The 236,082-nt window shown below is 32.5% G+C and overlaps 7 protein-coding genes and 1 non-coding gene across 11 annotated transcripts; 7 read left to right on the top strand and 1 right to left on the bottom strand.

Annotated features, from left to right (window-relative positions):
• Nucleotides 1–8,858: 8,858 nt before the first annotated feature.
• LOC132754137 (DNA ligase 1-like) lies at nt 8,859–31,264 on the top strand. Of its 2 annotated transcripts, none has more exons than XM_060744732.1 (12): nt 8,859–9,243; nt 18,671–18,816; nt 19,516–19,653; nt 20,019–20,089; nt 22,414–22,515; nt 22,895–22,967; nt 25,941–26,037; nt 26,567–26,735; nt 27,373–27,527; nt 28,298–28,422; nt 29,074–29,190; nt 30,198–31,264. In XM_060744732.1, the coding sequence occupies exons 1-12, from the start codon at nt 9,183–9,185 to the stop codon at nt 31,191–31,193; spliced, it is 2,250 nt and encodes a 749-aa protein (XP_060600715.1). In that variant the 5' UTR covers nt 8,859–9,182; the 3' UTR covers nt 31,194–31,264. The 2 variants fall into 2 exon arrangements, with proteins under 2 accessions (XP_060600715.1, XP_060600716.1); XM_060744733.1 differs by lacking the exon at nt 8,859–9,243 and adding an exon at nt 14,390–14,491.
• Nucleotides 31,265–40,981: 9,717 nt separating this feature from the next.
• Nucleotides 40,982–61,773, top strand: LOC132754136 (uncharacterized). Of its 3 annotated transcripts, XM_060744729.1 has the most exons (5): nt 40,982–41,087; nt 47,454–47,519; nt 48,619–48,856; nt 49,972–49,983; nt 52,665–61,773. In XM_060744729.1, exons 3-5 carry the CDS (start codon nt 48,736–48,738, stop codon nt 61,691–61,693), a joined length of 9,162 nt encoding a protein of 3,053 aa, XP_060600712.1. In that variant the 5' UTR covers nt 40,982–41,087; nt 47,454–47,519; nt 48,619–48,735; the 3' UTR covers nt 61,694–61,773. The 3 variants fall into 3 exon arrangements, with proteins under 3 accessions (XP_060600712.1, XP_060600714.1, XP_060600713.1); XM_060744731.1 differs by lacking the exon at nt 49,972–49,983; XM_060744730.1 differs by lacking the exon at nt 47,454–47,519 and having other exon boundaries at nt 40,984–41,087.
• An 8,611-nt stretch (nt 61,774–70,384) lies between these two features.
• On the top strand, nt 70,385–70,457 carry Trnar-ccu (transfer RNA arginine (anticodon CCU)). The gene has a single exon. It is a non-coding gene; the product is annotated as a tRNA-Arg (tRNA).
• Nucleotides 70,458–77,208: 6,751 nt separating this feature from the next.
• On the top strand, nt 77,209–94,763 carry LOC132754141 (F-box only protein 10-like). Its single transcript, XM_060744736.1, has 17 exons — nt 77,209–77,385; nt 81,934–82,155; nt 82,354–82,864; nt 83,143–84,334; nt 85,043–85,248; nt 85,643–85,741; nt 87,584–87,665; nt 87,855–87,922; nt 88,508–88,644; nt 88,906–88,976; nt 89,191–89,343; nt 89,861–89,967; nt 90,930–91,092; nt 91,417–91,586; nt 91,991–92,132; nt 92,616–92,724; nt 93,581–94,763. Exons 2-17 carry the CDS (start codon nt 81,998–82,000, stop codon nt 93,777–93,779), a joined length of 3,567 nt encoding a protein of 1,188 aa, XP_060600719.1. The 5' UTR covers nt 77,209–77,385; nt 81,934–81,997; the 3' UTR covers nt 93,780–94,763.
• Nucleotides 94,764–104,136: 9,373 nt separating this feature from the next.
• On the top strand, nt 104,137–108,045 carry LOC132754140 (two pore potassium channel protein sup-9-like). The gene is made up of 4 exons (XM_060744735.1): nt 104,137–104,483; nt 105,564–105,702; nt 106,632–106,812; nt 107,116–108,045. Exons 2-4 carry the CDS (start codon nt 105,586–105,588, stop codon nt 107,913–107,915), a joined length of 1,098 nt encoding a protein of 365 aa, XP_060600718.1. The 5' UTR covers nt 104,137–104,483; nt 105,564–105,585; the 3' UTR covers nt 107,916–108,045.
• Nucleotides 108,046–109,282: 1,237 nt separating this feature from the next.
• Nucleotides 109,283–112,835, bottom strand: LOC132754139 (allene oxide synthase-lipoxygenase protein-like). The gene is made up of 5 exons (XM_060744734.1): nt 112,785–112,835; nt 111,773–112,013; nt 111,315–111,513; nt 110,920–111,181; nt 109,283–110,735 (listed from the first exon to the last, which is right to left on the bottom strand). Exons 2-5 carry the CDS (start codon nt 112,007–112,009, stop codon nt 109,397–109,399), a joined length of 2,037 nt encoding a protein of 678 aa, XP_060600717.1. The 5' UTR covers nt 112,010–112,013; nt 112,785–112,835; the 3' UTR covers nt 109,283–109,396.
• Nucleotides 112,836–125,810: 12,975 nt separating this feature from the next.
• LOC132754142 (zinc finger protein with KRAB and SCAN domains 7-like) lies at nt 125,811–174,562 on the top strand. Its single transcript, XM_060744737.1, has 7 exons — nt 125,811–125,908; nt 132,650–132,912; nt 133,436–133,592; nt 136,364–137,176; nt 165,133–165,342; nt 171,006–171,212; nt 173,363–174,562. The coding sequence occupies exons 2-7, from the start codon at nt 132,823–132,825 to the stop codon at nt 173,617–173,619; spliced, it is 1,734 nt and encodes a 577-aa protein (XP_060600720.1). The 5' UTR covers nt 125,811–125,908; nt 132,650–132,822; the 3' UTR covers nt 173,620–174,562.
• Nucleotides 174,563–176,503: 1,941 nt separating this feature from the next.
• LOC132754143 (zinc finger protein 658B-like) lies at nt 176,504–204,966 on the top strand. Its single transcript, XM_060744738.1, has 9 exons — nt 176,504–176,687; nt 178,758–178,955; nt 180,779–180,910; nt 192,797–192,916; nt 195,253–195,417; nt 197,979–198,236; nt 199,688–199,819; nt 202,785–202,845; nt 204,918–204,966. Exons 1-9 carry the CDS (start codon nt 176,504–176,506, stop codon nt 204,964–204,966), a joined length of 1,299 nt encoding a protein of 432 aa, XP_060600721.1.
• The last annotated feature ends 31,116 nt before the right edge of the window (nt 204,967–236,082 follow it).

The following is a 236,082-nucleotide window of genomic DNA, read 5'->3' on the forward strand; positions in this document are numbered from 1 at the left end:
GGGGTTTTTGACCTTGGCCGCAAGGACCTGAATCTTGTGCGCGACACTCCGCCTCACAATGGTGAAACATTTGTGCCAAGTAATATTGAAATCCCTCTATACATGTGGAAGTTTTGCTCCGGACAAGCATTTTTCAATGAGCTCTAAGTGTGACCTTGACCTTTGACCTAGAGACCTGGTTCAATGTGCGCGACACTGCTCCTCATAGTGGTGAACATTTCTATGAAGTTTCATTAAAATCCCTCCATACATGTAGGAGATATGCTCCGGACAAAATTGGACGCCGCCCGCCCGCCCGACCGACCGCCCGCCCGCCAGGGGCATTCCCATAATACGTCCCGTTTTTCAAACGAGCGTATAAAAAGATTGATATTTGTACTTTCTTAACTGTAGCCAATATGGCGATTATTCACTTTAGAAAGTAAACATACAGACAATTGCTGTTTCTTGGTTAAAATCCTCGTTTTCACATGCATTTTCGACTTTCATATAATTTTGAAAAATGTTGCTTTTGGTTAGACAATACAGTGTGCCCTGGCTAGCCATACATGACACATACAGCTAGAATTTTTGGCTAGTAGTACAGGCCTGTACAGAAAAAACAAACTTTCTGTTAGTTTGTAGTATTTTTAATGTCTAATACAAGCATACATAACACCATGATCCCATTATGTATAACACATTTTTAAATCATAAAAGCACAATTAATTAAAGCCTATCCAGGGAATAGAATTTTAGAATGCATTTCACAGAACACGCAAACTTTCCTCAATGATGGACAAACTTTGATCTACTGTCAGTAATAGTCAAAATATATTGACGTGCCAAAGCTTGATTCTGAGATATTTTCGTTCTGGGGCAGAATCTCGCTTTAACGTCAAAACCAAAAGGAGACCTTTCTGTGGTGAAACGTGAATTTCGATGTAAATGTGAAAATGCAGACAATTTAAACTAAGAATTTATTCAACAATACAATTTTAAGGAATTAACAGCACCAAAAGTGCCAGACTATCAACTTAGAAGAAAGTAAACCACATTAGTTTCATTTCACCGTCTCATTTGTGTACTAATGCCGCCATATTGTGATGTTGCTACAGTAATGTAACATGTACGCGAAAAATAGATATTGTTCGGTACCGTGCGTGTTGTTTTCTTTTTATTTTGCGTGGCTAAAAAATATGAAAAACTATTAAACAATGTTAATTATTATTTTTTAATGTTGTTATTATTAATTTTATTTATTGCTACATTAAAATAAATCGCCAGGAAATAATCTTTAAATATTTTTCTAATTGATTGAAATCTTTAAAATGATACTAGGAAACTTTTAATTTAGTCCTCTTTTTTTATAAACATGTTTATTAAAGGATAAACAAATACTGTATTTCATTAAAATGTCTATTGTCACCACTCTGTAGTATTATCTGTTAGTATAATCACGGATTTATGTAATATAAATCCGTGGTATAATTATGTTAGTCACAACTTGGTGCGTATTAAAAACAGCAACTCCTTGCCTAGGAAAGTTTTGTTTTCAAAACGTGCATTATGCTATGAAAGTTTTTTGAATTCAAATGGTAAATTCTTGCGTTATCTTTTCATTCCTCAACAGTTTTCAGAAAAGTAAAACTCGTTATTCCGAGTGCCTATTTTTCGTTTGTCTGTATCTGAAAGAACCTATACATGTACCATTTATCCGCGTAATCATAGCATGCCGTATTGGCTGGGCTATTGGGTGTTGTTTAAGCGATGTTCCAGAAAAAGTTTTTGTCCCGGTAAAGAAAATATATTCAACCTAATATTTATTTTTAAAATGTGTCAACTATTCCACAACGCCGACACCGGTACGCTGGCCAATATACACTTTGGAAATGTTGACACTATTAATAATTGATGCGCAGTCTTGTTTCTTCCTTACTTAATTTCTTTGTGTCAACTTAAAATTTATAAGATTAAGTTTTAAATAAATAAATTTGATTTATAGATAAGTATTTAAATTGGAGCCGTGATTCCTTTCCGGCATCAGTTAAACAATTGTCCATGCTGACACGGTTCAAATTGAAAAGAAAAGATATTTTTAGATTGTAATTACATGTATTTATTTTTCAATTTATACTTATGAATATACTTGATGATTTGTTTTCAAGACGATAATCTTATGCTTAAATTTATTTCTATAATACATTTATGAAAATTGTTTAAACGGTGGTAAGAATTTAAATGTGTTACGGTCCCGAGTTTCCACATTACATTTTCCCGGCTTACAAATACGCTCTGAATTTACGCAAGATATGCCAACTTTTTAACTTTTGAGTTGTGACATTTAATTATTAGGAACTATTTTCTGGTTTTCTATCTCAATTTGCTAGAAGGTTAAAATCTTAATCGCCGTGATTTCTAACCGATTTTATAAGTTCGTTTTCCAAAGCAACACCTTTTATATTTAGGGCAGTAACAATCTGTGTCAAATTATTGTTTAAAATGAGTAAACTTGTTGCATAACCCTTAAATCTTAAGCAGGGGCGGCAAAATCAATTGTCCGTATTGTCCAGGTTGTCCCACAGCCTGTACGGACAAGTGGAAATTTTCTAAAATTTACTATATAAGTATCATACGGACAAGTAAAGAAATGCTTCAAGTAAAAACGGACAAGTTAGTCAAAATCAGATTTTGCCGGCCCTGTTAAGATTGGACAAGAATCAAAGAAATCACAGACACTTGGGGTGTGAAGCTCAAAACGCCTTTAAAATCCAAATAAAATGTATATTTGTCAAAGCTGGGGAGCCACCTTTGAATTTGTCAAAAAATTTTGTAAATGGAGTAAAACGGCGATAATCTCGGTGTTTAATTTGCCTGTTATATTGACGTTGAAGTTTAAAATTGACCATGATCGTGAATAATTATATCTTCTGTGTCGATGGGACAAAGGATTATGTGAAAATATTGGAAACAGAATAAAATACATGGTGTTTTTGACGGTAGTTGTGCAGATTTTTTCCGGCGGACATTTTTATCTTGTGTATTATTATAGACATTGAAATAAAAAAAAATCAAAACGGCTTATATGAAGTTTTTTTGTAAATATGATCAGTACATGTGCTGGGATTGACAAATATACATTTTTTTTTATTTTAAAGGCGTTTTGAGCTCAACACACCAAGTGCCTGTGAAAAAAATTAGCGGCGCAGCGTTTTGTTAAATAACCGCGTTGATTGTTCAAATCGCACTTCGCCATGCATGTATTTTATAAAAGAAAGTAATTTCTAAGACGGCAGAAAAGTGAAATGTATTAAATAAATCTTTACTGCATACCAAAAGTATGAAAGTCTTTTGCAAACCAAAAAGCAACAACATTAAAATGAAGCAGACACCTGTTTCATGAAATAAATTTCCGAGAGTATTTTTCTCTGCTACCACGGTCATTTTAAAACAATTTTCATACCTACGTGTGTGTGTTTTTCTTTCTAAAAACATCTTCAGAAAGCTTTTTGGAGTAAACTATCCAGAATAATGGACTTGCGTGGATAGAAATTTAAAAAAAAAGAAAAAAAAGAAGAAAAAGTTTACCTATCGATGTTTTTTCCGCACATACATGTAGAGGCACCGCGTTTGACATTTTTTCGTTTTATTATTGATAAAAATTATTTTGAACATTGAAAGTATCGTTTAGTTGTTTTCCTCTAGTTAATCAACCTGCGTTTAAGGCCACAGAAAATTAATCTTTAGACTCTCATCCCCGCCCGCCCGTATCAAAATCGTTCCGCCCCAAAATAATTTATTTTCATAAAAAAAAAAAAATTGTTCATTTCCAGGGTTCCCTCTGGGTCAAAATTAGTTTCATCTTCACATGTTCCCGAAGTGTCACACAATTGATGACATAATTGATTATACGGTACCCGATTATACAGGTTGGTAAACAAAGTAATAGTGCGTGACCTTTCACATTTGGGCCGCTTATGTAATTGACGCGGCCGCTTATGACATTTAAGTGTACTAGTTGTCGGATGCTTTTATCTTACGTTGGCGCCAGTTAAATTCGCAAATTAAAGATTTTATGCGCCAGAATTAATATTTTGTCGCATTTGAAGCCATTGGCGATCGACAGCGGGAACCCTGCATTTCGCAGACGTCTGTGGACGAAAATTCGTCCGAAAATCGTGGTTGAATATTCGCGGGACGAACACAAAAATCAGACTGAGGTTTACAGCGTCTAGTGATCAAGATTTTAAATACGTTCGTTTTCGATCAGTAAAATTGTCAAAATGTTCGTCATATGTGAAATATATGATGCAGTAAACAAGAAAACTGTTTGTGATTGGTTTGGGTTTAGTTTTGATCAAAATCTGGGTGGAAATGATTGACGTTCATCAATATATTCATACATTTCTTTTTTTTTTCAGGTCTTAAAAGTGCTGAATAAAATAAATTATAAATTATAAATTCCGCCCACCCGCCCCAATTATTTCTTGAACCTGGATGAGAGTCTAAAGATTAATTTTCTATGGCCTAATAGTTAATCAACGTGATTATAAATAACAGACTGTCAAATTCCTTAGAATGGTGTCTTTTCGTAGTCACTAAGGCACTAGGAAAACGTATATTGCTCTTTAAACATATAAACCTCATGTTTCAGCTCTTAACATATCCCTATTTTCATCATAATCGTGGAAAAAAAATCTATAGATACCAATACGTTCCATGTCCTATATTTACTTGGAAAGCTGAACAAAATATTTTTTTATAAAAAAAAACGGTTTAGTGCAGGGCTCGACATTAACGGTTGTCCGACTGCCCGGGACAACTAAAAGTTTGGTCCGGGCAAGTTATTTTGAAAAGCACTTGTCCGACAGGGCAAGTGAAAATAAAAAGCATCATTGACAAAATGCATGTACAAAATGAATAGAAATAACATCTTTTCATTTATAAACATCTTTAAAACAAAAATACACCATGAATTATTATCAATAATGTGAATATACTACGGTCATGTACATTTGTTGATATAGGAAACGGAAGCAAAAATATGAGCATGCGCCGCGGTAAGGTAATTCTCTGTTCTCAGGGCTCATCCTGGGGGGAAATTTTAGGGAGAAGTGACTTCCTCGCGAAAATTAGGGAGAAGGGAAACAACCCAATGTGTATGCATTAACATGCATGGCTATACATCCTTTAATTATAATATAAACACAATTAACATCACTTATAATATTTCTCCAGTTTATTCATTCATAGTAGATTAATTAATAGTAGTATTAATTAAAAGTAGATTAATTAATAGTAGATCTGGCAATGGCATCTAAATGTTTTTGAGCTGCAAATATGAATATAAAAAATTATTTTTGATATCTATTGATCAGCTATTTATAAGCTTTCTCTAAATATGTGTTTATATATTTTCATGTACATTTGTTGATAATAATGTGTAAGAAAAAATATGATGATAAAATCAATTTTATATTTTTTACTTTCCTCACTTTTAATAGAAGATGAAGTCACATTGGATATTGATTAATTATATCTGTTCTGTTCTGGTAACAGAAATATCTTTCGAAGTCCTGAATGTTGTAATGTCATCTTTATATGCATATAATTATGCTTATAAAACAATTTTCAAACATCAAAGAATATGTAAAATATGTACTGCAAACATTTGTGCACATTATATTTGATCACTAAAATTACATACCTTCATTTCTTATTGAAAAATTTGACTGAGAAATTGTAGAAAATTAATATCTAATTACCTCCCTTTATTTTCATGAAATGTTAAATTCGGTAATATCTTTATAAATCATGCTTTTTAAAATTTACAATATTGATAAATCTTAATCTGAGCGTCATATTTACGACATTAAAACAAATATATATATTGAAACAATAAGAACACTTCTTTCCTGACAAATTTTGTTGTTATATATAACAACAAAATCGTAAATATACGTTACATGATATACGACCGGTTTAGCCGGGATGTCTTGCCCACGTGCGTAAACTGTGTCAAATTTGGCATTTCCACAAAGAGAACAATGTCAAACAGCCCACTGTCTAAAACATACCAATCGCAAGATTTTTGCGAATTGGCTTTCTTAAATTTTCGCGTAGGTGTAACTATCAGAATCAGTAACTTTCTTACTATTTCGCCTTGAATTAAGCCATGACGTGAGCGACATAACAATTTTACAGTAAAAATTGATGTTAACAGACTGAAATCATTCAAAACTATGATTAAGTTTTTAATCCGGTCGCTGATCATTAATGAAATTGATTATTTTTAATTGACTAACAGTTTAGTGATAGCCGTGAAAAATCCATTGCACATAGCCTTTACTCGGGTTAAAAACCCACCATCGAAGTGCATCGTATATATCAATTAGGGATTATTGCACGTGTTTAGATAATCGGGGAAAAAACAATGTATAATTATCGCCAAATCCCGTATTAAACTCGCAAAACTATCACACAATTGTACCGTTTCGGGCCGATGCTCTCATTATTTACTGTTTAGAGTAGGCGGTCTATCGCTTCGCTTACAGGTAGAAGGGTAGTATAAAGCGACGCTCTGATTGGATAATGATAATTAGAGGTCGTCATATGGGCGGATACAATCTCTGCTCTTTACATCGCTAAGCAATTACTACTTGGGAATTAAGATTTTATCGGCGATGTTGACTTCTCTGTGATCAATCGGGAGAGCGAAATTGGAATATACACGGCGAAGTTTTCGCCTGAATCGCCCTTCCGGATGAGCCCTGGTTCTAATAATAGACTATATCTAATTTTGTACAAGGTAATTCCCGGGTTATGCTGTTGTTTAAATTTTGATGTTTGCATGTAAAGATATCATTGAAAATATGTAGATAATCATATTGATCTTTAAATATAATTGTTAAATAAAGTTTTTGCATTAAAAATGATTTATTGTTTAATCTAATATAACAACATTATGAACTTAGTAAACGAAGACTCGTTTACGGCTGTTGACTTGATGATTGAACGGGGAATTTCCTTACCGCGGCGCATGCTCATATTTTTCCTTCCGTTTCCTATATCAACAAATGTACATGACCGTAGTATATTCACATTGAATAAACAGATGAACCGATGTTTTAGAAAAACTACTAAATACAAAAAATATTTATGAGCTTGTTTGTTTTTCTGATTTATACATTTTTACCATTTTAAGGTCAGGACAAGTAAGTCTTAGGTCACGGGCAAGTAGTTTTAAAAACTACTTGCCCGACAGGACAACCTGATTCAAAAGTTAATGTCTAGGCCTGTTAGTGAGAAGTCCGTTTACAGATATTTCTAAGAACGCTCTGACAATAACGAATAAGTTGTGCATCTGCTCCAATAAAATAATATTATCATCCTATCATAATTATTAATTTTTGCATAAATAAATGTCTTAAATATAACATTAAACTTGATATTTTACTAAGAGTGTTTCGTCATTTCTCAGGAACGCAGTACCGCATACACACCAGTGTAGTTATCAACAGTGTATTTGTCACGTGACATTAGCGGCGATGTCTTTATTTTGATGGTGCATGTGTTTACTTTTCTATCAAAATCTTTATGTTAGGAATATTTTCACAAATAAAACATGAAATTGATGTAGAAATGAATAATCTTTAAAGGTATCGTAACAAATTTATTCAAATATGAATTCTAATACGATTTTACATGGTCCAAAGCTTGCGCTCAAAATCCCAGCGCAAATTTCACCACAGAAAAGGTACTTTTTATGTTGTACGTAGAGGCGAGATATTGCCCAGACACGAAAATAGCACAATATCTCGTCGCGCAGTACAATTAGTTGGACTACTGTCAGTACTGGACGCAATTATCAGAGACCAACAACAATTATTTTCGGTGCCTTTTTCATTTTTAAAGGTGCTGAAAATTGAACTTATTGAAACAAAAAAGGATCACTATCACAATTTTTTAACTTTTCCTATTGATTTATTCAAATGCAACCAAAACACTTTTTTATTTTTTCGCCATCTGGAGATGACAAAGATCGATATCATTCATACTTTCTTTACTGTTTTATTGTACTTTTCTGTACAGTAGCCAACATGGTGATTAATATTTAAAAGGCAAACATACAAAGACAATTACTGTTTCTTGGTTAAAATCCTGGCATAAAGTCATAAAATATCATATGCATTTTGGACTTTTGATCTATGATATGATTTTCGTCCTCAAAATTACGAAACAACTTGGTACGAAACGAGTATTAACAGAATCAAAAATAATATGCAAGACGTCAGATTGTTCAAGAGCCATATAAGCACATTGTTAAAACATCTCTACTAATAAAATACCGTCTCAATTTCGACAACTAAATCCAAACTTCTGTCTTCAGCAGAAACAAAAAATATCACGAGCCAACAGCGGCGTCCCTCATTTATTTTCCCAAATTCAAATAGTATATGGTTACAGATCACATTTACCCTAGATGCAAAACAAATATAACATTTTCTTTCCTCTTATAATTTAATTTGGAGTATTTACCAAGATCTTTGGCAATATAGATGATTGAATTCCTACTGTTTACATCGCTCGTTTCAAAATGGCGTCTCTACCCTTTCCCGCTCAAACAATTTGCATAATGACCATGCGAATTAAAACATAGTCCAAATATCTATAAGGAACCAATCAAAATATTTTGCAACACATTATCTCGTATAACCTGATTTTGGTCAAGATACCTTTATTTATTTATAAATAAATATTTTCATATGTTTTAAATTTTTTAATTCTACTTAAATGGTTATTTCACGCCCCAGACTTTTTAGCGGAGTAATTTCGAATAACTGGGTCATGTCTGTGACAAAATTCAATGGCGCGTGAACACGTAATTAACAGGTGCTTTAGGTCGTAATCATATTGAATAGGTGTCAAAGTTGCACAAACTTTAACTTCTTATAATATAAGTCAGCACGTGCTGAATTATAGACATATTGCATCATATTCCAAAACTGCCAGAAGGGTATGCCCCTGAAACTATGACGCATCAGTTTGCTTGTCACGTGACAGTAAAAATGGCGATGTCAGAGTAACACACTCGAATTCCATTGCTCAACATGTGATGCAAAAATATTTGTGGAATTTAAAAGGATCAATGATAAATTCCTGACACATCATTGCATCTAGTTTTATCCTTGATTGTGATAAACATGGATAATGATGAAACTAAGGAGGAATCGACCTGCGAGGAAGAAAATGACCAAAACCTTGGTGAGCATGATACTGTCACGAAACGTCATTTACACTGTCACATGACTCATAATGTTTGTAAACTTTTGAACGCCCTAATCATTCAGATTATTCTGTTGCAGACATTTTAGAATTAAACTATTGTGTTGTTTTTAGGGTAATTGACAAGGATACTTTATAACTCCAAAAGCATTGTCTTTAGCTGAAACCCCATCACTCGGGCTTCAGACCATCAGGTCTTTATAACAAAACCAATAGAAGATGAATGTCATTTTCGAGTTTTCCTTCTAAAATAAAACAGAATGTATGAATGACAGAACGATTACCCAGTATTTCATACTGTTATGAATCTTGAAGATGCATGTCATTTTAAAATATCATGGGTGTGGCATGTTCATATAGATTACTGTAATACATGAAATATTAAGATGAGAAATATAGAATAAGTACTTATCCTTGTCCCTCAAATAATGTCAGCCCTTTACAAACTAAGCGCGGGCCAGCTCAGTCCACTTCTATACTTAGACGCAAACAGGACGTTTCGGCCCCAAACCAAATCGGCCCCAGTCGAAAAATCGGCCCCTGGACGTTTCGGCCCTTTTCCGCGAGACGTTTCGGCCCCACTATAGTGTATTGCTTGATTGATCAACAACAATAAATTGAATTACAATTAAACATTTATCAAACTTTCTTTGAATAATTATTTATTATCTTTTGATCTCTTGAACGATTTAGATATACGTTAATGTTTTTAAAGGTGTAACAAACAATAAAGGCCGGTTACTTACTTATAAAACAAACCACTAAATTTTCTGGATTAAGAAAGTTACTTACAACTTTTCCTTAGAAAACATTCTCTTTTGATCTTAATTAAACTATACGTAAGTGTAACTAATTAACTGTTTATACTTTATGCTAATTGGCGGTATTGTTTTGTGTCTTGCTTCTTAATCATTCAAATAAAATATTATCAATATATAGTTAATAATTGTTTGTTTGTGTAATTATATTTTTTCAAATAAAGTTTATGTTCTGTTCTGTTTGTATTGATTACTTTCCCCCTACTACTATAATAATCTAGTTTTTATACAAAATGATTAAATATATATATATAATTTTTTTTATTATTGAAATGCTATTAATATATAGGTTTAAAATACAGTACTTATTCTGGGGCCGATTTGGTAAAGGGCCGAAACGTCCGGGGCCGAAACGTCTTGGGTAGTTTGGGGCCGATACGTCTTGGGGCCGAAATGTCTCGAAATCACTTAGACTATAATTATTTGTTTTGCATTTACTCAATACCTGGGACATAAGAAAGCGCGAGTTGCATGTCCCATTATCTTATGTCCCAGCTCAATACCCTAATTACATAGTATAGTTATAAATATATATATTTTTATAAATAAACATCTTTAATAAAACTGATGAATTATCTTACTTTTGTATTTGGAAAATATGAAATATTAGGTAGGACTAGTAGAAGGTAAACAGCATAGTTTTTTTGTAGTTGAGCTTATTTTTCACACAGATTTATTACATCCCAGTTGCTTGTTTGTTTTTTCTTAATATTTTTTTGACATCAGTTTATTTTACTTTTTAGAGTACAGTAATTTTAACTGTAGAAAAAATGGATATATGAGTGTTGAATAAAGATACATAGTCCAAAGTTAACTAGATATATAATTTTTCCTTTTTCTTTGCTGCTTTTGTATCCGAAATTAAAGTTTATCCGAAATCCCATACAATGTCATAAGTAAAAATGGTGATTTTTATGCAGTACTACCGCCATTTGAATGAATTTTTCAAGTAAATTCTTGCAAAGACTTAAGGTAAAAATGGATTAGTTAATAAGAACTGTGATTTCACCAATGAGATGAATGATTATATACAATTACATGGACAAATATATTTTAAATTGTCTGTTGCTTAAATCACAATTCTCCCAGATGAGACATGCATCAATCAGAATGTTCAAGTGGTTTGACAGACCAGCTGCTTGGCACCACTAATGTGGAGGCCTGAAATTTTAGAAAAAAATATAAAAATGATATGAAAGCAAGAGCAATCAAGTCAGATTTTTCTTTGTTAATTTATGTATTAAGTTAACAGTTATAGTCTTAGCTTTGAAAAAGGATCTGGAAAACCAAATAATTATAAAGTGTTCATTTTGAACTAGCTGGTTCATTCAAGTTAGATAAATTAGATTTCTAATAGTAGATTAAATGAATGTTATTGAATAAAGGTACAATGTAGATGTTTCTGAGGGATCACTTTGTTTCCAGATTTTTATGCTTCACAACAGCAGGTGTCAAGTGCCGTGTGGCAGCCGTAAAAAGTTGATTTGTACTTCACTTCAGTATTGTTATATTTTTCTGGTCCTTAGGGATCATTGATGCCAGCACTATTAAGTGTTCAACTGTTGAGAATTGAGTATCGCTCAAGCTGGTGCTAGGGGGAGTGAGGGATGTTGCACTTAATCATTATCCCTCATGTACAGACTCAATCAAACCAAGTCTGCAATTTTCATGTATTAATTTTGTTGTGATTAATGCTTCCGAGGGATCACTATGTTTCCAGATCTTTAAAAAGTTTTAATTTAAAAGGTTGATGTTAAGATATTTGGAATATTATGTCTAGTGCTCTAGATATGAATCAAAGCACTGAAAGTACTGGTAGCTTCTAAACTGGTTTATGTCTTATCTGTCCCATTTTAATATCCTCTTTTCTAACGTTATATTTTAACATAACACTTTTTTTAAAAGGAAGGAATGTAATTTTATCCTATTTCTAAGCTTTCTTTAGCAAAAGCTTGCCATGAGTAGTGATATATATAAATCATGTAACTGATTCTTTGTGCCTATTGAAATACTCTTCTGATGCAATTCCCATTGAATTGCCTATCACAATAGTGATCAGAAGTCCAGCTCCTAGTAGCCACATATAAATGTATTATAAAACATACATACAAAAGTATAATACATATATATACCTTATATTTCTACTTTAAATTTTATGTAATTCTTTCTTTGATGTATACGGATCAGCCTGTATAGTCATCAGACTCATGTAGTCGGACCAGGCTCTTTGCTCAGCTTTAAATTTTTATCTTGATATCCCCAAAATTGGTAATTGGCAGGTCCAAAAATGGAAACTAGGGTTTTGGCAAGTCCATTTAAGAAATTTAGCCGATTAAAGGTAGAATTGATATGGAAGGATAAAGGTTCTAAATGCTATTAAAATGATATAAAGATATGCAAACAATAATATACTTTTTGCAGGCCTGCTTTTTGTATTATTAAGAATGCCTCATTTGTTCAGTTCATAAACCAACACAGTTTATCAATACATGTTAAGACTAAGCTTTAATAAGGTTCTTCTGTTGATATGATAAATAACATCTTAGTTTCTTTATTGTGGATCTTTATTTTGTTCTGTTCTGTATATATTATATTTCCCTAAAGTTTATTCTTACTGTAAACTTCTTGATTGACATGAAAATGTTTGCAGAAGGTGATAATGTGCACAATCATGTAAATTCAATATTGATCTGATAGTTGTTTTTAGATATAAAAAAAAAACAGTTTTAGATGACAGAATTCCATATTTTGTTTACAAGGTTAAAGTTTGACTGCAGTTTAACAGGACAATGGTTGATCCAAGGTTACAAGTTGGTTTGTTTTAGTTACCAGTGGCATGACAGGAATGCTGTGGTTTATTTTGTCTGATAAGATTTCTTTCTCAGTTCCGTGTACTTGTTCAACTTTCACTCCAGTGTTCAGTGTCATACTTCTCCATGGACACTTCACTGCCTGAATTTATATTATGTCATAGAGAATGAAGTTTTATTACCATTTAAAAATAGAAATACCTTTTCAATAAAGGACAAAGGAAACTAGTTTAGAGGTTGCTGCACGTGTTTTATAGAGACAAGAGTTGTGATTTTAAAACAAAATAACCTCTTTTTTTTCTTTCTTTCAAAAATCAAACATAATTTTGACTTGTAATCCCTTGAAAATCTTCAGAATATGCATTCACTCATTCAGTGTACCCTTGTCACATTTGCATTCCCCATGGTAAAAAATCTAATTCAAATGAGCCTTTAACATAAATTATCATTATTTTTTGGTTACAAGTACATTTATATACCAATCTTCTTGTTAAGTGCATGTTAGGTGTTTACTCAATGAAATGGGATAATGTTAATTGTATATCTAAGGATTCCGAAATAATTATAAAAAATTTTAAGTGGTAAACTTATCAATTTTATTGTCCCCATAATTATTGGAAGAGTTGTTTCATTGAGTGTCACTATAATATTATGCTTCTATTTTAAATATGGTATTTAACCAAAGATTTATTCTTAGGCAATATAGCACCTTGTCACTTTTGTGCATACAGGTACTATGGAAGTATTTTTTTTGCAGAATTTAAATTACAATTTTTGCTGTAGATATATAGCTTTATAGTTATACACTTAAAGCAAGTGCCTGTTTTACAGAGGCCCTCTCTTTAACCATTACCTTGCCCCTACTTATTTAGCTAGTGCAGACCAAGATCAGCTAGCTCGATCATTATATCACTGAGATCAGTGCTTTCTGAACGTTTGTGCTGTCTGATTATAGTCTGTACTGTATACTATCCAGTCAGTACTTATTTTTGAAATTTTACCTGAAAATATTGAATGGGATTGTCCACATTGAAAAATATGTCTATTTTTAAATATTTAGCATGGTATTAAGGGTTAAATTTGTCAGTACTGTTTTCAAGCTGACTGCCATTATAATACAGTACCCCCCATTTAATATTTAGTACTGGTATATGGTATTACTTATCTCAGAGCTAAAAGGTTTCAAGGTCAAATTAAATGCCTGATGCAATCTTCACAATAAGTCAAGTAAACAGGTCATGTAGAGAGCTATAGATAATATACGTGTCCCTTACTATTTATAAACATGATGATAGAAAGCAGTGCATAGTAGTAAAAAAAAAGAAGAACATTTATGCAAATAAATTGCTGAATCGGCCATTTAATGTAGATCATTGTTAACCACATGTTATATTACCGATAATTGGTTTGTTTCAATATTGACATACGTTAGGGATGATATTATAAACATTATCAATACAGTCTTACTGTTGAAAATACTCTGATTACACTTAAGAAATTTGTCATAGTTCATTTTGATAAATGATTTTGTCACTTTCATTCTTTTAGCTGGCAGGTTAATTTTCTGAAACAACATGATTTCTTTTAGATGTTCACAAGGTAATTCCCATTAAAATTCAGTTGAAATATATAATGTACAATCTCATTACATTGTCAAATTGTATATAATATTGACAAACTAACAGACAAACAGGTGGAAATACACTTTAAATAGTAACTTTATATGACTGAACTATGTTCTTGCATGTATTAAATACAGTTATATATATATATAAAGATCTGAAAGCTGAAACTATTGGAAAGTTATCGGGACTGTTGCTAATGAAGATTGTGTAATGTTCCTGTTATGTAAACAGTATCTACCCTGGTTTATAACTTATTCAATACTGGTTCAAGTGATTAAACAATAAGTCTTACAAATTCAAGGTTAAGGTATATGGGAGATTCTAGATTGTGACATGTTATAGTTTTTCAGCTTTTTGTAGCCTGTATTTATATTAAACAAGGAAGTGAAGTCTCAGGTATGTGGAGAAATAAAATCTTGCCTGTTTTTACATGAAATTTACAATACATGTCAAGGCTATGTGTGTGATATGCCCGATATTGACGATCGATAATGAAGATTGTTTTTCATTTCTATCCCCATGTCTCAGTGTCTTTACCCTGAGACTGTGCTCGGTAATTAGTGTTGGAAATAAACCAATGTTTTATCTTACAATGTTGGACCAATGTTTCTCAGCCTGAAACCAGTACAGATTTTATGGAAATTTTGAATAAATAATATTGAGGGTGTGTCACAAGGGGTTTCGCATAAATTATTGTATTTTATTTTGACAAAGTGTTACACTGTACTGGTTGGGGACCACCAAAACCAGACAACCACCAAACCCGGACGGCCCCGAAAATTCTTAATTTTGTATTTTTTTTGTTCAGTGGTTGTCAGTCACTTTTTTTATCAACAATTAGTGCATCTTTCTTTTAAAATTAAGTAAATAAATTTATTTCAACCGCCGTAAATGGTAATATTTTAATGTCTATTTCAAGAATGTAGACGTTGAAATTCGGGGGTCAAGAAAGCAATGCCTGACCTCATAGACCAGCTATAATAATTTGCAGAGTGAATAATAGAATATCCAAAACTTCAGCATTTGTTGCTGACATATTGTATATCATATTACAAATCAAAACACACAAGCTTTTATCTGAATTAAATCCCATCATGTACATATATGTCCGGACACATGGTACTGTAGTGTAGACAATTTAGGTAATTTTGATACCCTCCTTGTCGAGCCTCAGATATAAGTATCAATACAATCAGAAATAAACAAACTAGTTTGTTAGTTAGGAGAAGAACCTAGCTGAACTGTGTCAAATTATTTGGTCTCTAAGTTAAATTATGAAATCTGTACGGAAAAATGTTCCAAAAGTGTCTGGTTGATGGTCTCCGACCAGTATACACTGTAATTTGAAGGTTTATTCTTTTACCTAGAAAATGTCCTGAAATTTACATTTTACTTTCATATCTCTGAAACCTGAGTCCAGATTTTCTAAAAATTGAAATGTGAATGAAATTTAAAATTTTAATTGACAATGTCATAATCAAACTAGGCTAGGACATGTTTCATAATGCTTTCTTACAAAATGTATGCCACTTTTTTTTAATTTAAAATATGTTCTGAAAGTGTACCTTAAACATCTCTCAAAACATAACCCCTCCTCACTTGAAACATGTAATGAAATAATGTAATGTCTCTATATGCGAGTTTCTCATCTTTGTATAAACTATGCATGCACATTATAAATTGATTTTAATATCTTTGAAACCAAAACTGGTATAATCTTTATTAAACAATATTGTTAATTTGTCAGAAACAAACTTGACAAACTACATTCTATACAATTCTTCATTACATTTTGACAATGTAATGCCATTTTTTGACTTCTTGAATATCTCTTAAACAGAACAATTATACAATGTACTCACTCCTGGCAGGCTGGCACTGAAAATATGATTAAAAGGTCACAGACAGGCTTAATATTCATTGCCTTTAAGTCCCTACTAGATCATAGGTAGGGGAGCTGGAGACTACACTTTTGCCCATGTTTCCTTAACTCAACTGGATTCTGTGGTAATTCATGAAAGTAATTTGAATTTTTTTCAAGAAATGTGAACTGTAAATAGAGGGCAATATGGATAATATGCATACTATTTTATTTTGTTCTTATATTGATAAGAGTGGTTGCTATGTCGAAGAATTAACTTGAAAATTGCGAAAATGATGATAACTTTTTGAACCCTACAGATATCCATTTTAAACTTGTATTGCTACATAAAAGACTAGTTCCCATGTCTTGTTCAAAGGTTATCCTTGTTCCTTTTTCAGTCATGTTGAAAATTTTCCAGAAATCTTCATTTTCTTGAATATTTCTAGAACCTTATGGGTACTGATGCATTTGTTATACTTTATTAGTGTCACTGTGACAGTCATGTTCTCTAACTGACAGTGACAGTGTTACATGTCGGACACTTGGAATTACCTAAATTCTATGAACACCAATGATAATTTATATAAAAAATTGTTTCAATTTATATTGGGACCTTATAAAATATAACCAATAAACTTTCAATGTTTGAACCCATGTGATTTCCAATAGAAAAGAATTATCATTATCGGATCAAATTTTATCAATTTATGCTCCTTATAAATCCATATGAAATGGATAATTATGATATGGCTAGCGCCTCATCCAATATGGGTTTAACAGCTGTGTACTTATCCAATAAAATTTAGTATTGTACTCAACAATGTACAATATTAACCTCATTATATCTACTACCTGTAGTTTATTTATTTTTTGAAAGAGAATACCTGTAATATTTTCTTAAGAGCGAATGAAGTCATTTCTAAATGGTAAAAACCCTTCTTAAAATAGCAGAATAATATTTTGTTCCGGGACATTTTTTTTCTGTTTACGTACAATATTGATATGTGTTAAATAACAAAGACATTTTATGTAAACAACTCATTCAAGAATCAACCATATGATTACAGAAAAATAATAATTTGCAGTTTATAAATTTTATAAAAATAATTGTGAGATAAATATATACACTGAAGCTTTATACACTTGAATTGATTTTTCAGCATAATTTCTAGTGACATGGTATTTAAATTATTGACTCAATTTCATATCAGGGCTGATAAGAATTTTCATATTTTAATCTAAACACATCTGGGTTGTTGTGTATTGCATTATCAACCACAAGGAGTGGTTTGCATTGATACATACTTATATTTGTTGTGAAATTCTGGTAGTTTGATTTAACCAATTAACCAAATAAATTTCCACAACAAGTGATATAGCTAATCACTGTAAAAATATCATATAGGAAATATAAAGGTAGTTGGTATTAATTAAGGCTGCATACATGTGCATTTAAAAGTTGAAAGTGCATTTGTACTTAAACATAATACATTGAAATTAGGTTACAGTTGATTGATATTATTGAGTCTGGGGGTTTACACTCCCATTTATTTATTAGGTTAATTACACTTTTCCTGTACAAAAAGGGGCCACAGTAACATGCTCAGACTTGTAGAAACTAGTCTGTAGTGTAGCAGGACCTTTAAAATTTACCTGAGTCAGATCTATTTTTAGTAACAAAAACTACTTTAAGATTTAGCCACTAAGTTTCACAATACAAAGTGGTTGGTATTACCAGAGCTGAAGAGTTTAACCAAGTAATAGGTTTGATTTAAATGTATTTTAGTTGCTTCAGAAGTAAATTAAATGTTATTATAAAAATCAGTTAAATGTGTATTTTTAACTAGTAACTTCTTTCTCGATGTATCACCTGTATTGAAAAAAAGGGCGTGTTCTTTAAAGTCACGATTTTAGTTTTAAATTTGGTATCAGCTGATAATGCTTGAATAACTTTTATATCTTAACCTTGATCATTGTAAAAAAACATGTTTTCTTCATAAACAAGATAAGCGACATGTATATTGTGCATTAATATGTCATTTAGGGTAGTAAACAGATTGTAAATTAATTGACAAAGTCCTAATTTCCTTTACCTGTTGATACATTATAATTATGTAATTTATAAAAGCCAACCACTAGTAAAGCTGGAAAGTCACCATTTTGACTTTAACAGTGTTTATGTCACTTAAAACACAATAAAAAAAAAAGAAGAAAAAAAGATTATTGATTAAAAAATATAAAAGATATAATTAATTTAAAAAAATATATAAAAGATATAATTAATTTCAGATTTGTTACCACAAGCTTCTTCATTTGGTCCATCTTTGTCATCATCACAAGATCTACGGCGTCAGATGAATCGACCAAACAAGAAGAAGTATGAAGAGGAGATGGAGGAGCTACAGAAGTTGATTCGTGCCAAGGAAGCCGAAATCGTGAGTTCAATTTCAGTGATATTTACAGTCAATGAATTAAAGATTTTGAATTTACTTACCCGAATTCCAGTTTTGAATTTATTCTACTACATATTTAACTAATTTTTCTTAAAATTTTCACTGGCCCGAACTAATATTCACTGGCCCAGGCCACCGGGCCAGTGCTAAATTCGATGACTGTATTTAACGTAAACCCTTACTTAGTTAAAAATCATTAAGTGGTTGAGTCCATTATTTCAATTTGGAAAAAAAAAAACATTCATTTTTTTGGGTGGGAGAAGCTTCAGAATATGTATGAACTAAATAGCTTGTTTTGGATTCTTCCATGTGAGAAAGTTACCCAGTTAGCTTAAGGAATGTTGGAATGTCACCATTAGTTAATATGCACATATTTATGTCTTTGTTTATGTAAGATTAGTGATATATATATAATCAGTTCAATAAGATTAGTGAAGGTTTCATTAAATATCATTAATTTCTTTGAAAAATATTTCATTCTATTGTGTATGTTCACTTACCTGACAGTCACTTTGCTGTTTTTACAATGTAAGGCCTGATAGGCCCTCCATAGCTAGTGACATTAAATTCTTACTGTTGAAGAATCTATTTCAGTTAGTTTTTGAATGGCATTTAACTGTGTATCTAGAATTTTCACCATATCCTTTAATTATATGAGTAACAAGATTATTTTTGCTGTAGAAAACTTCCGGTAATGCAAATCCAGATGCTTCTCCAGTACAACCTCGAGAGCTCCGAGCTGAAAAAGAGGCAGCTATTAACAAGCGTAAGAAACTAGACAATGATTTGAGGCTGCTGAATGAAGAAATCAAGAAAAAGGTATGTTTTGTGGAAGGAAAAAAGTAGTGCTATTGTCATGACCTTATGTCTGCATTGATGTCTGCATTGGCTAACCGTTTTTAAGATACATTTCCCTGAAATTGTCAAAGCTTTTCAACTAGGTATACATGTATTTAGCTTTTGCACGACCAATTGTTTTACTGTCAATCATTGAGTTGCTCGGACAGCTTCCTAAAACTGATTTTATTGTAGACATTGTAAAAAAAATTATATGCAGGAGAATTAAGATCAAATTTAAGAGCTGTCCAGGACATCGCACTACAGGACTTATGAAGCCCTGCTTTAAATGAATCCCTTGTATTTATCTGTAAATATAATAGATGTTCCTGTGTTATATTTTTTAGATGGGTCAGTTATCAAAAACAGAGTCTAATCTACACTACAAGAATGAAGCTAAGATCGATGATGCCATCAGGTTAATTTAATTTCTATCATACTTATGATAATAACTGTTGTGTTATATAGATTTGTGACTGGTTATATTGCCCAGTATAGATAGTTGTAAGGTTATATGACCATAGGTACCAGGTGAGGGTTATATAATAGACAAGTAATACCAAGATCATCAGTACAGGAGGCTATCTGTTATGTAGAAGGGGGCATCTGTTCTGTATCAAAGGCAAATATAAAACACGTTTCCTGTATTCACAAGATGAAGCATCTGAATATCACTTTTCTATTGTCATCACAATAAGTAAATCCCAGAAAAAAGGGGCAATCAACAATCATTCTCTATTTTTATCCCCGACACAGTGTGATAATTAGAGTTCGAGTAACTAATACCTGCACTCCAGTCAACGCACTGTGCATGTATGGGTATACAATTTAACTTTGAGTCTTTGACACATTTTAAAAAGAAAAGTCCCTAGTCTTTGATACAAATGTTTATACACACCCATATAACCTGTGAATAATCTAGCCAGGTTATAATATGGCAGGATCATTTTAATTGAGAATAAAAAAAATATAAAAAATCATAAGTTTACATCAGGTGTGTGTATGGTTCATGTAACATTATTTAATGAAAATCAATGTTACAAATGTTTACTATTAAATTAGACTTGTCCTCAATTAAAACTGGAGTTATAGGTTTTAATAACAATATGAAATTGAGAAGTGAATAGTTTTGTCAAAATGGCTTTGCCTGATAATGATGCAACCTTGTGTCTTATTGTTGCATAAGCCAAGTAAGTTAAATGGAATGATATAATCGCTGGCTCAGCTGAACAGGGAAAGCATCAGATTAGTCATCCATAGTTGCTGGTTCAATCCTAGGGTAAGACATAATATCTCCATGACAACTGATAATTTGATATGGAGTCTAATAGTCATTTGTCTCTTACCACTGATTCAAAAGTCATGTGAGATTAAGTCTGTCACTTTCAGAGAAATTAGTAATTACTGGTAAATTATCCAGGAAGGTCAGTTAGGTACAATAGATCTACTGCCGAGATATGGCCAAATATTGTGTTAAAATCAACGTAAAAAAACAACAGTCAAACCTACAATGCAATACACATTGCATTTCATTGATTGTTACAATGAATTAGATAGAAATCAGAAGCTACTGTTCCTTTAGCTCTTCAAAATATGATTAAAAAAAATGTTTGAAAATTTAATGTTCATAAAAACTTTGAAAAGTCTTAAAGCAGCACGCCTCAAGATTCATGTTAACTTTCATGAAAATTTTGAAAATGCATTTGAATGTGTAATATTGTGAAGTAACCAAGAGGAAACAATTTAAACATTATCAATTACACTTACAAACCACATAAGTTACCAAAAAGTGGTCAAAATATGCATAAATAGCTTTAAAGTGGCCAAAATATGCATAAATAGCCTTTACTGCGTTAGTAACACAGTAGAAATATAGTTGTAAATACTGAAAAATCAGTCATTAATAGCACATAATATGTAAAATACTACATGAATCTGGAAACTTTTTACTTTTCCGTACATCTTAGTATATTTTTCTCAATTTTGTTTTTATTGAAATATTAAGACTCATCTGGAGGCATGTAACTTTAGTCTTTATCAAACATATAAGAAATAAAGACGTTTTTACATTTATAAGGTTGCAGTACATGAAATGGTGGAATATGTGTTTGTATATTTTGGATAATTCATTTATACTTACTGTGTTGAAGATTTATATTGCTTTACTGGTGCTAGAGGATGTCAGTGATGATCTCTCATGAACAGGGTCGGTCAAACCGAGTCTGTAGTTTTCACTTTTAATCTTTGTTTTCAGCGCTGTCATTTTTCCAGAGTTCTGTATTTTAATATGCATTGGCTGACACTGTGTCACAATATACCAGTATGTTGATACCTTGTTGTACCACTACATGTTACATGGAAGTTATTTGTCTGAATCCCTTCCTCTTGTGGCTGAGGGCCTGTATGGGTTGAGGCTTCAGAAACGCAACCACCGTTTATCCCTGCTTGATCGTAAGAGGCGGCTAAATGGGTTTGAAAAACTGGAGTCTATGAATCTCTTACCTGCAACAGATGTGGTGGTTTTGACCCCTGGTGTCCCTTCAAGTTTGAAACTCCATAGGTTAGCCAAAATCATCTTTCCTGTTTCGGTGCCATATGACCTTAATTGTGTTGGTGCACCATTAAACCAAACAAACAAAACAGTCGGAGTGGAGTCCCCTGTCAACTTCATAGTATGCAAACTTTGAAATTCAAAGCAATGTAGGTGTCATTATGAAATGGCGATTATGTATGTGTTTACAGGAAAATGGAATGGCAGTTGAAGACTCAAAACTTCAGATTGTCCGAGGAGAGAAAAATTGTTGCCGAAGTTGATAAATTGAAGCGGTCAAAGAAAGTCCTTGCGTAAGTTTTACAATTAAATCTTTCGTTAACTTTCAGTAACAGTTAGGTTAATGGTTATCGTCATAAAATATGTTCCAAATTATTATTTCCCCTAGCTGCAGTTTTCAACTCTTCACCAGATGAATTAGTATAATAGATCCTTCTTGCTTTGAATTTGGAGCAGTCTATTTGAAAATTAAGGGAGTTCATAATTTGAAAATTGGAAAAATTGAGCAGGATGTGCAGGATGGCCAGTTCTATTATGATTGTCATTACTGATTAGTTATCCAGGAAAGTTGGTAGGGTAGATCAGCTGCCGAGATATGAAAAATATTTGTTAATCAGGGTAAAAACCAAGAAAACAAACAAGTAAATTGTTTAAATCTTGTTTTAATTTCAGAGAGTATTTTACTCAGAAAAAGGAGGTAGACAAAATGAGGGAGAGTCAGAGACGAATGAGGGGAGAAAGAGAGGTAAGAACTACTTTTATTTAGTGGGAGGGACTTAGTTTAAATTTTCTGTTGTGGGAGGGGCTTAATCTTATATTGAAGGAGAGGTTTGATGAAATGTTTTTGTACGGACTTAGTTTTATTTTGTGGATGAGACTTAAGGTGACAACAGACACTTTCCGTGGTACTCACATAAATGTCATTTAAACCAACTTATTTTAGTAATAATTGTTATTTATTTAATCTTTGTGCATTAAATGTCGTTGATCATCATAAAAAATAACATATTTGAAAAAAATGCCTTTGTAAATGATTGATTTTTAATAAAAATCCTAAAATTTTAAATCGTCATATCAAAGTCATTTTTTATTTTTTTGTCATCAAACTTTTGGAAAATAAACATACTTATAATATCTGGGGAACCGTGTCTCAAATTTTTTCTATCTTTTCTCAAAAAAATATTACGTAACGTCAAACATTTTATGCGACTTTTTTCACCATACATATTACGTAATTAAAGATAATTAAGTCGCTGATTGAGCAAACAAAAATCCCTGACACGGTTCCCTCCGTAAATGAATTCCCTTTCATGTGCTTTAAACCGCATGTTAATTGCTTGATTATTAAAAAAGTTATGCCGATTCAAAGTTAGTCCGACCCGCATCAAACGAAGTGTCATAAATCGGCTGTTCTCTCTCGGACCCCTACGTTTCACGCTAAATAATTGCATAATACACAAATATCGCACTCAAGAGGGTCACAAGTTGCGGTAACATACTCTAACAACATTTTATGACCCAGTGACATCAGACCAATTAAAAAGTTGCTGATTAATATCAGTTTATAACAGAAATTTCTTCAAATCTTAACGTGATTTACCGTCCGTCTGGTATCGGTCGCACATGTCACGTGACTCTCGGTAAAATTTGAGGCACACGGTGGGGGGAAATGGAACGTATTTGCGCACCGCTAGCGGGGTATTTTGAAGTTTATTATTATCATCAGCATTATTATTATATTATACCAGTGTCACTCTGTGTATTCGTTTATGAAATTCTGTTAAAATATAAATTAAAATAACAGAAAACTGAGCTTCTGACGGTCTTTTAAAGTCCATGGTAGATGTACAAATAAGAACGGGATATTATATATTTTTTCCTCCAAATTGATATAAATGCTTCACATATTTTAATAGAAGTAAAGGTATCACTCGATCATTATGATCTGACCTTCTTGACTTCTATTATCATGAATATCATCTATGCATCTAAGCGCGGCATAGAGATCCAGTTTCTACTGGGATATACAACAAATTCCATACTTTGTCCCAGGTTTATTGTGCCCCCACGTTAGTGGCGGGCATTTAGATTTACCCTTGTCCGTCCGTCCTTCCATCCGTCCTTCCGTCCGTCCGTCCGTCCGTCCGTTCACTTTTGTGTCGCATGTAACTCAAAAAGTATTTGACCTAGAGTCATGAAACTTTACAGGAATGTTGATCAGCATGTGTAGTTGTGCACCTGGGTATTTTCATCTGGATATTTTTAGTATTTTCAGAGTTATTGCCCTTGTCTTAGTAAAATTTTGCAATTTTCAACTTGTGTCGCACGTAACTTAAAAAGTATTTGACCTAGAGTCATGAAACTTTACAGGACTGTTGATCAGCATGTGAAGTTGTGCACCTGGGTATTTTCATCTGGATATTTTTAGTATTTTCAGAGTTATTGCCCTTGACTTAGTAAAATTTTGCAATTTTCAACTTGTGTCTCAAGTTACTCAAAAAGGATTTAACATAGTCATTAAACCTTATGGGCAGGTTGCTCAGCATATTTAGATTTGTACCTGGGGTTTCGCTTGTGGATTTATCAAGTATTTGTAGAGTTATTTCCCTTGACTTAGTAAAAAGATTGACAGAACAGTGGCGCGGTGGGGGCACCCGTGTCCTATGGACACATTTCTAGTTAGTACTGTGTTCGATTTACTGGCGAACAATTTATTCAAACCATTCACTGATAATATATTTTATTATCTTTTTTTTATTGATTCATAGAGAAATAATCATCCTTAGACAACCTTAAATGGTTTAGAAATTTGCAAGGAACACCTTACCACAAGTCATATAGGCGTTCACATAAAAAATGTTGTCTGTTTTTGTTGTTGTTTTACTTGACATTGTTAGAAAACGAGGTTGAATGTGAAGCAAGCCCTTGAATCCGTACAAAAGTCCATAAACTCAATGTAATATCTATCAGATTAACGGGACAGACAAATCATTTTCACACATTATGGATATTTTAGCAACTATATTTTTAATCAACCCCGTGGTCGTGCGATTTGCCGCTATGCTTATAATTATTTATGTTTCATAGATTATGTTACGTACATTTGCCGACAATTTCTTATTTTATAAAAAAGGTTTTAATAAAAGGTAGACGATCGATATTCGGTATTTGTACGATACATGAATTACGAGTAGTATGGACCAGTATGGACCGGTAATTCACGCATGTATGGAACTACCGATTTCCCTCATTGATGCCTCAACAGGGGGCGGAGCGTTATCGATAATTGACAGGTTATGCGAATAGCAGATAAAAATGGTACAGGTACCGTTTTAAAACGTTTAAAAACACATTTTTTTTAATTATTGCTTCCAAAAATAAATCACGAATGTGTTCAGAAAAGATGGATAAATCTACTAAGCAAAAAATCTAATTTTAGGTATTTTCAGTGATAATTGACTCCGTTGTCACCTTAATGTTGTGGGAGGTGCTTAATTTTATCTTTTTAAAGGCGCTTAATTTATATTTTGCGAAAGGGACTTAATACATGTATATTATTGCAGGAGGGGATTAATTTTGTATTTTACTTTCAAAGGAGCATGAATTTCCTTCAATGTAAGTTGTATATAACATTATTACTTTTTTCAGATCATAGACAAAAATATATATGTATTCTATTTCTTGTAATATTGAATTATTTGAGTCTTGTATATTTCAGTACTATTATAAGGCTGTTACTAACATTAGTAAGCGGGAGGAAGAGCTGAAAAAGGCAAATCATGAGAAGAAAGTGAAAATTGAAGAAATCAAAAAGGGTAATTTGTGATATTTATTTGTTGTTTTTTTGTTGTGTTTTTTTAAAGTTATAGTCAGAGGAAGAAAATTTACTTCCAGTAGGCCTACACTGTAGAGCACAGGTATCCGAGTGGTTAAGGTCATTGACTTCAAACCATTTGCCCATCAATGCTGTGGGTTTGAATCCCATCAGGGACTTTGGAATCTTTCATGTGAGGAAGCTATTGGACCAGCTAGCATACGGAATGTCTGTGCTTCTACTCGGGTGCCTTTATGTGCCTAAAATAATGCACAGAGGTCTTCCTCCAACTGTAAAGCTTGAAAGTCACACCCTATGACCATTATACTGTTGGTGAGAAGTAAAAAAACAAAAAGAAAAATAATAAGAATAATAATCTCCGTTACCTTCTTGTGCCTGAAATCATGCACTTTACAGCCTCCCTGCAATAAATAGAACTTGAAAGTGGTCATAATTACCTTAAACATTGTTTATATGATTCAATATCCATCAAAGAAAAAATAAATGAATAAATAATTTTGTAATTTTAGAATTAGACCAGCTTTACAATAAGAAGAGGGAGTTATTTATGGAGTTCAAGCAATGTGAGTCTGACTATCAACAGCAACTAAAGGAACGTCGTCATTGGTTACGGAAGCAGAGCTTCAAAAAGAAGGAAGAGGAGAGAAAAGCAAAGGAAGAAATTTGGCAGAAAGAAATGTAAGTCCATGGTTTCAAAGAAAAAGTAGATGTTTGAATGACCCTAACATGTTTTAAGTGATTGTTGTTTTGACCCTTGGTGTTGCTTCAAGTTTGTAACCCCTGAGGTTAGCCAAAATCTTCGTTCCTGTTTGGCTCCATATGACCTTAATTGTGTTGGTGAGACATAAAACCAAACAAAACAAACTATAAAAAAAAAGATATTTTTCATTGTCAAGTTGAGAGAAATAGAATATATAATATAGATATTATGGCTAACTATAAAGTTAATTTGACTTTTACCGGTATACTCACACAGTTTGCATGTGGGTATAATGTCACTTTTAATAAAGGATATGTTGAATATTATCTTTTGACAATGAAGTGGAAAATGGAAAACTTATTGCTTAATACATATGTGTAATATGCATTATTTGTAGAAAATTGAGAATTATTAGGAAAACTTTTGAAATTAATTTGTATGTGTATAAAAAATAGGAATGTTGAAACGATTGGAGTTTTGAAATTTGTATTTAACAGTTTACTTAACAGTTGAAAGAGAGAGAGAAAAATTTGTTGGGAATGACCTTTCATGAGAAATAACGAATTTTACTTAAGGAAACAAAATGAAAAACAAAGCATACTTGTTCTGTTTCAGGATGGAATACGAGGCTCAGCGGGAACCATTTGAAGATGAGAAGAATCTATGTAACACTCTTATAAGTTACCTACAAAAGAGAAACAATTCAGAAAGAGAGGACAGTATGTTATCTAGCCCTAGAGAAGAAAGACCTGATCTTTCTGCCGGAATCGGTAATTAAGCAAATTTTATCATGTTTTTAAGGCTCAAACTTAACAATTCATTCCAGCAAATGAAGTGTCAAATGAAAAAATACATATTCTTTGGTTTATACAAATTTATTTTAGTGATTGTTTGGAAAAAAACAGTACTAAGCAATAAGACATGGTAAATAGTTTCTTGCTCACAAAAACAATGGCTTGTCCCTGCTCACACAGAGTAAGAATAAAATCTGCATAGAAATCAGACAAAAATTTTTTGCATGTTAGGTTTCGGTATGTTTGATGTAAAATATTGTCCTCTAAAATTGATTCTGAGATGGATTCTAGGAGTATAGATAAATAATGCAATTTTTTCTTTTTGTAATTAAGATTTGAAATATACAAGTATTGAAAGACTTTGTTGTCAGATTATTTGCAACTCACCACATTGGTTCAAATTTCATGAACATCAGATGGTTGTTGAATTTAAGTAAATAAGGCTTTACAGGTTTGTTTAAAATACTGCAAAAAAAGAGAATATCTGGGATTTTCTGTAAAACGGTTAAAAGATATGGGATATGAAAAAGACTCAAACCTGGAAAGTGTAAATACCATTCCCCAGCTGTACCAACTGGGCTCCCCAGTTGCTAACTGTTACACAACAATTTTTCCCCCTATTAGCACTATAGGGTGACACTTGCATTCATACATGTGAAGTCATGAAAAATTATCACTTGTCAACATTATCCTTGACATTTTATACCCATAGACTGCTAGATGTATAAATATTGATATTTTTTAAGGTTTGGCAGACAGTTTGGATGGAGGTAAATATGTTTTACTGAAGAAGTCCGAGGAGGCAGAAGTGGATTATTCTGTTGCTAATAAACCACGTCGTCGCAGCAAAAAGGGCAGAAAACTCTCTGTGGTAAAATTTTTATGTCACTTTCTCTGTTGTTTTTTTTGGAAGTAAATATTGTTATTGGAAATTATTAACATTGATAGGGTTTGCTACATTTTACTTATGTAACATTAAGGAGTTACAACTGTTATTAAAAGCGAAATACAATGGAAAATTTTGATAGAATAAGGAACTCTTCTATATATCATCTATAAACGTGTCAGCCAAGTCGTGACTGCCCACCACACAACCCAGGGATCATGGAATCTAGCTTTACTGGAGTCACATATCTCGTATAACACCAGTGCTGGTTAAATTCAGAAATTAGAATCAAAAGTGGTTCAAACATGCTGTAACCGTTTTACAGATGTAGCAATTTTAACTTGACATTCTTTCATTTCATGACAAAACCAGTTTTAGGGAAAATTTAACAATAAGGACTGACTGAATAGCAAACAGTGCAGACCATAATTGATCAGGCAGCCTGTATGACCTGGCTGATCTTGGTCTGCACTGTTTGCATGTGTAATATTAGTTTCTACCAGCAGATTATACTGTAAATAACACTGTAAATAACATAACCTTTCTTCACAATTAAAAATAATAGTCAATGTTTAAACTAGAAAGTTACAAGAATGTTTTGTAGAATTTTTGTATAAATGTTACTATATATTACAGACAAAACCTCTGGCGCATACACCGCAGATTATTGCTCAATTCTCATCTCTCAACCTGAATGCACCGTCAAATATGTCAGAGCTGGCAGCATCTATAGAGCAGCTTCAGGCTAGGAAGGTTGGTGATCAAGTTTTTTTCCTGATATATAATATTGTCTATAAAGCTACACGCCTCCAGACCAGATGAGTTCAAATACCGTATACATATAATATTGTTTATAAAGTGACACGCATCCAAATGAGATCAAGTAAATCTTTAAAAAAAAATTCATATTAAGCAAAAATTTATGTATATTCTAAGAAATGTATCGAAATCCTATCATAATGTAGAACTGGTTATGTGCGCATAATATGAATTTTTCGCTTATTTCAAAATTAATTCATTAAAAAATTTAAAAACAAATTAATAGTTATCATGAATAAATAGCCAGAAATTGCAATAACTATTTTATTTAATATGATGATGAAGTGAAAATATAAAAATGTGAATAAAGGAAAAGACACTAACACAAAACTTTGACAATGTGAATTTAAAGCATTCTATAGTATTGTAATTGTATCAATGTTTTCATAACCCAGTTAAAATATTAAATGTATTTAGTGAAACTGAATTTACTATTTTTTGTCTCCAAAATTCAAACAAATTACATACATAGGAAATTGAAATTTTACACAAGTGCTTTATACTAGGTAAAGTCATTGAATGTTTAAACTTGTCAACAAATTTGCTAATTGAAACCCTTTCTTGTTTTTATTAAGAAATTAGCATAAATGTGGAGGCTTGCTGCTTTAAGAAACATATTAAACTTTTTTGAAAAATAAATATTTAGGGAAGGAAGGTATCACTGTTTGTACAAATATAGATAAAAAAATTGTTTTATTGTTTAAAACTACAAATGTACATTGTATATTCATATCCTGAGAAAAAGTAGATTGATTTTGGTATAAAACTTTGTCAGCCTATTTCTTGGATGATGGAATTTGTATGGCTTAGCAAGTAACCCTTTAAACATGTTTCATTATAATTTGATTACTTAAATTGATCAAATTAATTTTATTAATATATACTCATTCGATTTTATATATATTTGAATGTTCTAATATAGTATATATTTGTCTATTCAGAGATATTATGAAGAGGAAACTGGCCATGTAGCTAGACCGTTGCTAGGCAGCCTAAGTGGGTCATTCAGTTCATCAGGTTCATTGTCTAGCAGTCTAGATTCACCTCTCAGGGATCGCTCCAGCACATGGGGTTTTGTTGAGGTACCCCCTGCAATAGCAGAAAACCAGACTCCTAGTGATGCTGGTAATTCAGCTGAGAGTGGTTTTCATGACATGTCCCGACAGGCGAGCAAGACAGAAAGTTCCGAGAGTACCGCAGAATGTGCACAAAATGATCAGGCTTTGGAAGAACTGATCAAGCAGTCAACAGAGTATGGTGAGAGTGAAACGTCCCGATCATCCAGTGACACAATAACCCCTGAGGAACATATATGTGAAGACCAGTCTAAAGGAAGTGGTTCACCAAAAAGCAGTCAGGGTAATATAGAAAGTGTATCTGATAACCAGTCTTTACACTCTCATGACAATGACTCAGCAGAATCTTTAGTATTTGAAGAGAATGCAAAGTCTAACCTCCTAAATGAAGAGTATCTCAGGGGCATTAATGCAGAAGGGATCATTAATGCTAGAAACTATGATACAGATTTCCCACCAGCTTTAAAATCAGACATTGCTGACAGGGAAGTTTTAAGTGATAAATTAAACTGTGATGTTGTTAAAGATAAAAACTTGAACCAGGAGCATGGCAATGCTTGGAAACAAGAACCCGGTTCAGAATCTGGTGCGAAGCCAAAAGACAAGTTTGTGAGCGGAGGTGAAAATGTGGTAATTCCTGGAGAACAGTCATGTGATGATAGTCAGTGTGATAATAATGTACTGGAAGTTGGTTCAGGTAGTGATATTGACAAAACTTCAGGTATTGAGGCAGGTATTGAGGCAGGTATTGTTACAGATGGAAGCAATTCTGTAGTACAGACTATATCTGAAACCACAAGTGATAACAATAACACTGGCGAGGAGGTTGGTGAAACTGAAGACGAAGTAACCCATTTGTGATACTTGTTGAAATTTTAGGAGGAAAAAAAGAAGAGAGTATTTTTTAGATGAACTGTAAAAAAAAAGAAAAACACAGTCATATTTTATTGTACAAGTTAAAGTTTTTATTTGTGAGGATTTTATTTAAGACTATATGAAGGTACATGCCTCGAGATTTGTTTGAATTATTTAACGTATTTAGTTGTTATGACACATTTTATTTCATCCATGAAACTTAACTATAGTTGCAGGTTTTAACGTAACTTAAAGGCCAATTAAGCCTGTAAAGTGCTTAGTTTTTTAAACTTTCTATTTTTGGTATTCCTTGGCCACATAGCTGAGCCATCATTTGTGTCATTTGCATTTTGGTAATTAGTAGAGGTTTAGTAATTGAATGGAAGTCAAAATACAACTTCATATACATTTAGCTACTGTTCACATTTCTTCAGGTAATTAACATCTCTCATGTTTTAAATCCATTATTTTACACCATTAAAACAAAACATTATTTGCAACATTATTAAACACATGATTGCCTTTTCTACAGAAAAAAAAAACCACAAAAAAATCTTCATTTTTGGGGCTTTATGTGCCTTTAATGAAAAATGATTAAATTCTGATTTATAGAAAAAAATGAACATTGTCTGTATTAAAAGATGTAATTTGATAAATTGTACAATCTTAGGAAACGCAATCAGTTTGGAATAATGTTTATATTATGCTCTATTTATTTATTTATTTATCTCTGGATTTGCAAAGAATTATTATATCTTGTCATAGTTTCAATCATGAACATTTTTATGCATTTACTAACAAGGGATCATTTATATAATAATCTAAAAAAATTTACTTTATTTATCTTGTTAAAAAAGAAAGAAATTAATTCACAATAATGATAAATTTTAATATATTTTGAAAATAATGAATACAGGTGTCCCTTTAAGGAAAGCTCGGCTACAATTATGTTGTCTTATTTTCAGTTCTTTAATTATAGTGCCAATTAGAAGTGCACTACTTTAAAAAAAAAAAAAAAAAAATTATTTGTTGTTATTTTTTCTTTTTAAGTTTTCCTTGAATTCATGATTTTTGAATTAATAGAAGTATATGCAAACATTCACATTTTCTTGAATTCATAAATGTTTAATAACAAAATAATAATGTGTGCAAATAAATATTTTCCTATAATTCATAAATTTCAAAATGTAATATATGTTCATGGCATTATTTAAAAAAAAAAACACAAAAAAAACTATTAAGGGCTAGAGGCATGTGGCTTGAATTTTTATGGAAGTATATTCAAGACTGTATTTGTATCATACCTAAGATTTTATCATTTGTGAAATTTTGGTTGTTTTAGTGCTGTACAGTAAATGTTGCAGTTTTTTTCAAAGCTTTATTTTGTTCGAATCATGCATATGTTTTGAATATACCAAATGCAATTTAGTATTGTTTTCTATTTAGAAATAATAATAATATGGTCCCCTTATGCAGTAATGGGTTAACTCTTATTAGATTTAATAGGAGTTAATCTGTTACTTCACAAAGGAGGCGATATTGTGTAAGATTGGTAGATTTCACTATTAAATGTAAGGTATTATGTAATATCCATTTCCATCCAGTCATAAACGGAAATCAATTCTTGAATAGTTTCATGTAGATGTATTTTTTAACCATGTGCTCGGCAATTGCATCTTTTGTTTTAAAGAAAGGTGGGTCTGATTGTTTTTAATGTGTCAATATTTATGTCATGTTTTAGAATTACTGTCTAAGGTTGGGATAAAATACATATATTTTTATGACAATTTATTTTTCATAACTTTTTCTCCTTACCAGCATAGCATCATCTCATATGACTATGTACTTGTATTTTTTTTAGAAATTTGTTACTTTTTTTTTTTAAGTTTTAAAATGATGTAGCTTTAAAGCTTCCTAATTTTAGTTTTTACATAATAACACTTTACTGTTCACTTAAGAAAAGAAAACTGCTTTGCTGCCGTTATTGTAGAACGGAGAAAACTGTGCCTTGATAAGGACTTTGCCAGACAAAATAGTGACAGGATAAACCTGACACTTATATTATTAACACCTTTAAATTAAAAAAAAAAAAAAGTGACATCAAAGAAAATATTTGAAGCAAAACAGATATATTAATGATATATTAATGATAAATTATTTATAAGACTGTAAAAATGGCTAATAAGAAAAAAATGATGGCATTAGAAAATTAATCCCCTTGCACCCTTATCTTAACCTTCAAAATTTGCAAGTTTTTTTTTTCTGATTTTGAAGAGAATTACATATCCCACTGTACTAACACTCTTGACTTACATCTTCCTAAGTGATTGTAAGAAGGAAACCAATAATGCAAACCTACCTTGATGCAACCAATTTTTAACTGATATTTCTTAAGTCATGTCTTGCTGGAACCCCTTTTTAGCTCGACTTTTCTATGAAAAGGGGAGCTATCCTACTCGCCCCGGCGTCGGCGTCGGCGTTAGCGTTGGCGTCACACCTTGGTTAAGTTTTTTCGTACCACCCCACTTTATTTCAGAAGTATTACAAGTATGGCTTTGAAACTTACCATACTTGTTCACCATCATAACCTCCATCTACAGACAAGAGTACATAACTCTGTCAAGGTTTTTGACAGAATTATGGCCCTTTTTTGACTTAGAAAGTGTATTGAGCTTGGTTAAGTTTTTTGTACCACCTCACTTTATTTCAAAACCATTGGAGGTATTGCTTTGAAACTGACCATACTTGTTTACCATCACGACCTTCATCAACAGACAAGAGGACATAACTCTGTCAAGGTTTTTGACAGAATTATGCCCAGAAAATACATTGAATATGGGTAAAATCCACTTATTGCCTTAACCCTTTGAGATATTGCTTTGAAACTTTTAATGCTATTTCACATCATTACCCCCATCTGTACGCAAGAGAAGGTAACTCTGTCAAGGATTTGTTTTTAAAAATTAAGGCCTTTTATCGACTTAGAATCTTGGTTAAGTTTTTAGTACCAGTCCACTTTTTGACTGAACTGTTTGAGATATTAATTTGAAAGTTGGAATACTTGTTTACCATCATGGTCCCAAAACATGGGCAGGAGAAGGTAATTCTGTTAAGGATTTTATTTGAATTATGGCCCTTTTTGACTTAGAAACTCAGTTAAGATTTTCATTCTTGTCCACTTGTTGACTTAACCATTTGAGATATTACTTTGGAAGTTGGAGTTCTTATGTGCCATCATGAGACCTATCTGTAAGCAAGAGAAGATAACTCTGTGAAAATGTTTCTTGATTTGTACTTAGAAATTCCTAGTTAAAGTCTTGTGTGCCCTTAACTGTCAAAGTTTTGTTTTATAGGCAAGCACTAAAAAAGTCGAGCGCGCTGTCCTTCTGACAGCTCTTGTTGATTAACCTTTGCCTCCAGTATAGAGCCAGGCCAGCCTGTACATCTAGGCTTGACACTGTTGGCTGACTTATAAAAAATACATTTTGGTGTTAAAATGGAAACTGGGCAAGTCTGTTTAAGAAATTCAGCAAATTATGGGTGAAATTACCTCCCTGTATCTTTTTATTGTAAATGTTGTTGTATGTAATTTTTTTTTGTGGCTGTTAAAAGATATTTTAATATTTAGACATGGAGGAATGTTGCAATGATTCCTTGTTACAGGTATATGCCCCATTGCTTGAAATATTTTCTGTTAAGTTTTATTGTACATAATAAAAAAATATGCAAAGTAATTAAATGCATTTTGATCTTTATTGTTAATCTTTTATTTTTTCTTGTGTATCTTATGTATGAAAGTTTTAATTTAAATTCAGGAAGATGTCATTTTGAATTGACATCATAGCATAATTGTTGCTTGGAGACTAGCTGGATTATTTGATTAACTTTAGTTGTCTGTGTTAGCCAGTAAATTATTTTCTTAAAGTTGTTATTTATTATATATATTTCAAGTTGTTAACAATAAACAGGTGATTATGTTATGTAACAATTGGGATAGAATTATTGTTTGTCCTTAGTGGACAGGGCTATTTTGCACAGAGGATTGCGACAGGGTGGGGCGTTCATCTTCAGGAGCTTTTAAAATTACACAGAATTATAAAATGAACTCAACGGAAATATAAATTGTATCACATTAAAGTTTTTAAAGCTGCCAATTATTTTGCCACTGAAATCTTGTGGGCTTTTCTTTTATTTGTGATAAAAAAAGTGCTGAATGATGAGTAATAATATATTTATGTCGAATATTAAAATAACTTTGACAGATGCTTACTTTCAGGAATTATGCTCTTGAAAGATACCAAAATTTTATTCTTGATCAGAGAATGTGTATTAATTTTATACTTATATAAATCAGTTACTGAGTTTTATCAGTTATTGTGCATCACTTATTGTGATATATTTAACTTATTATTCCATCAGTAAGATACAAGATATTTCATTTTTGGCCATTTTGGGTGACAAAAGGCTCTATTTTATTCACACTTAAAAATTTGAAAGTATATATATCTATACAATAAATAAATTAAGTTTTATATATATATATCACTGTCTTATTGAAATTTTAATTTATTTATCGGAATTTTAAAGAGAATAAAGTTACATAGATTGTACTGTGTATTCTACCACAAAACATTATTAGAGTATCTACTAAATAAAAGTGCAGTTATTTATCTGCTTCAAGTGTTTATGAAAATTTTTGTTGTTGTTCCATATTGGACTCACAATTATTAAGTTTTTACCTTTCAATTTAAAGCTCTTTTTAAAGTGTTCTTATATAATAAATCTTTGAGCTGAGTGGTTATGTTTGCTTATTAAGAATTACTTGTCTGTATGTATATAGAGAATATTTCATATTTAAGGTTGTTCTGTTTTGGAGTGAAATAAATGCCTGTACATGAGAACACTGGATATTGCCAAAAAATTTGTGTTGCCAAGCTACTTAAAATATCAAATTCTGTGAAATCATTAGTTAAATGTAAGGGCATAAATTTCATGGTTTGCTGACAAAAAGAAAATTTGTTGGGTCGTAAATTCATAGAATTCAGTTGCAAGGCAAAAAACATAAATTTGCTCAACAGGACTTGATTGACGTAAACCACAAAATCCATGAGAAATTAATCTGCCAGGAATAATATTGATGTTAATATTTTCATTTTCTGCATCTCGGTTAAGGTCAGTTGTGAAATATATTTCCTAAAGTAAAACTTTACTTTGTTTGTGCTTCATATATTGTATATATTACATTTTTAATTTTGTAAGTTATTAAATAAGAAATGATGTGTTTTTCACAGAGCAATTATTACCTCCACTGACCGCCATTTTGGGGGTAATTCCAAATGTATCATGCTTAATAAATTAAGATAAAAAATCTCTTACAAATGGCTGCCATTTTTGGCAAGGGAGGTAAATATTGTAAAAATCGGGAACTATCCATTGAAGCGAAGAATGTCATTAACCAGCTGGAACTGAAAGTGAGTGATAAGCCTTTACTGACCAGTTAAGGACACATCTTTTGTCTGACTAGGCTCTTCAAGTTATCTATTTTGATAGTAAAATCTCTAAACTTTCAAATGGACTGTTCCAAATTCAAAGCGAGGCAAATCCATTTACACAAATTCAGCAGGTTTAAAGTTAACAAAATGAGATAAATAAGATAACTGCTTTATGTCTTAAACATTCTTAACAAGGTACATGTATGTGCATAGAGGAATAAAATGCCTGAACGTCTTGAAGTAACTGAGAAAATTAATATTAAAAGAGATACCTTGGAACTTGGCAAAATGTGGGTTTTTCCCTTAAAATCACATTTCAACTTGGTAAATACATGTATATCAATATTAAATAAGTGTAAAGCCTTGTCGAGTGCAAGATAATATCTATTCATTCTATTGTGCTATATCTGCGTTGAGTTTTAGTCTGTTTTGAGTTTTAGTTGTATTTTAGTCTAGGGAGTTTAATGTTTTTCAGTATTTCTTATATTTTGTGTCACATTTGGTTGTTCTAAATAATGTTTTGGAGAATTTATTCCACTGTTAATTGGAAATTTTTTATGTTAACCCTAACACTGCCACAGTTTTATAATGGAATTGTCCTGCTTTGAATATGGAACAGTCCATTGTAACAAGAGTGGTTTTAATATTGAAATACTTAAAATTTAAGCAGACAACACTAAAAATAGAATCTGGTTAAATTGCACTGAAGGTACACTCGACTGAAGCTACATCGGTCATAATTGTTGTGATTATTTAATTGGTTAATCAATCATCTTAATCCTGTTTTAGCGTATTGCTGAATTACCTAAAAATAAACAGATTTCATCATACATAACATTTGTAAGCTCTACATTTTGTGTTCATATTTGATTATTTTTGCTCATTTTTACATAACTAACAGGATAAAATGGGGAAATTTTACTGTGATTAATTTTGTCATTTACCTGTATATATTGTCATGATAAAAATATTAAATATTGCACACACAAAAAAGGTACAAAAATAAATATGTATATATATATATAGGAAAAGATATAGATATTTGCTATTGAAAAAAAAAATTGTATAGAAAACTTTAAAACCTTATTATGTTGAAAGTGTGAAAAAATATTTGTACTGACATCATTTTTAAGGTTTTGTATTAATGAATAGTTATAGAAGCTGTATGAGAAATAATTAAAAAAAAAAAGAATATTGAAAAAAAAAAAGAATAATATTTTACAAAGAAAATGTTCATTATATCATGGAAAGAGAAGTTGTTTTTGTTGTTTTTGTCATTTTTGTTTTAGATAATCATGTACAGACATATGATTTAATGTTCCAATGGTAATGAAATGAAATTATATACATTTTGTTTTCAACTTTGATTTTATGCATATTTGTTTCATTGTTTCAAATTGTTTCAAATTGTCATCCTCTCATCAATTTGTGTCAGTATTTATTAAAATTTTAGAGAATAGATAGATGTACATGTCATCAATTTTGTAAATCACCAGACAGTAATACCTGTTTGATGTGACTATAATTGATTTAATTACATGGTAAGAAATGTTCATTTACATGACTAAATTTTCACTACTCTGGACATATTGATTATTTTTTACATGGCTAAATGAATTGACCATGTTGCTAGATTTTTACCAGTGATAGCTAACATTAAGTCTGAGTGGCTGAATTTCAGATTACATGTATATATATTTGCCTGTACTGTCAGTGTTTACTTACATGGCCAAATCATTTTTTGTAAGCTGAGCACTCTACTTATGTGGTCAAATTATTACTTTCATGGCAAAACATAGCTTAAATCGTTAAATGTTTATTGACATATGTGAACAGTAACTTACATGACCTGATGTCAACTCACATGGCTTAATGTTTATTAACATGACTTAATAGTTATTTACATGGCTCAATTATTACTTACATAAATTAATGTTCTTACAAGGCTAAGTGGTTATTTAAAAGGATAAATGGTTACTTACATTGCTAAATGGTTACTTAAAAGACTAAATGGTTATTTACAAGGCTAAATTGTTTCTTACATGGTTGAATAGTTATTTTCATGGCTAAATGTAATTATGACTAAATGCATGAAATATTATGTTCAGTAAATATGCTTAGATGTTGAACTTGAGGGTGATTATGTAAATTATTCATTGATATCATATAAAATTATGAGTTGCTGGGCATCCACAGATAAACAGATTAAAATCAATTATTTATCATAAAAAATTTGTCTTTCCTTATTTATTCCTTTTCCCACATTTGTTAGCTCCATTTTTTGAAGAAAAAAAAGGTGGAGCTATTGTCATGACCCTTTCATCAGAATCTTTTTGTTAAGTCCATTTCCTCAGATACTATAAAAGCTATTCACTTCAAACTTTGCGTACTTGTTTATTGTCATAATAGGACGCCATTTTAGAAGGGAAGGTAATCCTACAATTATTTTTTGCAAAGTTCTATACCTTTTTCTAAATTGCTTGTATTTAACTATCCAGCACTGAGAAAAGTGGAGCACACTGTCAACCAACAGGTCTTGTTTTGATAATATCATTAGCAGACAAAGTTGTTCTGAATGCAAGCAAACTTAGAAAGGTTGACAAATTCAAGTAACAATTTTTTTAGCATTTTCTTGTTGCATGATAGAAATTGTTTAAATCAACATCTTTTTTACCATTATGTAGTAAAAACCTAAAATATAATGTCAAAGTTCAAAATTACAAAATGTATATAGAATTATGGGAGTCCAAAGCCAAGTTGTTAAGGCCTCAAACTTTAATTACTTGCCCCTCACAACAGTGGGTTCGAATCCGGTTAGGGGCTCTGAATCCTTTCATGTAAGGAAGTTATCCAGTCAGCTCGTGTAAGGTGGCTAGTTCTACATAGGTATCAGCTACTGCCTGAAATAATACAAGAAGGGACACCTGAGGTCTTCCTCAACCAGTAAAGCTGGAAAATTGCCATATAACCTGTGTGATATAAAATCCAACAAAAAAAAAAAGAAAATAGAATGTTGATAAATGGAAGGAGGGAGCTGGATCCTTACACATCAAAGCATTAATAGTGGCATTATGACTTAAACTCTTTCAACATAAATAAAAACTCATCAAATATTTATACTAAGTCTGAAATGAAAAATCTAAGCAAAAGTTCTACAAAACAAATACTTTTTGGGGATGTGAAGGTTAGATTTTCAAAAAAAGACATGACTTGTATTAAAGTAAATTTGACTATAGAGACAGATTATTGATAATACAAATGATAACAGGAATACAGAAAGAACCTGACTTCATGGAGTTATCAGACTCCTCAGGCACATACTAATGACTTCTACAGAAATTAATTACTTTTCTTGTACCATAAATTATGGGTTGACAAATTCTTAGCCCTGAACCTGCAGATTTTGTTTGATTGATTTACCCTGCTTTGAAAATGGAACATTCCATTAAATTGAAGGGATTTCAATATAAAGGTAAAACAAAATAGAGCTATCCACAGTATAGAGCCTAATCAGACTGTGTAGATGTACAGGATGGCCTGGTTCTATACAGGTAGCTAAGGTTCATGCAGTGTGAGGGTAAAAAAGCTCGGAAATATGGAGATGAATCAGACACACCAGGAAACTGGTACTTTGATGATACACATGTATTTATTTAAATTCCTTTAAAAAATATACTATGTTCAAATTTGATATTAGAAAATATTGATAATTACTATCTTAAATTTTAAATTAGATTTCATTAAATTTCTGTTATTATAATATTTTACTTAAGGATGAGCATAGTATATCTTTAAAGGTCTAAATTTAATTCACATGTGTCTGTTTTTATCTAGCTAGAATGGAAGTGTACGAACAATAAGGGGAGATAACAAATGGAAAAGTCTATATTCAAAGTAACTCAGTCTCTGCTACCCTTTCTAGTGGATCACAGATATTATATGCTAATTCTCCTACTTATTAATGAAGTTTCCTAAAATCTTTTTTAAATAGGCAATAATTTGTCCTAAAAATTATTTTGACTTCAATACAAAACAATAAATTATCTTACTATAACTGTACAATTGTCAAAGCAAAAAAGGCTTCAGGTAATAGCATATATGTAATTTTTTGGAAGATATAATAGGCCACCAAAAGAAAAAAAAACTTTTGAAAAATACAAAAGCATTTCTGGGGAATAATGGACCTTTAACAGTCAAAGGGTGACGCATATTTCAATAGCATATACCACTCCTTTTCGGTCATTAATTTCTTTCCGCGAAAATATTACTATTTGGGTTCGGATCAACGCTTTTTAGAATACTCTTCGCCATTTGCATAGCGGAGGTTATCGCACAACAAAAACGCAACAAACATTTTATTTACACAAAAATCAGTACATATTATAAACGTGAGCATTTTATTACCATGGTAAGTGTATTAGGTAGTATTCAGACTTTCATAATTTTGTAAAATACCAACGAACAATGAAGAGGTTTTGCAGAAATACTTGATTTCATCTTGACCTACTTTTGCGTTTTTGCCAAAATTCCAGGGAGACGCTACCATACCAACACAATGGCTATTTAAAGCAAATTAATGTTGTTAAAACATTGTATATCAATTATATTACAGTACAGAAGCATATTGTAACACTTTCTGACCCATAGGAATCATATACTTCGCTTAAACTACTTGATGATTGTTTTTCATGTTTAGGCATGTTGCATATTTGGGCATAATTCCCCAATGCACTATTTGTTGTCATTTTAAGTTTTGAAGATATAAAATATAGATAATAATTTGAAACTGCATTTATTTGTACATAGAGTTTACTTGTGGTAGAATACTGATTCTGTGTTACCTTACATGAGAATGACGACATAAATCACATATATAATAGACATATTATGTCTATAATAATTTGTTTAAATTTGGTACAAGATACAAGATACAAGAAAATTTATTTTACGTTGGATACATATAAACAGAAAACATTAGCTCATGAGCTATTTTCCGACAAACAATAGTATATGAACTAAACAAAAGTAAAGCAGCTAAAAAGAAAATATAAGCATAAGCACAATTAAGTACATGGAAGTAAGATATTAAAGCAACTAAAAATTATAAGCATAAGTAGTGTTGTTCCGATTGTCTCTGAAAATCGATAACTAATCGGAACAACCCAAAATCGGCCACAATCGATAATCCTTTTTAAAAATCGATTATTTTCAGTGTTCTACCACCACTGAGTTGCTTATACTATATTGTTAATACTACATGTACTTTAGAAAATTATAGTGTGTAATAACATAATATTATAAATAACATAATAATAATGACATCATACATATCTACTGTAGTTAAATAACTGATCTACAATATTTTGACCTGTTGACTGGTACTAATATTGACTGCCATAAAGTTGTACATTGTTTAATACAAAAATTGCCTGTCGCAAAGTTGTATTAGGTATTTGTGTTGTTTGTTTTGAATTCAAAGAGTAAATCTTACTTTAATCTTGGAGACAAGAGTTTATTCTCAAAATATGGTCACTATGGTATAAAAAAATACATACAAGGATTGGTACCTTAAAAGAAAAAAGGACCATAAAAATGCGATAATACTATCGGCAGACAATCGATTTGGGTGGTCCGATTATCGATAGTGATTTTTGAGTCCGATACCCAACACTAAGCATAAGCACATCTAAATACATGTATTAAGTTTGTAAATATTCAAATAATCAATCATCGGAATTGAAGTAATATCCAGGGGTGCTGAAATGTTATGCCTTACTTTCCGGCAGACAAGATTATTTTTTCTGCAATTGCCTGTAGACATGTGAAATTATGTGAAGTAAATAAAAAATGCTGTCCTTTACAACTGGGAACATTTAATTGCCTTGTTTTTTTCCGAATTTTGTTGACTATGCTTATGAATAATTTCATATACCAATATTTCCAGTCCATGGGAGGCCTCTTTTTAAAATCTGCTGTTGGAAAGTTATTTGGCATATAGAGGCAACAGCTTGGTGATAGAGATATAAAATGTGATATTTATGTGTATTTAGTTACTGGTCTGGGACCATCAACCGGACACTTTTTGAACATTTTTCCTCACAGATTTCATAATTTTAAAGGTAGAGATCAGGGTTCGACATTAACGGGATCCCGGGATTCCGAGGATCCCAAAAAGTCGGGAGGAATCTCTGTGATTCCTAGCTGGGGATTCCGTTGGGATCCCTGAAAAATTGCTGTGTAAATTTTTGAAATTGTCTGAATTAATATCATTGAGTCACAAATATTCAAGAAAAGTGTTAATAAAGACTGGCACAACTGCAATGTTCAAGAAAGAAAAGAAAAATCCCGCCGGTAAAATCTACGCTCTAGCCTGGGTTACCTGCCCTTACCATTTCATTATCTTGCAGAAGTACGCTGGGAACCAGATTATCTACGCTCTTGAATCATGTACGTCAGATTTCCTTTGTGCAGTGACTGCTATCAACTTATTTGCGATATATAATGAAAAATATTTTGGCTAAAGAAACATTCTTAAATAATTTTATATCATGCATTGACTTCATAATATTAAGTTGTGAACATTCAAGAAAGAAATATAATTATCGTATAATTTTTTACACGAGCGGTGTGTACTTCAGATATGTGCAGATTGGCTTTGCCGGCGGTAGCTACGAAGTTAACAAGTACAAAAATGTACATGTTTGTTTTTTTTGTGTGCCAAAATTTGGCATTTATGATCATTGTAAATTTTCGTAAAAAAAAGTGAAAAAACAAAAAGATTACTGATGTATTTTTTTCTCCCTGTAGTACAGCAAAAGTATAATTAAAATTAATTAATAAATAGAATAAAAAGAATCCATACTTTTCAGTTTAAAATCATAAATTTGAAACTCTGCAGCCTTAAATGCTAAAATATATTGTCTAACTAAAGACTGAAGTGTTCTAAGGTCAATCAAGGTCACGCATAATTTACCGTCAAAAAAATAGAAAAATCCTTAGGTGAAACATACACCAAATGACGTATAATTCATCTGACAGTTCTTTGGGCCAATCAGTGTTCTGAACTACATGACTGCTGTATGCGGTGAGTGCCTTTGATGTGGCATATGTCAAAACTTAAAAAAAATCAATACACACAGGGAGGAAAAGAATCGGACATTTCAGTGTAAAAATTGAGAACAATAAATTTGGATATTACACATCCTGTCATGGACTTGGAGCAACCTTTTACTTTTAAAAACGAAATCATTTGAAGGTACCCTACTTGTAATGCAAACAAAACTTTTTTCTTGATATTTTAGCTTTAGTAAATATTTAACAAAATATTTAATTTTCAACAATCTATTAAACACAAAAAGTGTACAGTAAGCTGAAAATCACTAATTTTTTCAAAGTGATCATAATTAAACATTTCTTTTTAAATGACATGAAAGTAAATATTTTCCAAAAGTTATCCATACCAGAACTTACTGGAATATGGAGCCTAATCATTACCTGTAAGTTTTTAAAGATCTACAGATGATATGTTGGCTCTATTTCAGTGAACCCTAAGCTATCTGGGAAAATGTTTCCCCAGTTCCTACTTAACTTCAAAAGTTCAAACCCTAAGTCCCATTGCCCAGTCACTTGCATTATACCTTCATTTACAGAAACTGGTTCACAATTATCAACCCCAGGGAGAAAACAGGTTTTATTTTCAAATCGAACTCTTTTTCAGTGGGTGAGCTTAATATTATTCTGTTTACGTGCATGTAAAAAATGTATTATGTTTTAACTTATCTTAGCAGTCCAATTATATATATACTAGTAAAGTAAACACTTTGAAACACTTTTAAAACTTTAAACAGCAATATTTCCAAAGGGCTCATATGGCCAGTTATGTGTTGACATGCCGTAAAAATCCAAGCAAACAAAAAAACCCAAAGTGCTCATAAACTACATTTTCTGCATCTGAAACAAGGCAATATATCATGTATGTGGTCTTTAAAAAAAGAATTTGAAATCGGATTGCTGCACTCCCTTGTTATTCTTCGCCCTTATATTTTACTACTTTGATCTGAGGAATCCCTGACATTTAGGAGGAATCCCTGAATTAAATCTCAGGGATTCCTATGGGATCCCTTGTTAAAACAGTTAGTGTCGAACCCTGGAGATCTGAATATTTCGCACGGAACAGCTAGGTAGTTTGTTTATTTCTGATTATGTTGACACTTATATCTGAGGTCAATCAAGGAGAGTATCAAAATCACACTACAGTACCATGTGTCCAGACAGATATGTAATGATGCTGATTTAATTCAAATGAAAGCTTGGGTGTTTAAAATTTTTATTTTCAAAGTGATATGCAATATTCAGCAGCAAATGCTGAAGTTTTGGATATTCTAATGTTTACTCTGCAAATGATTATCGCTAGTAGAAGAGGTCAGGTATAGCACTCTTGACATCCGAATATTGTTGATTAAAAAGGAGTTGATAGATTGATAACCACTGAACAAAGAAAAAAACTATATCAGGCATTTTTGGGATAGTGTTAACGAACTAGTGTATGACCATATTAAAGCACACATGTATGTATTACCTAGAAGTAAAGAGCTTCTGAAGGACAATAATTAGTACAAACAGGGTTTTTATTGGAAGTAAATACCTGTGTCGGAATCCACTCCTGTCAGTATATGAAGAACATATAAAACCGACCTACAAAATGAAAGTCTGTATCCCTTGGGATGCAGTAAATAGTTAGAAAGAATTAAAATTTAATTACAGTTGCAAACAGAAATAAATATCAGCTTTAGAACATATTAAACCTCTTTGCCAATTTTGCCACTCAAATTTGTTTTCCCTGCTACATATACAGCTGTTTCTATCAAAATGTTGGAGCAGACTTTTATTTGTTTGTTGTTTGTCAAAAGAAATGAAAGTGAAAAGATAAAATAACAATGCCTTCAATATCCTCAAGAAAAAAATAGCAAAAAAATATTTTTATTAAATTTATTTGCTTGATACTTGTCTATTGCTCCTTTATGAAATTTAAGGCAAGAGACCATTCCACCACCCATGAAAAAATGTCTGGCTATTTATGCAAGCTGTTAAGCTGTGGACAAGTAATGTCTGTCCACTTCCTCAATGGGCAAATTACGTAAGATTTCCACTAGTGACTATGAGGAAGCCTTATCAAATGATTGACATGTAGCCTTGACAGTACTGTTGTTGTACCTTGAAAAAGCAATAAATAAAATCTGCATGATTTTTTTAGTAATAGTTTAATTGCTTAAAAGTACTTATTATATATCCTTTGATATTGTAAACAAGAGAAAAGGAAGCTTTTTTTTGTCATTGAACAATAAGTTTCATGCCATCATAATTGATCTTGAGATTTGAAGTCAGAATTTAAAATTCTTAGAGTGACTTTACAAAGGTTTTTTGACATGGCTGTACTTGAATTTTTATTGATTTATTTTTATTTTTTTTAGATTTTACACCATTTCACGTAGGAATATGCCAATCACTTGGGTGTCAAATTTCAGATCATTTATCCTGTTTTTTCTGGAGTAATTATCTATTTGTGCAAAAACAAAATGAAAGGTGTTATCGCTTTTCACTCAATGTTGGCTTATAAATCAGGGAATGAAAAAAAGAACGTACAAAAAGTTCATATTTTTATTTTAATGTATTTCACAATATCTTGTAAATGCATCTGATATATACATGTATGTCTGAACTATTTGATTTATGTTTATTTAGTCATCCTCCTTTAATTTAATGAATTATTTTGGCAATATATTTCCAATTAAGGCCATCCTTAAAAAAATGTTTGTTTGCAGTAACGCGACCAACTCACAAAATTTGCCCCTACTCAATTTTTTTTTTTCATGGTCTGAATAATTTTTTTTTTTTTTTGAATCAGAAAATTATGCCTTGTGCTTTGTTTTCGTTCTTTTAAAGGTTAATAGAAGAAATAAAATGTAGTTCTTATTAAATTAGAATTCAGTTATCAATTTATTAATTGTTACCAGATTATCAAAGCAAATATTGTTCAGCATTTTGAAATTCCATGTTTATTTGGGAGTACAGTTCAATAAAAAAAAAAAATCAAAAAAAAAAAAATCGACCTACCTACCCACCTTGAAAATTCTGTGTCGGGTTACTGCAAACAAACATTTTTTTAAGGATGGCCTAATTAAAGATTTGAAAATAATTGCATTGTATGAAGGCTTGTAGCTTTAGTTTTAAGAGAGAATGTATGTGTATTTTAGTTTAAACTACATGCATGGTTTGTGCAACCCAATCCCAAAATCCTTAATGAAAATTGTTATTACTGGTTAGCAATAATGAAAATTGTTGTCCTGTTGCAATGTATAATTTTAATCAATTAATACAATTTAATTTTGGTTTTAAATTTATATAAGATACTTGTGTTATGTTCTTGTAGATAATACTAGATATACATGTATTGATAAATTAATGTAAAATTGATATCTGAAAACTGATTACCATAGCTACAGTTGCATAGATGATATAATTGATTTTGTAAATTTGTTAATACAACATCTACTAAACTTTGCATGCATTGGCCTCAAATTATTTCATGTTCAAATATTTTATATTTATATACATGTAATCTTTGTTTTTAAGATTTGTTTCCCTCAAGCAAGTCAATTTCTTGTCAGTGATAAAAAGTTGCTTTTATATTGTATGGCACTTTGCAAAACCTAGAGCTTTAGAAATTCCAATACTAACTTATTAATTATGCATGTGTTTTTTTTTGCATTTTCAGGAGAATGGGTGATTTAGAAGTAGATGAATTCTTTTGTGTGTTATGAACCCTGTTTAATTTTCCAAGGTAAAAATACTAACCCAGTTATTTTAAAAGGTATAGATATTTCAGAAATCAAAAAAGCATTTAACTCTGATTTTAATAAGTGTTGAATGAATAAAAAGGTACAGGAGTTTGTATACAGATTATTTTATAAAAAAAACATGTATTGATTTTCCATATTTTATAAAAAAGTACATGTATTGGTTTGCCATTAACAGTTTTTGACACTGTCTCTCCCCCCCGTCCCCCCCCCCCCCCCCCCCCCCCCAAAAAAAAAAATAGTCCAAAAGACCTGCTTGTAGCAAAAAGTACAGGTACATGTATTAATCTTCCATTGATTGATCTGAAGCATTTTGTTGCTAAATAAAATCTTTTAATAATGGATATATAACAGGCTTTCTGATTGGTCCTTGTTAGGTTAAAGAAAAATGGAAGAAAGACTAGGCAATTTATTTTCAAGTTTTCTCCATGTATTAAAATCTGCTTTGGCATGTACAATATTGACTTTTTAGAAATTTTCATGAATGATAAAAGTCTTTTTTTTGTTTGTGTGTTTGGGTGGAAAATCTTGCATGCATTGATGATGCATAACTTCGAACAAAAAATATTGTAATCATCTCAATTTGTAAAAAAAATGAAATATGAAATAGGCTTTCTTTGGTTGGTATTTTCCTATATTATTTGAAACATGTAGACTATAATGTGCAGGAAAGTCAAAGGTGGACCTTTGTGTATTATTATGACAGTGTTGCCTACAGTTACTTGCAAAAATACTTATTACGAAGTTACATGCCTAGAGAATTTATTTTTAAGTAAAATTAAGGGGCTCTGTGACGAGAATAACTTAATATCACTTAATAGTGAAATCCATGTGAAGAGCATGCAAAAAAAGGCTTTACAAGCAAAAAATCAATTTAATTTAATTACTTGAAGAGCAGTTTTGTCACACATAGTAATTTGGTGGCTATGCCAAGGTGAATCAATGCTTGTATTGAACTTATAAGTGCCAACACAACACGTTTCAAAATTTATTACTGTCACATTCACAAAACCATTATTCTTTATTTTTATGTGTTGAAAACTGTAGAAGAATTTCAAGAAATGATCTTGTGTTATTTTTCAGTATACGTTAATCAGTAAGTCAATCAGCTTGATTGTTGTGTAGTCCCGATGCTTCATTTGCCCTCCACTAGAACTGCTGTCACCATCATTGTGCCATGGTCGTGTCGAATTCACCCTCATGCCCTCAGATCCACAGATGGAACAGAGGCCACGCAAGAAACGCGAATACCAATGCCCCGACTGTGATAAAGTTTTAACTACGTCAGAAGGTTTAAACATACATAGACGACTTCATACAGGTAAATAACAGAAAACTGGAGTTTTATTTGGTACATGTAACATTTTAAAAAAATATTAATGAAAAGAAATAGCTCCTATTATTCTGATGATTAATAAGAATCCATGAAAATTTCGAATGATGACAGTGCATTAAAAATTATAGGCAGCCTTAATATATTTATCTATTTTTCTTTCAACTTGAGTTATCTTTCAAAAGTAGTTAGTACTCTTATGGAAATTAGATAGAAACTTGTTACTCCCAAGCACAATTTCTCATCTATTAAAATTCAATGTCAGTGATGCTTCTAGCAGTGTAAGAAATTCGAATTTGAATCCACTAGGCTGGTAGGACTACTAGATTGGAATATTCACTAGCCCAAAAGACATTTCACTAGCACAATTCATTTGTTCAAAACAGTTGTTTATATTGCCTCTGAAAATATGTATAGCCTGGTTGGGCTTGTTACTGTGCAAAGTTGGTAGCCCGGTGAGTAATTTAGTAGTCAGGGGCTATCGGACTTCTGCTAATTTCGAACACTGCTTCTAGAGCAAATCATTTTAGTTACAAAGGGTCCACTGAATGAAATTTTAAGGAACACTCGGGAGGAAAATTAGGGACACAACTTGTGACAAGGTTAATACTTTAAACTGCCTCTTACTACTTGTTACACCACTGCTCAAAGAAGAATGGAATATTTCAGAAATTTTTAACATTTAAAGTTGTGTTTTCCTAATTGTAAGTACAACTATGACTTTAAGGAGTTGTATTATTTAAACTTGAAAGCATAATTTCCTTTATTCAGGTCAGATAAAATAGGCTGGGGGATATGTCATTTCGTCATTTTGCTGAATCTCGAAAGTTGTATGCATAATGTGTACTGAGTAGAAAACTGTAATCAGCATATTAAGCTAAAGAAGCATAATTACCTGTAAGGGAAAAAAGGTAAAGGATGAAATATTTAAGTACAGCATAGCCCCACTGGTATTCAGATATTGGGGTATTCCAGTCATCACATGCTCTCAAAGCCACACTACATTTATTAACAAAAACATTTCTGAGATTGGATTTCTATTTTTTGATACTTTAATATTTGGTGATTTCAAGCAATTGACTATAATGCTTTTAATTTTACAGAAATGTCACACGGTAAAAGCACTGTTATCTTTTATCAACTGTTGATTTTTACGAGTTCATTCAGCTTATAAACTTGTGTTAGCACAATGTGAGATTAAAGTATCAACTGTTACAGCTGTCTGCCATCTGTCTGTCTGTCACCAACATTTTATCTGCACAAAGGCTTAGAATTTTTGTCAAAGCCCTTTTGAAAATAGAATGATTTTAAAACTAAGAAAGATATTGACATGTTCTTTGAAATTCTTGTTATCCATGACAATGAAAAGTTGTTAGACAAGTGGCATTTTTCTGAAAGCTATATTACGCCACTTTTTTCTTAGAATTTTTATGAAAATTGTTTATTAAGTAAAATGAATTCAAAACCATGAAAGATTTTAACATGAAACTAGGATAAGAGCCAGGACAGCGTCTACGACACAAAATTTAAAAAGCCTAAAATGAAACGTTTTTCGTGTGTGATTCTTTATCATTCTTAAATGATGTCTGAAATAATCTGGTCCAATGTGCAGCATTCCTTGCACGATTCCTTTTTCAATATAATCTTTTGGGGGAGGGGTTTGGGCGGAAAATGTGGGAGGAGTTATAGCTTAACATGCAAAGGGGTTTAGGCAGAACATGTTGGAGGGGTTTAGGCAGAACATATGGGAGTTGTGTGGGTGGGACATGTGCCACCTTTAATGACACAACTTGTTAAGTGTTTTCAAGTTTTGCATGTGTTTCAAGTTTACCTCTATGTTTTTGTTCTTTTAGTTAGAAAGTTTATATATTTCAGTTTAAAGATTCAGTCAACTTCTGATAAAAAGAGATCGTTAGGACTATGCATTGTTCCTTGTTAAAACCGATCTCATTATTAGTGGAATAGACTGTATCTTCAAACCCTGGTTCATACTGGATTTGAGATAATGATTGTGTTTATTCAAGACCAGGTTTACGATATTCTGATGAATAAATTACCTCAATTTTACTAAAATACCAAAGTAAAATAATTCTTTTGTTACCATAACCAAAGCTGGACATTTTAAGTTTCATTAAATGTACATATATTGTAAAACTGTAAATTTTCTGTTATAAAATTGTTTGTCATTTCATACATTTTGCTCTGTGTTTCAACAAGAATAAGTCCTTAGTTACAAATAGTTTAAAAATGACTGGAGATACCTGGTATATGCAATAATTCTCCAAGCTTGTATGATAAAGTTGTTCATTTTAGAGACTTAGCTCTCTTACATCATTAATTAAATGAAATCCACTGAGGTCAAAAAGCCAAAGAACGTTTTTTGAAGAATTTTTTATATAGACAAAAGAATAATATATGCAAAAGATAATAAAGACAAGTTGGATAACTCTGCCTACAATATTGACAGAATTATGCCCCTTTTTAACGTAGAAATTTTGGTAAAAGTTTTTTGTAAAGTCAAATATCTCAATTATTGCTTGAGATATTCAATTGAAATGTTCACAGAATTAAAATAAATATCATAATTTTTCTTCCTTTTTAGGACCATTTGAACTAAAAGATTTCAATGCTTTTCATTTTTTCGGACATTTTTCACAAAGAAATTATGGAAGAAGAACAGAGTGAGCAAATATGCTTATAAGTTACTGGTCCAGACTTTCATCAAAAAATAGTTTCAGTACTATCATGCCAAAAAACGTTAGTGGAGACCCTTAAATAATATTGTAGAAATAAGTTCACATAATTAATATCATCATACATGTATGCTTAAAGCTGTATTTCACTTTTAAATCCATTTCCAAAATTTAAATGAAATCAGCATGAATCTTGAGACATGCTGCTTTAAATTCTTTGTATGGTCGACTCCACTTATAACAAACTCGCTTATAACAAATTATTGTTAAAAGCAAACTAATTCTGAAATCCCCGGTTGATTCCTTCTTTATTTTATATTAAATCACATCGCTTAATACTTCCTCGCTTAAAATAAATTTTTTTCGGCTATAGCGAACCATTTAAGTCCCAAACGGCAAAAAACACATATATTTTTTCAGTTAAAACAAACTATTATAATTGAATTATAGGGATGCGCTAGATTAAAGATTAGTACATAAATACGCTGGCTGATAATTATTCAAACAAGTGACTGCACAGTTAAGTTATGGCTTCAGGGAATAAAAATGTTAGTAAAATGTTCTCACAAAAGTATTGCAATACAATTGCTTTGTCAAAATCCAATAACTTTGTAACATTATATTGTAAAATGGCAATGACCCCAGAAACTGGTATAAAGCGAAAGGCGATTCTTTGGATACTAAAATTGGACTTTCTAATGAATAGACAGTGCCTAAATGAATATGTTCATGTAGTTCAACATTTTGTTTATGTTTAAATTATGCATATAAATTGTGAAATTATCGTCTACATAAATCAAATACATGTACATGTGCATACTATATTGTTCAATAAAATGGCCCGCATAACTTAACCACTGTTGAAAATACTGTTTACACTGTTGACCGGTGACGGGTATAGCTTTTTTGCAAGACAAATTTTCCCAACCAAACAAGTCAGCTGAAGTTGTTGCTTCTCGCTTTAAGCAAACTTCAGATATAACGAACGATATTCAAATGTCCCATTGAGTTCTTTATAAGCGGAGTTGACTGTATGTAATTTTTGTTATTTCTATACATATAGCTATATATAAGGTTGGTCATTCGTGTGTTATTTATTTCAGGTGAGAAGCCCTACGTTTGTGGGATTTGTAAGCACGCATTCAGCAGAAAGTGGAACTACACATGTCATTTAAAAGGCTGCCAGAAACGTCATCTTTCACCTAATACCAGTTTCACAGAGCTCAAAGACCATTCTGTGGAAGTAAAGCCAAGGAAGTCTAAAGAAAAGGATACAGATGCTTCTCGTGTGATTGGTCTGAGCGGTGTTGTAAAACAGACTGATAGTAAAAAGATAAATGACTTGAAACAAGAAGAACCTTCTCTTCAATTCTGCAGTAAAAATTCTCTTGAAACATATGGCAGAAAAAAATTTGTTCAGAAAGATTCAGTTGAATATATTGAACAGAAAAATGTACTAACAGTGAATCATGTGACTCAAACTGAGCCAACTGTAACTGATGACTTGATATGGTCGACTTGTGAAAAAGATACAATTAATGCAGGCTTATCATCGTCAGTTGTAAAAACGTCGACCATAGTGACTAGTGAATCTCAGGGATTAACATTCGCTACGTCTCAAAGTGTTGATGTAAGTAATATAATTTCACAGGGAACAAAGGCCATACCTCATATAAAAGAGCCCTCATTTAAAACTACTTCTGTGAAACATTCATCATCAGTAAGTGATGCACTGAACAAAACCTCAGTACCAATTAATAGCAGTACACCTGATGCTCATTTGAACCTAACTTACAAACATTTTCCAAATTCAAAGGTTTGTGCATTAAATCAGTTGATTCCAAATTGTGCTGGTAATGTTATAGACCTTGCAAAACAATTGAAAAAGTTTAGTAAAGATCCGCCACCTTATCCTGGACTGCCTAGCAGGAAAGTCTCATCACCACCAACTGCTTCACCAAAATCTGGAACATCTGGCCCCATTTCCCACATTATTCTTGTTAATGGTGGAAAGACATTATACTCTTACCAACTTCAAGTGAAGCAGGAACCTGGACTTATAGATCAGCCAAGTGACACTGTTGGTAATTTGATAAAACACAAAAATAAACTTATTGATGAATCAGCACCTTGTCTTAAACCTGCTTTTGAAAGTAATTGTTATGATGAAATTGATGGGGATATCCCTATTGTAAAAGTTGAAACAGATGACAATACAAATACACATATCAATGATTCTAGTGATTCCAGTGTTGTTAAAATAAAGAATGTTTTAGTGAATGAAAAGAAAAGGAAGTTCAATAAAGTAGAGAACACTGCTGGTCAATTTGGGTTTGGAAAAGTTGAATCGGAAAACACTGCTGTGAAGAAGACTACGGATGAATTTTTTAACTTTAAAACTGACTATAATAGAAATTTCTCTAATATAGAACCACAAATTTATGACAGCCATTTTGCATTTGGTGGAGAGAAATCAGAAACTACTATCAAAGTTGAATCAGATAATTGTGGTGGGAGGTTTGGACTTTGTACCTCTGCTGATTTTGATAGTGACAAAGGAGTTGAAAGTAGCTCTGATGAGCTTGGATATCATACCCTAGGTACACAATCATGTATGACATTAAGAAATCGTGAAAACAAATCATTCAAAAGGTTACATGAATTAAGAAAAGAGATTTTAAATGGTGCTTATGTAAAAGATGTTTATGATGCTGAAGAAATAGTTGACCCAGAACCAATTTCTAAAATAAAGAAAACTGAAAACAAGGATGTGATTCATATAAAGGAACTAGTTGAAGAAAGGAGAAGGAAAAAGGAAGGGAGAAAATCTGAAAATCCAGTTGCTGTTGAAACTTTTGTACAGAAAAGAAAAAAATCCGATAAAGAAAAAACTGCTGTTTATAGACAGAGGAAAATTATACAGAAATCTTTCACAAACTCTGGATTTGAATGTAAAATATGTGGAAAGTTATTGACAACACCATATGGATTACAGAACCATTTGATGGTTCATGAAGGTCAGAAACCATTCGTTTGTAAAGTTTGTAATCACGCATTTACAAAGCAGTGGAATTTAAAGACTCATTTACAAAACAGACATAAAATAGATCCTTCAAAAAAGGATCTAGAACCAAAATGTCCTGTTAATTTATCAACAAAAGGTTCTAGTATAAGACGTGTGAGCAGGGAAAATAGTTCTGTGAATTTAAAGTGTGAAATACGTAATGAGAAAGTGCCAGTTGCTTATGAAACCTCTTTTGATGTGAAAGTTGAAAGCAGTGAAAGTGATTTTGATGGTTCCAAGACTTCTGTAAAGTCAGAATTAAGCGAGGACTATTTTTCTAGTAACCCAAAGAATTGTGAAAAAGTTGATAAAGAAGAGACTGAGAGTATAAGTACATTTGATAATGCTGAATTAATTAATGAATACTTGAGTGTGAACGACATTGACAATAGTTCATTTGAAGGTTCTGAAGGGAACATATTTGATTTAGATGAAGCTGATTTCTTAGAAATTAAGCAACTTGAAACTGATGTAGATTTAGAGACTATGGTAAATAAAGAGACAGTTATAGGAGCTGATGAAACATGTGGAAATGTTAATGAGAACTTAATTGGTCTAGACAAAAGCATGGCTAATGAAAATGTGATAACAATGGAAAAAAGTGATCTCAAGACGGAAAATGTTCCAAATGGAGCATTAGAGGAGTCAAAAGTTCAGAGTGTTGATTCTAAATGTGAGAATGGAGATGTAATGAAAAACCAGGGTACAGATGTTGGGACTGTATCTGGTGTGACAATAGAAAGTGGAAACTTTTCTGAACCTACCATTGGTTCTGTTGATATAAATGAAAGAACTAGTCAAGGAAATGATGTTAAGGACAATAAACCTGTAAATACTTCAGAGTTTCAATCAGATTCAAACAAAACTTTGAACAAAAACACTGATTTTGATAGTTTTGAAGTATCAAATGTAGATTTTAAAGGAGCAAGTGTGAGTAGTGATTTTTCAAATAATGAAAATGTTTTACCAAATAAATGTACAGAAACTGAGAATGTAAGTGCCTCTATTGAAGAGAGACAAAGTAGAGGGGACTTTTCTTTAAACACAGGGCCTTTGTCTTCCATTGAACGAAATTCTGATCTCAGTTCACCTAATTCCAGCCTGGTAAAGCAAATGGAACACAGCAATGGTACTGTTCCAGCCAGTGAAAGTCTTCCTCTTGAATATACAGAACAAGTTCAGCCAGTTGTTCAGCCTCCTGGGGATCCTTACAGTCTTCCAGTTCCTCCCCAGTATCCAGGACAACTTGAACACTATCCTCCGTCTCCTTACCCAGGGCAACAAGCTGTTGCATATGATCAAAATATGTATAGTGCCCATTTAGCAAATTTAGCACACTATCAAAATAGGGCTGTGGAGGAGATGGATGGGCAGTTTTTGCCTCCAGGAGATGGAAGTCAAGATCCTGCCAAGGACAAACAGTTATACGAGTGTCAGACTTGCGGTAAAAAGTTAACATCCACTGGGGCCTTGCAAACACATATGCGTGTTCACACTGGGGAGAAGCCTTACCATTGTGATATCTGTAATCGTGCTTTTTCATTTAAAAGCAACTGTACTAGACATATGTTAACACATTCTCAAGTGAGACAGAAGAAAAGCCCGCCCAAAAATGGTCCTAAACCAGCCGATGGTCAACCAAATTCCAGTGAATCTCCCAGTGCACTACCAGGTTTTGAAGAGATTAGAAACACAGGAGAAGAATATCCTGAGCCTGGTATGCAAACAAGTCCCATGACTCAATCACAAGGAATTCTTCCATCTATGCAGACTCTGGTATCAAATCAAGCATCTCATTTTCCGGGTATGCAATCCAGTCCACATCCAAACTACAGTCATACTTCAACTCCTGACTCGGCACAAGAGAGGTCCGGCGATACTACTCCTAAACCTGAGGATTTAACAATGAGTCCTTACGGAATGCAAGGGGTGGATTTCACACAACATCGGCAGCATCCATTTTATCAGAACCATCCGGTTTATTATGACCCTTATGGACATGGAATGAGTCAATATCCGCCAGGAGCATATCCCCCACCTATGAGTCCTATGCAACAGCCACATTATGGGAGTGAATATACTCATATGGGAGCTCATCCTGGTTACAGACCAGAACCACAGACATGTCCAAATCCTGAGGCCATGTCGACTGGTTCAAGTCCGCAGCAAATGCATCAAGCACCAAAATTGCCTGAACCGTCTCCTGATACTCCCGTAATGAAACAAAAGAATAGGTCAAAGGAATACCAAGGTGAGAGAAAACATCCATCTAAGTATTGCGACATATGTAAGAAATCATTCTCAGCCAGCTACTACACAAATCATATGAAAATGCATACAGGAACAAGTCCACACATCTGCACTCTTTGCAATCAAGTGTTTTCGCAAAAGTTTAGTCTGACCAGACACATAGAAAATATACACCACAAGTCAAAGCCAGATATTGCTCAGTCAAAAATGACTCCGGCAACTGGAATCTCACATGCATCTGGAGTTCAAGCTGCAGTTGGGGTACCACCTGCAGTAGGGGCACCTTTTACTGGAACAACATCACAGCATGTAGATAATAAGGCATATTACAGCCATCCCACAGTCTCAGAACCCAGTGCTAGTACAAACCAGGGAGTAAATGCAAGCGGAGAAAAGCAGGCACATATTCAGGGGTCAGGAACTTCTAGATCTGACAATACAGTTGAAAATACTGCTGATATAAAGGAAGAAAAAGTACCATCTGATCAAGTATCATCAAGTCATTTATTAGCTCACAACTCCAGCTCTCAACCATCTGATGGTAACCTCTCACAACAGGCCCATTTCAACAATTACACATCTCCTGCTCCACAAAATCCTGAGACGGGACAATTAATGTCACCATTTCCTCATGGAAGCCAGAGTGATAATAAATATACAGAAATTCCATATCAGCAAGCTCCACAACAATATCCTAGCCAGTTACCGTCTTCTCAGACAGAGTCAAGTCAGTGGGCTCCACCTCTTCCATCAATACATCATCTTCAACAGCAGCCAGTTCAAGGTCAACCTTTACATGTAAACCAGCAGCAGCCTGCAGCACTAGCTGTTACAAAACCAATGCCTCCATCTTCACAGTCTTCTATAGAAGAAGGTGACATTGAAGACATGAGTAAACAGCCATCAGGTGAGAAGGTAAAGGGGTCACATGTTTGTAATATCTGTAACAAAACATACTCTTCATCGGCAACATTAAAAGCTCATCATCGCATTCACACTGGTGAGAAACCATATACATGTGAATTTTGTGACAAGTCATTTACATTTAAAGGTAATATGAAGCAACATATGGCAAAACATCACAAAGATGTAACACCAACAACACCAGGTTCTGATGCTCAACTTGATCCTTCCATGTCAGAGAATTCATTAACTGGTATGAAAACTCCTACCAAAAAGTCACGGAAGTCACCAGCGCCTTTGACAGCAAGTCCGGGTTATGGATTCCATATGTCCGAGACAGCTCAGCAATTTGATGTTCCTTCACAAGATTATAAGGGTTACAGCAATTCACCTCTGTATAAACATCAGATAAAATCTGAGCCGGAGACCTATGCAAGTATGCAGCCTGCCATGTATAACTATCAGAGCAGGTCACCAATGAGCAGTTTGGGAACCAGAACGCCACCCCAGCTGTATCCCACTCCACCTCCACAGACATTTAGTGGAAGTCCTATAAAATCTCTTCCATCCATCCAAAACTTTAATACTTTTAATGCTAGTCAGGCAGGAGTTTATCCAAATTATGGAGAAAAGCCACCAGGATTTCCACATAGCGTTGCTTCTAATCTTCAACCTGGACCAGCTATGGATGTTAAACCTGATGTCCCAAAAAGTTCAAGCTCAAACCCTGAATCAGATGGTTTACCTGCACAGATTGCTAATGCTGTTCTTGGTATGCAGCAAGAAGGTTTAGGAGGATCTGGTCTCAATCCAGAATATCCTGCAGTTGCTCATCCAGATTTAAAGAGCTGGCCAGATCATAGCTTCCCAGCAGTCCCTGTTATTAAGGCAGAAGAGAATGAGAATTCAAACATAGCACCATCCATAGGTGATCTTGAGAAAACAGTTATGCCTTTTGTTGCTGATGAATCTCACCAAGTTCACAAGACAGAAACACCACAGGAAGGTGTTAGAGGTTCAACACAAGAGGAAACAACTTCAATGCCTTCTTCCTTAGTGCATGAGCAGAGTCACCTATACAGCCAGTCAAAGACAAGGCAAGAATCTGAAATAGGCCAACCAAATTCTGTGGTGCATTTAGGTAACCAATCAGATTCAATGTCTCATAACTTCCAGTCAGGTGTACCATTGGAATCACCTGTAATGCAATCACCAAGTTCTACAAGTACAGATTTACAGTCGCCTCATCCAAGTACACCAGGTACACCAATCATCTCTCCGCAGAATAATATATTTCTGAATAACATGGTTTCACCTCAGGCAAAGACACCAGGAAATCCCCTTACCTCACCAAAACAGAAAAGTATCATTTGTCCTATATGCAACAAGGAGTTAGCATATTCTAGCAGCCTGTCAACACACATGCGTGTTCACACAGGAGAAAAGCCATTCTCTTGTCTTCTCTGTAACAAAACTTTCGCCCAGAGAAGTAACCTTAATACACACCTTAGGTCATGCCGGAAGAAAAATGATAGCAAAGAAGGGACTCCTGAATTTTCAGGACCTGAAGGTCAGACTGTGGGGTCAGGGCCTGACACTCCAGGAAGTGAGAGTTTGTCTGCACCATTGTCTAGAAAGCTCAGCACCAGTAGTGATGTCAGTACATCTAATTATGAAATTGCAATGGATTTATCACAGCATCATCAGAAAAACCAACATTATCCAGGGGCACCTCCCCCTCATCATCCGCCGGGCCTCGGAGAATATAATCCTCATTTTAATTATGAGAATCATCCAGGAGGGTTAAACATGAGTTATGGTCAATACCCAAATGAAATGTATGCTCATCATCCAGGAATTGTTCAAACTCAGCAGAATTACCAAGGTGAACTGGAACAAAACCAATACAGCATGAATTCAAGCTCTTCATTACCGTCTATGTCAAGTTCAAGCATGACACAGCCCACAAGTAGCTCAGGAAACATGTTGCCAAACTTTTCAAGTGTATTTTCAAATCTAAATGACACATCTGCTGGTCATCAGGGTTTCCAATATCCACAGCAACAACAACAGCTACCTGGCTTTGATTCATTTAAATCTTCATTTAAAAGGGAAACATTACCTTTGTCTCAAGACTATGCCACCGATCTTACAGAAAAGCCAGTCAATATGACACTTCAGGCAGATCTCAGTCCATCACCAAACAAAGAGGCGAAAGCAGTAGGACCTCTACCTGACTGGGGAAGTCAATTAAAACAGGAACAATGGCTGTCTGATTCCAAACCAAAACAAATTAAATCAGAAGGAAAAAGACGTAGTTCTGCAAAAACACTGTCCGAAGAAGAGAAGACTGCTGCTCGTACATGCAAAGAATGCAAGAAAGTATTGTCATGTATGGCTGGATTGAGACATCATATGCGTATACATACGGGAGAGAAACCATTTAGATGTGGTTTATGCAACAAGAAATTCTCTCAAAAATGCAACACTCATACACATATTAAATCTTGCATAAAAACTCAAATGACCAAAGGTAATTTGCCTGAAGAACATCTTTCAAAAAGTGAGCAAGAACTGTGTGTTTTGTTTACTATACGAGACCCAGACAACAAATTAGAAGGGGGAGAGTCTGAGTCTTTCATGGAAAACATGGAGGAAGATAGTAATTCTAGATTTGGAAATGAATCTGGTGCAGATAATGCAGTTGATATTATAAGTAAAGGTAGTAATGAAGAGGGTAAAAGCAACACTGAACTTGTTAAACAAGCCTTAATGGACATTATTGACAAGGTAAAAGCACATGAAACAGTTAGTCCACTTGAGAATAGGCCTGGAATTCAGTCTCCTTATCGTTCCTTCGAAAATGATGAATACGAAAATGAGCAAAGTGAAATAGATGAACGAGACAGATTAACTCCAAATTTTCTTGATAAAGATAAAATTCGGGGAGTTGATAGTGGTTATAAGAAAAGGAAATGCTGTGAATGTGGAGTTGAGATAACTGGCTCCCCAAGTTCCCTGAAACATCATATGAGGACACATACAAAAGAGAAGCCGTTTGTTTGTGATTACTGCTGTAGACCATTCTCGATGAAATTTAGTCTTAATCGCCACATTAACACTCAGCATGGTGAAAACAGACATGAGAGAAGGAAAGTGGATAAACGAAAACTTAGTGTCGATGATCAAAGTAATGAAAACTCTGCATCAAGTGATGCAAAACATTTTAAGTCTCAGAATTTTGCTGAAAACTTCAGTGAAATTAGTGCTATTTCTGAAACAAAAGATACTGTAAAGACTGAATCTTGTGTTGGACCTTCCTGCACTGAGATCAAGGTAGAAAATGTTGTTGAAAATCAAAACTGTCCTGCAAAAATTAAAATGGTGAATGATCAAAGTATGTATGAATTCACTAAAGTTAATCAAATGAAAGAAGACATTTCAGGAGTTAAGAGTGAAAATAATATGGAACCAGATACATTGTTTGAAAATGAAAGTGGTGAAAAAAGTGACATAAGCTTTGAGAAGGGGGAAGATATATCTGACATTAAAAATGAGAACAAAGTGAAGGTGAAAAAATCAAAATATCCAATTATCGATGAGGCTGCCATAGCAGCTATGGATATTACTAAACGTGGTTTAAAGGTCTGTGAAATATGCAATAAGGAATTTGCCCGTCCAGTTCTACTTTTAAAACATATGCGAACGCACACAAATGCAGAAAAACCATACAAATGTGTTATGTGTAACAAGGCATTTGGTTACAAAAGCAGCTTGAAAACGCATTTTGAGAAACATAAATCGGAGATGTACAAGTGTAATATATGTGAGGAACTGTATACAACGGAGACCGAACTTGCTGAACATTCTGTTAGCCATTCATGGGATGATTGCCCAGACTTAGACGCAGTATAACATACAGTTGATGTGTTTTATATTTTTTTATTATTTTTCTTTGTTATTTGCTTATACTGTTATAGAAATATTTAATAGGAGTTTTCTTCCTATTTTTTTTTTCTTTTTTTTTTTTTCCCTATGTTTATTTCCCCATCAACTGTTTGCCAGGTTTCTTTTGATTTTTAAAGAAAAATTATTGTTGTAATACATTGTACCAAGTCATGGCTTAAACTGAAACCTTTAGACAATTTTAATTACCTTTGTTTAATTATTATTGGTTTTTTCCCCCTTATTTTCCAAAGCAGCTAGATGAAAATGAGTAATTTTGAGTACTTTTTAATCCTGTTTTATTTTGTTTTTAGAACATTTATTTTAGCCAATAAATTTTGTTGATTTTTTTACTAAAATATTACAATAAATGATAAATTTTCTGGTAAGAATTTTATCTCACCAGAAGGCATGGACTTGTTAGTTAATTAATTATTTAATTTATTAATTGATTAATGAGTTTTGATATATTTTAATTATCCAGGACATGGAATAATTTGTATGGTCAGTCAAAAATCTCAATTAAAAAGATTTTTTTTTAAATTTTCAACTGAATTTAAACCAAAATTTCCCTTTATCACTAATTGTACACTGGTAGTTATCTATTTATTGAAAGCTATGGAATACTGTGTCAGATTTAATATGCTTTTTATTATAAAAAAAATACAGTAATACAGTAGTAAACAGGAAAGTTTTTGTTAAAGAAAAATTTGAAGATTAATTTACAAGAAGAGACAAAGATTGCATTTACACATGAGCCTAGTTAATTAATGTCTTAATTGCAAATTAACTTGTCTATTTTTGCAAGTGATATGATTTGTTTATTATTTTCTTCTGTCAAATTTTTGTGCCATTTATAAGAAATTTTATGCAATTTTGGTCTTGTTATTTCATAGACAAACTGGGTACTTAATATTTTATGAAACATCTTGTAAGCTCTTGTATTAATTAAACATCTAAAAATAAATTAAAAATTAGACATGTTGAAAGTTAGATATCTTGTGAACAGAAATAAGAACTATTTAAAGTGAACACCGGATGTGTAAAATGAATTTTAAATTCTTGACAAAAGCACAGATTGTGTAAATTAAATGTATAAAGCTATATATCTTATGAAACTTTTTTCTCTTTTTTTTATAAAATTCATGAACAGTTTTGTTGTTTCTGTAATCTTACTGTTGATTCTTAAGAGTTGTAACATAGAATGTCTCTGTTACTTATGAATTATTATATGTAAACTGAATAAAATGTTCAGGACTATTATGTTATGCTGCTGTTTTAAGTAGGGTTTTATTCGTTTAGCAATGATTTCTTGCACACATCATTCACTTGTAAGGAAATATTCAAACATATTTTTTTCATACACTACAATAATACAGGTATTTGGAAAGTATTCTTTTTCAAAATTGAAATAATAAAATAATTATTTTTGCAGCAAATATATGGCTAGACAAGGGTATATAATTACAATTCAGCCCAACAAATTTTGCAATACATTTCACAATGTTTGACAGAATCTGGTATTTTTATCACCAAAGTTCTACCCCTTCTACTAATTATGGAAGTGAAATTTCTGGGTATTTGGACATGTCATAGGTAATTTCTTTTAAAAGAAAGTGCCTTGCTAATATTTTTATTCAGTATTTTTATGTAAAATTGGTTTTCTCAACCAACTTCTTTAAAATAAACCACTTTTCTACATGAATTAATAGTGTCTCAATGAATTGTCATTATTTATTAAAATATTTAAGATCTGATCTCTTTAAAATTTCTTTTTTGGCCAAAAAAAGGAAATAAAATTAATTATTCTTGATTTACAAATCTTATGGATACTTTGAACTATATTTCTTAGAATTCATGTTTCTCTTTTTCTTTATCATATATATACTATATTTTTGATGCTGCTTATTTTGATCTGATTTGTTACTTGGGATATGTTTTTTTCTTCATTTTTGTAAAATCAACAACAAAAAAGTGGAAATATGTTTTTATTTTATATGGTTATATAAAATGAAGGATATTAAATGTGTGTAGGTTCAATACTAAATTTTTTGAATTAGTTGAATGAAATGATACTATGTGAGTCTGTTTGACTAGCATAATATTGTTATATTCAATGAGTTCAATAAAATAAGTAATAAACCCACTTGAATTTAATATTTTATTTATCACATGCACAAAATAAGAATTGTTTCTGGTTAAAAAATAAAAGAGTCACTCTTTTGTTGACATGACTGAAGCGTAACTATAAAATGAGTGTGTTTTTACACTATGTTTGTATAATGCAAAGAAAATACACAAGAGTATTGTCGTTTTTATAAAATGGTTTTATTATACCCCTGCTCTGTAGTGTACTTGATAAAAAAATGTACGAGGTTTGCCTCATGTTGTAGTGGTTAAGACTTACTTAAAACAAGGTAACATCTCTCTTTAGCAAATGAGTTAGATTGTTTTATATCTGATTTCTTTCATGTCCTTTTAAAACTGGTTTGTTAAAATCTTGACTTTTCTTATGAACATACTTGACAGGCTGTATTAGTTTTGACTAAATTATTAGAAAAACCAATCCAGTTTTAAAAACCTTTTTCTTATCTGGATTATTTTCGGTCAGTTTGAGTTTTTGTTTTATATGTTTCATATAAGCTACAACCTAAAGTACCTGTACGTTACCATGCAATATGAGATTTTATATTAACTTTTTACTTACAGAAGAATTCAAGCATTCAGGAATCTCTATGTCTGTTTTGTACCAGATTAATGAATTATGCTGCATTTTTTTCTTTCATAGAAAAATGAACAGACATGTTAATGTTGAAGATCTCTGTATTTCTTCTTTATTTGAAAAATCAGTCTTTTTTTACTTCTTTTACTGATTTAATACAAAAACTGCTGATCAACAAACATATCATGTTCCTATGGCAACTAGCATTAAGAACAAATTTTGTGAGTGAATTATTGGTATATACATGTATGTTACATCCATGTGTAGGCATAATATATATATATATATATATTTGAAAATATACATATAAGTTATGATGTATTTAATCTTGCTTCGAAGTAAGAAAACTAAAGCAAAAAATTGTGCGTCTCATTAAATATCACATCGAAGTTAAAACATATTCATTACAAAAGCATCAAAGTTGCGCTTATATTTATTCCCGATGAAAATTTGTAGTTTACTAGGGTATTTTTTTTATATTTAATTTTCATCATTTTGTTTATTGCATTTATCTTTGACTTACTGGCAGATCTATACATTGTTAGTTTTAACCCATTTGAACAAGAAATAGAACTTTCAATGAAGTTTATTTAAGTTTCTTTTTTTTATTTTTTTCATTAATATTTTCTTTAATTTTTTAGAACCAGGTAGAATTTATTTTTATATTACCCTATGCTATTTCATTTGTGTATTAAGCTGGTCAAAATGTGTGTTTATCGAATTATTGTCACATATTTTTCGTCACTTACATTCAAATATTGGTCATAATATTATGTATACCATATGCCGCCATAAAATGGCTATTCATTTTTGCTATATTTAATTTAACTTAGCATTTAGCATAAATGGCTTAGATTTAGTATAAATGTAGATTCACCTGTCATAGGCTAGGAACATTTTACCTGTCACACATTCAGACATTATGGTTTACATTTTATATAAAGGAGCTCCTCTTATGTCCTCTAAAAACTTGAAATTTGAAATTCTTGCATAGATGAGCTTGGGCACTTAAAATAGAAAAATATGAAAAAAGGATATAAGAAATATGCTTAGAATTTAATCTTATTTGTGCCTGGTTTGAGTTTAAAGCATTTAAACACCTGTTGGAAAACATCATAGGAGTCCCTTTAAAGTTATTGCATCAAATTTGACAATACATTTTCATTAACATGAGAAGCAGTTCCTTTAACTTGTACATGTAATGGATTTGCCCAACTTTGAAGTTTGGAATAGTCCATTCAGGTATTCCATTTTTTTAAAAGAAACTTAATGGTTTTATTATGAAAATAACCAGGGATGCATTTACTTTTTATCAGATGTGAAATGATTGATGAAGTTAAACTGTGTTTTTTTTTCAGTTAATTGAATTTGTTATATTTATGCAAACTTCAGATGTTACTTTTATTACAAGTTCACAGATGCCTCATATTACATAAAATTTCCACACTTACACATATATGTCATATTTTACATTTCTTTACACATCTTTTCCATGATGAAATTAAAGTTACTCAGCTTTTCTACCTTTTGCAGAAAAATATGTAGTATTTCCAATGCAATATGTTATTCCATATATTCCATAAACATTTTGAAAAAAACAACAACAAAAAAACAGAAACAACAAAACACATATTGCTCTGTGTGTTATACCTTAAACATCATAACAAAACAATATTACAAGGAAAACACACATAGCTCTATGGGATATACCTTAAACAATAGAAGATGGGGAAATTAACACACATAATTCATGTTATACCATATACTCTTGAAGAATACACATATATTGTTCAATGTGTGAACAAAGGCCACCCAAAAGGAGATACCAAACATGGCCTTTATATACAAGTGGTCTTTATTTGGGGGTTACTCTTAAATCACAGAATGGTTGTTGAAAAATTGTCTTTATTCACAGGGTGATCATTATCTAAGGGTGGCCTCTAACAAAGGTTTGATATAATGTTCAATGAGTTCACTGTTATACCATTATTATAGCAAACCCGTAATGTATCAACGTTATTTTCTGACTCCTGAAACAAGCTTATAATGTGTGGGACACTTTCTATTTCTAGTTAGAAATTAATTTCATTATTTCTTAGATATAAGAAACTTTTCTTCTTTGTTGATAAATGGACAGATTATTGTTTGATGGGCAAGTTTAACAAATATCTCAAAAGAGTCTACAAAGTGAATATATATTTTTCCTAGTTATGCCTCATTTTCATGAAGACACAAAATAATGTGCAAAAGTTTGTTTGGTGCATATTTTTGAAGAGAAAAGGGCAGTTTGATATATATAATTGTTGTTAGATAAATATTTATACGTTTATATTGTTTTTAGAACCTCAGTTAGCTTTTTTAGCATTGCTCAAAATTATTCTTGTACACATATTCCCTGCATGTGTGTTCCATGTTTAAATGTAGCCATTTTACTGTTCGTACTTTCTTGTTCTGTAATCAGGTTGTTAAAACAAGGTATTTTGTGTGTCAAGTGTGAATGATTTAATATATACATTAACTCTTATGCTAAATATTTTACACAGACTTATCTAACTTTATATCTGGACAAAACCATTTATCATTTTTATAAAAAAAAATTGCAAAACATATATAGTACATACTGAAATACATACTAATTGGTAAACAATGCAGACCATGATCAGATGTTTGTCTGCACTGATCACATGAGCAGAATCAGCTGCTGGCTGACGGTTAAGGTATGAGATACTTGCAGTAAAAGCAGAACACAAAATATTCTTTGTTAAAAAATTTGATGAACAAATATAATACAAATAAACAATACCAGACTGTAATGCTTCTATTCAAACTATACACATTCAAGGCAGTGGTAATTGTCTGCTTCTTAAAAACATTTACAAGTGAATCATTGTAAATGTATAGAAAGTTAAAAACTTTTTCAGATTCAGAATATCTCTAAAATATCATACATGTCATCGTCGGATACCCACGGCTGAAACATTAACATTTATCAGATTGCATGTTATGTAACATGTTTATCAATCGTGGGTATCCGACGATGCATACATGTATGTATTTGGATAACCACAAACTTTTGTTGTCCACTAAACAAGTGATATTTCCTATTCAGCAAACATAGATGTTGTCAATGTCTTCAACGGGATTAAATTTTTCAGTTGTTTTTTTTTTCCATTTTTCTCTCTGATGTTATGGCAGGGGTAAAAGTTTTCAGTATTACCGTTACTCGTCACTTTTTCAGAATCCCAAAAAAACATTTATTATTGTGACATAAAACTTTATAATGCTGAATTCAGGATTTTTGTTAGATTTCTTTTACCCATTGGTTAGTGCCAAAGTTGAATAAAATAATCCTAAAAGAAATCAAAATTGATGAAACATATTAAGAATGACCAGATTTTCTAGCATCACAAAGTAATGTAAATTAAATCGTTCACAATTATGTTTTTGAATCGAAAAATTGAACTGCAAATATTCGGTTCTGTCTAAAGTCTTGTATGAGTGTATTTGATAACTGAATGTTTAAATTATGACATTATATTTGGGCTTGCAGTGAAAATATGTGTTACTCGGAATGTGTCTACATACATATGTTATCATTATGATTACTAGAGATTTGTACAAAGTCTTGTAGCTGTTTGCAATAATTTATTTTTCTACAGTTTTTCTAAGTATTTCTATTGTCATATTTTAGTCATTTTGGGTTTGTTTTTTTGTATTGTCTTTTAGAGTCATATGAACATTATTAGACATAAGTAGTAAAAAAAGCAACAAGTTTTTTCTTGTTTCATTTAATTTTTTGAGGTGACAGTCGAAGACAATAGGAAAAACAAGACTTGCGTCTAATAATTTACATGTAAATTAGATATTCTTGCAATATATATAGTTCTTAAAGATAATTTTATAATAGTAGTATAACTATAACATAGTTTAGGGTGTCATTTTTTGCCATTTATTAATAAACACATTACATTGTAATAGCTTACATATATTAAAGGGGAGTAACTCCTGTATACCAAGTGTACTTCTGTATGTAAACACTGTCAAGAGAAAATGGTGGATGTATTCACCATCGTCTTCTTGCTTCAATTGTAGTAGAAAACTTACATTAAGATTTTGTTATATATTTCATAGACTTCTGTCAATGTCTCAAGAATTTGAACAAAGTTTTGTAAATTCAAACATAAAACGTCATTGTAAATAGAAAAAAAGTTCATTATTTTATATAGTAAACATTATTGTATAGAAAAACATTTTCCTGTGGCTTTTTTACACATGGAAATTTTTATCCCGTATACAAAGCATTTTATTACTAATGAATGAATTTTCAGATCTGAGAACTAATAAAAAATGTACAACTCAAAAGATTTTGTTTTATATAAAATAAAGAAAGTAGTTTTTGTGTCGCCTTGAAAAAGGCGACATATAGGGGTAACTTTTGTTAGCGTTGGCGTCCCCTTAAGCTTGTCCGGAGCATAAGTCAGTCATTATAAGTCGGATTGACTTCAAACTTGATATGCATGCTTCTTATAATGACCCGAAGTGCAGTGCACAAGAACTGGTACTCTGCACTTCTTAAATTTTTGTGTTATTGCCCTTTGTTAATTTCCATGGTCCAGGCCATTTCTCCTAAAGTATAAAAGCTATGGTCTTTAAAGTTGAGTTTAAACTTCATAGGATGGTAGATCTAATTTAGAAAAAGTGCAGTGTACAAGAACCGGTACTCCCTGCACTTCTTTATTTTCTTCATTTTTGTCCTGGCCATTTCTCCTAAACTATATTGTTCACAAGGCGACACGACACATCTGATTTGCAGAGTTCTAGTTTTTATTAAAGTGACATTATGCCTATTCATTGGTAGTGAGTGAACATTTTTTACCATAATGCCTTTCAATTTTGTTATTTCCTTCTCATGTATGCAAAAAATTAAATCCCTTTGGCCCAAAGAAATTTCTGAAAATATCAATTAGAATTTACCCTTTACAAAAAGTGGGGCAGTCTTTTTTATTCTATGCAGATTTATATTCAATTATTGACGATTCAGTTTAACTTGACAATAAAAAAATGAGCATAATATCACTTTCGTATCAGGTATACAGTATATTGATGAAGTCACAGTATCATCTGTATCCTGTCTTGGGAGTCTATACAATTCAATACTATCATTTGTTACTTTGGATCACTGTACCTTTCTTGGGAGCAAATGTAACTGGAACCTTTCCTGTAACAACATACAGATAACTTGTTTAAACTACCATGATCCACGTTCATATATGACTTGTTCCCAATGCAGTAAATATTTAGTGGTGTTAACGACGAATTTGCCCTGTTGAGAATTTATGAGCTGTCCATTCGAATTTAACAGGATTTTCTATCAAATAGTACAGAACCTTGTCAGACTGCACGAATGTACAGACAGGGGCTAGGACTTCAGATATTAAGTCCCTGGTTGGTGGCATATAGGCCTATCATTTTGAAGTTTTGATTCCAGAAGGTCTATATCCACTGAGTGGGAAAATGAGCAGGAGTGCAGGAAAGGTTCATGATATGAACATTATAGTCTGTGTGTTGTTCCTGTTTATGTTGAGATTTATAGCTGGATTTAGGTTTATATATATTATGAAATAGAAATTGAATTCCATGTACAGGCCCTGTTTATCTGAATCTTACACAAACCATTTTGAGACCAAGAGATCTGTTGCATTTCTCTCTATTCATCTGCTATCTACTTTTTGATGACCAAAGGTCTTAGCTATGGAACAACATGCATTCAATTTGTTTAACATTGGAGAACACGCGCACACGACAGATTCTACATAGTTCTAACCCTTTAAATATTAGCAGAGAGTCGGACCTATATATATATGTATTTTAGCGCCTCTGATTAATAAACGTACTACTAATTACAATATAGACGTATTGAAAATTTCCTAGCGTCAACCGCCTCCGTGGCCCAATGGATACGGCATCGGCCTCCTAAGCCGGGGATTGCGGGTTCGAGTCCCGCCGGAGGTTGACTTTTTTCTTCCCCATATAAATTTTATTATTCATTAATTTTCGCTTTTTATTGTTAAATTATTTTATCGAAATAAATAAAGTGTAAGTAATTAAAAAAGAAAAAATATAACATGAATTCCTGCTGCTACGAATTCATAATACAGCAAAATAACTCCATAAATAGAATTTATATCAGCGTGTAAATTAACATCACGTTTATCCCGTGAAATTCGACTAATAAACTACAACAACAACATTTTATTTTTTAAATAAAGGCACAAAATACACAATATAATCAAAACAGATATGCATAACTATTTAGCTTTGTCTACAATATACAGTGTTATAATATATGACATGCTTTGCTTTCCTATTTATATTAACCAGCAATTTTCATAATTTCATGAAAAAAGCAATATTATTTATTTTTTCTTCATTTTGAGTTTTCATCAAATTACAAAAAATATGGAATATATAATCATGACTGTACCATGGAGATATATAACGTTGTCTTTGTTGGGAAAATCTCTTACAAATAAAAAATACATGAAATTCATCTTCGATGAACGAATTGTTATAATTTTGCAAACAGTGATGGCAAATTCCTCCATATCTTGGTATACCCAAATGTCGTCCAGTTTCTATTAGAACATCTAAATCTCAATAACGATTTTTTTTACATAAAATGGCATATCAATAGATAAATACTTTTCAGGATTTAACATAGATTTGAAAAATTTATAGGTGTCACATCAGGGTGAATTCTGAATTTTTTCCATCCAATTTTGTGTTTTACAATCAATAATCCTTTGTTTAAATTGACAAATAAATAGATTAATATCCAAAAATTTCTTCACTTAGCCATACAAAGCCAAACCCATAAGTATACAATAAGTTTTTTTTTACTGAAATAGCCCAATTTTTCTTTCCAACATTATCTTGTCTAGTTAACATCAAATAACAATCTCTAGGATATCTATGCTCTGGCATACAAAGAAGTTTACACCAATATTTGATAATTTTTACATGATGATCAATGCATAAAGGCATCCTTCCACATTCTTCCAGTGCAACATTACCATTAACAGAATAACTTACACCTAGAAAATCTTTACAATATTGTATTTGAACTTGTCCAAGATTTTCGGAAATTTCACTTCAATAAATTTCGGCACAATAGGTAGTCTATAAATGAGAATAAAACTGAAATTATTTTTTTTAGAAATGGGGGACCGCTCAGATCATATGTAAAATGGTTCTACAACGACAGTTCAGTAAATGTTACCTCAATTTACAAATGGGTCTTTTATTTACGCATAAATTATGAGGCCCAGACTTGTACACGGGTACTATTATACTATCCCTCCAAATGTCTTATAAATTTACTAAATATCTTATTAAGCAACTTACAAAGGACAGGTGCGATAAATGATGAAGTGTTTTTTAAAAATTCCGCTCCGATGCCATCACTTCCCTTTGATTTTCCACATTTCAATTTGTTTATACTTTTGATAACTTCATCAGAGGAAATTTCAGAATTTAAATACATTGTACAGATTTTCCTTATCAGTATTTTACTCTAATTAAGTCCCAATTACTTTCATATTTATTAGGCTGGTTACTTTTAAATAATAACCCATGAAAATAATCAAACCAAGCTCCCGTATCTGTCAATGAAGATTGTTCATTTATAATATTACTATTTCTAGATTTTAACAGTTTCCAAAAGGATTTGGGATTTGATCGTAACGTAATAAGTTGATCGCGTTTAGACTTTTGGTAAAGATACTTTTTATATAGCACTTTTTTAAACTGTGAAATAAGTAAAAAGATATTGAAACAGTATAAAAACGCTTCTCTTCTTGGCGAGTATATGTATATAGTAGACAAATTATGCATCAGTCAATCCCAACCCGGGGGATAATTGGAATTTGCCTTATTAATACACCCGCTAAATTCCATAGCACTGCCACAATGTATTTCCCATTACCTGATTAAATGTCATATTGTTTTTTTTGTGTTATCATGATCACGTGACGTGATAATTGATTAATTTATCTATTTGCATGGCAATGTACTATCTACAAGTCTAAAATAAAACGTATTTTCTGTTCTGAAACCCTACAGTAAGCCTCCTGGAGCAGTTTCGATACACTTGTGCCATAAACCGTGGACCATGTATGCATTTCTAAGTCTGCAGATGCAGAATCATCAATGGCAGGGTAAACAAGTCGAATAAACAGGACAATTTCATCATTATTTACAAGTGCACCCATGCATGTAATAAAACAAGAATGACGTATTAAGGTAGAACGCGACACTTTGCGAACTTTCGAGTAGCGTCTTGAAAATTGGCATGCAAAAAATTGACCATATTTCTGATTGGATTTCGTTGATTTTATTTCAATAGTTTCAGCCAATTTTTGTACACATGACGTCAAAGTTGACCATTAAAGCCCGTTTTTGAACATGACGTCGTTGCGTATCCTTGGCAACTGTTACGGGTATTTCAACGCCATTGGCGGACAAAATATCTTAAATCCTACAGCATTCGACGGAAATTATTTTTTCCTTTAAGCAGATATAAAATTTATTGTTTTACGCCGAAAATTGTTTGAGTAATGGAAAGAAAATTGTCAATTTTGTGTAAAATTTAACGTTCAGTTTAGTCGCAATTTTCGGCTTTAAAGCGGCTTATTAAAAAAAATTCTGAAATAAATTTTTGATTTTTTTCTTTAAACGTCTTTTTAAATGTATACTTAGTCAAAATAACTAAAAAAATTATGGGGTCACCGACTCAATTTTTTCGGTAAACGTGATTTTATTTCCCCCACCCCTTTGGATAAAAGTCACGCTATCACGGGGCGTTTGGGTTTTTGATGTTATTAAAACGATCGCCCTGTGTCAAAATCCCGCTTTTTACGACATTTTACGCTATTATGACCACTGCGGAAAATATATGGATACAATGAAGGGTGCGGAATTCCGTATATTATAGATAGACAGGTAAAAATAAGTGAAATTTGATGTACGGGACCGTATATAACGCAATACGTATATGACTAATATACCGTGATCCGTACACTCTTAATATGCGGGAACTTTGAATGAAGTTCGTATTTACTAAAATACGTATTTTTTTTAATTACACGATCAGATATTACCAAAATATGTTTTTTTTATTCTTATAAATACAGATTTTGTATATAAAACAGTGAATAAAGATGTACTTCAGAATTACCCACTTTCTACAAGAGGAAAGAAATAATAGTCTGATCTGACATTTGTCAGAATAACATTAAATAGTGAAACTTAGAGTAAAATGTAATATTTCTTGGTTTTATTAACATGTCAGTTGCATACTGATTAAATAGTTAGTGAAACATAGACAGATCCTCTACAGTGCCCGTAGCATGTACAGACAAAAAAATGACAATATATATTGAAATATCTTTATTTTGTATAAAGATTTACAACGCAACACTCCTTTGTGCAGTATCTAGCTCAGTGCCGCCGGTTCGCTAAAATCCGCAGACGTGTATTTACAGCGTTTCATTATATTTCATGTTTAAAGTACTGTTTCTAAATTTTCCTGTTCAAAATAAATTCTACCATAAATTTGGCTATACAGTGAATAATGAATATTTGCAAAGGCCGATTTGATAGTAATGTTTTTAATACAGCGTTGATGGTGAATCCTCAATTAATCGTTATTTTTAACACTATGATATTCTAAAATGATAAGCAAAACGAGAGAATATGTATTACAGATATTTGTAGAATCGAACGTGCTACATCTGTAATCCAACACCCACTGAGCTAACGTTTCAAGCATGACTGTTTGCTTCACGCTAATATAATTGACTAAGTTTCATTTATGAACCGTATATTTTAATTTGTCAATATTTCGCCAATTCTGTCAAATTGTTGCAATAGTTTTTGATTACAAGTGAAATTCAAATTCTGGTTTTTAATAGGTGAAATAAAATACATATCACTCACAGTATATCACTCATAGTGTGGGTAATGCAAAATGTATAGATTTGCAGAATTTCTTGTAGACTACGTATTAATTTATGATTGAATTTCCGTAAATTTCTAAATTTACATAAAAATATATAGTTGCTTTTTGTTCCATAAGGCATATTTCTCGATTCAAGTTTATTTATCTTATTGTATTACAATATCAAAAAGGAACACCGCAAATGATTACTCTCAGTTGTATTTATTTTTGTTTGCGCAGCGTACGCGTTGCCGTTGAACGCCTGACGTCATTTTCTTTACATGCGTCTGTTTACAATTCCTTATGAAGTTATTAATCATGCTTAAAAACAAGAAAAAAATCGTTTGTTTTTCGTACAATGTTAAGAATTTGAAATGGAACATTGTTGTTGTTGTTTTATATGTATTAGTAAAACTCTAGAACAATTCTCCTGATAAGCTGAACATTATTGCCGCACTTTGAAGTCTCAAACGTATCTGCATACGTCGAATTTCGAAACAAAATTACTCACGGGGTGGGGGAATAAAATCACGTGTACCGAAAAAATTGAGTCGGTGATCCCCTAATTTTTTTAGTTATTTTGACTAAGTATACATTTTAAAGGACGTTTAAAGAAAAAAATCAAAAATTTATTTCAGGAATTTTTTATCAAGCCGATTTAAAGCCGAAAATTGCGGCTAAACTGAACGTCAAATTTTACACAAAATTGACAATTTTCTTTCCATTTCTCAAAGAATTTTCGGCGTAAAACAATATTTTTTATATCTGCTTAAAGGAAAAAATAATTTCCGTCGAATGCTGTAGGATTTAAGATATTTTGTCCGCCAATGGCGTTGAAATACCCGTAACAGTTGTCAAGGATACGCAACGACGTCATGTTCAAAAACGGGCTTTGATGGTCAACTTTGACGTCATGTGTACAAAAATTGGCTGAAACTATTGAAATAAAATCAACGAAATCCAATCAGAAATATGGTCAATTTTTTGCATGCCAATTTTCAAGACGCTACTCGAAAGTTCGCAAAGTGTCGCGTTCTACCTTAATCATTCGACTGTCTGATGTAAGCTGGAAAACCTGTAAGCCTGTGTCCTAGGCGATAAAATTTCAACCTGGGTTAGCTCAAACAGGTACGTATATTAACGTAATACGTAATATACGTACCTGGCTCAAACTACCGATCTTTCGAACAAATTTGCACGAGCCATCCGAGTTCGAGCGAACGAAGTTCGACTGTATTAGTTTTATTATAATGAGCCAGTGTTTTTCCACAGTGCATGCTTTGCAATTAAGCAGTGACCAATTTTCAGATAACATCAGCATAATAGAAATTTATTGTTTTTACTAAATTTTTGTACCGTGATAAATATAATGAATACAATATACAATACACAAACAACCGGACACTTTGTATGTAAAGCCCCAGTCACATTAGAGCTTACGACCAGTGAAGACCAGTTCACGATCACCAGTGACCTCTGGTCGCGGACAATCTTTTAAACGTCTTACGACGGTCATCGGTGATCTTTGACAGTCGCAGGTTATCTTATTTAGGTCCCACGACCAATTTCAGTCGTAGAGAGGTTTTTGAGCTTGTACAAAAACCTCCTTGCGATCAAACAGGTCGCTAGTGATCTTATAAGGTCTTAGGCTGTCGCACGATGGTCGTTCAGAAGTGCGACAATCTTACGACAGTCTTTACAAATTGCCACTAGTCACTGATAATCTTGAGTAGTCTTTAGTAATCGTGTGATGGTCGTACGACTAGTTGTACGTGATCGCATGACAGGTCACGGGTAGTCGTAAATAATCCCACACAATCTTGAGACCATCGTACGTTTGCTTATGACCTGTCGTGCGATTGTCAATGATGACTGGTCTTACGATAGTTGCAGAAGTAAATTTATACGTGCAAAAATGGTTTTGGTCGCAGACAATCGCTGATGATCGTCAGTTTTACAAGTCGCCGGTGGTCGCAAGTAATCTTAAGCTCTAGTGTGACTGGGGTTTAAGGTTCATAGAGCTATCTCCTAAGCGACATGAGTCCTACTTCCTTGATGACAGAGCCGTCTCCAAGAACAACTATCCCATATTTTCTTTATTAACTGATGTTTTGATCTGATTTCAATCTTATTTCATTTCTAGACCTTATATCTACTTGAAACGTATTTAATTGTTTTTAATCTGAATCGCTGTTTAGTTTCATGATGAAACGGTCCATTTCAACGCTGAATTATAGGAATGTAGGGTTTACAAAATATATAAAATATGACAACACTTAACACATGCACTAGTTCGGAAGTAGCGATAGAGCGATTTACCAAATACCACCGAAACAGGTAGCTCTATCATTTACCAGGCGTGATTTTATTGCATTGTTTCTATACTCATCCTTCCGCCCACATTGAAAAATACGAAAGTGACTTATAAAACATTAAGCATAGGCCTACCATTTAAATTGATTTTTATTGCAATTTGTAGACATTTATTATCAGAAATTGATAATATCTATTTTCAAAAATAATTATGATGTTTTAATATATATTTGTAGATCTACACGTCATGTAAATGATAGTATAGGCGCTATATATAGGCGGGTGTCGATAATTGCAGGAGGTCGCCATTAAACCTTGCTCTAGTTCTTTTCGTTGGAAATATACTAGCAATTTAGGAAACATACAGGTACATATATGTTTAAATTTCTTAGACATGAAAGTATGTAGTTTGTCTGAGTGGCGTTAAGTTAACATCAAATAGATTTATAAATTTACATTCGTTGATGAGACGAATTCGGCTACGAAAGATTTTCTGTTGTAAAATAGTTATTCGTTAAAAAACAAGTGACGTCATTTCCTGTTTATATTGGAGACAAATCTGCTAAACCAATTAGCAAATAATTTCAGCTAAGATGTTGATGAAGCTACGTTGTCATTCAAATTCTACAGGTTTGGGTTTTCGGAAGATAATCTTAGATAACGTATATATCTGAAACACCACAAACTTAGCATATATATTTCACTTTCCCATTAAACTTTAAAAGCAAAGATCGCAACTTTTTCCGGCCCACTTTTGCATGTTTTGTGTACAGATCTTCCAAATCTCTTTAGGTTTGGTCTGTTTTCGAATTTGACATCTGCTTTGAACATATGATAACAATCCGTTATAAGTTGGAAACATAAAAACATCCAATTTACAGTGTTGACTGATTGGAGAACCTAGAACTAGATGGTTTCAATGAATTACGGACATTTCGGACCACGGACGTTTCGGACCAGACACTTCGGACCAGATTTTTTGGTCATTTCGGACCAGATTTTGGGACATATCGGACCATGAGATGGTCATTTCGGACCATGATATGGTCATTTCGGACCATGATGGGGACACTTCGGACCAGAACTTTTTTTCAACAGACCATTTATTCCTTTTTAATATATGATTATTTGTTATTTCAGGGTGTTTTGAAATTGATTTATATACATTTAGAGTAAATTTTTACCAAGTTAAATTGTGTTCTGGCAGGTAATAAAGAACAACGACATCCTTGTCAGTGCAGTTTTTCACACGTTTAAATTGCTGAATAGAACTCGTTTGTGTCACCTTTCACTCAATTAATGAAGTATGTATTGTAATTTTTACCTAATTTGACAACAAATATTTAAATTGATTGGTTTGATTGGAATGCGATTAAAGTACAGTTTAAATCAACAATAAACAACAAACAAATGGATTAATTATTTGTCAAAAATTTGATGTCCAGGCTGCAATATAACACAGTGTTAAAATTTATTTCATTTTCATAACTTATATAGCTTACAAACTGAAAAAAGTTATATTTTGTCATGTCTTTTTGTATATACTTTATAATAAATTGTTTGCAAACGTGTGTCACCAAAACATTGCTTGTATTGTTTTTGTTGTTGTTTTTTTCCTTAATTTTCTTCATTTATATTGCAAAATATATAAAATCTAAATCGGGATAGGTGTAGTATCGTTTCCATGGTGTCTAATATATACTAAAGCTACTCTTTAGTTTATTGATTAATTGATGGCTAATTTCATAAAATAATATTTAATCTGGTCCGAAATGTCCAAAACAATGGTCCGAAGTATATAATACATGATCCCAAATGTCCAAAACAATGGTCCGAAGTGTCTAACTCATGGTCCGAAATGTCCAACACATGGTCCGAAATGTCCAAAAATCTGGTCCGAAATGTCCCGAAATATGGTCCGAAGTGTCCCAAAATCTGGTCCGAAGTGTCTGGTCCGAAACGTCCATGGTCCGAAATGTCCTATTACCGTTTCAATCTAGGAAGTGGCTAGCCGTACGGGCCCGTACGTTCCTGAAAGTTGAAAAAAAATGTCAGACATTCGGTCTGACAAACCATGAAAATCTGTCGGACCGAAACAAAATCTGTCGGACCAAATAAAATTTGATCAAAATCAAAGAATAACTTGTGTTTGTATTTCTAAGACACATTTTGTTTTTAATTTTTTCGACGTAAAAATCGGCACTTTCCTTACCGCGCATTTTCATCTCCTCCCTATCATACACCAACGATTCACTGTCTTGCTTCTATTTTACATTAAATTTTGTCTCAGGTCTATTCTTTTTATCCTTTTACTGCTGTTCTGCCTGATCCTCTGACGTAGATTTTTTATTTTTCCAAGGTTTGGCACCTTTAGCGACGCCATTTTGTATACATGCGGCTTGGATAAAAGCCGGACAGTCGGACCGATCCGGAATAAAAACTCGTCTGACCTGATCAAAATTTATCGGACACGTCCGTCGGACCATCGTATTTCGGGAAGTCTGAGATGGAAGTCGAAAATGCATATGCTATTTTGTGTCTTTAAACAACGATTTTAATCAAATCTCCGCATTTGTCCTAGTGAGTTCACTTTAATAAAGATGTTCCGCAATTTTGTACAAAAAAAATGAATACAAGTAAGCGTTGTATAATCTATCTTAATAAAATTAAGTGTCAAAGTTCCATGTTATAATTAACGTCCTTAATTTTCATGCTTATGATTTTTATGAAAGATGAATTGTTAAATCTGTTAATTAAGCACATGGATTGAATTAATTATGATCGGAGGGGAATAAATAAACAAATAAAAAGAATATTAAAAAAAACGGTGAAAAGGAGAAATAGTTTAGTAATGCAAACTTTCCTTAATGATGGACGATGGACAAACTTCTATACCGTCGGTAATTGACGCAATTATCAGAGCCCAACAGCAATTATTTTCGGTGTTTTTTTTTTTTTTTCAATTTAAAAATTGAACTTAATGAAACAAAAAAGGATTATTATCAAAATTTTGTAAACTATTTCAATTGATGTTATTTAACTGCAACTAAACGCTATTTTTTCTCGTCGCCTTGAGATGACACTTCCTTCAATCTATGCTGGCTGTGTATGTTTAAACCCATTTTTGAAAATGGAAGCCCTGATAATTTTGCTGTGTATCCTAAACTTGAGTTCCAGTATACTCTGGAAGTCTGACTTTACATGGCATGTTTTGTATTGTTTCACATAAATCAGTATTTAATTTGTAAAGGTTTTTCTAAAAAAAGAAAATAAACAAACAAACAAAACAATAAGTTTTAATTTGTTTTTAAAAAAATGCAAAATGCTTTTTTGACAGATTTTACCCCTTAAGTTTTTCAGAATTTGCATTTTACCCCTCACTCTAAATTTTGAGGGGTAAAAACCCCTTGGCCAAAAAAATTATCTGGAGCTCTGCAATTAAAAGACTAATTGTTCCCCCCCTTTGGATTCCTGAGCGAAGGCATTAAAAACTGTAATTAACAAATGGGCAGCATAAATTGAATCCACCAGCAGGCAATTTTTAACTCCATTTAGTCCTTGAACATGGTAGAAATTACCGTTAAATAATGTCTCAGAACTGTTAAAGTACCAATAACTGTATAACATACCACTTATGTATATCAGTTTAATATGTTTGAAGCGAATGGGTATGTTCATACTGACCCTACTGACAGCCCTGTTGATTTATGTCATTTTCATTACACAAATTAAAAATATTATCATCTTGTTGCATATGGACAGGTTCATTTTATACTAGGTGTGACATCGAACTGTTGCTGTTTTCCGAAATGGGCATGCAGACAGTCTCTCCTCCAGTGTGTAAACTCACCACAGGCAAATAACTTCAGGTACCTCTTCTCTGAAATGCTGAAAAGGAACGAAATTTCTGTTTCTCGTAAGCTCCAGATGTTCCCGGTCCACCCCATGGTGACAATGTTTCGGCCAAACTTGGTGTACTTGATTGAGAATTGTTCCAAAACCAGTAGGAACATAATTTGAATTTTTTTACTTGTCTGTGTAACATCTCCTTTTATGTAAAGCTCTGTTCTCAGCCTTGCTAATTTTTTATTTGTCTTCACTGTCAGAAGCGATAGGATTACTCTCATACTGCTGGACAGTCTGCCAACCCCATTCTGACGTGTCTGCTATCCTTACCAATTTATTGCTTTCCTTTATCTTTTTGTCAACTTCTTTCAAAAGTTCATTGTCGTAATCAAACTTATCGTTTGAAATAGCCTAGGAAATTTGGGAACATATATTGGCAATTTCACTATTATTCCAGTAAACTGAATTTTGTTGTCCTTGTTCTTTCATGGCAGTTCCCTTTCTTTCAATTTTTTAACTTCATTAGCCACATTCAAATTATTTCCTCGAACGTCCCCTCTCAAAGAGTTCAAATCTCGTCTTTTTCTTTCAGTTGGTCAAGAATTTCTGAAAATGTCGAATTGTCTGTATCATTAGTCATAACAAATAGAAATAAATAAGATGAACATCCGACAAAGTGTTGCTAGTGTGACTACCCAACGCTGAATGACTTATCTCAATATTTACTTGTTATGTTCAAAAATGACCAGTTCTTAACTAATCAGAGGTAATTATTTTCCCTCTTATTCGGTACGCTTAAACGCTGGAAAATACATGTGATAAGTCTGCAGGATTTGGCAAATTTTTTACCAAACAACATGGTTAATTGTCCATACTTAACATAGCTAAATTCTATTCTTTGACTGATTGACTTTACAAAGCCTTAAAACTTTTTAAAAAAAAAGCTGTTTGTTCCCTTGCCCGTTCACCCGCAAAACTGTTTCCTCCCCTGACAGTACTCCCCCAAAATTTGAAATGTGCAGACATTTCTCCTCCAATTTTTTATTTTTTTAGTATTACAAGATCTAAAGGGAATGGGTTGAAACTTCACAGACTTATTTGAGAGCATATTATGAGGTCAAAACATGAACTTTGACAGAATTATGGCGTTTTTTAAACTTAGAAAATTCAACTTTATCCATGCAGGCTCTTATTTTACTATCAAGCACTGAGAATAGTCAATCACACTGTCCTTACAACAGCTCTTGTAATCAAAGTTTTCAAATTTTATCAACATTAATTTGGTATCTATTTTTGATGTGCTCAGTGTTGTGTTTATTTTTTTTTATTCAGGTTCAAAGTCATTATCAAGATGCATAGATTCATAAGTTTGTAATTAAAGTGGGGAATCTCAAAGATGGAGCGATTGGACCGTTTAGACAGAGAAACAATATCAAGTGCTGTTACTATTAAGACAGACACTGGTAGTAAGGTTCTACCTGGAGACAAACGAGGCCTTCCATATGAAATTTGGGCAATTATTCTTTCATATCTTTCAGCTGAAGAATTATGCAGGTAATTTTATTATATTTATTATGTTAATATATTGATGCAATAAGTGTTATAGAAATGCAGTATCTACTTGTTATAAAAATACAAATTTATTTATTTGTTAAGTAAATTCATATTGTTTGTGTTTTCATTTATTCTTAATGCCATTGCTATTGTTTGGAATTGTGGTTTTCAATTGTTTTTGTGTATTTTTTATTCCAGGAGTGCAATAGTATGCAAGACATGGCATGATGTGGTATTGAGTCTTGACAGTACCAAATGGAAAGATTTGTACATGAGAAGCACAAGTTGGCGGCACCCATACTGGCCTCTTAACCTCAGTTCTAATCCACACTCCTGGAGACAGGCATATAAAGAACAGTATATATCCTCCATGTTCTGGACACAAATTGACCGTGGTTCAGCATCAGTAACATGCATGTCTGTTTTCAAACGTACAAAACTTCGTAAAACCATCACTGTAGGCGTGGGTAAAGAATACGAGACTCTGAAAGGTGCTTTAGCAGTGGCCAATGATTTTGATAGAATAGAAGTATATCCAGGCATTTATGATGAACAGTTTGAGATGTCCTCAAAGATACCGTTTGAGTTGGTAGGTCGTGGAGAACTAGGAAGTGTGATTCTAGTTGTGTGTATTGAACAGACTGCAATTACTGGGAGAATTAGTAACCTGGTATTTAGAGCACCTTGGTTCACTAATTTTATTCTAAAGGTAAGCAAAAAAAAGGAAAAAGAATTTTGCCTCATCTTAAATAAAAGAAATTTAAAGATAATTAAGCAAAATTTATTTTACTCATGCAATGTACTCCTAATGCCGGCTGATTTTTCTCTGCAGTGTTAATTGGTATTTTGACAAAATTAAGACATTTCAAAAATAAAAACTGATTTATGCCATTATACATTAAAATTGTAGAAATTTATGTTTCGTACAGTGTCAATAGTTGTTATTGTTGTTCATTGCCAGATTTGTTTTCTCATTTTATTTTTCAGGTCAGGTCAGGTTATTTGCAGGTGGACAACTGTATAATGGAGGATGGCATGGTATATGTTCAAAACCCAGGTTCTGTCGCTATATCTTTCTGTACATTTAGACATGCCACTGTTATACTGCAGCATGTTAACGCAAGTATTATTCAAAACTGTGAGTTCTCTCAGACAGATTCAGCGGCTATCACTGTCGAGGGTTATCCCAAGGAAGATAAAAACTGGACATTCAGGTTGTTAAATAACAAAATTATGTCAACATGCACATTACAGAAAAAACCTGAGAGACGAAAAAGTGCCGATGTTTTGATTCCCAAGTCAGCCTATTCTTTATCTACAGCAACTATACACAAAAAGCCGGGTCCAAAATTCAACGGCATCAATAGGCAAATGTCTAGTGATACCGAAGCTATAAGACGAAGATTCTCTCAGGATATCGGTTCCCATGATATTGAAGGTCATTCTTGTAACATGTCAGTTCGGTCAGGAGGAACGGCCCTTGAAGGGGCGGTAGGTGGCGCTGATATTCAAGTGTTCAGAAGGCATCAGGGTAATAACATTCCATCAGGGTCTTACCATTCCAATATTACCCATAATTCTAGAGAATATCACAGGGTATCTGATAATGAAGGTGACATTGATGAGCTTATTCAATCAGGTACTGGAGCACATGCACCCCATAGCACAACTTACACAAAAAACACATTTCCAGCATCAAAACACGATGCGAACAATGATAAAAATGCCAATTATTTAGAGCACCATAGAGAAAAATTTAAGCGCATTGAAAACTTTGTCTCAGATTGTGCTAAATATAGTAACCCTGGAACATCAGGGGAGAGCACTATAGGTGAAGAGGATGATCATGACATTTCAAGGTCACACATAGGTGAAAGGTCCAATGTTGCAGAGGACAATAGTATTTTGAAACAGTTTTTAAGCACTGAGCACCAAAATAAAACTTTAAGAGACAATTCTGATTCCGATAGTGATCCTGATGATGAAAATAACAAGGTTAAGATTCCTGCACTTGATTTGCACTCATTGACCTCTAGACACACTACAGATCGTCATGGTGATGGGTCACAAGGTGTAGGTGCTCACCGGGAGCGTAGTTTATCAAGCTCAGAGGTTTCTTTGCACACAGCAAGCAGTAATGATGTGTCAGAGGAGGATGGTGGAGGTTTTAATTCTTCTGGTTGGTTAAAATACTTTCTGTTGTTTGGTTTTTATTGTTGTACATGTATATGCTCTCAAATTTATGAAGTGATGAAAATTTATAGATTATTAATGCATATCAATTAGAAAATTTGTTGAATTTTTATCCACACTACTTTGGGCAGGAGAAAAGTGTATTTATTTTAAGACATAGTAATTAAACCACCATTAAAAAATTCACAAGAAGTGTGACAAGACCAAAATACTGTTTGATATATTTTGATTTTTAAACTGCTCATTTTTTTCAAATTTCAAAATGGATCAGGGTTGTAACATAAATTCATGGTAATGATGGTTCAACTTGTTCTTCAGCTCATTTATTTATAGTTGTATTCGATTAATTATAATTGAGTTTTGTTGAATTAAAGGGTTAGTTGAACAAATATGTTTGGTTAAATTGAAAATACTTGTTCAATGTTGGTATTTTGAATCAATAGATCAACTAAATCAAATAAAGCTGCAAGCATTTGGGTTGAATTAATTAAAAAGACTTGCTAAAAAAAGTTTTTGGCTTGAATAAAGTTGTTGCATTTTGATAAAGCTGTAAGCTGATGGGTCAAATTAATTAAAGAAACTGATGAAATAAAGTTAACTTGAATAAAATACAAGGATTGAATATAGTTGTTTGGTTGAATAAAATAATTGGATAAAGATGTGGGATTTAGTTTTTGAATGTTTTATATTTAAGATGGAGCCAGTACTACATCATCATCTGATGATGAAAGTTTATTGTTGAGTGACAACGACAGTGAGTTCTCCTCTAGTGAAGAGTCGGTGATTATGTTAACGTACCCCGAACGTCACCAGCCACGCTCGTTGTCTGCTCAGAAAGAGTGTACTGATGTTGCTTCTATAAATAGCCAGAACCAGTCGGAACATATTGATATTATACAGGTATTTTTGCTTTATTTATTGGTCAAATAAAAATGTCGAAGAAAAAAAAAATTGATTCAGAAACTTTACAGGCACACCCTTTTGGGAGACAAAAAATGTTGGGTTTTTGGAAGGGGGTTTTGGTTTTTTTGGAAAAATTTATACCCGGTTTTTAAAAAGGGCATTTCTTAAAGAGGGCTGAAAATTTTTGTTAGAGGTTTCACTGTGTCTCTTGAAGTCAACCACCAACATTCCATTCTTTAATTTGTTTACGTAATTTTTGGCATGAAGAAAACAATAACCAAAACTTAACATTACTTGTTTTGAAGTTACTAGATAAACTTTTTCAGGAATATGGTGACAGTGTTTTTAAGATATAATTAGAAAATGTTTTGAAACATTCTTCTATTTCCAGGACAATGATATGGTAAAAGTATTGAATGAAGTTAGAGGCTGTCTTGTACATAAATGTCGTATAACACAAAGCAAAGGAGCTGTTATGGTCAGTCTACAGGCAAGCTATTGTTATGGGGAGTAAAAAACAGGTTTTCTGGCATACTTGTATTTAAACTCAAAAGGGATTGTCATTAAAATTTTGATTAATGAAAAAAACATGTTGGGGAGGCATATGTTTTATGCAAACCCCTGGTATGTTTTTATTGAAAATTATAGATATAAACAGTGTGTATGGCATATTTATCCAAAACTCTAGGAAGTTATCTTATAATTAAAGTTTTAGATAAAAATTGAAACAATGTCAATTATTGCGTATGTTGTATTTAGAGCTCAAAGAATATTATTTTAGTTGTAGATGGGTAAATAAAGAATATCAGAATACAGGTTTTAAGGCTTTTCAGGCTATGGTATTTTTAAAATTATTATGCCCCCATTTCGAAGAAAAGGGGGTATATTGCTTTGCACTTGTCGGTCCGTCGGTCCGTACACCAAATGGTTTCCGAGTGATAACTAAAGAACCCTTAGGCCTAGGAACTTCAAACTTGGTATGGTGATTGGTCATGACCAGTTGATGACCCCTATTGATTTTGGGGTCAAGGGGTCAAAGGTCAAGGTCACATTGACCTTGTAAGCAAAAACGGTTTCCGTTAATAACTAAAGAACCTTAAGGCCTAGGAACTTCAAACTTGGTATGGTGATTGGTCATGACCAGTAGATGACCCCTATTGATTTTGGGGTCAAGGGGTCAAAGGTCAAGGTCACATTGACCTTGTAAGCAAAAATGGTTTCCGATCAATAACTAAAGAACCTTAAGGCCTAGGAACTTCAAACTTGGTATGGTGATTGGTCATGATCAGAAGATGATCCCTATTGATTTTGGGGTCAAGGGGTCAAAGGTCAAGGTCACATTGACGTTGTAAGCAAAAACGGTTTCCGATCAATAACTAAAGAACTTTAAGGCCTAGGAACTTCAAACTTGGTATGGTGATTGGTCATGATCAGTAGATGACCCCTATTGATTTTGGGGTCAAGGGGTCAAAGGTCAAGGTCACATTGACCTCTTGGGTAAAAACAGTTTCTGATCAATAAAAAAAGAACCCTTAGGCCTAGGAACTTCAAACTTGGTATGGTGATTGGTCATGACCAGCAGATGACCCCTATTGATTTTGGGGTTAAGGGGTCAAAGGTCAAGGTCACATTGACCTTGTAGGTAAAAACGGTTTCCGATCAATAATGAAAGAACCCTTAGGCCTAGGGACTTCAAACTTGATATGGTGATTGGTCATGATCAGTAGATGACTCCTATTGATTTTGGGGTCAAGGGGTCAAAGGTCAAGGTCACATTGACCTCTTAGGTAAAAACGGTTTCCGATCAATAACTAAATAACCCTTAGGCCTAGGAACTTCAAACTTGGTATGGTGATTGGTCATGACCAGCAGATGACCCCTATTGATATTGGGGTTAAGGGGTCAAAGGGCAAGGTCACATTGACCTTGTAGGTAAAAATGCTTTCAAATCAATAACTTAAGAACGCTTCGGTCTAGGAACTTCAAACTTTGTATGATGATTGGTCGTGACCAGCAGATGACCCCTATTGAGTTTTGGGTCAAGGGGTCAAAGGTTAAGGTCATGACCAGTAGATACTTGATAACCCTTATTAATTGTTTGATCACTGGGTCAGAAGTCATGCATAATAACCTTAGCGCATGACTAATTGGCTGCTGATAGGGGGCATACATGTTTTACAAACATATCTTGTTTCTTAAAGCAGAGATCTTGTCTCGCACATTTAGTAGCTACTGAATTCTATGCAAAGGCTACACTTCTACTGTATTGAATTTTCAATCCTAGGAATGAAAACGTATTAAAGATGATAATATTATATTATATATATTACAGACAGTGGTACTGAAGAATGAGATTCATCATTGTAGGACGTCAGGTGTTTTTATGAGACTCGCTGCATCAGGTCTTGTTACAGGTATGCTTTTCTTACAAAATTAAACCTTGTCCTAAATGTATACATGTTTATTCATCCTACATTATCCAGGTTCTTTATTTTAAATTCAAGCACCGAGAACAGTCGATTATGCACACAATCCTACTGGCAGCTATTGTTAGAATATAAATATATTATTCCGGCAGGTGAAGAGATTATTTTATGTTTCAGGTAATGACATCCATTCTAACTGTGAGGCCGGTATAGATATACGTAAAAATGCTGATCCTATTGTACAGGTAAATATATTAGTCTTTACCCTACTGAATTTGTATAATGAATGGCCTGCTTTGAATTTTGAACTGTCCATTGTGACTTAGAGGGATTTCAGTGTTAAAATTGAGAACTTTACAAAATATAGAACTTTGGATGACTGTGTCAGCATGACTGTGGGGTGGGGGTAGGGTTAATTTGATTGTCCCTGCACATTGAGTGTTTTTGCTATTTGTTTGAAAATGCTGCTATTCTTTGCGGTTGTGAACTTGTTAGGGCCAGTGTTACAAAAAACATGTATGTTCTACAGCTATTCTATATTAAGTAACAGGCTGTTGTTTTGGGGAGAAATTAAAATCGGGTCATTTACTGTAGATCATTAACCTTCCCAAATGAAAATGATGCACTGTGTTGTTTTGTTAGAAATATTTTTAAAGGACTGGAAATACTTTTTCGAGATTTTTATACCATTTGATGTAAATTTATACCAAAAACTTGTGTGCAAAATTTCAAATCATTTGCTTGCTCTGTTTGTCCTGAATATAATGTTTGGAAAATGACATTAACATGTTGTTTTATAATACATATTTTAAACGGGTTTTAATTTACAGTGTAACAGAATACATCATGGAAAGAGATCAGGAGTTGTGGTTCTTGGAAGTGGGCGTGGTCAGATTAAACATAATGATATTTATCAGAACAAAGAAGCAGGCGTGTATATCTTGTACAGAGGCAATCCTACAGTGTGGTAAGTGATGCTTTACTTATATATTATACATGTATAACATCATCAATGTCAAATCAAATCTTTTATAATCCATTTCCAATAATCTATAGAATTTGGGTTTCTTTGTTAAAGATGGAGAGTGTACAGGTTAGTCAAAATAACATTTTGTCATAATTGTTTTCTGTCAAAAACTTGCATAACCCATAGAATTTTTTATAAAGATCAGGTTTTCAGACTTTTTACTGTATAATAAGTTAGAATAAGAATATGATAATATTTTAGTAACAACCAGATATACAGTGGAAGGGCTGCAGGTATAGCGGTCAACGAGTCCGGTAGAGGATATATACATGGTAAGTACATATCATTGCAATAAACTTTTACTTACTATGACCTAGTTTTGTTCTGGTGTTGTTAAAAAAATGTAAATAGTAACTGTCCAGTTGTAAAGGTTTTTAGAAGAAATTCTACCTGCATTTAATTACTAGTATATTTTTTTCTCAGGCATATATAGATGGCACTGACCTTTGATAAGTGATAAATAACTTGATATATTATGTGTTTTAGGTAATGTTATTACCGGGAACCAGTGGGGTGGTATTGATATTCGGCATGGAGGGGAACCAGTGATTTATCAAAATACTGTATGTAATGGTATATCAGATGGTATTGTGATTGGAGAAGGTGGGAGGGGAACCATAGAGCACAATATCATAACAGGTACCTGGCTTTACTTCTTTAATAGGATTTTTATAAACTCAAACCTTTAAATGACCTAGTATAAGTTGTTGACTAAATGCAAGTGAAAGGTGACTAAAGGTCCTTTTTTGGTTAGAACAGTGTACCTGTTTGGAATTTGACGTCATGTTTTCATGTAATTCAAAGTAAAATAAATTCCATGATCACTATACCTTTTAAGCTGCGGAAAATTAAAATTAAATATTAATTGAATAAATGTTGTTATAGGATGAGAAAATGTGCTGTCTTACTGGAACTCTAACCATTGACCTATAACATATACCATTTCTTAGCTCTACCAAATGACCTACAAGGTCACTTAGTTTCTTCCCTACAAGAAATAAGCTCATTTTCACTGTGATAATATCAAGATATAATTTCCAGATTCAATCTTTGATCCTTAAGATTTTGAGACATTAAGTGTTTTGATTAAAGCCTGTTTACGGACATAATAGTGAATTGATAATGATAATAAAGCAAAAAGTTAAAATTATTTCAGGGAACGCGGGCTGCGGGGTTTGGGTAATGGCGGCACATCACCCCCTTATACATAGCAATGAGATTCACAGTAATAGAGATACGGGTATTTGTTTGGTCAATAGAATGGTAAGTTTATTGTGACTTCTATTTGTTGTTTGGTTTTTACGCCATTTTTTTACACATTTTTGGTCATATCTTGCAGTGAGTCCACCTTACTGGCCTTACTTGAAAAGTAACAAGTAATTACCAATTGCTATGCAAGTGACTAACTACTAATGCAACATGATTTAATAAAAGGTGTGATACAAATGACCATTAGACTCAATGGTCGAGATCAATTGTCTCATATTTGAAAGTTTCCTTTACTTTTCATCCCGGTTTTGTTTAGTATTATTTTGGTCTCCATCAAAACAAGTCTGTTCCATTCTTTTATAATGAGTGTTTTTCCTCCCCGTTTTTAGTTTATACAGAATTTCAGTTTGATTGTGTAGGAAGCTCTAAGCTTATAGACACACTTTCAAAATCTGTTCCTAGAACCAACCAGTACTGAGTGACTGAGTGTAAAGTTTCTTGCCCAAGGTAACAACGGCTTGCCCCTGACAGGATTAGAACAAATGCAGATAGAGATCCTTAGATAACTAAATCAAACATGTTAACCACTCGGCCATGCCACCACACTTTTATGTTGGTGTCTTCTGAAGATATAAAGTATAATGATCTTAGAATATGTGCTTAAAAGCTGGAAAGTCACCATATGACCTAAACTGTGTTTGGTTTATACAGAATTTATTTTAGTTCGATTGTGTAGGAAGCTTTAAGCTTATAGAACACTTTCGAATCCATTTGTGGAACCAACCAGTACTGAGCAATGAGTGCAAAGTTTCTTGCTCAAGGAAACAACAACTTGCCCCTGATGGGGTTTGAACCCATATGGCTAGCAATCATTTGAATACTAGTCTGATGCTTTAACCATTCGGCCATGTTGCCACTGTGTTTGTAAAAAGTTAAACCCAACCAAAATACCCACTGAGTTTCAACAGGATTTTGGTTACAACCTTACTAAAATTGTTTCGAAATAATTTGTTCAGGATTCTAGTCACAAGAATGAGACAATGATGGTGGATTCAAAAGACACACCAAGTCATCACAGTCTAGATTTTCTAGCGGTTGCCTCAGAGGAGCAGGTTTCTCTACAACAGAGGTCAGTTACCATGGCAACCATAGAATACAACAAAGTCTTCCATAATGAAGGTAAATTCTCAAAGCAGCCACATTAATGTGATATATAGTAGTCCCTGCTATTTTTTTGCAGTCTTGTGAACACTTGTTATTGGAACATGTGCTTTTTTTGCATACATAGCATCATTTACAAACATGGCAGATTGACCTACATTTTAGATGTTTCATAAATCATAAGCTGAAACTTTATATCTATGTATACAAAAAATATATACATGTGTATATGGAAATGAGTCTTTTCTTTTACTATTAGAAGTAAAGGGAAAATCTAATTTTATCATGGCTAGGTAGGGATATATCTTAATTATTAGGGTGTATCTATATCATTATTTCTAGGTAAGGGTATATCAGTGCAATTTGGTGAAGCTGTGAAGATTGAGAACAATGTTGTACAAGGTAACAAGTCTGATGGTCTGTTTATTGAACAAGCATCCCCTGCTACAGTCAGGTGTAACACTATGATTTGTAATTCTGGCTCAGGCATCATTGTTGGCGGACCTGGAAAGGTATGAATTTTGTATTAAAATTCTTCTTTGATAACATGGCCTGTACAAGGTTGTCTTTCTTTGGTGTTTACAGTTTCATTTAATTTGGTTGAATTGCTATTAATCAGTTCATTTTAAGGCCAAAAGTTGTGTTACTTCTGTCTCAGATCTCCATACCTTTCTCTTAAGCTGCGAACCCTCAACTTTTTATCTGCATTTCTGATTTTTCAAAATCCTTTCTTTACAATATATATGTGAAATTATATAAAGAAATTGTTATATTAAGGGAAAAAAAAAGAAATACATACGTGCCCTCTATTTTTTGGTGGGGGGGGGGGCGGCTGTGTTCTGAGACCAGAAATAGATTTTTATTTATTTGGACCTTACCTGTTTCTTTATGGCATTTGTGCTATTTGTTTATCTAGGTTGATATTAATGGAAATGGTATCTACGACAACAAGGATCATGGGATATGGTGCCGCAGTGAGGTTGACATCATAGAAAATGACATCTTAGGAAACAATTGTAGTGCTATACATTTGATAAAATGCAGTAAGGCAAAAGTAAGTACAATGTACTGTCATAGCTTTCAAACTATCTGACATTATTGATAATTCTAAATGTGTAGATATCTTAAAATTGACATTTTTCTGATTTTTTTGCCATCAAGTTTAGTTGAATTAATAATATATTTCAAGAGATTGACTATACTGTTTAAATGTCAAATGATAACATTCCAGCCTTACTGGCGGAGGAAGACCTGGGGTGCCCGTCCATGCATTATTCCAGGCACAAGCAGGAACCTGAATATAACCACATACGTTTAATTACCTGACTTGATAGCCTCCTTGCGTTAAAGAATCCAAATTCCCTGGCGGTATTCGAACCTACAGTGGCTTGTGACAAGTGATTTAAAGTTGACAACTATTACCACTTAGCCACTGACACCCCTGAACAAAATGGTGTTTTCATTTCAAATTTATTCAAATCCAAAATCGTATTTTCGAGTAAAAAAATCCCCGTGGTAGACTGCATAAAAAGTGTAGTGAGGAAAAATTTTCTATGGTCAAGGAGACAGTGTCGTCATGATGGACGAAACGTCACATTGTAGTAAAATAAGTAATCAGATTCTGTCACCACCAGGATGTACCAATAAAGAGTAAGTTTATAATATAACCTCCAATTAGGTCTCAGTACTAATAGTTCAGGGTTTTCATTATTATCTGAGGCAACAGATGTGCCAACCAAAATAGCCGATTAGGCCAAAGGTCAAGGGGGGTATTTTATAATACAGGATGAAAATACAACTGATTTTAACAGCAATTCAACTGATGATATGGGTTGCCAATGTATTAATAATGAAAATGATGTTAGTTATATGGCAGCTTACTTGAAGTCACTTGTATGTGCTTTTACTTATTCTAATTTCTCTAGAATTATTTTATTGTTCATATTATAATATGAGAAATGTATACTGTTAGGCCAATGATTATACTGACACCTGTTTTACTTCTTATTGCATTCATAAATATCTGGGATGTTCATTTATTAGTAAAGCTGACAAGTCAGAAGTTCTAAACATATAAAATTTAAAGCTGCATGCCTCCAGATGAGCCAAAATATTTGAAGATAATCAAACTTGAGAAAAATGTAATGAGATTTTAAGAAAAGTAAAAAAAATGAAGATAAAAGTGATAATTTCCATGTTATTTGTGAAAAATGGTTGATTGTGCAGTATTTTTCGCCATAATTAGACATCTTGTTGGTAATCTACATGGGTTGTACCAGAAAGTGCCATTTGCAATGTATAAAATTATTTTCTTTTTTCATTTTACAATATTTTACTTTTTATTTTTAATACATTTTTAAAAAATTCATGAAAATTAGAAGGAACCTGCTTTAAGAGTATTGAAGCCTCCATGAGTGAGTAGTTAGAGTGATTGATTTCAAACAACTTACGCCTCTCCTCTGTTCAGCTGAAAATTCTGCATTTAAGAAGTATTTTATTGTTTCAGGCCCATGAGAAAAGATCAGGAGGACATGTCTCCACTTGGCACCACCAGGTGGCAGTTAGCTAACCCCACCCCTAGACCTCACATGACCACACCCCTTCAGGTATCGTACACGCCCAGTCAGCATGTAACAACTATTACAAGAGTCACTGTTCCAGCTGACAACTGTGAAAAGGGATCTAGATTTTGTGTAATTGTTTGATATCAAAGATATTTAGTTATGGAATGCAAAGTAGCTTGATCTAGTCTGAAAGAAACCATTGTGAAAGATTTAGGGTGTATTCAGCGAAAACCTGTGAATTCATCATGTGTTTAAGATGAAGTAAGATTTAGGCTCTGAACATAAATTTTTTGTAAGAAAATGCATATTTACACAGTTTCACCATCTCAAATGTTTTTACAGTTCATACAATGTCAAGACTGACTATGTATCTTTTATTTTTTTGGAGGGACTACTCTCTGTACTTCTACGCAAGAAATCATAATTTAAAAGGATATTGAACATAGTTAAATTATTTATTTATTTATTAAATTATTATTAAATTATTATATACTTCCACATAGTGATAATGATTTAATCATTGAAATGATATTGCATTTACATGTACAAGGTCATTCATATTTTTTCACATGTTTTATTGCATGTTGATCATATAGAATAGTTTCTATTTCAAATGTCTCCATAATAAAGAAATTCTACTTCATCAGTTACTACTGTAAAGAATTTCTACTTAAAATATCACATTTAAAAGAATATTTATTTCAAGTGATGCTGTTATAAAGAATATCTTCTTGGAATAACACTATTATAAAGAATATTTACTTCAAATGACACTATTGCAAGAGCACCTTCTTCACATGACACTATTGTATGAATATTGAATTCAAATGACACTGTTATAGATAATACTTTCTTCACATTACACTATTTAAAAGAATATTTACTTCAAATGACACTTCTATAAAGGATATCTACTTCAAATGACACTTTAATAAAGAATATCTACTTCAAATGACTCGATTATAAAGAATATCTACTTCAAATGTCACTATTGTAAAACATATCTTCTTTAAATGACACTTTTATAAAAATATCAACTTCAAATGAAAATACTGTAAAAAAATATCTTCTTTAAATGACACTATTATAAAATACATCTAATTCAAATGACACTGTTATAAATAATATCTTTTCAATGACATCTTAATAAAGAATATCTACTTTCAATGACACCATAATAAAGAATATCTTCTTCAAATTACATTATTTTAAAGAATATCTACTTCAGATGACACCATTATAAAGAATATCTACTTTAAATGAAACCATTATAAAGAATATCTACTTCCAATTAAATTATTTTAAAGAATATCTACTTTAAATGACACAAATATAAAGAATATCTACTTCAAATGACACTAGTATAAAGAATATTTACTTTAAATGACACTATTATAAAGAATATCTACTTTAAATGACAACATTATAAAGAATATCTACTTTAAATGACACCATTATAAAGAATACATCTACTTTAAATGACACCATTATAAAGAATATCTACTTCCAATTACATTATTTTAAAGAATATCTACTTCAAATGACACCAATATAAAGAGTATCTACTTCAAATGACACTATTATAAAGAATATTTACTTTAAATGGCACTATTATAAAGAATATCTACTTTAAATGACACCATTATAAAGAATATTTACATTAAATGACACTATTATAAAGAATATCTACTTTAAATGACAACATTGTAAAGAATATTTTCTTCAAATGACATTATTGTAAAAAACATCTACTTCAAATGACATTATTGTAATAAAAAAACCATCTACTTCAAATGACATTATTGAAAAAAAAAAACAACAACATCTACTTCAAATGACATTATTGTAAAAAAAACATCTACTTCAAATGACATTATCATATAAAAATATATTGTCTTCTGTGAAGACCATTGCCTTTCTTTATAAACATCCTTAAGTTAAAACTGCTGTTATTGGTAGGTATGAAAAACAGTTCATAGTTTCTTCAAATGACACTATTAAATAAATAAAAAAATATTTTTCAAATGTCACTATTATATAGAGGATATTTGTTTGTTTCAGTGTAAGATCGAAAAATATTTCACCGAGTGAACACCAGATGCAATATTTTCCACGAGTGGCGTAGCCACGAGTGAAAATATAATAGCTGGGGTTCACGAGTGAAATATTATTTGATCTTACATGTAAAACAAACAAATTTTCTGTTTATTTCATGATTTCATTGCAAAACATGTAATAAAACATGTAATAAAAAGAAATATCTATTTCAAATGACTCTTGTATAAAGAATATCTATTTCTAATGTCACATTTGCAAGGAGTATTAACTTCAGATGTGACAAAGAATGTATTGTGAACAGATGTCTTGTATTTTTTTTTCAGAAGAAGGTTAACTTCAAATTTCAAATGCATTTAGTTTGATTGATGCTGAGTGTTCAAAGATTACTTACAATCAATGGTGATGATATGCTATAAATGGCATCACTACTAGAATATATTACTTTGTCTATCATTAATCTATGATTACTGTTTGATTTCTTTACTTTGTCTACCATTACTCTTTTATGATACTTTTTATTTTAGTTGACACAACCCATGCTTTGAATGTTGCTGCTTTTCAGAAGTAATATTTCCTCAGGCTGTATGTTGTTAAATATTTTTAAATGACACTTCTTTAATGATAATTTACTGTAAATGATATTGTTGTGTGTAACTTCCATCTATAAATGTCACTGCAGTGAAGATAAGGACATGTAAATGTCATTTCTCTGTTGAATAACTGTAAATAAATGTCATTGCTGTAGAAATAAGTACCTGTAAATGTCATTTCTTTGTTGAATTACTATAAATAAATGTCACTGCTGTAAAGATAAGTACCTGTAAATGTCATTTCTTTGAAATTACTATAAATAAATGTCACTGCTGTAAAGATAAGTACCTGTAAATGTCATTTCTTTGAAATTACTATAAATAAATGTCACTGCTGTAAAGATAAGGACCTGTAAATGTCATTTCTATATTAAAATTACCATCTCTAAATGTCACTATTGTAAAGACAAGTATGTGGTTATGTCATTGTGACATTCAGTTACCATATGCTATGTATATGTTAATGTCATTACTTCTTTAAATATCACTGCTGTGAAGACAAATATCTGTTTATGCCTTTATGACATTCAATTACTATATGATATGTATTGTGTTAATGTCACTACTTCTTTAAATATCATTGCTGTAAAGATAAATATCTGTAAATGTCATTTCTACATTAAAATTACCATCTTGAAATGTCACTTCTGTAAAGACTAGTATCTGTTTATATCATATAGTTTATATAGACATTCTATTACCATATATGTATATGTTAATGTCATACTTCTTTGAATGTCACTGCTGTGTAGAAAATTATTTGTTAGTGTTGTTGCTACATTCAAATTACAATCTCTATGTGTTTTATCTTCTGTGAAGATCATTGCTTGTAAGAATTAACATCTTTTAATTAAAAAATAGGGCCACTGCTATTATAGCTAGGTAGGAAATTCTTCAAACAAGAATGCAATAGCATATACAGCTGAAAGATTATTTTGTTAGTGCAAACTGTATGTCAGTTTTAAGTTTTATTAACCATCCCATATTTTTATTGAATATTAATTGTCGAGTAATTCATGTGATTAGTTATTCAAAAATTTCTGTGTTTGATCCATTCCATATTTTGATCCTGAAAAAGGAATTAGTCTGTTAGACTGGTGTTATAATCTGTGATAAAGTTTTCTATTCTATTGTGTTTGTTTGATAAGACTCATTAATTAAGAGATAAGCTTATAATGACAATGTATTTGTTATGTTATAATGTAAAATTAAAAGACCCATTCTGACATTGTTCATGTAAAAATGTAAGCTTTATAGACACATCATGATTGTTTATGTTCAAATCAAAACTTTAAAGACCCATTATGTCATTGTTTATGATATAATATAAGCCCTTAAGACCCATTATGTCATTGTACAAGATATAATGTAAAATTAAAAGAACCACTCATGACATTGTTAATAGTACAGTCGGCATCGTACTTGCGTCCACCTTTATTGAGCGACCTTTTTATTAAGCGGCCGCATAAAATCCCTCCCGATGATTTTTACTATATAAGTTAATTCCATTAAACGACGATTTTATATCGTGGCCAGCGGCCACTAAATGTCGGCCCAAATGTACAAAATTCAGTGTTAAAAGTATCTATTAAACGGCCGTGACAAAAAATCATCCCTACGGACTTCCTCACCTGTGTAATTAGCGAGCGGGTTTTAACAAACAAATGTTCTTCATGCTCATTGGTCTTAAAGTATCTATTAAACGGCCGTCAATTAGACCGTCACAAATAATTGTCGTTTAAAAACGAATTGAATAACAATTGCAATCGTTTCAAAATCGGAAAGAAAGAAACAGTTTTCCGATCGTAATATTTATTGTGACATATTTTGTCAAAGCAATAACGTATCACAACACCGCATTGGCACAGTTTTGTCATGTGCTCAGAGTGACCTCCTTCCGAAAAATCAAAATTGAAAATGACGTCGGAACGAGCAAAAAAATGACAGACAACGAATAATACCGGATAGAGTTTTCAAAAAAGCTTTACAAGCTTCCTACTCAATCCGTAAATTTTATTTTATGTTATTATGCCCCCATTTCGAAGAAAAGGGGGTATATTGCTTTGCACTTGTCGGTCCGTAGACCAAATGGTTTCCGAGTGATAACTAAAGAACCCTTAGGCCTAGGAACTTCAAACTTGGTATGGTGATTGGTCATGACAAGTAGATGACCCCTATTGATTTTGGGGTCAAGGGGTCAAAGGTCAAGGTCACATTGACCTTGTAAGCAAAAACGGTTTCCGATCAATAACTTAAGAACCTTAAGGCCTAGGAACTTCAAACTTGGTATGGTGATTTGTCATGATCAGTAGATGACCCCTATTGATTTTGGGGTCAAAGGGTCAAAGGTCAAGGTCACATTGACCTTGTAAGAAAAACGGTTTCCGATCAATAAGTAAAGAACCTTAAGGCCTAGGAACTTCAAACTTAGTATGGTGATTGGTCATGATCAGTAGATGACCCCTATTGATTTTGGGGTCAAGGGGTCAAAGGTCAAGGTCACATTGACGTCTTGGGTAAAAACGGTTTCCGAATAACAAAAGAACCCTTAGGCCTAGGAACTTCAAACTTGGTATGGTGATTGGTTATGACCAGCAGATGACCCCTATTGATTTTGGGGTCAAGGGGTCAAAGGTCAAGGTCACATTGACCTTGTAGGTAAAAACGGTTTCCGATCAATAACGAAAGAACCCTTAGGCCTAGGGACTTCAAACTTGATATGGTGATTGGTCATGATCAGTAGATGACCCCTATTGATTTTGGGGTTAAGGGGTCAAAGGTCAAGGTCACATTGACCTTGTAGGTAAAAATGGTTTCCGATCAATAACGAAAGAACCCTTAGGCCTAGGGACTTCAAACTTGAGTCCGTAGACCAAATGGTTTCCGAGTGAGTACTAAAGAACCCTTAGGCCTAGGAACTTCAAACTTGGTATGGTGATTGGTCATGACAAGTAGATGACCCCTATTGATTTTGGGGTCAAGGGGTCAAAGGTCAAGGTCACATTGACCTTGTAAGCAAAAACGGTTTCCGATCAATAACTAAAGAACCTTAAGGCCTAGGAACTTCAAACTTGGTATGGTGATTTGTCATGATCAGTAGATGACCCCTATTGATTTTGGGGTCAAAGGGTCAAAGGTCAAGGTCACATTGACCTTGTAAGCAAAAACGGTTTCCGATCAATAAGTAAAGAACCTTAAGGCCTAGGAACTTCAAACTTGGTATGGTGATTGGTCATGATCAGTAGATGACCCCTATTGATTTTGGGGTCAAAGGTCAAGGTCACATTGACCTCTTGGGTAAAAACGGTTTCCGATCAATAACAAAAGAACCCTTAGGCCTAGGAACTTCAAACTTGGTATGGTGATTAGTTATGACCAGCAGATGACCCCTATTGATTTTGGGGTCAAGGGGTCAAAGGTCAAGGTCACATTGACCTTGTAGGTAAAAACGGTTTCCGATCAATAACGAAAGAATCCTTAGGCCTAGGGACTTCAAATATGATATGGTGATTGGTCATGATCAGTAGATGACCCCTATTGATTTTGGGGTTAAGGGGTCAAAGGTCAAGGTCACATTGACCTTGTAGGTAAAAATGGTTTCCGATCAATAACGAAAGAACCCTTAGGCCTAGGGACTTCAAACTTGATATGGTGATTGGTCATGATCAGTAGATGACCCCTATTGATTTTGGGGTCAAAGGTCAAGGTCACATTGACCTCTTAGGTAAAAACAGTTTCCGATCAATAACGAAAGAACCCTTAGGCCTAGGAACTTCAAACTTGGTATGGTGATTGGTCATGACCAGTAGATGACCCCTACTGATTTTGGGGTCAAGGGGTCAAAGGTCAAGGTCACATTGACCTCTTAGGTAAAAGCAGTTTCCGATCAATAACTAAAGAACCCTTAGGCCTAGGAACTTCAAACTTGGTATGGTGATTGGTCATGACCAGCAGATGACCCCTACTGATTTTGGGGTTAAGGGGTCAAAGGGCAAGGTCACATCGACCTTGTAGGTAAAAATGCTTTCCGATCAATAGCTTAAGAACCCTTAGGCCTAGGAACTTCAAACTTGGTATGGTGATTGGTCATGACCAGCAGATGACCTATTGTTTTTAGGGTCAAGGGGTCAAAGGTCATGTAACATTGACCTTGTAGGTAAAAACGATTTCCGATCAATTAACTAAAAACGCTTAGGCCTAGGAACTTCAAACTTTGTATGATGATTGGTGGTGACCAGCAGATGACCCCTATTGAGTTTTGGGTCAAGGGGTCAAAGGTCAAGGTCACATCGACCTTGTAAGTAAAAACAGTTTCTGATCAATAACTTAAGAACGCTTAGGCCTAGGAACTTCAAACTTGGTATGGTGATTTTTCATGACCAGCAGATTACCCCTTTCGATTTTGGGATCAAGGGGTCAAAGGTCAAGGTCACATTGACCTTGTAAGTAAAAACGGTTTCTGATCAATAACTAAAGAACGCTTCGGCCTAGGAACTTCAAACTTGGCATAGTGATTGGTTCTGATCAGCAGATGACCCCTATTGATTTTGGGGTCAAAGGTCAAGGTCACATTGACCTTGTATGTTAAAACGGTTTCGGATCAATAATAAAAGAACCCTTAGGCCTAGGAACTTCAAACTTGGCATGGTGATGAGTCATGACCAGCAAATGACCCCTATTGATTTTGGGGTCAAGGGGTCAAAGGTCAAGGTCACATTGACCTTGTAAGTAAAAACGGTTTCTGATCAATTAACTAAAAATGCTTAGGCCTAGGAACTTCAAACTTTGTATGATGATTGGTCTTGACCAGCAGATGACCCCTATTGAGTTTTGGGTCAAGGGGTCAAAGGTCAAGGTCATGACCAGTAGATACTTGATAACCCTTATTAATTGTTTGATCACTGGGTCAGAAGTCATGCATAATTACCTTATCACATGAATAATTGGCTGCTGATACATGTTTTACAAACATATCTTGTTTATTATGTAAATGTGTGGATTATCAATAAAAAATATTGTTTAAACTAATACCGGATAAATTGAATGAGGAAATCGTGCATGGAATTGAGTCTGAGTAAATAGCAAATGCCATCGTTTGTAGTCGAAATAAAATCGTGAAACGTAGTGGACTAAACATTACAGAACCGAGACTTTCATTGCTGATGGTGTAGGTGCTCATCTGATGCTTTTTAAAGTACATGTAGTACCCCATTAAATATGACCCTTCGACAAAAAAAATAATCTAAGATCTCTAAAACTTTAATGTTTTGAAATCGGGGTAGTGTGAAAACTAATTGCTGAAAAAAAATCAAGAATTTTAAAACTCATTGCATGAAAAATGATCTATTGTACAGTTTTTGTTTTTATAAAAAGATGTTATTATATCTATGACTTGTAATATAAAAAAGTCTCGAATTTTCTAGAATTCTATTGAGAGACCACTTTATTAAGAGACCACTTTTTGGCAGTCCCTTGAGTGGTCTCTTAATACAATGTCGACTGTATAATGAAAGCTTTAAATATCCATTATGACATGGTTTATCTTGCTATGTTAGCTTCAAAGACCCATCATGACATATTTTATGACATAATGGAAGCTTTTAAAACCCATCATGACATATTTTATGATAAATTTTAAGACTAAAAGACCCACCATGACATTATTTATTACATAAAAGCCACCATGACATTGTTTATACTATAATATCAGCTTTAAAGACCCATCATGACCTATGTTTGTTAAATATCTTTAGGTTAATCATGACATTTTATTTGTAACTGTGATAATATTAAATTCATTCCAAATTTTACATAGTTATTTTGTAGCTTTAACATCACCATTTTAATATATGTTACTAAAAATTGAAATCATTTTGAGGTCTTCTTATTGTCTTGAAAATTATTTGTTATCACGGAAGAATAAACATTTATTTGTAATGATAATGTTTGTTAAATATTTTATTGTAAATGTTGATGTGTAAATGTATTTTATCGTATACACTTTGTTGTTGATGTTTATGTTTTTGATGTTTATATTGATATATTATTAGCTCCATGTCTTTCACTTTTTATATAGTTTTAATTTTATATACCTTAGTCAAATGTAGCTAAAATTGTATGTTTTGTATAAAATACTTATGGCAAAGTCAAATTACTAACTTGAATTTGAGGGAACAATGCAACAGTGAGGTAAAAGGCTGTACAGGCTGCAACAGTATGATGTATAGTACATGTTACATCAGTGTGATATATATGTTAACTGCTATAGTGTGATAATGCATGAACTTTAAGTGCAGGTTACAAAAGTGTAATTAGTGAACTTAAGTACAGGTTAATAAAAATTTGATAAATGTACAGTTTCAAATTATTGGTTTAGTACAAGGTACAGTGTTGAAAGTTTAAAACATGTCTATATTAGTGTGGCAAATCATTGATCTTAATGGTCAGGAGACAATTTTTATACATGTAGAGTTTACAAGGGCGTTAAATGGTGAACTTCATGTACAAATTACACCAGTGTAGTTAATCAGTTAACTTATTGTACAGGTTACACCATTGTATCTAATCAGCTAACTTATTGTACAGGTTACACCAGTGTAGTTCATCAGCTAGTTTACAAGTTATGTACACTGTTAACCCTGGTATGGACATTTTGTATTTTTCATTCAGAGAATAAATATAGATATTTTTGCATTTTAATTGCTTATTTTTTATAAACAAACTAATATTTGCAGTCAGTTTGGAATATAAACACTTTGATTTGAGTAGATACAGGACAATTTTGGCTTTTTTTAAATGTAAAAGAAAAAAAAAACTTTTAAAAACGTTATGAAAAACATCTTAATTACTACTAATACTTGGTTTTATTTTAGAGAGTTCTACGTAGAAAGTTTTTATTAAAACAATAATAATTGATAACCTTAAATCATGTATTTTTATTTCAATGTTTTGTTTAGTTATAAATGCTCTATTACCAGCTAGTTATTAATAAACTATATAACATTACATTGATTTAGTGTTGGGTATTGTTTAATTATACCACCACTGGTATCAGTAGAATTAGGACCATCTTTCCTAATGTGACACCAGTGCTGGTTAGTTCGAGAAATCAGACATTGTCGCCTGTATAAAGAGACCATTTGCTTTAATTAAGTGACAGATAATATCACTATAAATTAAGGCCATTTAATATCACATATAAAATAAATTCGGATATATCATCTTTAATATGGATGCAGTGCCATTATTTCAACGTTGAAAACAAATAAAAGGAAAATGACAACTGATAAATTGGCACAATTAAGAAATGTGGATCACAAAAATGTGCTTCATTTAGTAAATATGTGGGTTTTCCGGTAGCAAAAATGAAGCCTTGATTGTAATTGAAATCTTAAGTTACCGAACTATATGTTGGCTGGATTCTTGTTAGATTGTAGGTTAAAAACCGATCAGAACATAATTATATAATAACAGGCTCAGGTAAGAGGTATATATAGTAATTAATTAATACCAGTAACCCTAATTTATGTGACCTCCTTCCCTTTCACGTTGAAAAAATCGATTTTACTAGGGTTTTATTCTTAAATGCCTAAATATTAACATCCTCAAAGTTTTTATTTCTACGTAATTGAAAACATTATTTATAATTAGTTGCTAGTTATGTAACAAATGAGGAGCTTTAAAAATGCTAATGTAAGAAAGTACAGTTAATTCTTTTTCTGTAAGTTACTGACGTTTAACTTCATAAACATTGTACAGTTTTTAATATGTGAAGAAATTTCCAACAGTGCTTTTCAGAGTTCTTCTCTCTTAACTTCAGCATTTTCCTTGTGTATTGAAAAATTCGTTACATAACTTGGCAGCTGCATAAAATGTTCGCACTTGTAAAGGTACACGGAATTTCCGATACCTTGTTAGACAATAACATTTGAATGTTAGAGGCAGCTTACGATCGATTGTCTGTTTAGATACAAATTAAGAGCGTGTGTATACGGACAAATCGATTTCCTATAGCAGCCTAAACAGATCTGACGCCTGGAGAAGATGTCAAGTTTAATATGGCTGCGTTAAAAATAAATGGAATAACAGACCGACATAACGAATGTAAAGTGTAGTCGGCTGTTTAGAAATATTCGGAAATGAACGATTTTAGAAAGAAAGAAGGAATGTGTTAAAACGGTCGATCGTGTTATAAGAGGTATGGTTATATTTAGTTGTATCATAGTTTGGGGACCTTTCTGTTGAAAAAGTGTCAGAGTTAAATCGTATACATATACATGCACAGTGCGTTAACTGGAGTGCAGGTATTAGTTACCCGCACTCCAGACAATGCCCGTTGATTGGTTCATTTTTGCTGGGGTTTACTTATTGTGACGGCAGAGAAAGGGAAAGGGGCAGAAATATCATATTCAAATGCTCGTTCATTGGTTCATTTTTTCAGGGGTTTCATATGATGACAACAGGGAACGTGCTGTCATGTTTGACTATGATACAAAAGAGAAAGAACACCTAAACACTCGGCAATCTGATTAATACTCGGGGGCTACGCCCCCTCGTACAAATCAGATAGCCTCGTGTTTCGGTGCTCTTTCTATTACATAATTATATTTTGTAATACAACAGGATGCTGATAAACATATACAAATGTATGTATGTTAATGGTTATAAGTGTTTTGAAACGCGTGTGTTCCAAATGAAGAATATTTACTTTATACATAGATCATTTCTAAGCTACTCACTGGAATAAACAGACATTGAAATTGATCGGTACTGCATGGAAGCAAGTTAACGTCCGTAAAGTGCCCTTTCAGGGACTGAGACAACAATTAAGGCTGATTTCTCAGTTGATAACTAGTCTGATCATGGTTCAGTTAGTATAGAGGAAAACTTTCCCTAAACATAAGAATGGCTATGTCCATATTGAAATAAAGACAAGTTCATTTAAGATATTAAGTGTGGTAAAGGTTAAAACAATATATTTATGTACATGTAGACTCTATTTGCTTCCTTTTGTATGATAAGTTTTAAAGATATTCTTTGTTTATCGACGCCTATTTCTCGGCAGAAGGATATTGTGTAGTGGACTGTAGTTATGTTGTGAAATACTTCCGTTAATAAAGTTCAGACAGTCGACAAAAGATACGTATTTTTACAAGAAAATCAATATTTCACAATAAAAAGTGACTTCCAGTTGAAATACCAGTACATGCAGGCGTTATCACTGTTGTGGTGTTTGAATCTAGTACTTTTATTTATGTGACTTTCTTTTGATTTCCAGAAAGCAGAAGACAAATTAACCAATGAAATCGAAGATTATGAAGCGTCAGAACGTGCGCACGTTGTCACTGATTGTGTGCACGTTCACGTACCTGCTGGTCGGGGCGGCGTTGTTTGATGCCCTTGAGTCGAGATACGAGGTGAGTATTGTAGTGTTAGTGCATCTTTAACCGAGCGCTTTGGTTACTACAAATTACTGAAAAAGTAAAATACCTAACCCTCTCTGGAATATGCATAAATATATTTGATGACCCCCCTGTGGCAACATTCCTGGATCCCTGCCTGAAAAGTAATTCTTTTGTAGTTCTGTGCAGTGTTTAAAGAACTATGTTGAAATTACAGGTATAAGCTTTTGGTACATGTTTTATTTTCCATTTAATGGTAAATAGGAGTCCGTGGTCGGGTGGTTAAGGTCATTAACTTCAAACCAACTGTCCCTCAACGCTGTTAGTTCGAACCCATGTACTCGGAATTTTTTATATGTGAAGGAGTTATCAAGCTAGCTTACAGTAGTCGTTGGTTCTATTCAGGTGCCATTTCGTGCCAAAAACGAACGGATGAGCACCTGAGATCTTACTCCACCAGCAATAAAGTATGTGACATGATATATATCTGAAATCAAGTATCTAATACGATATTTGTCAAGTATTTAATATTTTGAACAATCAAGTATGTTATATCATATGATATTTGTCAGCAATCAAGTGTTTAATATGATATTTGTCAAAATCAAGTGTTTTAATATGATATTTGTCAGCAATCGATTGTTTAATATATTTGTCAGCAATCAAATATGGTACATTTATATGGTATTTGTCAGCAATTGAGTCTGTTATATAACGTTTCATAATTGAAATATGTTAAATATGTTAAATAACATGTGAAAGCAATGCAGTTTTGTTAAAAATTATTTGTCAGAAACTCAGTGCTTCTAGTTTTCTCGATTCATTTTGGTTACACGAGCAAGTTAAGGCGTTTTAGTATAATTATTTCATATGGACAAATTACAGTACATTTACCAGATTATTTTATATACATGTACAATGTATTTTTACATTTCATTGACTAGGTTGAGCGTCGTGCTGACTTACTGGAAGATGAAATGATGTTCAGAAATAAATACAACATGACGCCGACGGACTTCGAGATATTACGTAAAAACGTGGAGAGAACTGTTCCCTACTATTCGGGCATACAGTGGAAATTCAGCGGGTCTTTCTACTTCGCTCTCACAGTCGTAACAGTCATTGGTAAGACTGCGTTTTACTTTGTCCCAAAACAATACGCAGAAAAAGGGTTTTATTTTAATCAATTTGTCGTCTGCTTTTTCACCCTATCAATTTTATTGCCTATTACGAATTTCTTTTTTGTTTTAAATCATATTTTAACACAACATTAAGTATTTCTCAGAATAACTTAATACGCCTGCACTTTATTCATTTTCCTACATGGACATACAGTTGTATATCATGAACACAATCTAGAATTCTGAAACATCGTGCTCAGTCAAATTATCTAGCAAGATACATAGTCTGATTCTTCATATGTTCTAGGATACGGTCACAGTACACCACAGACAGTTGGCGGGAAGATTTTCTGTATGTTTTACGCTGTTGCCGGGATCCCCCTGTGTATTATTATGTTCCAGAGTGTGGGAGAGAGGCTTAATGTTTTCATCACCTATACATTGAAAAAGATCAGAAAATGTTTGAAGCTCCGCAATAGAACAGTGCCAGAAACTCACGTGATACTTGTCACCATGAACCTATCGACGCTCGTGTTAACTTCCGGTGCATTAATGTTTGACCACTATGAGCATTGGGGATTTCTAGATTCACTGTATTACTGTTTTATAACGCTGACAACTATTGGATTTGGTGATTATGTTGCGCTACAAAAAGATGACGCTTTGCAAGAAAAACTTCATTACGTCGTCTTCAGTTTGATTTTTATACTGTTTGGCCTAACAGTAATATCTGCTGCTATGAATTTACTGGTGCTACGATTTTTAACGATGAATACCGAAGATGAACGAAGAGACGAACTCGAAGCCGCTGCAGCTGCGCAAAACGCTATTCACCTCGATGGCGACGTTATAACATCAAATGGAAATGTGCACGTTGTCTCAAACGCGCAAGAACGCGCCGCGGTTGAATACAGTGAGGTAATTTCTGTTTGTTCGTGCTCTTGTTACAAATGGAGTTCAAACCGAGGAAAGGAAGTACAAAATAACCGTCGTCGGAATCAGTCTATTTTTACGACAACAAGTGGAAAGAACAATTATGGACGAGACGACAGCAGCGAGGAAGGTGACTCATTCCTTCAATACCATTCAAAAAGAAACTCTCTTTGAGAAGTCGGCAAATGATAAAAGAATTCAGTGCTATATTTAATATCGCCCGCAAACTAGTACCGCTCGCAAATCAAGATGGTAGTGATGTTGACGATGTTGACGAAGCAGAGTACCATTATCTGGATATGCCTCGAAAAATCGCTGTCTACAGATCTATAAAGGTCCAATACAGTCTTGTTCTGGATAATAATTTACTTATAGAATGACAAACGAACATTGTATTACCGGTATTTATAGAACCACATACGGTTGTCGATAGATTTACTGGTTGCATTGAACATTTTATACGTGTATTTTGACCGGAATTTTACTCGGAACACGCTATTGTTGAACCTTTGCAGTTATTATGTTAACTTGGTCATGCTGATAACTTAGCATTCATCTAGTAACTCTGAATGTGGTTCTAAAGGCTAATGTAAAATAATTATCTGGATTGAAGCTTTATTCTTGTATTGAACAATACACATCCAAACTTTTTGTCTGAACAGGGCTCGTGTACATTAGATTTTATGTAAGCCTTCCGGCGTGTGACATGGTTTCTGTTACTTATTTACAAATGATTACCCCATGTGACACATAAAGTGCCGATAAATCGCTTATTGAGAAATCATAAAGGATTGACTTTGTCGGCCACTTATGGAGAAATTAGTAATTACTGGAGAGTTATCCCGGTTAGGTGGACTGACCTCCGAGAAATGACAAAAATATGTTTTTAAATCGTCGTAAAACTTATAAACAAACAAACAAAATTCCGTTAAATGTATTTCACGTCACATAGATTTATAATATACTCATCTGAAACAAATCATTGCAAATCTGACACTATATATAATGTTGTTACAATACCTCTCAAAAATGATATAAATATGTGAGTGAATGCTGGTTGGATGCTGGAAACCCACCGTTACCATGCCAACACAAAGGCTTAACAAATGTATTTTCTAATCAAGATTTTACAATTGTTATACAGAGTATCTTTGAGAGAAAAATTGATCATTTGTTACAACTATAGTCATCTACGTGCAATGGCTCATTTGCAATAGAAGTTAACACTATTTATTGATTAAAATCATGTGTTTTTTAAGACCATTGACTTTGTATATTGTTATAAACTTATAATTGCTATACATATATGTGCATTGTTTAGTCATGTATGTTTAAAAGGATATTGCAAAAGAAAGAAATTTATTAGACATTGTACTAGAAATCATTAAAATATTTTGTATGTTTAATCAATGTTTCTGTACTATACTACCTTACAATGTTTTAATAACCTGAATGTAACGTTCCTTAAACGTTGCCTAGGAAATTATAATTTTATAGTGCGTAACAATGTCTGAAATTAGACAACTTTTGCCCTCACCAATGTGCACAGATGGTTGACGTGAATTACACAAAAGAACGCATGGTCATGTTCTTGAGCAGTTGACCTAGCAACAAGTAGAATAAGGCGGGGCTAATTGTTTTACGCCATACTTTCCCTAAACGCTTACAGCATTAGGCACATTAGCCGGGTCTAGATAAGGATATGGTGGGTTCCTTGACTTGTTTAAGGTCTTTATTGTAGAACTTATTCTCTTCAGATCTTCTCTAAACTCCTTTACAACTTGTACCGCTGCAGGATCATACACGTAATTCACTTCAAAATCTCCCAGAGATCTGCCCGTTTTCTGGCTTAAAATCTTCGTGATAATCATTGTATTAAGAGTCGTCTGCTTGTCCGGGAGAGCTGCAAGAACATCATCTTCAGTCAGTGGATCTTTACTCCTTGGTGGGCAACCGCTTAATTTCGTCGGATAATTTGGAGGAAACGCATACTCGTCGTATTGTTTAAAGTTTGTTGCAGCATGGCCTACGCTACATGTGTAGATTAGACAAGTGCACACAGTGATCAGTTGTGGTTTGCTGATGAATTTTCCAGAATTTCCTGGAATACCTAAAATGCCTAACCCACCATTCGCCTCGGACTCCACCATTTCTTCCCGCCACTTTTGAATTTCTTCATCGGCTAAAATTTTATCATCAGTGTCGTAATAGATCCTTAGATATTTAGAAACGTACGTTCTTAGAGCTTCGTAAAGCATTACAGCATCCGACCGGAAGTGGTATTGTCTCAGTATTTCCGGGTCATCTACTCCGCGTTGCGCAAGATCCATCGGAAGTGTTCCATCAGTGTCAAGATTCCACTTTGCTTTGTATCGTCGTATCAACTCGTGAAAGCCGGCCACTCCTATTGCCATTATTTCTTCTATCCATCCAGAAGGACCCATAATCTTTTCTAACGCTCTGGCGTTTATGTTAATGAGGTAAAGAAAATGTGGCGCCAAAAGTTTAAAAACCGGATGTGACTGTGAAAGTTGTCTGTGTGTAACGGTGATTATACCTTCCATTACCAAATGAGTGAAACCTAAATGTGTAATCGCTTGATGAACGCACGCATCTGCGTTGTTGAACCACATTTTGGCCATAATCCAAGTGTATGGTGGGTCTGTAGGCAGAAACACTGGATTGTCGTCTGACGGAACTTGACGAAGCTGAATGGCTATAGGAACTAGTGAACCGTCATTTTGTAAAAAGAAGAGTGCCATTGGTTCACATATTTGAATATCGGGTCTTCTTGGACAGTTTTCGAGGATTTCATAATCTACTATGAAAATTCGCCTGTCGCTCAGTGCGAGTGTTAACGAAAGTCCCTCTAGAAATGGTTCAAGCATTTCGTCTGTGACCATAAATTTGGCGGGAATATTCTGACACAGGCGGATGAATACGTTGTTTACTCCAGCAATCCTCTGACGACCAAATTCAACATCGTCACGCCATCTGAAAAATAAATTGATTTATATATGTCACTGAATCGATTTGGTGTTCAATAAATATATGAGGAAGTCATATTAAAAATACAGATTCATTTATATTAAATCATTTATCAAAATATACACATAAATGTTACAGTTATTATTTTCCGGGTAATTCATGTAGATCAATTGTGATTAAAAATATTTACCTGTTTAAATTTAACGGTTTCACAAACACTTTCTTGGTGTACACATTCTTTATATCGTCTAAGGTTTTCCAGCGTCCAGTGGTCAACTGAACAATCTTACTGGTCAAGATCAATTTAGTCTTCAACTTGGTAATGTCCCAAGTGTTTTCAAATGAAAACTGTTCGTCTGGGGGCAGGATTTTAACTTGAGGGGGTAGTCCGGGCGCCTTTTGCTCTAGTTGATATAATTCTCTCTTTTCTATTAATTCCCTTTGGCGTTGGTCTGTAAAAATAGTAAGTTATCATGAAATTAGAAAAAAGAAAGATTGTTTAAAGAAAAGCATCAAGCATTTTCATTATTCCAGTGCGATTCTCTTCATGACAGTTCTAAAGAAACGACTCCCGGTTACCATTACCTGTACATGTGTCATCCTGAGGGAGACTGGTATCCAGAGGAAAGAATTTGTAGCGATAATTTGGTCGTATCCAGCGAAATATTGGAAACACAGTCTTGGTTTTTGTCTCCTTATTTACGATCATGATTGTGTCAATGTGCCATTCGTGCTTAAAGCCGCATGTGTCTCGCCATATCTCTATATACTGCAGCTCAGAAAACTAAAGCATGAAAAAGATACATTTATCGTAATTTCCCCCTTTAAATAATGTTACTAGGTTTAGATCACTTAACTATGTCTTAAAATAAAATGAAATTTAAATTGTGTCAATGATCACATTTTGATTAACAATGGTTAAAAAAATAAATGTTAATAATTTTACAGTAGTCTCTTTAAATGATGATAAATTGCCTTCTTATGTCGTCAATTAAAAATGGTTATATCATAAACATGTTGCAAGAAGCAATTCTACAATATACCGGTTGAAACTTTAGCTTGAATTTATCCAATTGACCTCTTTCGAAATCGTCATGAAATAAAACATCAAGTTTTGTTTCCGGTGATTTCTTGTCCCCTTCTCCATATAGAACTATATATACGTTTGCATCAGTGCCTGCTTTGGGCCGGTCCCCAGTCTGAACAAAAATAACGTAATTATAGGTTCCAGCAAAAGCAGAGCTGCGCCTGCGCAGTCTGGTACTGAGTCTACCCAACATCTTCCTGAAAATAACAAATTACATTTTTGTGATATAGAACTTACTTTTAGATGGGTCATGTTTATATTACTAATCGTTCAAATATGTTTGTTAATTGTCTTGTTTGATTCAATGGAAATGCGGCTGTTTTTATTGACAAAATGCATATACCCTCCAAACCCTTAAATTATTTCAAACACAAAATACCGTAACAAAATTGGGGACACATTTTACATTCATTTACAGTTATTATAAATAGATAAATATATTACAGGTATGAACGAAAGACACTGGTAACTTAAATGAATAAATGAAGGAATTTAATAAGTTGAATATTAATGCTAGAATAGGTGATTACATAACAGATAGATGACTTAATCGTACACATATATGAGCTAATAAACAAACTCAAGAAATCATCAATTAAATATCTGTGATTAAATAGATAAAGGAGATTATAAGATAATATATCACAAATATCTAAAAGAATTACTAGACTGACAAAAATTATTAATTAAATATCCGCAAAAGGATAAAAGAATATATCAAATAGTTGAATTAATTATGAAAATAAGTAAAAGACTAACTATCTGCAAGCAATGATAAACTGAAAATCAGTGATTAAATATATGTATATCTCAAATAAATGAATTTATTTTACTAATAACTAAGAATAATAATAACTACATTGAATGAATTAGTTGTTGAATAACAATAAATAAATAAATAAAAAATAAATAAATAAAAGATTTACAGAAGTGTATATAAACGATAAAAAAGAACAAATTCCACTTACTTTACCAAAACAAGCTGTGTCGACAACTGACCGCGGTTTATTGTGAATAAACGAATAATGTAATAAATAAGTTATTACATATGATTTATATAATGTTTTTATATATCAATACCACATATTGACAGGTCAGATTACATATTTGTCATGATATGAAAGCGTTCTTAAATAGTAATGATATAAAATAAGAATAAATCAGAATATAACATTTCCCTGAGTTGTATTTAAAGGAACTCCATTGAGGACCAAAGGCCTAAAATAGTTAATTAGATAGAACAGCACTTAAAACGAAAAATATGCGATAGATTGTTAAGAAGTTAAGAAATTTACATTTGATTGTACTCAGAAATAAAGAGAGAAAATATCGTATTTTTATGCTATTCTTTGCCAAATTTGAGGGAAAAGGGTTACAACGCTCGTTTTGTGTCTTTTTCACAATTAGAATAATAATTATTCTGGAAGAACGGAGTGAGCTAATGATCTGAAATTATTCACACAAGTTATTAGTCATTACCTACATCGAATGGAACATTAATGTAAAAAAATATTTCCAGTCCCGCCATGTCAAAATAACTCAGTGGAATAGTTGCATGACCTCAGATGAGTCAAAATATCTCAAGTAAAATCAAACTTGAAACAAATGCATTAAGATTTGAAGAAATTGATAAAAATATGCAAGATTGATAATTCATAAATGTAATTATTCACATGTTATGCGCGATTTATGGCTGATTTTGCAGTATTTATAACAATATTTATACTGCTTGACTAACGCAGTAAAAGCTATTTTGCATATTTTGACCTCTTTTTCGTAATATATGTGGATTGTAAGTGCCGTCTTGCAACGTGTAAATTACTTGTTTTCCTTTCATAATAATTTAATTTTGAATACATTTTCAAAATTTCATTAAAAATAAGCATGAATCTGAAGGCATGCTGCTTTAAACATTAAACTGCAGACATGACATTCAAATGTAAGAGATTTCAAAGGAAAAGAACAAAAATAAATGATATCAGTATGAATTGCTGCAACTAAAGAAAAAAAACTACAGATATCTAAGGGTTTCTACACTAAAACATCATTCATTCATTCCTTCATTCGTTCCTTCATTCGTTCCTTCATTCATTCATTCATTCATTCATTCATTCATTCATTCATTCATTCATTCATTCATCCATTCATCCATCCATTTATTCATTTTACTTATTCGGTGAAAATATTCATATTCTTTTAGATAACTATAGAAAAACAAACTTAACGCATTGTGACGTACATATATTCAGTAAAGGTATGGGCTAACAATACATCATGTCAAATTGTGTGTGATGATTAGTTTTATTAACACGCGCAGAATTTAATAAAAATGTCAAAAGATGAATAAAATATTGCGTACACAATCATTTTTATAATGAATCGAGTACTTAACATCGGTAAATCAGACCAGATACTCTAAAACATGTATAATATATTTACACAAAACCAATAAAAAGGACAAATAAAATATTATATAATGGTGACAAAAATATATATCACATATACTCTTTCCGTCAATCGTTGAATAAAGACATTTATGAATAATTGTCGAGGTGTTCCGATTGCTAAATTCAGCGGCACATACAATCGTTGCACATATCCTGGATAATGTATTTTTATATATTGTTCAGTAATTACCAAATTGTAGATTGAAATGTTCATTTCTCGCAGTCACTTCTGTAGTCAATATCGTTGCAACGCTTTTGACTTGAATCGAGCTAAGAATAGCACACAAATACCATTTGAATTTATTTCTAAGGATTCTGCCTTAATTATCTTTTGATAATCTTTCTGTTAAATACATTCACTGATCTACTCGTTTTTGAGAACTCCAGATTTGGTGTTTTTAAGCCTCCTAGAGCTCCTTTAATGGAACTCCGCCGGGATGAAAAAAGCCTAAAAACAGCAAATTCATATTTCTTACATAAATTTGCTGAGAAACTTAAAACAGAAAGATATGCACAACATAATTTAAAAAATCAAATCAGAAATAATTTTGAAAAGAGTTGCAACATTTTTTTTGTCAATTTTGAGTTTTTTTTACAATTAATTCTAGAAAAACGAAGTGAGCGAATGATCTGAATTATAAGACACAAGTTATTGGTATAAACATAGAATCTACATCAAATCTAACTTAAATATCGCAAAATTATTTCCAGTCCCGTCATGTCAAAAACAAATAACTCCGTCAAATCAAACATAATATGTCAGTTTCATTACTCCTGTACTACATTATTTTGTATGTTGTATTTGTCAATTTCGCTGCATAAACAAAACATTTGCTGCACTATAATTTATATCGTCCACTGCATGCGCGTGATATTCAACTTAAAGGGTTATAAAGTTATATCTAATATGGAATTTAAATATTTTTAAAAAGTAATTTATGGGTGTTTTTTTCCATTATGTTGAAAAACTTGTGACTTGTCTCTTGACATACATGATATTGTATATAAACATGGTAAAATGTTTTAAAGGGTTTAGCTGTTTAACAATTCGTCATGCGTCATTTGCTTTTAATGCAATTTTTCTCAAGATTTTTTTTCATACTGTCATTTGGAAGTATTCTTTTCTTAAGTTCAAACCAGTTGTTTTAAAATTTCATGCTGTTTCGCAATTTTTTGATGTCCCGGATACGTTACAATGTATTCATAACTTTAGTAAATCAATTTTTTGGTAAAAATAATGTGCCAATGCTTAAAACACTACAAATATGCCAAAACCGGACAAAATGTGATTTTAATACCTTACACCATTCTCAAAAACATTCAAAATCGGTCTTTTTCCCCTGTCGCTAGTAAGCGTGGTATAGTTCAAATGAGTCTTAACAACAGTTACTGAAATTTCTAAGAAAAAACTTTTCCCAGTAACTAAAATAGACCTATATCTTCTACTTATAAAGAGGTAACATGTCCAGCCCAGTTCATAACCTCACAGCCTGGTTTGATACTTCTATGTCTCCAAAATAGTATTAACTTCCGTGACAGTTATTAAACTTTGTTTTATAATGGTATGTTCAATAATGTCGTGTTTTTAAATATAATATCAGTGGATTTGTTTTTTAAATTGTTAAATTACCCTTAAATGTTATCAAAGTTACTAAGTCGACGAGCATCATAGCCCATCTTACAGTTTCCTTGAGTAAAAAAAACGTGTTTCACTTCCGTGACCAAAAGTTAAGGAACATTGTAAGGTATAACTTCCCTATAATGGTTCATAGAGATTTTTTAGGCTTACAAGAAGATGGTTTAATAGTTGTTGTTTCTTTCTAAATAATATAAATATTGAAAATCGGTTTTTACTGTTAACTTCCGTGACATTTGGTAAATGTTATCCTACCTATGCTATCATGATGATAAGAGATTGTTAAAACACTCTAAAATGATTTTTTAGTTGAAGCCAGCATACTTTAAAAAATGCAAAAGAGTTGCTATAATGTTAAATCAAAATTAGCTCCGATCGTTAACTGGTGAGTGCTCATTAATATCCTGTACAATTTAACTCTAACAAGTTTTATTCGAAAAATAAGGTTATCTATGTGAGAACTGTATTTCTGTGAATGGAGAAATGTAGCAATATGAAAGTGTTTGTACTTCCATGTACATGTTTGATGCTGACGTCGTGGGAAAATATATCTGAACAGTAACGGAAGTTAAATTACTAATTAATTAAATTGTTTGATTGCAAAACGATAGAAATGTGTTTTTAACACAAACTTTTTATACATAAGCATATACATGATATTACCCCTCGTAATTTTTATTGACAATACAGTAGATAAAACAAGACTGTTCTTAGAAATTCAAGCAAGGGTAACGAAAGTTAAAAACAATTTTGCGGTTTTGTCTTCCGCATATAGACAAAGCTATTTGACAGATAGTATCACTTTATCCTACGAAGAAAAAAAAACAACTTCATGTGGCATTTGCCTAACAACGTTCATCTCGAGAGTTCTGCATACGAGTATGGTAACGGAAGTTTATATGATTCTGGTCTGTTTCAAAAACAGTATAATCCCATCATTGATACAGAATAATAATCATTGAATGTGCAAAACTAGATTTTTTTGTCGTGTTGCATGACAAATGTTTTATATGTTACTTAAGTTAAGCCGATGTTATACAAAACATTATGCATTATAATAAATTGATTTTGTTTTCATGCTTGGTTATGAGTTGGCCATATTTATAAAGCGATGGTCATTAATTATTATTATTTTTGCAGCAGATATATAGCTTTGTACGAAACATACAAATATATTTCTCTATACAGTACAGTTAATTTCAAAGCATTCTTTTTCAAAATTCAAATAATATTTTGCAGCATATAACAGTATAGCTTCATACACTTTAATAAAGTTCGTCGTGTGAGTGGGGCTTTGCTCTAACGGACAAACTTTTAAATTGCTTACAGTCAAACCTGTGTGAAAGACCACCACCGAATAAAGACCACCTGCAAATAAAAGACCGCACTGTGACACACCGGTCTGCATTGATAAAAATTCAATATAGTAAATTTCAAATAAATATCACTTGTCTATAAAGGCCATGCGTGGGCTATTAATTGGATGACCTTTTTTAAGGTTTGACTGTAATTGAGTATATTGTTCGTGTGAAAATGCATTTTTATTGTTATACACCTACATGCACATGTATTTGTTTCTATCGTTTTGCATGTTTGCGTATTATACTTTGGATATAGAGCAAATGTTTTTTCTCTCTCTCTCTCTTTAAGAATCGCGAGAATGCATTCTTTACATTTCCCCATGGATATTAAGCATCGCTTCATTATCGCTGTGCTTTTTCATATATATTTTAATGAGCTATCTATAACATTGACTTCGCCTCAAATTTCTTTACACATACACATGCCAAAAATGTGTCAATGACGAAAATGTTCAGTAACGTTTTGTTCTATATCTATTGTTTGAACAAATAAAATGATCTGTCTCAAAAAAAAGTCCAAAAGCTGCAGAATATTTTGAGCTTTTTAAACAAAATGTATACTGAACAGGTTTCTCTTAGTTCACGGCACTTAGGTACTTAACGCCTTGAAACGAGAAAGAAAACAACAAATGAAACTTATGGTACAAAATTTGTCATAAGCTATAACATATAGTATGACACATGGAAACAACAACATATTCAGTCAAAATCAGTTTTAATGTGTCAGACGTAGACCATATGTCGGTCATTTTGATATCATCATTTAAATAGCGGTAAATGATGTTGCTCTTCAGTGTTTTCATGTTTAAGTTAAAATTTCTACATGTCATTTTGCTTTATTTTAAATATTAAAACTATCTGTACTTTGTAACTCAAAATTAATTTTTTCAACAAACAAAACATTTAGAAAATGATGATTGTTTCAGACGTATGGACTATTGTTGCTTTTTGCAGAAAATTTTAAAATGTTGTTCTGTTTTACGTAAAAATCTAGAGATTTAAAATATTTTGCACAACAACTTTTATTGTTCAGGTGTATGACTAAGATATGTCATTTCTGACCAATTTTAACACTTGTCACATGAAAATTTGCCATTACCGTGAATGCACGCAGACTGTGTAATTAAAGATCACTGACTTTTGTCACTTTTTTTTGTCAAGTAATAAAATTTCGGGAAAGAAATTGACAAGTTAATTTAATTCAGTAGTGTAAAATGTCGGGGAGAAAGCGATTTACTATAACGTAAATTATATTTATATTAATACTTAAAAATGCAAAGCAATTATGACACCAAAATCTTACGGACAATTCTTTTCTTAATTAATTGATTTCTTTGCAGATACATCTTTCTGGATTCCATTCTGTACGTTGTAATTCAGGTTGTAACCATGTATGTATGTATGTATGTATGTAGTTAAAGCTTAATGAGGGTCCATCCGCCCTTTCGGGCACAAAATGCAGCTTGCGCTGTCGAGTACGGACCCCGGACATGTCACCAGTCATGCCCTTAAAGAGTTAATTTTGAAGCACAAAATGGTGATAATTTACCTCCATGAAATTTCCACGGAGTATTAGCCAAAGATATAAATTTTGAGCCAAAAGTAGGTCACTGTACGGCGGTCAATGAGAACCTAAATGTACAGTAACCTGTGACAATAGGAAAGGTCACGCCCGTTTAACTCACAACGAGTGAAAAATGTCCATCGGTAAAAATGTTGTGAGCAACTTCCGTTCCTCGTTGTGAGCACCCATCTTTGACGTGTGACACGATAAACAAGGTGAGTTTTCATAAATTTTGAAGACTACAGACATTTATGTAAAAATATCGAAATGCAATTAGCTAGCGATGTGTTTTCCGAGTATGCACATGTAAAGATATTGCCTGTTGGTGGACAATTTGATGGAAATACCGTGCGACGCAGTCACTCGGGGTAGCTGGAAAACTGGAGACAACTTCTCTTTGGACCTAATTTAACATTGAAAACGTCGATTCTGGTGACGCTTTGTGCATTCTAACCTAAAAAACAGATGCCCACAAGTCTTCAGCGTAAATTATTATCTGAAAGTCTTCGTAGAAACGAAGATATACCCTTTTTTGCTTTAATCCTCGTTGTGAGCACCATAACCTCGTTGTGAGCAAGACAAGCGCAGTGCGTGTATGGTTTTAATATGTAATTCAGATGGTGAAAATATAATTTTCAATCTACCACAGCAACTAAAACGTTTTTGCACAGCAGCATTTCTTTGCAAGACGTTGTGCATACCCCAAAGGGAGGCATATTAGTTTTGAACTGTCCGTCTGTCATTCCGTCAATCTGTCCGAAAACTTTAACATTGGCCATAACTTCCTTATAAGTGACCGGATTTGATTCATATTTGAACACAACATCCCTTAGCACCTTCCTACGGACCTGAATTTTTTTACCTTGACTCCTGAATGGCCTTTACCTTGAAGGTCAAATTGTCCAAAAACATTTAAGATTGGCCATAATGTCCTGGCATAATGTTTAGGCACAACATATCTTTGGACAAGGCCTTTCAACTATCCTATATTCTTTTGACCTTGACCCCTGAATGACCTTCACCTTGAAGGTCAAATTGTCCAAAAACTTAAAAATTGGTCATAACTTCCTTATTAGTATACGGATTCTACTCATATTTTGAAACAACACCCCTTTAGGCAAGACCTTCAAACTGATCTGTATTTTTTTACCTTGTACCGTGAATAACCTTCTAGAACATCCAAAAACTTAAACATTAGTCATAACTTCTTTATAAGTAAGTGGAATTAATTCATATTTGGACACAATGCCCCTTTGGACAAGACCTTCCAACTGACCTATATTTATTTCACCTTGACCTTGAATTACCTTCACATTGAAGATCTAATTGTCCAAAAACAAATAATCTATCTGGTCCATAAATCAAAGGAACAAAGCACCACTTCAGAGGCATTGTCAACTTACCGTGATAGTCCTTGTTTTACATAACTTGGTCAGTCTTCAGCTCAGGATAAACACATGTATGTGTGTATCACACAGATTGTGAAATTGTTGAAATATTCATAAACACCCCGTGATGTTCACTCGTGCCACACTAGAGTATACGAAATAAAATACCCGATTTACCTCCACTGATTAGTTCTTCTGTTAATCTGATGACTTGTGAATATGAAGAATAATTTTCAAAAAAGAAAAAGAAGAACTATTGCAAAGAAAAACTATTGTACAAAAACGTTTTGATTGCTTTTGGTAGATTGAAAATTGTATTCTTGCCATTTGAATTACATATTAAAACCAGACAAGCACTGCGCTTGTTTTGCTCACAACGAGGTTATGGTGCTCACAACGAGGATTAAAGCAAAAAAGAGTATATCTTCGTTTCTACGAAGACTTTCAGAAAAAAATGTACGCTGAAGACTTGTGGGCATCTGTTTTAGGTTAGAATGCACAAAGCGTCACCAGAATCGACGTTTTCAATGTTAAATTAGTTCCAAAGAGAAGTTGTCTCCAGTTTTCCAGCTACCCCAAGTGGCTGCGTCGCACGGTACTTCCATCAAATTGTCCACCAACAGGCAATATCTTTACATGTGCATACTTGGAAAACACATCGCTAGCTAACTGCATTCCGATATTTTTACATAAATGTCTGTAATCTTCAAAAATTATGAAAAACTCACCTTGTTTATCGTGTCACTCGTCATAGATGGGTGCTCACAACGAGGAACGGAAGTTGCTCACTACATTTTTACCGATGGACATTTTTCACTCGTTGTGAGTTAAACGGGCGTGCTGTTGGTGCCAGCTATAGGCCGGCCTTACTGTCTATCTGTACTAATAATATCTGTCATATTTTGCGGTTCGGATCGGAATATCCGTCCCGAGGTGACCCGCCCATTGGGCGGTAACGAGGCTTGCCGAGTTACCGCCCATGGGCGGGTGACCGAGGGATGGATATTCCAAACCGAACCGCAAACATATGTCAGATATTTTTTCTTGCATATTCTACCATTTTCCATTATATTTTAAATTCTTTATCTTTATTTTCAATGAAAATTTATATCATTACAAACCGTAACTACTTTCATTCAACAGCGTATGAATTACAAAATCATTCATAACGGTAAAATGACGTCATCTTTATCGTGCCATTGTACAGCACGCGACTCATCTGGAACCCCCCCATGCCAGATGAAATTTCCGGCATGGGTAAAACTAACGGAAACGCCAGTCTGATATGCAAGAATAGGGGCTCACGCACCCTAGTACACCATCCTCGTCGTCTCAGCCTACTTTGTAGGGCCACTCCCCTCGGCATTAGTCAGGACATCGGCAGCTGGTCCGCAGAAGTGACGAAGTAGGATTCCGTAGTTAACGCCCACGGTTGAATGCTACGTTAAAGTTGTCTACCAGCCAAGTTGAAAATCTTCTGCCGATGCCCTGTGCCTTCTCAGCGACGTGCACGCTCCGAGGGGAAGTGAGAAGAGGTTGTAACCACACTAGTGAAATTTTATATATGTATATAATTATGCTTCTAAAACAATTTTCAAACATCAAAGAATATGTAAAATATGTACTGCAAATATTTGTCCACATTATATTTAATCATTAAACTATATGCATCCATTTCTTTTTGAAAAAAAAAATGACTTAGACTTCATAGAAAATAAATTTCTTATAACCTCCCTTTATTAACATGAAATGTAAATTTGGTAATATCTTTACAAATAATGCTTAAATATTGATAAATCTTCATTTGAGCATTATATTTATGATATAAAACCATAAAAAATTACAGGATCTTTAAAAACGACATAGGCATTCTTTTTTTTCTAGCGCAATCAAAAACTGAGTTATAATGTCATAATTATATTATGTCCCAGATAAAAGGCATTTATAAGAATGATATAGCTTTCGTTCATTCTTGTATCTATTTATTGTAAATGCATTAATAACATGTATATAATGATGGATGGTGAAAGACTCAATATATGCTCTTTACAGTAGTCCATTACCAACATCATTTCATCGTTTAAGTTGCAATCCTTATAAAGTATAGGCCTGCGCACGTTGTGAGAACTTGTTTTTCATCCGAGCTTAATTATATATGTTTAAACTATTTCTCCACGTGCAGCTCTTTCTCAGAATATAGCCAGTGCTCACACAGAGTATGCATGGACAGAGTCTGCATGGATTCAAGGCTGCACCCACTTAAAATTTAATTGCTCCAAGTCAATTTCTCGTGTTTATTTTAAGTTATTAATTATCTTTCATCTGCACCAAAACTAAGACCACGTTGTAGACAATTAAGATTTCATTTTTAAGTTGTAAAAAGTTTTGCACCTAACATTATTAATTTACAAGACCGTCTTGGGTTTACTGATAAGCTCTGGAGGTATCACTATTACTGGCATATCATGGCCATCATTATGTTCAGTAAATGGTTGAAAGCCGTAACTATATATAAAAGAAGAAGAAGAAGAAGAAGTAGAAGAAGAAGAAGAAGAAGAAGAAGAAGAAGAAGAAGAAAAGAAGAGGAAGAAGAAGAAAAGAAGAAGAGAAGAAGAAGGAGAAGAAGAAGAAGAAGAAGAAAAGAAGAAGAAACAATGTTTAGGGATTATGATATAAGTCTGCAGGAATACATATATTTTTTTTAAATAAGATATTTAGAAAGTGAGATTTTTTAGAACTGTTCTGTCCCTTTAAAAGTGTTAAATAATGTCTTTATGTAATAAACTTCCATAAATTGGTTCGAAATAACCGGTACGTTACGATACCGAAATCAACTTGATTTCGGTAAAGTTACCGAAATCAACTTTTCATTACCGAAATCAACTTATAAAATCACAATTAAGCGTTTTATTATATTTTTTTCATTATAATATATTACAATAGGTTAAGTTTGACTTTCATGCAAAAAATCAGTTCGAAATAATCATTAATAATGATATTAGAAACAAATAACTAAATATCAAGATTATTCCATAATTTGTCACGAACCGAAATATATGTTACAATACCGAAAATCGACTTGTTAAATCACACTTAAGCGTTCTTATTTATAATTTTTTCATTATAATCTATTACAATAGGTTTAGTTTGACTTTCATGCAAAAAATCAGTTCGAAATAATTAATAATTATGAAATTAGAAACAAATACCTATATATCAAGATTACTTCGAACCGAAATATATGTTACCATACCGAAATCGGCTTGTAAAAGTTAAAATAAACATTTTCATATAGATCTTGTTTAATTAATTAATATAAAATCAATCAAATCAGATTTCATTTCAAAGATGAGAACAACACCTAAAATATTTGCATGAATTTCAGAAGTCTATGAAAAAGGTATTTGAGTGAGTTTTAAACTTTGAATTCATATCGCTTATTTTCAATGTTTAGTCAGATAACATTGCAGCGTATCATCTCTTTGATGTTTCTTATAATGATTTCAAAATACAAGATTAAACAAAACTGTGTTTGAAGTTATCCGCCTAATTTAGATCACTATTATAATAGTTGATTGGAAATTATCACAGTATTTAATTTAAATCCAATAATTATGATTTGATTAAAATAAAAAGACGTAGCGGTAGCCATTCATCATAACACCTTTACTAATAAGGAGCAAGCATACACGTGCTCGGACAATGGAGGTGTTAGTTGACATAACATACTTGTTAACCGCAATCTTTTAATATACATCGGCGCATGGAAACTTTAAAGTATCCAAACAACATAATTAGACATAATTTTTTTACATGAAATTAAAGCTGCTTGTCTCCATTAAGACAAAAAATACATTAATATAAAATGACGTATAGCGACCATCCCTATATAATATTTATCAAAAGACTTTTTTTATAGTTCTATATTATAAATATTTCAGATCTATTAAGCTGGTAAAAATATAATTTTATATTAAATAAATTGTCAAAAGACCTGTTTTAACTAATTTGTAGGGGTGGTCGCTAAACGTTTCCGTAGAAAACATTTCGGTATATGAGACAAGGTGCTTTGATATTATTATTACCAAATTGCCTATCAGTTGTTCCAAAAATGTATGCAATTTTTTGATGTCCCGGATACTTAACTACATATTCTACTTATTGAAAAAGTGTTAAGTCATGATTTTATGTTGATCGATTTAAAATCATTTTAAATTTCATATCTGTAAACAGCATAAATTTATGGAATGACTGGTATATATTTATATGATGAAAAAAAAATGGAACACTTTATACTGACAAATTTCAATTATGAAATGTTGTAACTTGTACGATATGACATGCTGTGTATTACTGTATTAAGTAAGGTGTGAAGTAATTAAGACAGGAGGTACAGTTGACATACAATGTATGTTAAAGATAAAAGATTATAATGAACCATCTGTTTATTTCGTATTAAACATTTAAATAAATGACTAAAATAAGTTTAACTGTTCAATAAAAGAAAGACACAAACTTTCCAATTTTACTGCCTGATACATTATACAATTTTTATGGAACATTTTCAGAGCAGTCGAATTATATATCTGTATTCAAATTTATAATAGAAAATCATAAACTTCTGGTTGAAGTTGGATATTTTTTCTTCATAAAACATAAACATGTACAAAATTTATAATTATCTTTAACTCATATTACAGAGTATTTTATTTTTCCATCATAGTCCGATCATAGCTTTTTAAAAATACGATTTGATTAGAAAATTGTTATGCACGACAATCACGTGCAGATATATAACATGCTAATATGGCGGAATCAGACTTTTTCTTAAATCATTATATACATTGCATTCTAATATGAAATGGTATTCGTCTTCTAAGACATTACATGAAAAACATTTTCTATCATTTAAAGGTGTACTATTTGGTTTAGTCCATCTACCTGAGTCAATGTGCAATCTATGTGATAATACTCTTAACCTAGTGAGATCTTTACAAAACCGTTCAAACATTGATAATATTTAGATATGGTTGAAACTTAAAAACAGAAATATGTCTATAAAATAGAGCTCTACTAGAGTTATCTAATCTATTATCTACTAATTATATACATAATTTAAACTTCACCGCTGATTTCGGTAATGCTAAACACATAACGGGTTGTTTAGAACAAAGGCTAGTAACTCAATAATTACATTTTTGTTAATAACACCATTAAAATAAAATATTTTCAATAGATTTTTTAACTGAAAGTCTATTTCACTATTTTTCATCAAATAATGAAGAAATAATAGCAATATTTTAACTAGGTTGGTTTTTACGAGTTGATTTCGGTAATGCTAAACACATAACGGGTTGTTTAGAACAAAGGGAAGTAACTCAATAATTACATTTTTGTTAATAACATCATTAAAATAAAATATTTTCAGTAGATTTTTTAACTGAAAGTCTATTTCACTATTTTTCATCAAATAATGAAGAAATAATAGCAATATTTTAACTAGGTTGGTTTTTACGAGTTGATTTCGGTAATGAAAAGTTGATTTCGGTAACTTTACCGAAATCAAGTTGATTTCGGTATCGTAACGTACCCCGAAATAACTAAGTGCGAATAGAAATGATTAGAACGAGTAACTTCCCTTTAAAGAAATGGCGGAGAAAGAGGCCGCGCGGCGGCGAAGATAATTAATTATGTTTGTAAGTCGATCAAGTAGTTTTACGTTTTCTGATTTAGCCATGACGTTTCTTTTAATTCTCTTACAGATCTGCTTTCTTTTCAGATAGTAACATGTTCTTCTTATCTCGTTTTATGAAATCCAAATGATGATTTTTTTCAGAAATGCCAAGGGAGTTAATTATGGTTTCATAAAATTCAAATTTCCATTGTTCCCTTACTCCGAAAGACCTGTGACAGGATTTTTGTCTGTTAGCCTCTCACTCTTTGCACTAACTATAATTTTACACCCCTTGCACTTTGCAGTCTTCCTTGAACCTTCCTCAGTTATATTGAAAATATCCAAATGGAGTCCTTGGGTTCCATTTTGATAGAGAATGAAAATTTCCAGTTACTCCAGACAGTCACTTTTTCTTGTTTGTTTGACTGAACCTTTACTTGCTTTCCTTGTAAAAACTTTTCACACTCGTATTAGCTCAAATTTAACCAATTATCACTTCAAGTTACTTGTTAACACCTTTCTTTGTAAGAAAATGCATAGATCTCTAAATGGACTTTACATTCAACACAGGGTTGTAATAGAATGCAAAATGGACTCCATTTCGCGAAATGAACTTACCGCCTACGAAATGGACATTTGTTTGTTTAACCATGATGAGTAATATTATTTTTATTAATTTATGTTTAACATATGACATAAAACTACAGATTGAACCAATTAAAATTACTATTTTCCTATGTTATAGTAATATTTCTGAAAATAATCTGGCCTCTACGAAATGGAGTTTTCGGCCACGAAATGGAGTTTTCGCTTACGGAATGGACATTTGCTTTACAAATTATGGTGTAACTGACATGTCACAAAGGGTATCTTTTCTATTCACTTACGTTATTTCTGGGACGACAAAAATATTTTTGTCCCAGGTTAAACATATGATCTAATATAAAATAGAATCTTTCTATTTGAAAGACCATGTATAAAACACTGAACTATGTGGCATTATTATACGATTATTTTCAAATGTAAAAGCATAAATAATGAAAAAAATATTAACAAAATTGTTTAAATCGTAATTTTATGTCATATATCACTTGTTCATTATTAAAAATGATATTAAATAGTACACTTAAACCAAAATTAAAGAGACAAATGTCCATTTCGTAGTCGAAAAGTTCATTTCGCGAAATGGAGTCCATTTCGCATTCTATTACTACCGATTCAACACATAACATATCAGGGATAAATCTAACCATTTATGCTTGGCGGCCACTTGGACCACTGACTTTAAAATTTTGGTGGCCCAGTAATGAAGCCTTTGAATGGCAAGAAGTTAATACTTTTTGTAAGGGTGCCGTGCAAAATACTAGCTGCTAGTGCACTAAGACCATGCCTCATAATTCAAAATATGAGAAAGATTTACTTTTAGATTTTTATTTTATATAAGATAGAGACTGGAGAACACTAAAACCTCGGCTTACAATGGAAATTATTGCTCTGGAACTTACTAACTTTTCTAGAATTTGTTTGGTATGAAATGAACGCTAAACGTTAAATACGCTATTTAATATAATAACAAGTCATATTCACTTTTCCTTCAACGATTCAAAATTTTGCAGGGTGTTCAGTAGACTGAAACTCGAGGGTCAATGATCAGCCGCACAAAATTTTGAAGGATCAAACCCAAATATTCAAGGGTGACCATATATTACAGGAATTATCTCGTGCTCTGTTTTACTAGTGAAACTTGAAAAATGGTTTCAAAAGAATTGAATTGAATTTTGATTATTTTCTGCTAGAAATTTCACTCGTCCTGCAGGAGATTTACTCATCCGGATTCAATTTTTACTCATATTTACGAGGGGACGAGTTGATTTGTTGAGCCCTGGTTCTTTTTGTTGAGAAGAATATCCTAAGTAAAACAGGCTGTTTTGAGCTATAATGAATTGCTAGCCAACAGCACATGGACCACCTAGAATGTTTGGACTCGACGTTGTAAACGCTAAATAAACATCTATTCAAATATGCTGAGAATCTTGAACAATAATCATTATCAAAACAGTTGCATAATTATTGGAAACATTGTTTTCTGTTTTAATCTGAAAAAATTAAAGATTTTATAAAACTGAAAGAAAGCATCAATTATTATGCCCCCACTTCAAAGAAGAGGGGGTATATTGCTTTGCATTTGTCGGTCCGTCGGTCCAAATGGTTTCCAAGTGATAACTAAAGAACGGTTTGGCCTAGGAACTTCAAACTTGGTATGTTGATTGGTCATGACCAGCAGATGACCCCTATTGATTTTGGCGTCAAAGGTCAAGGTCACCAGTGTCTATTCTAGGATTTCAAAATTTGGGGTGATTTTCCCCCCTCTATTTCAAAAAAGGGGGCGATTTTCAAAATCAAGGGGTGCCAATATAAACTGACAATGTTAAATCGTCTGCATAAAGGTTAAACTGAGGCGTTCAACCGATTAAATAATTAAAACTAAGGCAGCAGAAGTTGTCCCCCCTTAATTTTTTTTACGAAAACAAATCATTATAGAACTGTCGCGATTGATTATTAAGGGATTGAAATTACAAACAATAGACCTACAGGGCTCGACACTAACGATGGTCCGTTAGCCCGAGGCTACCAATTTTCCCCAAGGACTACCCGAGTTTCCAAGCTGGGTATCCCGTCGGGCTACTCAAAATTTCAGTGACCTGATGTCTCTAAATTCACTAAAAATAATTAATAAAATAACATTTTTTTAGGCTATGATTCAAAACGAAAGATAAATATATCTTACTAGTAAATAATTAGCCGTTGGGTCACTAATGATTGTAAACATTAAGCGCACGACATGTCTTCAGGCACTGAGGTATAATTGCGTCATCTGTTAATCTCTCGACATCCCTTAATAAATCAATATCATTATTAAATAAACAAACCAATTTTATCTATCCAAGCATGTCGCATACTTTCTCAATAAACCTGTCAATCAGTGTCAGTCATAGCAGACGCATAATAGATTCTATTTAATCTCTATAAACTTGCAAAAAAATGAAACCGGAAGTCCAACTTAATTGCCGATTTTTCCAGCATACTTCAATAGAATTCTTTGTCTATTAAACATTTCAATGAAAATATTTGCTCATATTGGAACCTATTCAAGGGTTTAAACTTAAAAGAATATGATTTGATGATTGATGTAATTCACACTGACAATGATAACCAAAATAAACGTGTTGTCTGAAATAGATCTAATTTCGGATGTAATTTATTCGGACATGAAATTATTGATTGGGAAAAAATCTCTTTATAAAAAAAGAGAAGAAAAATGTTTAAAACTCTTTAAAAAAGAGAAAAGAAATATTCTAAAGTATTTGTAATTGTCTTTGCCATAACTTAATTCACAATGTTGTAAGCACTTCTCAACCATGTAAAAGGAAATATAAGCAATAATGCCAATACATGTATATGAATAAAAAAAAGTTAACAAATACTTATACCCTAGGCATAAAAAACTAAGGCAATATAGTTTGATTAAAAATGGCTTTACATTTCTAATTTCGTGTTTAAATCAGGGACAACAGATATTAATCCAATGTCCCTATTTAAATCTCCTGCCAGTTAAATAACTGAATTACTAGCACTAGTAAAAGTTTGTTATTCTGATATTTTGTTGGTTTATGTCTGACAAAATAAGTTTGTAGAATAAATCAATTAGAGTAAAGACAAACATTTTTTGTTCTTGTCCAAGCTTTTTACTTATGTTTTGAATTTAAAAACACATCTAAAAGGTCAAACATTATCTATACCTGAAAGTAGATTTGTAAGCTCTATTGAAATATTTTTTTTAATACAAAAGCCAGGTAGTACATAAATTTAAAACTGACAGATACTTATTTAGCTCATATTGCCAATATATTCTCCCCTTCCCTATGAGCTGTCAATAATATAAACTGAGCTGATTGCCTAGCAATTTTATTTGCAACACACTAGTAATTTCTGGCTAGAACCCTGTACCTGTAGGTAATGTCTGGCCTTTCAAAACCTTATGACTTTTGTGTGTCACACTGCCATATTTTATAACAAAAATATGTAAAAAAATTGTTGATGATGACTTTGAAGAGCTCAGAGGCTAGCCGGAACCTACATCTCATGCAAAATTAATATCTCATGCTACTGTTTTCTTATCTTTAGATATATACACTCAAAATGCATTTAAATATAATAAGAAATATTTTTTTATGTTTTACAATGAGGACTACCTAGATTTGCCAAGGACTACCTGATCCTCAAAGTAGGTAGTCCTTCTGACTACCCCTAAAAAAAGTTATTGTCAAGCCCTGACCTATCTTTCACGTCTAGATTGTAGCCATGCTAGGAATTGCCTCATTTTTCTTGAATATTTACTACACAAAAATGGCGATCAACTGTCAGACCTAGAACACTAGTTCCGGTCGGTACGGAACATTCCGTGAATTTCCGTCAACTCACGTAACCCGTACCATACGGTACTAAATTATTATAATGAGCTTACAGTTACTTCCCTTCGGTTTCCGGTGTAAATGTAAACAAAACAACCAAATATAATGCAGGATGGAAGTTTAACGATTTTATAAACTTTTTTTATAGATGCGCGATTTTCACGCACATGATTTTGAATTTCAGCGATCTGTGAAATACTAGCGTGAATCGCGCAATCACGCGTCCTAGAATAGACACTGGGTCACATTGACCATGTAGGTAAAAACGGTTTCCGATCAATAACTAAAGAACGCTTAGGCCTAGGAACTTCAAACTTGGTATGGTGATTGGTCATGACCATCAGATGACCCCTATTGATATTGGGGTCAAGGGGTCAAAGGTCAAGGTCACATTGACCATGTAGGTAAAAACGGTTGCCGATCAATAACTAAAGAACGCTTAGGCCTAGGAACTTCAAACTTGGTATGGTGATTGGTCATGACCAGTAGATGACCCCTATTGATTTTGGGGTCAAGGGGTCAATGTAATATTGATCTTGTACTTAATGCGGTTTCTGATCAATAACTCAACAACTCAAGTTGCCTTGGTTGATATTTTTAAATTAAACTAAAAATGCTTTTGGTATACACATTTGAAGATCTTATGTAATATAACAACTTGGCTGTCATTAATGAGGCCTCCATGATTCATAAAATTTATGCATATATTATTTGGTAAGATTTGTAATAACTTAAATTGCTGCACACAACCTATGGGGTCACAATATTTATTACCTTGTGACTAGTCATGACCAGTAGATACTAGATAACCCTTATTAATTGTTTGCACACTGGGTCAGAAGTCATGCATAATAACCTGACCACATGACTAATTGGCTGCCGATAGGGGGCATACAATTACATGTTTTACAAACATATCTTGTTAATGGTAGGCTTAAATAAAGATACTTTAAAAAGTCCCAGTGATTTTTTTGGGCTTATTTTATAGCTGTTATTGGGTCATATTCCCAATTGAAAATAGTATATTGTTTTCCCAATTCACAGGAAAAAATTCCCAATTGAAAGTTACAAAATAAACATTTAATAAAAATTAAAAAATCTTTGGTTCACTGTAATAGTGCTTAAATCTTTGAAGATTCCATCATAGACAGTAATTGTTTGCATACATTTAATCACTGCAAAATTTCAGTCACGCATTTTTTCCCAATTGTTAACAAAACACAGCTGAAATTCTCAATTCCTTGGGTATGGGTCATGTTCCCAAAATCCTGGAAATAATCTCTGAAGTCCATTCCTACTTACCAGTGAAATTACAAATACCGCAGTTCAATCTTCATATGAAAGTGTGATAAAACGGCATGGATGATCACCTAACTTTGTCTGTAGCATTCTTGTGGTAGTCTTTTATCAAGTTTGCTCATATTAATTTGATTGGAGGGGTTGCTAAAGCTAAAAATAGAAATACCTATAAACAGTGATTTTTTTCCCAATTTTCAAAACAACCTGTGGCTTTCTGAAGGGGAAATTATAGCGCGATAAATCAGAAATGGGGAAAATCAAATTCCAACAAGTGAGAATGGAATTTACCCACACATTCAATAAAATTTTCAATTTCAATTCAATTTAACATGCATGGTACAAATCAGAGGCTAAAGGGACAGCTTTCTGTCTTCTAGCTGATATAATAAGTCAGATGCTGTTGAGTCATGTTTCTGGTGAAAAAGTGCACAGGGCATTTCAGGGGAAAAATTGGCTTTTTTAAGGGAAAATATACCTATTTTGAGCTAGGGGAAACAGCCTTTATTCGGCTGTAAAATACAGGGAAAAAAATCACTGATAAACGTCTATTTCTACAGAACTAATTGATGGATGATCACCAAACTTTGTCTCTAGCATTCTTAGGTACTCTTTTATCAAGTTTGACTTGCTCATATTAATTTGATTAGCCCCTTTTAGGAGCCACTAAAGCCAAAAATAGAAAAACCTTTGAACATCATTTCCTACTGAAATAATTGATTGATGGTCACCAAACTTTGTAGCATTCTTAGGTAGTCTTTTAGCAAGTTTGCTCATATTAATTTGATTGGCCTCGTTTAAGCTAAAGCTTAAATGCCCCAGGTATTGGCATTGTTTCAAATTATTGTTTAAACATATTCTATGCCCAAATTTAATATTAGAAAATATTGACAATGGATAATTAAGCAGTTGTTTCTGGTGAGCGACTCAGGACCATCGTGCCCCTCTTGTTCAGTTTTAGGTTTGATCACTAACAAACTTTTCTCTAATTTCAGGTGGATTGACACAACTTTCATTACAATTTCTGTTAACAAGTTACCAATTTAAGAAGTGACACAACAATTCAACTCATTAAAAGACACAATCAAATTATATTTCCATACTGTTATCATAAACTAGTGACCTGATAGTTTTCTGAACTCTAAAAAGTGACACAATCCAGACGAAGATGACTGCTCCAGATTTAGACGTTATCAAAGACATTCCTGGCTACAAAGTTATCCTGAAAGCAGTTGTGAAAAATCAAATACAGCAGTTGGTAAGTAGTGTGTATTCACTATAATTTCAATACCCCTTTAAAAAAATTTCAAATTTTGCGCAAATATTCAATTGTCTGAACAAGGTGATGTGCAGAACCCATGTCACCTCTGTGTCGAATCAAGGTCACGCTTTAAGGCAATATGTCAGACAATTATGTGTAAATCTTGTAGTTGTACACCTTCAAGGAATTTCTTCAAACTTGGCTCAAATAATAAACTCAAAAAGGTGTTGTGCCGAATCATTGACGCCATGCAGGCTGACAGTCAAGGTCCCTTTGAAAGATCTCATAATAAACAAATGTTTGGAAATCTCTCATTGACAGATTCTTTTGTTATTTAACTCAAAATTAAATCAAATTAACATTACATCAGTTAAAATATATAATGGCACACAATTACATTTCATATAAATTTGCATATTATATGCACTTTAGTGCCAATTATTAAGAAATTAAAAAAGGTACATGTTTGGATATGTGATAAAAGCTTATATTTTATGAGTTTTGGTTTATCATGTTTCAGGTGGAACAACTAGCTGCCCACACTGATGAAGAATCCATCATTCTAACAGCAAGTGTTGCTGACGGGACACTCAGTCATATAGGGTCAGAGTCGGGCAAGTCTTTCCTGGAAGATAATGAAGATGTTAAATCGCAATTCCTTGGTTTCTGTCTCAAATGTAAGTAGAAATGGGGACCTAAGACTTTAGTCTTATGTGAGGAAGCTATCCAGCTAGCTAGGATTCGTTTTTTGAAGGAATATGATATCTAAAGAATCAGGATTTTTTTCTAGCTTACCTGAGCTTGCTCAGGGTGAGCTCTTAGGATCGTTGATTGTCAGTCATCCGTCCACATTTGTTCGTTAATACTCTAGTGGTCACATTTTTGCCACAATCATTATCAAACTTGGTCAAGATGCTTGTCTAGGTAATTTCTCGGATGAGTTCGAACATGGGTCATCTCGGTCACAGGAGCTAGAAAAAGAAAAATCTTAACACTCTAGTGGCTACTGTGTTGATAAAAATATCCTGGAAATTGGTCTGAAAGTTTGTTTTGCTGATCTAGGTCAAGTACAAATATGGGTGACCTGGAGTCAAAAATTAGGTCACAACGCCCAAATATGAAAAAAAAACAAAACCTTGTGAACACTTTGGTGGTCACATTTTTGACACAATTGTCATCAAACTTCGTCAGGATGCTTGTCTTGCTAAAAATATAGAAAAATCTTGTTAACACTCTAGTGGCTACTGTTTGGATCCAAGTATCCTGGAAATTGGTCTGATAGTTTGTTTTGATACTTTCTAGGTCAAGTTTGAATATGGGTCACCTGGGGTCAAAAACTAGGTCACACTGCCCAAATATTGAAAAACCTTGTTGAACACTCTAGTGGTCACATTTTTAGCTCGACTTTTCTATGAAAAGGGGAGCTATCCTACTCGCCCCGGCGTCGGCGTTAGCGTCGGCGTTGGCGTCACACCTTGGTTAAGTTTTTCGTACCACCCCACTTTATTTCAGAAGTATTACAAGTATGGCTTTGAAACTTACCATACTTGTTCACCATCATAACCTCCATCTACAGACAAGAGTACATAACTCTGTCAAGGTTTTTGACAGAATTATGGCCCTTTTTTGACTTAGAAAGTGTATTGAGCTTGGTTAAGTTTTTTGTACCACCTCACTTTATTTTAAAACCATTGGAGGTATTGCTTTGAAACTGACCATACTTGTTTACCATCACGACCTTCATCAACAGACAAGAGGACATAACTCTGTCAAGGTTTTTGACAGAATTATGCCCCTTTTTGACTTAGAAAATACATTGAATATGGGTAAAATCCACTTATTGCCTTAACCCTTTGAGATATTGCTTTGAAACTTTTAATGCTATTTCACATCATTACCCCCATCTGTACGCAAGAGAAGGTAACTCTGTCAAGGATTTGTTTTAAAAAATTAAGGCCTTTTATCGACTTAGAATCTTGGTTAAGTTTTTAGTACCAGTCCACTTTTTGACTGAACTGTTTGAGATATTAATTTGAAAGTTGGAATACTTGTTTACAATCATGATTCCCAAACATGTCCAGGAGAAGGTAATTCTGTCAAAGATTTTATTTGAATTATGGCCCTTAACTGTCAATGTTTTGTATTATAGGCAAGCACTAAAAAACTTAAAAAATCTAAAAAATTCATTCCTATCCACTTGTTCACTTTACCATAAATTATGTCATATAAACATTGCTGTAATATTCAAGGGTATCAAAAATACAAGTACAAAAATATACTGCTTCCTTGGCATAGATTTCTTGAAAAATTATGTTATTATGTCATTTACCAAGGTGTTCTGAGTGACGTAAAAATACCTTATTCTCTCAAAGTGGGTTTAATACTATTAAATTTATTTAAGGCTCAACTCAGTTTTTTTTTCTTTCTTACCAGCCCTCTTTTGACTTAAACATTTCAAACTTTGCTGCAGTGTTCAAGGGTATCACACAATTCAGTAAAATAATTCTTCACTAAATATCTTAATGCTCATGGCCATTGTTCACTTTAAAAATACAGAGATTCTTGTATTGCCTTTTACTGCAAAAACTTTTTTTATTGGCAAGCAATAAAAAAGTCGAGCGCGCTGTCTTACGGACAGCTCTTGTTAACTCAATTGTCATCAGACTTGATCAGGATGATTGTCTAGGTAATTGCTTGGATGAACATGGGTCATTTTTGATGAGAAACTAGGTCACAGGAGCTAAAAGTAGAAAAGTCTTGTTCGCACTTTAGTGGCTACTGTTTTGATCCAAATATCCTGGAAATTGGTCTGAAAGTTTGTTTTGATGATTTCTAGGTAAAGTTTAAATATTGCTCACTTGGGGTCAAAAACTTGGTCACACTGCCCAAATATGGAAAAACCTTGTTAACACTATAGTGACCACATTTTTTGACTCAACTGTCATGAAACTTGGTTAGGATGCTTGTCCCAGTAATTGCTCGTGTGATTTTGATGGGTCAGGTGAGCGATCTAGGGCCATCTTGGCCATTTTGTTTCGTTTGGGATGGGTCAGACCCAAACAAAGAAAAAAATTGCTGGGCACCCTAGGTCTTGCTTCACCAGTAAAGTTGGAAAGTCACCATTTGACCTTTAGACTTTTAATATGGCACATAAAGAAAAGAAAATTGTAATTGGTAATTTTGGAGTCAGGCCACCAAATTAATGACCATTGTATTAATCAACAAAACTAATAATATATACATATATCAATACTTCTTCAAACTTAACCTCTGTATAATATCTACACATTTTTAATAAATAGTGCCTTCCATGTAATGTCTTGCTTGTTTACCAATCTCAAATTTTACATGTATTTAGAAATATAGAAATCTTTCTCAGTAACATATATATAACAAGGATTTTCAGATTTTAACTTAGATTTAGTTATTGATATGTTTGTTTTTTCAGATCATCACAAAAAGAAACAACAGGAGAAAGAAAAAGAAAGGTTGTTACAGGAACAGCAACAGTTGCAACTTCAGCAACAGCAATTGCAACAACAACAACTCCAACAAATGATGTCACCAACTCGGTTTAGTGGAGGACCGAGATTCATGCCTACACGTTCACCCAGACAGTATTCTCCAAGATTCTCATCCAGATCACCAGGTGTACGTCATGAACCTTACTCGACCCGCCCACCGCGTCGTCCATTAAACCTTGACCAAGGTTCAGGTGCTAATAAAAACACTGGTGCAATGAGACTTCCTGTAGGAAACGATGGTCAAGTTATAAAAATTGAACCAGAAGATGACGAATCATCAAATCAAAGTGCGACTGACACTTCAAATATTGCTTCCGGTGCAACTGGCACCGGGCAACCATCTGCATCCCCTCATTCCTCTGCACCATCTACGCCAGCAAATGTAAAACAAGAGTCTGGAGATCGTGATGACGATGATAATAGATCTGAGTCATCAGCAACTGGAACAACACCTCAGCCGTCTAATGAAGGACTTAATTTGCAGTCAGATCTCTCAGACTTGATCTCTAGTGGTGGTGATAATTCTAATTTAGACAAAGCAGGGACCTCCACTGGTGCAGAGGGAACTGATGCAGATATTAATATTAAACTAGAAGCTATTAGTGAAAATGATATGGAATTAGAAATAACTGGTGTTGAACCTGGACGACCAGCTGTGCCTCAATACGATGTTTCCATGGGGATGCAGTTTGATCCCTCGACCTCTGGAATAGATAGTCAATCTCAGCAAGGCTACAGTAAGTGATTATTACCTATAAAATTATCACCAACTATCTCCTTATACTGAACATGCAGGTCTTGTCAGTAAACGTTTACTTCATACTTCAAAACAGTTCTCTGCCTCTATGAGTATATTACAATCGCAGCTTTTGTATGCGCATTCCTGTGAAATGATAATTGATAACATTGATAGATTCTAAGTAGAAAACAAAATTTGGTTATTTCTAATAAACAATGAAATGGAATAAAGCGGACCAAATAGCTTGTTTCAAAGTTGATTAAACCAGATAAAACATGGTATATAGCAGATGTTTTTAAATGAAATTGTGAAGATTTTTAAAGTATTTTTATAGCCAGTTAAAGATGTAAGAGTTTTCAGCATTAAAGTACTCTTGAATGATATAAAAGCATTTTCATTTTGCACCTAAATTGGCATTAAATTCTGCTGTAGCCTACAATTGGACCAGGCTCTAGGGCTTACAGACAGTACGGAAAATCAGATTTATCAAGATAACCCTTGTCATCTTGTGTGCTTATGATTCTGACTTATAAATGCTTTTGTGGATTTGAACCCAACATAAGAAACTTGATTATTTGAATGGGGAAGATTACTTCTTTACTAGCTTGTAAACTTATTAAAGAAAGGTCATAGTTTATACCTCATTACCTGGCGAGCCATTAAGTTTGTCTGAAATGATGCATCAACATGTATTTACATTCTGCAGTTTTTGTCGTCTTCTGGTACCAGTGAAATTAGCACTAGCCTGACAGAAAAAAGGTTTTCTATTGGAGTACAATTTACAGTGAATGTTGCTAAGTTACTAGCCTGACTAGCTTGTCAGTCCTAATTTTTAGCTCGACTTTTTAAAGAATAGGGAGAGCTATTGTACTCACCCCAGCATTAACATCGCAGTCACACTTTGGTCAAGTTTATGCATTAAGTTACTTCTGAAAGTAGTTGGTTTGGACAGGTCCTGTAACTCTGAGTTACCTTCTAACAGAGCTATGCTCCAATTCTTAAGCCTTTCCTTACGAACAGTAACTGGTTATGACATACTACTACTAATAAAGTCTTAAATAGTACCACTTAAATTTGTTACATAATTATAATACACTGAAAATATCACAGAATGAAATATATTTGTCCAACTGTTTAAATCAAAACTCCATTCTGTTTATACATGAAGTAAACTTTATTGTTGATCTGTATGGGAATGTAAAGGAGATAGTTAACAGAAAACAATCTTGGTTGGTAGTTTCTGATAAATGTACTCAAATATAGAAGGGCTGTTCTTCAGGAGATGCTTTTATTGAATTTACATATCTCATATATATGAATTTTTTCTTATTGACCACTGATTATACAAATTTATGCAAGTTATAACTTGATTTCTTCTTAAAGAAATAAAAATGTTCTTTTATTTGACCTAGAAATTGATTTGTGTCCGAACATTTACATTTTAGTATTGACATACAATGCTTATAGCCCTTGATTCTTCGTGATCTGTATGGAGAATAGATTTCTGGATAGTATTTTCTTGAAAAAGCTAATTGTGAAAATACTATGTGGACCGTCTTATGTATTGGTTTTCTGCCCCACACAGATCACAAAAAAGTCATGTGATTAAGCTCTAGTCTAAGATAGTTTGCTTTTAAAGAATGACAAATTTTAATGAGTAACATGTATTTTATGGCACTTAGTATAAATTTTGTATTGGTCAGTGGTCAATTTGCCTGTACACAAAATCATTTTTGTGGGGACATCCTAGAACCAATAGTTAGGGCAAACAGTATATACATGTGTTGCTCACTATGATGATGTGGAGAGGTGATGTAGATTATTTACTTACATCGTGTAGCAGAAGGTAGGTGTCTTATAATTAGCATGGCTTTTGTTTTCAATTCTTTGAGCTCTTATTATAAGTTATATTCTCCCCTATTAATATTTGAATGTGTAATCTATTTATATAGATACTCTATTCCCATCATGTTACAGTATTCAGACTTGGTTTACCATTAAATTGGGCAAAAAAAGAATGGTAATTAATGTTGTGAAAATTACTTTTATTAAGGTCTACAATGAACCACTGTAGACACTGTTTGCAACTTGGTGTCTAGACATGTACATTGTATGACTCACTCACCATTTTCTGGGGAACAGCTCTTCTTTCTTTGATACATACGCATGATACTGAACATTTTCAAGATGTACACATTAAAAAAACAACAACTAAGTTTTTGCAAACTAAAATTCAAAGTAACAAGTATTGTTACAATTTGTACTAAACTAAAAGCTCACTGCAGACATTTTTTGCTACAAAATACAATGTTATATAAAGTTTGGTTGTGAATATATGTATAGAAACTACTGTACTGGAGATTGTTTTCTGTTGCTATGAAGAATCAGTTATGTGATAAGCAGGCAAAGATCATCATCTGATTGAGTACTGTATATAATATTGTTCTTTAGATTGTTACAATGAATGTGGCCCCAACCAAAAATATTGGTTTTATGCTTGAAAAAACAGGAAGATAAATTATTTGACTCAAAATTCAACGGATTTGCAAAGACAAATTATTTGACTCGAAATTTCAACTGATTTGCAATTGTTAGCACTTAATAATATAATATTTTTAGCTAAGAAAAATGTGTATACTTGATGAAGAGTTACAGTATATATGTAATGTAGATGATCAAGGCTGTACAAAACTGATTCTTCAATATTGACAAGTTTTGTCAAGTTTTGCTTATTTATACCAATGTTGTATTCCATCACACTTTTGACCACTTGCTATTGCTTTGTCTGAAAGAATGCTGCTTTGTTAGAATGATAAATATTTGTTTAATGTCAGGGTTGGCAAAATGTGATTTGACTAAATTGTCCCGTCCGCATCACTCACTTAGGATTATCCAGAAATTTCCAAATAAGTATTTTAATTAACTTATAGGGATTAAGGGGTCCTCAGGTAAGGGAATTTCTGGCTGTTTTGTCCGTTTCAAAGAAAAGGTTGAGCTATTATGGTCACTGCGGGGTTGTCATTGTGCAAAAACTTCAATGTAGCCTATTATTCAAACATTTTGTAAGTCATCAACATAATTTAATAATAGTTGTTAAACATGTGGCCTAACTCTGAAAGGAATATTTTTGGAGTTATGCCCCTTTTCAACTTAGAATATCTGACAAATATCTGACAGAAGAGTGTTAACACCGCAGGCGGTAGGTGCTCTTTGTATTGTCTGTCTTTCTAGTAATTGATAATAAACTGGTCAAAATTCCAAAAAATCATTTATTGCTTGGGTGATAGGAAAGTGACAAAAGTTTTCAAAAGTAGTAGTCACATGATGATGGAATACAACATGACTGAATGCTATCTATGTATAATTATGACAATTATTCTATGCTTTAGTCCTTTCTTGATGAATTTAAATATGTTATTTACATGTAAAACAACATTTTACATCTAATATTTAGTCCTTGTGAAGTTATGGCCAACTGTTAATGTTTATGTCTTTGAGAATATAACAAGTGTTTAGCCATTTAATGAAGGAAGATTCTGTGATTGATAGGTTAGTGGCTTTCCTCTTACATGTAACCCCTGTAAGACTTCTCAATCTTTCAGCAGCTTGTATAAATTCACCATTCTTACAATTTAGAAAATGTCCATGACTATTTTGAGTTTAATCTTTTTTTATAAGTACTGAGAGAAGGTGATCTGATTTTAAAAGTGAGCACAAGAGCAGGTTTAGAGACTTATCATGATACGGTGTCTGTTGTCATTGATTATGATCCACTCCTCTGGAAAATCTCTCAGTTTGAAAAATTTGCTGTTCTATGATCCGCTTTCAAATTTGTGTCATATGACTGTCATGGCCTGTCTGTTTAAGAAAGTTAGAAAACCCTTTGAACTCTTTTAGAAGTTTCAGCCCATGTGGATTGCCTGTATTTCCTACAGATTTGATAAAGGCATCTGAAAAATGCATCATACGGGTCAATACCTATATTCTTTGAAAATCGGCAAAAAATTGGAAATTAGCCATTTTCATCTAATAGTTTATAATGTGACTTCAGCTCAGTTATTTGTTAGTTAGTTATATTTTAAGTGGCCAACTACAATATACCATTTGTTCTGTATTTTGAGAGTAAATAAATTGTCTCTATGGCCAGTGATGCTCTTGGATGCCACTTGAATATATGGTTGCTCAGAGGTTAAGATTGATATTCTGGTGAACAGACAGACACTCACGGATCTTACCTTTATTGTCGCTATTCCTGGAAGGAATCATATACAATTAACAAGCTTTGACCATTTCTACGGGTCCATACACCACCTGCCTTTAGTCAATCAGAATGGAGAATTGAATACAATATAACAAAATGGACAACTAAAAACCTCAACAAGGTGTGACTTCAGAGCACAGCATCTGCCATATTCCTTGTTAGTTATCAATATTTATAGAAATACTTTCTTCATGTACAAAGCTCAAAACCAGTGTGTAGGCTCTGAAATGGTTCTCAAAAAAAAGGGAACATTATTGTTCAGGAAGGAGTCTATTTATCAAAGAAAATGTTTAAATACCTGACTGAATGGTGATACCTAGCATTTTTGGAAATGCCAATACTTGTAGATTTTTCATACTGTGTATGTGTAGCAACTGTGAAAATTGTCCTGTAATATAGAAGTGTCAACCTTTGCACAACTATTACTGTTTTTCATTGTTCTTGACTGAGGCATTTTCCCTCTACAATTTATAATATAATTGATTTATTGTCTGTTGCCAACCAGTTCAGCTCCTAGAAATATGCCCAATGTATGATCTTGTCTCTTCTGAAATCTCATTTCTAGAATCTACTTATTTTACGAAACAGTATATTAGAGTGTCATCAATTTGAAAATATTTTATTAAAATGAAATGCTGGAATACATAATAATCCATGCAAAATGGTTGAATTTATACAAGCTGTTGATAGATGAAACACCTTCATTTTCAACTTTTTCCATGTTTTAGTTATGAATATTTAAAGATAATGGTCAATTACCTTGGAAAAAAAATGGATATAATCACATAATTATATGGTTGATGTCTGTATGTGTTATGACATTGACTTTAAATGAAATGATATCATCGGTGTTTAATTTACTATGCCAGTAATTGCTTAGGAAACAAGTCAAAGTCCCCCATTTCACCCCCTGAATCCTGAAAATTTATTCCATGTTATAAGTTTATCTTTTATGTGTTATGTATGTGACTAGGAGAAATGTGTTATGCTGTAAGAATTTACAATATACTCCGGTTTAAGTCAAATATTTAACGAAAGTTATGAAGAAAGTAAAACGTAATCCAGTTTGATATGGTTATATGATAATGTATAAAATAAAACAATGCATAAGAAAAAGAACAACAGAAGTAATGCAGAGGTTGGATGACATTGTGTTGTTATGAAAGAAGGAGCCCCTGTTTATTTTGAACAACTTAGGTGTTTATATACTTAAATATCTCATGAAAACATGTTCCTTATTGATGCCATATAACAACTGGCAGACTAATATATGTACAATGTATATGTAACCCAAGTTCATGCACATGAATGTGAAAATAAATGAACAAGGTAATAAAACAGAAATGAAATGATTCAGGCTGTTGACAGTTGGTAGATATATAATACATGTGTGTTTTTGGGGCATTATATAATGTAACAAATAAACGTTTTTGCCTTTGAACCCCTACATACACTGTTTCCCATAAAACAAATTACATTCCTCTTTTGAAAAAAAGGATAAGAATAGAACTAATAAATACTGACCAAAAAATGGTTGTTTTGTGTTTTTTCTTTTTAAAAAATGACAACATTCTTGAATGATACCCTATTTTTAATTGATAACAGTCATGTTCTTTTATATCTCATTAATGTTTATGAAATTATCATAATGTCTTTTTTTGATGCTATTATTCTTCTGTTTCCAGAAATTGATCATCTGTACTAATATATGATCTGTTCTATTGTGTATTTTAACAACTTTGACAAAAAAAGAAGACATTGATAAAGGCTGTATTTATATTAATTTGCTAGATTTATTGATATTTGGCATAGAAGCCAACATGGGGTCAATAATCTCTCCATGTTTCTAACTGCTTTTGTCATGCTTTTCAAGGGCTCACTCACTGCCAGTATTTGCTAAGATTTTCATAATTTAGCAACAGATAATTATGATAATTTGGCTACAGAAATAATGAATTGGCTTATTTTGCTACAGAAATAATGAATTGGCTAATTTGGTTACAGGATTTTTAATCCATCATGCATATTTTGCTATTTTGATACAATTTTGTTATGAAATCGGAAAATTACAGTTGATTTGATCTGGCTAAAGGAAATATTTAACTGTGGAGTCGTCTTTGTCTGTTTGGTGTTCTAGTGTGTTTCAAAGATAAAATGATGCTGTTACATAAATGACTGCTAAATCGTTGTGTTCCCTGAAGGGCAATGAAAAACAAAATATGAAATAAAATTTGCAGATTCTTGACATATAAATTTTCAGGTAGTTCAGTTTGAAGTTTCCTGATCACAAACTTTGTTACCTAAAATTGTTATGTAAGCAATATTGTTGAAAAACAACACCAAGGAAAATTTTTGTTTGTCACAACTGTATACTGCAAGGTTGGGAAGCATAATAGTTGTTGAATTATGCATGGCCTTTCTTTTTTGGGGTAGGGGGGGGGGGGAGTGTGAGGTTTGAGCTTCATTGCAGGATGTATACAAGGATTCGAGTCAGTAGTTTTTTTATGGGTAACAGTTGTTGACCTAGAAGAAATCAACTTATTTTTCATGTCAATTTGAAAAATTTAATTGTTCTTGGTAAGAACGCTACAAGTTGAAAGGAGGTTTAATTTCAATAAGTTTTACTATTGTATTTAGAACTATTTCTACACTGACCATAGTTTGCTGATATTGGCTTCAATTAACTAATGAAATTTATTTATGTTCCTTACAGATTTGCCAGATTTCTATGTGTGTCTAGGTTCACTGAAAGCAGAAGTGAAACAGAAATTTCATTAAAACATAGATTTTATCCTTTCAGACGCTGGGATTTTAGTCTCCAACCTTTCAACCTCCAAACTTTCAGGTCCAAGTATTGAAAGTCTGCTGTCACAGTCGACAAATTTCCATGAGTGGGCACGTAGCAGGGACAGTTCAACAGTATTACCAGAGGAGCAGATGGGAAAGTCGTGCAGTGTTTGCGGCCGTCAATTCCGTTCTTCATGGCATTTACGGCGCCACTTTAGAATTCACACTGGTCATAAACCGTACAAGTGCAGCATATGTCAGAAATGTTTCAATCAGAGAGAGAATCTTAACTCGCATATGGTCGTTCATATGAAAACAGATGTGTAAAATTTTATACATACCGAGAATGTGAACTTGAATATTCGCTTAAAATGACCGTCAATTTCTGATGAACTGATGACTTGTATAAAGTAAGGTACAAATTTGTGTATACTGTATATTACAGACCCAACATATCTGGTCCTGTGTTCTTTACTGTCAGAAAACATGTTTTTACATTGTTTGGAACTATTAAGTGATTTTATGCATGTTGATATTGCTTAGAAGGTGTTGTAACTTGAAATGAAGTTTCACATTCTATAGTATTAGGTCTACCCTCTGTCAACAGTTAATTGTAGAAAAACTGAATTTTGATTATCTTGGAAAAGTATCATGTCCACAAAAAAGTAAATTAAATATAATTCATAATTATAGTGTATGGTATGTCATAAAATGAATTCTCTTACAATGGTTAAGTGATTTTTTCACGACTAATTAGTAAGAATAAGAACACAAGATTTTTTTACTGTAATATTAATTTTGTTTTAGAACAGTAAAATTTACCTTTGAAATACTGAAACCAATAACCACTAAGGCCCTTGTAATTTCTAAACTGAGATTAATTTTGTCATATATGAAAGAATAAAAAACTGATTTGAGCAGGTAGCTACCGAGTCCCGACTACCAATGCAACCAGTGCTAATCCATCAGTACATATTTTAAATCTTTTCTACAAATAATGACCGGTTTTGTCCAGACTGAAAAGATGGGCAAGTCCAATTTAGATACATCTATTTAGCATTACTGGTTTGGTGCTAGCAGTGACTGCTTTGACACAGCTGTGCTGTCTGATCATGGTTTGCACTGTTCACTTCTCAGATGGAACATATTGTTTAATTTCCCCCCTAGAAATAATGACTGTTTTTATCCAGATTGAAAGATGGATGAGTTCATTTAATATATTTTGTTAGTTGAGGGTTTAATAATAGTAATTTGTAATTATGGTTACTATGCTTTATTTATTGTATACTGTATTTATTCATTGTATATTGTATAAATTTATTGTATATTGTACAAAACATACTATGTTGAGTTTTGAATATTAAAAATGGTTTGAGATTGAAGCTTTGTCATTGGTATGATTTTATTGAAATGCCCATTATGCTTAAGAAATTGTTTTATTTTTATTTCTCAAAAGCCTTTTATTTTTTTGGTGTTTAATAGCTTTCAAAAATTTACTAATTGGCCAATTACCGAAACAATTTTTTTGCTTCTGTTACCTTTTAGGATTTATTTAAGTTGTAGTGATTGAATATTTTGTATGGAAGTCAAAGTACTAATTTGTTTAGATTTTACTACATTTATGACAAATTGTTTCACATATAATGCTACTTCCTTCAGGTGACAAGCATCTAAAATATAAATTCCTGTTTGCCCTTTCTAAAGAAGTAAATTTGTTACTTAGGCATAATGTACCTTTAATATCCCTGAAGTGACTGAGATATACTTTTGTTAATTTTTTAAATGAACATTGAATATATGTATAACAAAATCACTTAATTTGGGGTACTAAAAATATATAATGAGGTCAGTTACAGCCAGTTACTTGGAAACAGTGAAAAATTTTTGAATGTGTAAATGAGTCATTCCAAAAGAAAATCCTGCATGACAAAATTCATGATTAGTAAGTATTGCTTGTATAAGTTGTTAAAACTAAATTCCATAAAACAATTCGCAAGGACAGAATTTTTCTGTAAGAATTTATTTGATGTTGTAATAATTGTGTTTTCTATATAGCGAAAAGTAGAAAAGAATAAGAAATGCATGTCTGATATTTATTTGTTCCTGTTGATAACATAAACATGGTTAATTTTATTTTCAATTTCAGGTTTTCCGTGTAATTTGTGCGGGAAGAATTTTTCCAATCGTTACCTATTGAGGCGTCATTTTAGAATTCACACTGGAGAGAAACCGTATAAATGTGAAATATGCGACTATGCAGCAAATCAGTCTTTCCATCTGAAAATGCATATGGGATTACATTATAGGAAAAAAATGGACTTGTAACGAATAACTTTATCCTGTAATGGATAACAGATCTTTGTTATGTTTCGGTTTAGTTCACCACTGGAAAATCACTCACCTTGAACAATAGTGAATACATAAATTGATGATGGTGTGGAACTCCATTGAGATAAGAACAAAGCTAATGGTAAAGACATCAGCAACAGAAAGCTTTCGAAAACTTGCTCAGAGTGCTTATAGACTTTACTTATAAACCTTGCTGTCTTCTCTGTGTGTTTTCTGATAGAAATACATCCATTGATATGAAAAGTATTGATCAAAATATTATTTGAACAAGGAGATTTCCCACGAGTGTGTTTGGTGCCAAAATGTTGTCAGGGTTTGTATCCTGACTGAAATCTTTGTGCAATATTATTTAGGAAAAGACGATATTTACGTAATTTTTTCCTTACATGACTTAGGTCTGTAAAAGACCTTTTCCAAATAGAAACTTTATATGAAATCATGCAGTTTTCCTTAAAATCTGAATTTACATCAGCTTTTTTACTTTCCAGATTAGCAATTTTAGTAATAATTTCCCCCAAATTCAAGAGGCTTAGGCCTCTTCCCAATTAAGTCTGATCAGGATCCATGCTGTTTGCTATCAGTTTCTCTACTTGTAATAGAGTTGGTAAGCAAACAGCATGGATCCTTATTAGACTGCACGGATGCGCAGGCTGGTCTGGATCCATGCTGGTTGCAAACCCATTATGTTGGTTTTGTCGTGACGCGGCTCAAATATGTTTAAGGATTGTGTTCAAGAAAGTAAATTTTGAAATTTTTCACTGTGACTTTTGACTAGGCAAGTTAAGTCATGAAAAAATTTATTTATTTACTTTGGTTGAAATATCAGATAATTCACTAAATTGAGGTCGCTGACGCAAAAAAGATGTAACTCATTTAAACAAGTCCTCATACTAAAAAAGAATGGCATTTTACTTTTGTAGATTTTTTTCTATTTATTAGACTTACATATCTCCGTTGATAAGAAATTAGAAACACAATTAATTTCTTTCTGTACAAATAATTGTATTAAACTTTGTAATTGTTTCAAATTGCATACATATACTGAAATTGTAAAAATAAGAATAGATTTCTTTACAATGTTTTAATATTATGTGTTGTCATTTACAAAATTTATTTGTTACAATTTTTTCATGTTAAATGCAATGATGTTAAAGGCCCATTGTGCCTCAGAAATTTATACATTTTTATTTTAGAAAGTGCAGGCAGGAATTTTACATTTAAATAATGAAAGTAGCACTATAATATTATGTGCATATAATAATGTGTCATAAAAGTAGCAAAATTATTTTGACATCCTTACAAAAATATTAATTCCCAATTAAACTGTACTAAATGCCATAAAGCAACAGAAGAAAAAGATGGTTGAGATACTAGGCCCAAGATATCGTTTTAACAACTATAGAAATACACCAAAAATAAAAAGCTTTTGAGAAATAAAAATAAAAGCATTTCTGGGGTATAATTGGTCTTTACAATAAATTGAATTCTGGTTTCAAAATTTATGTGTATATAGGTGTGAGGTTTTTATACAGATACATTTTGAAATGTGTTTTCTGGCTTTTACTGTATTGTACACTTCACAATTAAATGTCTTCAAGTGTACGAGATTGCCCTGCATCGAATAATATTATAAACCAGTCTATTTATGAACTTTTTTCATTGGTCTAATTCAAATGACTATTTACTTAACTTACAATCACAAACTAGAATTTTAGATTGATTAATAATTGAGAGTTTTGTTACCTTGACTGTTCAATTTGTAACCTAGTCTATTTATGAACTTCTTTCATTGGTCTGATTCAAATGACTGTTTTTCTAAAACTACCAATTGGAAACAAGGAGTTTAGACTGATGATCAGTTAAGACTTGCAGCCTCTTTCAGGGTCTCTTTGAGTTTATGAACATATTAATTTTCTATACCATTCTATGAACTTCTTTCATTGGTCTAATTTGTTTTCTAAAAGCTAGAATTTTACACTGATGATCAGTTAAACTTTTGCGACCTCTTTGGGTCTCTTTGAGTTTATGAACTTATAAATAATTATTTTAACAATTCATATGTAGTTAATTATTAGTGTATAAAACAGTCTGTATGATTGGTAAAATAGAATCCTGTGATGTTGTAAGATTCTTTTGTTTTTTGAGACATATCTATGCTATTGCTTCTTAAACATTGTCAGTTTTGGGTAGTAATAAAAATTTTGTGCTGAATATTAAATTTTGTGCTCTTTATCAATATCTATCCCTGTCAGGGGTTTAAAACTATTGGGAATAGATTTTTTTCAAAATAGCAAAAAAATGGATAAAAGAATAATTTCACTGTCTCAAAGCATGACTTCATTTGTCTGATTATTTCATTTATGAATATACCGCTGATTTGTAAAGAAAATGTATGAATGATATATGAATATCCAGTATTCTTTAAATGATGAGAAAAGAGGTAATGTCTTGTCAGAAATAAGTTACAGGCTGGAAATGAAAACAATTTCTACAAATATCATGCAAGTTGTTGTTTGTCATAATATATGAAAATATTTGCAGTAAATTTTTGTTTTCACCATGACTGTATAGTAAACATGTCATTGATATTTAGAAACAATTTCATTATCCCTTTACCCTACTAGTGGCAACTGTTTTTACCCATACTACCACTAACGAGAGCAGACTAAAATTAGCTGGCATGTCAGTGCCGGCTGATCATGGTCTGCAATATTTGACCTGTTTCAAAATTGTTCATAAAAAAGACAGTTTTGTCCAGATCAAAAGATGGACTCTTCTATATAAGAATATTTAGCTTGATAAGGATTAATGTGCCATAAGATCTTAGGATAATACTTAAAAAAGAATCTAATTGACCTTGACATTTTCAGGTGACCTTCAGATCGGCTCTGGACTTGGTGGGGTTGGCAATCTATTGGGCGGCAACAGTATTGGCTCGGAAAACATCCAGGCACTTGATGGCTTTGTTCAAATGAGTGGAAATGAAGAAATTTTTCAAGCTCAAATAGGCACCGAGGGAAGAGGGCATTCTTGCCCATTCTGTGGAAAAGTATTCAGAGGAAAATGGTTTCTGGACAGACATGTGAGGATACACACCGGAGCGAAACCGTACATTTGTAATTACTGTTCAAAAGGGTTCAACCAGAAAAATTCGTTGAAAAGTCATATTGTAGGACAACATTTAAATCAAAATGTTGGGCAATTAACGAACCAAAATACATAGTGATAATAGATGTATATGAAAAAAAAAAATAAAGCATTGGAAAAAAATTGAACCAGACATAGATTGTGGAAATATTTATGTACATTCAATTATAAAACTTGTGTAATCAGTTGAACGTTTTTTTTAGAAAAGTTTTATTAAGTTGTGCAAATCTTAAAGTGATGTAAAAAATATGTTTTTCTGTTTATCAAGGTACAAAAAAGTTGAATACGCATGTATTGTCAAAATAAAAACAATGTGTACTGTATTTGACTAATATTTTCCACTGGATTATATAATTATGCTGGAATAACAAGATGTGATTAAATTTTTTAACTTGAGCTAATTTCCTTTGCTTTTGATTTATAATAATTTGCTGTTGTCTTTGAAACACAGTTTGTTTTCTTTGTCAAATAGTTGGGGTGTTATTATTAATTTTTTTTTTTTTGGGGGGGGGGGGGGGGATTTATTACAGGCTATACAGTAAGTGATTTGTACTTTGCAAGTGAGTTATTCCTCATTGGCCTTTGAACCCTGTCCTATAGTATAATATATTATGTTACTAAAAAAATAATTCATTTATGTACACTATTAAATGTAAACTGCATGGTCTTTGATGTTAAATCATTAAATCATGGAAAGTGAAAAATAGCAAACTGGCATTCTTACTGATTTAGATTTTTATAGATATTAAAATGGAGAAATTTATATTGCTAAGTAATTTTCTGTATTTTTAGGTGGAACCTGCCTTGTTTGTGGGAAGTTCTTCCATTGTGCATGGATGCTAAAACGCCATGCTAGAATTCACACGGGAGAAAAACCATATAAATGTAAAAAATGTGACTATGCTTCTAACCAACTTTGTAACCTGAAGAAACATGTGGCTACAGTGCATCTTAGAAGGGAATGGGTGAACCAATGAAAATCTGTGTACATTTACTCAAATGAATGAAAATTGGACCATTGTGTTGTGTCATTGTTCATGATTAAGAAAAAGGGTTTGTTTAAATGTATTTTAGGAATTCAGTGAACGTGAACATCAGAATATTATAGATACAAGACGTTATAGTAATAAGCAAAAGCTGTTCGTTCAGCAATTTTATTTTCTTACAGTTTTCCTTAAACTTGCTAAACTAAATATAGCCTGTAAATAAAAGTATTATAAAACTGTATGGCTTGAGTCTTGAGTATGTTTAACTCCAAGCTTGTTTTTTTTAAGATTAAGCCATATATTTCCATGGTTAAGCTATGTATTTCTTGGGATTAGCCTTCTATTTTGTGGGTTTAGCCAAATATTTTGGGGTTTAGGCATATATTTTGCCATTTAAAGCAAAAGGTATGGCCTTTAGGGGAAAGTATCTTCCTTATTTTATTCTTTTGATACTCTTAGAAGTTTCTCACTGATGCCCAAAAGTTGCTAAGAGATTTAAATTGAAACATATAACAGCTTTATGGCCAATGGCTAATAAACCATTGAAACATCAGTTTTGTGTTATGTCTTCTAACAAAACAGTACTTTTTGAGAAAACAAACAGCAATTTAATATTCAACACTTTTCATTTATTTATTTATTTTTCAATCTGATTCAGGTACAACATATGAAGGAAGAGACTCTGCTATAGCGAATATTCCCGTACAGTACTATAACCCGTGCAGCCACTGTAGTAAAGTTTTTACAAGCAAGGCGAAACTTCAGAGACACCTGCTTATACACACAGGGGAAAAACCATTTAAATGTAGAAGTTGTGACTACGCGTGTAACCAGCTTTGTAACCTGAAGAAACATGTTGCTTTAATACACTTGAAACCACCAGGGATGGACCAATGAAAATATGTGTAACATAAAAAACAAAAGATGCATATTAAGTTGAAATGAATGCGTTTAATTTCTATTTCAAAGTATTTAATGGGCAAAGGCGCTGGCTTTCACTGATGATATGTTAATATTTCTTCCTTATTTCATAGTATATTATACTTGTATATATTTAGAAATGTATGACCCAAAATGCTGTATAATTATTACAGCAAACAAAACATTTTGTCATGTTTGTGCAGTAACGGATTATGTGTTACTTGCACTAAGGTGACAGTTAGTTATGTTTAAATAAATGAAATTTTCCTCTGAACATTTTCCCCTTATGTCCGCATTCTTTTAACCCTTAGTAAATTGAATGATGCCATGATCTCTGTTTGCAATGTAAAAAATTAACAAACTTTGTAGATTAAAAATGTCTCATAAGCTTTAAAGTCATGTTACTAATTGACATATTTGAAAAATAGTTGTAACAAAAATTGTCTTTTTGAAAAGGCATACAAGTTTTGAAGAAAGTATAAGAGTCTAAAAAGTTTTGTTATGAAATTTTCAACTCCTAGTTAAAGCAGGCTCTTTAAAAATTTTGAAACATTACTTTTTCAGTTTCGTTCTTTGTACTGTCCATAATAGCTTTATATTCACTGGCAATGTCCTCACTACAGAATGTACATAATTATACTAACTTTTATAGACTTGAACTATACCTAGTAACAGTTCAAATATATCACTCTCTTGAAATAAATTGTAGAATAACTCTGTTCTGAAAGAATAATTTGTTTGTTTATTTATTTGTTTTATTAGATTTTATGTCACAGCTTTGCTATAAGGTTACAATGTGGACTTTCCAGCTTAACTTGTGAAGGAAGACCAGATACCCTTAGTGTATTATTCAGGTATGAACGGGCATCTGAGTAGAACCACTGAACTTCTGTAAACTAGGTGAACATTTAGTCATTGAAGTATTGAATTTATATAATTTTCAACACCTTTTAAATAACATCTTTTATCTTATTCAGATACGTATGATGGAAGTGACTTGACAGGAGTGAATTTTCCTGCACAGTACTACAACCCATGCAGCCTCTGTGGTAAAGTGTTCACCAGTAAAGCCAAACTGGAGAGACATATGCGTATACACACCGGGGAAAAACCATTCCGGTGCAACTATTGTGACTATACTTCATCACAGAAAGAAAACCTGAAAAGACATGTTAATAATAAACATGGGCAATTACATTGATCTCATAATCAGTGCAGTCTGACCAGGCTCTATACTGTTGGCAGCTCAATTTTTGTAGTTAAACACTGGAATTCCTTTAACTTTAAATGGACTGTGCTAAGATCAAAGTAGGGCAAATCCATTCTGGTAATACAGCAGGCTAAAGGCTGACAGTGATATATGTAGATAAAGATTACCTATCTTTGTGACTATCATTATTTTATCATAAAGTTTATAGTGTGGCACATAAGACAAAAAGTGTGAACAAAAGCTGTGGATTGTTTTAAATACATGACAGTGTATATGAAATGGGTGATTATTTTATAATTTTGCATAACCTTAAGTGGTGCACAAAACATTTTAGTTACATAGGTTTGTTATTGTGGTTTCCCCAGATTTTTTTTAGAATGTTGTTTGTTCTTTTAATATAGTTAAGTATGTTATTTTGAGGACTGAAAAGACAGTGAAAATAATAAATATAATAAAGAATATATAAAAAAAACAAGATAAATGTTCCTTGTGCAGAGTTGAAATGAAAAGAATAAAAAAAAATAAGAAATCAGAAACTCCATAATTTCAATAATTTCGGTACTGCTTGTGCATATCATCAGCCAAATACTTCTGATCTATTTTTAATCTCTTATATGCATTAAGATTGGGTGATAGATATGTCTAGGTGATCACAGTGTAGAGACAGTTTCCTCCTGGCATTATATAGGGCACATCAGGGCACCTAAAAAGAACCATGGACCTTCCATCTTAGCTAGTGTGACATTTATTGAAGGAAAATTAGCCTTGAGGAAAATGTAATAAGATTTTGAGAAAAGTAAAAATGTTCACAATTCAAAAGTGAAGAAAATTTTTTTTCTTGTATTTATCGCCCTTCTGTGTGACTATCACATAAAGGGCCATATTTGCATATTCTGATCTATTCTGGGTAATTTTTGTGCTCTTTAAGTGTTGTTTACAATGTGTTAATTTCTTTCTTTGTTCATTTGACTTAACTTGACTTTTTAATACATTTTAAAATCTTGCATGAAAATGAGCATGATTCTGGAGGCATCTGCTTTAAAGAATCTAACATTTAATACTTTGTCATATAATCCCATTACCTTCATAATGTACATTATTAAATGAAAAAAGAGGGCTGTGTATTTTAAAGAATGTTGTTGCGAAAAATTTAGTTTCAGTGTGACTTTTTGGACAAATGGAAAGTTATTTGTGAGTAACTTAAACAAGGGCGTTGATAAATTTGTTAGTTCTGTGGAAAAAGCTTGTTATTTTTTTAAAGAGAATTTAAAAACTTTTTGTTTTGTTTTCAGGATCATATGGTGTCAGAGTTCCGGTTCAGACTCGTGATGGCACAGTATTGGTATGCCGGTGTACCGAATGTGGGAAGGCCTTCCCAAGCTCAGCAAAACTACAAAGGCACATGGTCGTACATACTGGGGAGAAACCATTTTCCTGCCAGTATTGTGAATATAGGACCACACAGAATTGTCATCTTAAAACACATCTAATGAAAAAACATTTTACTCATGAATGAAAGGTGGAGGGAAAGAAGTAGGAAGTAATATAATGTCCCTTATCCTGTCTAACAAGTTGTTGATACGTTTTTTATGCCACTTATATCACTTTTATGATCATATCTCTGTGGTTGATCAACTTTAAACCAGCTTTTTCTGGATGACTTATAAGTAACAACCAATTTCTCTGTGACTGACTACTTAACTTGCATCATTACTGATCCGTCATCATTTCTGACACAGCAGTGAGAGAAATATGTTCATAATATTAAGCTCAATGTCCAAGAACAATTTTACGGAGAAATTTAGCCATGCCAAGGAATTAACCAGCGAGTCTTGGATTACAAATAAGTTAAGCTGTGTTGTGATTTGTCCTTTCAATAATAAAACTAGCAATAGAGCTTGCTATCCAACAAATTCAATTCATTATACAATTACCAGAATAAAATGCCTTACATAGATTATATTATTTACTTGTTAATAGATTGTATTATAAAGTTTATACTTGTATTTCTTGACAGATATATAAGTGTTAAGGCCTCAACAGACGGTAGGATTTAGTTGTACAGCACTAATTAGAGATAAGATGTACAATTTTCAAAGCTATACAACACTTGCATTCAGACAGTAATTCTACACTGTAAGAATCATCTGAGGTTTCCCCTAAAAAGGATCCCTTTACATTGATCCTTTACATACTTTACTCACTAAATACTTTTTTTCGCCATGAGTAATGATTGAAACACCTCCATTAAAAAAAATATATATATATTTTTTTAATGTGAAGCCTGACCGAGACTCAAACCTGGGACCCTCGGAATACCGTACTGCGGCTCTACTGACTAAGCTATCTGGCCGCCTACAAACTACCTCCCCTCCCCTAGAACAACTCAATACCGTGACATAATCATTTTCGGAATAATTTGGGATTCGAACATAACACAACTTTGGGTCTCCTGAAGAGTTTTTCAACATCATTTTTACCCCATCTTACTACTATGTTTACCTTTTAGCCCTAATTATTCTGTACTTTCATTCATTACACCCATTATCAGGAGATAATTTGCTTATATGTTACTTGTCATTGTGGGAGGTCTGTAAAAATCTGTACGACAAGATTTTCAAAATAGAACATGTCCTATTCCTTACATCTAGACTTAAGGTTTCCGAAATCAAGAAATAGTAGCCTTCACACATTAAGATTTGTCTGTACATCTCAGTTTTAATTGGTGTTGTACTTCAAAATCCTACCCTCTGTTGAGGCCTTTAGATATAAATTTTAAATGTTGTTGACTTCAAACAACCTGTTTTTCACCACTGTGTGTTTTAATCTTGTATTTTCATGTAACATTGGTGGTTCTAGTGCCCTTTTGTGTCTGAAATGATGCATGGAGGTCTTCCTCTATCAGTAAAGCTGGAAAAGTTGCCATTGAATGCCATATAACCTTTGTATTAGTGTCAGAGTGAATCTTACATCAACAACAACAGCAGATTTAGTGGAAGTTTGTTCCATTAATGATACTTATAGTTTGATATATGATAATAAGCAATCTATCTAACATCATGGTGCACTACAATAGTTCAAGGTTTTTACAAGGAAGTCAGTTGTATTTGCTCATAAACAAGTGTATGACAGGAGAAATTGAAAACATCATATTTCTAAATAGGATATGATTTACATGTGTGCAAAAATTTTGCCACTGGAACAGTCTTCACACTTGAACTATTAATCTATTTTACAATTATATATTTACTTGTGGTTTGTGTAATTGACATGAAGTGTTGTTCTCATGATATATTTCACATGTTTTTTGTTTATTTGGATTAAAGCCATTGTTGAATCGTAGACATTCTTTTCTTTATTGGTTTATATTTTACAAACTTGCTGTCTCTATACTGGGAGGGGGAGGCAATTTCTGGTCTGCTATTTGCAAAAACAATGTGCCCCATAATTAGCTACATGTAGGTTATGAAATAAATGCAAGCATTGAAATGATTGTCTTGTGCCACTGAAATAGAAGGTGGGCACTATCAGCTGTTTATAGTGTTTCATAGTACTTTCAATACACAGTGCAGTTTCTGAATATGAAAATAATATAGTGTTTAATTTGAAGTTCAGTAGAGTACCATAGTAAGCAATTGAAAATGTAAAATAAAAATTAAACTTAATATAATATTAATGAGAATATGTTTTGTCTTTAACAAGTAACTGTAAGGTGGCTTGTTATTTCGAAACATCCCTTGTCCAGATATTTTAAGGTAAATGTTTGTAATGTTACAAGTCTGTTATATAAGGCATTTAAAGTTTTACACGTATAGTTTTTAGACAGCATAAGAAACTTTGACAACAAATAGTTATTTGGCTTTAAAATATATATTTTGGTGAAATGATGCTGGGGGATGTTACACAAGCAATACTGATGATATAAAACCATCTTGCCAGACTTTTTCAATCTAGGATTAAAACTATTGTTTTACTTTGCATTTCAGACGGTGATAGTTGGAACATACTGGGTGACAGTTCAGGTTTATCAAAAAACAAGTTTGGCTGCGACATGTGTGGAAAGTCATTTAGTACACGGGCCATTTTACAGCGTCATAAAATGGGACACACTGGAGAGAAGCCGTACCAATGCCGATATTGTGAATATGCCACGGCACAAAAATGTAACTTAAAACGTCACATGATGTCAAAACATTTCGATATAATACAGGAGTGTCAAGACATGTGAATACATAATGATATAATTAGTCATGATTTTAACCCTGCTGGAACTGAAAGTGAAAAGGTTTTGCCACCAGTCAGAACAGCCTGTATATGCCAGTATTTGGCATGTAGCATTGCCTAGTAGAACTCTACATAAGTTATATGAAGTATAATAAGGACAATTTAAATGAAATATTTTTCAGACAATTTAAAAAGTTCAGTAAAGGAATTTAGGATGCAGAAACAGTTTTAACAGTTAAAAGATAATTTATGATGACTCAAATAAACTTTATTGGGGTGTATATTGCCCTGCCTTTGTGGTGCTCTAGTTTTACATGGAAAAACATTGCAAAGAGGTCATACTCCAATTTTATTTTAATGAAATATTTTGAAACTTATTGCTTCAAATAAACTTAATTGGCTTTGAAATAATATGAATTTAATGTGAAATTTAGTACATTGATTTTCTAATGTAAATTTAGCTGTTGGACATAAAACATCACAATTTCCCAGACATGCATCACTATAGTGAATTATTACCCCTGACACATCAGTGACATGATATTTGTTTTAAGAAATCTATAGTTTATAAACAAATTTGGAACACAGATATTGTTAAAAGATTTTTGATGTGGATTAACCCATTGCTTCATGAGCATTTTGTGAAAAATGGCTGTTTTCATTGAAAAGTCTCCCGTTACAAGTTCAAATTGCTATAATACTATAAAAACTGCTTCAACACTAATCAAACTTGGCACAAATGTTGACTGGACCATTGCCCTTGCAACAACATGCTCAGGCTTAAATTTTCTGTTACCATGGCAACGAGGGGACATCTCAAAATTGCCAAAAATCACTATTTTGCTTTGATTTTTTCCATCAAAATTGATTTCAAAGTGCTGCAACTTCTCAATGGATTGAGATAGAGTCAAATGCTTTTCAGCGTTGGTTACACGTTACCTTATGATCAATCTGGGGTCATTTACAGCCTCTCACAAGTCCAAAATTTTCTTGGCGATGAGGGGGACTCCGCCCCCCTTCAAACCCCCCCAAACAGAAGGGGGCACATCCCCCTTCTGGCAACCCCCTGATGTATCTTTTGGTTGGGGGGCCGCGCCGAAAAAGAGGTCACTTTTTTTAACAACATTTCTCAAACAAAAACAAGTGTTTGGGGCCTAAATAAGGCATTTTTTCATCATTTGAGACAACAAAAGGGGGGGGGGGGTGAAAAAGGCGTTAAAAGGCGTGTATATGAAGTAATGGGTTAAAATCATTTTTCAGTCATTAAAATAAAAATACTGAATCCTATAATACTTTGTGTATTGCAAGCTATCTTTCCATGTACAAGGGAGATAATTGGCCTGGCAATTAGGTTGTTGCTAGAACAGATTAGTAAACCAGCTATAGAATACATCTGAGCTAGACAATTACTAGAGTCCTTCATTATTTCAAGATTTTGGTATTAAAATTCCTAAAAATTAAATTAAAATTGAAAAGCTGGACTGGTCCATTCTTCAAGAATAGTTGGGTCAGGGTTAAAAAATAATATACATTGGTTATGATTATAATGAGGATAAGTTTTTGCAGGAAGTTTAGGATGACCTTTATGATATAAGATCTATACATTTAATTAAACAATTTATGCATGCATAGGGATATATGTCTAAGAGAAACAGCAATTTTGCTAGATGTTAAAACTTTTGTTTTTTACTTTGTATTTCAGACTTTTGTGATTGGAACACGTTGGGTTACAGTCCAGATTTATCAAAAAACAAGTTTTTCTGCGGGATATGCGGAAAGTCATTCCGAACACCATCCCTTTTACAGCGACATGAAATGGGACACACCGGAGAAAAACCATACCCATGTCAGTTTTGTGAATATGCCACGGCACAAAAATGTCACCTGAAACGGCACATGATGTCAAAACATTTTGATAGAATACAAGAGTTTCAAGACACGTGATATGACATTATACTGTACCAAGTTGTGACTTTTATGTTGTCATATATAAAAAGCATCTGTTTTGTGATTTTAATTGATGTTTCGTTAATAATTTGATTGGTTCAGAAAAAGATTTAGGATATGTTTGTGATTATCTTCAATGTTTGGAAAAAGTGCAATGGATTATGAACACAGTTGTATAAGGTTGTTTGATTCAGTTCAAAGTCTCTTTAATTATTAGACATAGCTAGGAAAATTGAAATATGTTCAAAGTCTTTCAGTTCTTTAGTATTATATAAGTCATAATTTTAGAAATAAATGTTATTTCTCATGAAAAAGGAAAAGGTGAAAACCTTTGATTGTATCAATATGAAAATTTTACACAAAATTTTTACCACAGATACAGGAAAAAGATTACACAATATTTTTGTAAAAGGGGACGAAACAAATTGATGAAAAAGAATTTGATTTTAAAGAATTTTTGGAGGGATTTGAAGAGCTATAAAAGGAAAACAGGCCCTGAAAAAAGTCAAAACTGTAATTTCATGAAAAAAGTCAAAACTGTAATTTCATGAAAATAGTCAAAACTGTAATTTCATGAAAATAGTTAAAACTGTAATTTCATGAAAAAAGTCAAAACTGTAATTTCATGAAAATAGTCAACTGTAATTTCATGAAAAGTCAAAACTGTAATTTCATAAAAATAGTCAAAACTTTAATTTCATGAAAATAGTCAAAACTTTAATTTCATGAAAATAGTCAAAACTGTAATTTCATGAAAATAGTCAAAACTTGAATTTCATGAAAATAGTCAAAACTGTAATTTCACGATAGACATTGTTCCTACATCTTTTTTTGCTTTAAAATAGGAATTTATCCATCAACAAAATGAATAAATGTAATGTGAAATTATTTGAAGTTCTAATTTTTGTAGACTTGTAAATGTTAAGTACACACATACTATTAACACATGTACAGTGTTTAAACAAGAAAAACAAAGAATGTTTATTATAATTGTTATTTTGATTTTAAAAAATCTTCATTGTTGTTTTTGTGCTACACTGAAATATGATTGTGCAATAAAGATAGAATAAAAAAGTGCATGTAGTTAATTGGTAATTACTAGAAATTTCTGATAAAATCATAAAAAACTGATACATACATAGGAAAAGAATATGTATTCAATGTAGTCAGTAGTAAGGATAAGCACCACCAGAATGGACAAATGTGTGAACTTTGTTGACACTTGCATGTTATACATGTACACTAGTTGATAAAATAGCCATACACATGAACAATTTCCTCTAAACTTTACTTAGTCTTCAAGCTATAAGCATGGTATAGATTTTAGTAATGATTTTACGTAAAATTATTTTCTCCATTTCAGGTAATTCAGGGAACGCTCACCAGCAGCAACTATGTTGCAGTTTTTGTCAGAAAAGTTTTCGCTCTAATTGGGAGTTACAGCGACATGTGCGAGTTCACACTGGAGAAAAGCCGTTTGTTTGTACACATTGTGGTAGAGCCTTCTCAGTGAAGAGTAACATGAAAAAACATGTGTATAGTGTGCATATCTTTAAAAGTGGACAGTTCTAAGCCCCTAAATCTTGTTGATGTGTTTTCAAATGGACTTGTCCAGATTCCATGTTTGGAACTATCTATTTCAAGTTTTGGGTATACCAAGATGAAGATTCAGAGTTAGTCAGTCAACTATATAGAGCCTGGTTAGACTTGATTGATGTTTGGGCTGGCCTAGCTCTATGCTGATGGGAAAAACTTATCACTTTCGTAATGGCTGAACAGTGAGTCATCGGAATTACAGAAGGAATTTCCAAATATTTACTAGAAATAATTGTAAATAATTTAATGTAAATAAAAATTTCTGTCTGTTTTGCAGTGTTCAAACTTGTGAAGGAAGTATTTTGTGTCTATTGCAAAAATGTTATTTTTTTGTATCCTTACTGTTGTAATGATGTGTGATAAGTGTAATATATTGAAGTTTAGTACACAAAAACAAAAAGAAAAGTTGAAGCCACACTCCATAGGGAAAATAATTGGAGTACACAAGTGAAAGTTACTTTCTTCTGGTGTTTATTTTTGCTTTGTTCTTGAATATCAACCACGATGAACCTTTGATAATGTGTGAAATTTGCTTATTTACGCAACAGTAAAATATTTCTCACATACTGTTAAATTTTGACTGGTTTCCTTTAAACAGTCTATGTGTATTTCAGCAACTCTTGTGATTTTGTTCTTTTGTAAAATTTGTTTAATGTTAAATATGTTACAAGCTCTTGGTTTGACATTGATAAAGTTGTTTGTACACAGCAGTATTGATTTCATTTTAATTTCCTTTGACCATCAGGGGTCTGTAACATGATAAAAAAATGACTTGTTTTTTTTTTTTAAACGATTTGTATAAATAAAGGTTGAAATTTGTTTTTTTGTTAATTAAATGTTAATGAACTGTTGTTATACTAAAGAGTTAGTCACTTAAGTTATATAATACCCAATAGTATTTATGTTCCTAAATCTTCCAACATAACATGTAAAGGGATTAATATTTGTAAAATTTTCAAAATAAACATCTTGTCATATTTGTAAAATTTTCCCAATAAAATAATTTCATAACTGATAAATTTCTGGTTTAAACAGACTAACAAGTGTTACTAAATAACCAAGCTTAATGTAATTGGTTTTACTTGTCCAACTCTCAATAAAATAACATTTTGCTGCATGTAATGATAACTAATGTTTCAATACATTTTGCCATAAAAATAAGTAAGAATATGGTCAATTTGAATTACAGGAAGATTGGAGTATTTTCAGTAAGAACTATATTCCCAGCAGAGGTGAGAGGGGTTGGGGAGGGGGAGGGGAGCAGATTTTTGAGGAATTGGAGGATTTAAACGGGGCACATTGTATGTTATTTGAAATAATTTTTTTTCCAAACTGTTTCAACAGCAAAAAAAAAGTGGACAACATTCTCATGTTTATAATATTGTTTTATTTCAGGCGACCTTGAAGAGGGTGCGACCGGGAGGAAGTATCAATGTCCGTTTTGTGGGAAGAGTTTCTTGTATCAGTCGTGGCTACAAAGACACGTGTTCATACATACTGGTGAAAAACCGTTCAAGTGCGAAACTTGTGACAGAGCATTTTCTGACAAAGGGAACCTTTCAAAACATCGATTAATACATATGAATATAAATATCTAAAATAAAACATATGAATTTAAATATAAATGATGTGTACAATATTGTGTAGTCTACAGACCAGTTATGACAACTAGGGAGTTATGACAACTAGGGAATGTTTCTGAAACAAAAACATTGAAAATATGTACAATCATGTATGTGTTAATTTGTGTTTATATGACATAATTACAGTTGTGTGTTTACTATATGTGGAATTATTAATCTTATGACATATAACTCAAATCATACTAGAACATATTCCTTTGGATTAGGTTTAAAACTTTCAGCAGTTTAACAATACATCAGTTGTTATAGTGACAAAATGAAATTGTTTCTTCTCCATTGATGTGTGTCCTTGAAGATAATTAAATTTTCAAGATCCTGTAACTCAATTTTTTTATGGAGTTATATCATATTTATGATGCTCAAATGAAGATTTATCAATATTGTAAGTTCCAAAAAGCATTATACCAAATTTACATTTCATGTAAATAAAGGGAGATAATTAGACATTTATTTTCTATAAAGTCTAAGCGAAATTTTTCAATAAGAAATGAATGTATATATTTTAATTATTACATATAATGCGTTTAAACATTCACAGTAGAATTATTTAACATATTCTTGGATGTTTGAAAATTGTTTTAGAAGAATAATTATATACATAAATATAATTTCACTTAAGTGTGTTTACAACCTTAATTACAACATACAGGATCTTTGAAAACAACTTACAAAATAGTATTAGACCATTTCACAAGTGTGAAGATTTTTCCTCGCATTCTTTCTGCATGTTATACAGTACAGTGTATGTGTACACACAAAAATAATAAAAACTTAATGTTATGATAAATGCTTTTCTTTTTCCTATGTATAACCCTGTATATTTATAATGTAATTTACCCATACCCTGCTAAAATTCTTAAATGGCCTTGTCCATGGCCGCAAGCAGGATAACAGTTGATTAGTCATACTATCAAAATTGAAATCATTGAGCTGAACTTTTAAGTCAAAATTGAAAATGTAATAGAAAAGTATAAAGATAAAAAAAATACAAAGAAAGGAAGATTTGAAATGAAGGCTTTAGATGTTTTAGTGCTTAAGATTGATTGGGTTTGATACATGTTTGTTAGTTAATTATTGTGGATGTGTAACTTGAGTATTATAAGTTTCTGTTTATTATTACATATATACATGTATATATTTCTTACATTTTAATGATGTTTATTTTCTGGAATAAATCTTTGTTATATTAATGAAGTATTGTTTCCAGCTGTATAACTATTTGTCTGTTATTTTTCTCATTCTAGCTCTGTATTTTTTCAGATAGCAGCCAGGTTGCAGGAGATAAAAACAGGCGACGTGCTGGTTGTACAACACTGGAGGAGCAGTTGTTCCCTTGTGACGTGTGCGGGAAAATCTTTCCGAAGAACTGGCAGCTGAAGAGACACTATAGAATGCACACAGGAGAGAAACCGTTCACTTGTACCATATGTAACAAATCTTTCTCTGATAAAGGAAATTTGAGAAAGCACGGAGCTGTCCACCTTTATCTATAAAATTAATATTTACTTAATTATGATAGAGCTTTTTTTGTTACATGGAACACTAATTATTCTTATATAAGTTCAAAGTGAATACTACATTAAAGTAACATTGACCCTGGAGTAGTGTCAAAAGAACTGGAAGTTACAGTAAAGGTGATGTGCAAAAAGAGGGATTTTGTTGCTGATTGCCATTATGAGAACTTTTTCAAAATGATAAATTTTATTGGTCATTTAAAGGCCCATTAAAGCAAAACAGTGCTATATTTTTGTATTCTTTGAAAAAAAAAGGTAACTTGTTACAGTTTTCAAAAATATTTAATCATTGGCCATATAGCTGAGATATCTTTTGCTTCTTTTGTGTTTCAGCTATTAATTACTTATAGTGATTTAGAACCAAAATACTACTTTGTTTATATTTTGCTACCCCTGTAGAACAAATTACTACAACACTGTTTTCTTCAATTGATAAGTGTCACATAATATGTTTGAAATCCATTTTGCATAATATACTTGTATTTGCCCTTATATTACAGAAAGGGGAAAAAGTTCATTCCTGAGGCTTATTGTGTCTTTAATCATTGTGTAAGGTTTCTTTGTCTTAAGGTTATGCTATTTAAATTAATGCTACACAGATATAAGGTTCTTAAATGTGGAAAAATTCCGAGGATTTTGAAAGCCATTTTTGAAGACAATCGTTATATCTAGAATTTCTAGCAAAGTTAGTTTAGACGTCATTCCTATGTTATACACATATAATACATGTGTGTATATTTATGTTGTCCGTCTGTCTGTCTGTCTGTCTGTGTTCTTGGTACTATTTTGCCAAAAAAAAAATAAAAAAATTTGAAAAATGGAAATTCTGTTTGTTATAGCCATCAAGTGTAGTCAGTTTGTTGTTATCCAAGAATATGAATTTTAAACTTCCTTCAATACAAAGTTAATTGTATCCATTCATAGAAATTTCATTTTTTTTTGTGGATTCAAGAACTTTTAGATCATGTATAACAAATGTCATCCTAATTTTCTTTTAGTCAATAAGTGCCATCCAAAAAATCACCAAATTTTAAACTTCTTGTATCAAATTTATTTAAATGCTTACATCTGTTAATTTATAATTTATTTAAGATTAATAAGTTTGGCCCCATAAGCCCTAAACTTGCCATGCAAGTCTTTGAAATATAAAAGTTTTGTGTAAAGTAAATTCTCTGCTTGTTGTACATTTGCCACTTTTTACAAGTTCACTTTTGATTAGTTCACTTTTCTGTCATGTTGTAAAACATGTTACTGTCAACAGTGGTCAGGATTTGTAAGGATTTCCTGTACAGAAATTGGATAAGAAAATGCAGAAAAATATACAATGAAGTCATATATCTCATTGTGATATGTGTATTTATATTTTCAGTTTCTTCAGATGGTGATGGCCATACAAGTAACTTAGATAGTGCAGCAAGAAAGCCCCACCAGTGTGACATGTGTGGCAAATCTTTCCCTAGAAATTGGAATCTTCAGAGACATTACAGAATACACACCGGCGAGAAACCCTATGTTTGTAATGTCTGCTTCAAAGCTTTCTCTGATAGAGACAATATGAATAAACATGCTGTTGTACATTTAACATAAAATTGACAGCAAGAATTATTGGACAGTCTTTGAGATAATGTGATTGTTGCACAGCCAGAACAGGCATTATGACAAAGTGATTGTTGGACAGGCATTGAGATAATGTGATTTATGGACAGGTATTGAGATAATGTGATTGTTGGACAGGCATTGAGATAATGTGATTGTTGGACAAGAATTGAGATAATGTGATTGTTGGACAAGAATTGAGATAATGTGATTGTTGTACTGGCATTAAGATAATGTGATTGTTGTACAAGTATTGAGATAATGTGATTGTTGGACAAGAATTGAGATGATGTGATTGTTGGACAAGAATTGAGATAATGTGATTGTTGTACTCGCATTGAGATAATGTGATTGTTGTACTGACATTGAGATAATGTGATTGTTGTACTGGCATTGAGATAATGTGATTGTTGTACTGGCATTGACATAATGTGATTGTTGGGCAGGCATTAAGATAGTGTGATTGTTTTACAGGCATTGAGATAATGTGATTGTTGGACAAGAATTGAGATAATGTGATTGTTGTACTGGCATTAAGATAATGTGATTGTTGTACAAGTATTGAGATAATGTGATTGTTGGACAAGAATTGAGATAATGTGATTGTTGGACAAGAATTGAGATAATGTGATTGTTGTACTCGCATTGAGATAATGTGATTGTTGTACTGACATTGAGATAATGTGATTGTTGTACTGGCATTGAGATAATGTGATTGTTGTACTGGCATTGACATAATGTGATTGTTGGACAGGCATTAAGATAGTGTGATTGTTTTACAGGCATTGAGATAATGTGATTGTTGGACAAGAATTGAGATAATGTGATTGTTGTACTGGTATAAGGTACATGTTGTAAAATTTCTGTGTTCAGAGTATTTGTTTTAAACCATCTTGATATCTTTAAAGTTGATATATTTAAAGAGGGATCACTTTGTTTCCAGAATTTTGTACTTCAAAAAGGGGAGGTTCCCAATGCCGTGTGGACCCGTAAAAGTTGCCCCCGTCTTTCATTTTCAGTTTTTTTTATTTTAAATTTTTTGGTCCTTCGGGATCATTGATGCCAGCATTTAAAGTTTTAAATAGTACCGCTAAAACCCGGTGCTAGGGGGGTGAGGGATGTTGAAACTTATTCATTATCCCTCATGTACAGACTCAATCAAACCGAGTCTGCAATTCTTATGTTATTTTGTTGTGATTAATGCTTCCGAGGGATCACTTTGTTTCCAGAATTTTGTAACATTAAAATATATTTAAGATATACATTTTTCTTGAAATTTTGTTGTATTATTATTGTGAAAATAAAACTTTGAAAAGAGTTGATTTTTTTCTTTTTCTAGATATTTATAATAAACCAAAAGTAATGATAATGAACTATGTTTCATTTATCTAATGCCAAATTGTTCTGTGTCTACATATCACATAAAGTTAATTTAGCTGGCTTGTTGCACACCAAAACATGACATTTAAGTTTAATTTAATTAGCCATAATGATTTGTTTAATTAAGTTATTAGTAATTTTAAGAGACCTTTCAGCTTGCCAAAGCAAGCCCTCTGACATGACAGATTTATTTCTATATTTGTACACAATGAGTATAGAAATGTTCAAAGTTTGTTTTAAGAGTACCAGATATAGGAAGTTTTAACCATTAGTGAACCTATGATGAAGGATTCAAGATGTTGTTTCATCATTTGTATAAATCTGATTTTTGTGTTTTCAATGTTAAACCTATTTCAAGAATAGATAACAGAGACCAGGAATATTCTAAAAAACTAAGTTGGTATGGGGAATGATGCAAATTTTTACTGTATGCCAGTATTGCTTGTCTATTAAAATCTTCTTGATTTGGGGAAGAATTATCGCTAAAATTGCTATTAAAGAAAGTGGAAAAGCTGGTGAAAGTTCAGACTTTTGGGAAAATAAAATGCATGATATTATGAAAGTTCCATTTGGGAAGTTGAGGCTTTTAAAAGGCACTGTTATAATTATAAGGTTAAAAGTCACTGTATCTGTGTGTCCCAATAAGATGTCCTAATAACAAGATGGCTTGATAACCAGATAAGATGTTATCAATCTGTCTTTGATTTGTAAATTAAGTATCCCTTTCATAATATCTCAAACTATAGTTTATGATTGAAATTTTATACATGGACTTTGTTCAGTGTTATAGATATTTTACTACTATTTGAAGCTTCTTTTATCATTGCCACAAATGTTAAGTAATTAAAAACTGATGTTACATATGTTGAATAATTGAAAAATTATGACACTCATAAGGTAATAAAAAAATTTCTTGTTCTTTGATTATTAGACTTCTCATTGCTTTTCCTTTTTATACCCCCGCACAACAAAGTTGTAAGGGGGGTATACTGGAATCAGCTTGTCCGTCCGTCCGGCTGTCCGTCCGTCCGGCCGTCCGTCCGTCCGGCCGTCGGTTTTTTCTTGTCCGCCCAATAACTTAAGATTCCTTTGACCCTTAGTCTTCATATTTGGCATGGAGGTTAGTCATGATTAGTAGATGACCCCTATTGATTTTGAAGGTCACTAGGTCAAAGGTCAAGGTCACAGGGGCCTTGACTTCAAAAAAGCTTGTCCGCCCAATAACTTAAGATTCCTTTGACCCTTAGTCTTCATATTTGGCATGGAGGTTAGTCATGATTAGTAGATGACCCCTATTGATTTTGAGGTCACTAGGTCAAAGGTCAAGGTCACAGGGGCCTTGACTTCAAAAAGCTTGTCCGCCCCAATAACTTAAGATTCCTTTGACCCTTAGTCTTCATATTTGGCATGGAGGTTAGTCATGATTAGTAGATGACCCCTATTGATTTTGAGGTCACTAGGTCAAAGGTCAAGGTCACAGGGGCCTTGACTTCAAAAAGCTTGTCCGCCCAATAACTTAAGATTCCTTTGACCCTTAGTCTTCATATTTGGCATGGAGGTTAGTCATGATTAGTAGATGACCCCTATCGATTTTGAGGTCACTAGGTCAAAGGTCAAGGTCACAGGGGCCTTGACTTCAAAAAGCTTGTCCGCCCAATAACTTAAGATTCCTTTGACCCTTAGTCTTCATATTTGGCATGGAGTTTAGTCATGATAAGTAGATGACCCCTATCGATTTTGAGGTCACTAGGTCAAAGGTCAAGGTCACAGGGGCCTTGACTTCAAAAAGCTTGTCCGCCCAATAACTTAAGATTCCTTTGACCCTTAGTCTTCATATTTGGCATGGAGTTTAGTCATGATAAGTAGATGACCCCTATCGATTTTGAGGTCACTAGGTCAAAGGTCAAGGTCACAGGGGCCTTGACTTCAAAAAGCTTGTCCGCCCAATAACTTAAGATTCCTTTGACCCTTAGTCTTCATATTTGGCATGGAGGTTAGTCATGATTAGTAGATGACCCCTATTGATTTTGAGGTCACCAGGTCAAAGGTCAAGGTCACAGGGGCCTTGACTTCAAAAAGCTTGTCCGCCCAATAACTTAAGATTCCTTTGACCTACAGTCGTCATATTTGGCATGGAGGTTAGTCATGATTAAGTAGATGACCCCTATTGATTTTGAGGTCACCAGGTCAAAGGTCAAGGTCACAGGGACTTTGACTTCAAAAACTTTGTCTGCCCAATAACTTTAGATTCCTTTGAACCCACAGTCTTCATATTTGACATGGATGTTGATCATGATTAGTAGATGACCCCTTTTGATTTTGAGGTCACTGGATCAAAGGTCAAGGTCATAGGGACTTTGACTTCAAAAAGTTTGTCCACCCATTAACTTAAGATTCCTTTGACCCACAGTCTTCATATTTGGTATGGATGTTGATCATGACTATAAGGTGACCCCTATTGATTTTGAAGTCACTGGGTCAAAGGTCAAGGTCACAGGGACCTTGACAAAAAAAGCTTTTCTTCTCAATTGCTAAAGAATGTCCTGTCCGCAATGTATTTATTTTGACATTTTCACATTTGAAGCATGTAGAATACATAACTTAGCAATGCACTGGCTTAGTAACCTCAGATTTGGCAGGGAGGTTGTCCTTGAGCTCTAAATGGCCACTGTTGATTCTGACAAAGTGGTATGCGGGGGTATTCACGCCATGATAGTGGCAGTTCTAGTTGTTCCAGATGTTCAGAAGAAAAAGAATGCATGTGAGAAGGGCCAGTATGATTGCACTTTCTGTACTCGTACATTTTCCTGGAAATCTTCGTTAACTGCACATCTAAAATGTCATACCGGGATAAAGCCATATGTGTGTAATGTATGTGGTAAAGCGTTCTCCGACTCCAGCAACCAGCGAAAACATATGGTTACACATATTGGTGATCACTGGAGAAAATAAAAAAAGGGATGGAAAAAAGAAACTGACACGAATTATAGGAGAAAGAATTATAGGAGAAAAGTATATGATACAATGAGACAGCATCAACTGAATATGACTATTTCCATACTAAACCAAATTTTAATTACACTTTAATCCAAATGCCTGTGAAGCAATCCGTTGTATAAAGGCTTTAAAAAAGACCGAAATCTAATAATTTTGATCTGAAAAGATGTCCCAAACATTCTTTTGTCAATATTGGAATCAATTTCTTAATGTATAAAGTGAAGCAACTTGCTGTCTTTCACATTCAAATAAATAATAATGTAATGTTGATCAAAAATGTTTTTCATGATTATGCTAAGAGGAAGACCTATCTGAACTTCATAATTATGACCCATTCTTAGACCTTTACGGTTACCTTTTCAAATGTGTTGTAACAAAATGTACATAGAATGATCTGGTTGCAACTTTGCCAGAGTCAGTATAAAGAATTAATTGAAACTGTAAAAAGTTCAACCCACCTAAGATTGAGACTGGCATTCAATAAACTGGTAATTAACTATGATAGTAACTGTGAGTGTCCTGTTAGGCTAGTTAAAGTGCCATCTATTGCCATGCAATAGTTTGCTAAGATTTTTCCTTGCCTCTCTTGAATATAATCACCGGTACTTTAAAAGTTAAGAACTATTCATGTTGATGTGCAAAGGTATTGCTTAGTATTGTAAATTATAGAATAAACTTTAGTGTACTACAAATTACTCTGTGTAAAGATATACTGTATATATGTTAACAGTGTTCATGTATTAAATGTTGTAAAACATGATATAATAATAAGTATGGTTATGAATTAATAAATCTTGTTTGATATTTAAAGACAAGCTTTGCTCTGTTGGTTAGCATCTCACCAAGGTTTTTGGATTGTTTTATTTTAGGAAGCTTATGATCCAGCTAGCTTATAGAGGGGTCACTGATGGGGCTAACTCAGTTGCCAGCTTATAATAATGCACAGAGGATTGTCTGTCTTCCTGCATCTGTAAAGTTGGAGAATCATCATGTGACCATAACAATGTCAGTGTGTCAATTTTACCTCCCCACCACCTTCCACAATAGTTTTGTTCAGTCCAAATATATTGATTTTGAAATCTATGGAAGACTGACAAAGCCACTGTACTACATTTCTTCATGAAACCTCAACAAATTTGACTGCTTTACAAAATTTACATCAAAGTACACCTGTGATATTCTTGATTTCAGATCTACTTGGTTCACATTTACAAATTTTCATCGAGTGCCTTATATTTTATTATATCCACTTTTGTTATATCATTTCAGATTATGTAGAGAAACCTTTGGATATGACTAGCGTGTCGTGGAAAGCTCCGTGCAGTATATGCGGGAAATATTACGACAAGTCCTACCTGCCTAGTCATATGAGAATACATACTGGAGAAAAACCATTCAAATGTGAACAGTGTGGCAAGGCATTCACAGACAAGAGTAACTTTACTAAACATAAAGTTACACATTATTCCTTGAACTTACAATAGGACTAAATACATGTAATACATTATTATGTGGACATTATTAAAATTAGAGGAAGCAAATTAATGCATTATTCTGTGAACATACAATATGACAAGAAACAATAACACATTCTGTGAACATAGAATAAAACAAGGCAAAATAACATTATTCTGTGAACATTGAAGTAGACAAAATATAAAAATTACACATTGTTCTGTGAACACAGACATAAGACAAAATATAACATTACAATACATTCTATGAACGTAATAATTCAAATTATGAAATAACATGTTATTTTGTGAACATGCAATAATTCAAAAAGCTGATTTACACATCCTATGAACATACTGTTACATGAAACTACACAATATTCTGTGAACATGGAATAAAATAAAATATGAAATTGCATAATTATGCAGTAAGATGGGATTACACATTATTCTGTGAACATGAAAGAAGATATATGTCAGTTTGGACCTGATGAAATGTACTAGGTTTATGATAAGATTGGGAGAGAACTGTATACCGTAGTTACATTATCATATGTATATAAGTGATAATGAATTGATGTCAGTACAGAAAGTTTCCTTGGAATTAAAAGCTTGAACTTTTGTTTTTGAGATTTAATTAGAGCATGTTGCTAATATACAATGATTAGAATAAATAGAAATTATTGTTGATGATATAAGAATTAATTAGTTTTACTTGTATGTGTACAGATGAAATATTTAGCACTTACTGCTGTAGTTTAGTTTGAACATCATTTTAAATTTTTTGTTTTTGTCTTGTATATATACCAGTTATGTTACACAACTTTCAGTCCATAATCATCCATGAACATTTCATACTATTTCTTACCTGAAATTTATTGGGCTTGAAATTTCACGTTTTTTTTGTAGGAACATAATATTACATTAATATGAGGAATAATATTGTATTTAAATAATTGTATACATTTTCAACAGATTGTAATATTATTGTAGGGAATGTTAAGAATTGAAAGTTATATTGAAATTATGTCTTCAATATATTACAATTTAAAGGATGCAAATTAAAGAACATTGTGAAGATTTTTTTCATAATATCTTATATATGTAATTTACTGTTGCATATAAAATTATATTTATTTGTTGACAAATTGTATAAATTATGTTAATCTGTTGACAATGATTACTTCTAGAAAGAACAAAATAAGAATCTGATTTTGGTGTTTAAATTGACTTGATTATTAAATTGTTAGCTTAATTTTTTCATGCTTTTAATATTGTGTGTATATTATATATGTAAATAAAATTTAACTTTCAAATGATTTTCGTTTTTGTGTGTGTTTTTAAGTGGGATGTGGTGCAATTTCATATACAATGTGTGCTGTTTGTTATGGACAATGTTATTAGAGTAAATTCAAAATTATCTTTTGAATGACTTATAAGGGTTTCATCATGCCCCTCATGTTGTTTAACAGTCCTTACAAAGTTATGAAATTTTTTTCCTTTCAGGAATATATACATCTACTCAAATGTTGATCATGGCTGAAATTTATTAATTAAGGAGCTCTAAAATTGGCATGTAGTTCGACCATGCAGGCACTACACTAGTGGCTAATTAGCATAAAATTTTCATCTTGATATCCTCACAATTATAATGAACAGGTCCAAAAATGGAAGGTGGACAAGTCCATTGAAGAAATCCAGCATTTTAAGGGTTAATAGTTCTTATATACCAAATATATTGTCACCTAAGTGCAATAAGAGGATAACTCCTATCAAATTATAAAAAGAGAATAACCTGTTACTGCACTAAGTTTACCATATATTGTTGCTAAATCATACTGAAAGAAATAATAATAAAAATAATACTTATGAATATACTGTATATACAAATGAAAAACAGCAAATAAATGAAAAATGAATTGTGGAGCATGAAATGTGTACTCGTTTATGTGTGTTTGTTTAAATTGTGAAAAGTACAATATGTTCACTTTAGATTGTTAAGACTGCATGATTGAAATTTTGATTGCTGTCCCACTAAGATTTGATGTGCTGTTTGAGTTGTGTACGTGAGAACAGTAAAAACATAAACTTAGCTGGCTAGATATTTAGTAAATTAAGTAAAAGATCTACATACGGCACTTAATGTATATCGTTTTTATTTATGTTTTTCAGGTGACGACCCTGAAGATCCATTTTCTTACAATATACCTGCGGAGAAATCTGGAGATAAAAAGTTCATGTGCACACTGTGTAACCGTGTCTTTAACCAGAAGTACAAGAGAACACATATGAGAATACACACCGGAGAAAAGCCGTACAAATGTGACGAGTGTGGTAAAGGTTTCGCCGACAGCAGTAATTTGAAGAAACACAAAATCGTTCACTTTCCCGTTCCAATCAAACCCAGTGATTCACCTAGTGATCAATAACTATTGGCCATTATTAGTAACTTTTTACCATGGCAACTGAAATTTTACTTTTTGCCATGGAAATTAATTTATTCCACCTGGTGCCATGGAAGTTAATTTATTCCAACTTAAGCCATGGAAATTAAATTATTCCACTATCTGCCATGGAAAATGAATTTTATTACATACGCCATGGAAATTAATTTATGTCACCTAATGCCATATACATTGACATTACCTTACCAAAAACCAAGTGAAGTTCTATGATTTAATATTGACTTGGCAGTTTTAAAAGACAAGTATATTAAGTTTTAAGTTGTGCATTTAGAATTGAACAATACCAAGCGAATTTCATTTCATGTATTAAATAGGAGTTAAAAAAGCTAATGAAATTTATGAACACTGTACTGGAAAAGATTTTAAGTGAAGAATTGCAGATTGTGACAGTTCTTGTCTCTTGGGAGTGTTATATAGAATGGAGAAATACAGAAGTATTGTTAGTGTTATTGTATATAACAAATACATGTATTGCTTTTCTGTGTCATGTACTAATATGATCAGATTTCATATTTTAGATTTTATTGTACAATGTAGCTAGCTTACAAAACTTATGCTTAATGTGCTTTTTTTTGGTGAAATATTTATGAATTATACAAATTTACATTTTATAATGCTTAATGTATAGTTTATGTGTGTACATGGTGCAAGTTTTATTTCTTTTTTATTATACATTATATTATATTATATTATAAGTAATAAAAAGGTAGGAAAAAAGTTATTGCAGTTCAAATTATTATAATTGGCAAATTAATTGTAAACCAGCAGATTTTTTTTCAATAGATATACTTACTATAGTTTCCAGTTTTTTAACTGTTCATGATCAAATTTTGGGATGTCAAGATAAAATTTTATGTCATCTGAATGTATAAAGTTAGTTTGCAGAAATAAAATGCTTTGTATAGAATCATGGTTATGTAGTCTCAAAAAGTGAACAAAGCACCAGGGGACCTTAAAAATGAGCCATTTAAAAATACATACAATACAGACATATTGTAAAATCACCAATATTCAACAACCAGTGAAATTTTATTTTGTTTGCTGTACCATTATTTTCATTACATTAATTGCATTTGACTTGTTTTGCAAAAACAAGACAATCCACAAACTTAAGAACCCACAAGAATGTCTTTTGTTTCACATTACCACGAAATTTCATGTCCTACCCCCCCTCCCCCCATGAAAGTGAATCCACAGTACTGGGCAAGGAGTTGACATGGTAACACTTTGTCAGAAAGGAGAAAAGCAAGTGGGATATTGATCAAACAATATTTCTGAAGTAGTTACTGAGACTGCATTGAAAGCAGATTTTATTTGAAATGTAGTTCTTTCTATATATCACAAATTCATAGTATAGTGTTACTAAGCTAAACAAAAAATATGGTTGTAACTAAATTTCATTTCCTGTACAGTTTGTGTTCTTGAATAGAGTTCATGTATAGAAAGGTTTTTATATTATAAATGTACAAGCGTGGTCAGGATGGTCATGTATATCCGTGAAGATATTACCAGCCGTATCACTTCTTTAATAGCCGACACATATAATATCAATGTTATTTTTATCTCTATTTTTATAATATTTTAATGTTATGTACTCGTCTGATATTAATGTTTATTTTATCTATTTTAAGGTGGATCCGACATAAGAAGATGTCTCAATGTCGGGAACTATGTATGTGTCATCTGCAGCAAAAGGTTTCGTTGGCCGTCACATCTTGACAAACACATGAGAACGCATACTGGAGAGAAACCCTTCAAGTGCAGCTTATGTGACCAAGCCTTTGCTGAGCAGAGCAACTTAAGGAAACATTTTGTAATTCACAAAAAATCTGAAATTGAAAATAATTTCTAAACAACAGAAAAGTTATTACACAGAGAAGAGATATAAGAGATGGCATACCAGATAAAACAGTACTTGCAGATTACAGCATGTGATTCTTAAAAAATAGATTTCAGAAGTACTTTTTGATAAGCAAAAAAAGGGTAAAAAGCAAAAAGAAATGAAAAAAAATTTGGATTAAGTGGTGATTAGATTGAGAACTGGAATGAAAAAAAATATATAAAAAACCAAGCCATTTGCAAGGCAGTTCAATTTGTGAAAACTTTTTGTGAGTTTGATCTCATTAAAAATCAGAAAAGTTTTTAATACAAATTCAAAACTCATTCATGCCATAGTTTCTAGAATGTTTTGTTGAGAGTGGGACAGTGTCTGTCAATAACCAAGATCAGCATAGAAAATCCTTTATAAAAATTTATGTTCTGGCAAATATTGCAGTTTATCAATGCATACAATTTTCATGCAAGTATTATGAATGTTATAAATGGATGTTAGTTCTATATGTTTAATTATATTTAATATTAAGAACAGCTTGGCCATATTGTTCATTCAGTTAAATTCAATGAAGTGTCCATATTTAAATTATCGCTATTCAGTTGCTTAATTTCGGGTAGTAATAATGCATTCTTTTGAACATAAACAACACATTTAATATCGAATTAAGATACATTGTCAAAAGTTTTCCTTTAAAGAAATGTTCAAAAACATGTTGTGCTGAATGTAAATAAAGTTTTACTAGCTAGCAGTGTTTTTGTTCTGACTGTGGACATTATAGAAAATGACTGCCATATTTTTACTTACTGCATGTACAGTTGAGTGAAAGGGTATTTAGGTTGTTCTGGTAGCAATATATATACATGTATTATAAATATTAGGACTGAATGACAATTATATATATTATTTAGTGATACACCTTATTTTATTTCTGTTTAAGATGTAACAAGTGATATGACATTGCTATATCGGTCTTTTGACAGCAATACAGACAGCAATACGGACAGAAACACAGACATGGCATCATCTGCTAGTCAATCTTACAGAACGTACAACTGTCTGAACATTGGTGACTTTGCTTGTGTGTTGTGTAATAAAAAGTTCCGCTGGAATTCTCATCTTGAGATGCATATGAGAACACATACTGGAGAAAAACCATTCTCGTGTGACCAGTGCGGAAAATGTTTCTCCAGGAAAAGCAGTCTGACGAGTCATAAAGCAGTTCATGTTATGTTGCCATAGTTACCTACATCACAAGATAGTCATACTTACTGACAACACAAGACGGAAACCTACAACATAACATAGTTACAATCAACACAACATGGTAACCTACCACACAACATACTTACCTACAATACAATATGGCTATATACAACACTACATCATTAGTTACCTAACACAACATAAATACCTAAAACACACCATAATAACCTACATCACAACATTATTACCTTCAATACAACATAGTTACCTACAATACAACACAGTTACCTACAATACAACATAGTTACCTACAATACAACATAGTTACCTTCAACACAACATAGTTACCTTCAAAACAACATAGTTACCTACAATACAACATAGTTACCTACAATACAACATAGTTACCTACAACACAACATAGTTACCTTCAATACAACATAGTTACCTACAATACAACATTATTACCTACAATACAACATAGTTACCTACAACACAAACATTATTACCTACAATACAACATAGTTACCTACAACACAACATTATTACCTACAATACAACATAGTTACCTTCAATACAACATAGTTACCTACAATACAACATTATTACCTACAATACATCATAGTTACCTACAACACAACATTATTACCTACAATACAACATAGTTACCTACAACACAACATAGTTACCTACAATACAACATAGTTACCTACAACACAACATTATTACCTACAATACAACATAGTTACCTACAACACAACATTATTACCTACAATACAACATAGTTACCTACAACACAACATTATTACCTACAATACAACATAGTTACCTACAACACAACATAGTTACCTACAATACAACATAGTTACCTACAACACAACATAGTTACCTACAATACAACATAGTTACCTACAATACAACATAGTTACCTACAACACAACATAGTTACCTTCAATACAACATAGTTACCTACAATACAACATAGTTACCTACAATACAACATAGTTACCTACAACACAACATAGTTACCTACAATACAACATAGTTACCTACAATACAACATAGTTACCTACAACACAACATAGTTACCTTCAATACAACATAGTTACCTACAAGACATTGACAATTACCTTCACAACATTCACAATGACCTACAACACAAATTTAACCATGTATCACATACTTCTCTTCTATAACAAAAAATGCTTTAAAGTAGGCGAGTTGTCTTACAGTGATAGTCCCCAGTCAGAATGAGTTGTAAACGATATTTATATTTCAAAATATGCACTTATCACAGCAGATGTTGCCAAAAATTGACATTTTCTCTGTAATATTAAAAAAAAAGATAAACAATTGGTTTCTTCATACTTATATTGTATTAAATCCATATTAAGAATTTGATTTAGTCCTAAATTAACAAGATAATTCAGACCAACTGTCATAGTAACATGGTGTTTTTTTCTGTTGTAATAAAAGTTGCAAAAAGAAAGTGTTTCTTGTATCATATCTACCTAAATATATCCAAAAGCAAATTACATTGCAAATTATAGAGAAAAAATCAGTTATGTCTAAGTGTTTCTGTTAACCTGGATATTTAGATCGTGACAATAATGATATAGATACTGAAGTATTTTACACATAATGTTTTAATACCTTGGAGTTGTAAATACCAAAGCACTGTTCAAAGGCACTGTTGTTTCTTACATTTGTATCTTAATGAATTTAAAGGTTTGGTTTGTTTGGGTTAAATAGATTAATTCTAAATGCAACTATCTGTTCTAAACACAACATGTAACTGTCAACAGTCATCAATTTGAAATTGACCAATTGATTGGTGAATTCATCTTACCTTGATTATACATTATGTATACATGTATATATATATATACTAAACTAAAAGCAAAAATGTTTTGCCTTTTCTTTTGTCATAGTTATGTTACATGTGTTTCTATTTTATCTTGTAGTTCTTATGTTGTTCATATCCCATAGTTATGTTGTAAACAAACATAAAGAATTTTGGTAAAATAATTAACATACCTAAATAGATATTTATTTTACATTTCAGTGATGGATGACTCCTCTCAGTTTAACTTGTCAGCTGATATTTCTGAAGCTTCGTACAGAGACCCAAGCGGAGGATTCGTCTGTAAATTCTGCGGAAAAGTTCTGAAGAACCGTTCCACATTGAGGACACATCTGCGACTTCACACCGGAGAGAAGCCATACTGTTGTGCTGTCTGCGGGAAGGCATACGGTGATAGGAGTAACTATAATAAACATGTGTTCATGCATAAGATTGACAATTATAAAAAGAAACATGAGCAGGAGATCAGTTATTAATATGGATTATTACTCTAATATTATGATAAAATGGAACAAACAACAATGGATAATGTTTAGTTATTGATGTTAACTGATGTTTCGACACTCACCAGTCTGTAACGTAGACTATCATACTAGTATTTGATATGAAGATGTGTTTTTAAACAGATGTTATTAGGCAAGAAAAGTGTATCCATATGCAGAGAGATGTATTGTTACATGTTTTATATGTGCAGATGTACAAATACAAATCAGTGTTTTCATGAACAGATATTTGATTTCATAATGAAAGGCAGCAGTGCCCTTAACAAGACAGTGTTTTCTAAAAAACAAATAGAAGTTGTCTTGGACATTTGCTTTGAAAAACAGATTGTTGTTTTTTTTGCGAGATTTTTTTTATAAATAAAAAGGTTTTAAATATCCATTTTAAGACAGGACTGGCGCTCCTATAAGATGTTTTCATGCATAATTGTGCTTAGAGCTTAGGTAAAGCTTTTCATACTTATATTTAAGGACAATTTGGTATATTTAGTTTTGTGAAAATAAAACAACCAAATTAGCAACATGCTTTTCTTTATAGATTCATTGCATCCCAATAATTGGATATTTAAAAAAAAAATCTTTTGTTTCCATTGAAATAAACATATTTTATTTTGCTTGTTAACTGAAATAAAGACAATAAATATTTATATCCCCAGCCACAGGGATATTGTTGCACACTTAAGGTTATGCATTAACAAATCTGTAACTATTATATAAAATACAGTCAAGTCTGTGCCAATGTTACCTCATAATAATGACCACCCTGTAAATAAAGACCACTTTTTTGACAAACCTTCATTGATAAAACACAGACAGAGTTCATTTTGAATAATGGCCAATTTATATATATAATGACCTCTCATTTGGTTGGCCACTCAAAGCATGCTGACTGCAACAGATTCTACCAATGTGAAAATTATCCGGGCTGTGCTGTCTGATCATGTCTGGAATGCTCATTATTCAGTCAGTACATATATCTAATTTTTGATAAAATTCCTTTCAAAATATTTAGAAGGATAAGGGTTGAAATGGTAGGATTGAGCGTTTAAAAAGGTAAAGAGGCTGACCTCATGGCTCGGTACTTGGAGTGATAAAATTAGGTTGATCAGTGACACTTTAAGCGTTTAATAATAATATTATATATCAAGTTCAACTGTTGATAATTGTTGCTGTTGGTAAGCCTTCTTAAAGATGTTTCTTTTCAAATAAATATTTCTCCGCCCCCATGTTTGAGATACACAATACCTATCAGTCTAATCTACCTACTCCAGTGTTTCTTCCAGAATATGCATTGTTGCATTTTTGACGCAATTTATATGGCTTTGACACATTGAGATTCAATTAGAGTACTCTGCCATGACAAAACTAGAGTTATCTTGAGAACATACAATTATTTGATAGAAAATGGGTAATTTTCTAGATATATGTATATTATAAAGGCATCTTGATAACTGATTAGATTTTTCTTGGAGGATAATTTGGATCTGAAGTCAGAAGCTTCACTGTAATAACTGATCAGTTATTTCATTAGCATTTGATTAGTTTGAAAAAATGTTATTATTATATAAATTTGCATGTGGGTATGTGGTGTGCCATTAGATTTATAGATGCATTTAAATAGGTCAAAGGAAAAAAAATATATATATATATATATGTGTACAATTATCAAAAATATAAATTGTAAAAATGACATTAGTTAAACTTTTTATTTTCAATTTTCAGATCAAGGAAAACGATCGCAGCAGTGTCTAAATATAGGTGAAAATGAATGTACAGAGTGTGGGAAAAGATTTCGCTGGAAATCTCATCTAGATATACACATGAGAGTTCACACCGGAGAGAGACCATTTGCCTGCAAGATTTGTCATAAAACATACAGATTAAAGGGCCATTTGTCAGGACATCTTATGACGCATTATTCAAACTAAAAACAAGGTTAATACAAAGACATATGATAAATGTAATTTTATATTTAGCTAAAGTTTTTGACGAAAAAAAATTGGATCTATTTGTTTTGACTCACACCTGAGTCCTGTGCATTTGTTAACTAGGAACTAGCAAAGCTCTGCACTTTAAAAATTGGTATATAATTTTGGTTACAATAAAAATGTACCACCATTTCAAAAGGGTAGATAATCCTACAATTTAATGTTGCAAAGTTATACCCCCTAAACTATTTTATCCAGCACTGAAAAAATCTGAAGGGTGTTTTTCTTTGACACATGTCTTGTGTTTGTTACAGGAAATTTTCTATACCACTATAAAGTAGTTTATTCCCTGCACATGATGATTTTGTGTAATAGACTTATTCAACTTTGATTATGGTATTATTTATATATAGTATAGATTTTAGGAATATCAATAAGAAAATAATAAAAATCAAGCCAGCAAATGTACACAGTTTGACTTGATGGATCCACATAATAAACTTCCCCTAAAATCTTCTAGAGATCAAATGTTCAACAGCTGCTCTCACATTCAAACAAAAAATATTATAACCAGATAATTAAAATTATTAAAAAGGCCTTCTTACTTTTGATATTAAGTAGTGTAAGACAGTATTAGTGACATTGGAAAAATGTGATTAGACTGCAGTAAAAGTGTTATTGGTTATATGAGAATGGTAACTTAGGTTTCTAGTGTTAAGTTAGTTTAAACAATATTTTTTATTGATAATCCACACATTTACATAATAAATTACATAAAATAAAATTTACGGATTGAGTAGGAAGCTTGTAAAGCTTTTTTGAAAACTCTCTCCGTGTTAAGTTAATATGTTAAGTGATTAGAAAATAGTTTTATGAAAGTGTTATAAATTTTTCTTACGACTGCAATATCAGTGGGCTGAAATACATTAATAAACTGTGTACTCTATGTGAAGCATAGTAATTCTCTTTCTTTTGTGTAAAAATAAAGTAGAAAGTCACTAAAATTTAAACCTATGTACATTTTGTATACATATTGCTATGTCATGGCTATGTCATGGCTGAAAATCATTAAATTAAATATAAATAGTTGATTGCAGATGCATATAAAAATTGAAGAAAAAAACACCTATAAAAATGGTTATTTAGAATTTAATATTGATTCATCTAGAATTGAACTTGAAGAAAATTTGTTGCATATTGAACATATCTTATATATAAATCATATATATGCTAATTTTCATGAAATTTATAGGTCAACTACAACATGAAATTATTAAGGTCAACTACAAATATATTGTGAAATGAACACAGACAGTTTACACATTGCAAACAGCACACACTGTCCACATAAATCTCTAAAAAGAGGACAAAATAATTACAAAAATAGCCCTTACTACAGTAGTCATGCAGTTGAAATATGGTGATAAATACTGCGAATTCAGTCATTAAACATGTAAAGTATTACTTGAATCTTGAAATTGTTTTACTTTTCTTAAAATGGTTTAAATGTTTTTCTCAAATTTAATTTTAATGAACTATTTTGGCTCACCTGGAGGCATGTAGCTGTAGAAGGAAAGCTTACCTATGATTATGTTTATCTATGCTTATTATTAAATGGAAAACATTGTGTATTTATACATGTATGCCATTTTGCAGATTTTTACTAAGTTCACATGCACTTAACATAATGTGCTCATAATAACTCTGTATATACTTTAGTTCTGTCTTTAACATTTCAGATGAGATGACATTACAGTACGATAGTGATATGTACAAAGCAGTCAAATCTAACAAGAAATATAAGTGCATGGTTTGCGGAAATGCTTTCACGAGACCTTCACATCTTGAAATACATATGAGAATACATACAGGAGAAAAGCCATTTGCCTGTTCCAAGTGTGACAAAAGATTTAATGCCAAGCATCACTTGAAGTCACATATGCTAAGACATTACCAAGTGTAAATAAACAAAATGTGACAAAAATATTTACTGCCAAGTATGACTTGAAGTCTGGTATGTGAAGAGATTTTCAGGACTTGAAGACTTTTTAAATAAAGGAATTGTCATGATTCGAAAGATTTATTGCTTAAAGAATCATTGAAGTCACATAATTATGCTTAGACATTACCAAGTGTAAATAAACAAAATGTGACAAAAATATTTACTGCCAAGTATGACTTGAGGTCTGGTATGTGAAGAGATTTTCAAGACTCAAAGATGTTTTCAAGACTGTGTAAATAAAGAAAGTGTGATGATTCGAAAGATTTATTGCTAAGAATCATTTGAAGTCACATAATTATGCTTAGACATTACCAAGTGTAAATATATAAAGTGTGACAAAAATATTTTATGTTAAGTATGACTTGAAGTGTCATATGCTATGACATTTTCAAGACTCAGTGTAAATAAAGAAAGTGGGATGAATGATTTAATGCTAAGTATTACTTGAATGTACATTATGCTAAGACATTTTCAAGTGTAAATAAACAAAGTGTGACAAAAATACTTAAAGGGATTCCACTGAGCTAATTTGACATAATGGGACTGGCAATAATTTTTTTCAAGATTAATGTTCAATTTGATGTAAGTCTATGCAATTAACTTGTGTGCAAAATGTCAAATCAATTGCTTATTTGATATTCCCGAAATAATTATTCTTATTGTGAAAAAGGACCTAAATTGAAAAGTGTTGCCATGCTTTTCACTTAAATCAGGATAAGAGTAGCTCCAAAAATATGATTTTCATTTTCACTGTATTTCTTAATCATTCTGTTTTAAGTGCCAATACTGATCTTTGTTAGAAATTCAACTTTTTATGTTTTTAGGCTTTTGGACCTCTGAGTGGAGTTCCTTTAATGCTAAGCATCACTTGAAGTGACATTATTATGCTATAAGGTATTTTCAAGTGTAATTTAACAAAGTGTGAAAAGTAAAGATTTCAATTCTAAGCATCACTTGCAGTCACATCAATTATATGCAGACATTTTCAATTGTGATAAAACAAAGTTTGACAGTGGGACAAAAAAAAATCTAATACGAAACATCACATGAAGTCACACAAGAATGATGATTCATTAAAATTTTCAGGTGTAAATATGACTGTAAAATGTTGTTTAAGAAAATTTGTCATAATTTTTATGAGTTATGTTTAGCAGGTCATTGCTCAGATCTAGAAGTTTTTTTGATTATCACCTTTATACGCAACCATTTTTACTTTAATTTTACATTAAAATTGATATACATTCAGGTAATTTTTAGCTCAAGTAAATTGTCAAACTATTATGATACACATGTAGCTGCAGCATCGTTGTAGTTGTTGTGAACTTAAATGTATCCCATAAATTTAACATGTTTAAAAGTTATCAACATCACACTCAGAATACTTGCTTATCTTGACAAGGTATAGTTGTTAGTCAGGGGGCATAATTCTGAATGTTATATTTTTGGAGATACGCCTCATTTTAACTAAGAATTTTTACAGATGAGCATTAGAACTGCATATATATATGCGAGTGTATTATAGGATTGTTGATTTTTATGCATTTTGAAAGGAAAACCCTATATATACTATGAGGCCAGTTTTTGCAAATATTTATGGAGGTTGTCAAGTTTTAAATATGACTTTTAACATTATATAGCTAATGTTAGTAAGCATTTATGAAGTTTATTCCTGTCAAGAATTCAAATATTGTCCACTTTTTTCAAATTTGCAAAATTTAAAAACTTGGAAAAGGAATTTTTAAATTGACTTGCACAAAAAAGTTCCAAGATTTTTAGACTCCTAAAATGTCTTTTTTCTTTATTTTAAACTTTATGGATTTTTTTAAAGAAATTACAAAATTCAGCATTTTTTGAATTCCCCTTATTTTTTTTTTCACAATTTAAATTACAGCTTATTATGATAAGATTGATTTTCAAATGTGTCTTCCAATATTATTTTTTTCTGATAATTAAGTCACAGTTACCCATCTTTTTATGTATATTTTCAAATAAAGATTTTGAAAGTTTTTTTCTTTAATTTTGTGTTTTTCAGTTCATATTTTTTTGCTTCTTTGCTATAATAATTTCAATTTAGATTTACAGTTTGTACTTAATACCAAGATTAAGTGTTTAAGTACCCTGGTATACTGTAACATAATGGCCTTTGTTAGATTGTCAGCTTTTTATAAATGTGAGAAATTTTATAATGGATTTGCTTTGTCGCGTCGGTCGGTCTGTCCATCTCCATTATTGTGTCCCCTCTATAAATCCTATACCAACTGAAGGATTTTCTTCAAACTTGGCTCAAATGTTCACCTCAACAAGGGAATGTGCAGAACCCATGTTGCCCATGTGTCAGCTCAAGGTCAAGGTCACAATTGAAGGTCAAATATCAAACAATCAAATATTAGACAGTATGTTGTGTCCGCTCTGTAAGTCCTACACTAATTGAAAGATTTTCTTCAATCTTGGCTCAAATGTTCATCTCAACAAGGTAATGTGCAGAACCCATGTTACCCTTTTGCCGGCTTAAGGTCAAGGTCACACTTGAAGGTCAATTATTGACTTAGAAAATACAGTAAAAACTCTGAAAACCGGACCCTGTCCGGACTTGGCCAAAAGTCCGGTTTTCAGAGGATTCCGGTTTTCAGAGGTTTTATACATTTATTGATAGTTATGATGCGTCTGAACAATGACTTTGTTCAATCATTTTGTATTTACTTTTCAACCCTTTTGTCCAAGTCATATTTTAATTTCTTTCTGCAATAAATGTCTTAAGTAATTTTATTATGCAAATCATTAAAACAACATATTGTCTGAAATATATCTGTTTAATCTGTAATAAATGGAATTTAGTATTACTATTTTTGCATATGATTAATATCCAAACAAACTTCAAGGTCAAAATTTTTAGCAAAACAGGAATCATTTTTAACAAAAGTTTCCCAATTCTTTTAGACGTTTTAAATTTAAAAAAAAAAAAAAAAAAAAAAAAACATTTTGAAAAATAATACCTATACAGGGAAAACCCATTTATTATGAGAGCTTAGATTTAATTGCCAATAAGAAATTAAAACAAACTGACAAGTGTTTTAACACCTGTACAATGTAGATAAAAAGTTAGTAATTGAACATGTCACCAGTTGAGATTATGTTTTAATACACAGAAAGTTGACACGTAAAATTGCTGTCCGGTTTTCAGAGGATTTTTTATGCATGTTTAGCATTAGAAACCATAGAAAATCGTCCGGTTTCCGGAATTCAGAGGTTCCGGTATTCAGAGTTTTTACTGTATTCTTAAATTTTAACATTTATTTGAATATTTCTGAAACTAGAAAAGGTATTTGCTTGGAATTTAAAATATAATTATATGAAGTGTCACAATTAAGATATGCTGGTCAAGTTTCATAACTCTGTATTGCATTTTGACAAAGTTATGCCCATTTTTAAGTCTTCAAATTTACATACAATCAAACATTAGACAATATGTCGTATCCGTTGCATAAATCCTATACTAATGGAAGAATTTCTTCAAACTTGACTCAAATGTTCACCCCAACTGGGCAATGTGCAGAACCCATCTTACCATTGTGCCAGCTTAAGGTCAAGGCCACACTTGAAGGTCAAAAATTGACGTAGAAAATGTTCTGAAATTTTAACATGTACTTGAATTTTTCAAAAACTAGAACAGATAATCATTTGAAACTTCAAATATATATGAAGTGTCGCAAGTAAGATATGCAGGTCAAGTTTCATAACTATGAAAAGTGTGTGTGTGTGTGTGGGGGGGATAATTTTGTATTGGATTTTGACAAAGTTAAGTCCATTTTTAAGTCTTTAAATTCATTTACCATAATATTTCTTAAACCAGAACAGATATTTAATTTATATAAATGGTTACAAGCAAGCTTAGATTACGAAAATTCTACAATTCCATTGAATTATGACACAAGTTATTCCTTTTTAGGTTTAGAAAATGTTTTGATATAACCATTAATACATAAATGTTTCTGAAACTAGAACAGATATTCACTTGAAACTGTCTAATATATGAAGTGTCACAAGTAAGCTCAGTATGCAAAATTTTTCCACTCTTAATTACATTTTGACATAATTATGCTATTTTCTTAACTTCACTACTCTTGTTTGTTTTAGTATACATTGAGAAAATGAAAGGTTATTTGTAACTGTTTCGAACATGATTTGACAATATATATTTATACTATTACCTGTACAATTTGTCTTTTTTTTTACCAGAGATAATTTCTTTTTATGTATATGTATTTGTGCCACTAAAGTTATTCCCTTAACTACCTTTCCAATTCGTCTTCTGTCAAGGACATTGGTGGGGGTATGAATCGCATTCAGCGATAGTTCTAGTTGAATATAGATTGATTTGTAAAAGATGTCTTAATAACTGATTTGTAGACAAATAAAAATGGTGTTGATTGCTTGCTTCCTAAAATAACCTGTTACCTTAAAAAAAGTGATTTTTTTCTTTTTGGTTCATGTAGTTTAAAAGTAGAAGAAATGTAAAAACAGAAAAATGTATGTGCAACCAAAATCTAATGAATGCATTTTATATATTTTAGGTCATCTACAACAAAAAATGATGACTATGAACTCCGGTCCAAGACACGAGTGTAGCTACTGCGGGAAATGTTTTGCTCGGCCCTCGGCACTGCAGATACATGTGAGAATTCACACCGGCGAGAGACCATTTGTTTGTAGAATTTGCTCAAAGACATTCAATGCTAAACATCATCTTAAAGCTCATATGATTACACACATTGGTTCAATGTAAATTGTGGAAACATATTGGTTCAATGTTAATTGTATGGAAACACGTTGGTTCAATGTAAATTGTGTGGAAACACATTTGTTCAATAGTGTAAATTGTGACTAAACCTGTTCAGTACACATTGGTTTAATGTAAATTAAGGAAACATATTGGTTCAATTAAAAGTGTGTGGAAACACATTGGTTTAAAATGATTTTTAGATTTATATTTGTTTAATATTAATTTGTGGTGGTACACACATTGGTTAAATCTTAGTAAAAAATAAACAAAATAAATGTTATAGAATATTATGTAAAAAAGTTGTACATAGAAATTTTGCACAGTAAAATTTGAAGTAAATCTATTAAGATTTGTTGAATATTCTCTTTCAATGGTAGGATACTACGTCATCGCGCACCTGCTGAATGCTCCCACTTGGACCATTTTTTCGTCGACTCGAAGGTAAAATACAATTTTATTATAAGAAAACGTAAGAGTATCAAAAAATCATGTAGCGCACCAAAGAATGGCTATAGTACTTGAGATAATTGTAAATAAAGTTTATAGATTCATAGCCTGGTTTAGGCCTGAAAACGAGATAAGTGTTTTTCACTGAATGCTCCCACTCGGACTTTTCCCGAAACATATATGAAAAAAGGTTGAAAACCTTCTTGAAAATTATTTTTAACGTACCGGAACATAAACCGAGTCATGTTTACCCCTTATTCTATATTAGTTTTAAATATTTCTATTCAGAAGTCAGTTTTTCTTAATTCTTTTTATGAAAATGGAAAATGCTCCCACTCGGACTCAAGTTCAGAGATGCTCCCACTCGGACCTAAATATATACAAATTTTGAAAGCATAAATATCTTTATATTCACGTTTATATATTCATATAATCAGTTAGAATTCAATGAAACAGCATTTTTAAAATACGATACTAATATTTAGATCACTAAATTTGTGACATATTTTATCATAACAGTCTCGTACATATGTCTTCTTAGAGGATCACTTATCGGCCTAAGAATAAGAAAAAAAAAGGTTGTGTTGAAATAATTCCTCGTAAAATAGAGTCGCTGAAATCAGAAAGAAATGGATTATACATTTTAAAAATATAATAACGTTTTGTTTTGCAGAAGTATTTGTGACCCGCATGGGAAAGGTATAAACCACATTGCGACGTAAGAAAGCACATGGCAGGACATCTTGGCACGGCATAGCTGGAGCAAATATTTTAGATACCAACTATGGATGTATCTCAGTGAGGAGGAATCCTCTAGAAAATACAAGAATAATAGTTCTTTTAAGTAACTGTCTTTTGTTCAGTTTTTGCGTTAATTTTTGGACAATGTGTCATAAAGGATCAATTCATATGAAACTTCACTGAGGATAGATTTCAATAAAGTAAAATACCGCAAAACAAGAATGACAACTTTCCAGTTTTTGGAGTTTTTGCTCTTTTCTATTCACTATGATTTGTTTGCAAGACCATACCTTCTAAAGCTATTTTGAGATATAAAACTTGAAACTGTAAATTGAACATGTTTAATAGGATTGAATTGCAGAGCACAAGGACCAAAAGTGTTCACTAAATGGTTCTTCGTTGTTTTTTCTTTGTTTCTTTTTTCAAGGGAGTGTTATTTTTGTCATGATTTATTATGTGTAGGCTATAACTTTTCATTAATTTTCTCGAATGTCATTACTTGGAATTTTTACATATAATTTATGTAAGGGTTACTTCCCCTATGAAATGTATCTCCTCCTTTTTAGTGGCGGATTTTACTGTCTGTGATTCCTTCTTGTATGATTGATTTATTTTAACGTCATTTAAATATCCTGACATCATTTTTCTATGGTTTTATATCATAAATATAATGCTCAAGTGAAGATTTGTCAAATTGATATTGTTTGTTCCAAAAAGCATTGTTTGTAAAGATAATACCGACTTTACATTTCATAAAGGGAGGTAATTTGAAATATATATTCTATTAAGTGTAAGTTGAATTCTTCAGTAAGAAATGAATGCATACATGTATATTTTAATGATTACATATAATGTGGACAAGCTTTTGCAGCACGTATTTTACATATTCCACAATGTTTGAAAATTGTTTTAGTAGCATAATTATATACATATATATAAAATTTCAATTGGTAACAACCTGAAATATAACTTACATGCAGGGTCTTTAATTACCAAGATATGGTAAAGACTGTGATAAAGAAATAACTGTGATCTTTGTTTTTTTATTTTATCTAATTTTTTATTTTAGGTAAAAATACGTACACATGATACAACTTTCATAACATTGTCAAAGTTTCCATAATTGTGATGCCTGCTTTATGTGTCATGGTATGGCAGAACACTGACTTTTTAACCAGTTCATGACAAAAATGATTTACATGTTGTTCTTTAATAAACTATTTAAATCAACCGATATATATTGACTTCTTTATGTTCATAAACGTACCATTATGTTGTTTTAAAATCTAAATCACAAGTTTAACAAACCTGCAAATTATTGGGTTTTAAATTATTAACAAGATATTAAAGTCAGCATTTTTTGAATAAATGCAGGCCTCTAATATGTGTACGAGTCCAACAGAATCTTAATCCAGTATGGCCCACTAAACAATGTATAATGACTTGAGATCCAAACTGTCCCCATCTAAAGTCTTATAGTCCTAGCTTTGTGTTGGCAATAAATTTTGAATCATCACTTCGGATCCAACACAAGCCCAAGTGCACCTTTCTGTTATAGTGATCCAGTCAGTTGAAACTTTGCCATAGCACCTTGTTCCTGCCCAACAACGCCATTCTTCAGAATCAAAAGAAGTGATCTCTGTAAAAAGAAGGAAAAGTTAATGTTGCCAAACACAAGTAGTTATTGACAAAAATGGTTTTGTAAAAAATTGTGAGAATAATCCACAAAAAGCTTAACACAGCAATGCTTTTCAAGATGTATATATTTGGGTCCGAGTGGGAGCATCTCTGAAATCGAGTCAGACTTGGAGCAGTTTCCATTTTTTTTTTATATAAAAAGATAAGAAAAACCTGACTTTTAAATAGAAATATTTGAAATCAATCTAGAAAAATGTGTAAACATGACTCGGTTTATGTTCCGGTACGTTAAAAATAATTTTCAAAAAGGTTTTCAACCTTATTTCATATATGTTTCGGAAAAAGTCCGAGTGGGAGCATTCAGAGAAAAACACTTATCCCGTTTTCAGGACTAAACCAGGCAATGAATCTATAAACTTTATTTACAATCATCTCAAGTACTATAGCCATTCTTTGGTGCGCTACATGATTTTTTGATACTCTTACGGTTTCTTATAATAGAATTGTATTTTACCTTCGAGTCGACGAAAAAATTGTCCAAGTGGGAGCATTCAGCAGGTGCGCGATGACGTAGTATCCTACCATTGTCTTTGCCTGAGTCTGTTTACAAGCCAGTAAAAATTTATACCTGTGTACAGATATAATGTACCTGTGTACTCTACAACATACTATTGTACCAGTATGATGTTCCTGTGTACTGATATAATGTACCTGTGAACTGATATAATGTACCTGTGTACAGATTAGAGTTACCTTTGTGCTCCCATATGATGTACCTGTGTACAGATTAGAGTTACCTTTGTGCTCCCATATGATGTACCTGTGTACTGATTTGAAATACCTGTGCACTGATATAATGTACCTGTGTACTGATATAATGTACTTGTGTACAGATTTGAAATACCTGTGTACTTCAATATGATGTACCTGTGTACTGATTTGAAATACCTGTGCACTGATATAATGTACCTGTGTACTGATTTGAAATACCTGTGTACTGATATAATGTACCTGCGTACTGATATAATGTATCTGTGTACTGATTTGAAATACATGTGTACTTCCATATGATGTACCTGTGGACTGATTTGAAATACATTTGCACTGATATAATGTACCTGTGAACTGATAAAATGTACCTGTGTACTGATTTAAAATACCTGTGTACTGATATGATGTACCTGTGTACTGATATAATGTACCTGTGTACAGATTTGAAATACCTGTTTTCTTCCATATGATGTACCTGTGTACTGATTTTAAATACCTGTGCACTGATTTGATGTACCTGTGTATTGATGTGACATACTTGGGAACTGATGTGATTTACCAGTGTACTGATAAAAATATGTAACTGTGTACTGATATAATGTATGTGTGTACTGATATGATACTTGTGTGTACTGATATGGTGCATGTGTATACTGATATGATGTACGTGTGTGTACCTGTATGATGCATGTGTGTTCTAATATGATGCATATGTGTACTGATATAATTCATGTGTGTACTGATATGATGTACAGATGTTAATGGGAAGATAATATACATCTCTTTGTTTTTTTTTAATCGTTAGAACAAGTATTAAAATAAGTCATGAAATATATGGCTTTAAGGGCATTAATACTTTGATGTTACTTAAACTGTTTATTTATGGTTTCCAAAAACATGCTCATTCGCCATATACATGAACTATCTTTTGCATCTTTATTTCTGTTGGCAATTGGTATATAAATTATAGTCAAAATACTACTTTGTTTACATTTTGGTGCCTTAAAGACACATACAATGTAACTGTATGTTCAGTGCTCTTTTTTTCAGTTGTAAAATACCTTACATACACTTAACATTATTAAACACATGTTTGATATTTCTAAAGAATTAGATATATAGGCATATCTGAGGCATAATGGCAAGTAGTATTACTGGCTATATGAAGAGTAGGTTATATGTATAAATTGTTAGTTAATTATAAATGTAGATAATAAAGATTCCATGGAGTTTGTGTAAACTTTATTTTATTTTGTTTTTCATCAAAAATTTTGTTGCTATAGTAATGAATGTAATTACTCTGTATTGTAGGTACATGTAGGCTTTTGCAAGTCAGTGACTTGTTTGAATTGTTGTTGAAAAAATTATAAAAAAAAATAGTTCTGTTAAATCTGTTTAACTTTCTGAATAAATTAATGTTTGTTTTATTCCAGGTTATTATAATCAAGGGACACAACTCAAGAGTTCAGAGAAGAGGAATACTGTGTGTGAAGTGTGTGGCAAGAGCTTCACGAGGCCTAATCATCTTATTGTACATATGAGAATACACACTGGTGAGAAGCCGTTCAAGTGCAACATATGTGGCAGATGCTTTACACAGACTTCTACACTTAAAGCGCATATGGTTACACATATGTGAAAAAGAAGTGCCTGTACTGTCATTTAAGTGGAAACATGCTTAGTTACATTAAACATTTATACTTGTATATTTTGTATGCATTTTACTAAGTTTTTTTTTTCTATTCAATTACATTTTTGCCTGGAAATCTCTTAACATAAACTATATTTTTCCACATTACTTTTAGGTATGTTAAGGAAATCGTGTGTATATATATTGAACACTTTATATTACATTTACAATGATTTTGATATTTCTTTACCCTGAACTGTAAGGTCGGATAAATTTATATATCAATTACATTGCAACCTCACCAGAGTGGCCACCTTTAGAACAATTAAATCTAGCGAATCAATTTTCTCTGAAAGTAAGTAATTACAATAAATATAATCTACAGAGACATTCCAAAAACATTTGTTCCAAAGAGAGAAGTATATAATCTACACGCAGTGAACCCCTTCGTTTGTCGGCATAGTATTACAACTGTACTGATCAAGGAAAGCAAGCCCTGCAAGGAGTTTGCTCTGTTTTCTTAAGTATATCAAAATCATTGGAATTTCACCAGTGTCCCTTCAGAGGGCACCACCAGTATTACTTCATTTTCAGTTTTACACATTTCATGAAATGAACAATATTAAATGTTTTTATTTGCTAAAAATCAGTAAACAAACTGATTCTGTTTAAAGTACCTATATTTAATCTGAAAAATGATCAAAAGAGGTCACTCTGCTATAAAAATAAGTTTTGAAATAAAACATTTTACTAGTTTTGTACATTATTTGTAATTATATCTCACATACTCTCAACTGTTACCTTGGTAACTACACATTCTATTTGTTTTGTGATGTGTTGTAGATACACATATATCCCAGTGACATGATATGTGGTTAATATGTGATTAAGCTATCTTTAAGTAGGGTTTTATACCATTTAGCATGTGCTATTCACTGCTTAGGAACTATACAAACATAGTTATGCCATGCAGGTATTTTGGAGGTATTTAAATAATGATTTTGTAAACTATAGGCAGCAAATATATATAGCTTAATACTCTATAAAACTTTATTTAGTTTTCAATACTGATAATTTTATGCCTCAGAAATGATTTTTTCCTTTCTTTAAAATGGGAAAACATCTGTATTATAATGTTTTAGTTGTTGATTAAAGCATATTAATCTCAGACTCTCAGATGCAGTACTGAATGTGAAATAATATAGTTTAATGAAAGGTAGCAAAATGTAGACAAAGTACAGAGAACTTGACTTTTATAGGAACAGAAGTAAATGATGCTTCAGCTATATGGCTTCTGGGTATTTTTTACGGAAAAAATGACTACCAAGATTTGAAAATACAGAAAGTTTTGAGAAATGAAAGAAATTCATTTTTTTGGGCATAATAGGTATTTTATGAAAATGTGTTTATAAACAAAAGATATGTGTTATGAAAATGTATTTGTATATTGACTATGTACTGACCGTCTGCCTAGGTCAATAAGGAAAACATTGGATTAGTAATGTAGGTTGCTGATTTGATCTTCAACCGAGGAATAATTTCTCAGTGAAAGTTGATCACTGACATTGGTCTTTTACTTCTGATTCAGAAATCATGTATGATTAGTAGTTGGTCAGTTGTGGAGCAATCGGTAATTACTAATTACGGGAATTACTATATATTGATTACATGAAAGCTGGTTAGATTGATTGATTGGCAAGATGTGTTTATGTCAGAGAAAAATCAAACAAACCTGTACTGACTGACAGACTTTTAACAAGAAAATTTTGTTAGACAATATCTAAAAATAAAGGAGTAACAGATCGTAATGATTTGTAGATTATTATTTCAATTTGATAATAAACTTCATTAATTGTTTAACAGTTGTTACAATATTTTATATCGCTTATTACTATCTAATTTATTAAACGTTTCCGATTGTAATTTTATTGAAAAAAAAAAGCAACAAATTAACCTAAAAACCTATAAATACCCACTAAATACCAACAATATTACACAGTAAAACAGTATTATCTGATTTTGATACCACTTATGTGGTATGAGATTCCATTATGTGAGTCTAATTCTGCATTGATTTCCATACCCATAGACTATTTTTTCTTTCAGATTTTATGGTTTTCACAATAGATGCATTTTTAGCTTTATGTTTTGCACAAATGAATGCATCTAGTCAAAAGTCAGAAATAAATAATTACTGTATGTTTGTGTGACTTGTTTGTTAATATTTTTAGTATAACATACTGATTGTTTACATTTCAGGCACCACCACATCAATGCCCAGTGACTTGACACAGGATCTGACCCTTGTTCAGAGTCTTCAAATGAAGAAATGTGAATGTAGCTGGTGTGGAAAAAATTTCCCGTGGCCTTCAGCTCTTGAGATCCACATAAGAACACACACGGGAGAGAGGCCATTTAAGTGCAGTATTTGTGGAAAGGCATTCAGTGCCAAACATCATCTTAAGTCCCACATGATAACTCACCAGCCTTATAAAAAATAAACAATTAAATATGTCTTCTATAAGTACATATGAATTTAAACGTTAATACTTATATATATGTTTGCCTTTGTTTCTTGACTGACCATTGCTCTATATTTTTGTACACCATAAGAATTTTTTTTTTGGCTATAACGTTATGCACCTGGTTTTCTGTCCATCTGTGTGCAATTTCGTGCCCGCTCTGTATCTTTTTAACCGGTTGAAGAAAAATGAAACTACATAGGAGAGATATTTACCATGATATGGCGATGTATAGAGCAGATCATATGACCGGACTAGTGCAAATGTATGCCCTGTCTACAAGGTCCAGCAAACTATCGCCCAATTTCCTTTGCAAAATTAACTATTTGGCCTCGTACACTAAAACCAATATTGGCAAAGTTGAGATGATCCAGAGACGTGCAATACGATGGGTAAAAAGGAATTACTCCTCTCTCTGTAGTGTCACAGCCATGCAGGAAGAACTGGGTTTGTGATCCCTTGATCCCTTGACTGTAGACTCATCATTTTTATAATATATACCATAATCTAGCTGCCATTAATCTCCCACCATATGTCCAAACTTGCAAGCTCTCTATATATTAACCAGACATATGCACGCCAAATACAGGTTCCTCTGACTACCATGCCTAAGTACTCTTCCTTCTCTAAAAGCATTTTACTATGGAATAAACTCCCTTGCTACATTGCCTGCATACAAATCTTTTGAAAGTCCGTTCAAATGGGCAATAGTAGGATTGTCTGTATGGTACTGGTCTTGCTCCTAGTATTTTTAAATATTTTATCATTAAAAATTGCACTCGGGCATATATTGCTATATTAAGATTATTCTGACTTTCTTCACTGACCACAGTACTATCTTTATCTGTAATATATTTTGTTTTCTTCAAAAAATGGTTTTCTTCAAGAAAACTAACCAATTGTGTTCTTCAATTTGAAATGTGTTTGTTTTCGTTCTTTAACTAACCATTGCTTCCTGTAATATGTGTTTTTACTGTTTATTTACTAACCATTGCTCTGTACAGGTCTCTGTAGCCCATTGCTTTATATATTTGAGTTCCATATAGTTACCGCCTTGTCCCTTACTCGTGCATTGTCTCGAGAAGATTGAATGAATATGTGTATGTCTGATTTTTGACCGAGCATTGCAATATTTATTTGTGAAATATGTTTGTTTGCGGTTCAGATCGTTTTCAGAGATGAAATTTCAGGTAGACTCACATGAATTCGCACTTAATATATATATTTTTTTGTTAAATCACATTTTAATGAAATACGATTTATAGTATACCTTTAATTTATGCTAATATAGAAGTCCTCTAATACATTGCTTATATATAAAGACGAGAAAACTGTTTTACTTTATGTGTATCTTTACGCGTAGTTTTTAGAGACTGAAAACTTTTTGCTTAATAGAGAAAAAATGAGATTGTTTTATGCTTTTGTTAATCGTGACTGCTGAACTTGAGATAAATGCTTTTCCTACGGTAATATTTCGTTTGATCGTGTCAACGGTTTACAATATCAATTATTATAGTATATTCATATTAGTAATACTCAATTGATCGAACCAGCAATGAACACATTACAGATATTGGTCAGATTGCACTTAATTATGTTCTTTACAAATGGAATAACCCTGTTGTGAAGATGTAATAACTGTTTATACTATTTTTTGTTGGTTTGTTTGCATTTACAGTGCGCCAACACAATTTATACTACACTAGGGACAAATTTGGGTTATTGAAATAAATATGATAAATTTTATGAAATTGTATTTGTAATATAGCAATAAATGTTTTGTACATACAATGTTTCAGATTTTTTTCTCTTCTTGTATTGTTTATTTCTTGTTACGCTGCAACTATGTCACATGACAAAACCGTTGACTTAAGATGAAGATGAATAAAAGTTTTCACAAAATATCATTGAGATATGGTTAACCGATATGGTTAACCTGAATACCATGTCAAAAAATATATGTCTTTTTCTGCAATCCAGTGACATAGTACAAATTAAACAATATGCACGCACAACGTTTCGTTATTAAAATTGATCTTTAACATTTGAACTGTGCTAAGAGAAAAATAGAAAGAACTTGAATCCTTTAATTAAGAAAGCCCGAAACTGCAAAATTAAAAGTTTCACCACTCTAAAAAATCAAGAGAAGTCACTCCAATTATTTCAGCTGTTAAATCGGATGTGGTATCAGAGACTAAAAATGTATTTACCTTTGCATGGCAAGATGCAGTGTGAACGAGGGTATCTGGTGGCTTTAACACAAGGAGGCCTATCTTTTTTTTTAATAAAAATGTACTGAATTGTGCTGTAGAAGCATGCATATTTTTATTATAAAAGTCAAGAAAGATTGAAAATTTTTTGGTGTAACTCAGAATGAAAATCGAATCAATACTCTCGTAAAGAGTTATGTCTGTAACGTTTACAGAAATTATTTGTATGTTTAGAGTTTGTTTTATCTTCCAGGTATACTACAGGGTGAAGAAGATTTACCTTACTTGTTTCATCAAGATTCTGAATTCTCATCAACTACAACTCAAGGGAAACAACTAGGTTTAGATAATCGCTCTGTTTCGACATATGAAAACAAGAAATATGTGCATACATGCCCTGTGTGCAATAAAACGTTCACAAGACCAAACCATGTGGCAAAACATATGCAAAGGCATACAGGAGAGAGACCATTTGAATGTGGTGTATGCGGAAAGAAACTGTCTCGTATGAGTACGTTGCGGGAGCACATGGTTTTACATTTGAATAAGTAAACGTGTGCATGAAGTGAATACATTAATAATGTATTTAAATGGATAAATGTGTACATTAAGAGAACAATTGAATGAATAAACAGAAAGATTAAGTGAATATTTACATCAGTAAACGTGAAACATAAAGTGAATATTTGAATGAGTAATTGTGTATGTTAAGAGAAAACACCATTTAACGTCACAAATAGATGCTATAACAGGGAAAACAGAAAAATCTTTGTTAATTGATTACTCTATTTACTGCTTTTATTCTTAAGGTAAAGAACTTGCTTATTAAAATGTGTTGTTATTGAGCCAATTCACTATTTATAACCACCATTTTATCGGTTTAGATTGCATGCTTTATATTTATTAGATTTAATCTTTTTTCTAAAGTTATTGCCATTTACAAGATTTTTTTTTATCTCAAAACGATTGTGTTCTAACCTTCTTAATATTGATCATGACACTCTTTATTAATGTTTACGATATTATGAATTTTCCTTAGTGAAGTAACAAAGTGATCCCTACAACAAAATTACGTGAAAATTTCAGACTCGGTTAGATCGAGTCTGTTATTTGTTGCAGAATGAGTTAACAATTGTAGGAAGGGAAATTTGAGAATTTTGACGCAAGTTTAAGATTACATTTATGCGTAAATGCGATTTGAGAAAATCTGTCCACCGATAGTGGGAATTTTAAAGGTCATTTTTGGTTTGGTTTCGTTTAAATGCCATATCCTAGTGTATTTTATTTTACTCTGACAAGAAGGTGGCACTATTAGAAACATACACCACGTCTTTTGAACGTTGAATAAAAAAATTGGTTTCTACTGCGAACATTTTTCTAAGAAAATATGTGTCATGTGACAGTTCTTGCAAAATTGTAATATTTTTCGGTGGGAAGACACCTATACTGGATACCAACTTTTAGTTACAATGAAAATGCTAACAAAAAAGTCAATTTTTCATATAAAACTGATTTTCAGCATTTTTTACCCATATTTCTTATATAAAGTGATTTCAGGCATAGATACGCACTTTACTATGGATTTTATGATTTCTGTTCAGTGCACCTTTCCAGCTTTACCTTGTAGTGGAAGATGTCAGGTGGTCGTCCGTGCATATTTTCGTGCATATTTCGAGCGTGAATACTTTTACATAAACAGAATATTTCAATGCTTCGGAACAAAATATGCTGCTATTTTCAGTAGGGCAATAACCATTTAGCAATGGTTTCCTATGTGTGTCATTCATTCATAAGGATATTTACCAATATTCTTTCATACAGGGTCTTTCAAATTTGAAATACCCTGTTTCATATAAGCATTTTGAAATTACTCTTTTTTTCAAAATTCAATATAGATCTGTGAACTGCAGGCAGGAAAGAAATCGCTTAAAGCTTTTTAATATTTTTTATTTTGAATTTCAGGTTGTAATCCACCGTCTAGATCATCGGAAGCTTACAAGTTTGTTTGCAGCGTCTGCGGGAAAGCTTTTACACGTCCGAATCATCTGACTGCACATATGAGAAAACACACTGGAGAAAAGCCATTTGAGTGCAGTTTGTGTGGGAAACGATTAACACATTCGTCTACCTTAAAAACACATATGCTTATACATATGAATATATAGAAACGTACGTGACTAATTTAATCACCATTTAGTGAGTAAATTATGGGAAACCTGTTTAAATATAATCTTTAGATCTATTGTGTGTTTTTGTTGTTGTTGTTGTTGTTTTTAACATGCACATGATAGTTTTAGTTTTAAGTGAAATAAATAACTAAAATACGGTAAAGTAAATTCCCAATCTGGCTAGATCTACTTGTTTTTTTAATGTAAATTCTTTACATTACACTTCAGGAAATTAATTGCACATCATTATCATAGAGCTTTTTCACGTGACATTTTTGTAATCTCAGCAAATCACGCTATTTAAAGACAAAATGTATTATCCCCCTTCCCCGGAAAAAATAAATAATTAAAAAAATCCTGGCCTAACTTTACTATTTGTTTTCTGTCTAAGCAGAAAATAAAACGTCACGTGATTGAGACAATGTGAGGAAGGTGCGGTTTTTATTGACAAAATGATTAAATTGAGATTTCCTAAAATTGTGTTGTTTTTATTTCTCTCGTTTTATTTTGAATAACGACACTAACATAAAATTTTGTAAATTATAGCATAAGTCAAATTTTTCATTTCAAGCCAGAATTACAACTGCCCCTAAATTGTTCATTGATTTATTGGTAGTGAACTTTGATTTGACTTGATTTATTTCAATATGAGGTAACTGCCACGTACATCATAAAGCATAACATAGATACATTATGTATGAATCGTTATCACACACCCGTGCCGATTTTGCGACTCCGTAAATATGGTATTGCACGGCCGTGCATATATTTTGACGTGACGTCATTAGCGTTATACAAACATAGTGTAAAGACGCGCTAAATGTTAGCGTTATACTATAGGCGCGTCAATGAAAAATGACTCTTATTTCACTTTAAACGGTCTTTATTTTTGGTATGTGATAAATAGAATATTAAATTCGTGTAAGTTCATTACTGAATTTATTGCACTCGTTGAATAAAATAATATTATGCTCGCCAGAGGCTCGCATAATATAATTTTATTCAACTCTTGCAATAAATTAGTATTGAACTTACACTCATTCAATATCCTCTATGTATCAATGATTACATACACGCAAAAAGAGTTTGAACAAATACTTATTTTCCTTATTGGTCTTAGGAAATAGTATTGTGACAATGAAATATTTGGGTTCTTTAGATATATTGTGACAATGAAATATTTGGGTTCTTTAGATATATTGTGACAATGAAATATTTGGGTTATTTAGATAAATTGCGGCACTGAAATATTTGGGTTCTTTATTTAGATATATTGCGGCACTGAAATATTTGGGTTCTTTAGATATATTGCAGCGTGATCAGAATTTTATTACAATAAATTAGCTGTGACTGGAAATACAAAAATGAAAATACACAATAGAGTCTATTTTACTTGCATATTTCTTTTCTTTCTTCCTGCTTATTTTATTTTTCAACACGTGCTTTGATAATACAATGTGTTTTGATAATAAACAAAAGAAAATGTAACCTTATACCATTATCATAATATTATAATGGTATATATATCTTGTGAAATTTAGTTAATCTCTTTTTATGCCACCGCAGCATCTGCGATGCGGTGGCATATAGCGATTCACCTGTGTGTGTGTGTGTTTGTTTGTTTGTGTGTTATATAGATTATATAGTGAACTTAAAAAATCTTCTTGTGAAAAACCACTAGTCCAATTCCAACCAAACTTGGCAGGATTGATCCTTGGGTGAAGGGCTTCCAAAGTTGTTCAAAGAATTTCATTCCATGCAGAAATCTGGTTGCCATGGCAACCAAAAGGAATTATAGGAATAAATTTAAAAAATCTTCTTGTAAAGACCCAAAAGGCCTAGAGCTTAGATATTTTGCATAAGGCATTGTCTGGTAGACCTCTACCAAGATTGTTCAAATTATAGCCCTGGGGTCAAAATCAGCCCGCCCCGGGGTTCATTGATTTTCACTATATGTACATATAGTAAAAACTTAAAATACCTTCTTGTAAAGACCCAAAAGGCCTAGAGCTAAGATATTTTGCAAAAGGCATTGTGAGGTAGACCTCTACCAAGATTGTTCAAATTATAGCCCTGGGGTCAAAATCGGCCCCGCCCCGGGGATCATTGTTTTTCACTATATGTACATATAGTAAAAACTTAAAATACCTTCTTGTAAAGACCCAAAAGGCCTAGAGCTTAGATATTTTGCATAAGGCATTGTCTGGTAGACCCTTACCAAGATTGTTCAAATTATAGCCCTAGGGTCAAAATCGGCCCTGCCCCGGGGGTCATTGATTTTCACTATATGTACATATAGTAAAAACTTTAAATACCTTCTTGTAAAGACCCAAAAGGTCTAGAGCTTAGATATTTTGCATAAGGCATTGTGAGGTAGACCTCTACCCAGATTGTTCAAATTATAGCCCTGGGGTCAAAATCGGCCCTGCCCCGGGGGTCATTGGTTTTCCTTATATGTATATAGTAAAAACTTATAGTAAAAACTTTAAAAAAATTTCTTCTAGCAATTGGCAAATGCTAGAGGTTAGATATTTTGCATGAAACATTGTGTAGTGAACCTCTAGCAAGATTGTTCAAATTATAGCCCTGGGGTCAAAATTGCCCCCGCCCCGAGGGTCATTGATTTTCAATATATACATATAGTAAAAAATCAAAAAAAATCTTATTGTCTGATGGTACAAGGTACAAGGCTTCAAAAACTTAAAATACCTTCTTGTAAAGACACATAAGACCTAGAGCTTAGGTATTAATGCGGTGGCATAGCATTTTTCTCAAATGCAATCTTGTTTAGATTTGTTACCACAAGAGCGTTTTACTCTCTTGTCGAAAGATATATAAAAATGATATACAATGATGTACTGGAATTTTTATTTTGGAATTTTTATTTTCAGTGTATGATCCGGCAGACGACCAGGAATTTCTGCATCAGACACAAACTGATCCTAACAAGAAGTATGTATGTAATGTCTGCTATAGAGGATTTACCCGCCCAAATCACCTGATCATACATATGAGAATACATACTGGAGAAAAACCCTACATTTGTGACACGTGTGGCAAAAGTTTTCCCGCAAATTATGCTTTACGGAAACATTCTGTTATACATATGAAGGATTATATGATTTGAATCTTTTTGTGAACGGCCATGGTTTGTGAACGATTCCATATTAGTGAACGAATTAATATTTTTTAATATTCCGCGTTTGTTGATATACGTTTTCATGTTCATGAACGTATTCCATGTTTATTAAAGGATTCCATGTTTGTGAGCGGTTTTATGTTTATGAACGTATTCCATGTCTGTAAAAGGATTCCATATTTGTGAACGATATCGTGTTTGTGAAGGATGTTGCAGAATAGAAACATTCTTATATTCTTTCTTTGTTTAGACATTGAAATATGTGATTGAACTTTGGAAAGACTAAAAATTGTCACAAAATAACGGACCGGTGTTATATATGTTAAAAGATGTTTAAAAATATATATTTAGTCTTTTCCATTTATAAATATTTCATGTTTTTCTTAGTTAGAAATGACATGTTTGTAGTGTAACAGTGCCCCCTCCCCCCTTTCATTTGTACGGTGACTTACCAAAACAGCAACAACAACAAAACAACAACACTCAAAACATTCCATGTATTGGTTATTGTCTTGAATGAGCAAGCGCTATACGCTTTATCTCCTTAAAGTAATAAATTTTCTTAAACCGACTTAATCCCCACGAAGATCACAAAAAGTCACGTGGTATAGGCATTGCGATTTTGCATTAAAACGTATCTTGGAGATTACGAAAATCATGTGTAAGTCCTTTTCCTCGGTCAGTATTCATGTTGCTATAGTAATACAAAGTAAAAACGCAGATGAAAAGGTGTTTCGAGACTTTATTTTTTTTTTAGTTTTGATACCGAATAACAAGTAAACAACTACACGTTGGCCGTTTAGGTGAACAATCTTTTGCTTCCTTCGTCGTTTTCAAATTAGTAGTGTTTGTGCGGAAGTCAAAATACCAAATTGTTTTCACTTTGATTCATTTATGGCATATTATTGTACATCTACATATTTTGTAATAAAAGTATGATCTTGTAAAAAATTTTTATCCGTATAACTTTAAATGCAAATTTAAATTTTGTAAAATGCTTGTAGGAGTCACGAGATAAACCTTTAAGAAGTAATAAATACAAGTGTTTTTAATGTACAATTTTTAAATGCAATAGGTGTTTATTGTATTGTTTACCGTCTGTCTGTTCCAAATTATATGTAATAATCCAAATTAGCACTTAATCACAATTTTTAAATTAACTTGTTGGTTCGTTTAATATTTTAACCGTCCATTATTAGTGAACAACAACGTAATGTAAAGTTGTTCATACCCACTTTAAAATGAAATGCAGTTAGACATTTATTTGGTAACGTCCTTATTGTGAACGAAACGTTGGGTAAGGGAATGTAAGGACCCTGGAAAGTCAAGCTATGAATTTATGATGTTCGTAAATTAAGCACCCGGTCAGAGAAACAGTTAGTTTTAGTCCGAAATTAAGATGGTCCCTTAATTCTTTCAGCGAGTTTTCATCTTGAACATCTGTCTAAGGATATTTTGTATTTAGTACTCGCTGTATTGTAGATAAGTTTATAATTCTTGTTATAAAATCATGTAAAAACAAAGCTGAGCATATATCTTTACAAGTTAAACTTCTTGATCTTTTTTTCCTAGAATTTCAAATATTTTCCTCCTTTCATTGAAGAATCGTATATACATGTATATACATCTCCTTTCGCTTTCTATTGCACTTCGTTTGTGAAGCACATGTCTTATTGTATATTCTAACACTACTCCCATTCTTCTATTCTTAAAACAAAGAGCTAAACTTTGGAGAAAAAATGCATACATGTCGTCACGTTATTAGTATTGGTATGACGTCGGTAGAGTAGATTTTGACATTAATAGTGACGTCTCTACTAACTGTATGTTAAATTGAGTACAAAAGTAAACCTTAACTTTCTTATACTTTATTTGTATATTTCAGGTTTCCTAGAAGATTATCAATTCGAAGCGACAGACAGACGCCAGGGTGATGTCAAGCGTCACGTCTGTACAGTATGTAGCAAAAGCTTCACAAGGCCGAACCATTTAATCAATCATATGAGAATTCACACCGGTGAAAAACCGTTCCAATGTCACATATGTAAGAAAAGGTTTAACCTGAAAAATAATATGAGGACACATATGGTGTGTCACATGAAGTAAAACAAGCGTCTCTTGTGTGTCACATGAAGTAAAACAAGCGTCTCTTGTGTGTCACATGAAGTAAAACAAGCGTCTCTTGTGTGTCATATGAAGTAAAACAAGCGTCTCTTGTGTGTCACATGAAGTAAAACAAATGTCTCTTGTGTGTCACATGAAGTAAAACAAGCGTCTCTTGTGTGTCACATGGAGTAAAAGAAGCGTCTCTTGTGTGTCAATGAAGTAAAACAAGCGTCTCTTGTGTGTCACATGAAGTAAAACAAGCTAGTCTCTTGTGTTGTCACATGAAGTAAAACAAGCGTCCCTTGTGTGTCCCATGAAGTAAAGCAATTGTCTCTTGTATGTCACATGAAGTAAAACAAGTGTCTCTTGTATGTCACATGAAGTAAAACAAGTGTCTCTTGTATGTCACATGAAGTAAAACAAGCGTCTCTTGTGTGTCACATGAAATAAAACCAGTTTGCTTTTGTGAAACTTATAAATGTGCAACTTATAAAAAGTGTCACATGGAATGTTGAAATCAAGTTTGCGTTTGTGTCATGGATACAATATGCCACATGAAAAGTTGGAACGAAAAACAATTGATAGTGTGTCACCAAGTGAAGATGTCATCGTTTATTTAATGAAAAAAATGTATTATTGCTGGTATTATCATATGTGTGACATGAGATGGAACCCGGGCACATTATTTTAATGTCACACAAAATGAAAATTAAAAATATTTGAAATGTATTTTAATGTATATATTTTGATAAATATGTGTCACACGAAGAAATATAACGTCACGTGATATGTGACACACGAACATCGCTTTCATTTATTGTGTCACTTTAGTTAAACGCGAACACATCTCATATTGCATTTAGGAAAGCAATCTTGTATTAATAATTTGAAAAACGTGGCTTGGTATAGACTTACATACAATTATATATGATGCCCTCAGATATAGAAATGAACATAAAAGGTGAGGTGATAAGAGACATTATGTCTTTTGTGTTTGCCCTTGTCATGTAAATGCTACCAACATTCGGAACAATCTCAGAAAAGTCTACTTTATATTCAAGTGTATTGGAAGTGTTTGTAAACATCTATTGTGTTGGTAAATAAAACTTTTAAAGATATATTTCATTGTTGACTGATTTAAGAATTTTGTTGTCTTTGCTACAATACAATGTGTGTTTTGTTTAGGTAACTTTTGATTGTCGTATTTTAGAAAAGTGTATCAAAGAGTTTTCGTTTTGTGTTATGTCAAATAAATCTATGTTATTCTATAAACATATTACAAAACATTCAGCGAAGCTCCTGCTAGTGTAACTTGTAACTATGAACATTAAATTAAAGAATCGTTCACACACATGCGTATATTATAATATAAAGCTACTTGAGGTTACACATATAAAATATCCAATCAAAGATGAAGCTATCCAGAACCTAGAATGGTTCAGCACTTAGCTTACGTAAGATCAGTGGTTCAACTTAAATGTCCCCTTGTGCCTAAAAAGTCTTGTGACATTTTCCCTCACCACTAAAGCTATAGATCTAGAAAGTCCCAATATGAGCTTTATATATAATGTCGTTGTGACTTTAAAGGTGCATGCTTCCAGATGAACCAACATGAAAGTACTGAGATCCTAAGAAAAGTAAAAACTAAATTCAAGATTAAAGTAATAATTTCCATGTTATGTGTGATTTACGACTGATTTTACTGTATTTTTCACCATATAAGTAAGTGCGCGGTAAGTGCTATTTTTTTGCATATTCCAACATATTTTTGGTAAATTTCACCCATTGTAATTGGGTTTTGCGCAATACATCACGATATTCTCCTTTTAAAATACATTTTCAAATATTTCATGAAAATCAGCGTGAATTTGGATGCGTGCTGTTTTAAATCCAACCGGAAATATATTTGTTAAATTTCTTTAAAGGCCAATTGGCGTTTTTGAGCAATGTCTAGACTTAAATGATTGCATACATGTATTTTGTTTCGAAACAGAACAGTTTTTTTCCTGAGAGCCAAAAAAAATTGAATAAATAAAAATTCCCGTACATTGACAATAGGCAGTTTTAAAATCAAATCATAGCAGGTCTATGGTATATATTAATCAACCACTGTAAACATTTATTGGACAGATACGTTTTAAGTTGACATAAAATATATTTTTATGACATGTACCCTTCTACATGAATTCGTCAATTTAGAATAATTCTGTATATAGTTGTATTTTGTTTAGTTTAACTTTTACTGATTGACCAGTGATGTTGACATAACTGTAAGGAAAATGATATTGACCACAAAAGGGCACGAACACAAACTACAAATGTTTAAGGGTGACCACACTTCTCCACCATTGTGCTGTGCATTTTTTAAAGACTTATTCTCTTGTTTATATTTCAAAACAATTAAACGTCTTTTTTTATAAATTGCATAACAATTGCTTTGCCGAAATACTATTGCTTTAAATGAAACTTTAGCATTTATAACACCTGTAGTGTATATAAACGTTTTAGTAGGTTGTCTTAAAAAATACAGTTGTTGTACAAATGGTTTGCAATATTATATGGCAAATTGTCTTTTCACTGTAAAGTTCTCTGGATTTTTTTCTCATGGTGGATTTTGTTTTACTTTTCAGTTTTTAAGCACGCCTGTCGTATTTGTGGGAAGATTTTGTCCAGTAAATGGAAGCTGCAGACGCATATGCGTGTACACACAGGGGAACGCCCGTGGAAATGTGACCGTTGTGGAAAATCGTTTACACAGAAGGGAAACTTTGATCGTCATCAGTGTGTGATGTGAAACCAGCATATCAAAGACAAAAACTACATATTGATTAACGTGTTTAAGTTTCTTTTTATGGTAAAATTTCGGGAAAGAAAAAACATTTTATGTAATTAAATGGATTGTAGGACGCTTGTATTTAGTATTTGTTTTTATTCTCTAAAAGATGTTGTAAGAATAAATGGACGAGACTAAAGGGCAAAAAGAGATACTGGGAAAATTGTCTTTTGCATGAGTATCAAAATCGTATGCCATATATTGCTATGAATACAAATGTATATATTTGTAATATAAATACGTTTTTTTGTTGAGAAAATTACGAAAGACAAAATTATGCATTGACTGACATGGCCGGAATTGTACAAAGGATGCGATAAATATTTTATATTAACAGAAACAGATTATACATGAAAATCGTGTGTATGAAAGTGTATAAACCTTTATATGATCCGGATCTTACAAATATGCGCCTCGAAGCAATATCGTTACCTTAGTTTAGTTACGGTCTAACTCCTTTTATTAAAGTAAAGGTAAAGGTCTTGTTTATTATAGTGTCACCCCTACTGAAAGGGCCAGCCATTCTGACTCATGAGACACCTTTTACTTGCATACCATGTACATCCCAACTCCTACCACTATGCCAGGCGCCAGGCGGATAGAAATTGGTAACCATTCATTTTAACAACCTCGCGGCTCACGAAGCGGCCATTTCGGAACGAGTTCCACGAGAAACATTCATCCTCCAATTAACGCTCCCCGTGGGAGTCGAACCTTCGACCTTCCGATCTGAAGGCGGACGCCTTAACCACTAGGCCAACGGTACCGTTTGTATTATATAAAAGTTAACCCATTACTGTTAAGTTATAGTTTAATTGCAGATTTCATGGCGAGCAAGAAATATAAGTTTAATAAACAGAAAGTTAGACTAATTAAGAAATTTATCTAGTCAAACTTAAATCCTTACAAAATGATGATATAGGAAGCGTATGTATACATGTGTTTGTGTTGGATATTTAGACACTTTTTGAACTTTGAATAATAATAATAATAATAAAGACTTTATTTAACGAGAGAACTCATTTGAACAAACATATTAATCTTCCATGAGGCCCTCAACAATGAACAATATAAATTTAACATATTCAAACTATTAAAATACATAAATGTAAAAACATACAGGAGATTATCAAATTGTATACATCAATGCGTGATAAAACTTCAAGTATAAGGTTTTAAAATGGTTAACAGATGTAGCAGACTTAATATAATCAGGAAGGCCGTTCCAAATACAAGATCCAGAATAAACAAAAGACTTACGAAATTGTTCAGAATTTGGTCTAGGGGTATAAAGTTGAAAATCAGATAATGAACGCAAAATGCGAGTATGAACATCTGACGATAAAATGAAATTATTCAATAAATAGGAAGGCGCCTGATTATTCATTATTTTAAACATCATAATAGTTTTTTGAAAAACAACCCTCTGTGAAAAGGTCATCCAGCGGAGTTCAGAAAAAAGTTCAGCAGATGGAGTGTCATAATCTTTGTCTAGAATTAGTCTTGCAGCTCTCTTTTGGAACTTAATGAGTTTATCCTTTAGAAAGGACGTACAGTTACCGTAAATTATGCAACAATAATCAAGATGTGGTAAAATATATGCATTGTAAAACATTTTACGTACAGGTATAGATATGAATAATTTTATACGTGATAATAAATGTAACAATGAGTTACACTTTTTTAAGAACATTATCAATATGGCTTTGCCAAAACAAGGTTTTATTAATTGTAATACCCAATAATTTTTCTTCAGAGCTACAAAAAATTTGCTCTGTTTTATATAAAATACAAGGATTACTTTCATGAATATAATTTTGCTTGTGTTTTGAGGAAATATACATGACCTTAGTTTTGTTAACATTGATAGACATGCGATTCAAACAACACCATTTGTTGGCATTTAAAAGATCATGAATAAGAGATTCAACTACTCTGTTTAGGGATACATCAGAGGTTGAAAGGGTGGTGTCATCAGCAAAAATATCAGTTTCTGTTTTTTCCATAGACAAAGGCAGGTCATTGATATAGATTAAAAACAGTATAGGACCTAGCACTGAGCCCTGAGGAACTCCAGTAGTTACTGAACTTGACTCTGAATATAAACCGGATATGTAAGTTTGTTGGGTTCTGCAATCTAAATAGGAGGAAAACCAAGCAGCTGATGAAGGGTCTAGGTTATACATTCTAAGCTTTTCAATAATAATAGAGTGATCCACATAGTCAAAAGCTTTAGAGAGATCAAGGAAAATTGAACCAACTATTTCATTTTTGTCAATAGCTGTAATCCAATCATCAATAATTCTAATCAATGCTGTTTGACATGAATGATTTGACCTGAATCCAGACTGACATTGGTATAGAAGTTGATTTTTTTCAAGGTATTGCTTAAAATGTGAACTGACATGACGTTCAAGAATAAGTGATATCAAGGGAAGTATGGAAATTGGCCTATAATTTCTTTTATCACTTTTAGAACCCTTTTTATGTATAGGAATGACTTTTGCATTTTTGAATGATTTAGGAAATGTATTGTTAAGAATACTGTTATTGAATATAGTGGTAAGTATGGGAGCAATAATATGAGCCGACAACTTTAGAAACCTTGCACTGAGACCATCTGACCCACATGACTTTGTAATATCAATCGATTTCAATTGGTTCAACACATAAGAGAGCTCTATTTTAGGTATTTTGAAAGGGGGTATATGCTGAAGTTTAGATGCATTTAGTTCAACAAGCTCAGGATTTTCATAACCAGTCTGATTAATGGTATGATGGGATTGGTGGAGATTCACAAATTGTCTGTTGAATAAATTTGCAGTGATTAAAGGGTCAGAAACCGGGTTGCCATCATCATCATCAATAAAATGTGTTTGGACCTTGGATTTGTAACCAGATAATTCATTTAGACCAGTCCATAATTTCTTTGGGTTGTGTTTGTTTTGATTGATGGTATCACTTTACTATTGTCGCTTAGAATCATATATGAGAGACTTAACGTGTTGTTTCCATATGTTGTAATTATATGTGTCATTTACCCTATGAAACTGGTGTTTTGTTTTAATAGCATCGAGGATGTTTTTATTAATTCAGTTTGGTTGGGTGACCTTCTTTACTCGTTTTTTTCTGGTTGGTGCATGTTTTTCAAGGACAGACAAAAATTTATCAGTGAGCAAATCTGTAGAGTTATCTTGATTTTCTACAGATGCTACTTCTGACCAGGGTTGCTCTGACAATTCGGTTAAAAATCGATTTTTATCAAAGTGTTTAAGAGACCGGAAGGTTATTGTCTTATGCATGGGACCTTTAACACTGATATTTGAAAGTTTGCGTGTAAGACAAAAGGGAAAATGGTCACTAATGGATAAGGAAGGTACAAAAACATCGACTATATTTTGAGGCATGTTTGAAAATGCATGATCTATCAATGTAGCAGAGCTTGAAGTTACTCTGGTAGGAGATTCAACAAGCTGAGAAAAATTTACAGACTGCATTAGATCTAACCAAGAGTTAGAACAATTATCATGCTTTAAAATATCATAGTTAAAATCTCAAATAACAATACATTCTTTTTCCTCTAAATATGTTTTTTCTAAGGATATAGCAAAATTATCAAGCCACTCAACTTTAGAAGATGGTGGTCTGTATGCATAACACAATAATAACGATTTACATTTAGGCTGTTTAAGTTCAAGCCAAATGGATTCAATAGAAATACTTTCTAAATCAGATCTATGTACAAAAGATAAACAGTCTCTAACATAAATGATTAAACCGCCTCCATTGGAAGGCCTGTCCTTGCGAAAAAGTGTAAAATTGTCCAACTGTAGTTCATTGTCTAGAAAATTTACATTTAGAAACGTTTCACATAAACAGAATATATCAATCTTTTGTTCTGAAATTATAATTTTGAAATCGTCTAATTTTGGGTACAAATAGTGAATGTTAAGATGTAGTATATTCAACCCCAAGAGTTACTATTCTTATTGGAGTCATAGTTTAAAGTATTGTCATTTACAATTTCATTAGTCAAATTAACATTAGTTTCTCCATATTGAAATGAATTACTTTCACAAATATTTAACGACGGCGATCCCAATAATTCTGATTCCTCAGCCATGATGTTGGTACTGGCATGTAGACCCTGGTTTCGTCTCTCCTCCCTGTAAACCTCCCTTTCTGAAAATGAGACTTGTTGTCCAGTTTGTTACTGCTATGGTCATCAGATGGCATCGTAGATATTCCTAGGACATAGTTTATAGCCTTCCTCATGGTTGTTCCAAACAGTTTTCCACCCTTTCTATTTAGATGTAAATAGTCTTTATACAACGACTTGTCTGGAGTACCATGCAGGATAAAGTCAGAGTCATGGTTGATATAGTCTGCACACAGATCTCTAAACCTGTTGTTGGTTTCAGATCTAATGGTGTTGACAAGTTTGTGTTTTCTTCTAGGTAGAATTGAAGAAATGATTATTTTACATTTTGAGTTGATGGTTTTTACAGTGTGTATTGTATCCTTCAGCTCATCAACTATGTACTGGCTGGAATCTGCATCAGATATATTATTTGTGCCTACATGAAGTAATATTACATCTTTATCCTTTATTCCATTTGAATCTGTATCAGTCATTGATATGAAGGTATTTTCAATTGTGCGTATTCCACCAGAGTGAGTCTTGATGTTTACTTTCACATTAAAGTCTTACATTCTGTTCGCACTCAGGATACCTGTCATTGAATCACCTGCTATAAATGCAGAGTATTTAGATTTTGAATTTTGATATTCTGTTGGCCGAGTGTTATTTTCAGGCTTTTTTGTGTTAATTTGTATGTCTTTCTCAAAATTATCCTGTTTATGAGGCTCAGGCGAGATCGTTATTTCAGCAGAAGTCTGTATTACCGATCTACCAATTTGCTGTTTTACTTCAAACATTTCTTTCAACAGTTCATCTCTCAAGTCTTTAATGTCTGTAGCTACTTTCTTTCCTACACACTCAGTCACACTTTCAATTTTTAATTCGATACTGTCTGCTTTCATTGTAGACTTGGCCAATCGATCGGCAAGTTGTGTTTTCTCTTTTGACAGTGTAACATTTTGCTTTTTTAATTTTTCATTGGATTCTTCAAGTATAAGACATTCAGCTGTAGCTTTGCTCAGATTATGTTTCAGTTTTGATAGGTCACTTTCAACTTTTTCACACTTGTCACTTTGTTCAATGACTTTCATGCGTGGAATTTCATTTTCACGTTTTGTATTTTCTAGTACATTGAGTAATTTTTCATTTTCACCTTATAGAATTTTGGATTGAGACAGAAAGTGTTTTAATGTGTTTTGAAGGTCTTTGTTTTCTTCCATTTGCCTTTTAAGCTCTTCATTGTTGTTATCTGTAGTATCTTTGTTAACTAATGGACACATTAATGGTTCACTTTCATCAATATCAACAATACCCTTTACAGACCTATCAGTACTGATGGAAACAGACAGATTGTCACACGTAATTACGTCTTCATTCACTAAAGGTTCATTTATATCAGGCTCAAATCCTTCTTTCACAAAAGTTTCATCACTATTTGCATTACTTTCAATCTGAACAATCTTTACTTGCTCACTTTTTGATGATTAAATGTGCGAAAGCTGTCCAGCTAGCTGGTTCTACTGAGGTGCACAGTCTTGCCTAAAATAATGCACGGAGTGGCACCTATGGTTTTCCTTCACTAGTAAAGCTGGAAATTCGTGATAATTAAAAGATAAAAGATTAACAGCCATTATATCTTATATGAGATGGAAAGAATTACACGTACAATGTATTAGTGAGATAAATCTGTTACTATACAAAGAATAATTGTGTTTGCAAACGTTCTTGATCATTAACTAGACCTTTTGACTAGAACTTCAAGTAGACCAGATTGAACTTGATCTTCACTTTATAAATAAGAAAAAAGTCGTGCATGGCCTCCGCTAGGGAGTGACACTTGTTGTTAAAGAGACTATTGAGGATATGGTTGAAATATCAATGGAAAATTGAATTTTGTATGAAGTGAAATGCCATGGTTTATGCTATTTTGTTATGGTCTGATAGAATACCAGAAGATACATAATGTAAATGTCAGTTATTCGAAAAAATGGTGCTATTGCCACGACTCTCTCGTCAGTGTTGGCGTCGGCGCTTGTTAACCTTTTCTTTTCTCAAATTTTTCTCAGAAGCCATTAAAGCTGTTCACTACAAACTTGGAATACGCGCATGTTTATTGTTATGAAAGAACGCCATTTCAAAAGAGCCGATAATCATAAAATTATAATTTGCAATTTGTTAAGCTCTTTTTTCTCAGTAATTATCAAACTTGATGTACATGTTCACTGTCACAATCTGGCACAATTTGAGAAGGGCAGATAATCCTAAAATTAATTTTGCAAAGTTATAACCCATTTTTACTTAATTATTTTCTTCTAAGGTCAATTTCTCAAAAATTCTCAAGTTAAGCACTTCAGATTTGGGATACTTTTTCAGTTTTTAAATTAAAAAGAAATCCTTATGACCGGTTCACATTTGATTTATTTTTTTCTCAGTTATGCTCCCTTTTGACTTTGAATTTCTTGGTTAAATTTTTGTAAAGTACTTTTTTTTACTTTTTTACTTTCAAATTTGAAATGCATTTGAGGGAGATAATCCAGATTTGAGGGAGATTATCCCAATTTGATGGATATAATCCTGTAAACCTTTTTTGCTTCATTATTGCTTGTTTGACTTAGAATGTTGCCCTTTTTTTAAAAAAAAACAAACAACCTTTGATGTATTCACTACAAACTTTAAATATTTGTTTACTATCAAGGACAGGTAAGTCCGATTAACATGTTTTAGAATTATGCCCCCTTTTCTATGTTTCTTTTATTAGTCCTCTACCGGTTTACCGGAGGGGACTTTAGGTTTACCCTCTGTCCGTCTGTCTGTCCGTCCGTCCGTCCGTCTGTCCGGACGTCCGTCTGTCCGTCCGTCCGTCAGTCCGTCCGTCCACAAAACTGGATCCCGCGATAACACAAAAAGTACTGAAAATATTTTAATGAAACTTGGTATATGGATAGATGGCAGTATGGAGATTATGCACGTCTTTTTCTTTTCTTCCTATGTTGAAAATTCTGGTTGCTATGGCAACAAATAGACTGAAAATATGGCAAATTTTACACATAACCTGGATCCCGCGATAACGCAAAAAGTACTGAATTTTTTTTATGAAACTTGATATATGGATAGATGGCAGTATGGAGATTATGCACGTCTTTTTCTTTTTTTCCTATGCTGTAAATTCTGGTCGCTATGGCAACAAATTGACTGAAAATATGGCAGATTTTACACATAACCTGGATCCAGTGATAACGCAAAAAGTATTGAAAATATTTTTATGAAACTTGATATATGGGTAGATGGCAGTATGGAAATTATGCACATCCTTTTCTTATCTTCCTGTGTTGAAAATTCTGGTTGCTATGGCAACAAATAGACTGAATTTCAAGATTTCTGATTCTAGTTTTTAAGTTTTTCACTATAAGTCTTTATTTCTTAAGGGTATTTTCTTCAAAACTTTAAAAATAAAGTGCTAGTCATCAAACCACATCATATGTGACAAAGTTTACAACTCTAGCACAAAATTTATCAGAATTACCTCCCTTGAACTTAAAATTTTCATGAAAAAAAACATTGTTTTTTTTTAATAACTTCTTTTTTTCTGAACGTATCTACTTCAAACTTCATATAAATGTTTCTTATTATCACTCAACATTGTGTGAGTGTTCAATACTCTAGCAAGACTATTTCCAGAATTATGCCCCTTTTGAACTTAGACTTTTTTTTGAGAAAATTGGTAATTTTTACTCCAACTTCTTCAATCATGATAGAAATTTCTTCAAACTCCCACATCATTATAATATGACAAGGTTTATAAATCTAGCATCCATATTTCCAGAATTATCTCCTCCTTAAACTTTTAATTTTTCCTATTTGTTCTTTTAACTTTCATTTACTTCAATTTCAAAATAAATATTCAATATTCATACCTTCATTACTAATTGTTCTTTGTTACACTCACATCATGTATGACATCGTTATCTCCTTTTTTTTAAATTTTGCTTTTAAAATGTTATATTTTGATAACAGGGATGTTTAAAAAATAACTTTAGACTGTCTTTCAGTCCGTCTGTCTGTCTGTTCACTGTGATCACTTTTAAAGAACTTTTTCAACAAATTTACTTAAAATAGAAACATAAGTGAATGGCCAATGGCCCTTCAGAATGTTGCTTGGGCTCTTACCGGTAGGGGACTTATGGATTGCTTGCAATACTATGATAATTGCTTGTTTTACTATCTAGGACGGAGAAAAGTTTAGCCCGCTGTCCGCGGACATGCCTTGTTTATTTTTACTCTTATTTAGTTAGTAGTCTTTGTGAACTTGATAAGTTAGACATGTGAATTTAAGAGTGGATGACTTTTTTCATTACATTTGTTTGTTTGTTTTTGTTTGTTTGTTTAGAGTTGCAACGAAGAAAGATAACAAAAACCCAAATATATCATTGATGTGTTGAGTTTGTTTTCTATAATGAAAAATGGGCATTATACATGTTTGATGTTAAAGTATAATATGCATGTGTTGCCGATTATGATAGCTAATTCTTAGTTTTTCTGAGGCATTTTCATACAAGGTTTAGTTCATATTTCCAATCATCTATTTTATCTTTCAGGCATTGCCCTGGCGGACGGATTAAAGAGACATAACTGCAAAATTTGTAACAAGTCCATGCAGAGTCCGTTTGCTTTAAAGATGCATATGAGAATTCACACTGGAGATAGACCCTACACGTGTACTGTATGCGGGAAATCCTTTACACAGAAAGTACACCTGCAATCACATATGCTCAAACACTTGTCTTTATCTTCTTGAATGTGTACATAACGAATCTGGTAAATGACCAAAATGTACAATAAATTGATTTCATAGTTAAAATATATATGATTTTGAAACTGCTATATGTGTATATACAAACGATCATGAATGATCGAGTTGAATCGTTGTGTGATAGCACTTTGAAATTAGATAATGACATCGCAAAATATTCAGAAACACTGCTGAAGAAAGTACAGTCTGTTCTGTTCACACTTCCACGACAAGGGACACAATATTTCACGCACAGAAACTGAAACACCTAATATTATCCCCCCCCCCCCCACACCTCGGAATCCAGAACTCCATGATGGTAATGAACAAACTTCCACAAATGCTAAGACCTCGTACAAACAAAAACCCGATACTGTCATTCTCGGAGACTCAATACTGAGAGGAATTAAAGAGAAAGGCCTCCGTTCAAATATAAGAACTGCGTGCATCACCGGAGCTGGAGCCAGTCACGCGCTTTCACAGGTCCGTCGCTGGAATATTAATGAATGTAAAAACGTTCACTTTCAACAACATGTGATGATATTTTAGAAACTGCTACTAGTCTCCAGAAACAAGAAATCCGTGTATACTTGTGTACAATTTGTCCAAGATCTGACGTAGACGTCACACATCTAAATGATGAAATCCGTGCAATATGTACGTCAACCAATGCGACTCTTATTGATGTGTACAAATCGTTCGTGTACGGAGATGGAGGGGTCGTTAAGCTGTTCTTCCACCGTGATGGGATTCACCTTAATGAAACTGGTGATGGCAATAAATAATTCCGCAAAAGCGCTCGGTTTATGAGACGCAACTTTCTACACGTGCAATCGGAACGCCGCGCTCGGCACGTGTTACCGGAATGCCGCGATTTACACGTGCAAACGGAGGTAGTGACTATAAACAAATAAGGGAGTCGGACAGGCATATGGGTCGGCGCCATCAGCTCTACGGCAGGATTCATTGCGACAACTGTGGCCGTAAAAATCACGTGACGGCTCAGTGCAGACTTATAAATGATGTTATAAATAGAAGACGACTCGATTATGGATGGAATCAACCCCCTGGCCGACGAGATGGAAAAACTAAACTATATAGACATAATTATGCATTATTCACATTAGGATATTTTTGACAGGCACTCACATGACACTAATTAGGTATTGATTTTTAATTAGTTTATTTTATGACTGTTATTCATACAAATGTAAATAATTTTATGAAAATGACTTTAATAATTTATCTAGGTTTGTAATATAAGTTACAGCGTTAGTCTTAAAAATGCATGTGAGTCTTTTAAAGTACAATATCTATGTACATCGGAAACAGAAGAACAATATGATAAAGTAATATCAATTATCTGCTATTCATTTTACCAATATCTTTGGATACTGGCATTTATAAGCGTTGTTAAATTATGCTTTAGCGTTCATACATACACATTAATTTTTAAACTGCTATCACACTTGTATCGTTATTATCGATATAAATCGTGTTTTGTTGATAATTTATTTTTCAATACTTTTAATAGCTATTTTAAAAGAAGACTACTTAGTTTATAATATAATGTAAACAAGAAAAAAGCTTACTACTTTATCTAAACCTGGAAATGGAAATGATGTTACAAATCAAAACGATATCAACACTTTTGACTATTGTTCTAAGGGCTTGCGGTTTGCGTTCGTCAATATACAACATTTGATGCAAAAAATGCATTGAAATCAGATATCATCTAGGAAAAATGAACAAACCAGATATCTTTGGTATTTGTGAAACATATCTAAATGAAAATATTTTTTTATAATAATGATTTGAAAATAAGAAAACTTTGTTTTTGAAAGAAAAGGATAGAAAAGGAAGAACCGGAGGGGGTTGATAGTTTTCATAAATGAGAAAGTGCCTACAAACGTCGTAATGACCTAGAAAATGAAATCTAGAATCTCTTTGCGGATAGAGATAAACTACCCCTAATACAAAAACGTTTCTAGTAAACTATGTATACCGCCCCTCCAAAAGTACGCCAATCATGGATTTGATGAATACGAACAGAAGCAACTCAATGAAATTGATTCGAAAATATTGTGAGTACTACATTCTAGGCGATGTTAAAAATATTAATTTTATGCCTGGGTAAAAATCAGAAATAAGTTCAATAATTAAAAATGGTCTAAAATTTTAAACTTAGGGAAAAATTTATTTTAAACTAACCCAAAAACAACTAAAAATTTGTCCAAAAAATTTTTGATCATAATTTTTTGGCAGTGTGAAAATCCCTAAAACATGTCCCGTAAAAAATTTGTATCAAAATTTTTCAATAAGTGATCCCCTTTCCCGTATGTTTTTTAGAAAAAGTTTTAAAACACGAGTTTAAAGTGGTTTTTTTAAAACAAAAGAAGTATTTGAAACAAATTTAAACATTTTTGTGAAAAATTCTTTTTTAAACTATTTTTTGCTCGATATTTCTTTGAAAAACTGTTTGAGTATATTGTTTTATCCCAAAATTTTGCTTTTTCAAAACCCTTTTTTTCCCAAAAGTTATAACAGTTATTTCATATGTTTATTTTGGGAAAAGTCCAAAAATGTTGGCCCCCAGGTGGAGGGGGGAGTGTTTTGAACTGTTCAGAAACTATTTCCCCCACACCGAGGGCAACTGGGTTTCTATTCCCAAAACATTTTATGAAAAAAGCTGTTTTTTAAAACCCGATCAAATTCTGTTTTTTAAAAAGTACTTGGGAGAAAAAAAGGAACAAAAAAAGAGTTTTTTTTTTAAAAATATTTTAAAAATTAAAATTAATTTCTTTTTCTATTTTCACCCTCCCCGTCTGGGTTTTTGAAACAAGAAACGGTGGAGGGGGGTTCAAAGTTTTGGGAAATTTTCCCATGACGTCCAAAAGGGCGTTTAGAGCTTTGGGAGGGAAACAGGGCGAAACTATTGGACCCGGTCAACCTCCCGAACCCCTTTGCTTTCCAAGCGGAAAAGGGGGGCAAAAACCCCCGGCCACGGGTTTTGGGTTTTCAGGGTTAAACCGGGGTCTTTAAGAAAAACCAAAAATTTTTTCCCAGTTAGTGTTTCTAACGACGCTAACTGTTGTATTTAACACTTTTGTAAATAAATCATTGGCGCTTTTACTATTAAGCATGTATATCTATAAAGAATAAAGCAATATTAGACATCTTCGACCATTCGGGAATTATTTTGCTTGAAAATTAATCCGCCTGTCATGTGACCATATTTACGCAGTGATCTCCCCTAAATTTTTCGGCCTAAGTGTAACATATAAAGGGAAGTAACCGCTTCAAAAAAGCGGACTACTTTCGGCTCTTGCAATTAACAGCATTAGAGTCTGAAATTTCGCTACCATTATTTGTTTGGTCTGACGACCCAAACAAATAATAATATCGTGTGGTGATTTTGTTACCCCAATGAATGCTAGCATAATTAATAATAGTATTAGACAAGGAATATTTCCCGATGAATTAAAAATGCCCGAGTTATTCCAATTTTCAAATCTGGAGAGCAACTATCGACCTATTTCTATCTTGCCTACAATATCTAAGATTTATGAACGTCACATAGCTAATCAGTTACAGCATTTTTGATAGACTCCTGGCTAAAAGATGTTGATAGTGGCAAATATATAGGTACCGTATTTTTAGATCTGCAAAAGGCGTTTGATTTAGTTGTCCATGAAATACTTTTATATAAACTCAAACTTTATCACTTTTCTGTCACATCATTAAAACTGTTTAATTCGTATCTGTCTAAACGTATGCAAATAATTCAAATTGGAGACTTAAAATCTGACGTACAATATGTTACCTCTGGCGTTCCACAAGGCTCAATATTAGGTCCTTTACTGTTTCTCCTTTATATAAATGATCTCCCAAATATTTGCGAGGATGTTAATATAGATTTATATGCTGATGATTTCACGTTGCATAAATCTGGAGATGACATATCAGTAATAGAGGAAAAACTACACTATAGCCTTAATATGATTGTTAAGTGGTGTAAAATAAATAATATGCTTTTACACCCTAAAAAATTCCAAAAGTATGCTAATAGGAAGTAGACAAAAGCATTAAATTTAAAAATTAACGACTCAACTCTTGACAATGTAGACTCACAAAAACTGCTTGGTATTTATGTTGAAAATACACTCAATTGGCACTGTCAGGAAAATGATGTGTGTAAAAAATTGACCTCTAAAGTTAATTTATTTAGACGTATAAAGTACTTTTTAGCTCGACTATTCGATAAGAATAAGTAGAGCTATTGCAGTCACCCGAGCGTCGGCGTCGGCGTAACCACTTATGTTAAAGTTTTTGTAATAGTTCAAATATTTTCAAAGTCCATTGACATATGGCTTTGAAACTTTGCACACTTGTTCAACATCATGACCCCAACCTGTAGACAGGAGGAGGTAACTCTATCAAGCATTTTGACAGAATTATGCCCCTTTTTCGACTTAGAATTTACATTAAAGTTTTTGTAATAGTTCAAATATTTTCAAAGTCCATTGACATATGGCTTTGAAACTTTGCACACTTGTTCACCATCATGACCCCAACCTGAAGACAGTAGGAGGTAACTCTATCAAGCATTTTGACAGAATTATGCCCCTTTTTCGACTTAGAATTTATGTTAAAGTTTTTGTAATAGTTCAAATAATTTCAAAGTCCATTGACATATGGCTTTGAAACTTTGCACACTTGTTCACCATCATGACCCCAACCTGTAGACAGGAGAAGGTAACTCTATCAAGCATTTTGACAGAATTATGCCCCTTTTTCGACTTAGAATTTATGTTAAAGTTTTTGTAATAGTTCAAATATTTTCAAAGTCCATTGACATATGGCTTTGAAACTTTGCACACTTGTTCACCATCATGACCCCAACCTGTAGACAGGAGGAGGTAACTCTATCAAGCATTTTGACAGAATTATGCCCCTTTTTCGACTTAGAATTTATGTTAAAGTTTTTGTTATAGTTCAAATATTTTCAAAGTCCATTGACATATGGCTTTGAAACTTTGCACACTTGTTCACCATCATGACCCCAACCTGTAGACAGGAGAAGGTAACTCTATCAAGCATTTTGACAGAATTATGCCCCTTTTTCGACTTAGAATTTACGTTAAAGTTTTTGTAATAGTTCAAATATTTTCAAAGTCCATTGACATATGGCTTTGAAACTTTGCACACTTGTTCACCATCATGACCCCAACCTGTAGACAGGAGAAGGTAACTCTATCAAGCATTTTGACAGAATTATGCCCCTTTTTCGACTTAGAATTTACGTTAAAGTTTTTGTAATAGTTCAAATATTTTCAAAGTCCATTGACATATGGCTTTGAAACTTTGCACACTTGTTCACCATCATGACCCCAACCTGTAAACAGGAGAGGTAACTGTATCAAGCATTTTTTTACTATCAAGCACTAAGAATAGTCGAGCGTTGCTGTCCTACTGACAGCTCTTGTTTAAATAAGGAATCTCGCATGCTTTTTTATAATGCATACCTTCTTCCTATTTTTAGCTCACCTGTCACAAAATGACAGGGTGAGCTTTTGTGATCGCTTTTCGTCCGGCGTCCGTCCGTCGTCCGTCCGTCCGTCCGGCGTCCGTCCGTCCGTCGTCCGTAAACTTTTACTTTAAATGACATCTCCTTATAAACCACTAAGCCAATTTCATCCAAACTTCACAGGAATGTTCCTTTGGTGGTCACCTTTGAAAATTGTTCAAAGAATTTAATTCCATGCAGAACTCTGGTTGCCATGGCAACCAAAAGAAAAAAACTTTAAATATCTTCTTCTAAAAAACCCAAAGAGCTAGAGCTTAGATATTTGGCATGAAACATCTTCTAGTGAGTGTCTACCAAGTTTGTTCAAATAAAAGCCCTGGGGTCAAAATTGGCCCCGCCCCGGGGGACATTGATTTTCCTTATATGTGTATAGCAAAAACTTAAAAATCTTCTTTGAAAAATCCGAATAGCTAGAGTAAGATATTAAGCAAGAACATTTTTCTAGTAAGTGTCTGCAAAGTTTGTTCAAATAAAAGCCCTGGGGTTAAAACTGGCCCTGTCCCAGGGATGTCATTGTTTTTAACTATATGTGTAAAGAAAAAACTTTAAAAATCTTCTTTTAAAAACCCCAACGAGCTAGACCTTAGATGTTTAGCATGAAACATCTTCTAATGGGTGTCTACCAAGTTTGTTCAAATAAAAGCCCTGGGGTTTAAACTGGCCCCGCTCCGGGGGCCTATATACAGGTGAGCGACTTCAGGGCAATCATGGCACTCTTGTTGATTATTGTTGTAATATATATCGGGGAAAGAAAACAAAAAATATATATGCCAAATAAACAAAATACAAACCCGAATTTGCAAAATTATTCTAGACCTTCAAATGAGAAATCGATCAGAAAATTTATACAAAAGATTAAGAATATTGCCTTTCAAAAAAAGGTGTATTTTTCACTCCGGTGTCCAAGTATATGAAGCACTGAATAATATGTCCTCTCAATATATCCGAGACTTACTTACCATATCAAATAATCAAAAGTATAATCTTAGCTCGATATCTCACGGAAATTTAATTTCGTCTTACAAACTTTAATGACACATTCCAATTTAATGCCATGGTTATTTGGAATTCCATACCGCTGACTATAAGAAGAATAACAAAATTGTCAATATTTAAGAATAGTTTTAAGAAATACTTATTTAATCAACTTTAGCACGGTCCGTGTGTATTATATATACAAGATACGCTCTTTATATTCATACATGTGTTTTTATTATATTATGTTTTCTAATAATGGGTGTCTGTCTTAGTTTTAAGTTTTTGATTGTGTTAATTTTGTAAATTATTTCTACTTTTTAAATTGCAGATTAAAATGATGCACTGAGGAAAGTATTATGTTTAAAAATTAATAAAATGAATTGTATGAATGTTCAGTATATGTGTTAAGATATATGTTAAAATTGTGATAACCATTTAATCATTTCTTTTACATGTTATATTTTCTTTGACTGATATGTGTTATTTTGTTACCTTCGATAAATAAAGTTATTATTATTATTATTATAATGGTGTAGTGTGGACATTATGTGCTGTTATTCGAGAAATTCCAAGAATGAAATTCTAGTTCTGATTAAAGAACAGATCTTTGATTTTATAGATGATTTTGATTTTTTCGAAGGGGACTGTACATCTATATTTTTTAAGAATTTTATGACATTTTCAACATTTCTAACACATTATCTGACTTCAGCAATACATTCTGAGCGTTTTTCTTGTATTGTTTTTGTTTTTTAGAAAAAAAGACTGTAGAAATACAACCGTTTCATTATACCCCTGCAAAACACAGTTGCAAGGGGATATACTGGAATCAGCTTGTCTGTCCGGGCGTCCGTCGGCTTTTCCTTGTCCGCCCAATAACTTTTAAAGATTCCTTTGACCCACAGTCTTCATATTTGATTGGTCATGATTAGTAGATGACCCCTACTGATTTTGAGGTCACTTGGCAAAGGTCAAGGTCACAGGGGCCTTGACTAAAATCTTGTCCGCCCAATAACTTAAGAATCCTTTGACCCACAGTCTTCATATTTGGCATGGATGTTAGTCATGGTTATTAGATGACTCCTATTGATTTTAAGGTCACTTGATCAAAGGTCAAGGACACAGGGGCCTAGACTAGAAAAAGCTTGTCCGCCCAATTAACTTAAATTACTTAGATTCCTTTGACCCACAGTCTTCGTATTCAGTATTGAGATAGTCATGGTTAGAAGATGACCCCTATTCATTATGAGGTCAAAGGTGAAGGTCAAAGGATCCTTCTCTTATAAAAGCTTGTCCGCCCGATAACTTAATTATCCTTGACCCACAGTCTACATATTTGGCACGAGAGTTGGTCATGACAAAAATTGTCGGCTCAATTGCTTTACAATGCTTTGGTCAACAGTCTTCATTTTTGTTGGTATTAAGGTTGGTTATGACTACTAGATTACCCCTATTGACTTTGAGGTCACTAGGTCAGATGGACCTTGACTAAAAAAAGTTGTCCTTACAATAACGTAAGAAGCCTTTGACCTAAAAGTCATCATATTTGGCATGTAGGTTAGTCATAACCATTATTAACCAGTCATGACCCCTAGTGCTTTTGGAGTTCTCCTAATTTCATTATGAAACACCCCAGGGCAAAGTTGCATGAATGGGGGGGGGGAGGGGTATTCAAGTCATACAGTTTCAGTTTTGAGGTCAGTAGGCCAAAGGTAAAGGCCATTTTGCTACTAAAACATGTAGAATAAATAACTTAGTTATACACTGGCTTACTTTCCTCAGATTTGGCAGTGATGTTGTCCTTGTGCTCTAAATGACCACAGTTGATTTTGACAAAGTGGTATTCGTGGGTATTCATGTCATGACAGTGACAGTTCTTGTTAATGCAGGTACATTAGCATTAAAATGTGTTTTAGCTCACCTGTCACGAAGTGGCATGGTAAGCTTTTGTGATCGCTTTTCGTCCGTCGTCCGTCCGTCCGTCCGTAAACTTTTACTTTAAACGACATCTCCTCATTAACCGCTAAGCCAATTTCATTCAAACTTCACAGGAATGTTTCTTTAGTAGTCAACTTTATAAATTGTTCAAAGAATTTAATTTCAAGCAGAACTCTGGTTGCCATGGCAACCGAAAGAAACAACTTAAATAATCTTCTTTTAGAAAACCGAAAGAGCTAGAGCTTAAATATTTGGCATGAAACATCTTCTAGTCAGTGTCTAACAAGTTTGTACAAATAAATGCCCTGGGGTCAAAATTGGCCCCGCCTTGGGGGTCATTGATTTTCCTTATTTGTATATTGTAAAAACTTAAAATATCTTCTTTTAAGCATGAAACATCTTCTAGTGGGTGTTTACCAAGTTTGTTCAAATAAAAGCCCCTGGGGTAAAAATTGGCCCCGCCCCAGGGGGTCATTGTTTTTCCCTTTATGTATATTGTAAAAACTTAAAAATCTTCTTTTAAAACCCCCAAAGAGCTCTAGCTATGACATGTAGCATATTGGTGTCTACCAAGTTTGTTCAAATAAGGGCCCTGGGATTAAAATTGACCCAGCCCTAGGAGTAATTGATTTTCCTTAAATGTGTATAGTAAAAACTTAAAAAAATCTTATAAAAAAACCCCAAAGAGCTAGAGTTTAGATACTAAACATGAAATATCTTCTAGTGAGTGTCTATCAAGTTTGTTCAAATAAAAAACCTTGGGGTCAAAATTGAAAATTGGCTCCTCCCAAGGGGGTGTGGGTGTCATTTTTTCCCTATATGTATATGATAGAAAATATAAAAAATCTTCTTATAAAAACCCCAAATAGTTAGAGCTTAGATATTTATCATGCAACATCATCTAATGGGTGTCTACCGAGTTTGTTCAAATAAAAACTACTGTTTCAAAATTGACCTTGGCCCAGGGACCTTTATACAGGTGAGCGATTTCAGGGCCATTATTGCCCTCTTTTTATTGTTTTCTGTTTTGTCTGTTTGTTCCATGAAGATTTTATCTGTATATACTGAAGTATTATAAGAAAATATTGAAGAGAAAAAAAATAACCAAAAAACAAACAAAACAAACGCACAAAAGTATGAACCTGAATATCATTTGCTGAAACGTAAAAGAGCCGTTCTTCAAACGTAAAAGAGCCGTTTTGGCAAATAATAGCACCAAAGTGATTATCTAGCGTAAGGTCAAGGCCACAGCAAGGAAATGAAATTATTGTTTTTGTCATACACTCTGACTTGGTGTTCGGCCAATGGCTTCTGCATACATGATTGGACTAGTACCTACCTTTTCACAACTAGAAGGTCAAGGTCACAGCAAGAGATTGAACATGGCAGTCATCATATGATCTTATGTGTATCTGGAGCTAGTTTTCGGGCTAGTTTTCGGTGCATAACTTCTGCATGCTTTTGTCTCTTTACGCCTTCTATGTGTATTTTTTGTCGCCGTTTTAGCTCACTTTTGAGCATTTTGTGCTGAGGTGAGCTAAAACTTGGACAAAATACACATAAAAAGGGGTAAAGACCTTTTGTGACGGCAATGTGTCCCTCTTTCGTTGTTATCCACAATTTCTTTAAACAACGTTAACATTTGTTGGATTTTGATTAAACCTTTCGGGAATGATCCTTAAGCGATCCTCCACAAAAGCTATATCAATGGCACCAGTCTAATGCAAACGTAGGATAAGTGAGCTAAAATTTACTTTAAAATGAAATCTGAGTTCTTCTTAGAAACACCATTGCCCACCCAGAGCTAAGATATTTGACAAGTAGTATCCATTTATGACCCTCTACAAAAGATAGATAAATCATGTCCCTGGGGTGAAAAATGACACTGCTCTAGGAGCCACTTAGTTTACATAAGCCTAGATAGCAAAATACATTTAAGTCTTCTTTTACGAAAATACTGGATATTTGGCTCGCAACATTGTCAAAGGGACCTCTATAAAAATTATATAAATCATGTCCCTGGGGTCAAAATTGGGTCACTTAATTTATATAGACCTATATTGTAAAATTAGCTTTAAAGACTTTCCTCGGAAATTTCTATGCCTAGAGCTTAGATATTTGGTATAGAGCATCACAATAAGTAACGTAAATCATGCCCCTGTGGTCAAAATTGGCCCAGGGGTCACAAAGTTTGCAAAGACTTGAATAAGAAAAAAACATTTAAATGTTGTTTTGTGAAACTATAATGCCAAGGGCATGTAGCATTACAAAAGTTACCATAAGTAATGCCTCCTGAGTCAAAAAGGCTCCGCCCTGGCGGTCAACTTATTTTACATTGACTTCTTGTAAAGTAAATATGTCTCAAATATCTTCTTTTTTCTGAAATAACGATGCACATAACTTAGATATTTTGCATGTAGCGTTACCATGTAGTATTTTACAAAAGTGATATAAGACATGTCCCTTGGTCAAATTGACCTCGCCCAGGGGTCACTTAGTTTATACAGCCTTGTATAGGAAAATACATTTTTATCTTTTGTGAAATTGTAATGCCAAGAGCTAAAATATTTGTCATGAAGCATTTTGTAGCAGACACTGTCAAATATTTTGCAGCTTGGAGAGACAAATGATAAATCCTGCTCAGGTGAGCGCTCCAGGGCCATAATGGCTCTCTTGTTATCTCTTTTCTACCTATCCAAAAAAATCCAAATAAATTCTGTTTTTTTTGCAAAGTCTAGCCCAGCACATACACTTATCATAATATACGTTGTTTTGAAAAAAAAGCAAAACAAATGTATGATTTTTAGCTGAGTTATGGCCCTTGAATGAAAAAGGCGTTTTTGCCTGTTAATGCTTTTTGTGTCACCTGCTACACAGTAGCTGCAACATGCAATTTTGCTATCACCAGGCGGCACGTGATCACTGATCGCTCTTCTGATCCTGAAATCTTAGTGCCGTAGGGATTTCATTTCCGTTTGCAAATATGTTTACTTTAATTATCGTTTAGAAATAGACAGAATAAAAACTGCATTGTAGGATTTATTTAAACTTCACATAACTGTTAGTAAAAGATTAAAGAAGCATGTTCACTTCATAGGAAATAATGGGGGCCATCGATCATTCCATTAAACATTAGTAAGCAAAACGCTCTAGCAATTATTGCAATTTTGCACAATCACTTGTGCTTGAAAAGCGGAAATAGAAGACATTGTGAGTTATCTGCCTTTGAGATAAGCAAAAACGCATGTTGATATTTCTGGATCATTCACTGATTGCTTCGCAACTGAAATTAAAACTTGTGATTTCTAGACTTTTCGGAAAACATTATTAATGTAAATTTGATATATTTAATTTCAGTTGAACTTCCAAGTGGCGGCTTTCAGTGTATGTGTGGAAAAAAGTTCCGGTTCAAGTCCATTCTGATGCAGCATATGCGTGTTCATACTGGAGAACGACCCTACAAGTGTGAGGAATGTGGGCGTGGCTTTACTCAGAAAAGTTCTCTGAAAGGACATATGATAACACATTTTAAAGTTTAAAAATGTGGAAAATTGTGGCGTGGCTTTAAATACAGAAATGTTCTTTGTAAGTTTATATGGTAATTAATCCCGTTCCGCGTAGCGGAAAGGGGATTATAGGAATGGCCTTCGTCTGTCAGTCCGTCTGTCAGTCCGTCCGTCCATCAGTCCGTCCGTAACAGTTTCGTATCCGCTCCATAACTTTTTAACCGCTAAAAAGTTTTTGAAATAACTTGGCACAAGTGATCACCCTAATGAGACGATGTGCAGAGCGCAAGAATTGGGTTGCTACCCCCAAGGTCAAGGTCACACTTAGAGGTCAAACGTTAAAATGTCTTCATTTCATAATATAGTCTACATTTCGTTTCTGCTCCATAACTTTTAACCGCTGAATTTTTTTTTTAAATAACTTGACACAAGTGATCACCATAATGAGATGATGTGCAGCGCGCAGGAATTGGTTGCTATGCAATAGGTAAAGGTCACACTTTCAGGTCAAATGTTAAAGTCAACATTTCGTGTCCGCTCCATAGCTTTTTAACCACTGAAAAATAACTTGGCACAATTGATCACCATTATAAGAACATGTGCAGAATGCAATAATCGAGTTGCTCCCCCCAAGGTAAAGGTCACATCTAAAGGTCAAATGTATAAAAGTCTACATTTCATGCCCCTTCAATAACTTTTAAATACCCCCAGGGTCAAGGTTATATGTTCTCTATAACTTTTTTACTTTATCATGGTACAAATAAACACCATCGTGAGACTATGTGCTTATGATATGCATGGCCATGGTTGGTAAGAAGTACACATTCATGTTCACTGCGGAATGGGATTTAGCTGTCCTTTAGACTGCCTTGTTTATTTTGAAGTTTAAAAATATGAACAACTTAACACGGAAAAGTTCGCATAAAGGACACAATATAACTCATTTAAAGTTTAATAGCTACAATAACAATTGCCCTTGATAATTGTTTTCGTTATTTGGATCTGAAACCATTTTTTAACAAAACACGCCATATGACCTATACCGTGTGAAAAAAATGTACAATGTAGTTTTTTAGCTCGACTATACAAAGTATATGGAGAGCTGTCCTACTCGCCCCGGCGTCGGTACAACGTCCAGATTTCAGATTAAAGTTTTGGTGCAGTAAAATATTTTTCACTATAATTTTGTCATTTCTTAAGGTATCAACTTCAAACTTCAAATATATGTTCCTTATCATCAAACACATGTTATGTGACAAGGTTCTTAACTCTAGCACCAATATTTTCAGATTTATCTCCCCTTGAACTATAATTTTCCTTAAAAAATACTATTTTTTACTGTTACTTCTTTATTTCTAAAGGGATCAACCTCATACTTCAAATATTTGTAACTTATCATCATCCCCATCATATGTGACAAGGTTCATAGCTCTAGCACCAATATTTTTAGATTTATCTCCCCTTGAACTTAGAATTTTCCTCAAAAAATACCATTTTTTGCTGTTACTTCTTTTTTTCTTAAGGGATCAACCTCATACATCAAATATATGTACCTCATCATCATCCCCATCTTATGTGACAAGGTACATGACTCTTGCACCAATATTTTCAGATTTATCTCCCCTTGAACTTAGAATTTTCCTTAAAAAATATTATTTTTTACTGTTACTTATTTATTTCTAAAGGGATCAACTTCATACTTCAAATATATGTACCTTATCATCATCCACATCTTATGTGACAAGGTTCATAACTCTAGCACCAATATTGCAAGAATTATCTCCCCATAAACTTAGATTTTTTTGCTAGAAAAATGTTATTTTTTACTATAACTTTTTTAGTTTTAAAGGTATCTACCTAAAACTTCAAATACTTATTCCTTATCATCAATTACATTTTATGTGACAATGTTCATAACTCTTGAAGCAATATTTACAGATTTATCTGTCTTTGAACTTAGGATTTTCTTTAAGAAATATTATAACTTCTTTACTTTTTAAGGTATCTACTTCAAACTTCAAATATATATTTCTTATCATTACACACATGTTGTGTGACAAGGTTCATAACTCTAGCGTGACTACTTCTAGAATTATTCCACTTGATCTTGGAATTTATGTTAACAAATGTTTTTTTTTACTATAACTTAATACATAATTATACATAATTGATTTTTCTTTCATAGTTTTGTCCTCCTTACTGCGTCCAGTATTTATTAGTCGAGCTTCGCTGTCTCCTGTGACAGCTCTTGTTTTCTTTTATCTCTGAAAGCATGCTATTTAATAATTATAATACTATATACAAAAATTTAAATATAAAAAAATGGACACTAGTTAAAGTCATACAAAAAATATTCAGTGCGTATATCCGATTGAAGTAAATGCGATAGTTACCACCAACCGTAAAAGACAAGATTAATTGTTCTCTTTTTTCGGTCCAAGAATTACATTTTGTAATGATATTTGGCGTAGTTTTTTTAATTATATTTTACTGATATACTTATCAGATTACTACAGTCGTGTATTATTTCCAAACTTCTATTAATATATGATATTGTATATTATTATACACCCCCACCCCCATCCCCCCCAAAAAAAACAACAAAAAAACCCAAAAAAACAGTGACATTGTTTCAATTTTCAATTATATGTATAGTATATTATGTATGCACATGTATTTGTTTCAACTTGTAGACATTTTTCGTCCGTGTTTGCATGTTTTGAATAGCTGTTATATAATCGGTATAATTTTGTGCATGCGTCATTTTGTCTCTTTCGATGATTTTTTATGTTTTTGGTCCGTACTTTTATAACTAAATGAGTAGTTTTGATTTTTATTCTATATGACTTGTGCACTTACTCTCCGTTCTATGATTTCTGTACTCTGTTATTTATATTTTTGTTTTAATTCTATAATTTACGTACATCAAAATAAAAATCATATGAAAAATGAAAATATTACTATTTATGAGGCTAAATAATAAATCTTATAGTGTAATGTATAATGAGTAAAGTACAATAAAAACTTACGATAATAAGGAATGTTTAATTTTTGGTTATAATTTTCTAGCTAAGGATGAAAATGATCACTTACAAGATGTATTAACATGAATGGGATAATTGTGTTATTTTCTTTGGTATCAGATTTTATTTTATTATAGAATTATTTTTCTAAATCTCCATTGTCAGTCCTAGATCTAATCAAATATTAAATAGCTATGTCAATGAGTCATAACTAGAAGACAAAAATAAATTCAATCTTCCAATCTTCTATTTTTTTTTAATTATTAGATTAAAGTTAATTCTGTTTTTTACTTATATATCTTGAGCTTCTTTTGTACATGTATTACCAAATGAACATAAAGATTTTTTCCTGATGAATGTCCATTTTCTTTCGTAAGTTATGAATAGAAATAAATATTTATAAACTGTATGAAATAAAAATATCCTTATATATTGTTTACTTTATTTTGGATAAAGTATTGAAGTATCTATCGAATTTTAGCAGCCAACATTACGGTCATACAGGGTTCATTGAGCGTTAAGCAATATATCACGTAATAGACATATGACGCCATACCACGTCCAGTCGTTATACCATACCCAATCACATTATATTTAAACCAGACTGACCAATCTTTCCAAGTCTTGAGCCTCTTTATAATGGTGATTGCCAAACGAGGAAGATTCAGGTACTGTATTTATAATGGTCTATATTACAACTCCGTCTGCATGGTCTGAGACCACGAAAACATATATGTCTAACTCATCGCTGCATAACCCACTGCTGTCTAAAGCATATGTACAGATCTATGTAATAAAAAGAGCACCGAAACACGAGGCTATCTGATTTGTACGAGAGGGCGTAGCCCCCGAATATAAATCAGATTGCCGAGTGTTTTGGTGTTCTTTCTCTTTTGTATCATAGTCAAACATAAAAACACGTTCCCTGTTGTCACAATTTTAAACCCCGGGAAAAAGTAACCAATGATCGAGCATCTGAATATGAAATTTCTGCCGCTTTCCCTTTCTCTGCCGTCACAATATGTAAACCCCAGCAAAAATGAGCCAATCAACGGGCATGATCTGGAGTGCGGGTAACTTATACCTGCACTCCAGTTACCGCACTGTGCATGTACATGTATATGTATACGATTTAACTCTGACACTTTTTCAACAGAAAGGTCCCCAAACTATGATACAAATGTACAAGTTTAGCATGTTCTTTTTATAAAGAGGTGTATAATGAAGTTATACTTTTTTGAATTTATAAATTTTCGAATTTACACTCAACATGTAATGCATGATGTTCAAGAACAAACAAACCCATTTAAACAGAGTAGATGAAGTACCCAGTTAGTCCTGAAAGGTACTGGTGGGATAACACTGTCCCGTGATTATACCCGCCCATATCATTTTTAAAACTTAATCAAATTGTAGAATTTGTACAGGGTATGTAGCTCCTGAGTATAATTCAGATTGCCGAGTGTTGTAATGTTCTCCCTCCTCTCTTTTGTATTATAGGCAAAATAAAATACTTTCCTTGTCGTCACAATGTGAAACCCCAGAAAAAAGTAACCAATCAACAAGCATTTGAATGAGATATTTCTATCGTTAATAAGTTATCCCTTTCCCCGTCGTCACAATAAGTAAAACCCCTAAAAATGTAGCCAGTCTATGAGCATGCTCTATTTTTTATCCCCGACATACAGTGCGGTAACTAGAGTGCAGTAACTAATAAATACGGTAATCCAGTTAACGCACTGTGTATTTTACGGGTATACGATTTAACTCTGACATATTGATGATAGGAAGAGCACCGAAACACGAGGCTATCTGATTTGCCGAGTGTTTTGATGTTCTTACTATTTTGTATTACGTTCCCTTTATCCAATCCCAGAAAAAAGTAATCAATGAACGTGCATCTGCATGTGATATTTTTATCTGTCGTCACAATAAGTAAACCGAAGAATAGCCTATCGAAGTGCTTAACTGGAGTTTGGGTAACTTATAACCTGTACTCCAGTTAACGCACTGTGCATGTTAACACGATTTAACTCTTGCTCATTTTCAACAATAAGGTCCCCAAACAACGTTACAATAAATGTATGTTTGTTTTTGTACAATTTAGTTGAGCTACCTGACGGAGGATTTCAGTGTTTCACGTGCGGAAAGAGATTCAAGTTCACATCAAAGCTTGTAGAACATCTGCGCGTTCATACCGGAGAGAGACCATACAAGTGTAAGCAATGTGGGCGGGGCTTTACTCAAAAAGGCGCCCTCAAAGGTCACATGATCACTCATTATAATGTGTAATTTGTGTGCCACTTCCCGGCTAAGTATGTTTATGAAATACATATGTGAAAACTGTTGAGCCTTCTTGGAGATATTTCTTTTTCGATGATAGAAAAAAGACAAGAAGTACTTAAAGTCATTGATGAAGACAAACTATATATCTATTTAATTATCATTTTATTGAAGGGAGTGTTAGAAATTTGTTGTTAGATCTTGTCTTTGTTATTATGAAATCTCGTCTTAATCGATTAATGGTTTACAAGAAGCATCAGATAGATGAAAAAAGTTAACAATTTATGTCTTATTTACGTGAAATCACATTTGAATAAATTTAAATCCATTTTCGTCAACTTGTGTGCGTTCATATTTTAGATTATTCTTTATATTGGCTAATCAAGGTCACGTAGTTAAGTCATTAAAAAAATTAAGTACATGTATTACACAATTAAATGGACACCATTTTTGTGTCCTGGCCATTTCTCCTAATCTATATTGTTCACAAGGCGACACATCCGACTCGCGGAGTTCTAGTTCATAATACTTTTTTAAATTTCCTACCATGATATTAGCTCTCACACCCCATCAAGGACGAGATTGATATTGCTACATCTAGGCTGAACTACACATTGACACATTATATATTTGTGCAGTCATAGGAGATGGGTAGTTTTGTTGCGTTACACCAACGTAATATTGAATCAAGAAAGGTGTTAAACAGATATGTGATAAGTGAACATATATTCTTATATAAGCTATTTGATTAAAAACCAAGCCCCACAACTTTGTTTCTTTAATTTTCATTATTTCTTAGTTTGTTTAACTTTTTTACGCCAAGTTTTACTTTTGCTTATGGTTAATCATCGCTGGTCGACCTCATAGCTGGAATCACTGGATAAATAACAAGTAATTACCAATTTATCCGCAAGTAACCGACCATATTTCAGTTCATTTACAAAATTGCCTTACCGCACACGTAACATCATTAATTGTCTTAAAGTATTGCTATTGATAAAATATGCCTCAATAATAATAAATTATGCTAAAACGAATACAAATTTTGATTTTAACTTTTGTTATTATAACTTATGCCGATATAACGAAGTTCGTATGGTGGAGACATACTTCATGGCGCCTTGGTGGATCCGAACGCTATCTTGGTAGCTTTCTAACATTTATTGCTTGGATTCAATCCTGTAATGAAGACGTGCAAAACTCTCGTCCACAAAAGTTCGCTCCTTTAATATACGGTATTTAATGTATACAGCAACAACAAAACCAACATTTATTCACCATAAAGAAATATTGGTTTTTTAATTTTTTTTTAGTAACATCATCAAGTTATCAAATTTATTAATGGATGGTCACGTGCACTCGTATTACCTTATGTCTAAGGTACATGTTTAGATAATGGACAAATTAGTAATGAATACAAGGTTACATTGAAAAATCTATGATATGATAACCGCACTTATGAACAAATCTGCGGATGTTTCAATATTCAAAATTTTGCCATTCCTGTTAAATGTTGAATTCTGTTTAAGCCGATGCACCGGCGTGCATTTTCCAGCACCTACCATACACAAATTCAATCAAACTGAGCCTGAAACATTTTCAATTTTGCCGTTTTGAACGTGTTTAGGTATTCTTTTTTTGTCTATATTGCCTCATTTTACTTGACATAAATATCGCGATACCACTGGAATACTACCCCCTATTCTAAAATAGTACGCATATTTATACTTTAACATCTGAAAATGATGTCAAGTGCAATTAAAAGAATGTTTTTAATGTCTCATGCAACTCTTATTTACGGGATATTTATTACTATTTGCTCCTTAGTTTTCTTATAATTTGTGGAATACATTTTTTACATTTTTC

This window comes from Ruditapes philippinarum, unplaced genomic scaffold (assembly GCF_026571515.1).
Source record: "Ruditapes philippinarum isolate M1 unplaced genomic scaffold, ASM2657151v2 ctg1063_1_1_1_1, whole genome shotgun sequence".
Lineage (NCBI taxonomy): Eukaryota > Metazoa > Mollusca > Bivalvia > Venerida > Veneridae > Ruditapes > Ruditapes philippinarum.

Coding starts and splice junctions, on each gene's coding strand:
- LOC132754139 (XM_060744734.1), bottom strand. CDS start 112,009: ATGTTGGGTAGACTCAGTACCAGACTGCGCAGGCGCAGCTCTGCTTTT. Junction 111,182..111,314: donor TCAGGATGACACATGTACAG/GTAATGGTAACC, acceptor CTATTTTTACAG/ACCAACGCCAAAGGGAATTA. Junction 110,736..110,919: donor AAACCGTTAAATTTAAACAG/GTAAATATTTTT, acceptor TTTATTTTTCAG/ATGGCGTGACGATGTTGAAT.
- LOC132754137 (XM_060744732.1), top strand. CDS start 9,183: ATGGATAATGATGAAACTAAGGAGGAATCGACCTGCGAGGAAGAAAAT. Junction 20,090..22,413: donor AAGATCGATGATGCCATCAG/GTTAATTTAATT, acceptor ATGTGTTTACAG/GAAAATGGAATGGCAGTTGA. Junction 27,528..28,297: donor TGATCTTTCTGCCGGAATCG/GTAATTAAGCAA, acceptor ATATTTTTTAAG/GTTTGGCAGACAGTTTGGAT.
- LOC132754141 (XM_060744736.1), top strand. CDS start 81,998: ATGGAGCGATTGGACCGTTTAGACAGAGAAACAATATCAAGTGCTGTT. Junction 82,865..83,142: donor TCACTAATTTTATTCTAAAG/GTAAGCAAAAAA, acceptor TTTATTTTTCAG/GTCAGGTCAGGTTATTTGCA. Junction 92,133..92,615: donor ATGCAGTAAGGCAAAAGTAA/GTACAATGTACT, acceptor AAGTGTAGTGAG/GAAAAATTTTCTATGGTCAA.
- LOC132754143 (XM_060744738.1), top strand. CDS start 176,504: ATGGCATCATCTGCTAGTCAATCTTACAGAACGTACAACTGTCTGAAC. Junction 180,911..192,796: donor CGGAGAGAGACCATTTGCCT/GCAAGATTTGTC, acceptor GTTTTATTCCAG/GTTATTATAATCAAGGGACA. Junction 198,237..199,687: donor AAAGAAACTGTCTCGTATGA/GTACGTTGCGGG, acceptor TTTGAATTTCAG/GTTGTAATCCACCGTCTAGA.
- LOC132754142 (XM_060744737.1), top strand. CDS start 132,823: ATGACTGCTCCAGATTTAGACGTTATCAAAGACATTCCTGGCTACAAA. Junction 132,913..133,435: donor AAAATCAAATACAGCAGTTG/GTAAGTAGTGTG, acceptor ATCATGTTTCAG/GTGGAACAACTAGCTGCCCA. Junction 171,213..173,362: donor TACACATTATTCCTTGAACT/TACAATAGGACT, acceptor TATGTTTTTCAG/GTGACGACCCTGAAGATCCA.
- LOC132754136 (XM_060744729.1), top strand. CDS start 48,736: ATGCCCTCAGATCCACAGATGGAACAGAGGCCACGCAAGAAACGCGAA.
- LOC132754140 (XM_060744735.1), top strand. CDS start 105,586: ATGAAATCGAAGATTATGAAGCGTCAGAACGTGCGCACGTTGTCACTG. Junction 105,703..106,631: donor CCCTTGAGTCGAGATACGAG/GTGAGTATTGTA, acceptor TTCATTGACTAG/GTTGAGCGTCGTGCTGACTT. Junction 106,813..107,115: donor CACAGTCGTAACAGTCATTG/GTAAGACTGCGT, acceptor CATATGTTCTAG/GATACGGTCACAGTACACCA.